Source organism: Hypanus sabinus, chromosome 13, assembly GCF_030144855.1.
Source record: "Hypanus sabinus isolate sHypSab1 chromosome 13, sHypSab1.hap1, whole genome shotgun sequence".
NCBI classification, from domain to species: domain Eukaryota; kingdom Metazoa; phylum Chordata; class Chondrichthyes; order Myliobatiformes; family Dasyatidae; genus Hypanus; species Hypanus sabinus.
Window position 1 is genome coordinate 70,936,089 of NC_082718.1, and position 276,982 is coordinate 71,213,070.

General features: G+C 42.3%; 4 protein-coding genes and 1 long non-coding RNA gene across 12 annotated transcripts; 2 read left to right on the top strand and 3 right to left on the bottom strand.

Moving 5' to 3' along the window:
- Positions 1-309: 309 nt before the first annotated feature.
- Positions 310-65,470, bottom strand: slc7a4 (solute carrier family 7 member 4). 2 transcript variants are annotated; one of them, XM_059987865.1, is made up of 5 exons: positions 65,400-65,470; positions 24,415-25,542; positions 13,121-13,788; positions 6,509-6,617; positions 310-5,261 (listed from the first exon to the last, which is right to left on the bottom strand). In XM_059987865.1, exons 2-5 carry the CDS (start codon positions 25,394-25,396, stop codon positions 5,068-5,070), a joined length of 1,953 nt encoding a protein of 650 aa, XP_059843848.1. In that variant the 5' UTR covers positions 25,397-25,542; positions 65,400-65,470; the 3' UTR covers positions 310-5,067. The 2 variants fall into 2 exon arrangements, with proteins under 2 accessions (XP_059843848.1, XP_059843847.1); XM_059987864.1 differs by lacking the exon at positions 65,400-65,470 and adding an exon at positions 54,425-54,864.
- Positions 62,123-94,247, bottom strand: dgcr6 (DiGeorge syndrome critical region gene 6). Of its 3 annotated transcripts, none has more exons than XM_059987868.1 (6): positions 94,054-94,184; positions 91,133-91,295; positions 83,707-83,867; positions 77,176-77,276; positions 74,957-75,097; positions 62,123-63,649 (listed from the first exon to the last, which is right to left on the bottom strand). In XM_059987868.1, exons 2-6 carry the CDS (start codon positions 91,240-91,242, stop codon positions 63,572-63,574), a joined length of 591 nt encoding a protein of 196 aa, XP_059843851.1. In that variant the 5' UTR covers positions 91,243-91,295; positions 94,054-94,184; the 3' UTR covers positions 62,123-63,571. The 3 variants fall into 3 exon arrangements, with proteins under 3 accessions (XP_059843851.1, XP_059843852.1, XP_059843853.1); XM_059987869.1 differs by lacking the exon at positions 94,054-94,184 and adding an exon at positions 91,446-91,709; XM_059987870.1 differs by lacking the exon at positions 62,123-63,649 and adding an exon at positions 65,662-65,790 and having other exon boundaries at positions 94,054-94,247.
- A 7,358-nt stretch (positions 94,248-101,605) lies between these two features.
- Positions 101,606-193,208, top strand: hps4 (HPS4 biogenesis of lysosomal organelles complex 3 subunit 2). 5 transcript variants are annotated; one of them, XM_059987860.1, is made up of 14 exons: positions 101,606-101,682; positions 102,515-102,828; positions 130,068-130,158; positions 131,067-131,210; positions 131,521-131,628; positions 132,823-132,939; positions 136,915-137,009; positions 138,874-138,946; positions 147,102-147,120; positions 161,373-161,472; positions 161,699-162,461; positions 163,285-163,414; positions 175,690-175,792; positions 178,941-193,208. In XM_059987860.1, the coding sequence occupies exons 2-14, from the start codon at positions 102,788-102,790 to the stop codon at positions 179,110-179,112; spliced, it is 1,956 nt and encodes a 651-aa protein (XP_059843843.1). In that variant the 5' UTR covers positions 101,606-101,682; positions 102,515-102,787; the 3' UTR covers positions 179,113-193,208. The 5 variants fall into 5 exon arrangements, with proteins under 5 accessions (XP_059843843.1, XP_059843842.1, XP_059843844.1 ...); XM_059987859.1 differs by lacking the exon at positions 101,606-101,682 and adding an exon at positions 101,751-102,034; XM_059987861.1 differs by lacking the exon at positions 101,606-101,682 and adding an exon at positions 102,166-102,466 and having other exon boundaries at positions 102,551-102,828.
- A 20,427-nt stretch (positions 193,209-213,635) lies between these two features.
- On the top strand, positions 213,636-229,700 carry LOC132403509 (uncharacterized). Its single transcript, XR_009515278.1, has 3 exons — positions 213,636-213,844; positions 218,877-218,992; positions 229,565-229,700. It is a non-coding gene; the product is annotated as an uncharacterized LOC132403509 (long non-coding RNA).
- Positions 221,926-229,959, bottom strand: si:ch211-170d8.2 (uncharacterized protein LOC571755 homolog). Its single transcript, XM_059986908.1, has 3 exons — positions 229,524-229,959; positions 226,979-227,135; positions 221,926-223,209 (listed from the first exon to the last, which is right to left on the bottom strand). The coding sequence occupies exons 1-3, from the start codon at positions 229,957-229,959 to the stop codon at positions 222,996-222,998; spliced, it is 807 nt and encodes a 268-aa protein (XP_059842891.1). The 3' UTR covers positions 221,926-222,995.
- Positions 229,960-276,982: the final 47,023 nt, after the last annotated feature.

Consider the following 276,982-nt stretch of genomic DNA (forward strand, 5'->3'; position numbering starts at 1 on the left):
CAAAGGAAGATGAGAGGAATCTTGATAGGGCGGGGAAGATGATGACAGACATAAATCGAGTAAACAACCAGAGACTTTTTCCCAGAATGGAAATGGCTAATACCAGGAGGCATAATTTTAAGGTGATTGGAAGCAAGTATTGGGGTGGTGTCAGAGGTACGTCTTTTACACAGAGAGTGGTGGGTACGTGCAATGTCCTGCCAGGGATGCAGATACATTAGGGACATTTTAGAAACTCTTAGACAGGCTCATGGATGAAAGATAAATGGAGGGCTGTGTTGGAGAGAAGAGTTCAATTGATCTTGGCGTAGGTTAAGATGTTGGCATATCATGGGCCGAAGTCCCTGTCCTATGCTGTTGTGTTCTAAGTTCTATATTCTAAAATTAAGAAGCATTAACAAGCAATGAAACCAAATAGTCAATAAAACCTGCTGCTTCATAACATTTATTCATTAAATTAGAAATTTGTCCCCAAAATAAATACAACATTGACAAGAATTGCAACTGAATAGCTGGTTCAATATTACAAAGAGTGACATTTATACAAGAGTGCGGTGCAAAGCACTTCTTTAAAAAAATCCCATGCTACAAAAATATAAATACGTTTGCCACCACTTATCATTTAAGAAGATCAGGAAGGTCTCGCCACTTTTTATGGGGAGGGAAAATTTGGGAATTACTGGAATTCTATCCAAATAGAATGGAGGAATGAAATGCTTTAAGGGGAATTTAAGGGGGAGTCAGAGGATTTGCTTTGAGAATTATATAGCTATGACATAGATTATCTTATTACATTATCTTCCCTATTACAAACCCATTACCCTCTTCCCAGCCTCAAATCCATGGTAGTTCCTTATATCTCATGTCTCATTTTACCATGCATTTTTTTAAACTTTCTAATCTCTTATATCTTTGGATGTGTTGGTTGTTAACACAAACGACAAATTGCACCATAGGGTTTGATGTACATGTGGTAAATAACCATGAGCCTGAATCTTTATCCATGTAGTTTTACCTCCCATTTGATTATTAGGGTTAGGGTTCTTCTGAATGTGTGTTTTACCCATCTATTATCCACACCACTCCTCACCTTGTCTCTCTCCATTCTGGATTCCTGACACCACTCCTCACTTTTTCTCTCCCCATCCTAATTTCTGACACCACTCCTCACCTTTTCTCTGTCCATCCTGGATTCCTGATCCTACACTCTCCTCTATAACTTTTAATTTTCCTACACACACTGATTCAAATATTTGACACACCCAGGCCAAGTAAATGGAACTTCAGGCCCAGGTGGGTCAGAAGCCTGAAACCGGACTGCTTCAGGAATCTATGGTTTACTAATGGTAGCGTAGTGGTTATCAAGACACTATTATAGCTTGCAGTGTTTGAGTTCAGTTCTGCCGCTGTCTGTAAGGAGTTTGTATGTTCTCCATGTGACTGTGTGGGTTTCCTCTTGGGGCTCAGGTTTTCTCCCACAGTCCAAAGAAGTACTGATTGGTAGGTTAATTGGCCATTGTAAAATGCCCTGTGATTAAGGCTAGGATTAAAAAGCTAGATTGCCGGGTGAGCGACTCTTTGCGCAGGAAGTATGTTTTGTACTGTACTCTAAATAAAATAAATTTGGGGTGCAGATGAATTTATTTTAATAAAAACCAAGCTGCATAGTGACAAACGACAAATACTGCATTTGGATGTGAGAGTAACTTCTAAATCTCAGGCATCCAGACCCATTATATGGTCAGATGAGGCTCCCTTTACACTCTACAGTTCTTTAATTGCTCACCATCAGGTGACTTGAACAAGCACTTTATAAATAAACACAAAGCATCCAAGTTAATAAGGTGAAACCATGATGAAGGCCATCAATCCACATTAGTTTGATTAACTCCAAACTATCATTGATGGGCAATTTGTTGATATGAGAACAAACTGATAGAGATGCCAGAATTACTCTATACAGTGAAGACTTGGCTGAACTTCAGATGGATTTCTGAAACTTGAACAGCCAGATCATAAAATCAATGGCACGAAAATCTAGAAATGAAAACCACTCCACAATGAAGAGGCTGAAGATGAGAAACTCATTGGAGAGGAGTGCTACCTGAAAGAACCACAAACAATATGGCAGTGGAGGTGACCATCTCTTTCACCAGATCTATTCAGACTCCTTGCCTTCGGCACTAATTGAGAGTGCAAAGTGATGGTGAACATTCCATTGCCAACTGTTACATGCACTCAAGGGGTTAAGGTAATGTGGAACCTTTGAATGGGGAACTTGTTCATTCCTGGATGTGAATAACAATTTAAGGGAGCACAGATGCTGATCATTGTTATAATCTGCTCACAATAACTTGAACAACTTTAAAAAGTTCACACAGAGAAAAATATATCGGTTATGGTAAATATATGGATGCTGGATAAATCCATTCTTGTTCTTGTCTGCAGGAAGGTGAATAAGTGCAGAACTGATGCAAAAGGAGAAAGATTCACTCCAGGGTATTTGTATACAGCAAACATTGCTGTTGTTCAAATCTCATCTGACATTACACATTAGCATTCATCCGAGAGGAGTAGAATATAAGAGCAAGGATGTAATCCTGACGGTTTATAAGGCATCGATCAGACCACACTTAGAGTACCGTGAGCAGTTTTGGGCTCCTTGTCTAAGAAAGGATGTGCTGGTATTGGAGAAGGTCCAGAGGAGGTTCATGAGAATGTTCTCAGAATGAAAGGGTTAATGTATGAGGAGTGTTTGATGGCTGTGAGCCTGTACTCACTGGAGTTTAGAACAATGAGAGAGGATCTCATTGAGACTTAACAAATGTCGAACTGCCTAGATAGAGTGAACATGGAGAGGGTGTTTCCTATAGTGGGAGAGTCTATGACCAGATGGCACAGCCTCAGAATAGGAAGATGTCCCTTTACAGCACAGATGAGGAGGAATTTCTTTAGTCAGATTGTAGTGAATCTGTGGAATTCATTGTCACAGATGGCTGTCACTAGGTATATTTAAAACAGAGGTTGATAGATTCTTGATTAGTAAGGGAGAAGGCAGGAAAATGGGGTTGAGAGGGAAAATAAACCAGCCATGATTGAGTGGAGGAGCTGACACAGTAGCCACATGGCCTAAGTCTGTTCCTATGTCTTGTGGAACCAACACAGAGTGTTGTTTGGAGATGAAGCAGAAAACAGGGATGATAACGAGAAGGGAAGGTGTTCTATATGGAATAGTCCATGTGCTACATTCCCTTTTAATGACAAGTTAAATTGACAGGGGCTTGGTGAGTAACAAAAGCAGTCAAAGGGAACAGCATCTAATGTCAACAATGCAAGAGTGGATGGGCTGGTTTGCCAAGGCTCTGGCTGAGACAGAAATAGTTCTCAGCCCACATAATGAACAGGCATTTATAATTCAAAGCTGGATCATATGACAGATAGTCAAGGGTTCTATAAAGTATACATGAACCCACTGATTTGGTGCATTATTAAAAAGTTTTTGCAGTGGCCCAGACCAGTGTGTTGATTCCTAATATCCATTTAGTGTGGATAGGGATGTTCCCAGGTTGTTTTCTTCCCCCCCCTTTACATAATTTTTCTCCTCTGCTGTTGGGGGGGAGGGAAAAGTTGGGTTTAGTTTCTATCAAGATTCAGACTTTCGGGGGGGGGGGGGTGACAAAATGAACAAAAGCCCAGAAGTCCTTGTAGCAGGTACAATAAATGACATTTAGTGGGCACCCGGACAGGTACACGAACAGGAAAGATTTAAGGGATATAGGCCAAACTTGGGTAAATGGGAGTTAAGCATGGTGGTCAGCATGAATAAGATGGACTGAAGGTCCTGCTTCCATGCTGTAGTACTCTATGACTGTAAGTCTTGTAATTGCACAGCACCTTTATCTTCAGTTGTGTGACATCCCAGCCATCGAATTACAGCAGAGGGGAGTTCTCTGTTATTATACGAAAAATGTGGTAACCAGTCTGTTCACATTCCCTCAAACGTCAGTGATAATAACCATAGGAATGTACAGTCAGGATTAAGTATAAGCTCCCCTGAATGTTAAACAGTACTGCAAAAACATTAAAACCAATGAAGAGAACAGATGGACCCTGTGTCTAATATCCCAGTAGTAGACAATTCTGGAGTAGCTGCCTTCATTTTATGCACTGAAGTGTCAGGAGTGGGATGTGAACCCTGAACCATCTGATCAGAGGCAGATGTGATGCCCAAACCACCACATCAAGGATTTGCCTGAAATGCTCCTCTGGTGGTGAGCCCCCTCTACTGAATTAGAAATGATCAACTGTGAGGTTTTGGTTTGTCTACCACAAAAGGCAGGATCTCCCCAAAGTTACCTGTCTCAATTTGACTTCCCATTGCCACTCAACATGCCTCTTCTACTGCCACAATGAGACCACAATCAGGTCAGAGAAGCAACGCTTTATATTCCATCTGAGTAGCTCCCAACCTCATGACACTAACATCGATTTTCTCTAACTTCTAGCAATTTCTCCCCCCTCCCAGTTTATCTTTTTCCATTCCTCATTCCGGTTCCCCTCTCCTTTTGGTGCCCCTCCTCCTTTCCTTTCTCCCATGGTCCACTCTCCTATCAGATTGCTACCTCTTCAACCTCTTTCCCCTCCCACTCCCCCATCCATCCACCTCTTCTCCTCTATCACCTGCTAGTTTGTATGTTTTCCCCTCCCCCACCTTCTTATTCTGACTTTTGCCCCCTTCCTTTCCAGTCCTGGTGAAGGGTCTTGGTCCAATCCATTGACTGTTTATTCCTCTCCATAGATGCTGCCTGACTTGCTGAGTTCCTCCAGCATTTTGTGCATGTTGCATCTTTTGCTTCAATCTGGAACTAAGTTCCAGCAGCCATGGATAGAAATGAACATCAATGCAGAGTGGTGAGATCCAGAACCCCACAATCCCAGTGACGAGTACGGGGACTCTACCCATCTGCTTCTGGGACAGTGAGGCATAGGGTGGTGGTGGTGGCAGCTATAGAGGGGCAAGCATTGAAGGGAATTTCCCCCTCAAGGTTGACTGGCCCAGGCTCGCTACTATCTCCCCTCCTCTTCTTCAGTCATTACCCCCAAACCTGTGGCACCCTGTGATTCTGGTTGCACAGTCTGAACAGTCTCCACCAAGCTGCCACTGGGGAGTACGATGTAGCGGGCACTGACATTCTGAGCTCTGGACTCCTTCAGGTTCTCCTTGCTGTTCCATATCCCGTAACCAAAATAGACAAGAAAACCTTTCAACAGAGAAGATGTCATTAGAAACTCCAAAGTCATCAACAATAATTTGATCTGTATAAACAGTATGCAAGACAAGGGTTTCACAGTATCTTGATAAATGTGATAATAATAAACCAATTTCATTACCAATCTAACACACACAAATGCTGGAGGAGCTCAGCAAGTCAGGCAGCACCCAAGTAAGGAAAGGAATAAAAGTTGACGTTTCGGGCCGAGATCTTTCGTCAGCACTCTGCCCGAAATGTTGACTGTTTATTGCCTTTGAAGCTCTAAAACATCCCAAAGTTTGGAATGATAGATTGGTGACATAACATTAAATCACATCACATTCACCTTTTGGCAGCCTAGGTTTCCCCTGGGTGCTTTGTCTTCTCATATCCTAAAAGCATGTTGGTTGGTAGATTAATTGGCCACGAGTTAAGTGGTAGAGTGTAGGGGGAGCTGATGGGAAAGAGGAGAGAATAAAAGATGGGGTTTATGTAGGGTTAGAATAATGGGTTTTTGATAGTCTGGACAGAATTGGAGGGTAAAAGGGCCTTGTCCCTGCTGAATGAATCAAAGATACAACTTGTTAAGTAAATATAAAGATCTTAAAGATTTGCACAGTGAAATGCAGTGTTCGCATCAAATTAAATCAGTGAGGATTGTGCTGGGTAGTCCACAAGTGTCACCAGCTTCCACTTCCAACTTAATGTGGCCACAACACACAAACCTCACCACATATCTTTGGAATGTGGAGAAAACTGGAGCACCTGAAAGAAACCCATGGGGTCATGGGGATTACATACAAACTCCTTACAGACGTGGTTGGAATTGAACCCCAATCTGTTAGCTGGCACTGTGAAGTGATTATGCTAACCATTATGCTACCATGCAACCCTTAGGCAGTTTTGGATGACAATAGGTGACACCTCATTAATCAAAAATACAGTGAACTGTGGCATTTATGTTACCAACCAATGCACCAAATGATGTGCTGGGGCAGCCTGTAAGTGCTTTATACCTTGCGAGACTGGGGAGCTGTTTAGGAGCTAGAGGTTTGATGCTGCCTGACCTGCTGAGCTCCTCAGGCATTTTGCATGTGTTACTCTAGATTTACAGCTGAATAGACACTGCCTGACTTGCTGAGTTCCCCCAGCATTTTGTGTGCTATGTTAACAATAGCCCAGATTCACAAATCTCCAAGCAGGTCAACACGACCTCAGTAAATAAGGAAACAGGTGATAGAATGTAGTTTCCATACCTGCAGCTAACCAAATGGTAAATCTCACCCAGGTCATCCAACTGAGCTTTAACATCAGGAGCACGTTCAGCAAAATACTCACAGCTGGAATCAAGGGCACCAGTGGAACCTGTGGAGGTATAATTTATCAGTAATACAACTCATTGTAACTTACATTGAAGTATCTTCACCAGATGAATTGAATTACTAGTTTTACTTTTAAAATTACTTTTAATTACTAGTTTAATTAGTTTGGCACAACATTGTGGACTGAAGGGCCTGTTCCTGTGCTGTACTGTTATAAACTAAGAGCCACTTTATTTGGTACCTCTTGTACTTAATAAAGCAGCCTTGTTTGTATGTTTGTAGTCTTCTTTTGCTGTAGTCCATCCACTTTCTTCACTTAACAAACTCTGCCTTACATCCAATGACTGGAACTCCACAGCTGTTTATGGCAATGAATTCCGCAGATTCACCACCCTCTGGCTAAAGAAATTCTTCCTCATCTGGACACTGTTGTCCAATCAAACCAGTGGGGATTGTGCTGGACAAGTCTCCAGTGTCACCACGCTTCTGGTGCCAACAATTCACTAATCCCAGTTGCCACGTGGGAGGAAACCAGAGCACATGGAAGAAAGCCACATGGTCATGGGAATGTAATAACAGCAATGTTATGATAGTCGTGGGAGATTTCAATATGTTTTTATATAGATTTTAATATTGGGAAAATCAGGTTGGTATTGGATCCAAAGAGAGGAATTTGTAGAATACCTATGAGGTGGCTTTTTAGAGCACCTTGACGTTGAGCCTAGATGGGGAAAGGTAATTCTGAATTAAGAGTTGAGTAATTAACTACATTTGATTAGGGAGCTTAAGAAAAGGAATCCTTGGGAGACAGTGATCATATTATGCTGGAATTCATCGTGCAATTTGAGAGGGAGAAGCTAAAGTCAAACGTATCAGTCTTACAGTAGAGTAAAGTAAAGTGAATTACAGAGGCATGAAAGAGGAGCTGGCCAAAGTTGATTGGAAAGGGACACTAGCAGGGAAGTCAGTAAAACAGCAATGGCTGTAGTTTCTGGGACAATTTGAAAGGTGCAGGACAGAAACATCCTAAAGAAGAAGTAATCTGGATGACACAACCATGGCTGACAAGGGAAGTCAAAGCCAACATAATAGAGGGCATATAATAGAGAAAAATTAGTGTAAAGTTATAGGATTGGGAAGCTTTTAAAAACCAACAGAAGGCAACTAGAAAGTCATAAAGAAGGAAAAGATGGGATACAAAAGTAAGCTAGTGAAGAAACACCAAACGTTTTGTAAGATACATGAAGTGTGTAAAAGAGGCGAGAATGGATGTTGGACTGCTAGAAAATGAAGATGCTGAAGCTGGAGATTTAGTAATGGAGGACAAGGATATGGTGGACAGACTGAATAAGTATTTTGTGTCAGTTTTCACTATGGAAGATGCCATGGAGCAGAAGTGAGTGTAGCTAATGAGAATGAGCTACAGTAATGAGCTAATAGTAATGAGAAGGTGCTTGGGAAGATAAAAGGTCTGAAAGTATATAAGTCACCTGGACCAGATGGTGTACACCTCAGGATTCTGAAAGAGGTGGCTTCAGAGATTGTGGAGGATTCTTTTAAGAATCACTAGATTCTGGAATGTTTCTGGACGATTGAAAAATTGCAAATGTCACTCCACTCTTTAAGAAGGGATGGAGGCAGAAGAAAGAAAATTATAGGCCAGTTAACCTGACTTCAGTGGTTGGGAAGATGTTGGAGTCCACTATTAAGGATGAGGTTTTGGGGTAATTGGAGTCACATGATAAAGTAGGCCAATTTCAGTATGGTTTCCTTAAGGGGAAATCTTGCCTGACAAATCTGTTGGAATTCTTTGAAGAAATAACAGACAGGATAGAAAAGGGAGAGTCAGTGGATGTTATTAAGCACAAAGTACACTGCAGATGCTGTGGTCAAATCAACGCGTAAAACAAGCTGAATGACGAAGGGTCTCGGCCTGAAACGCTGACTGCTCATTTCAATGGATGCTGCTTGACCTGCTGAGCTCATCCAGCTTGTTTGTACGAATGGGTGTTATTTACTTGGATTTTCAGAAGGCCTTTGACAAGTTGCTGCACATAAGGCTACTTAACAGGATAAGAGCCTGTGGTATTACAGGAAAGATCCTAGCTTGAATATAAGATTGGCTGACTGACAGGAGGCAGAGTCGGAAAAAACTTCTGGTTGGCTGCTGGTGACAAGTGGTGTTTCACAGGGGATGGTAAAAGGGACTGCTTCTTTTCACATTATACGTCAACAATTTAGATGATGTAATTGATAGTTTTATGGCCAAGTTTGCGGACAATATAAAGACAGGTAGAGGAGCAGGTAGTGTTGAGAAAGCAGGAAGTCTGCAAAAGGACTTGGACAGATTGGGAAAATGGGCAAAGAACTGGAATATAGTGTAGGAAAGTGTATGGTCATGCACTTTGGTGGAAGGAATAAAGGCGTAGACTATTTTCTAAATGGGGTGAAAATTCAAAAACCAGAGGTGCAAAGGCATTTGGGAGTCCTCATACATGATTTTCTAAAGGTTAACTTGCAGGTTGACTTAGTAGTAAGGAATGCAACTGCAATGTTAGCGTTCATTTTAAAAGGACTAGAATTTAAAGGCAAGGATGCACTTGTCAGACTGCACTTGTACTGTGAGCAGTTTTGGGCCCATTATTTAAGAAAAGGATGTGCTGGCATTGAAGAGAGTCCAGTGGAGGTTCACGAGAATGATCCCATGAATTAAAGGGTTAACAAATGGCTCTGTGCCTGTACTTGGTGGAGTTTAGAAGAATGAGGGAGATCTCACTGAAGCCTATCAAATATTGAAAGACCTAGACAGAATGGATATGGAGAGGATGTTCCCTGTAGAGGGTGATTCAAGGACCAGCCCTTAAGACATAGGAGCAGAATTAGGCCATTCAGCCCATCAAATCTGCTCCCCTATCCATCATGGCTGATCCCACTCAATCCCATGTACCTGCCTTCTCACCATAATCCCTTTGATGCCCTGACTGATCAGGAAAATATCAACTTCCACCTTAAATATACCCACGAAATTGGCCTCCACCGCAGTCTGAGGCAGAGCATTCCACAGATTTGCCACTCTCTGGCTAAAAAAGAATCCTCCTTTCCTCCATTCTAAAAGGTCACCCCTCAGTTTTGAGGCTCTGCCCTCTAGTTCTGGATACCCCCACCACCTGAAACGTCCTCTCCACATCCACCTTTTCTACTCCTTTCAATACTAGATGTTATAGCCTCAGAATAGAGGGTGGTCCATTTAGAATGAGGAAGATGACGGAAGAGCAGTAGATGTAGTGTATATGGATTTCAGCAAGGCATTTGATAAGGTACCTCATGCAAGGCTTTTTGAGAAAGAAGAGAGGCATGGGATCCAAGGGGACATTGCTTTGTGGATCCAGAACTGGCTTGCCCACAGAAGGCGAAGTGTGGTTGTAGATGGGTCATATTCTGCATGGAGGTCGGTCACCAGTGGAGTGCCTCAGGGATCTGTTCTGGGACCCCTACTCTTCATGATTTTTATAAATGACCTGGATGAGCAAGTGGAGGGATGGGTTAGTTAGTTTGCTGATGACACCAATGTTGGAGGTGTTGTGGATAGTGTGGAGGGCTGTCAGAGGGTACAGCAGGACATTGATAGGAAGCAAAACTGGGCTGGGAAGTCATAGATGGAGTTCAACCCAGATAAGTGTGAAGTGGTTCATCTTGGTAGGTCAAATATGATGCCAGAATATAGTATTAATGGTAAGACTCTTGGCAGTGTGGAGGATCAGAGGGATCTTGGGGTCCAAGTTCATAGGACGCTCAAAGCAGCTCCATAGATTGACTCTGTGGTTCTCTGTGGAACAGTGTATTGGCTTTCATCAATCATGGAATTGAATTTAGGAGCTAAGAGGTAATGTTGCAGCTATATAGGACCCTGGTCAGACCCCACTTGGAATACTGTGCTCAGTTGTGGTCACCTCACTACAAGAAAGATGTGGAAACCATAGAAAGGGTGCAGAGGAGATTTACAAGGATGGTGCGATTGGGGAGCATGCCTTATGAGAATAGGTTGAGTGAACTTGGCCTTTTCTCCTTGGAGCGATGGAGGATGAGAGGTGACCTGATAGAGGTGTATAAGATGAAGAAAGGCATTGATTAAGTGAATTGTCAGAGGCTTTTTCCCATGGCTGAAATGGTTGCCACAAGATGACGCATTTTTAAGGTTCTGGGGAGTAGGTAGAGAGGAAACGTCAGGGGTAAGTTTTTTACTCAGAGAGTGGTGAGCGTGTAGAATGGGCTGCTGGCAACAGTGGTGGAGGCAGATACAATAGGGTCTTTTAAGAGACTTTTGGATAGGTACATGGAGCTTAGAGGGCTACAAGTAAGCCTAGTAATTTCTAAGGTAGGGACATGTTCGGCACAACTTTGTGGGCCGAAGGGCTTGTATTGTGCTGTAGGTTTTCTATGTTTCTATGAGATGGAGTTTCTTTAGCCAGAGGGAGGTGAATCTGTGGAATTCATTTCTACAGGTGGGTGTGGAGGCCAAGTCACCGGGTAGATTTAAAGCAGAGGTTGATAGGTTCTTGGTTAGTTAGGACATCAAAGTTTACAGGGAGAAGACAGGAGAATGGTGCTGAGGGAGAAAAAAATCTGCCACAATGGAATGGCGGAACATCTAATTGTCTTATAACATGCAAACTCCTCACAGACAGCGGAGAGAATCAAGTCCCCATTTTACAGCTAGCTGCTGTAAAGCATTAGACTAACCTTTAGACCATAAGATAGAGGAGCAGAATTAGGCCATTTGACCCATCATCATCATGGCTGATCCAATTTTCCTCTAACCACTGCAGTACTGTTCTAAAGGAATGTCCCTTTATTCTGAACCTGTGCCTTGGGATCTTAGACCTCCTACTATAGACACATTCTCCACATGTCCACTCTATCCAGGGTAGCCCTGAGACAGAGAGTCAGTGCTGTTGCAGAAGGCATGTATGGGTGAGGATCTTAGCATGTGTTTAGAGAAACACTAGATAGTTTGAATATTCTGTATGGGTGGATCCAAAATGTTAAGGGTGGAATTTGACTTGGAATTCATGCTGAATAACTGATTAATTCTTAATGACTCAGGAATACACTGAGTGGTTAATTTATTAGGTACATCTGTACACCTGCTCATTAATGCAGGTATCATGTGGCAGTGACTCAATGCATAAAAGCAGGCAGACATGGTTAAGAGGTTTAGTTGTTGTTTAGACCAAACTGCAAAATGGGTAAGAAATGTGATCTAAGTGATCTAACCCCAATGATTTTGGTGCCAGATGGGCTGATTTGAATATCTCAGAAACAGCTAATCTCCTGGGATTTTCATGCACAACAGTTGCTAGTGCTTATAGAGAATGGAGTGGAAAAACAAAAAAGCATCCAGTGAGCAGCAGTTCAGTGGAACCCACTATTCATAGCACTTTGTGCAACAATTTATCTTCCAATTATTTCTGTCAATGAGTGTGCTTGCATATTTATACCAGAAAACATCACTTTATGGGACACAAAAGATTCTACAGATGCCATAAATCCTGAGCAACAAACACAAAGTGCTGGATGAACTCAGTGAGTAAGACAGCATCTATGGAGGGGAATTAAAACAGTTGATATTTCCGAACTACAGTCCTGATGAAGGGTCTTGGCCCAAAATGCCCATTGTTTATTCTTTTCCATAGATGCTGCCTGGCCTGCTGAGTTCCTCCAGCATGTTGTGTGTGTTGCCACAGAGTGTGAGCTGAAATGGCAGGCTAAATCTTAAATGAGGAAATAATAGATAGATTTTATTTCCTGATAGGTTTATGACCTAGAGCACCATTTCAGTTCAAGATCTAATTCAGCTTGCATGATGCTGAGAGACATTCTAGGATGCACTGGGACACATTGTCACCAATGTAACTTGGAGGCATTGGGTATTTCTGGTCTTTCAACATCAGACACCCTCACACAGTTTCTGTCAGTGATAACTTAATACCGCCCAAAGTCAAACCTCAAAGTAAAATTAAGTACACATTTGTCACAACATTCTTCTTTGTGAAGAATTTACAGGAAAATACAGAAATACAGTAGAATTTAAGAAAATTCTACACAAAGACTACCAAACAACCAATGTGCAAAAGAAGACAAATCGTGCAAATTATAAAATAATAGTAATACTGAGAACATGAGTTGTAGAGTCCTTGAAAGTGAGTCTGTAGGTTATGGAGTCAGATTTAGAATCAGGTTTAACATCACTGACATGTGTTGTGAAATTTGTTGATTTGTGGCAGCAGTACAACATAATACATTAAAAAGCTACAAATTACAATAAGAAATATTGTATATTAAAAAATTAAACAGTGAGGTATAGTGACAATGGGTTCATTGTCCATTTAGAAATCTGATGGTGGAGGGGAAGAAGCTGTTTCTGAAACATTGAAGAACAGTTCCTTCCCCTCCGCCTCCAGAATTCGAAGTTGAGGTGAGGAAAATTATTCATCCATGTCATGCCAAACTCTGCCTGAGATTACAGAGAAGTTTGCAAGGACTTACCTGAAAAGTACTCAGTTTTTGCTGCTGCTCATGAATCCATATGAGGAACAAGCTGAGGAGAAAGCCAGTTGTAAAGAGGATGGTGAATAAAATGAAAGCCCACTGTGGCAGATGGAGGTAGCTGCTACCAAAGATCACTATGCAACCCAAGCAAGCTGAACAGCCCACCAGAGTGACTACTGCCTCCGTCACAATTTCTCCTGGAGCAAAGTCATCCAGGAAGCGTAAATAAGGCTCAAAGGAGGACTTCAGTTGACCTGGCTGCCTTTTCACTTTGGTTGACTTTTGCCTCTCTACCAGCTGGAGTTTATCCGAAAAAGACTCGTATTCTTTCAGTCCCTCACTGTCCTGGGGTTCAGGATTTTGACTCGGTGCTGGCAACTGAGCAGACTCAACTTTTTCCACCCGGTATCGCAACACGATGATGCTGGCAGCAACAAAGGTGTAGGCCAGCAGTGTTCCAATGGATAGGAACTGCACCAGAGATTCCAGGTCAAACACTAGTGCCATGATGGCCATCAGGATTCCAAAGACCACGATGCCAATCAGAGGGACCTTGGTGATCGGATTCACCTGTGAAAATACCTTGAAGAGTAGTCCATCCTCAGACATGGCGTAGGCAATCCGGGGGAGGGAAAAGAGGTTGCTGAGGAGAACTGTGTTCATTGCTTGAGAAGAGGGAGAAGAGAAAAGAGATTAATGACATTCAAGTGATAAACAAAGAAAAACACCATCTCCGTGGGGTGCAAGGTATCAGGTAGCACAGTAGTATGGCAGTTAGTGTAACACCAGCAATCCCAGTTCAATTCCACTGCTGTCTTGAAGGAATTTCTATGTTCTCCCCACGATCATGTGGGTTTCCTTCCACATAACAAAGATATACAGGTTAGTAGGTTAATGGGTCACACGGGTGTAATTGGCCAGCATGGGTTTGTTGAGCCGTAAGAATCTGTTATCATGCTGTATCTCTAAATGAATAAAATAAAGATGAGTTAGATCATGTTGAACATTAACTATGGTATTCACTTAGCTCACCTGGATATAACTGGAGTGCGCAAACCAAAGCTTATTCCTGATGGCCTTCTGACAGCTTATGTTATCAAAAGATTTTTCCCACCTCTGGATGAGTTACAATACGTGTAATTTTTTTAAGTTGTTTATAATTATCAAATAAGTACTGTGTTTAAAAATGTGGACAAATCGAAGAACATTAAAAACATCAGTGAAAACCAGGGCAGCAGAGTAGCATGACGCCAGAAACCTGGGTTCAATCCTGACCTCGGCTGCTGTCTGTGTGGAGTTTGCACTATCCCTCCCGTGACTGTGTGTATTTCCTCTTAGTGCTCTGATCTCCAACCTCCCAAAGACGTGGAGTGATAGACTAATTGGCTGCTGTAAATTATGAGTAAATGTAGATGAATGATAAAATCTGTGGACAGAGTGTGAGAATGAATTGAGAATAAAACACTGGAATAATGTAGGATAAATTGGAATAATGTTGGAATAATGCAAGTGGTTGACTGATGGTTTTGAAGGGCCAAAGAGCTTGTTTTCATGCTAGTTATGCAGTTGAGAGGCCAGATATGAAGTCCTTTCTGAAAGTTGATCAAAATCTGGCACCATTGCTGCTGTCAGAACAAGGCAGTGTTCTGTGTCAAGGAGGCCTGCTGTTACAAATATCATATATAGCCTCATTACCCAGTAGTAGAAGCGCTGGCTTCTCATTGGTTTGATTAGCCCAATGGTATGATTACCCAGTAGCACTGCCCGCTTGTCATTAGTATGATTAGCCCATTGGACCTAGTGCAAGACTCCCAGGAGGTTAATTTACAGGTCGAGTCTGTGGTAAAGAAGGCAAATGCAATGTTGGCAGTTATTTCAAGGGTAATAGAATATAAAAGCAAAGAGCTAATATTGAGCCTTTATAAGACACTAGGAAGGCCGCGTTTGGAGTTTTGGGCCCTCAGAAAGGACGTGTTGACATTGGAGAAAGTCTGGGGAGGTTCAAGAGAATGACTCCAGGAATGAAGAGATTAACAAGCATTTGGCAGCTTTGGGCCTGTACTCACCGGAATTTAGAAGAATGTGGAGGGCTCTTATTGAAATCTACCATACGTTGAAAGGACTAGATAGGGTGGATGTGGAGAGGATGTTTCCTATGGTGGAGGTATCCAGAACTAGAGGGCACAGCCTCAAAATTGAGGGGTGAACCTTTAGAACAGAGGTAAGGAGAAATTTTTTTAGCCACAGAGTAGTAAATCTGTGGAATGCTCTGCCACAGACTGCAGTGGGAGCCAAGTCTATGGGTATATTTAAGGTGAAAGTTGATGGTTTCCTAATCAGTCACGGCACCAAAGGATATGGCGAGAAGGCAGGTGTGTGGGGTTGAGCAGGATCCGGGAGCAGCCATAATAGAAGGGCGGTGCAGACTTAACATAAGAAATAAGAACAGAAGTAGGCCATCTGGCCCATTAAACCTGCTCCGCCATTCAGTAAGATCATGGCTGAATGGCCTAATTCTGCTCCTATGTTTTACAGTCCCTTTTGGCCCAATGAGCCCACGCTATCTAATTACATCCTGTAATTAACCTTCAACTTGTATGTCTTTGGAATGTGGGAAGAAACCAGAGCACCCAGAGGAAAGCCACATGGTCAAGGACAGAACATACAAACTCCTTTCAGATAGCAGCGGAATTGAACCCGGGTCTCTAACATCATTACAGTAACTGTTACTCTGCTGTGCCACTCTTTAATTAAAATATTCACAAGGTGTTCCTCAAGAACAGAAGCAGACAAAAACACTGACTTTTGTCTACTGAGCTGGATAATCCTTGTGAATTTCCCAGGCCTTGGACCAAGGGCTGGGTAATAGGATTAATGTTCATTGGTAGCCGCTATTCAGAGCAGATGAAATTCTGCTGTATGATTCTATCACCATTTCCATGGTAAAGAAAGTGTACAGCATGCTTCCTTTTATTAACTGAAGCACTGAATTCTCAAGTCAAGAAGTTATATTGCAGTTTTATAAAACTCTGGTTCAGCTGTATCTGCATTCATCTCTTGCCTCCCCTGTATAGGAAGGACTTGGAGGCTTTAGAGAGGGTGCAGCAGAGGTTTACCAGGATGCTGCCTGGATTAGAGGACAAACAAAGAAAATTTGCAGATTCTGGAAATCCAAACAACACACACAAAATGCTGGAGGAACTCAGCAGGCCAGACAGCGTCTATGGAAAAATGTACAGTCGATGTTTCGGGGCCAGATCCTTCGGCAGGACTGGTAAGAGGGCATGTGTTCTGGGAGAAGTTGCACAAGGGTTGTTTTCTCAGGAGTGGTAGAGGCTGAGGGGAAATCTATAACCATATAACAATTACAGCACAGAAACAGGCCATCTCGGCCCTTTTAGTCTGTGCCAAACGCTTATTCTCATGCCGAACGCTTACTCTCACTGAGAGTTTATAAACTTATGGAAGGCAGAGTTAAATTAGACATCCAGTAAGTACCCTTTCTCAGGGTTGAAATGTCTAATACCAAAGAACATGCATTTAAGGTGAGAAGGAAAGCTCAAGAGATGTGTGGGTCAAGTTTTTTTTACAGAGTGGTTGACGTCTGAAACGTGCTGCTGGTGTAGTGAGGGCAAATGCAAGAGACTCTGTGGCATGTGAATGTGCAGAGAATAGAGGAATGTGGACATTTTGTAGGTATAGGGATTACTTTAATTAACAACAGTTTGATGTGGATCTAAGGGTCTATACTCTAGGCAACTGGGTGTAAGTTTGCTTGTAGTTTCAGGCCCCCTTGTTACAGAAGACTAGCAGCTGAAACATCCAGCTCCAGTGGGAAGAGCTAGACCACAGAGATGTGGGAGAGCCCAGGTAGGGTGAGAGTCTCTAGTTTCATCTGCAGCTCACTAAAACAGTGTCTCTCATTAAACCCAAACAGGCTCCATGATCATTACCCTCATCACTGGAGCCAGGAGACAATAACACAACTAGCATGGAGAAAGACAGAAAAGCCTTACTCTGACTTGCTAAGGAAATGCAGGCAATCAGTGACTGACTAACTGGTGGGTCCTGTAACTATAACCACTTCCTTCTATAGTCCACTGTTCCCTCCTATCAGATTCTTTCTTCTTCAACCGTTTATCTCTTCTACCAATCAGCTCGCAGTTTCCCATTTCATCCCTCTCCCCTAACCATCCACCCACATTCCCCCTTAATAGTCTCAACGTCATCTGCTATCTTGTACTCTTTCTCTTTCTCACCCCCCCCCCCACCCATTTTATTCTGGCTTTCCTTCCGGTCCTGATGAAGGGTCTTAGCTCAAAATGTTGACTTTTTACTTTTCTCCATGGATGCTGCCTGACCTGCTGAACTCCTCCAGCAGGTTGTTTGCTGCTCCAGACTCCAGCATCTGGAGCCTCTCTTATTTCAGACTTTAATTACAGATGCAGAATTTACAAGGATGAGCTGCTACCATTGTATTCAGTCCCCTCTATCTATGAGCATGGACGTCCATTTTAAAGTCCCTCCAGAGATGACATGAACAAGACTGGCCTTGTCATGACTGCCCATGGCTCTCTTCACAAACAACACCCAGTCTGCATACAATAAGATGTTCATAGTGAAGATTGCCCAATTGCCATCCAACAGCATGCTCTCACTCTACTCGAGGAATTAGTCACAGAGTCATAGAAAAGTACAACATAGAAACTGGCTTTTCAGCCCATTTAGTCCATCCCAACACCCTTTAAACTGCCACTCCCATTAACTTGCAATGGGACCATAGCCCTACCATCCATGTATCTATCCAAACTTCTCTTAAACATTGAAATTGAACTCACATGCTGCACCTACGCAGGTAGCTCATTCCACGCTCTCACGATCCTCTGAGTGAAGAAGTTCCCTCTCATGTTCCCCTTAAGCTTCTTACCATTCACTCTTAACCCATGACATTCTGGTTGTAGTCCTGCCCAACCTCCATGGAAAAAGCCTGCTTGCATTTATCCTATCTATACCCCTCATAATTTTGCATTTCTCTATCAAATCTCCTCTCAATCTTCTACATTCTAAAGAATATAGTCCTAACTTATTCAAACTTTCCTTGTAACTCAAGTCCTCCTGACAGCATCCCTGTAAATTTTCTCTGTACTCTTTCAACCTTATTTACAGTACATCTTTCCTGTAGGTAGGTGGCCAAAATTGTGCACAGTTCTCTTTTAGGTCTCGCCAATGTCTTATACAACTTCAGCATAACATCCCATCCCTATACTTAATGCGTTTATTTATGAAGGCCAATATGCCAAAAGCTTTCTTTACAACCCTATCTACCATTTTCAATGAATTATGGATATGTATTCCCAGATCCCTTTGTTTCACCACACTCCTTTGTGCCCAACTGTTCGCTGTGTAAGACCTACCTGGTTGGTCCTACACTTGTCTGCAGTAAATTCCATCTGCCATTTTCAGCCTATTTTTCCAACCGGCAACTCATGTCTGGGATGGCAAAGCCTTGGCTCTGCAAACTTCCAATGATGGGGGAGAGCAACTGCAACGGATAGATGTGACATGGTCCAGGCAGAGGTACGGAACCATGAGGACAAAAGGTGGTTATCAAAGACAATGGAGTTGACGTCACAGGGCTCTGGGACAAAATGGGATCTTCCCAAGCGCAAGATCATTTGGGCAGAGATTTGGAGACTGGAGCATTTCTTTGCTTCTGCAGTCCGTATATAAACTCTCCCTACACCATCACCACTGCATACGTGGGGGCTGAGAGAGGACCCTAACTGCATGCTTTGTGGTCAGTGGAGTTCACAGGCACACATACAGTCAGGTTACAAAACAGCTTTAACACTAGGACGGTTTAGGTGACACCACAACAAGGTCCTGCTGTCCCTTGCTGACACATTGGAGCAGGACAACTGTAAACAGACACCAGATGGCAGAGAGACAAACAATGCAGTCATTTTCATTAAGGAGAGGGCCACACCAGTCATATCAAAGAGGCCCAAATCCAATCTGCTTCAAACTGCCAAATCATGGGAGATGAGGGTCAATGTGGGGAGGAAGCTGTAGTTCCCGGAGGTGGTGCAAACCACACTTCAACCAGACCTTATACTGTGGTCCACTGAAGACAAGAAAATCATCCTGGTGGAGCTCACAGTAGCGTGGGAGGAAGGATGTGAGGGAGACTCATGAGAAGAAGGCTCTGAAGTACTAGTCCTTAGTCCAGGAGTGCAGGGATAAAGGGTGGCAGACGTGGCTGTTCCCTATGGAGATCGGCTGGAGAGGGTTCCTGGCAAGGTCGGCATGGAGGTTGCTATTTGTGTTAAGCCTTGATGAAAACAGCAAGAACCAAGCAGCTTGCAGGATGGGTGAGGAAGCAGAAAGAGCCTCTTGCTGGATATGGAGTGGGTAAGAGGAGTTGAGCTGGAAGTCAGGAGCAGATGGGCAGTTTCTTGGCCACCACTGCCGACCCACCAACTGGAGGGTGTAGTGCTTAAGGGCTGGAACACTCTATGAAGATTGGGCACTATCTGACCACATCTGCCTCTGGCCAGTTACCTCATCAGGTAACTGAAAAGAGCACCTGGTGTATGATGCAAGCAACTGATGCAAATCTCTCTGCAAGCTATGATAGCCTTCCTCAACTGTCCACGACACCCCCAGTCTTGGCGTTATCCACTAACTTGTTGATCCATTTAACCATATTATCATCCAGATCATTGATATAGATGACAAACAACAGACCCAACACTGATCCCTGTACTACTAGTCACCACTAGTCACAGGACTCCATTTAGAGAAGTAACCATCTAGTTGCCACCCTCTGCCTTCTCCCGCAAAGCCAATGTCTAATCCAGTTTACTACCTTATCCTGACTGCCAAGTGACTGAACCTTCTTGATCAGCCCCATCAATTTCTACACTTGGCTCCCTTCTGGCCCAATGATCCCACACTGTCCAATTACACCCATGTGACTGTGGAATGTGGGAGGAAACCAGAGCACCTGGAAGAAACCCACACAGTCACGAGGAGAACATACAAACTCCTCACAGACAGTGGCGGGAATTGAACCTGGATCATTGGTGCTGTAATAGCGCTCTGTTACTGTGCCACCTTAAAATGTTACTGAATTTGCTTAATATTTTATTGAAGTAATTGCATTGCTTGAATCATATTCATTCTTAACCCTGGGAAAGACAGCCTCAGGGCTTGGGAGGCAGAACCACACCGGGAATATTTGGAGGCAGGGAGTATAACAATAATTGTTGCTGTCATCAGCTTGTGACTAATGAGTGACAGCTCAGCAGACCTGTTGCACAGTGTCAGACAGAGATCGGTTAAACAGTGTGGCCCAAGGGGGTCCAAAGTCCAATGCCTGCTCAAAAGGAGGACTTTTAAGGAGGGAAGAGAGGAAAGGACGTTTGGTGACAGGCTGGTACAACTGGTTAGCAGCTGGTATGCAAGCTGGCACTTGTTGCATTTGTCAGATAATGCAATGCTACAAGGGGGTCCTTCCAAAAGGCAGCCATTTAATGAATAAACTACAATAAGCCAAACCAACCTCTTCTTCCAAAATGTTACACAACCATCACGCACCCATTCACACTATCCCTACATTAATTCCAAGCTTTAATTTTAAAAAATAAAGATTAATAAGGGATAAGACATTTAGGAGAGAGATGAGGAGAGATTTCTTCTGCCAAAGAGAGGTCAATCTTTGGAAGTCTGTGATGACACACTCTCCACTTGTCTGGGTGAATGCAGCTTCACCAAAACTTGAAGCTCAACACCATACAACACCATACGTAGCAGCCTCTTTGATAGGCAGCCCATCCATAGTGATTCACTCACCCCACCAACAATGTACAGTAGATTGTATCAGCTGTAGGAAACACTGCAATAACTCAACAAAACTCCTTAGACAGCACTGTCCAAACCCAATCTCTAGTGTACCCAAAGGGTACACTAATACTTGGAAACTGATCTCTAAGCCACACATCATTCTGACATGAAGATATAGTGCTGTTCGTTCACCACAACTGGGTCAAAATCTGGAGCTCTGTCCCTAACAGCAACATGAATATACACACAACTCAGAAACTGCAGTGGTTCAAGAAAGCAGTACAGCACAGATTCACAAGGGTAGTTAAGTACTGACTTCTCCCCTTTTCCCATTTCTGTTATTCTCTAGCCCCTTGGGGAATGACTTGAATGAATACAAAAGAAATTCTCCATCCCAGATGACCGAATAACCTCATGCATTGAGGATATTTGCTCTGAGGTATCATGAGAATTGTGCTGGGAAATGGTGTCAAAGTTAAAGACCCAGGAGTTACAATTCGAAGGGTAGCTACCAATCAAGAAGTTAAAGAAACACAGGAGACTGCAGGTGCTGGAATATGGAGCAAGAAAATAAAGGAAAATGGGACTTCTCTCATTCTGGGTGACAAATTTCCCTCTGAATCACAGGAGCAGATAAGTGGCTCCTTACAATTTCTAAATCTTCGTCTTTCATCACAGTTTCTTAACTAGAAAGAAAAGCACTAGATCTTTTTTTAAAGAAGTAAGATGTTTAGTTTGCCAATGATTTGATGATAAGTCAGGGGTGGGTACCAAGGTGGTTTATCCTTTTAGAGAGCAATAAGCATTCAATTTCATCCTATTTCATAAATAGGATGTCAAGATTATTATTTGACGGTATGGTAGCATTATCACTTTACAACACCGCTGTCTGTAAGGAGTTTTGTACCTTCCAGTGACTGCCAGTGTTTCCTCCTGGTGCTCTGGTTTCCTCCCACATATGGTAGGGTTAGGGTTAGTAAGTTATAGATACGTTATGTTGACGCTGAAACCCATCAAAATCCTCCATGATGCAAATGACGCATTTCACTGTAGTCGGCCCTCCATATCCACGGGTTCCGCATGCACGGATTCAACTAACCGTGGATCAGGAAAACCCGGAAGATCTCTCTCCAGCACTCGTTTGAGCATTGTTCGCCTCGCGTCTTGTTCAGTCGCTACTTTGTTTCTATGAAAAAATGGCTCCTAAAAAGCAATTAAGTGGTCAAAGCAATTCCTCAGAGAGGGAGCGTAAAGTGCTATCTCTTGCCGAGAAAGTAGAAATCTTAGTCTTTTGAAAAGTGGCATGTCGCTTGCCAAAGTGGTCCTCAGCCCTCAACCTCCACAGATCCTGAATTTAGTATCATTGAGCCTCCTCCAAAGCGTCCTTATTCCCTAAACAAGACAGTGTAACAACTACTTACATAGCATTTCCATTGTATTAGGTATTATAAGTACTGTAATCTAGAGATGATTAAAAGTATTACTCATTGTTCACCTCGCATCTCATTTGTTCACTACTTGTGTTGTGAATGAGAGGAAGGAGTTTAAAGCTAGTAAGTGATGGTTGGCTAGCAATGTAAAGCGCTACAGCCTCAAGAACTTAAAGATCATGGGAGAATTGGGATCAGCTGATGCCAAGGGGGCATCAGCGTTCCCAGAAGAGCTACGATGGTTGCATCTGTACTGAACACGTACAGACTTTTTTACTTGTCATTATTTCCTAAACAATACAGTATAACAACAATTTACATAGCATTTCCATTGTATTAGGTATTACACTCAGCCCTCCTTATCTGTGTGGGATTGATTCTAGGATCCCCTGTGGATACCAAAAAACGTGGATGATCAAGTCCCTTATATAAAAAGGCATAGTATTTGCATATAACCTCCTCTGCCTGTAGCATATAACATCCTCCTGTATACTTTAAATCATCTCTAGATTACTTATAATACCTAATACAATAGCTTTACATAGCCAGCCAGCCATCCTTTACTAGCTTAAAATTCCTTCCTCTCACTCACAACACAAGTAGCGAACGAACGAGACATGAGGCAAACAATGCTCAAGCAATGAGTAATCATCTCTAGGTTACAGTACTTATAATACCTAATACGATGGAAATGCTATGTAAGTAGTTGTTACACTGTCTTGTTCAGGGAATAAGGACGCTGTGGAGGAGGCTCAATGATACTAAAATCAGGATCTGTGGAGGTTGAGGGCTGAGGACCACTTTGGTAAGCGACATGCCACTTTTCAATACTAAGATTTCTACTTTCTCAGCGAGAGATAGCACCTTACCAATTCCTCTTAGCCTTTGAGGAATTGTTTTGACCACTTAATTGCTTTTTAGGAGCTATTTTTTCACAGAAACAAAGTAGCAACCGACCAAGATGCGAGGCAAACAATGCTCAAACAACGAGTGCTGGAGAGAGAACTTCTGAGTTTTTCCCATCTGCGGTTGGTTGAATCCGCGCATGTGGAACTCACGGATAAGAAGGGCCGACTGTACAAGTACTGTAATCTAGAGATGATTAAAAGTATTACGTTGTTTGAGCATTGTTTGCCTCGTGTCTCGTTCATTTGCTACTTCTGTTGTGAGCGAGAGGAAGCAGTTTAAAGCTGGTAAGGGATGGCTGGCTAGCTATGTAAAGTGCTACAACCTCAAGAACTTAAAGATCACGGGAGAATTGGGATTGGCTGACGCCAGGAGAGCTATAATGGTTGTGTCTGTACTGAACGTGTACAGACTTTTTTTGCTTGGCATTATTTCCTAAACAATACAGTATAACAACTATTTACATAGCATTTACATTGTATTAGGTATTATAAGTAACTTAGAGATGATTTAAAGTACACAGGAGGATATGCGTAGGTTATATGCAAATACTACACCATTTTATATAAGGGACTTGAGCATCCACTTTGTTTGATATCCACGGGGGGGATCCCGGAACCAATCCCCCCGCGGATAAGGAGGGCTATGTGTTTTGATATTTCAATGTACACATGACAAATAATGTTATTCTTTTAAAAATCTTAAATCTTTCAAATTATATGGACTATAATTTACTGGATGAGAGGTGACTTGATGGAAATGTATGAAGTGATAAGAGGTATAAATAGTGTGGATGACCAGTGCCTTTTACCCAGGGAAGAAATGGCTGATAACATGATTGCAGGGAAGTTTAAGGGGATGTAGGGGATGTCAAAAGTAAGCTTTTTTTTACACACTGAATGTGGGTGCATGGAGTGGCCAACCAACAGTGGTGGTAGAAGCAGATACATTAGGGACTCTTAGGTAGGCACATGGATGAAAGTAAAATAGAGGTCAATGTGGGAGGGAAGGGCTGAATTGATCTTGGTGTAGGTTAAAAGGTTGGCATAACTGTGGCTGTACTTTTCTACTCTGTTCTATGAATTTTCCCTCCAGGTCTCCCATTCTTACCGCAAATGGAACCCACAGCCACGATGAATCCAGCCCATGAGTATCCTCGTCTGTAGAAGGCATCAGAGAGGGCAGAGTCCGGGTTCACCGAGTGCCAGGGAACCATCAGGGTGAGCACGGTGGATACCAAGGTGTAGGCCATGGTGGCCAGGCCAAGGGAAATGGCTGTTGCTATGGGGACAGACTTCTGGGGGTTGCGAGCCTCTTCGCTGGAGGCTGCAATGACATCAAAGCCCACAAAGGCAAAGAAGCAGGTTGCTGTGCCAGCCATGATTCCTGAAAACCCAAAGGGAGCAAAGCCACCATGCTTGGCGCTGTAGTTTGTTGGATCTGCCAGAATGAAGCCAAATATCAGGATGAAGAGAATCACTGCCAAACTTGCGGCTGTGAACAAATGGTTCAGCCATGAGGACACCTTGGCCCCACAAGTGACAAATGTTGTGGCAACCAGCAGTATCCCTGCAGCCAGCAAGTCGGGGTTGGGGGCAAGGAAGGGTATGTTCCATGTGGCGATGTACGTTTCGGTGAAGTTCCGTATCTTGTGGTTGAAGATGGAATCTAGGTAGCCACTCCAGGCCCGTGCTACTGCAGCTCCACCAATCATGTATTCCAGAATGATATTCCAGCCAATCATGAAGGCCCAGATTTCGCCAACAGAGACATAGGTGAACATGTAAGCCGAGCCTGTCTTTGGCACACGGGACCCAAACTCTGCGTAGCAAAGAGCAGCCAGCAGCGAAGCAAAACCTGCAAAGATGAAGGAAATGATGACAGCAGGGCCGGCAACATCCTTTGCAACTGTGCCAGTGAGAACGTAAAGGCCAGAGCCAACCATACCACCAATGCCAAGCATAGTCAAGTCCAGAGTAGACAGGCACCTATTCAGAGCTGTCTCCATCATATTCTCCTCCAAGGTCTTCACTCTGTTTAGCTTCTGGCAGAACCGAGCCAAGCAGTTTCCACTGATCAACCTGCTTACCATTTTTGCTTCCTGACTGCGTCCAAAATACTTTGGTTAAAACTTAGGGCTGGTCAACAAAGGAGGTAGCGTCTTCACCCATCCATATTTCAGCTTTTGGCATACTGCATGGAGGACATCTTGTTCCTAGAACTGGAGTGTGAACAGACCTGTGAACCCACAGAGAAAACAAACATGTCAACTATTGATCACTTCCCCTGTAGGAGACTGGTATAAATTTAATTAATGTATTATGGTAATTAATCACGGTAACAGGCCCTTCTTTGGAATATGGGAGGAAACCAGAGTATGTGGAGGAAACCCCAGTTATGTGACACTGTACAGACAACAGTAGGAATTGAACCCGGTTACCGGCACTTGAAGTATTATGCTAACTGTTACACTACCACACCACCTTCTTGTGCGACTCTCTTTATTTTGATAAACTGGTGTTCAAAGGATGTGGAGACCTCGAAGAGGTTGTAGAAGAGGTTTACCAATATGGTGCTTGGATTGGAGGGATTGTCCAATAAAGTGAGTTTGGAAAAACTGGGGTGACTAGCAAAAGTTTAGGGGAGACTTGATCACAGCTTAGTACAGCAATTGTTCTATAGGAATTTCTGAGTGTTTTCAGAGATGTACTGTGGAGAGCAGTGGCTATACTTCACTAGGGGTTTGAGGAGATTTGGTATACCACCAAAGAATCTAGTGATGTACCACTGAGTGCATGCTAATTGGTTGTATCACCATCTGGTCAGGAGGAGCCAATGACAGGATTGGAAAAAGCAGTAGACAGTTGTAAATTCTGCCAGCTCCACCATGGACACTAGCCTTCCCATCACTGAGGGCATCTTCAACAAGCAATGCTTCAAGGACTGTGGACCTTTTCAGACTTATGGATTTTATATGTTGTGTTTTTTCACCCATTCCTTTCTGTTTTGTTGTGCGAGGGAAGGGGGTTTAGGAGTTGATGTTCTTCTTGTGTTCTGGTAGTTTTTTGTTTGTCCGGGGAATCAGTTGTTTGACAGTTGATGTTCTTTTTTTTTTAACTTTTTTTATTGCATTTTTAAGTAGTTACAAAATGAAGTATGGAAAAACAATGTATATAACCCTTCCCCCCTCCCCTTATCCCCTCCCCCCTAACTGCCCTATAGAAAAAAAAAGAAAGAAAGATTGCCTGGTTGTTGGAAGATCTCCACATGCTCCATGGAATTCGTAATAACTTTAATATGTATATTTATTTCTTTCCCCAAATAACCAATTGTTTCATCTTCAGAACATTTATAGATTTAATCCTGTCTTTTGTAAATAAGGGCTCCAAATTTTCAGAAATGTTTCATATTTATCTCTTAAATTATAAGTAATTTTTTCTAATGGAATACAACCATAGATTTCTTTCTTCCAAGAGTCTATACTTAAATATGTATCCGATTTCCAAGTAACTGCAATAGCTTTTTTGGCTACTGCCAGTGCAATTTTTATAAATTCTTTCTGGTATTTATTTAGTTTGAGTTTTGGTTTTATCCCTTCAATATCACTTAATAAGAGTAATATTGGATTATGAGGAAATTGTGTTCCTGTAATTTGTTCCAGTAAAAGTCTTAAATTTGTCCAAAAAGGTTGAATTTTAGAACAAGACCATGTAGAATGTAAAAAAGTACCAGTTTCCTGGTTACATCGGAAACACTGATCCGATAAGTTTGGATTTAATTTATTTATTTTTTGTGGTGTAATATATAATTGATGTAGAAAATTATACTGCACTAATCTTAACCGAACATTTATTGTATTTGTCATACTATCAAGACATAGTCTTGACCAATTTGTTTCTTATGAACTCCTTGTTTAATTGCCTGTTTTTGATTCAAATACATACAAGATACAAATTTTTTAATATTTCCTTTTTGAATTAAAATTTCTATTTCATTAGGTTTCGGCAATAACATTGTTTGACCTAATTTTTCTCTTAAATAAGCCCTTAATTGAAAGTAACAATACTTTATATTTATTCTTTAATTGATCAAATGACATTAATATACCTCCTTCAAAACAATTCCCTATATATCTAATCCCTTTTTGAATCCAATTATATAAAAGTTGATTGTCCACTGTGAAAGGAATAAGTCTATTTTGAATTAAAGATCTCTTTGCTAATAAAGATTTTTTGTCTCATCATCAACATTTATCTTAATCCATAAATCAATCAAATGTTTTAATATAGGAGATTCTTTCTTTTCCCGTATCCATTTAGATTCCCATTTGTATATAAAATCTTCTGGTACGTTTTCTCCTATTTTATCTAGTTCTATTCTAACCCATGCCGGTTTATCTTTCTCGAAAAAAGATGCAATAAATCTAAGTTGATTTGCTTTATAATAATTCTTAAAATTTGGAAGTTGTAATCCTCCTAGATCAAATTTCCATGTCAATTTTTCCAACGATATTCTTGACATCTTACCTTTCCAGAGAAATTTCCTCACATATTTGTTTAACTCTTGAAAAAACTTCTGGGGTAATTGTATTGGTATTGATTGAAATAAATATTGTAGTCTAGGGAATATATTCATTTTTATAGTATTTACTCTACCTACTAATGTTATTGGTAATGCCATCCATTTATCAAGATCTTCCTGAATTTTTTTCAAAAGTGGTAAATAATTTAATTTGTATAAGTTTTTTATGTCATTATCAACTCTTATACCTAAATATTTTATACCATTTGCTGGCCATCTAAATTGAGTTATTAATCGACATTGATTATAATCTCCTTTAGTAAGAGGTAAAATTTCACTTTTATCCCAATTTAATAACCCGATATTTTCCCATATTCTACTTTATTTAACAGATCCATTACATTCACTACGCAAATTATCCTATAGATTAGAACATCATCAGCAAATAAGTTAATCTTGTATTCTTCTGATTAACTCTGAAATCCTTAATATCTGGATCCATTCTAATTAATTCAGCTAGTGGTTCTATTGCCAACACAAACAAAGCAGGTGATAATGGGCAACCTTGCCTAGTTGATCTTGTTAACTGAAATGATGTTGAAATTTGACCATTTGTCACTACTTTAGCTTTGGGATTAGTATTTAAGGTTTTAATCCATTTTATAAATGATGTTCCTAATCCATATTTTTCCAATACCTTAAATAAAAAATCCCATTCCAATCTATCAAATGCTTTTTCTGCATCAAAGCAACGGCCACACTCATTTCCTCCCTCTTTTGCGCTAAATGGATTATACTAAATAACCGGGTTACATTATCTGCCGATTGTCTATTTTTGATAAATCCTGTTTGATCCATATGCACTAATTTTGGTAAGCATTTAGATAATCTATTAGATAAGATTTTTGCTATTATTTTATAATCGGTGTTTAATAAAGAAATAGGTCTATATGATGCTGGTTTTAAAAGGTCTATCTTTTTTTGGCAATACTATTAAAATAGCTGTTGAAAAAGATTCTGGAAGTTTATGCATTCTTTCCGCTTGATATATTAACTCCATAAAAGGAGGAATTAATAAATCTTTAAACTTTTTATAAAATTCAGGTGGAAAACCATCTTCTCCTGGAGATTTATTACTTTGAAGTGATCCCAAAGCTTCCTCAACTTCCTTCAATGTAAAAGGCCTATCTAATCCCTTCTGTTCTTCTGTATTTAATTTTGGAAGAGTTATTTGTGATAAAAATTCTTCTATCTTAACATCATCATTCTTTGATTCTGATTTATACAACTCAGAATAAAAATTCTTAAAAGCCTCATTAATTTCTAGAGGCTTAAAAGTAATTTCATTCACTTTTGTTCGAATTGCATTTATTGCTTTGGAAATCTGATCTGTTTTTAACTGCCATGCAAGAACTTTATGTGATCTTTCACCTAGTTCATAATATCTCTGTTTAGTTCTCATAATTGCTTTTTCTGTTCGATATGTCTAGAGTGTATTATATTTTAACTTCTTATTAATAAGTTGTCTTCGTTTTTCTTCTGTCATATTTCTTTGAGATTCTTTTTCTAATTTAATAATCTCTTTTTCCAATTGATCTATTTCTATCATATATTCCTTCTTAATTTTAGAAGTATAACTTATTATCTGGCCTCTCAAATATGCTTTCATTGCTTCCCACAATATAAATTTATCATCAACTGAATGTAAATTTGTATCTAAAAAGAACTGAATCTGCTTTTTCATAAAATCACAAAAATCTTGACGTTTTAGTAGAATTGAATTAAATCTCCATCTATAAATTGATTCCTCTTTATCTATCATTGTCATTGTCATTATTAAAGGAGAATGATCAGACAATATTCTTGCTTTATATTCCACATTTTTCACTCTATCTTGAGTATTTGTTGATAATAAGAAAAAATCTATCCTTGAGTATGTTTTATGTCTATTTGAATAGAATGAATAATCCCTTTCTTTTGGATTGATTCTTCTCCATATATCAATCAAATTTAAATCTTTCATCAATGATAGAGTTAATTTTGCTACTTTTGATTTTGTAATAGCCTTTGTTGATCTATCTAAAACTGGATCTAAACAAAAATTAAAATCTCCACCTATTAATATTTTATCATGTGCGTTAGCCAAATTCAAAAAGACCTCCTGTATAAATTTTACATCATTTTCATTTGGTGCATAAATATTCATAAGAGTCCGTAGTTCTGAAAAAATTTGACAATGTATAATTAAATATCTTCCTGCCGAATCAGTTAATACATTTTGTATTTTAATTGGTAAATTTTTATTAACCAAAATTGCAACTCCTCTCGCCTTTGAGTTAAATGAAGCTGCAATAACATTTCCAACCCAGTCTCTTTTTAATTTCTGAAGTTCTATATCCGTTAAATGAGTTTCTTGTAAGAAAGCTATATCTATTTTCATTTTTTAAATATATGTTAAAATTCTTTTTCTTTTTATTGGTCCATTAAGCCCATTAACATTAAAACTTAAAAAATTCAATAGATTAGTCATTATTTTTAATTATGTTACCTCCAATCTATAATAATATCTAATCTTTCAACTTTCATTGTATCCTGGGAAATCTTTTTAGAAGTCTCCATGTTGCTATGTGTGTCCCCACCAATCATCCAGGCAAAAGAATAGAAGAAAAATAGAAAATAAAGAAAAAAACAAAATACCCCCCTACTAATGTTGTGAAAGAAAAAAAACACAACATTACCCCCCTCTATTGTACGGGTCATGGCAATCGCCATGATTACACACGTGAATCCCGTAGTAACCGATTCAAAGCTCCCCAGCCCCCCGCAACATAAAAAGTATATATATTAAAAAAAACATACTATTCTCAGTTATTATTTCGAAAATTTTACTTTTCTCCCTTATATCATCCTTAAATGTCCATCTGTTCCATTCGCTATCTCTGTCTTCATCTTTAACAATTACATTTAAAAGTCTCTACGTTTAATTAGCAAAGAGATGGGAGTTTTTGTGCGAACACCTCTGCTTCTCGATAATCAGAAAAAAATCTTTTTCCCTCCTCCAAAAAAATTATCAGTGTTGCAGGGTGACGCATTAAAAACTTATAACCTTTTTTCCATAAAACATTTTTAGCTGGATTGAATTCTTTCTTTCTCTTCAAAAGGTTATAACTTATATCAGGATAAAAAAGAACTGGTTTCTCTGCTATCATCAATGGACCTTTTCTTCTTTTAGCACCTTGGGCAGCTGCCTTCAAAATCTTTTCTTTATCCTGGTATCTTAAACATCTTATCAAAATTGATCGCGGATTTTGATCATCTTGAGATCTTGGTCTTAAGGCTCTGTGCACCCTTTCAATCTCAATTGAAGTTTCTTCTCCCATTTCCAATTTTTCAGGTATCCATTTTTGAAAAAAATTTATTGGGTCTTCTCCTTCAGTACCTTCTTTAAGTCCAACAATTTTAATATTGTTGCGTCTACTAAAATTTTCGAGCTTATCAATTTTTCCCACGAGTTGTTTTCTTTCTGATGTCCAGGCATCATTATCATCTTCCATCTTCTTCATTCTTCCATCCATTTCTTCCACTTTGACTTGCAAATCTATAATTTTCTTTTCCATTTTTTCCTGTTTCTTTGTCATTTTATCAAACATAGCCTCCATTTTTGTTATTTTTTCTTTAATTACTTTTAATGCATTTAATTTTTCTAATTTATGCATTATTTGCCTCAAAGTCTTTTTTGTATTTTCAGAGGAACTTTCATCTCCATCTTCGTCTGATTTTTCCAGAGAGTCCGGCTCTCTCTCAGACTCACTTTCACTGTCGGTTTCAGTCGTTGCTGGGTTTTGTAGTTCTGGTTGCACTCGTTTGCGCATGCTCATTCCTTTACGCATGCGCAGTTCTCGTTGATCCTTTCCTTTAGAAATGGCCGATGCTGCCGCGGTCTCCTTTTCTGTTTCACCGGTGGTGTGTTGTACCTGAGTCCGCGGTTCTTCGGTAGAAGTAGGCCTTGATTCTGTTCCAACTTGAGCGGTCTTCGCGGAAGTAGTTTTCTTCATCCTCTGTTTTTGAGGCATGAGGTTTATGAGTAACCTTAAAAAAGTATTGATTGACTTTTCTTCACTTAAACATTAATTTATTAACTTTTTTACGGGAGGGCTGAGTTCCAGCGTCTTGATCCTACGTCATCACGTGACGTCCCCCCGACAGTCGATGTTCTTGTTGCATTTTGTGTGGGGAAGCAGTGTTTAAGGAGATGTCGATGTTCTTGTCCAAAGGGAGAGGCTTTGGGGGTCAATAATCAGGATGTTTGTGTCGGGGGGTGGTGGTTGAGTTTGAACGGCTTTCACGTTCTTTCTTTGTTTCGTAGCAATCTGGAGAAGATGAATCTCAGAACTGTAAATGGATGTCTCCTTTCAAGAAGGTGACATCCAACATTAAGGACCTTCACCATCAAGTGCATACCTTCTTCTCTTAACTGTCTTAGGGGAGGAGGTACAGGAGCCTGAAGTCACACACTTAACGTCTTCTGCTCTCTCATCAGATTTCTAAATGGTCTGTGAACCCACAAACACTGTCTCACTCTGTTTGCTCTCTTTCATAATACAGAAGAACCAGATTTATACTACTGACATACATTGTGAAACTCATGTCAAAGAAGATACAAAAGCCTGAAAGCATGTACCACCCCAGCTCAAAGACAGCCCCTGTTCACTGAATGTCTGCTAGCATGTGAAGATGGACTGTTAAGTCAACAATCTACCTTTCACTTTACTGTCTGCACTGCACTTTCTTTGTAACTGTAACACATTTTTGCACACAAAATGCTAATGGACGAAGTACAGTCGATGTTTCGGGACTAACTGAAAGAAAAGATAGTAAGAGATTTGGGAGGGGGAGGGGGAAATAAAAAATGATAGTATCCTAAGTATCAAAAACAGGTTGAGCAACCCTTATGCAAAATCCCAAAATCTGAAAACCTCCAAAATTCAACATTTTTTGGAGCGCTGGAATGATATCACAAATGGAAAACTTCAGAGGGTGCTGGGAAGTTCCCAGGTGATGCACAGGTCTCTGTGCACCACAGACAGTTCATTACATATGTGACTTCACCCAAATAATGAACGGAAGTTAAAGAAAAATATAAAATCACTACTCAGGTGAAAAAATAACAATCTTGATCTTGTATTGAAAGAATGAATTCATCAGCATCAGTATTAGCCCCTTAACAGTATGCCAATCATGCCCCTAACAGTAGGCCGATCATGCCTCTTAACAGCAGGCCGGTCGATATATGCCCCCAATCATGGTGGAAGCATAGATCCACCACAATGAATAGAAATTTAAAGGTAATTGTGAACATTCACAGCACTAAATTTTTGAAAACTTAAAAAAATGTAAAGCATCTGCTGATAATGAAGCAGCAGAGATTCTCATTTATGAGATTGTAAATATCATCACTGATGAAACCCTAACAGAAAAACATTTTCAATGCTGACTATTTTTATACCTTGTGTAACATCTAAAGGAAAATACAATGGCAGTGCATTGTAACCTTTCAAAGCAAACTCGGCATGGTAGGTTGTGTCTTGTTGATCAACAGCTAATTCAGATATTCTCCTCCGATGCTGCTTAGCATCGATAGGCAGTCAGTTCAAAGGAAATGTGAAGAGCAAGATATTTTGCACACAAAATGCTGGATGTCTGCAAAGCACAGCCGGGTTGGAAAAAGCAGCAGAGAATATGGAGGAATTAATAAGGCTCTTAGAAAGGCAGATCAATCCGTAGAAAATCAAGAGGAGGGATTGTGCAATGAAAGGGGATTCCTTCAGTTAGATATTTAACTATTGCTGAAAATACATCCATACATCTTGGAGCAAAGATCCTGTTCCTGTTCTGTACAGTACAGTACAGTACAGAACAACACAGGGATATGGAACAGTACAACACAGAGAAAAAGAACAGTACAACACAGGGATATACAGCAATACGACACAGGGATATGAAACAGTATGACACAGGCATATACAACAGATCAACAAAGAGAAATAGAACAGTACAACATAGGGATATGGAACAGTACAACACAGGGAGAGAGAGCAGTACAACACAGCCATATGGAACAGTACATGACAGGGGTATGAAACAGTCCAACACAGGGATATGGAACAGTACAAAAGAGGGATATAGAACAGTACAACACAGGGATAGAGAGCAGTACAACACAGGGATACAGAGCAGTATAACAGACCGATATGGAACAGTACAACACAGGGATATGGAACAGATAGACGCTTGCAATAAAGTACAGTACAACACAGGGATAAAGAACAGTACACCACAGGGATAAGGAACAATATAACACAGGGATATAACTCAGTGCAAGACAGGGAAATAGACCAGCACAATACAGGGGTGCAGAACAGTACAATACGGTGTTTTACTGGTCTCTATCCCTTTGCTATACTGTTCCATATCCCTGTGTTGTACTGCTCTATATCCCTGTGTTGTACTGTTCTCTATCCCTGTCTTGTACTGGTCTTTTTCCCAGTTCTATATCCCAGTGTTGTAGTGTTATAGACCCCTGTGTTGTACAGTTTCATATCCCTGTGTTGTACAGTTCTGTATCCTTGTGTAATACTGATCTTTATCCCTGTGTTCTATTGTTCTTTATTCCTGTGTTCTACTGTTCTTATGTAACCACCTGGGTCGCCTCAGGCTCGCTCAGCTCATTTCGTCTAGGGGGAGCAGCCTTCGGCCCCGCCAAACTGGGTAATCAGCTGGTGTGGATGCTGTGTGATGTCCCCGCCTCACCCAAAAACAGACAGTACACCATATGCGATTAGATGAGTACAATTTATAAAGGTTACTATAACTAAGTGATTAATAACGATACAGTATATATGAAGAGAAAATTAAAGAAAAGGTGCCAAACTTATCAAAGTCCAAACCACTTCATGCACAGCCGTTGGAGCTCAATTTCTGAAGTCTTCTGGCCACCATTCGATCCCCTCCGAACTCCTCGACTCGCAGCTCAGGACCACCCGAACTCCTCGGACTCTCCAAACCGCTCAGGACCCTCCGAGTGGTCAACCAAGCACATCTAGCTTCATCCCCCCCCCCTCGGAGAATCTCCCGGCCTCGGACCCCCCTTTGGGGTCCGATCCTCGCCCAGCTTAGATCATTGCGTCCTCTCTCTCGACCCCCTCGCGCCGATCTGCCCAAAAGCCCGTCAACAAAAGCTTACAGACTCAGAAGAAAGAACATTAATCCCCATTTGGTTTACAAAGGAATACCATTCTCGTTAACAGTAAATTAGCATTCCTGCTAGTTAACAAAAAAGAAGAAACCCTCTTTACACTTATATTCCTGTGTTGTGCTGTTCCGTATCCCTGTGGAATATTAGAACATAGAACATAGAATAGTACAGCACATTACAGGACCTTCGGCCCACAATGTTGTGCCAACCCTCAAACCCTGCCTCCCATATTCCCACCTTAAATTCCTCCATATACCTGTCTAGTAGTCTCTTAAACTTCACTAATGTATCTGCCTCCACCACTGATTCAGGCAGTGCATACCACGCACCAACCACTCTCTGAGTGAAAAACCTTCCTCTAATATCACCCTTGAACTTACCTCCCCTTACCTTAAAGCCATGTCTTCTTGTATTGAGCAGTGGTGCCCTGGGGAAGAGGCGCTGGCTGTCCACTCTGTCTATTCCTCTTAATATCTTGTACACCTCTATCATGTCTCCTCTCATCCTCCTTCTCTCCAAAGAGTAAAGCCCTAGCTCCCTTAATCTCTGATCATAATCCATACTCTTTAAACCAGGCAGCATCCTGGTAAATCTCCTCTGTACCCTTTCCAATGCTTCCACACCCTTCCTATACTGAGGTGACCAGAACTGGACACAGTACTCCAAGTGTGGCCTAACTAGAGTTTTATAGAGCTGCATCATTACATCGTGTTTCTTAAACTCTATCCCTTGACTTATGAAAGCTAACACCCCATAAGCTTTCATAAACTAATCTATCTAACTGTGAGGCAACTTTCAGGGATCTGTGGACATGTACCCCCAGATCCCTCTGCTCCTCCACACTACCAAATATCCTGCCATTTACTTTGTACTCTGCCTTGGAGTTTGTCCTTCCAAAGTGTACCACCTCACACTTCTCTGAATTGAACTCCATCTGCCACTTCTCAGTCCACTTCTGCATCCTATCAACGTCTCTCTGCAATCTTCGACAATCCTCTACATTATCTACAACACCACCAACCTTTCAGTCATCTGCAAACTTGCCAACCCACCCTTCTACCCCCACATCCAGGTCATTAATAAAAATCACTAAAAGTAGAGGTCCCAGAATTGTAGAAGTATTGTTCTGTATCCCTGTGTTATACTGTTTTGTAATAGAATGGAACAGTATGATACAGGGATATGGTAGAGTACAACAGAGTGACATGGAATAGTACAACACAGGGATGTAGAACAGTACAACACACGGATACAGAACGGAAAAGCACAGTCATATAGCGCAGAACAACACAGGGATATGGAACAGTACAGCACAGGGATATAGAACAGTACAACACAGCGACTGATAACAGTACAATACAGGGATATAGAGCAATATGACACAGGGATATGGAACAGTATGACCCGGGGATATTGAATACAACAACACAAGGATATAGAAGAGTACCACACAGGGACAATGGGATATGGAAAATGGACAATAGACAATAGGTGCAGGAGTTGGTCATTCGGCCCTTCAAGCCAGCACCACCATTCACTGTGATCATGGCTGATCATCCACAATCAGTACCCTGTTCCTGCCTTCTCCCCATATCGCTATCTTTAAGAGCTCTATCTAACTCTTTCTTGAAAGCATCCAGAGAATTGGCCTTCACTGCCTTCTGAGGCAGAGCATTCCATAGATCCACAACTCTCTGGGTGAAAAAGTTTTTCCTGAACCCTGTTCTAAATGGCCTACCCCTTATTCTTAAACTGTGGCCTCTGGTTCTGGACTCCCCCAACATCGGGATCATGTATCCTGCCTCTAGCGTGTCCGATCCCTTAATAATCTTATATGTTCTCCTCTCATCCTTCTAAATTCCAGTGTATACAAGCCCAGTCGCTCTAATCTTTCAACATATGACAGTCCTGCCATTCCGGGAATCAACCTCGTAAACCTACGCTGCACTCCCTCAATAGCAAGAATGTACTTCCTCAAATTTGGAGACCAAAACTGAACACAATACTCCAGGTGTGGTCTCACCAAGGCCCTGTACAACTGCAGAAGGACCTCTTTGCTCCTATACTCCTTGATATGAAGGCCAACATGCCATTAGATTTCTTCACTGCCTGTTGTACCTGCATGCTTACTTTCAGTGACTTACAAGAACACCTAGATCTTGTTGTACTTCTCCTTTTCCTAACTTCACACCATTCAGAGAGTAATCTGTCTTCCTGTTCTTGCCACCAAAGTGGATAACCTCACATTTATTCACATTAAACTGCATCTGCCATGCATCTGCCCACTCGCCCAACCTGTCCAAGTCACCTTGCATTCTCCTAACATCCTCCACATATTTCACACTGCCACACAGCTTTGTGTCATCTGCAAATTTGCTAATGTTAATTTTAAACCCTTCATCTAAATCATTAATGTATATTGTAAATAGCTGTGGTCCCAGCACTGAGACTTGCGGTACCCCACTAGTCACTGCCTGCCATTCTGAAAAGGACCTGTTAATCCCTACTCTTTCTTTCCTGTCTGCCAACCAATTTTCTATCCATGTTAGTACCCTACCCCCAATACCATGTGCTCTAATTTTGCTCACTAATCTCCTATATGGGACTTTCTGGAAGTCCAGGTACACTACATCCACTGGCTCTCCCTTGTCCACTTTCACAGTTACATCCTCAAAAAATTCCAGAAGATTAGTCAAGCATGATTTCCCTTTTGTAATTCCATGTTGACTCAGATCGATCCTGTTACTGCTATCCAAATGTGCCACGATTTCATTTTTTATAATTGCCTCTAGCATCTTCCCCACCACTGCTGTGAGGCTAACATGTTTTCTCTCTCCCTCCTTTCTTAAAAAGTGGGATAACATTAGCTATCCTCCAATCCTCAGGAACTGATCCTGAATCTATAGAACATTGGAAAATGATTACCAATGCGTCCACGTTTTCTAGAGCCACCTCCTTAAGTACCCTGGGATGCAGACCATCAGCCCCTGGGGATTTATCAGCCTTCAGTCCCATCAGTCTACCCAACACCATTTTCTGCCTAATGTGAATTTCCTTCAGTTCCTCCGTTACCCTAGGTACTCTGGCCACTATTACATCTGGGAGATTGTCTGCGTCTTCCTTAGTGAAGTATCTGTTCAACTCGTCTGCCATTTCCTTGTAATAAATTTCCCCATAATAAATTCACCCATTTCTGCCTTCAAGGGCCCAACTTTGGTCTTAACTTTTTCCTCTTCACATACCTAAAGAAGCTTTTACTGTCCTCCTTTATATTCTTGACTAGCTTATCTTGTCTCCCCGTATTGCCTTTTTAGTAATCTTCTGTTGCTCTTTAAAAGTTTCCCAATCTTCTGGCTTCCCGCTCATCTTTGCTATGTTATACTTCTCTTCTATTTTTATACTGTCCTTGACTTCCCTTGTCAGCCACAATTGCCCCCTACTCCCCTTAGAATCTTTCTTCCTCTTTGGAATGAACTGATCCTGCACCTTCTGTATTATTTCTAGAAATATCTGCCATTGTTGTTCTACTGTCATCCCTGCTAGGGTATCCTTCCAGTCAACTTTGGCTAGTTCATCCCTCATGGCTCCATAGTCCCTTTGTTCAGCTGTAATACTGACACTTCCGATTTTCCCTTCTCCCTCTCAAATTGTAGATTAAAACATCATATTATGGTCACTACCTCCTAATGGCTCCTTTGCCTCAAGTTCCCTTATCAAATCCAGTTCATTACACAACACTAGATCCAGAATTGCCTTCCCCCGGTAGGCTCCAGTACAAGCGGCTCTAAGAATCCATCTCGGAGGCACTCCACAAACTCCCTTTCTTGGGGTCCAGTACCAACCTGATTTTCCCAGTCTACCTGCATGTTGAAATTCCCCATGACAACCATAGCATTACCTTTGCGACATGCTAACTTTAGCTCTTGATTCAACTTGCACCCAATATCCAGGCTAGAATTTGGGGGCCTGTAGATAACTCCCATTAGGGTCTTTTTGCCCTTAAGATTTCTCAGTTCTATCCATACTGACACTACATCTCCTGATTCTATGTCACTCCTCGCAAGGGACTGAATTTCATTCCTCACCAGCAGAGCCACTCCATCCCCTCTGCCCACTTGTCTGTCCTTTTGATAGGACGTATACCATTGAATATTAATTTCTCAGCCCTGGTCCTCTTGCAGCCATGTCTCTGTTATTCCTACAATATCATACTTCCCAATTTCCAAGCCTCAAGCTCATCCACTTTATTTCTTATACTTCGTGCGTTCATATATACTTTTAATCCATTACTCCCCTCGCTTCTCACATCGATCCCTATCACACTTGGCCATACTCTCCGATCCCTTCCTGAGCTTTCTGCCCCTTTAATTCTGTTGTCTTTCTTAACTTTTCTAATTCTCTCTTTCCCTTTAACTCCATCCTTATATTTCCAGTTTGTCTCCTCCCCCCACTTATTAGTTTAAACACACCTGTGTAGCAGTGGAAAACCTGCCTGCCAGAATGCTAGTCCCCCACCTGTTGTACAATTCATCCTTACCTCAAAGCAGATCCCAGTGGTCTAAGGATCTAAAATACTACTTGCCGCACCAGCTCCTCAGCCACTCATTGAGATCCCATATCTCCCTGCTCCTGCCCTCACCAGCACAAGGAACTGGAAGCAAACAGGAGATGACCACCCTGGAGGTCCTACTTTTCAGCCTTCTTTCGAGTTTTCTGAAGTCATGCTGCAGAATTTCTTTCCTTTTCTTCCCGACATCATTTGTGCCGACATGCACTACCACTTCCAGCTGTTCACCTTCACCCTTGAGGATGCTCTGCAATCAGTCCGTGACGTCCTGGATCCTGGCTCCAGGGAGGCAACACACCATTCTTAAGTCCCGCCTGTTGCCGCAGAAACCCCTTTCTGTACCTCTCACTATGGAGTCCCCTACTACCACGGCTCTGCCTGACGTCTGTCTCTTCGGCTTTGCTTCAGTGCCAATTTTTGACTTGCAGACCCTTCCGCCTCTCAGACTGGCAGTGTCTTCTGACCCGACAGTTTCCAAGAGGGTGAATTGGTTTTCAAGAGGCACATCTCCCGGCATCTCCTATACTTCAAGCGTCCATCCCTTCCTCATCGTTGCCCCCTTCTCTCTTCCAGTATCTTTGGTGTAACAATCTCACTGTACGTCCTGTCCATTCCTGGATGAACCTGAGGTCATCCAGTTGCCTCTCCAGTGCCCCAACACGGCCCTTCAGGAGCTGAACCTGGGCACAGTTTTCACAGTTGTAGCAGCCAGAGGCACCAGCAGTGTCCTTGACCTCCCACATTAGGCAAGCATCACACTGAATCAGTTTACCTGTCATCTCTTCACCACCTCTCACCCTATCCAACTGTGGCATAGTCTCCTCCCTCAGCCTCCTTGCCGAAGACTCTCGAGCCAAAGACTTGCACTTTTCTCACAAGGCATTTCCCTCAACAAGGCCACTCCCCGAGTCAAAGCCACAAAGCTCCAGTCCTTTACTGGTCCACTCAGTCACTGGCCGCTTTCCAACACAGGGATGTGGAACAGTACAGCACAGGGATACGGAACAATACAACACTGAGATACAGAACAGTAGAACACAGGGATAGAGAGCAGTACAACACAGGGATAAGGAAAACTACAACAGCGGGTTAGAGACAAGTACAGTACAGGGATAGAGAACGGTAAACACAGGGATATGGAGAAGTACAACAGAGGGATATGGAACGGTACAACACAGGGATACCAAACTGCACATCACAGGGATATAGAACAGTACATCACAGGGATTTGGAACAGTACAACAGAAGGATATGGAACAGTACATCACAGGGATAGAGAGCAGTACAACACAGGAATATGGAACAGTAGAATACAGGGATATAGAACGATACAACACTGGGATATGGAACGGTACAACACAGGGATATAGAACAATAGAACACAGGGATAGGGAACAGTACCACACAGGGATAAGGAACAGTACAAGACAGGGAAATGGAACAGTACAACACAGGGATATAGAACAGAACAGCATAGGGATAGAGAACAGTACCATACAGGGATATGGAACATTACAACATAGGGATATGCAACAGTAGAACACAGGGATATGGAACAGTACAACAGAAGGAAATGGAACAGTATGACATAGGGATAGAAGACAGAATGACACAGGAATATAGAACAGTATGACTGAGGGATATAGAACAGTACGACTGAGGAATATAGAACAGCACAACACAAGGATACAGAACAGTACAACAGAGGAATATACAGCAGTACAACAAAAGGATATCAAACACTACAACAAAGGGACACATAACAGTACAATAAGGGATCAATAACAGTGCTGTTGTGCTGCGCAGGGATAGAGAACAGCACAACACACAGATGGAGACCAGTATAACATTGTGATTATAGAACAGTACAACACAGGGATATGGAATAGAACAACACAGGGATAGAACACAGAATGAAACAAAGATATAGAACAGTAACAACAACTCAACTGATATTGAGCAGCACAACAAAGGGGCATAGAACACTACAACACAGGGACATACAACAGTACAACACAGGCATATGGAACGGTACAACTCAAGGATATGAAACAGTAGAAACTGATAAAGAACAGTACGAGACAGGGATATGGAAAAGCATCAAACAGGGATATAGAAGAGTACAACACAGTAATACAGAACAATACATACACGGATACGGAAGATTACAACACAGACAAATAGAACTCTATAACAGAGGGATAGAGTAAAACACAGAGATATACAACAGTACAGCACAGACATATAGAACAGTGCAACACAGCAACTTACAACAGTACGACACAGGGATTTGGAACAGTACAACAGGGACATGGAACAGTACAACACAGCGATATAGAACAGAACAACACAGGAATATGGAACAGTACAACACAGATGTAGATGAGTACAACACAACAGTACAACAAAGAGATATAAAACAGTACAACTCATGGATGTGGAACCACAACTCATGGATATGGAACCATAGAACACATGCATATAGAACAGTACAGCACAGGTATATAAACAGAACAGCAGAGAGAGAGAGAACAGTGCAAGACAGGAATATGGAACAGTAGAACACAGAGATGTAGACCAGTACAACACAAATACAACAGTACAACAAAAGTATATAGAACAGTACAGCACAGATATGGAACAGTACAACACATGCATATAGAACAGTCCAACACAGGGATATGGTACAGAACTACACAGGGATATGGAACAGAACTACACAGGGATATGGAACAGGGCAACACAGCGATATTGAACAGTACAACACAGGGATATAGAACAGTACAACACAGGGTTATGGAACACTATAACACAGGAATAGAGAGCAATACAACACAGGCGTATGGAACAGTACAAGACGGGTATGGAACAGTAGAACACGGATAGAACACAGAATGACACAGTGATGTAGAACAGTACAACATAGGCATATGGAACACGGGGATGTAGAGAATTACAACAGAGAACACTACAGAACAGGGATATAGAGCAGTACAATACAGGGACATACAATAGTACAACACAGTGACATGCGTCAGTATAACACATGCATACAGAACAGTACAACACAGGAATAGAGAACAGCACAACACAGAGGTATAGAATCGTTAAGAACAGGGATATAAAACAGCACAACAAAAGGGATATAGAACAGTATAAAACAGTGAGAAAGAACAGAACAAAGGGATATGGAACAGTACAACACATGGATATGAAACAGTACAACACAGAGATATAGGACAGTATAATACAGGAACAGAGAGCAATACTACACAGGTGTATAGAACAGTACAAGACGGATATAGAACAATATGACACAGGGATGTAGAGTAGTTTGACACAGGGATAGAGAACAGTACAACACAGATGTGGAGACGTACGACAGAGGGGTATGGAACATTACAACACAGGGATATAGAACAGCACAACACAGGAACATAGAACAGTATAACAGAGGAATATAGTACAGTACAACACAGGGATATAGAACAGTAAAACACAGAGACAGGGAAGAGTACAACACAGGGATATAGAACGGTAGAACACGGGGATATGGAGCAGAACAACACAGAGAAATAGAACAGTACAATACAGAGACATAGAAGAGTACAACACAGGTATATACAACAGTACAACACAGACATATAGAACAGAACAACAGAGGAATATGGACCAGTACAACACAGAGATGTAGAAGAGTACAACACAGACAAATGCAACAGTACAACAAAGTGATATAGAACAGTACAGCAAAGGGATATGGAACAGTACAACACATGCATTTAGAACAATACAGCACAGGGATATAGAACAGAACAACACAGAGAGAGAAAGAACAGTACAACACACGGATATGGAACAGTACAACATATGCATATAGAACAGTACAACACAGGTATATAGACCAATACAACACAGGGATATGGAGCATGACAACACAGCGATATTGAAGAGTGCAACACAGGGATTGAGGAGTGTACAACACAGGGATATGGAACAATACAACACAGGGATGTAGAACAATACAACACCAGGATAGAGAGCAGTACGAAATATAGATATAGACAAGATCAACACTGTGATACAGAACAGTCCAACACAGGGATAGAGAGCAGTACAACACAGGGATATGTAACAGTATAATAAAGCAATATTTGATCATTAATGTATATGACAAACAACATTGGACCCAATACAGATCCCTGAGGCACACCACTAGTAACCGGCCTCCAACCTGACAAACAGTTATCCACCACTTCTCTCTGGCATCTCCCATCCCGCCACTGTTGAATCCATTTTACTACTTTAATATTAATACCTAACAATTGAACCTTCCTAACTAAACTTCCGTGTGGAACCTTGTCAAAGGCCTTACTGAAGTCCATATAGACAACATCCACTGCTTTACCCTCATCAACTTTCCTCATAACCTCTTCAAAAAATTCAATAAGATTTGTCCAACATGACCTTCCACGCACAAATCCATGTTGACTGTTCCTAATCAGACCCTGTCTATCCAGATAATTATATATACCATCTCTAAGAATACTTTCCATTAATTTACCCACCACTGACATCAAACTGACAGGCCAATAATTGCTAGGTTTACTCTTAGAACCCTTTTTAAACAATGGAACCACATAAACAATATGCCAATCCTCCGGCACCATCCCCGTTTCTAAGACATTTGAAATATTTCTGTCAGAGTCCCTGCTATTTCTACACTAATCTCCCTCAAGGTCCTTGAATTCCATAAATAAATCTGATGCTCACTCTATTAGGGGTAAACTTAAGAACAAGCAGGAGTATGTCATTCAACCCTTGGTGACATCTTTACAGTAACATCATAGGCAATCTTTTACCTGAGGACCACTCTCTCTAGCTTCTCATAATCACTCAATTTTGGTCTTTAATAGTCAATGTCATACGCATGGAAATGGGCCCCTCAGCCCAATGGGATAAGCTGACCAGGATTCTCATTTCACATGGTCCCATTTGTCCGCATTTGGCCCGTATCCCTTCTCTACCCATTTTCCTGTACAATGTATCTCATGAACCTCTGCATCCTCATCATAATCTAATCCGTCACTCAGCTTTGCATCATCATCAGATAGCACACTCTCACTTGAATCCGATTCATGGGGCAGTCCCGGACTCACAGACGCCAGACAAAAGCAACCAACTTGCCAGGTCATTGCACCTCTGAATCCATTCCACCCTTTCACGTTCAGCTGATAGCTAACTGGGAGGTTCCATTTGTCTAAGTCTGAATCACTGGTACAGGATGCAAAGGAAAAGGAAATCACAAGTACATAATAATGGCACCAATACTCCAGTGACTCTTGTTGGGTATGTCAGTTTGGACTAAATGCAAATAACTGTGAGAAGGGTTGATATGGGATACTGCCTATCTCTGAAAGAGGGGCACTGGATCACAAAAAATGCAAATTCAGAAATTAATTTTCAAATCTATTTGAATGGAGCCCATTGCACCATATGGAAATGAACATGATTAATAACAAGGTTAATTCTTATACAAGAGGACGCACACTTATGGTGAGATGGGTGTGAAGGATGTGCAGGGCAAGTTCTTTTGCACAGTGAGTGGTGGGTGCCTGGAATTCCCTCCTACACAGCTCATAACACTCCATATTTCTTACATCCATGTGCCTGTTAAATGTCCCCATTGTATCAAAATCTACCACTACCCTTTGCGGTGCAGTCTAGATACTCACCACTCTGTGTGGAAAGAAAATCTACCTCTGACATCTCCCCTGAACTTTCATCCACTCACCTTCAGTGGTTGTCCTCTGGTATTGACAATTTCCGTCCTGGGAAAAGGTGCTGGTGTCCACTCTATCCTTGCCTCTCATAATCTTATTCACCTCTATCAAATCACTTCACATCTGCCTTCACTGCAAAGAGAAAAGTCCCTGCTGGCTCCACCTTTGAATCTGATATATCATTGTGGGCCAAAGGGCCTGTTCCTGTGCTATACTGTTCTGTGTTCTATCTTCCATTTTCTAAGATCTGATCATGCCTGTGGCTTGGCACTTTGTCACTGATTAGCTGACTTGATAGGGGTGTACAAAATGATGAGATCAAGCTCAAGTTTAATTTTCATTCAATCATACTCATGTGTACAGTTAAACAAAATAATCTTCCTCCGGGCCAAGGTCGGACATGTAGTACATACAGTCACATGCAGCACACAGCGCGTATAGCTACGATTCAGGTTCAAAATAATATTAGCACAAATCCCTGAGTGGCACAACCTGAAGACCAATAGTCCATGGTAAGTTATCCTAAGAGGCATAGATCGGATAGCCAGGATGGAAATGACTAACACCAGGAGGCATAACTATAAGGTGCTTGGAGGAAAGTATAGCGGGGTGGGGGGGGGGGGGGTTGATGTCAGAGATAAGGTTTTTTTAACACAGAATGGTGGGTGGGTGGAATGCTCTATCAGGGGCGTTGGTAGAAGCAAATATATTAGGAGCGTTTAAGGAACTCTTAGGCACATAGATTATGGAAAAATGGAGGGCTAAGTAGGTGGAAAGGGTTAGATTGAACTTAGAGCAGGTTAAATGTTACCAGGCTCCACCATCACCGCCAGCAGTGCTTTTCAGGCACACACTATAGTATTTAAGTTAGCTGATGACATCATTGTTGTAGGCCAAATCACAGGTAGGTCAGAGAAAGGAAGTTGAAAGTATGTTTGATTGGTTACACAACATCAGCTAAACTGATTCTCACCTACAGGAGGAAGCAGACAGAGATCCATCAGCAAATCCTTATTAGGGGATTGGGGATGGAAAGGTTCTATAACATTAAATTACTTGGTATTATCATATCAAAAGATTTGTCTTGGGACCAGCACATAAATGCCATCACAAAGAAGGAACTACAGTGCCTCTACTTTCTTTGAAGTTTGTGTAAATTTGGCATTCCAGCATGTCAACAAAAATTTAGAAAAACTTCTGTAGATGTTTAAGTTGTATAGAGATTTGTTAGGCAAAATTTAGCGTATTCCCTTGCTTCTATGGTCTTCTATCCATTTCCATTAGATTCCCCCTTCATCAGCCCTCTACCTCTTCCACCAATGAACTTCCCAGATCTTTACTTCACCCTTCTGCTGGCTTCACCTATCACCTGCCACCTTGTACTTCTATCTCCTCTCCCCCACCTTCTTATTCTGACTTCTTCCCCCTTCCTTTCCAGTCCTGATGAAGGGTCTTGGCCTGAACCAAAGAAATCCACACCTTCAGAAATAAACGACTACCACCCAGTGGTACTGATGCCAATGATCATCCAGAGCTTTGAATGGCTGGAAATGGCACATCAACAACTCCATTCCTGCCACACCGGACACTCACCAATATGCTTACCAACAGAACCGCTATGGCATCTGCCTTGCACTTGGCCCCGACACACCTCGAAAACAAGGACACTTACATCAGACTTCTGTGTCTGGATTTCAGTTCAGCATTCAACATTTTTGTTCCACAGACCTTAGCGAACAAACTCCTAATCTTCAGTCTAAATACACCATCGTGCAACTGGGTGTTGGACTTCCTAACCAACAGATCTCAGATAGTTAGAATGCACAACCGCTCCTCTCTCCCCATCATCCTCAACACTGGTGCCCCCCAGAGTTGGGTGCTGTACACTCTGCTCACACATGACTGCATGGCTAAACAGCTGAGCAATCATATCATTAAGTTCACTGATGACAGAGCAGTGGTGGGACTGATCAGTAACAATGATGAGATGGCCTACAGAGAGGAGGTGGAAGAGATCGAGGCCTGGTGTCAGGCAAATAACTCCTTCCTCAATGCCAACATAACAAAGGAGATGGTTATCAACTTCAGGAGAACTCACATCATTCACACTCTTTACATCAGCGGCACAGCAGTGGAAACCCTAAGTATTGGCACAAAGGGACCGAGCTTGTCATGGACTGTTTGTTCCACTCCCATCAGGAAGGAGGCTATGTAACATCCATGTCAGGACTACCACATACAAAAACACCCCCACCACCACTTCATTATTTCCTGTCTGTTAGCTTATGTACAGACACTTCTATGCCTAGTGTCACTTTATGGACATACAATTGATCTACAAATATAAGTTATCTATGTATTTATATTTGCTGTGTTTTTTATTATTGTGTTCTTTATTTTAATGTGTTTTCTTTGGGCTGTATTGGATCGAGAGTAACAATTATTTCATTTTCCTTTACACATGTACGGGAACAGACATTAAACAATCTTAAACAATTTTGAATTTACATGCAGCGCTGCCACAAGAAAGCAGCATCCATCTCACCAGCATCCCCACCATCCAGGCCATGCTCTCTTCTCACTACTACCATCGGGCAGGAGGCACAGGAACCTCAGGTCACATACCACCAGGTTCAGCAACAGTTATTGCTCCTCAACCATCAGTCTCCTGAACTGTCCTGGATAATTTCACTCACTTCAATTCTGAACTGATTCCACAACCTTTAGACTCACTTTCAAGGATTTTTCATCTCCTATTCTCTGTACTATCTTTTTTTTTATTTGCACAATTTGTCTTCTTTTGCACATGGTCTATTTATGTATAGTTTTCATAAATTCTGTTTCTTGTAAATGCTCACAAGAAAATTAATCTCATGGTAATATATTGCAACATATGTATACTTGAGTAATAAACTTAAATTTACTTTGACTTGGGCTTCGAAAGAGAAGAAGAGAGAGGTGAATTGGAGAGATTTACAGATATTATTACTAGGAAAATCCCTATGCTAGGAGCAAGGAGAAGGATCAACGGGAGATCTCCTATTTCAGTGTTACAAGTTGGAATCATGTTCTGAGTGAGTACTGGCACAAAGGGACCAACAGCATTTATAACTTAAACTGCTGGCTTGAAGTTAACATAATTTGCATTAATATTTGCACAGACAATAAAGTATGGGTTTAGGATTCAGACAGCCATTTGTTTAACCTAGCTCAACACTCTGATCCTCCAACAATTACAATCAACCCATGCCACACCCCTCAACGCTTTTCACTTCTCTGTCGTGTTCAAGGTTCAAAATGATTTTGAATTGGGGTTGAAAGGGACAATAAATCAGCCATAGAACACAGTATAGCACCGGAACATGCCCCTCAGCCCTCAGTGTTGTGCCGACGGTCACTACTCCACGAGGCTTTACTTGCCACAGCACTGAACTGGCTCCAGGGCTGTGGCCTGCAGCCACTGGACTCCTGAACCAGCTGCAGGGCTGAACTGGCTCCAGAGCTGTGGACTCACTTTAAGGGACTTTGTAGTTCATGTTCTGTGCATTATTTGTTGACTTTTTTTATTGTTTACACGATTTGTTCATTTTTTTGCACATTAGATGTTTGATTTTGTGATGAGGGGTTTTTCATGAATTCTACTGTGTTATGTTTTGTGGCTGCCTGCATGAAGCTGAATGTCAAGGTTAAATTCTTTGATAATAAATGTACTTTGAACTTTAAACCAATTAAATTAGTAATCAAATGGCCAACTATTCTCTTCTGCCTACACAATGTTCATTTCCTTCCACTTTTCTCATATTTTATGTGCCTATCTAAATATCACTGAAAAGTCCCTTAAGTATCTGCCTCTAACTCCACCCCAGGCACCTGATGGTGTGGCACCTAAAGCTTCGGCACCTAGGGCATCTACATCTCCTGCCTGATGACAGTAGTGAGAAGAGAGCATGGCCTGGATGGTGGGGGTCTTTGATAATGAATGCTCTTTTCCTGTGACAGTGCTCTGTGTAAATGTACTCAATGGTGGGAAGGGCTTTGCCACGATGGACTGGACTATATCCATGACGTCCTGTATCCTTTTCCATTCCTGGATACTGGTGTTTCCATACTAGGCCATGATGCAACCAGTTAGGATACTTTCCACTACAGAAGTTTGTCAAAGTTCTTGCTGAAATGTTGAAACTTCACAAGCTTCTAAGTAGAGGCTTTCTTTCTGATTATGCTTATGTGCTAATCCAAAGACAAAACCATGGGTAACAAGTTGCTGCTGACTCTGTCGAAGCCCCTTCACATTTGTAATTGTGTTCATGGTTTCCCTCTGCCTCTGTTGCAAAGAGAATCACCAGCCCCATCCAACTTATCCACATCTGAATAATTGGTTTTGTATCACGTCTTACAGTAAATGTGCAGCGTCATCAAGATGTGGGGATTTCCCCTACTCAAAGTCCATGATTCTTAGCTCTAAGTTCCTACACAACCCTAAAAAGAATTAGACACAGTTTGGCTTAGCATGTTAGTATAATCTTATTACAGCACCATTGGTGTGTAAGGAATTTGTACTTTCTCCCCGTTTCCTCCAGATGTTCTGGTCCTCTCACATTCCAATGCCATACAAGTTAGTAGGCTATCTGATCACATGGGTATCACTGGATGGTGTGGACCTGTTGTGCCTGAAGGGCCTGTATGTGGCGTGTCTCTAAATAAAGCAAAAGCATGTGAGTGTTAACATCTCACATAATTTGATCCAGAGTGATCCGTGTCCAGTTTCCTGAGTTTTGTCCTATATCATCCAAGCTGGATTCCACCAAACTCCTGATTTAACCATTTAAGATTTTTGGGTGTCAGAGCTGATTCAAGAAATCTCTGAACTGTTCTTATCACTGCAGTAATTACAGTGGTGCTAGAAAGTTTGTTTACCCTTGTAGAATTTTCTCTATTGCTGCATAGATATGACCTAAAATGGGATCCAATCTTCACGTCCTTAAACTAGATTTAAAAAACCCAATTAAATAAATAATACAAAAAAATTATACTCATCCATTTATTTATTGAAAAAAAATCCAATATTACATATATTTGTTGGAAAATGTATGTGAACTTTTGCTTTCAGTAACGGGTATGATCTCTTTCTCAGCAATAACTTCAATCAAATGTTTCTGGGAACTGTTGATGAGTCCTGCACATCAGGTTGGAGGTACTTTAGGCCATTCCTCCTTACAAACTGCTTCAACACTGGGATGTTGGTGGGCTTCCTTGCATGAACTGCTTGCTTCAGGTCCTTCCACAACACTTGTACAGGATTAAGATTAGGACTTCGACTCAGCCATTCCAAAACACAATGTTCTTCTTTTGAAACCATTCTGCTGTTGATTTACTCTTGTGTTTAGATCATTGTCTTGTTGCATTATTCAACTTCTATTAAGCTTCCTGTAGGTGATGGACTGCTACCCTGACATTCTCCTATAAAATGTCTTGATACAATTTTGAATTCATTGTTCCTTATATAATTGCAAGCTGTTCAAGCCCTGAGGCAGCAAAACAGTCCCAAACCATGATGCTTCTCCCACCATGCTTCACAGTTGGGATGAGGATTTGGTGTTGGTGTGCAGTGACCTTTTTCATCCAAACATAGCAAAGTGCATTTCTGCCGTAAAGTTCAACTTTTGTTTCATCTGTCTATAGAACATTGTTGTAGAACACCCAGGTGGTCTTTTGCAAACTTGAGACGTGCGGCAATGGGTGCTTTTGGAGAACAGTGGTTTCCTCCGTGGTGTCCTTCCATGAGCACCATTCTTGTTCAGTATTTTTCTTATAGTGGACACATGAACAGAGACTTCAGCAAGTTCCAGATATTTCTGCAGGCATTTTGCTGTTACCCTTGGGTTCTTTTTCATGCATCTCTACAATTCTTCTTCGAAGGTCCTCTGAAAGTTTTGATTGAAGCATGATGTACATAAATAGATCTTTCTTGAGAAGAGCAGGTTTTGTCAGTAAGCCGACTTTGTGTGCCTTTTTTATAGGGCAGAGCACCTCTATAACCCACACCTCTAGTGTCAGCTCATTGATTGGGACACCTGGCTTTTATGGAGTCCTTAATTTCCCATCAGCCACCGTTGCCTACCCCTGCCATTTCTGCCATTGCGTATGTCACACAACTTCTGTGACATATCTATCATGCATCTTATGAACTATTCCCAAAAAACATCAGCCATCTCTGCTCTGCTGTCATCCTCTCCAGTATCCTCCTCCAATCCCGGGCAAGCTCCACTCTCAAGCCCCTGTAATTCCCTTTATTCCACTGCGATACTGATACATGTGACTTATGCTTCGTCCTCTCAAATTGCAGTATGAATTCAATCATATTATGATCACTGCCTCCTAAGGGTTCCTTTACATTAAGCCCCCTAATAAGATCACAACACCCAATCTAAGATAGCCTTTCCCCCAGTAGGCTCAAGCACAAGCTGCTCTAAAAAGCCATCTCATAGGCATTCAACAAATTCCCTCTCTTGCAATCTGACACAAACCTGATTTTCCCAATCCCCTTGCACACTGAAGTGTCCCATTACAATTGTGTCATTACCCTTATTACATGCCTTTTCCAGCTCCCTTTGCAATCTCAATCTTGGGTACTGTTTGGAGGCCTGTATATGATTCCCGTAATGGTTTTTCTACCCTTGTAATTTCTTAATTCTACCCACAAAGAATCAATATTCTCTGACCCAATGTCACCTCTTTTTAAAGGAGTAATTTCATCTCTTACCAACAGAGCCACACCACTGCCTATGACTTCCTGTCTGTCCTTTCGATATAAAGTACATCCTATGATGTTAGGCTCCCAACTATGGCCTTCTTTCAGCCACGACTCAGTGATGCCCACAACATCATACCAACCAAACTCTAATTGCACCATGAGTTCATCCACCTTATTCAGTAAGTACATTTGATGTTAGAAAAACGTATACAATATAAATCCTGAAATTCCAAAGCGCACTTAAATACAGCACCTTCAATCCTACATTCTTTGTCCTGTCCTTTTGAATTTTGACTCTGTGGTACAATTTAACTCTTTGCTCTGTTTGCATTTGTACTCAGTCATTGGCTTGTTCTTCCTTACATTCATGTTACACCCATCATCTACTTGTAAACCTGCTGGCTCTTCCTTAGCTCTTGTTCCCACACTGCCGTATTACTTTAAACCACTCCCAACAGCTCTAGTAAACCTGCCCACAAGAATATTGGTCCCCCTCAGATTCAAGTACAACCCATTCCTTTCGTAGAAGTCCCACCTACCCCAAAAGAGGTCCCAATTAGCCACAAATCTGAACCCCTGCCCCCGCTCCAATTCTTCAGCCACACATCTGTCTGCCAATTCCTGTCCTCACTGTCGTGTGACACAGGCAGTAATCCGGAGGTTACTACCTTTGAGGTTCTGCTTCTCAGCTTCCTTTCTAACTCACTGGATTCTGTTTTCAGGACCTCCACCCTTTCTCTACCTATGTTGTTGGTACCAATATGTACCACAACTTCTGGCTGCTCACCCTCCCTCTTCAGGATATTGTGGACGTGTCCAGAAACATCATGGACCCTGGCACCTGGGAGGCAAACTACCATCTGTGTTTCCTTTTTCAATCCACAGAATCTCCTGTAGAGACCCTTTATGGCTGCCACCCCTTCAGTTCCCTACCCTTCTGAGCCACAGGACCAGACTCAGTGCCAGAAGGAAGGCCGTGGTTGCTTGCCCCAGATAAGCTGTCGTCCCCTCCCCAACAGTTCCAAACACTGTATTGCATCTGCCATTTTTCTGCCCATTATTCTAATGTGTCTAAATCCTGCTGCAATTGTATTGCTTCCTCAGCATTACCTACCCCTCCACTTATCTTCATATCATCAGCAAACCTTGCCACAAAACCATGGATTCCATTATCCAAATCATTGACAAACAAGGTTGATGGGATTAGTATAAGTCTGGCATTTATTAGAGGGGTCAGAAGGGCCTATTTCTGGGCTTTATGACTTGGACTGTATCTCATTACATTGACAAATTTCACAACATACAGCATGTCCATGACATTAATCCTAATTCTGATACAGGTGACAATAATAAACCAATTCCAATGCTCTGGTAAATTAGGTCGTTGATGACGGAGGTTAGCCTGACAAAATAATACACAAAAACATGAGAGATTCTGCAGATGCTGAAATCCAGAACAACAGACACAAAATGCAGGAGGATCTCAGCAGGTCAGGCAGCATCTCTGGAAATGAATAAACAGTCGGCTTTTCGGGCTGAAACCTTTCATCAGGATTCAGTAATTTCATCTATCTTGAATTAATCCAGCTTTTTTGTAGGCAGGTCATACCCGGACAGCTTCCCACTCTATTAGGTAGATTCCAGTGTTGTAACTACAAGAGTGGATTGGTAACAGGCATTGGACTGGAAATAACGTTCGAACCAATAGACGAAGAAAACTGATGAAACGACGCAGCAATAGCTGCAGAATTAATGGAACGGGCAAGGATAGAGATACGTTTCGTTGCATCGACACTCAGCGCCTGATGTCGGAGCTAGGATTGCAGTGGTGTCAGTGTCGAGACACCGACAAAATCATTTGTATGACATCTTAGGTTACTCGCTCGTTTCACCTAGACTCGGAAACAAGTGGAAAATTTATATAAAAAAAGGACGAATGTATCCGATTCTCGCCCCGTCAATAATTTAAACTCAGGAAAACTCAAAAACACACAAGAGTTAAAATAGCCACCCATTTAATTTCAGGTCCGTAATGATTCGGTTAATTTGCAAAAATCCCGTGCGGGTTTGCAAACCACGCCCGCGACCGGCTGTTGTGGAAAAGACGCTCACAGCTGTTTGGGGATGTTCAATATAGGCATCGGAAAAGGCGAAGCAAAACTGAGAGGCAATGGCATTCCGAAAACAGCAATCGAAGAAACAGCAAAGTGTAAAACGGCAGGAATGGAGGAAAGGTGTACCTGATTTCCCGGTTCCTTTGTTTGACCGCTCCTTACAGTCAGTAACGTAGTCTGTCTCTCTCCGGATGCACTGACGTCAGAAAGTGCCGGAGAGAGAGGGAGGGAGAGATATGTTCAGAATTAGATTGAGAGTTCCTATGGATAAAGAGTATTAATGGGTGTCTTCTGAAGGTGTCAGCGTGAGACGGAAAGGAAAAGGGATGAAAGACGTCAAACAAAAGCAGAGGAAATCGGGGTCACAGGTTTTAAGGTTATCTTCCAGCACGAGAGGGTGATTGTGCAATTCAACAGATGACTCGCGAGACCGGTATCCCTAGTTCATACGGGTTTCTGCTTGTCACTGGAACAAGCGCTGAATCCGCCAGAGAATCCGCCTGTCGCAACACTCTTAAAGCCCACATAGGAACATGTCCACTTTTAAACAGGGGATTTATTAAAGGGAGTAGGAAATATTTCTGTTATCTTGGAAATTATTTTAAAGATCCAAAGGCGTTTTGTACCTTAAGAGTTAATATTTTGTTGAACCTGCAAGGCTTTAATTATGAAGCAGGCCTTGCCTGTTCCAAACGTGGGAAGTATTTTGCCTGAGGATAATTAAATCGAAGTGGTTGCTAGCGCAATTCAAATTTTAATTCTGATACAAATGTTTTAAAGCGGGAAGAGCTGGAGAAAGCGAAGGAATCTGCATTACAGTCGGCCCTCCTTATCCGCGGGTTCCGCATGCGCGGATTCAACCAACCGCGGATCGGGAAAACTCGGATGTTTTCTCTCCAGCACTCGTTGTTTGAGTATGCACAGACTTTTTTCTTGTCGTTGTTCCCTAAACAATATAGTATAACAACTATTTTCCATAGCATTTACATTGTATTAGGCATTATGTAATCTAGAGATGATTACTTAAAGAGGTGGCTCTAGAAATCGTGGACGCATTGGTAATCATTTTCCAATGTGCTATAGATTCAGGAACAGTTCCTGCTGATTGGAGGGTGGCTAATGTTGTCCCACTTTTCAAGAAAGGAGGGAAAGAGAAAATAGGGAATTATAGACCGGTTAGCCTGACGTCAGTGGTGGGAAAGATGCTGGAGTCAATTTTAAAAGAGGAAATTACGACACATTTGGATAGCAGTAGAAGGATCAGTCCGAGTCAGCATGGATTTATGAAGGGAAAATCATGCTTGACTAATCTTCTGGAATTTTTTGAGGATGTAACTATGAAAATGGACAAGGGAGAGCCAGTGGATGTAGTGTACCTGGACTTCCAGAAAGCTTTTGATAAGTCCCACATAGGAGATTAGTGGACAAAATTAGGGCACATGGTATTGGGGGCAGAGTACTGACATGGATTGAAAATTGGCTGGCTGACAGGAAACAGAGTAGTGATTAACGGGTCCCTTTTGGAATGGCAGGCTGTGACCTGTGGGGTACCGCAAGGTTCGGTGCTGGGACCACAAAAGTAACATTAGCAAATTTGCTAATGACACAAAGCTGGGTGGCAGTGTGAAATGTCAGGAAGATGTTATGAGAACGCAGGATGACTTGGACAGGTTGGGCGAGTGGGCAGATGCAGTTTAATGTGGATAAATGTGAGGTTATCCACTTTGGTGGCAAGAACAGGAAGACAGATTACTCTCTGAATGGTGTCAAGTTAGGAAAAGGGGAAGTACAAAAAGATCTAGGTGTTCTTGTACATCAGTCAATGAAAGCAAGCATGCAGGTACAGCAGGCAGTGAAGAAAGCTAATAGCATGCTGGCCTTTATAACAAGAGGCATTGAGTATAGGAGTAAAGAGGTCCTTCTGCAGCTGTACAGGGCCCTGGTGAAACCCCACCTGGAGTACTGTGTGCAGTTTTGGTCTCCAAATTTGAGGAAGGACATTCTTGCTATTGAGGGAGTGCAGCGTAGGTTCTCAAGGTTAATTCCTGGAATGGTGGGACTGTCATATGTTGAAAGATTGGAGCGACTGGACTTGTATACACTGGAATTTAGAAGGATGAGAGGGGATCTGATTGAGACATATAAGATTATTAAGGGATTGGACACGCTGGAGGAAGGAAGCATATTCCCGCTGATGGGTGAGTCCAGAACTAGAGGCTGCAGTTTAAGAATAAGGGGTAGGCCATTTAGAACAGAGATGCGGAAAAACTTTTTCACCCAGAGAGTGGTGGATATGTGGAATGCTCTGCCCCAGAAGGCAGTGCAGCAAGTCTCTGGATGCATTCGAGAGAGAATTAGATAGAGCTCTTATAGATAGCGGGGTCAAGGGATATGGGGAGAGGGCAGGAACGGGGTACTGATTGTGTATTATCAGCCATGATCACAGTGAATGGCGGTGCTGGCTAGAAGGGCCGAATGGCTTACTCCTGCACCTGTTGTCTATTGATTTTAAAGTACAAGCAATCCCCGGGTTATGAATGAGTACCGTTCCTGAGTCCGTCTTTAAGTCGGATTTGAAGTCGGAACAAGTACATCCGGTATTATTTAGCGTCAGTTGGTCAAACGTTTGTCTTAGTATATATTTTACCTTTCTATGCATATAAAACACTTAAGAAACGTATGTATTCTAATAATTAAACCACTGCATTTCTTAGCTTTCATCGGGGCAGGGCCTTTCACATGCTCCATTAAAATTGTTCTGACCGTTGACCGACTGTAGCCTAACGCTTTCCCAATGACCGATGGCGTTTCATCTCTTTCTGGTCGCTTTATTACTTCCACATTATTTTCAATCGTGATTGTGATTATTTTCGTAAATAGAAACACTGCGGATTCAGTCTGCGCCAGGTCCTAATGTCCACTGCACTGACACAGGTTAAATAAGGGACTTCTGTATCCATGGGGGTCCTGGAACCAATCCCCTGTGGATAAGGAGGGCCGACTCTATTTTATCCTTTACACGTCCCATTACATTTAAAGTTTGCTTTGCAATTTGTCGGAGGAGTGTATTTTCTGCTGCGGATTTGCGGGTGGTCCAATTTTGAGCTGTAGCTGATGGAAGAGGGAATTTTGAACTGTAAATTGGGGGTAAATTTTGTGCTATAAAGTTGCCAAAAAAGGGTGAATTTTGCTTGCAAAGTAACGGAGGAGTGAGCTTTGTGCTGTAAGTTTCCAAGGGGTCGATTTTTGTTTCCCACTGTAGAGCAAACTTTGCGGGCGCAGGATCTCCTGAACCTCCGAACCAGCAGCTGATCTCCCACATGCAAGTTGTTTGTATAAGAGGGAGAAACAGAGCGAGGGATATAAAGAGAAAATGTGATCATATTACATGTGCAGGAGAAATAAAACCCAATCAAAACAGTGCAGATGTGAGAAATCTGAAATAAATCATAAAATCTTGGAATAGTGCAGGTTAGCAACATCGGTGAAGGTAGAAACTGAAGCAATGTAACCCAATCCAAGAGCCTTCAAAATGGGGAAGAAAGAAAACAAGTTACCTTTGCATTGCCATGAAGGAAAGAGGGTGGAGAGAACAAAGGGAATGTGGGTGATAGGGTACCAAGTCTGGGTCAATATCTCTTTTTTTTTCCCCAGATAAGCTAATCCCTCTCCACTCAGTCCTCATGCAGGATCTCGACCTGAAATGTTGACCCCCCCCCTCCCCCCCCAGCACTCATAGATGCAGCTCTACACACTGAGCACTCCTAGATCATTGCTGCAGATACTGTCTTTCTTCTACTCCCCACCATCCCCAGAACTCGGAAAACAAAGTTAGTTTTCTTTTCCCTACCGTAAACATTAAACTGTATTTTCACAGCTCATGAAAGGCCTAGATTGAGTGGACATGCAGAAGGTGTTTCCTGTAATGGGAGAGTCTGGGACTTAAGGGCACAGCCTCAGAGAGACATCTAAGAGACATTTTGACAGAGACAAGGGGGAATTACTTCAGTTGAGGGTGATGAATCTGTGGAATTCATTGCCAGGATGGCAAGTCATTGAGTGTGTTTAAAGCAGAGATTGATAGGTTTTTGACTGATAAGGGCATCAACAGTTAAAGGGAGAAGGCAGGAGAATGGGGTAGAGGGGGAAAATAAATCAGCCATAATGGAATGGAGGAGCGGGCTCGATTAGCTGCATGGCTTTGCGCTGCTCCCATGTCTCCAGCATAGAGTACATGTCTTGTTTAAAAGATAAAATGTCTTGTTTAAAACATTGATATGATCAATCTATCACTATCAACCTTTGCCCTCCATTTAGCTTATAATACTCACTTGTACCGAGGTACAATGAAAGGCAAACAAGAGAAAATTTGCTGATGCTGGAAATCTAAGCAACACACACACAATGCTGGAGGAACTCAGCACGCCAGGCAGCATCTGTGGAAAAGAGTAGTCGACGAAGACCCTTCAGTCCTGCTGAGTTCCTCCAGCACTTATAATGTGTCTTACAATCAAAGGCTTTGTTTGTGTTCCATCCAGATAGATCAATCCATGCATAGCAGAATCTAGTGTTATATTTACAGAGCAAGTACAATGCAGGTGGAGGAATAGCATGCAAGAAGCCATGACAAGGTAGATCAGGAATTGGAATTAAAATCGGTTTATCATCACCATGTATACCAAGATAGTGAAAAGTTTGTCTTGCACACTGTCGTATGAATCAAATCATCACAGTGCATTGAGGTAGATAAGGCAAAATAACAATGTGGAATGAAGTGTAACAACTACAGTGGAAGTGCAATGCAGGTAAACAGTAAGGGGCAAGATCACAACAAGGTAGATTGTCAGGTCAAGAACCCATCTTATATTAGGGAACCATTTGACAGTCAGCTAACAGGGTGTAGAAGGTGTCCTTGAGTACGTACTTCCATGATTTTGTATTTTCTGCCCAATCCAAGAGGAAAGAAAGAGGGGTCTTTGATTATACTGCCTGAGGCAGTGAGAAGTATAAACAGAATCCAAGAAAGTTGGTTTCCATGATTTGCTGAGCTGTGTTGACAACTCTGCAGTTCCTTGCAGAGCAGTTGCTGTACCAAGCTGTCATGCATTCAGAAAGGATGGTGCATTGATGGTGATGGGGACATGACATATTTCTTTGTCTTTAGGCTCCTAGGGGAGTTGAGGCATTCATGAATTTTATCTTAATCTTTGCAGTATGAGATGTCCATTCAGGAGTTTTATAACAATGGGATAGAAGCTGTCTTTGAGCCTGGTGGTTTTTGTTTGGTTTTATTACCTGTTATATAAACGACACACATCTTTTTAATCTGCCATCTGCCAAACTGCATAGCCACCATCCACAATTAGGTTGGTAAACCAGCCCTTCAACTAGGCTATCACTCACTGAAAGTAATAACACAGGAAGGCAGGATGGAAAAGAGGACATTTGGCACTGGTCTCATCAGCCAGGGCTTTGAGTAAAGGAGTTTATTTTATTTAGCGATACAGAACAGACCTGGCCTCTCGGGCCCTTCAAGCTACACCACCCTAGCAACCCCACAACCCCAATTTAATCATGAGACAATTTACAATGACCGATGGACTACGGGAGGAAAACAGAAAACCTACAGCACAATACAGGCCTTTGGCCCACAAAGTTGTGCCGAACATGTCCCTACCTTGGAAATTACTACGCTTACCTATAGCCCTCTATTTTACTAAGCTTCATGTACCTATCTAGAAGTCTCTTAAAAGACCCTATTGTAGCCACCACCACCATAGTTGCCGGCAGCCCATTCCATGCAGTCACCACTCTGAGTAAAGAACTTACACCTGACATCTCCTCTGTACCTACTCCCCAGCACCTTAAACCTGTGTCCTCCTGTGGCAACCATTTCAGTCCTGGAAAAAGCCTCTGTCTATCCACATGATCTATGTCTCTCATCTTATACACCTCATTCAGGTCACCCCTCACCCTCTGTCGCTCCAAGGAGAAAACGCCAAGTTCACTCAACCTATTCTCATAAGGCATGCTCCCCAGAGGACCTGGAGAAAATCCACGTATTCCACAGGAAGTATAGAGACTCTTTACAAGAGTGCCGGTTTTGAACTTCAATGTCCCAAGCTGTAATAGTGGCACACTAACCGCTGTGTTATTGTGGCCGCCAACATTACATTGTTGTTCAAGATGTTGAAGCCACACCCTTGAGTACTGTGTTCGGTTTTGATTACCATTTTATACAAAAGATGTCATTAAGATGGAAAGAATGCAAAGAAGATTTACAAGAATTTTGCCAAGATTCAAGGGACTGAGTATAGGAAGCAATTGGGCAAGCTAAGACTTTGTTCCTCGCATAGGTGACCTTGTAGAGGTGTATAAAATCATGTGCAGCATTAATAGAGTAAATGAATGCAGCCTTTTCCCCCAGACTTGTGGCATAAGTTTAAGCTGAGAGAGTAAAGATTTAAAAGGAAACTGAGAGGCAACTTCTCTATTGAGGGTGGTACATATATGGAACGAGCTGCCAGAGTAAGTGATTGAGGCAGGTACAGTAATAAAATTTAACTGACACTTTAACAGGTACATTGGAAGGGTTTCAAGGGAAACAGGTTAAATGCACACAAGTGGACATCTAGGTTGGAATTGGAACAGCTTTTGTGCTGCAAGTACAAGTTTAAATTCCCCATCTGCTGATGTACGATTCCAACTTCTGTAGATCATCAGTTGGTGCGGCTGTAATGAAACCCAATTTCCCTCGGGATCAACAAAGTATGTCTGTCTGTCTGATCTCTTGGATACAAGTCTAGCACTACCAGTGCAGGAGTGGAAGTATTTCTGCTTTGGACAAGTCCAGAACTTCTGCCCATTAATATCAAATATTCACTAAAAATCCAAAAAGGAGTTGAATAGAAACCTCATTGTTCAGAGAACAAGGATAATGTAGTTTACTACAGCACTGAATGATTGCAAATAAGTGGATGCATTATGATTAAACCAGCCAACAAAAGCCATTAAAGATTTATAAGGAACTAAATCAAAAGCTACTTTTTAAATCCATCACCCCAACTGGGGTTTAGGCCACCTACAGCAGCTCGCCAGAGTTCTCTGTGCTGGGTTAAAAGTTAATCAGTCCTGTGGCTTCTGCTTTCACCAGATGTCTTCCTATTTCTCCTAGGTGAAGATCCTTCCTCTCCCAAGTCTTCTGCCTTTCTAGCCCCATGTTCAACCTAGCCTCCTTTCACAGCCGGGCTTGGGACTGGAGTTAAAACAAAAACTTCAGATGTGATAAATTCAAAATATTAATTATGCACCTGATGCTCTCAGATTAGCTTGCAGATATTTAGAAATAGGCAAAAGATGCTACACTGGGAATCCAGAACTAGGAGCATCTGTTTAGAATAAGAGGGGTAAGATTTTAAATAGGCTTGAGAGGCAATGTTTTTCCACACAGAAAGTGGTGAGTGTATGAAATGAGCTGTGGAGGAAGTGGTGAGGTACAATAGCATCATTTAAGAGGCACTTGGAGAGGTACATGGAGGGCTGGGGCTAACAGGGATGTGGGCTAAACACAGGAAATTGGAACCTGCTGGGATCGGCAGGGACTGGTTTGGCTGAAGAGCCTGTATCTGTGCTTTATCACTTTATTACTATCTACATCCACATCCCCAAAAGCAGATCAAAATTCCACCATTTCCATGTTGTAACAAGTCACTAAAGAAATTAATGGGGGTGGGAGGAGGAAAAAGCAGAAGATTCTATCACTAACAAGACTGAAATATCAATCCCTAATCTCTGCACAAAATACTGAAAAACAAAGGTTAGAAATCATTTATCTTTTAATAGAACCCTTCACCAAGTGCTTGAAACTCTTCAATTGCTTGGATCTACAAACCAAATGTGATCAAATTCAAACAAAAAATTGCTGGGACTTAAATTTTTAGAATTCTTGGTCTTCCCCATAGCACTTAACCCACCAATTTTAATTGGAAATTACCATGGTAACCAACTCTAATCTGGGATATTAATTTTTAGGATACTTCTTAAATTGTACATGGCAATTCATGAGCAAGTATTTATAAAGATACAATTGCCCCAGAGAACACAATCTACTGCAGATATTCCACTTAATGTATTTACTGATTAGGTTCTAAAAATAAGAGTTATCTTAAGATTATCAATTTCTGATCCAAATAATTGGATACTTTAAGCACTGCAAAATCATCCTTTTTGAAATGTCTCACGATTCAGCTTAACTGTTTTACTGTGCATTTCAGTTACCCAATTAAAGAGAGCAGTGTTACAAGTTTCTTTAAAGATCAAGACGTTACTGACACCCTAATGGAACAACAATATGATTCTATGAAGTTTTATTCAGCAACATGAAAAGTCAATTACTAAAGAATATTTAAAGGATCACATGCAAAGATGTAAAACATACAAAGCTGAAATACAACACTGATCTGTCAATAAGATTTCAGAATCTAAAGGAGCCACAAGTCTGACTTACCTTTGAGAGATTTTACCTTTTTGGATATTACAAGATATTTTCTAGGTTTCTACGAACTGCAAATACTTGCATTAAGTAATTATTACACACATAAATCAAAGTACAGTGAATATATTTTTAAACAAAGGTTCTAGATATTTTGCAATGAACTCCAATTTTAACAATACAGGTTGAAAATCTAATTGCAACTTTCTCATGTCAGTATTTTTTGCTTAAACTTGCATTGCTTAGCTTAAGTTCAACAATTAATATCCACAGAAAACCATTTATTAATCCTTTGAAAGATCAACACAAGTTAGACCAGACCAAAATCTGAAGTTGTTGATCAAAACTTGCCAAGATAAAGAAAATGCATCAGTCCCGAAGTCTGATATACTGTGCGTGTTAAACAACAATATTAAAAAGTGATGTTGGATAAACAAAAGGAAGAAATCAAATACTGATGCACTGGCAGTTTCTGAACCAATGTCAACTTGTAGAACAGGGAAACCATAATCAGTTTTACAAGATAGTTTTCATGGTTCATGTAAAATACAATGAATTAACGTCTAATACTGGAGACATTTAAGCACACAAAAACCTTGTCACTTAGCCAACCAGGATTCACCCAAGGACCTCCTGGACAATAAGCACTGTACTGTGCACATTTAGGCTTCGACTCTGGCATTTCAATTCCATGATTGCTGGAAGGTGTGTAATGAAGCTTGACTGCGTCTTCTGTGTTTACTCCGAAGTAGAGCTAATAGCAAAGTTCCAAGTTCACCAGATCAGCAGCTCCCCACCTCAGATACTTTCTGTTGCATTTTTAGAATCAGTTCCAGCAAATTCATCTGTAGAGTCAGCTCCTACAAGGTGAAGAGTCATATGACACTAGAGCACAAAAACAGACCCTTCAGCCCATCTAGTCCTTATAGTACTATTGGAGTCATTGAAAAGTACAGCACAGAAACAAGCCCTTTGACCCGTACCTGGACCTCCATACCCCTCCCATCTAAGTATCTATCCAAACTTCTCTTAAGTGTTGAAATTGAACCCGTATCCACACTCACCCTCTTGAGTGAAGAAGCTCCCCCACATGTTCCCCTTAAGTATTTCACCTCTAGTTCTAATCTCACCTACCCTCATGTGAGGTTTTCTTCAACTACTTTTCAACTTAGATAGGAATAGGCCCTTCTGGCCCTTTGAGCCGCGCTGCCCATCAACCCCTGATTCAGGGGACAATTTACAATGACCAATTATGAGAAAAAAAACCATGTGCTCATGGGGAGAACATACAAACTCCTTATAAACAACAGTGCAAATTGAACCTGGATCGCTGGTACTGTAAAGCATTGTGCTAACCATTATGCTACTGTTACTGCCCCCAACCAAGAGAGTTTTAAGAGAGCTTTTAATGTTCTGTTGAAGTGTCTCAGCCTGAAACATCGACTGTTTATTCCTCTCCATAGGGGCTGCCTAACCTGCTGAGTTTCTCCAGTGTTTTCTGTGTGTTACTCGGTGTACAGAATTAGCCGTTTCTTTATGAATGCAGCGCTTAAATGTAGAAGAGCGAAATTGAAGCTGAGAAAGAACAATGAGAAAACACAACAGGATGGTGCATTCCACCTCCTGGCAAGCAATGCTCAGAGGCTTCAAGGAATCTGTGTAGATTTGACAATTTGTGGAGCTAACTTCTGATGATAACAAATGAAAAATCAGCTTTATTTGTCACATCTACATCAAAAACATACAGTGAAATGCACCGGATGCATCAAATCAAATCAGAGAGGATTTTGCTGGGTAATCTACAAGTGTCGCCACACTTCTGGCGCCAACATAAGGAAATGGCGGATGAACGGAATAAGTACTTTGCATCAGTCATGAACAGTATGGTGGAAGTTCCTGGTTTCAGAGGTCACGAAATGTGTGAAGTTACCATTACTCGAGAGAAGGTTCTTGGGAAACTGAAAAGGTCTGAAGATAAAAAAAATCACCTGGACCAGAAGGTGTACACCCCAGGATTCTGAAAGAAGTGGCTAAAGAGATTGTGGAGGCATTAGTAATGTCCTTTCAAGAATCACTAGATTCTGAATGGTTCCGTTAAGACTGGAAAATTGCAAATGTCACTCCACTCTTCAAGAAGGGAGAGAGGCAGAAGAAAGGACACCATAGGCCAGTTAGTCTGACCTCAGTGGTTGGGAAAAGATTGGAGTCAATTGTTAAGGATGAGGTCTCAGGGTACTTGGAGGCACACGATAAAATTTCTTCGGGAGGTCTCAAGATGGCGCTTATGGAGTGAGACTGTTTTAGGCTTCGCTCCAATCCTTTTACTTTCTTCTACCTACAAGCACCCCCTAATTGATCTGTTTATACCTATTCTAAAGGGGTTCATACTTATGAATTCTTTTTCAACTGTTTGAATCATTTTCAACTCGTTAAAATGTCTAAACCACAAGAACCTAAGGAATCGAAACAGATGAAAGAACCGTTAACTTTGGAAGCAATTGTGAAACTTATGGACGAGAGACTTGAAAAGCTGGAGAATAAATTAACCCCAAAGCTTTCTGCACTCGATGAAATTTTAAAGACAGTCAATGCAAAACTTCAATCACTTACACTGGATTCACAACAACAAGAAGCAAGAATTTTCGTTCTTGAAGATGCTGCTTGCCAGAGAGATCGCAAAATTGAAACTGCAACAACAGCAAGCTTCGACTTCTCAACTGCTGGATTGTTATAAATCTAAAATCACTGATCTTGAAAACCGGTCTCCAAGACAAAATCTCCGGATAATTGGGCTTCCAGAAAATTTTGAGAACGGTGATCTGACTGTATTTTTCTCTAAATTTTTAATGGATGTCTTCAACTCAGAAGTACTGGATACCCCTCCAATAATCGACCGTGCACATCACATTTCTCGTTTTCAACCAGCTCCAGGTACGAAACCACTACCAGTGATTCTCCGGATTCATTATCCTCATACCAAAGAATGTTTGATTTGGGCTGCCTGGAAAAAGGGTATGATCAGCTTTCAAAATTTCAAATTTCGTATTCAGGAAGACTATAGTCCCAAAATTTTAAGGGCAAGAATGGCTTTTAAATCGGTTATGTCGGAAATTTATCAGAAAGGCTACAAGCAAGCGCTGTTATTTCCAGCACAATTGAGAGTTACTCTCAAAGGTGGGACTTATTGGCTGCTCAAATCTCCAGCAGATGCACAAAGATTCCTTGAAGAATAGTACTTTTTTTTTACTACGAGTTGACTACGAATTTTACTACTTGTATTAATTTTTTTTTCTTCATGCTAATAATTAGAATATAGATTTGGATCTTTTATAATTTGATGATTTTGCGTGATGGCTAACAGTGTATTTCTTACACACGGTAAAGGTCCGTTTTTTTTTTGTTTATCCTGAGTTCGTTCTTTTTATATTATTATTCTGTTAGTTTTGAAAGTAACTCAATAGTTTTGTCTTTTAAGTTCATATACACTTTTTAATATTTTTAACACTTAAATATTAAGGTTGTTTTTAATAAAAAAAACTTTTTTAAGATGTTGTTTCTTTTCCCCAAAAGACCTTAGTGCTTGGATACTTCACATCTGTTTGGATATGTCTGAATAAGTTTAAGGACTTTCTTTCAAAATACTAATACAATATTATCCATTTATGGGTTTTAACGTTTTAGTTTTTTTTTTCCTTTTTTCTATTAATCCTTTTGTTTTATATATATATAAAACTATTTTTTATAGCTTAATCTTTGTTATACTAACTCTTTCTTAAAATATGGGTGGTTTGTATCTGTTTTTTTTACTTTTTTGTTTGAGTTGCCATCTTGAGATATGGGGGTAAAATTAGTATTAGATTGCCTGCTTGCCTTTTTTTGGCTTTTTTTCCTGGGGTTTTGAGGGTGGAGGGAGTGGGATCCTTTCTTTTGCTTGCTTAATGCTTAGTTTTACTTCATGGGCTGACTTGAAACTACAAAAATGGTTGCAGTGTCATAACTTCCGGTTCCTCCTTGAACTTACTTACCTCTTCCAGATTCATGAGTTCATTTTTTTTAACCTTATGTGTTAATTGTAATAAATATTGGCAATATGGACAAGATTATTAATTTTGTTTCTTGGATACTAATGGTTTAAATCATCCGATCAAATGGAAAAAAATATTCAAAGTATTCCACAGAATGAATGCTAATATTATCTTTGTACAAGAGACTCATGTGAGGAAGGTGGATAGTCAACGTTTTTTTTAGGTTTTAGAAAGGCCAGCAGTATCACTCGAATTCCCAAGCCAAAGTAAGAGGCGTTTCCATTTTTATAGATTCTTCAACCTCTTTTATACACCATGAAACAATTTCGGACCCACAAGGTAGATTTTTGCTTATTACTGGTTTATTTTTTAATCAAAAAGTAGTTTTACTTAATGTTTATGCTCCAAACACTGATTGTCCTGAATTTTTTAAGTGTCTATTTACATCCTTTCCTAATTTGAATCAGTACATGCTGATAATGGGTGTGGATTTTAACTGTTGCTTAAACACTTCGATGGATAGATCTAAGCCCACCCAAGCTCTTCCAAATAAATCGGCCTCTCTTATTAATTCCTTTATGGTTGATTCTGGAATTTCCGAAATTTGGCGTTTTTTACACCCCAATGACAAAGAATTTTCATACTCTTCTCATGTTTATCATAATTATTCAAGAATTGACTACTTTATTGATCATCATTTACTTACAGATGTTATTGATTGTAAATATGATCCATTACTATTTCTGATCATGCACCTTTGAAGCTATCTATTAAGACAATGGATTCATCTTCTAATGCTAAATCTCGGAGGTTCAACTCTATTTTATTGCAGGACTCAGACTTCCTTAATTTTATTAAACAACAAATTGATTTGTTTTTTTCAACAAATTCTACAGAAGAGATCTCTAGTAGAACATTATGGGACATTTTTAAAGCATTTATTCGTGGACAGATTATTTCATACTCTGCTGGAGTTAGGAAATGAACTAATTCTGAAATATTAACATTGGTTGATAACATTAAAGCAATTGATAAGATTTACTCAGAGACACCCAGCAAAGAACTTTATAAAGGAAGAGTTGAACTTCAAATGGAGCATAGTTTGTTATTATCCTCTTTGATTGAAAATCAGTTAATTAAATCTAGAACCCAGTTTTATGTACATGGAGATAAATCTGGCAAATTATTGGCTAATCAATTGAAAACTGCTTCGGTTAAACGACAAATTACTAAGATTCGTAAATGAGATGGCACTTTTGACGATTGATCATAAAGAGATAAATAAAGCCTTTCAAAATTTTTATAATTCTTTATATCAATCAGAATTTGTTGAGGATTCTTCTATAATGAATGAATTTTTAAGAAAATTGAATATCCCAAAATTAACAACAGAAGATAATGTACTTCTAGATGCACCTATTACGGAAACCGAAATAAAAGAGGCTATTTTTTCAATGAATTCAGGTAAAGCCCCTGGCCCAGATCGTTATACTGCAGAATTTTTTTAAATCCTTTTCCTCTATACTCTCTCCTTGGCTTTGTAAAATTTTTAAAGATGTGTTAACTGTAGGTAAATTGTCACAATCTTTTTATGATGCCTCCGCTTCTTTAATTCTTAAAAAAGATAAAGACCCCACTGAATGTGCATCCTATCGGCCTATATCCTTGCTGAATACGGACTCTAAGATTTTTAGTAAAATTTTGGCCATTAGATTAGAAAATATATTACCTCGAATTATCTCTGAAGATCAGACTGGATTTATTAAAAATCACTATTCATCTTTTGACATCAGAAAATTAATTATTATTTATACTCCTTCATCCAAAATACCAGAATGTATCATTTCCTTAGTTGCTGAAAAAGCGTTTGATAGAGTTGAATGGCCATATTTATTTTATACGTTGCAGCATTTTAATTTTAGTTCAAAATTTATATCATGGATTAAATTAATATATTATAAACCTTTGGCTTCAGTTTTTACCAATAATCAAAGATCTCCTTTTTTTCAGTTATTCCGTGGTACGAGGCAAGGCTGTCCTTTAAGTCCTTTACTATTTGACATTGTTTTGGAACCTTTATCTATTGTCATTCGTGAATCACCTAATATTTTGGGTACTGCTGTGGGGAAGGGACTTATAAGTTATCATTATATGCTGATGATTTGTGACTATACGTATCTGACCCTGAGAGATCTATTCCTGTTATTTCGTCCTTGCTTGCTCAGTTTAGTAGCTTTTCTGGTTACAAACTGAATTTTAATAAAAGTGAATTATTTCCATTAAATATGCAAGTTCCAATTTATAAATACTTACCATTTAAAGTTGTCATAGATCATTTTACTTATTTGGGTATTAAAATTACCAAAAAACATAAGGATTTATTTAAAGTTAATTTTTGACCTTTAATTGGCCAAATTAAGCAACTTGTTACCAGGTAGTCCCCATTATCTTTGTCATTGGTTGGTAATGCTAGTGTTAATGATGATAGTGTTACCCAAAATTTTATATTTATTTCAAGCATTACCAATTTTTATTCCTAAATCTTTTTTTGATATTGACTAAAATATCCTCGTATGTGTGGCAGAATAGAAATCCTAGACTAAGCAAAAAATATTTACAGAAGCCTAAGAAGGAGGGTGGTTTGGCTTTCCCAAACCTGAAATTTTACTATTGGGCCATTAATATTCGATATTTAATATTTTGGACACAAGAATCGATTATAGCTTCTTGCCCACAATGGGTAAATTTGGAATGTAAATCTGTACAAGACTTCTCATTGTTTTCAATTTTAGGATTTTCACTTCCTTTTTCTTTATCTAAATTGAATAAACAAATAATTAATCCTATAGTTAAACATACATTGCGAATATGGTTTCAATTTCGCAAATTTTTTGGCTTGAGTAAGTTTATCTTATCAAGCCCTATTATATCTAACTTTTTTTTTCGGCCCTCTTTTATGGATCAAGCCTTTGTATTATGGAAAACAAAAGGTATAACAAGTTTTCGTGATCTATTTTTAGATAACAGTTTATGTCCTTTGAACAGCTATCTAATAAATATAATTTACCTAAAACTCTCTTTTTTTAAGATATTTGCTAGTTAGAAATTTCTTGAATAATATGTTACAGTCTTTTCTGAAATTATGTCCAATGGACATTACGGAAAAATTTTTAGCTCTGAATCCTTGCCAGAAGGGTTTAGTAACCACCATTTATAATATGATCATGAAAATACAGCCAGAAGTATCAGAAAAAATTAAGAAGGAATGGGAAAAAGAATTTCATTGTCTTATACCCATTGAGCAGTGGGAGAAAATTTTACAATTAGTCAATTCATCTTCTATTTGTGTTAAACATGCCCTAATACAATTTAAGGTTGTACATCGGGCTCATATGTCCAAAGATAAACTTGCTCGATTTTATTCTTACGTTAATCCAACCTGTGACAGATGTCATTCTGAAGTTGCTTCATTGACCCACATGTTTTGGTCTTGCCCTTGTTTGCAAAATTATTGGAAAGATATTTTCGGTATTATTTCAAAAGTTCTGAATATCAAATTGCAACCGCATCCTATTACTGCAATTTTCGGTTTACCAATGGTGGATAATAGTTGTTTATCCCCCTCAGCTCGATGGGTGATTGCATTTGTTACATTAATGGCTAGAAGATCTGTCCTATTGAACTGGAAAGAGATTAATCCTCCAACTATACTTCAGTGGTTTTCTCAAACTATCTCTTGTCTGAGCTTAGAAAAAATTAGAAGTGTTGTCTTTGATCAAGTTAAATTTGAAGAAACTTGGAGACCATTTATTCAACATTTTCATGAGTTAAACTGACTTTTCCTAAACCCTGCTTCTATTATCCTTAATTATTTGGATGGAGGTATGGAGTTATTGATGCTACTGTGTATATTTGACATAATGCAATGGCCTATGTTGGTTAGGTTTTTTTTTTCTTTTCTTTTTGGGGGATGTTTTTTTTCTCTTATTTACTCCTTTTATCGTAATTACTATGAGTTTGGGAGGTTATTATATATGGATTATCATCTATTTGAATGTATACTTAACCTATTAATTATGTACTCTCAAATTCTCTGTATTCATGTTTCATTTATGTTGGTTTAAAATTAATAAAAAGATTTAAAAAGAAAAAAGAAAAATTTCTTCAAAGGAAAATCTTGCCCGACAAGTCTGTTGGGACTATTTAAAGAACTAACAAGCAGTATAGAAAAAAGAAAATTGGTTGATATTGTGTAATTGGATTTTCAGAAGGCCTTTGACAAGGTGCCACATGAGGCTTCTTAACAAGTTACAAGCCCGTGATATTACAGCAAAGATTCTAGCATTTTTAAAGCAGTGACTGATAGGTAGAAGAGGAAATAAGAGTGGGAATAAAGGGAGCCTTTCTTTATAACCAGGTAACAATTACAGCACGGAAACAGGCCATCTCGGCCCTTCTAGTCCGTGCCGAATGCTTACTCTCACCTAGTCCCACCAACCTGCACTCAGCCCATAACCCTCCATTCCTTTCCTGTCCATATACCTATCCAATTTTACTTTAATTGACAATATCGAACCTGCTTCTACCACTTCTACTGGAAGCTCGTTCCACACAGCTACTCTCTGAGTATAGAAGATCCCCCTCGTGTTACCCCTAAACTTTTGCCCCTTAATTCTCAACTTGTGTCCTCTTGTTTGAATCTCCCCTACTCGCAATGGAAAAAGCCTATCCATGTCAACTCTATCTATCTCCCTCATAATTTTAAATGCCTCTATCAAGTCCCCCCTCAACCTTCTACACTCCAAAGAATAAAGACCTAACTTGTTCAACCTTTCTTTGAACTTAGGTGCTGAAACCCAGGTAAAATTCTAGTAAATCTTCTTTGTACTCTCTCTATTTTGTTGACATCTTTCCTATAACTCGGTGACAGAACTGTACATAATACTCCAAATTTGGCCTCACCAATGTCTTGTACCATTTTAACATTACATCCCAACTCCTATACTCAATGCTCTGATTTATAATGTTATGAAGGATGAACAGCTCTGATGAGCAGAAGGGTGCAGAGTTGCCCATGTTCCCCCACCCCCCCCCCCCAGGAGAATCACAAACCATTACTGTTGCTATGCTGCTAATGAGAGAGAGAGAGAGATGTAAAAGAAAACATACTGGAACATCTGCTACAGATAAGAGAGAGATAAAGCAGGGGAGAGAGACTTGTTGATTCACCGTATTATGTCTTCTGAGAGGGTTATTTATCTTATACCATTCTGTTCATTAAAATTCCTCAGTGGACAGCCGGAGTGGGCTGGTTTGATGGTCACAGCCATTCAAAATTGATTGACAACTGAGACCCGGTGAGTAGCGATAAAAGTGAGGTCTGTGGAGACACCCCTCAGACACACCAGGAGACACACTATTGGGCACTGATTTGAGTGTTGGAACTCACGGGAAGGTGTGGGGCATCGGAGACCGAACAAAGAGATCGGTCAGTTTAACTCACAATGTTATAGCAGGGCTGGTGGGGGCTTGTGTGTGTGTGTCCACTCATACCAGAGTGACGAGTCCACCACAGAAGAACAGTCTAGCTGAAGGACAGAGGGGTCACACCTGAATGGCCACAACAAAACGACAGATCAAGAACATAAAGGAAGGTTTGCCTGCCTGTAGCTGTTACTGCTCGCTCGCTCTCTCTCTCCAACAATTACAACACAACAACCAACATCTACCTCAGTACTGAACTGAACTTTATACTTTATACTTTTAACTTTATACTTTTATATGACAATTCATTATCCCCTAGACATTATTGCTTATTATTATTCCCACACTTTTAAGTTTATTATTGCTAATGTGTATTATCTATATGCATTATTGATATTGATTTGTGTATTTTACTAATAAACACTTTTGAATATAGTACCACCAGACTCCAACGGATACTTCTTTCTCTGCTGGTCAGACACCCAGTTACGGGATACGTAACAATAAAAGCCAAATTTTTTGGCTGGCTGCTAGTGACAAGTGGTGTTCCACAAGGGTCTATGCTGTGACCATCTTTTTAATGTTATATTAAAAACAATTCGGATGATAGCTTTGTTGCAAAGTTTGCAGGTGATAAGAAAATAGATGGAGGAGCAGGTAGTTTTGAGGAAGTAGTGAGGCCTGAGTAGGACTTAAATAAATTAGGAGAATGGGCACAGAAATGGCAGATGGAAGACTGTGTCAGGAAGTGTATGATTATATACTTGGGTGGAAGAATTGAGAGGGTTGACTGTTTTCTAAGTGCAAAAACTGAGGTGTAAAAGGACTTGAGAATCCCTTGTGTAGGATTCCCTAAAGGCTAATTTTCAGGTTGAGTCTGTGGTGATGAAGGAAAGAGGACTAGAATATAAAAGCAAAGATAAAATGTTGAGACTTACTCAGGCACTGGTGAGGCTTTACTTGGAGTACTGAGAGCAGTTTTGAGCCCCTTATCTTAGAAAGGTTGTGCTGAAAATAGAGAGGTTTCAAAGAAGGTTCATGAAAATGATTCCAGGATTGAATGGCTTGTCATATGAAGAGCGTTTGATGGCTCTGGGCCTGTATTCATTAGAATTTGGAAGAATGAGAGGTGACCTCATTGAAACCTATCAAATGGTCAAAGGCCTTGATAGAGTGAACGTGGAGAAGATGTTTCCTATGGTGGGAGAGTCTCAGACTAGAGGACACAACCTCAGAATAGAGGGGCATCCTTTTAGAACTAAGAGGAGGAGGAATTTCTTTAGCCAGAGAGTGGTGAATATGTGGAATTCTTTGTCACAGGCAGCTGTGGAGGCCAAGTCTTTATGTATATTTAAGGCAGAGGTAGATGGATTCTTGATTGATCAGGATACAAAAGGGATATGGGCAGAAGGCAGGAGATAGGGCTGAGAGGAAAACTGGATCAGCTAAGATGAAATGGCTATGCAGACTCAATAGGCCGAATGGCTTAATTCTGTTCCTACGTCTCATGGTCTTATAACATGAGTACAATTTACTAACCACAAGCATGTTTTTGGAATGTGGCAGGGCAGCCAGAGGACATAAAGACAGCAGCTTGAATTGGTGATTGCTGACACTGTAATAACATACCACTATCAGCTACACTACCATGCTGCCAAGATGCCAATTGGTAAATTGGAAGCACCATACAAAGATGATGAACGAACTCAGCAGGTTGAGCAGCATCTATGGGGGAAAATGAACTGACATTTTGGGGCAGAACTCTACATCAGGACTGGCAAGAAAGCCAGTATAAAATGGGGGGGGGGGGGGGGGGGGGGAACGGGAAGGCGGCTACAGAGTGGAGTAGAGAGAACAGCGGATAACAGGCAGGTAAGAGAAGAAGATGAGTGAGAATGATGTACGAAGCTGAGAGGTGAGAGATGTAAGTTTCAAAAGGCTGAATCTGATAGGAGGGAATGGTGAAGAATAGAATAATGGAAGGGAGGTGGGGAGGGGAAAAGGTGGGAGGTGTGTATTGGCAGATGAGGAGGAGGGGAGGGGAAAGATGGAGTGATGGGGTAGCAATTGGATCAGGAAAATAAAAGAAAGGGAGGGTGGAGACAGATGGATGTGGTGAAATTGTCTGAGTTATTGAGGGAAGGATTAAGAATACAGAACAGCATAGGACAGGAACAGGTCCTTCAGCCCTCAAACTCTGTACCTACCATAACGCCAAATTAAACTACAAGGATCTGCCTGCTATACCCCTACACCCCTGCATACTGCTTCTAGTGATACAAGGACTTAGGATCGATTTGAAAGGTTAATGGCAAGTTATTTTATAAAATGTAACTGGCATAAAAAATTATTTGACAATTTGACAATCAATGAACTAGTTGAAAGAAAAGCAGATCTTTAAAACAGAAAAATCACTCCAATATCTAAATACCCTATAAACTAGACTCCTGATCTCATAATCAACCTTGCAGTATCTTACTGTTTGCCTCCACTGCACTCGGTAACTGTAACAGTTTATTCTCCATTCTTTTTCTCTTTCTCCCTTGATGTACTGATGAAATGATCTATATAGACGGTAGGGTGGCAAAAAGTACCAAATAAAGTGGCCACTGAGAGTATATATTACTTATATTGAGATATATTTCTGAGAAGATTTACCTGAGGATTTGTAGTAATATAGAATCCTGGAACACCGGCCTTTTCCAGTGTGTTTTGTTGATCAATCACTTTCTGGTCTAACTCCAAGACTATCTTTTCATCCATCATCCTTTGCTCTTCTTTAACCCTTTGGTCCAAGGCCTAAAAAACAGCGACTGGTGAGGATTAGCAGAAAGGAAGACTTTCTTTTAAAAAGACAAAACATGATTTAGTGACTTTTTGTCCTGACAACTTTTCTTTAGTCATGGAAGACACAAATGATGTACATAATCCACAATGAACATCGACTCCTTTCACTTCTGATACAAATCAGAATCACTTCAGCACTTCACCACAAGTACCCAGCAGACAGGTCCACAACATACCCTCCACAAATTGCAGGTTTCCTTTTAGGCTGGTAATAGTAATGTATTGGTGAGGCTTCACCTTGCGATTAAGCTCTTTCCACTCAACCATTCTGAGGGGTCTCTCCTGCCATAAGTACTTTAGCAGCTCAAAACCCCAATCTCATGATTACTAGAACAGAATATTAAATTCTGACCATATAATTTTGTACATTCCCTCATTCTAAATACAATAGATTTCTAACTTGTATACCCTTATTTTCCTGTAATTGCCCTCAAGAAGAAGAATCTCAGGGTTATATATGGTGACATACACATACAATGATAATAAATTTAGAAACATAGAGAACCTACTGCACAATACAGTCCCTTCAGCCCACAAAGTTGTGCCGAACATGTCCCTACCTTAGAAATTGCTAGACTTCCCCATAGCCCTCTATTCTTCTGAGCTCCGTTTACCTATCCCAAAGTCTCTTAAAAGACCCTATTGTATCGCCTCCACCACCATTGCCGGCAGCCCATACCACGCACTCACCACTCTCTGCATAAAAAAACTTACCGCTGACATCTCCTCTGTACCTACTCCCAAGCACCTTAAACCTGTGCCCTCTTGTGGAAGCCATTTCAGCCCTGAGAAAAAGCCTCTGACTATCCTCACGATCAATGCCTCTCATCATCTTGTACACCTCTATCAGCTTTGAACTTTCGTACTGATTTCTGACCTTTTAACAGGTCAGAGGTCACCACTTGAAATCTCAGGTTATAAGCATCCAAATATAAAATAACCTGAATATTCTCAATGAAAGAAATTAAAATTCCACCAGAAATAAAAATAAAGAGAATAATTATGGCATTTCTCCTTGTAATTATACATCTAAATTTCAAGACCCAGATGGTTTGTGATCTGAAAATATATTGTCAATACCTTTTTATACTCATTTTTACCCAGCAACTTCTGAATATTTTCTTAAAATTACAAATGCACAATATTTATTTAGAGACCCAGGCCTATGTCCAAACCTGCAATCAAATCAAGATAAACCCCTTTGGAATTACTTGGCATGGTGCCAAAATCAGCTTCATTAGCCTATCAAAACAAGCTTACATCCAGCTCCCTTTCATCAGCCTATCAGAACAAGCCTACCTCCAGCTCTCTTTCATCAGCCTATTAGAACAAGCTTACCTCCAGCTCTCTTTTATCAGCCTATTAGAACAAGCTTACCTCCAGCTCTCTTTCATCAGCCTATTAGAACAAGCTTACCTCCAGCTCTCTTTCATCAGCCTATTTGAACAAGCTTACCAACAAACACAACACACTGGAGGAACACAGCAGGTCAGGCTGCATCCGTGGAAACGAACATTCAACATTTTGGGCAGAGACCCTTCGTCAGGACAAAGAAGGGTCTCGGCACAAGACGTTGACTGTTCGTTTCCATGGATGCTGCCTGACCTGCTGAGTTCCTCCAGCACGTTGTGCATGTTGCTTTGACCCCAGCATCTGCAGTGTATTTTGTGTAGAACAAGCTTACCTCCAGCTCCCCTTCATCAGCCTATCAAAATAAGCTTACCTCCAGCTCCCTTTCATCAGCCTATCAGAACAAGCTTACCTCCAGCTCTCTTTCATCAGCCTATTAGAACAAGCTTACCAACAAACACAACACACTGGAGGAACACAGCAGGTCAGGCTGCATCCGTGGAAACGAACATTCAACATTTTGGGCAGAGACCCTTCGTCAGGACGAAGAAGGGTTTCGGCCCAAGTCGTTGACTGTTCGTTTCCATGGATGCTGCCCGACCTGCTGAGTTCCTCCAGCATGTTGTGCATGTTGCTTTGACCCGAGCATCTGCAGTGTATTTTGTGTAGAACGAGCTTACCTCCAGCTCCCTTTGCTGTGTGGCTCTAAGGACTGTTAGGTTGTGGATCTTGCAGCTTTGTAGTGCCTCTTTGTGTTTTCTCAGGAGCTCCTGTTTAAGAGCTTACAGGCAAAAAAAAGTAAAAATTATATTTTTAAGAATCACTTTTTTCAAAGAAATACTGTAGTAAATTGCATCTTTTTAAAGAAAATGTAATTTTAAGATCATTTTTTGAAGTTAGGCCTTTTTATTAATTAAAAAGAACCAGCGCTATATTATAACCAATACAGTAGTATTATGATGCACTGATATCTTCTTGTGGCATGGTATTATCTACTGATCTGATATTGCACCTACATGGGCCTCAGAATGATTTCCAACATTAAAGGCACTGTTAAATGCTAGTTGACTTCAATTTGCTCTAAATATTGCAGAATGCACATGGAGGAAATCAGGCAATGAATCCAGGGACATTTATTTTCCCCTTTCATTAGATGGAACACATCCCAGGACCCTTCATGCTGTTATATGACTGACTGTTATTATTAGCTCCACAATGGATTTAGCAAAGCCAAGCTGAAACACCAGGAGGTATAGTGTTAACACCACAAGACTAGAAGATATAATAGGAGCAGAGTTGGAACCTATCAACCTCTGCCTTAAATATACCCATTGACTTGGCCTTCACAGCCACCTCTGACAACAAATTCCATTGTTGTCTGGTCTTAGGCTCCCCATATGATAAGCCTTTCAATCTCTGAAATACTTCTGTGGACCTCCTTTGAGCTTTCTCCAATGTCAGCATATTGTTTTTAGATAAGGGACCCAAAACTGCTCACAATACTCAAAGAGAGGCCCCACCAGTGCTTTATAAAGTCTCAACATTAGATACTTGCTTTTATATTCTAGTCCTCTCAAAATGAATGCTAATATTGCATTTGCCTTCCTCACCACCAACTCAACCTGCAAATTAACCTTAAGGAAATCCTGCAATGACTCCCAAGTCCCTTTGATTTTTGAATTTTCTCTCCATTTAGAAAACAGTTTTTCTTTTATTTCTTTAGTGCATGCACGACCATACACTTCCACACACTGTATTCCATCTGCCACTTTCCATTCTCCTAATATGCCTGTCCTCCTATAGCCTCAAAACTACCTGCCCCTCCACCTACCTTTGTATCATCTGCAAACCTGGCCACAAAGCCATCAGTTCTGTCATCCAAATTATTGACATATAATATAAAAAGAAGTGGTCCCAAAACAGACCCCTGTGGAACACCACTAGTCACTGGCAGCCAGCCAGAAAAGGCTCCCTTTGTTTCCACTCTTTACCTCCTGCCAATCAGGCACTGTTTATCCATGCTAAAATCACCCCTGTAATACCATAGGCTCTTAACTTGTTAACCTTGTAAAAGACCTTCATATCAACTGATTGTACATTGTCTATCCTGCTCGTTATTTCTTCAAAGAATTCCAACAGATTTGTCAGGCAGAAATTTCCCTTGAGGAAACAATGCTGACCTCAACCATGTGCCTCTAAGCAGCCCGAAAGCATATCCTTATCAACTCCAACATCTTCCTAACCGCTGAGGTCAGACTAACTGGCCTATAATTTCCTTTCTTCTGCCTCTCTCTCCTTTCTTGAAGGGTGGAATGACATTTGCAATTTTCCAGCCATCCTGAACCATGCCAAAATCTATTGATTCTTGAAAGATCATTACTAATGCATCCACAAATTCTTCAGTCAACTCTTTCAGAGCCTTGAGGCTTTTACCATCTGGTCCAGGTGATTTCTCTACCTTCTAACTTTTCCGTTTTCCCAAGCACTTTCCCCCTAGTAATCACAACTTCACTCACTTCTGCTCTCTGTCTCTCTCGAACTTGCTGCAAACTATTGGTGTCTTCCAGAGAAGACTGATGTAAAATACTTATTCAGTTCATTCGCCATTTCCTTGACCTCCATTACTACCACATCATTTTCCAGTGGTCTGATATCTACTTTTGCCTCTCTTTTACCCTTCATATATCTGAAGAAACTTTTGGCATCTTCTTTAATATTATTGACGAGCTTACCTTTGTATTCCATCTTTTCCTTCTTTATGACTTTTTAGTTGCCTTCTGTTGGCTTTTAAAAGCTTCCCAATCCTATAACTTTATGCTAATTTTTGCTCTATTATATGCCCTCTCTTAGGCTTTTATGTTGGCTCTGACTTCCCTTGTCAGCCGTGATTGTGTCATCCTGGCTTTAGATTACCTCTTCTTTGGGATGTGTCTGTACTGCACCTTTCAAATTGCTCCCAGAAACTACAACCATTACTGCTCTGCTGTCATTTGCTGTCATTCCTGCTAGTGCCCCCTTCCAATCAATTTTGGCCAGCTCCTCTCTCATGCCCTTTACACCACTGTAATACTTAAACATCTGACTTTTGCTTCTCCTTCTCAAACTTCAGGGTGAATTCTATCATATTATAATCATTACTTCCTTAAGAGTTTCTTTACCTTAAGCTTTCTAATCAATAATTGCTCATTGCATAACACCCAATCCAGAACAGCTGATCCTCTAATGGGCTCAACTACGAGCTGCTTTAAAAAGCTATCTCATAGGCATTCTACAAATTCCAGCTCTTGAAATCCAACACCAAACTGATTTTCCCAATCTACCTTCATATTAAAATCCCCCAGACTATCATAACATTGCCCATTTGACACACAACTCTATCTCCTGCAATGATTTGTTGCTACTGTTCGGAGGTCTGCATATAAGTCCCACCAGGGTCTTTTTACTCTTGCAGTTTTTTTTTAAGATCTACGATGCCAATTATTCTATACCTTTTGATCCTATGTCACCTCTTTCTAAGGATTTGATTTCATTTTTAAGAGCTACACCAACCTCTCTGCCTACCTGCCTGTCCTTTTGATACAATGTGTCTCCTTAGATGTTTCCTTCAGCCACAATTCAGTGATACCTACAAAATCATACATGCCAATCTGTAACTTTAATCATTCATCTATCTTATTCTGTATACTGTGTTGGTGTGGCCAAGTGGTTAAGGCGCTCGTCTAGTGATCTAAAGATCACTAGATCGAGCCTTGGCTGAGGCTGCATGTGTGTCCTTAAGCAAGGCACTTAACCACACATTGCTCTGCAATGACACCAGTGCCAAGCTGTATGGGTCCTAATGCCCTTCCCTTGGACAACATTGGTGGCGTGGAGAGGGGAGACTTGCAGCTTGGGCAACTGCCGGTCTTCCATACAACCCTGTCCAGCCTTTCACCCTGGAAACCTTCCAAGGTGCAAATCCGTGATCTCACGAGACTAACGGAAGTCTACTACTACTGTGTGAATTCAACTATAGCACCTTCAGTCCTGTAGTAATCACCCTTTTCAATTTTGTCCCATTTTATATTGCACTCATCCAATTGCTACTTTGCCCTATCATCAGCCTGTAATTGCTAGCAGTTAAGTTTAGAATCATGAAGTTATACAACTCCAGAGATTGTCGCAGTATGCCATCAGATCTCTGCCAGGTTAGACACTTAATCAACATTACAGCACAATCTATTTGAGTACTCAAGTACACAATCACCAACTGAGGAAATGAATGGCTCAAATAGCTCCTTAAATTCATCTTCCAATAAGAAATTGACTCAGGAAAAGAGTTAAATTATAACTTGATGCTCTTTCACAGAAAGTCATTAACCTGAAATATAAAGAGCAACAAAAAAATGGCTGGTGGAACTCGGCAGGGCAGACAGCATCTATGGGGGGACACTGCAGAGTGTGGTGCGGACAGCCCAGCGCATCTGTAGATGTGAACTTCCCACTATACAGGACATTTACAAAGACAGGTGTGTAAAAATGGCCCAAAAGATCATTGGAGACCTGAGTCATCCCAACCACAATCTATTCCAGCTGCTGCCATCCGGGAAACAGTACCACAGCTTAAAAGCCAGGACCAACAAGCTCCGGGTCAGCTTCCTCAACCAGGCCATCAGGGTAGTTAATTCTTTTTTTTTGGATTTATTTTTCATTGAAGTTCATCATCAAACATTTCCATAATATGTATTTCAGATATTGTACATATATATCATATAGTCATATATGCCATAAATCTCCACATAATATTTATCTGAGGTATACACTTATAGAAAAGAGAGGAAAGAAAGAACAAGCAAAAGGAGAAAACTATGTACAAGTAGGGAGTGATTTTTTTTTACAACATATTCATTGATTTGTGAGAATAAAATCAGGCCTATGAGGTGTTATGTAGTTAAACCATTTGTCCCCAGTATTAATCAAACTGTTCAAACTTATCATTAACAGATGCTGTTATCTTCTCCATTTTGTAAATGTCCATTGTAATTTCCATCCATGCATTTAAGGTTAGGCTCTCCTGTGATAACCATTTCTTAGTTAAGAGTCTTTTACCAGCCACCAACAGTAGATTCATTAAATATTTATCTCTTTTCAACCATTCTTGAGGTACATACCCAAAATATATGGTCTTACTTTCTAAGGGTATTTCACATTTAAAGATATCTTGTAGGGCATTGCGTATCCCACTTCAATAGTCCTTGATAACAGGGCATTCCCAGAAAATATGATAATGGTTTGTATTTTGATTTCCACAATTTCTCCAGCAAACAGGAAGGTTACTACTATAATGAGATTTCTAAGAGGGTGTAATAAAATATCTTATCAAGTTTTTCCATCCAAACTCCCTCCATTTCTGTGAACTGGTACACTTACATTGATACCTCCATATTATTGTCCATTCTTCCTCAGATATAATTATCCCTCCCCCCTTCTCCCATTTTGTTTTAATGTATGAAGTTGAATGTGTTTTAAGATTTGACAAACCCTTATACACACTTATACATGCTTCCCCCTGGAACTTTGGAATATAGAGTTTTGTAAAACACTTCAAAAGCTTCTTGAATTTCACTTAGCTTTTTTTTAAATCATTTTTGTTCTTAGATTCCTAATTCTATGAACTGTATTTTCTGCTATCTTTTTTTTTCCAGTTTCCACACCAGTATTTTCATAGACTTAGATCCACTTTCACAATGTCTCTGTTTCAGAAACGTAAAATTTTTATGATTTCTTGCGTAGCTAAACTATTAATTTCATTCCCAATTTTTAAAATTTTGTCTAATGTATTCTGTGCCAAATTAAATTTGTGTTTTTTTCCCTAGTTCCTTCAGCCTATTTTGTAATTCCTCTAATGTTTTATTCCTTATTTTTTTCTTATATGAAAATAATTTTCCCTCTTAAGACAGCCTTCAGAGTATCCCATAGAATGGGAGGTGAAACCTCTCCATTATCATTGAATTCTAAGACCAATTTTTTTTTAATTTGTTCCTTAAAGTGGGGATCATTGAGTAGACTTGAATTTAGTTTCCAAATAGTATTCTTTAGTTGTACGTCAAAATCAACAGATAAATATATAGGTACATGGTAACTTACATCTATTGTCCCAATTTCATAGTTGTTTATTTTGTCTTTCTCTTTTCCAAATGTTATGAAATAGTCTATACTTGCATATACAGAATGGGGGACAGAATAATGAGTGTAATCCCTTCTGTTGGGGAAAAGGTCTCGCCATACATCAATTAGACCAACATCCTCAAAAAGTGTATTAACTTTCTTATGTAAGGATTTTGTTTCATAGGTTTGTCTATTGGAAGAGTCTAACTTTGATTGTAATTGTAAATTTAAGTCTCCCCCACATATCAGGAGACCTTCTGTTTTCGTTACCATATTAAGACTGCATAATTCACGATAATACAATTGTATTTCTATGTTGTATTCACTGTCCTGTTGTACATACTATTGAATATAACTAAAAATTGCACATTACACATTCAGATGGAGCTGTAGCGTAAAGATTTTTACTTATGTGTATGAAGGATGTAAGAAATAAAGTCAATTCAATTCTTTCAGGTTGAGATGCTTCAACAACACTGGAAAGAGGGGGCAGATGGCCAGTATAAAAGGGTTGGGGAAAGTACTAGAGCAGGAGCTGATGGGTGATAGGTGTATCCTGGTGCGTGGGGGTGGAGGGAGGTGATAAGCAGGTGAGGGACGGGGAGAATGGGATGATGTAAAAAAAGCTCAGAGGTGATAGGCGAAAGTGACAAAAGGTTGAACATGGAACTAGTAGGACAGGGAGCACTAGAAGGATGGGGAGTGGGCATGAAATAAAGGGAAGATAGTGAGGAGTGGAACCAGTGGGAGGAACATGTAAGCAATGGACAGATCAGGGGGTAAGAGAAAGGGGAAGAATAGGGTGATGGGGTGAATCTCTCTCCACAGACACTGCTACCCAAGTCTTTCAACATTTTCTGATTTTAGCATCTGCATGTTTTGCTTTTGCATAAAGAATTTTGATCTTTTCACTTTGAAGCAAACTGGCAACTGAGAAAGATTGTGACCATTTCAATCTCTCTAAAGTTAATTAATTTCAGGTTTCTTGATGTTGTCTTATTCTGCTACAAAATTTGCATTGTTAAAGTTCAGTTCTCAGTCTTAGATACACACAGCATTCATACCTCTGTGCTCACTGTGCAGTTTCAGACGCTGGTTGTAGAGATTTTTCTCGGTCAGATGTTGGATCTCAAGCAAACCCTGCACAATCTCAAAGACGGTGCCATCGATCAAAGCCAAGGCAAGGTTACTTAGTATGTCATAGGACAATCGTTGTTGACACGAACTTTAAAAAGGAAGATTGGCATTAATCAAAAGGTAAATTATCAATCAGGGTCAACAGATAAAATGTGCCTTTCTGCACAGTTGATAAAATGTTCAGAACTCCACTTAAAAAGGTGAGGGGAAGACTCTACAAAGAGAGCAAAGTGGACTGTAAAGATGTTATCTAGTTGAACTGAGAGTTCAATGCAAGTGAATATATCATAGAATATTATCAAGATCAAAGAAATGATTGTGGACTTCAGAAAGGTTATGGTCAACCACTCTCCAATGCACATCAATGGCTGTGTTGTAGACAGAGTGAAGAGCACAAGGTTCCTTGGTGCTACACAGAAAAGATGATCTAACCTAGACCCACAACACCTCGTCACTAGTCCAGAAGGCAAAGCAGCATCTACACTGTCTGAGGAGATTCCGGCCAGGCTCCCTGCCCCTATTCTAACAACCTTCTGCAGGAGTACCGTCGAGCATCCTGTCTGGCTGCATTATTGTGAGAGAACAGGACCAATAAAGTGTGACAGTGTGTATGGAACCAGAGCAGACAGCATAGAAACATAGAAGGACTACAGCTCAATACAGGCCATTCAGCCCACAAAGCTGTGCCAAATTTGTCCTTACTTTAGGAATTACCTAGGGCTATCCATAGCCCTCTATTTTTCTGAGCTCCATGTACCTGTCCAGGAGTCTCTTTAAAGACCCAATCCTATCTGCCTCCACCACCATCGCTTGCAGCTCATTCACCACTCTCTGCGTAAATAAACTTACCCCTGACATCCAAGAACCTTAAAACTGTGCCCTCTTGTGCTAGCCATTTCAGCCCTGGGGAAAAAGCTTCTAACTATCAACATATTAGAGGTACTTCATGAGTACTTTGCTTCAGTATTCACTATGGAAAAGGATCTTGGTGATTGTAGGGATGACTTCATTGGACTGAAAAGCTTGAGCATATAGACATGAAGAAAGAGGATGTGTTAGAGATTTTAGAAAGCATCAAGTTGGATAAGTCACCGGAACTGGATGATATGTACCCCAGGCTACTGTGGGAGGCAATGATCTTTGCATCATCAATGGTGACAGGAGAGGTTCCAGAGGATTGGAGGGCTGCAGATGTTGTTCCTTTATTCAAGAAAGGGAGTAGAGATAGCCCAGGAAATTTTAGACCAGTGGATCTTACTTGAGTGGTTGGTAAGTTGATGGAAAAGATCCTGTTAGGCAAGACTTATGAACATTTGGAGAGGCATGATTAGGAATAGTCAGCATAGCTTTGTCAAAGGCAGGTTGTGCCTTATGAGCCTGATTGAATTTTTTGAAGATGTGACTAAACACATAGGTGAAGGTGGAACAGTAGATGTAGTGGATTTCAGCAAGGCATTTGATAATGTACCCCATGCAGGGCTTATTGAGAAAGTAAGGAGGCATGGGATCCAAGGGACATTGCTTTGTGGATCCAGAAATGGCTTGCCCACAAAAGGCAAAGAGTGGTTGTAGACAGGTCATATTCTGCATAAGAGGTCAGTGACCAGTGGTGCGCCTCAGGGACCCTTACTCTTCGTGATTTTTTTAAATGACATGAATGAGGAAGTGGAGGGATGGATTAGTAAGTTTGCTGACGACACAAGGGTTGGGGGTGTTGTGGATAGCGTGGAGGGCTGTCAGAGCTTACAGCGAGACATTGATAGGATGCAAAACTGGGCTGAGAAGTGGCAGATGGGATTCAACCCAGATAAGTGTTAGGTGGTTCAGTTTGGTAGATCAAATATGTTTGCAGAATATAGTATTAATGGTAAGACTCTTGGCAGTGTGGAGAATCAGAGGGATCTTGGAGTCAGAGTCCATATGACACTCAAAACTGCTGCGCAGCTTGACTCTGTGGTTAAGAAAGCATATGGTGCATTGGTCTTCATCAATTGTGGGATTGAGTTTAAGAACCGAGAGGTAATGTTACAGCTATATAGGATATATTGGATATATAGGATATATTGGTGGCGGAGTAACATCAGGGCCAGGCTCCAGAATGGATGTTTCCGGGTTCGAATCCAGTCGGGCCATTCCCAAGTGCCATCCGTGCCAAGTTGAGTGTTGAGATCACAACTCGACCTCATAAAATAAAAAGGAAAATACTGCGAAATGTCTGTGTGAGAAATGGCACGCTACACAGTCTTTCGTTCTGCACCTTGTACGACATGAAAATGCCCAACACTGGCCTCAGGCCTGAGTCGACATCATCATCATATATAGGACACTGTTCAGACCCACTTGGGAGTACTGTGCTCAGTTCTGGTCACCTCACTACAGAAAGGATGTGGAAACTATAGAAAGGGTGCAGAGGAGATTTACAAGGATGTTGCCTGGATTGGGGAGCATGTGACCTGATAGAGGTGTACAAGATCAAGAGAGGCATTGATTGTATGGATAGACAGAGGCTTTTTCCCAGGGCTGAAATGGTCAACATGAGAGGGCACAGTTTTAAGGTGCTTGAAAGTTGGTACAGAGGAGACGTCAAGGTTAAGTTTTTTTGCGCAGAGAGTGCTGAGTGCATATAACGGGCTGCCGGTGACGATGGTGGGGGTGGATACGATAGGGTCTTTTGAGAAACTCCTGGATAGATAAATACTTAGAAAAATAGAGTGTTATGGGTAACCCTAGGTAATTTCTAAAGTTAGTATTTGTTCGGCACTGCATTGTGGGCCGAAGGGCCTGTATTGTGCTATAGGTTTTCTAAGTTTCTGTTTTCTATTGTGTGGTACAGAAGCTTCAAGGCATTGGACTGCAAAACTCAAGAGGATGGTAAAAACCTCAAAGGATCACCATGTTTTTCCTTCCCACTATTTGTGACACTTACCGGGAGTGTTGTACATGAAGGGCTCGAACGATTCTTGAGGATCCCTCCCACCCATCCAACAGTCTCTTAGACCCAAGACCATCAGCAAGGAGTTACAGGTTCATCAGGAGACTGTAAGACTAATGAATCCCCTGCTACCACCAAGATCTCATCACCAGGACAAGGGCTATTTGCCGTACTGTTAACTGCTTATTTACTTTGTTGCACACTATATGAATTTTGAATTATATTTTATGAACTTGTCCTTGATAATATTATTTTATGTGCTGTGTGTGATATGTGTTTTGTGGGTGCACCATGGCTCGGAAGAACATTGTTTTATTTGGTCTTATATGGTTTCATTGCTAACGTAATGGTCTTTCTGTAGAAGCAATGTTTGGGTTATAGTTAGAGGTTACGGATGGCTTTGGAAGCCATCCAATGAGGGGAGCGTGTTTTTGTGTTGTGCGCCTGACACCAGTGTGAGCTGGATCCTTTGTTCGGTGGTAGGTGAAGAAAGAAGACACTGGGGAGAACCGTCATAGCATACAATCTGGTGGGAGACCCATTTGTTCAAGATGGATTGCATGCGACGTTCAGAAGGTGGTGTAAGCCTTCACGCAGACCGAGGGCCCAGCGTGTGGGTGACAGACAAGTTCAAGATGAGCTCCAACTTGTGCACATTTGACTGTTTAACTATAATGGACCCTTTTTGTTTTTCTTCTTTCTTTTCTTGGAAAGATTTCAGTCAGGTTTTAAGGCTTATCATAGCAGAGTCTGCTGTGCTGAAACTGTACAATGACTTGGTCCTCTCTATCAACTCAGGTGACTCCGCCATTCTAATTCTTCTTGACCTCAGCACAGTGTTCGATACTGTGGATCACACTATTTTAATAGATTGTCTCCGATACGGGATTGGTGTTGATGGCACTGCCATGAACTAGTTTACATCCTACCTCAAAAATAGAACCTCCATTAACATAGGCAAATTATCTTCTCCCCCAGCTAGTCTTTCCTGTGGGGTCCCACAAGGTTCCATCCTAGGTCCCATTCTTTTCTCTCTCTCTCTCTCTATATATATATATACTTCCTTTGGCCAAATCATTCAAAAATATGACATTTCTTTCCACTGTTATGCTGATGACACACAGCTTTATCTCCCCATGAAACCAAACGTCCAGCCTCACGAACTGCCTTGAGGACATAAAATGTTGGATGGCACAAAACTTCTTACAGCTGAATGAAGGCAAGTCTGAAGTTGTCCTATTTGGCCCCCCTGACTCCATCAAACTGATTACCAACAGTCTTGGTAACATGTCCACCCTTGTCGATCCCCATGTTAAATCCCTTGTTGTGTTATTTGATTCCACCTTTAAGTTTGACAAGCAAGTTAATGCAATAGTAAAAGCCAGTTTTCTCCAGCTCTGAACTATTGACAAAATCAAGCAGTTTCTCTTTCAAAGACCTCGAGAAAGTCATCCACACCCTTATATCCTCCCGCTTGGACTACTCCAACTCCCTGTATACTGGGATTAGTCAGTTGTCCCTGTTCCGTCTACAACTGGTCCAGAATGCCGCAGCCAAGGTCAACAGGTACCCAGAAGAGGGACCATATTACTCCTATCCTGGCCTCCCTCCACTGGCTGCCAAGTATGGTTCAGAATTGATTTTAAGATTCTCTTGTTTGTTATATAGCCCTAAAGGGGCTGCCCACCCCCCCAATATCACAGACCTTCTAACCCCTTATTTTATTTCCAGGTCCCTCAGGTCAGCTGACTTAGGGCTCCTGGCTGTCTCATGATCTATGCTTAAGCTCATGGGTGACTGTGCCTTTGTTATTGTAGCCCCTAGGCTGTGGAACAACATTCCCCTCCCTATCAGATCTGCCCCCTCCATCAACTCTTTTAAATCCAGGCTCAAAACTTACTTTTATTCACTAGCATTTGAATCCTCCTGATGTGGCTGATTTTTGGCTTGTGCCTAGGCCCTTGTGTTGTTTCTTTTGTGCCTATAAGCTGTTTGCCTTGTAGGTTATGTCTGTATTTCTTGTATTTGTGATTTTTGCTATGCCCTGATCTGTACAGCACTTTGGTCAACATGGGGTGTTTTTAAATGTGCTATATAAATACATTTGACTTGACTTTTCTTCTTTACTAATCCTAAGATTTACTAAGATTCAGAAACATAATTTCTTTAATCGTATGCAGTGTGCTGTTATTTCTTGGCACTGAATTGTAACAGGATAGCAAATTGCACAGCATCTACACAAACCAGGGTTTGGGATGGGACAGCCATCTCAATCTCACAGGTTTGACAGGACCGGAGTGTGTCTTTCCAAGGAAACCAGGTAGTTTCATATATAACAAAGACAACAACATCTTTTTAAAGTAATCCCACTACTCAGCTCTTGAACCACAACCATGCAGATTATGCTATTTTCAGAGTTCCAAACAGCTGACAAGGATTCTGTCTTCAAGTTTTGGAGAACCAAAATCCAGACTTTATTGTTCAGAAGAAAAGTATTGTTAGTTTTTCTTTAATCTTTCTTCTACTTTTCTTAAATTTACAGTACATTTCCTTGTTGTCGACCTACCTGCTGAGCTAGATAGAATGCTCCCATTTCTCCCTGACTCAACTTCTTTTATTCTTATTAAAGCTTAATTAAGTCTTCTCTCAGCACAATCAAAATATATTAACCAATGTAATATATTTGTCTCCTTCCTTTTCTGCTACTCTCTTGTATTTGAAGTACTTCTTAGCGACAATATTTCTCCAGTTCTAATGACTTTCTGTCTGACATTCTCTGCTCTTAGACCTCTTCCAATTATTTGTTAAATGACATTTGATTGTCAAAAATGTAGTATTTTTAATTAATTAAAACAAAGGGATTTAAAATATTATTTTGGCTATCCAGGGAAGAGTTCCAGTAAATGCACAGGCCAATACCACGTGCTCCTTCTGTAGGGTCACTGAAGTAGTAATAATCAACCTATACTTTGATTCATATAAAGAAACGGGCAACAAGGCAAATGTGGTACATGGATTATTCTAAAGCAAAAATGAGTATCTTCAGTCTGCAGTCTCAAATTTCAGTCTATTTGAACAAATATATTGCAACAAATAAGGGCAATTAAAATAAAAACCACACCATCTTAAAAAGTTTCTTCCCCTAAGCAGTTAATCTGATCAACCATTCCAATTAGCCGCCCCATACTCCTCCATCTATTAACTCCATCACTGCAATGCTGTTTACACATCGTAAAGAAATGTTATTTATGCACTTACACACATTATTCCATATCTGTACTTTAATTTTTTGCTTATTTTTATCTCATTATGTATAATTGTTCAATGCTGTTGCTTTTTATTGCATGTCATTCCCTGCACAGCAAATCCCTAATATATGTAAATGTACATGGTGAATGAAGTTGATCTTTGAATACTTGCTCACTTCAACATGCTCCATTAATCAATGCTGCAGGAAAGAACTCCCATGAGAATCATGCCTAATATACACATTCTAGGACTTAAATCGTGCAAATATTTCACATCCAGGAAACTCTGGCTTCCTGAAGCACACAGCCAGAAAGATAAATTGACCTTCTGTGAAACACTTCTGGACACAAAGTTCAAGTTTCAGGATTGTTAAATAATTCTAGACCAAATTTGTTGCAGACCCTAAAATGAATTACCTGCATGCTCACTAAGAACAATTACCGATTATGCTTCAATCTTAGAATAAAATGCAAGATGGGACACCAGTGAGTTCACACCAGAGAGAAGCTGTTGTGCTCCAAGTGCAAGTAGGGATATACACCAAGACTTCCAATTAGGTGAAGCACAAGCAAATTTACACTGAGGAGAAAGTTTAAATGCAGTGAGGGGGTGGGGGGGAGGAATGGGGCTTATTTTGCTGTGTTGTTCTGGTGAGTTTTGTGGACATCCTATGATGGCACCAGAAGATATGTTGACATGTGCAGCCTGCCCCAGCACATTTAGGTGTGTTGGTTGTTAATGCAAACTCCATGTTTCCACATACATGTGATAAATAAATGTGAATCTGATCACAATCATGTGCATCACATGTATGAAGAGTAACACACACAAAATGCTGGAGGAACTCAGGTCAGGCAGCATCCATGGACAGAAAAAAACATTCAGCATTTATGGCCAAAACCCTTCATCAGGACTCATGAATGAAACCGCATTCAAAATCTTGATTTATGCCAAAGTGCAATGAATCTGTTACATTCCTAAATGTTTGGATTTTTTTTGTACAAATTTGATGTTCTTCTCCACTGAAACTCAATTTAGTACAATAAAAAGATACACAAAGTGCCAATTTAAAGCACAAGGCATTCATGTGCAAAACCGTGAAGCAAGATTCTCTATTCTCTAAATAGCAAAACAACAAAAACTTGCAAAGTCTGAATTCATCACTTGACTACCTTGATAAGTCTTTGACCAGACTTTGCAGTTGAGAAAGAAGATAGTAATGCTGCTCCTGCTGTTTGGCAATGTCTACTGGATCTTCATATACCCCAGTGTTTTTGTTCATGTTCAGCTTGGAAGTCTCACAATACTTGAACTTTCAAATTTAAGCCTCCTTTCCTAAAAGTCAAATACAATAGCTTTAAAAGTAAATTAACAGTGAAAAATGTAATACATTTTAGTACCAACTATAATATGGCTACACACCCTTCATCTAATAGGTGTTTTATATTTTTCTATTGCTATGGTGCTTTGATTTGGATTCTGTACCTATCTTAGTGGGCTCACTGGTGGTGTAGCGGCATCAACACTGGACTTCGAGGCAGATGGTCCTGAGTTCAAATCCAGCCGGATCCAAAAATTGGCAATCTACTTCCGTGTCTTGGCGTGAAAAACTATAGGTCACCATGTGATGCACACAAACAAAGGGAAAACATCTGCAGATGCTAGAAATCCAAGGCACACACACAAAATGCTCGAGGAACTCAGCATCCATGGAAATGAATAATCTGTCAACGTTTCAGGCTGAGACCCTTCTTTAGGACTAGAAAGGAAAGGAGACACTTCCTAATAGTTTAAAGCATCTTACGTTTTATGCAAAGCTCTTAAAATGACCACTTTTCAATTGCATAATTGGTCATTGCATCATCACTCAAGGTACATGGCATCTAAGCATCGGTTGATTCCATTTTCACTTCCCATAAATGGATAAAAAAGTGCAGGGTGAAATTAAAGGGTCCCTTGGTTTGCCATCAAAGCAACATTCAAAATTATTTATTTTGAACCTCAAAGTTCAAAATAAATTTATGAAGATACATATTATATCACCCTGAGATTCATTTTTGCAAGCATTCACAATAAATACACAGAAACACAATTGAATCAATGAAAAACCACACACAACAAAAATGGGCAAACAACCAATGAATAAAAGACAACACATTGTGGAAATACAAAAAAAAACAAAATAATAAATAAATAATTTGGAGAAGATGAGCTATATAGTCCTTGAAAGCAAGTTGTGGAATTACATCAGTGTTGGGGTGAATGAAGTTATCCACTCTGGTTTAAAAGCCTGCTGTTTCAAGGGTAATAACTGTTCCTGAACTTGGTGGTGTGGGATCTATGTGGGAAACAGAAGTCACCAAAGGCAAGTGGAATATGATCTGTTTGCATTTGGAAACAAGTTGTTTAAGCAATCACTCTTGGCTCTATCATCTTCTAACTATTTCCTCAGTGACTGCCTCAGGAAAACTTGCAACCCAATAAGTGCTAAGTACTACTATTTCCAGCAACAGAATAGATGTGGGGAGGATGTTTCCTATAGCGAGGGAGTCTAGGACCTGAGGGCACAGCCTCAGACTAAAAGGATGTCCATTTAGAACAGAGATGAGGACGAATTTCTTTAGCCGAAGGGTGGTGCTTATGGAATTTATTGTCACGGGTGTCTGTGAAGGCCAAGTCATTGAGTATACTTAAAGTAGAGGTCGATAGTCAGGGCACCAAAGGTTGCAGGGAGAAGGCAGGAGAATGGGGTTGAGAGGGATAATATATCAGCCATGATGGAATGGCAGAGCAGACTCGATGGGCCAAATAGCCTGATTCTGCTCCTATATCTTATCTAAAGCAAAGAATACATTTATTATACAAGCTTGTAAACTTCTACAGATACACAGGATCCTATTTGTTTGCATCATGACCTTTATGGAAACAACAGTGCCCAAAGACAACAGAAAGTGGTAGGTACAGCCCAGTCATTACAGGCAAATCTCACCGCACCAATGCTTATATTTACACGGAGTGCTGCTACAAGAAAGCAGCCTCCATTGTCAGTGACCCGTATCATTCAGGCCATGCCGTTACTGCTACAACCATCAGGCATTAGGTCCCACACCTGCAGGTTCAGGAACAGTTATCACCCAACAACCATCAGCTCCTGCACCAGTGTGGATATCTTCAATCGTCACTACCCTCAATTGATACAACCACCTCCAGACTCACTTTCAAGGACTCTACAACTCGTTTTCAGAATTTTTTTTATTTGCTTTCCTTTGCACATAGGTTATTTTTCAGTTTTTGCCTTTTTATGCACTGTTGCTCATGAATTTCTTTCCTGTAAGTGCCAGCAGGAAAATGAATCTCAAGGTAATATATGGCTGCTTTTTGGAGGTTTGCTTTGGCAGAATATCGGGCTTGGTTTCCCCGTGAAATTAACTCTTTAAACACATGACAACCAACGATACAGAAATTTAAGCATGTTGTGTTCCGACTGCTACTTTCTTCTATTTCAAAAGAATCCACTTCATTCACTGTACTTGAAAAAGTAAAAAGTGCTGAAGTCACCAAAGTACTGTACAAAATTGAAATCCTTTCCTCATCACTAGAGTATTTTACAACACATTACTGGACTGGAGGAGCTCGGGGGCTATATTGACTCAAGAATGGGCTTCATACGAAGGGCAAATGGGAAATTCCTGTTCGAGTTTCACCTTCACCTCCCTCCCGTCCTGGAGCATCTACCCCAAACTATCCTATCTCATCCAGCCTTTCATACCTCGCCCCCTTCTCACCAGAAATGAACCAAGTAGCAAAAACAAAAGTCAAAATACACTTTTTTAAAAGGTGTCCTACGCCGGAACAAAATAGAACAACAGAACTGTCGGGAAGCTAACAGCTCTAACTCGGGGTGAGATGTCGGGTCCAGTGCTTCTGCTTCGGGATTGGAAGCTGCAAACTGTTAAGCTTCAGCAACTTCAGAACCACGCCAGGCAGTAAAAGAAGACAATGCCGTTTTAGACATAGATTTTAAAATTCCACTTTAAAAAGCAAATCTACGTCCAAAATAAACACCGGGACGCAGCGCACCCATCCCAATTACCTCATCTTCAGTGTGGCGTCCGATGTGAAGAACCGCGTTTCAGGCGACGTCATTCGAAGCTTGACGCCTGTAGCGCCGTGAGTAGCCTCCTCACGTGATTAATGGGATGACGTCACCGCGCAGCCGTGGGCTTGTCTCATCGCCATCTTGTGTGTGGCATCCTCACCTCACGTCGGCGGTGTTGAGTGTGATGATGCCATTGGCCTGGAATTTTTCCAAGGATACTGTCTTGTCTATTTCGAAGATTTTCTATTTTTTAAAAATTTATATGTCAGGATATTGGATTTTGGAGTGTAAATCTATAGTTCCGTGAAAGTGTCGACACGTGGATAGCGTGGTAGAGAGGCATATGACATGCTTTGCCTTCGTTGGTTGGGTCATTGAGCGTAAAAGTTGATAGGTTGGGTTACAGTTGTATAAAACTTCGGTAAATTATTGTACAGTGAAAAACTGTCTTGCATTCTGATCATACAGGTCAATTCATTACACAGAGCATTGTGATAGTACAAAGTAAAACAACAATGCAGAATAAAAGTGCACTATTGTTAGACAATAAGCTCATAACAAGGTGGATTATGAGTTCAAGAGTCGATTGCAACACACACAATATGCTGGAGGAACTCAGCAGGCTAGGCAGCATCGATGGAAAAAAATTCAGTTGATGTTTCAGGCTGAAACCCTTCACCGAAGGTTTTCTGCCTCAAACATCAACTGTACTTTTTCCCATAGATACTGCCTGGCCTGCTGAATTCCTCCAGCATTTTGTGTCTATTGCTTGGATTTCCAACATATGTGGATTTTCTTTGCTTGTCAAGAGTCAAATGTGTCATACTTAAGGGTTGTTCAATAACCTTACAACACCAGGATAAAAGCTGTCCTTGAGCTTGGCGGGATGTGCTTTGAGACTATTGTATGTCTGCCCAGTAGGAGAGGAGAGAAGAGAGAATGATTGGGGTAGGTAAGGTCTTCAAACTACAAAACATTGTGGATATAGCATAGTGCATCCCAAGTAAAGTCCTCCCCACAACTGAGCACATTTTCATGGAGCACTGTCACAGCAAAGCAACATTCATCAAGGAGCCCCACCAACCAGTCTATGATCTCTTCTCACTGCCTCCATCAGGAAGGAGCTTCAAGTCCCAAGCACTGGGTTCAGGAAGAGTTATTGCCCCTTAACCATCAGGCCCTTTAACCAGAGAGGATAACTTCACTCATCTCAACACCGAACTGATTGCACAACCTCCAGACTGATTTATAGGGACTCTACATCTAATGCTGTCAATAATTATTGCTTATTTATTTTTGCAATTGCACAATTTGTTGTCTTTTGCACACTGGTTGGTTGTCTTTGTTTTGTGTTTTTTTTTCATTGATGCTATCATGCTCTTTGTATTTCCTGTGAATGTGAATGCCAGCAAGAAAATTATGTCATATATGTATTTTAATAATAAATTTACTTTGGTGGTAAACTATGTATACCTGTCTGGACACTCCCCTCTGCTGACTGCTCCTGTGGCTCCTCCCACAGACCACTGTATAAAGGCGATTGGAGGCACTGCTCCTCTCTCAGTCTCCAAGATGTTGTGGTCCCTTTTGCTGCTAATAAAAGCCTATCGTTCACCTCCTGTCTTCGAGAGTTATTGATGGTGCATCAACTTTGAACTCGTAGATGGAGTTAGAGCGGAATGTGGCCATGCAGTCCAAGTGTTTATGGGGCTGATTTTTCAGCCTTCTGGTGCGTCAGTATTGAGGAAAATCATGCTGGAGGATGCCTGACCTTACTGATTTGGTCTGTTCTGTTCGTCAGGAAGTCAACGATCCAATTCCAAATGGAGTCTGCGAGCCCCAGGTCGGGCAGTTGGGAGATGAATTTATTGAAATTATACTACTGAAGAAAGAGCAATAACTACCAAACCATAGTCCAACATAGGTTTTGTATTGTCCAGATGCTCCAGAGATGTGTGTTGTGTTATGTTTTGTAACTTAAAAATATTAATTCAAAGGAAGACACGGAGTCTGAAATGTCAGTTTAACTTTGTGCATATCACACGGTAGCATGATCATTGAACATAGAACATAGAATAGTACAGCACATTACAGGCCCTTCGGCGCACAATGTTGTACTGACCCTCAAACCCTGCCTCCCATATAACCCCCAACCTTAAATTCCTCCATATACCTGTCTAGTAGTCTCATAAACTTCACTAATGTATCTGCCTCCACCACTGACTCAGGCAGTGCATTCCACTCTCTGAGTACAAAACCTTCCTCTAATATCCCCCTCGAACTTCCCTTCCCTTACATTAAAGCCATGTCTTCTTGTACTGAGCAGTGGTGCCCTGGGGACGAGGTGCTGGCTATCTACTCTATTGATTCCTCTTAACATCTTGTATACCTCTATGTTGTCTCCTCTCATCTTCCTTCTCCCTTAATCTCTGATCATAATGCATACTCTCTAAACCAGGCAGCATCCTGGTAAATCTCCTCTGTACCCTTTCCAATGCTTCCACATCCTTTTCCTATCGTGAGATGACCAGAACCGGACACAGTATTCCAATTGTGGTCTAACCAGAGTTTTACAGAGCTGCATCATTACATCGCGACTCTTAAACTCTAACCCTCAACTTGTGAAAGCTAACACCCCATAAGCTTTCTTAACTACCCTATCTACCTGTGAGGCAACTTTCAGGGATCTGTGGACATTTACCCCCAGATCCCTCTGCTCCTCCACACTACCAGTATCCTGCCATTTACTTTGTTCTCTGCCTTGGAGTTTGTCCTTTCAAAGTGTACCACCTCACACTTCTCTGGGTTGAACTCCATCTGCCACTTCTCAACCCACTTCTGTATCCTATCAATGTCTTTCTGAAATCTTTGACAATCCTCTACACCACCACCAACCTTTGTGTCGTCTGCAAACTTGCCAACCCACCCTTCTACCCCCACATCCAGGTCATTAATAAAAATCATGAAAAGTAGAGGTCCCAGAACAGATCCTTGTGGGACACCACTAGTCACAACCCTCCAATCTGAATGTACTCCCACTGAGAGATCTATGACCTGACCCGATTCGTTACCTAATACTAGATCTAGTATGGCATTCCCCCAGTCGGCCTGTCAACATACTGTGACAGGAATCCATCCTGGACACACTTAACAAACTCTGACATAACAAACCCTTGGAACTAATCAGGTGCCAATCAATATTAGGGAAGTTAAAGTCACCCACGTTAACAACCCTGTTATTTTTGCACCTTTCCAAAATCTGCCTCCCAATCTGCTCCCTGCTGCTACCAGGGGGTCTATAGAGTAACTGCTCCCTTCCTGTTCCTGACTTCCACCCATACTGACTCAAAAGAGGATCCTGCTACATTACCCACACTTTCTGTAGCTGTAATAGTATCCCTGACCAGTAATGCCACCCCTCCTCCCCTTTTTCCCTCTCTCTATCCCTTTTAAAGCACTGAAATCCAGGAATATTGAGAATCCATTCCTGCCCTGGTGCCAGCCAAGTCAGCCAAGTGATGACGTATGTATACATATAACCTGCAATGAATTATTTAAACTAATAAGAAAACAATCTATTTTAAAGATAATCCAAATATGAAATACATAACACTGCTTAGCCATAAACTCCAACTCATTAAGAATGCATTTCAACTACAGACACAGTATACTATATTATACAACTACTGTATGACAGTTACCATACGATGGCTTTGGGTCTGTACTCACTGGAATTTAGAAGGATGGGGGGGGGGGGGATCTCATTGAAACCTTTTGTATGTTAAAAGGCCTAAACAGAGTAGATGTGGAAAGGATGTTTAAAATGGTGGAAGAGTCTAGGACAAGAAAGTACAGCCTCTGGATAGAGGAGTGTCTATTTAAACAGAGAAATGTCTTTAGCTAGAAGCTGGTGAATTTGTGGAATTTATTATCACGGGCAGCTGTGGAAGCCAGGTACTGGGTGAATTTAAGGCAGAGCTTGATAGGTTCTTGATTGGACATGGCAGCAAAGGTTATGGAGAGAAGGCAGGCAAGTGGGACTAAGGAGGGGAGAAAGGGATCAGCCATGACTGGATGGCGGAGCAGACTCGTTGGGCCAAATGGCCTAATTCTGCTCCTATGTCTTAAGCTCTTATCATCTTTACGGACATCCAAAGCATAGTAAGTTTTAAATTGTCCCATTCTGTCCTAAAGATTTAATTGCTGTGGGGAATTTCTTAGTCTCATGGGATAATGTCTTTCTTGATGAGCGGGATCACTCTGCTTGGCAGGTGAGACATGGCTGTGAAATAATTTCACGTTCTGGGGCCTCCTCCATTATGGTTGTAGGAATTAGCTTTGAGACTGCAGGAAGTGTCTCTGATAGTGGTAGCCACCTTTCATTTTTTCTTCTCACTTGTACATCTTGATCTTGGGAAGATCCATTTAGTTCACTGGAGTATTCTCTTATTAATTTACCTAGTCCATTTCTGACACCTCCCTCCCCTTTCTCGATCTCTCTGTCTCTATCTCTGTTTATCTGCTGATATCTTTTATAAACCCATTGATTCTCACAGCTACTTGAATTATACATCGTCCCACCCTGACACTGTAAAAATGCCATCCCCTTTTCTCAGTTCCTTGGTCTCTGCCACATCTGCTCTCAGGATGAGGTGTTTCAATCCAGTACCAATGAGGTCTGCAAATAAAGAGGCTTTCTTTCCTCCACCATCAACACTGCCCTCACCCATATTTCTTCCATTTTATGCTTGTCTGCCCTCACCCCATCCTCCTGCTGCCACACCAGAGATAGGGTTCCTCTCATCCTCACCTTCCACTTCACCAGCCTTTGTGTCCAGAACCTCTGCCATCTCCAATGGCCACCAAGCACATCTTTCCCTCCCCCACTTTCTGCTTTCTGCTTTCTGCTTTCCTTATGCGACTCCCTCGTCCACACGTTCCCCCTCACTGATCTCTCTCCTGGTACTTATCTTTGCAAGTGGAACAAGTGCCACACCTACACCTACACCTCCTCTCTCACTGTGCTTCCTGGAGAGGTGACACTTCACCTGTGAGTCTATTGGGATCATTGAGTGTATCTGGTGCTCCTGGTGTGTCCTGTTTCTCAGTGAGACCTGACATAGATTGAGAGACCACTTTGCCGAGCTTCGTCTGCCAGAAAAATCAGGATCTTCCTGATTCTACTTCCCATTCCCATTCCGACATGTCAGTCCATAGCCTCCTCTACTGCTGCGATGAAGTCACACTCAGCTTGGAGGAGCAACACCTTATCACCTTATTCCATCTGGGTAGCTTCCATAAACATAAACATAAGCATAAACATCAATTTCTCAAACTTCGGTAATGCCGACCCCCCCCCCCCTTCACCATTCCCCATTCCTGTTTCCCCCTCTCACTTTATCTCCTTACCTGCCCATCTCCTCCCTTTGGTGCTCCTCCTCCTTCCCTTTCTTTCATGACCTTCAGTCCTCTCCTATCAGATTCTCCCTCTTCCATATCTTTATCTTGTTCATGAATCAGCTTTCCAGCTCTTTACTTCACCCTCTCCCCCTCTCCCAGTATCACCTATCACCTGACTCCTTGTACTTCTTCCTCCCCTCTCCCCACCTTCTTATCCTGACTTCTTAGTCTTACCTTGCCGGTCCTGATGAATGGTCTTGACCTGAAATGTCGACTGTACTTTTTTCCATAAATGCTGCCTGGCCTGCTGAGTCCCTGAAGCACTTTGTGTGTGTTACTTTCTATCTCCAGCATCTGCAGGTTTTCTTGTTTGAGCAAGTAATTACCTGATTAACATATCAGAGGCTTTCTCAGGTATGTTACCTGCAAAAACTGTTGTAGTCAGACCAGTGCTTTCATCTCTTTCACGATTCCTCTGAGCAGCATTGTCCTTCCTCGGTCCAAAGTGCTTTCCAACCACAGGCACACCTGTTTGTCCTCTGTTGAGCTATGTTTCATCATGTTCAGCATGGAAGCATTCATGGCATCATCCACTACCTTTCTTCGCTTTCAGATGGCTTCATTGCAGAGGATGTGACATGCATATGATGAATGGATCTCTAATCGAGTTGCAGTTGTCTCAATCAGATCCCCACCATGCTGGCCCTCCTGTTTTTATCACATACCAGCTCAATGTGGCTTGTTGGTTGTTGCATTTCACTGTTACGAATGTCATTCCCATGGGAGTTAGGTATATTTTCTCCAGTATAACTTCTTAGTTCAATATCTACAGGCTTTAGTCCAGTACCTTTGAAATGCCTCTCAAATTCATTCTGTGGAATGACTGAACCAGTCAAACCAGGAATGTAAGGTGAAAGCACTGTGTACTAGAAGAAGACAGGATCATGAGAGAGGTGATAGGCAGCTGGAGGAGGAGGCAGAGTGAAACTGGGATGGGTGAAGGAAGAGGGAGGGAATTACTGGAAGCTGGAGAATTCAATGTTCATGCCAAGGGGCTGGAGACTACCCAGCTGGTATATGAGGTGTTGCTCCTCCAACCTGAGTTTGGCCTCATCATGGCAGTAGAGGAGGCTATGTATGGACATATCTGAATGGGAATGTGAAGCAGAGTTGAAGTGGGTGGCAACCGGGAGATCCTGTCGGTTGTGGCAGATGGAGCGGAGGTGCTCAACGAAGGGGTCCCCCAATCCGTGTTGGGTCTTGCCGATGTAGAGGAGGCTGCACTGGGAGCACCGGATGCAATAGATGATCCCAACAGACTCACAAGTGAAGTGTTGCCTCACCTGGAAGGACTGTTTGGGGCCACATCTCCTCTATTTCCCTCACTTCGGCACTCACCCCATCCTCCTGTCACCACAACAGGGACCAAACTCCCCTTGTCCTCAGCTACCACCCCACCAGACTCCGGATCCAGCATATTATCTTCCGCAACTTCTGCCATCTTCAACAGGTCTCCACCACTAAACACATCTTTCCCTCTCCACCCCTCTCCGCTTTCCGCAGGGATCATTCCCTCCACGACTCCCTGGTCCACACATTCCTCCCCACGGATCTCCCACCTGGCACTCATCCCTGCAAGCGTAATTGTTACACCTGTCCCTACACCTCCTCTCTTACCAACATTCAGGGCCCCAAACAGTCCTCCAGGTGAGGCAACACTTCACTTGTGAGTCTGTTGGGATCATCTATTGCATCCGGTGCTCCCAGTGCAGCCTCCTCTACATCGGCGAGACCCAACGCAGATTGGGGGACCGCTTCGTTGAGCACCTCCACTCTGTCTGCCACAACAGACAGGATCTCCCGGTTGCCACCCTGATGCACCATCAATAACTCTCTGAGATGGGAGGCAAGATATCGGCTTTTATTGACTGGAAGAAAGAACAAGCAGTAGTTGACCTCCATACTACATCCTGGAGACTGAGGGCAGGGCTCAGGCCTCAATCGCCTTTATACCGGGGTCAGTGGGCGGAGCCACAGGAGCTGTCAGCGGGGGGCGTGTTCAGACAGGTATATGTAGTTCACCACACACCCACTTCAATTCTGCTTCACATTCCCATTCGGATATGTCCTTACACGGTCTCCTCTACTGCCATGATGAGACCAAACTCAGGTTCTGGGTAGTCTTCAGCCCTTTGGTACAAACATCGAATTCTCCAACTTCCGGTAATTCCCTCCCTCTCCCTTCCCCCATCCCACTGTCACTCTGCCTCCTCTTCTAGCTGCCTATCACCTCTCTCATGATTCTGCCTTCTTCTACTACCCACAGTACTTTCCCCTTACATCCCTTCTTCACCTCTCCAGCCTATCCCCTCCCTGCTTCCCCTCCCCCACCCTTTGATCTTTCCTCTGTTGGTTTTTCACCCTCTCCCCACCTTCTTTATAGGGCCCCTGCCCTCTCTTTCTTCAGTCCTGACGAAAGGTCTCAGCCCGACGCGATGACTGATCATTTCAACGGATGCTACCCGACCTGCTGAGCTCACCCAGCTTGTTTGTACATATTAGTGAATGTTTCGATGTACGTTTCAAATAATACTAATCTTTGATCGAGCTCCTTGCACTTAGAATCATACAACACTGCAATATATACTGTAATTCATAAATTTTTATTTTTATGTATTGCAATGTACTGCTACCGCAAAGATAACAAATTTCACAACATATGTCGGGATATTAAACGTGACTCTGATCCCAGTTAAAACTGAAAGTCACGGCAAACAGATAACTGTTCCGGGTGTGAAACCCGCCAGGTCTCAGCAACGAGCAGGGTTGATGGGAGATGTGAAACACGTGATTTACTGTGTTTAAAGGATTTTCTGTTTATAAATCTGCGGTGCGTTGATATGAGTCCTATTTACCTTTAACTTGCGAGGAAGAGCGATCCTTGTCAGAGGTTTGGAAGCGCACAGAATGTTCAAAGGACAAATCGGGGAATCTTCATGGAGACCAAGTAAGTTAGGTTGAAAATCCTTAACTTCCTTCTCCTGTTGCATCACAGTTCAGCGAAACTAAAGCCAATGCTCTCATCTGGAAGGAGTGCCGGGGCGTGGAAGGCGAGAGGAGAACCACCAGTCTCTTCTACGAAAACAGGAAGTTTTCTTTTGACAGAGTCGCTCTTGGAGATCGACGCCGAACAAGTTTAAACAAGATGCAGTCGGCCAGGAGTGAATAAACGCTAGTCAGCGTCCCTCTTTTACTGATATTCCTCGCTGGGTCCAGTGTTTTTACTCTATTGATTTTCATTTTCCGGGGGACCTGTTGGTGACAGTAAATGGCCACCGCGATTGCCAAAGACCAGAAAACAACAGCATGGTAAGTGTTTACGTGTTAGTGTGTTGGTCTGCAAAGTCATCTATGGTTATTCGGCACTGAATAGAAACATCTTACGGTGCAAACCAGGTGATGTAGTATTTTTGACAAATGCAAACTATAAACTGGCCAGTATTTTAGTTTATTTTATGGTTGGTTCTAAAAAGTGTGCGGGAGGAAGGAGAATCCTAGGGTGTAGGTAAATAAATGCCCTTCGTTGGGACAGCATTGAAAATCTGCTTTGCAATGGCTGTGGAGTGGAGGTGCTAGAAAAAGTAGTTGAGGCATATAAAGCAACATTTGAAAGACAGGAACATGGCAGAAAAGGTTGAGGCTGCAGGCAAGTGGGACTAGCTGAAGGTGGACAGCGTGGACGGCAGTAAAGAGTTGGGCTGAAGGATCTGATTCTGTGCTTTTTTTAATCTTTGACTCGATGATACACTTGACCCAAGCTGTAGAACCCAAGCTCCACACCATCAGGTTCATACATTAGGCTCTTGAACCAGTGTGGAAAGCGTCACTCACCTCAATACCAAACTGTTTCCGCAATCTATGGACTCACTTTAAAGGATACAACTCATGTTCTTAATGCTATTTACTACTTATTTATTATTATTATTTTTGTTTAGTATTTGCACAGTTTGTCACACACTGTCCATCATTGTGTGTAGTTTTTCATTGATTCCATTATATTTCTTTGTATTTACTGTGCATCCGACATGAAAATAAATCTCAGGGTGGTATTTGCTGACATATATGTACCTTGATAATAATTCACTTTGAACTTTGAGAGATATGAAAAGCCGGATAAGGATGTGCAGATAAAGACCTTGCAAAGCTCAGAGCTAAGTCTCTGTACTGAAAGGACCTAGAGAAGAATATATCAAAAGAATCCCCTTGGCCTTCCTGACACCTTCATGTGATCATCAATCCAAACACTTTTCAAATTGAAAACATCAACTTTGGTGCAAAGCTGCTACAATTTAGACCAGAGCATGAGTTATCCAAGATTTTGCAAGCAGTAAAACATAATTGAGTTGCTTCGATAGAGTGGACATAGTGAATGTTAACAGATGTAGGAGTGATCTGGAAAGAGTGGACAAAGTGAATGTTAACAGTGGTTTACAGTGATTGGGATAGAGTGGACAGAGTGAATGTTAACAGTGGTTTACAGTGATTGGAATAGAGTGGACAGAGTGAATGTTAACAGTGGTTTAAAGTATTCGGGATAGAGTGGACAGAGTGAATGTTAACAGTGGTTTAAAGTGTTTGGGATAGAGTGGACAGTGTGAATGTTAACAGTGGTTTAAAGTGATCGGGATAGAGTGGACCGACTGTTAACGGTTGTTCAGAGTGTTCGGGATAGAGTGGACAGTGAATGTTAACAGTGGTTTAAAGTGTTTGGGATAGAGTGGACAGAGTGAATGTTAACAGTGGTTTAAAGTGTTCGGGATAGAGTGGACAGAGTGAATGTTAACAGTGGTTTAAAGTGTTCGGGATAGAGTGGATAGAGTGAATGTTAACAGTGGTTTAAAGTGTTTGGGATAGAGTGGACAGAGTGAATGTTAACAGTGGTTTAAAGTGTTCGGGATAGAGTGGACAGAGTGAATGTTAACAGTGGTTTAAAGTGTTCGGGATAGAGTGGATAGAGTGAATGTTATCAGTGGTTTAAAGTGTTTGGGATAGAGTGGACAGTGTGAATGTTAACAGTGGTTTAAAGTGTTCGGGATAGAGTGGATAGAGTGAATGTTAACAGTGGTTTAAAGTGTTCGGGATAGAGTGGACAGAGTGAATGTTAACAGTGGTTTACAGTGATCGGGATAGAGTGGACAGAGTGAATGTTAACAGTGGTTTAAAGTGTTCGGGATAGAGTGGATAGAGTGAATGTTAACAGTGGTTTAAAGTGTTTGGGATAGAGTGGACAGTGTGAATGTTAACAGTGGTTTAAAGTGATCGGGATAGAGTGGACCGACTGTTAACGGTTGTTCAGAGTGTTCGGGATAGAGTGGACAGTGAATGTTAACAGTGGTTTAAAGTGTTCGGGATAGAGTGGACAGAGTGAATGTTAACAGTGGTTTAAAGTGTTCGGGATAGAGTGGACAGAGTGAATGTTAACAGTGGTTTACAGTGATCGGGATAGAGTGGACAGTGTGAATGTTAGCAGTGGTTTACAGTGATCGGGATAGAGTGTACAGACTGTTAACAGTTGTTCAGAGTGATCGGGATAGAGTGGACAGAGTGAATGTTAACAGTGGTTTAAAGTGTTCGGGATAGAGTGGACAGAGTGAATGTTAACAGTGGTTTACAGTGATCGGAATAGAGTGGACAGTGTGAATGTTAACAGTGGTTTACAGTGATCGGGATAGAGTGTACAGGGTGAATGTCAGTGCTTTAGAACTATCAGGAAAGTGGTTGAAAATAATGGGGATAGAATGGACCGAGTGACTGTTAACTGTGGGTTAGTGTGATTTGGAAAGAGTGGACAGAGTGAATGTTAACCGTCGTAGGGGTGATCAGCATAGATTTGACAGAGTGAATGGTAAATAAATCACCTGGACCAGATGGTGTACACCCCAGAATATTGAGAGAGGTTGCTGAAGAGATTGTGGAGGCTTTAGTAATAATCTTACAAGCATTTTTTTCTATTGGTAGACTGCTGTGCAGAGCATACCATAGCCTCACTGTCAGTAATGTAGACATAGAAAGTTCAAATCACAAACAAGAGAAAACCTGCAGATGCTGGAAATCCAAGCAACACACACAAAATGCTGTGGGAGCTCCACAGGTCAGGCAGCGTCTATGGAAAAGAGCACAGTTGACGTTTTGGGCCGAGACCCTTCGGCAGGACTGGAGAAAAAAATGCTGAGAAGTTAGATTTAAAAGGTGGGGGAAGGGAGAGAGAAGCACATTCACCTATTGCCTTGTATTTCTCTCAGTCCTCCTTTTTTTTCTTCAGTCCTGCTGAAGCTTCTTGGCCTGAAGTGTTGACTGTACAGTTTTCCATAGGTGGTACCTGACCTGCTGAGTTCCTCTGGCATTTTGTGTGTGTTGCTTGACACAGAAGCTTAGTCTGATTGTGAAAAAAACAAGTTCACAAATGTTGAAAATCTGACATAAAATCACAAAATTCGATTTGGTCTGAGCCAGACTCTACCTTGTGACTCTTTGTGTTTGAAGATTTATTTATTTTATTTAGAAGTACAGCACAGAATCGGCCTTTCCAGCCCTCAGAGCTGTGCCACCCAGCAACCACAATTAAATAACCTAATCATGAGACAATGACCAATTAACCTAATCCAGTGTTAACTGTACTGCCTGTCTCTTCCTGTCATAGAGTCAGAGAGTATGACAGTGCAGAACCAGGCCCTTTGGCCCATCTAGTCCATGCCAGTCTGGTTTTTTTGCCTAGCCCCATATCCCTGCAGCTAGACCATATCCCTCTATATCTCTCTCATCCATGTACCTATACAAACTTCTCTGAAATGTTACAATTGAACCTACATCTACCTCTTCTGCCGGCAGCTCCTTCCATGTACACACCTCCTTCTGACTGAAGAAGATCACCCTCTGGTTCCCCTTAAATATTTCACCTTTAACCCATGACCTCTAGTTACGCTCGCAATTAACCTCAGGAGGAAATGCTGAAAATGTGTTTGTTGTCTTTGTTGGGTTGGCAGAGAGGCATCTTTTTGTACTGGGAGATTTTAGTCATCGAGTCAGGCCCATCTTGTCTGTGCTGATCAAAATGCTCTCGAAAGCTAATGCCATCTCCCTCCATCTGGCCCACATCTTTATTTGCCTTTCCCTAGTGGTACTGGATGTACTGACGTGATCAAATGATCTGTGTAGCTAAGCATGCAAAACAAGGGCTTTCACAATGCAATAGTTTTCACAATACTTTCTGTGCAAGTGACAATATTAAACCAGATTAATTTAGACCCTTTAACCATGTACTTTCCCAAAATGTATTTTAAACATTAAATCCACCTCTACCACTTCCTCCAGCAGCTTATTCCATATGCTCACAACCCTCTGTGTGAAAAAGTTACCTCCCAGGTGCTCTTGAAGTTTTTTCCCCACTCACATTAGCCTTTGGCCTCTTGTTTTAGACTCTCCACCAGCATACTCATCTGCTTGGCTGAACTTGTTCTAACTTTGAACAACACAGAACTGTATAGCACAGAAACAGGTTCCTACAGTTCACCAAGCATGACCACCATGATGCTTATCAATGTAACTTCATTGTACTGCGGTAGGTGCACCTTCCTCTGTAAGTCTATCAGATGCCTTTCAGATGTTGTAATTGTATCTGTCTCTGCCTCAGCCTCCAGCACTCCATCCTCTGTTCCAACATGAAACATTAACTCTAATTTGCTTCACATAGATGCTGCTCGACCTATTGAATATTTCAGGCATTTTTATTACATTTTGTTTGTTTGTTTTAAAATTCTGTAAGACCAAAAGACATAGGAGCAGAATTCAGCCGTCCAGCCCATTGAGTCTGCTCCACCATTCGATCATCGCTGATTTTCCCTCTCAATCCCATTTTCTTTCCTTTTCTCCATAACCTTTGATGCCCTTACTAATCAAGAACCTATCAACCTTTGCCTTAAATATAACTTTGCCTCCACAGCCATCTGTGGTAATGAATTCCATAGATTCGTTACCCTCTGGCTAAAGAAATTCCACCTCATCTCTGTCCTAACTTTGAGGTTGTGCCCTCAGCTCCTACACACTCCCACCATCAGAGATATCCTCTCTGTGTACACTACGCATCTCAGCATTTCAATACTATATTTGCTAAGTTTCAATGAGATATACCCCCCCCCCATTATTCTAAACTGCAGTAATTATGTTTCAATTCAAGCTAACTTTTAAATCTTTAATCTAAGAGTACAGGCCCAGAGCCACCAGGTGCTCCTCGTATATTAACCCTTTCATTCTCTGGAATGAAACGTATGTATGCTGTGAACTTCAAAAGTAAATTGCAGCATGTGCAGCTTTCTTTTGATGTTCACAGCATACACAGAGTCCAGTTTATAGAGTAGATGTGAAGAGAACGAGAGATGTATCTGTGTGTCAGTCATTACGTTGTTTACTGTTATCAGCCTCATGATGGCAAAGAATGAAGAATTCTGTTCTTTTTTTACCGTTAACTACAGTTCGGAGCCAGGCCTTATTCAATTTTTAGCACACTGAAGGGTCTGGGCCCAAAACATCAACTGTTTACTCTTTTCCATAGATGCTGAGTTCCTCTAGCATTTTGTGTGCTTTGCTCTGGGTTCCCAGCATCTGCAGATTTTCTCAAGTTCTTTGTATATGTAGTTTGCAGAGGTGGGAGAGGGTCTGAGAAGATAGCAGTGATGCAGATTTGGGATTAACATAGAAACATAGAAAACCTACAGCACAATACAGGCCCTTCGGTCCACAAAGTTGTGCCGATCATGTCCCTACCTTAGAAATTACTAGGTTTACCCATAGCCCTCTAGTAAAATCCGGAACAAAGGGTTCTCATTACAGCCACACCAGCTAACTCTGCAGGGCAATTCCAATCAATTGCCGATGAGTTTAACAGAGCACACTGACTAAATTCATCTGAGGTTCGGCAAATCGGAGCGTTCTTTCAGAGTGTGGTGGGTTCGAGGGATTACGGAAATTATGCATTGTACTGTGAAAATAGGAATAATTACATGGAAATAAGTACTTTGAGAATAGCTGTGAGTGTCTCTTTCATTCATTTTCAGAAATGAAATTAGTTCCAGTGCAAAGTCCTGATTTTTCCACTCAGTGCCTCTGAGATCCTCGGGTTGGTTTAAATGATCACATAAATATTGCAACATGTTCAACTGCCTCAGTCTTGGGCAGAATACACAAAAGGCTTGACATCTGACAGCTCCTTCCCAAAGTTTACCCCGAAGTAACTTTTCCCTTTACTCTCTATTTTGCCACTATCATTATCACTTGTGACTCATACCCAGATATTTTGCACACTATCTATGGTTCTAACCTGTTGCACCTATCCAGGATGTGCTCTGTGCATCACTGTGCCTGCTCGCAACCGTGCTGTTACCACCTCTGCTTCACAGCTCCAGGCACCTGAGCTGCGTCCAGGCCAGTTTGTACATTCCTTGATCATCTCCTCCTACATCCAAAAGCATGGCCACCATAAATCATTCCTCTGTCGCCGCAAATGAATCCTTTGTGATGGCAAGTATAAAAAAGATCAAAGTGGAATGCAGGGAGGTTTGAGGGAGGATATGTTGTTGGGCTGCATTGAGATAGGAAGGAAAGGAATGGTCCAGATGGCATCGCTCCACTGGGAATAGTTCAGGACTGAATGGGAGGGAGCAGGGATTGGGGCAAAATGCCTGGCTCTTTCCAATGTCAGGACAATCATGGTAGACCATGTGGTCTCCTTAGATGCTGTCTGGTATCAGGACCCCCCATCAGGGCCATGTGTCTTCTCCATGCTGTCATCAGGCAGGAGCTACAGGGGCCTGAATACACACGCCTCAAGCTTCACCAACAGTTTATTTTCCAATGCTGTAGTGTTTCTGAGCAGACTTGATGAACCCTTAGACTATATTATTTTCTCTTTGTCTTTGACCGTCACAACATGTCATTGATGCACCAACAAGAGCATTCTGTTAGGAAGCAAAACCAGTTGTATGGCAACCACTTTGAATGTGACAAGAAACTGCAGAGAGTTGTGGACTCAGCACATCGTGGAAACCAGGCTCCTTTCTATGGACTCGGTCTACACTTCTCACTGCATCAGTAAAGCAGGCAGTATAATCAAAGACCCTACCCACCCCAGAAATTGTGGCTTCTGCCCTCCAATATTGGGTAATAGTAGAAAAAACCTGAAAGCTCCTACCAGGCTCGAGGACAGCTTCTCCATCGCTGTTAGCAGACTCTTGATTGGACCTCTTGTATGACAAGATGGACTCTTGACCTTACAATCTACCTCATTATGATTTTGTACATTGTTTACCTGCACTGCATTTTCTCTGTGGCTGTTACACTTTACTCTGAAATGTAGAAATCTACAGTACATTACAGGCCCTTCGGCCAACAATGTTGTGCGGACCATTTAACCTCCTCTAGAAGCTGCCCAGAATGTTCCTACTGCATAGCCCTTTATTGTTATTCTACACTGTTATTGTTTTGCCTTGTTCTTCCTCAATGCACTGTGTAACAATCTGATCTGTATGGATAGTATGAAAGACGAGCTCTTTATTGTACCTTGGTACGTGAGTCAATATTAAAACAATACCAATATTTTTCTGTATATTTTGTGCATATCTGTGTTTTGTATAATTTCTTAATTTAAGTTTGTTAAATTATATTTGTTGTCTTCTTGTAACTTACTGTGTTGCTCCTGCAAAAACATAATTTTCATGGCATATATACGATGGGTATCCAGTCTTAGTGATTGTGTGAGTGTGAATGTGTATATCTATGTGTACGTGTCTGTGTCTGTGTGTTTCTCTGTGTTTGTGTTTGTGTTGGTCTCTGTGATGTGAGCACGTTTGTGAGTGTATGTGGGTGAGTTTCTGCATGTTTGTGTGGGTGTGCCTATGTGCACGTGTCTGTATATGGTGTGTGGTGTGTGTGTGTCTGTATATGTCTCTGGCTGTGTGTGTGTTTGTGGGTGGATCTGTACCTGTGTCTGTCTGTCTGTCTTGTATCTTTGGGTGTGCGTGTGGTATGTGTTTCTGTGTGTATGTCTGTGTGTGATGTCAGTGTTTTTGGATGTGTTTCTGTTTGTGTAGTGCGTGCGTGTGTGTTGTGCGTGTGCGCACTGTCCTGCTGCCTACAACTATGCAGAAATGGTCAATTCCATTTTATGTTCAAATTACAGTGAACCATCAGAGGTGCAGAGTGACTTAGGAGTCCTTGTGCAAGACTCCCAGGTTAATTTACAGGTTGAGTCTGTGGTAAAGAATGCAAACGCAAAGTTGCCATTTATTTCAAGGGGAATAGGATATTAAAGTAAGGAGATAATGCTGAACCTTGATCAGACACTAGTCACTCCTCATTTGGAGTATTGTCAACAGTTTTGGGCCCCATATCTCAGAAAAAATGTGTTATTGGAGAGAGTCCAGAGGATGATTCTGGGAATGAAGGGGTTAACATATGAAGAACATTTGGCAGCTTTGGAAGAATTTAGAAGAATGTGTGGGGATCTCATTGAAACCTACTGAATGTTGACAGGACAAGATGGGGTGGATGTAGAGAGGATGTTTCCCATGTTGGGGGTATCCACAACTAGAGGGCACAACCTCAAAATTGAGGGTTTGACCTTTTAGAACAGAGGCAAAGAGGAATTTTTTTAGCCAGGGAGTGGTGAATCTGTGGAATGCTCTGCCATAGACTGCAGTGGAAGCCAAGTCAGTGGGTATATTTAAGGCGGAAGCTGATAGTTTCCTTGTTGGTCAGGGTATCAGAGGATATGGCGAGAGGGCAGGTGTATGGGGTTGAGTGAGATTCAGGATCAGCCATGACGGAATGGTGCAACAGACTCGATGGGCTGAGTGGCTGGTTTAACCATTGAAACAATATTACAAGTGACGCATTCCATGTCGAGTCTTTCTGTCTGAGTTCAGAGCCTGGTCTCAGTTGTCTCCAGTCCTGTTCCTCAACCTGAAGCCAGACAGAAAGAACCCCTACTCAAATTGATGGCCCAAGACCCTCCCCTACACCCTATCCCACAGTGCTAAGTGACAGCTGCTGATTGACTAGGAGCTGATGCCATTTCTTTAGGGTGGTCTGTGCTGATTGGGCTGAATTTCAGAGCAAGCAGTGATTGGATAAAGCATCAGCTCCCAGTGATTAGTGGGTGGTGGGGGAATGGAGGATCAACACAGTTTGGGGGTAATATCTTCAGGTTTGACCTCCATATGAAGATGTATTTTGGATGCTCTTCCTTTAGAGGCCACTCCCTGGTGCTTTTCCCCAGCTCCTGTGCTGGGGGACCTTTGAGCACTCTCCAGACCTCAGCCTGTTGACACCCAAAGACAACCCAGAAGGAGAAACAAACTGAGCCACCCTATCTACAATACCCAAGGGGCAACTAGGTGAGTGGAAAATGCCTCGTCACCTAAAGAGTGAAGAAGAGCTTATAAGAAAACAGCTAGCAAAGGATCAGCTTACAAGGGAGCTCACTTTCACCCCAGGTATTTGCCACACACTGCTGATGACTAGCAAAGTAGACCAGTGGATGAAGAGGGAGGAGCAACCTGGCTGGGAAGAGAGGCTGAAAGTGTCCTGGACAGACATGATCAAAGTCAGCATTTTCCACGTGGCTGGAATTCTCAAATCTGATGGTGCTCCATCTTATCAGTCAGAAGCTGGAAGGTTCAGGTCCTCGTCTCGACCATTCTGCTACTGATTGTGTCTGGCAATGGCATCCAGGGATAGCCTTCACTTGGATCAATTTGTCTCAGGATCCCAGAATCTGTGTCCTAACAGGGTCTGCCCTACTCATTCTGAGGTCCAGTTGGACAGTGTATCGCAGTGTGTGGACTTTGTTGGAATGAAGAGGTTCCCCACAGAGGATGGGCTTGTCTTTAATAATCAGGTAATTTGGTATTCTTCTGAGGCTCCTGAGTAAACAGTAGTAAAACACAAGGGTGTATTGGGGATGGTTTGTGACGCTAGGAAAGGGTTAACCTGAATCACCTTCCATTGCAACTTCTAAACATCCTGGAGATCAGGCAACCCTGATAAACAGGAGCTGGAAAAGAACCCCAGACTGTGGAGCCTCCACTCTGAATGGTGTTGTCCAGAGATGCGAGCAGTTTCCTCGGCCTGGTAACCCTTCCCGAGTTCAGATGGGCTCTGGTCGGCCTTCTGTGGATCATCCACTCGTGAGGGTGGCGCTCAGAGCAACTAAGGGTTGTCCAACCCCATGGCTCAGGCACCAATGGGAAATAATGAGTCCCTGAGACAGGGAGACCCAAGAAGGGTTCCAAGTCTATCTGCAGAGTCCCAGACGGTGGATAAACTGTGTGACTGGCCTAATCCCCCCTGAGTCCAGAACTGGACAATATCCACTCTCCAAGCCTGTGGATATATCCAAGTCCAGTGGTCTAATGCTTGTGAATGTGGCCTCCTCCCATGTGCTGAAGCATCTGGAGCTTGAGGGCCAAAGCAACGAGCCTAGAGAAGGCTGGACACCTGGAACCTAGGCTCAGGTTCTGCAAAGACAGGAGATCCATGGACCCATTCCTAAGAGGGAGGGGCATCCCGAGGCTTCGGGATGCCTCTACCTGGATGTGGATGGTTAGTCTCATGACCTTTGGTGTGTCCACCAGTAGAGGGTCCCACTTGGGGTCAAACCAACCCAAATTATGAGCAACATGGTGGGGCTCAGGACCTCTTCTGGACCCGAGCACTGGACTGAGCCTCCCCTAGTACTTCCTTTCGGGATGCCTGGCAGTGGCCCACTCCACCTGCTCAAGGCAGGATCATTGCTTGGGAAGGTGGATCTGAACAGGGCCTCGGAGGTGACTTGTTTTCAAAGGTGGGCCCTCATAGCCAATCCGGAATGACAGACCAGCATGATACAATGGATATTGAAGTCTGGGCACAGCCTCCGAGAGTGGCCGTGGTCAGGGAAGGCTGCAGTGAAAGCTACGAGTGAACTGTATCCCCACTCCTTGAGTGCCAGTGAGGGATCTCCTGAAGGTTCTGCTGCTGGAAGAGGCCCTGAGGCAGAAGGGCAAGTGAAGTGCTGGTGAGGACAAGAGATCAAGCTCCTTCCCTGAGGCTGTCGCAGTAGATGCTCTCAGAAAGGGGTCCCCACTCTGGCAGCAGTTGCCACCTTAACTCACCTGCAAGACCTGAGCTACCAGAGGGCTGATCAGAGGATGAATGGAGGGACTTACAGACTCTGGTTGCCCTTGTGTTCAGTGCATCAGCCGAAACGACAAGAGCTCGTGACCACCTCAAACTCCCACTGAAGATAAAGGGCTCTGAGAAGATTCCGTATGGGTTAACCGACAGGGAGGGAAGGTTGAAAGGGAATCCCTAGGAACAGGAATGAGGGCGGCTATCTAGCTCCAAGCTCACGATTACAGGGGCTGAAGGAGTTCGACCTGATGTGAGCCCTCACCACTCAGGAGAAGGTGCCTATGGGGCCCGTACACCCTCCCTAGGTATGCTAGCCCTATGAACCCAGACTGTGGAAAGTAGATACAGGTGGATTCATGTTGTAGATGATAGAGTCCCATAAAAGGCCAATTGAGACCTATCACTGCCCTCCCCACAAGACGGGGGCCCCTGAGTGGGGCAGGGCCCAAGAGGACTTATTCCTCCAAATGAGTTGGGGCCAACTGGACACCGGGGTCCAGGTACCACCAGAGAACATGATATTTACCCTGGTGAAGGACACACCAACAGTAGCTGGCAGCATTTGGAGGAACCAGTGGGCAGATGCTCCTCAGAGCCAGCTGGTGCCAGACAAGGACCCTCCATTCTGGGAGGTCTCAGTGCCAATGTGTACTGGGGTTTACCTGATAGCATGGCCTGGGAGGGCAGTGAGTGGCTGGTGGCCTTAACCTGCTCCTCCCACTCTGCACCATGAGGGGGTGGAACATCTGGGGGATCCCCTGAGCCTCTATTGGCCTCATTGCCAGTGGGATCTTCCAGCCTCCATTGACTGCAGAAACTGGGTTCTTACCAGTGCCAGTGCAATAACTCCTCCAGCCCTCATTGACTGGAGTAAATGAGGTGCTCGAGGAATATAAAGAATGTAAAAAGAATCTTAAGAAAGAAATTAGAAAAGCTAAAAGGAGATATGAGGTTGCTTTGGCAAGTAAGGTGAAAATAAATCCAAAAGGTTTCTACAATGATATTAATAGCAAAAAGATAGTGAGGGATAAAATTGGTCCCTTAGAGCATCAGAGTGGACAGCTGTGTGTGGAGCCAAAAGAGATGGGGGAGATTTTGAACAATTTCTTTTCTTCGGTATTCACTAAGGAGAAGGATATTGAATTGTGTAAGGTAAGGCAAAAAAGTAGGGTAGTTATGGAAACTATGATGATTAAAGAAGAGGAGGGACTGGCGCTTTTAAAGAATATAAAAGTGGATAAGTCTCTGGGTCCTGACAGGATATTCCCTAGGATCTTGAGGGAAGTTATAGAAATAGCAGGGGCTCTGACAGAAATATTTCAAATGTCATTAGAAACAGGGATGGTGCCGGAGGATTGGCGTATTGCTCATGTGGTTCCATTGTTTAAAAAGGGTTCTAAGTTTGACGTCAGTGGTGGGTAAATTAATAGAAAGTATTCTGAGAGATGGTATATATAATCATCTGGATAGACAGGGTCTGATTAGGAACAGTCAACATGGATTTGTGTGTGGAAGGTCATGTTTGACAAATATTTTTGAATTTTTTTGAAGAGGTTACTAGGAAAGTTGACGAGGGTAAGGCAGTGGATGTTGTCTATATGGACTTCAGTAAGGCTTTTGACAAGGTTCCACATGGAAGGTTAGTTAGGAAAGTTCAATTGTTAGATATTAATATTGAAGTAGTAAAATGGATTCCACAGTGGCTGGATGGGAGATGACAGAGAGTAGTGGTGGATAACTGTTTGTTGGTGACTAGTAGTGTGCCTCAGGGATCTGTACTGGGTCCAATGTTGTTTGTTATATACATGAATGATCTAGATGATGGGGTGGTAAATGGGATTAGTAAGTATGCAGATGATACCAAGATAGATGGTGTTGTGGATAATGAAGTAGGTTTTCAAAGCTTGCAGAGAGATTTAGGCCAGTTAGAAGAGTGGGCTGAAAGATGGCAGATGGAGTTTAATGCTGATAAGCGTGAGGTGCTACATTTTGGTAGGAATAATCAAAATAGGGCATACATGGTTAATGATAGGGCATTGAGGTATGCAGTAGAAAAGAGTGATCTAGGAGTAATGGTGCATAGTTCTCTGAAGGTAGAATCTCATGTTGGTAGGGTGGTGAAGAAAGCTTTTGGTATGCTGGCCTTTATAAATCAGAGCATTGAGCATTTAAAAAAATTGGATAGGTATATGGACAGGAAAGGAATGGAGGGTTATGGGCTGAGTGCAGGTAGGTGAGACTAGGTGAGAGTAAGCGTTCGGCATGGACTAAAAGGGCTGAGATGGCCTGTTTCCGTGCTGTAATTGTGAGATGGTTATAGGAGTTGGGATGTAATGTTAAAATTGTACAAGGCATTGGTGAGGCCAAGTTTGGAGTATTGTGTATAGTTCTGGTCACTGAATTATAGGAAAGATGTCAACGAAGTAGAGAGAGTACAGAGGAGATTTACTAGAATGTTACCTGGGTTTCAGCACCTAAGTTACAGAGAAAGGTTGAACAAGTTAGGTCTTTATTCTTTGGAGCGTAGAAGGTTGAGAGGGAACTTGATAGAGGTATTTTGAGGGGGATAGATAGATTTTGAGGGGGATAGATAGAGTTGACGTAAGGCTTTTTCATTGAGAGTAGGGGAGATTCAACCAAGAGGACATGAGTTGAGAGTTAAGGGGCAAAAGTTTAGGGCTAACACGAGGGGGAATTTCTTTACTTAGAGAGTGGTAGCTGTGAGGAACGAGCTTCCAGTAGAAGTGGTAGAGGCAGGTTTAATATTGTCATTTGAAAAAAATTTGGATCGGTATATGACAGGAAAGGAATGGAGGGTTATGAGCTGAGTGCAGGTTGGTGGGACTAGGTGAGAATAAGCGTTCGGCATGGACTAGAAGGCCCGAGATGGCCTGTTTTAGTGCTGTAATTGTTATATGTAAATAGGTTGTTCTCAAATGGCAGGGATAGGCAACCGTTAGCAGACTTCGAGGTGTGGTGTTTTGAAGAAGGCCAAAAAAAAATGATAATCATGAAAGGAAAAAAAAGACAAATATATGAAGTTCGTTTCCTTCCAAATTGCATTAGGTTTAATGAAGTGCCTTCCTGATGTGGCTTCATTAGTTTAATGGGATAAAGACAGCAGTGGATTTGTTTACAGGAACAAGACTACAATTGAGAGCAGGTCATCATTTCTCTTGCTGCTGAGGATAAGCCTCGATCTGCACACTGGAGTATTTCCCATTCACTTCCTCAGAATAATGCCAATCACTTACATCCATCTGAGAAGGCAAGGAGGCTGGCTTAGCGTCTTATCTGAAAGTGCATACTTTAGTAATGTCTTATAGTTAATAAACTTGAGAAATAGTAAATCTAATGCACCAGCAACACCCTAATCTCTACAGTTTGGCAACACTATGAGCACTTTTACCATCTTGCTCTAGGTATTGTTTGTTCAATTTATGTGCGTTCTTGCAAAAATCATGTTTAACTTGTGTTTGTTCTTCTTGTGAATGCTTTGTGCCTGTGATGCTGCTGCAAGTAAGTTTTTCATTGCAACTGTACACATGTATACTCGTGTGTATGACGGTGAATTCAGGGTTGACTTTGGAACACAGGAAAGGCTGCTATGTATAGGGTTGAACAGCAGAATTTCCAAATTACAAGAATTTGCCACTCAATCTCTTAAACCTGCTTTATATTGTCATAACTGATCCAATTGCAACCTCAACTCTGCATTCTGGTATCCCACTGTAATCCTTTATCTTCTTGCCCATCAGTAATCTCTCCATCTCTAAAATTAGTCAAATATTTCCTCCTTTTGCCCTTTGAGGAAGTGAGTTATCCTTCCCCTACCTCCATGACCATTCTGAAATATCCTACGACCTTGCAGGGTTCTCCCACAAATGAGCAAACCGTATTTCTCCATTCACCTTGCCAAGTCCCCTCAGGATTTTAACTGTAAGAGCTGGATAATGGGTATTTACTATGATGGGCCTCACTGACTTCTGACATCAACAGTCAGTATTGGAATGGATATTGAAGGTGGTAGGGAAGCTTGAAGACATACACTCAACAAGCTCCTTCCTCCCCATCATTAAAGTGAACAGCCCGTGAACCCATGAACACTACCTCATCATTCCTTTACTTTGGCACTGTTTGCTTATTTTTGTAATTGTCGGGTTTTTCTGTCCTTGCACTGTATCACTGCTGCAAAGAAACAAATTATACATCATATGTCAGTGGTAATAAATCTAATTCTGATTTTAAAAACAAGAGATTGTGCAGATTCTGGAAATCCAGAGCAACACGCACAAAATGCTGGAGGAACTCAGCAGGCCAGGCAGCATCTATGGAGAGGAATAAACAGTCGAAGTTTCAGGCCGAGACCCTTCATCAAGACTATGAAGGAAGAGGGCTCCAAGGAGCAGGATCAAAAGAGACTGCAGAGGTTTGTAGAGGCAGGCAGTTCCATCACTGATACAACCCTCTGCCATTGAGGACATCTTCAAAAGGCTGTGCTACTGATTATTATGATTACTTATTATTTCTCAGCTCAGGCTGGTAAAACCTGAGGTACGGGCATAGACAAGCACACTCAGTTCTCAATTGCCAAGAACTTTTGGTCTATTCTCAGGGTGTTTAGTATTGTGGCTTTCTGAAGATTTTATTATTATTATTTGTGTTTTTTTTTATATTTGTAGTTTGTCTTCTTTTGGACACTGGTTGTTCATCTTTGTGTAGTCTTGGCAATAAGTAATTTAGTTTGAGAGTGGGGAGGCCTGGAGACTGAGGGGGTATTTAGGAGAAAGGAGTCAGAGATGAGGAGATTTGGAGAGGGGATGAGAGTGATGTAAGCAAGATGAGTGTGGAGAAGACTGTGTTTGTGTGCATAGAGGTCAGAATACATCTGTGTTTGCAAAGAGTGTGTATGCATGCACGCTAAGTCACTGTAGCACATACTCCGCTCCCAGGCTTGTTCCCTGAATACCCCATGGGACTTGGAGCCTGAAAAACTGTTCAGAAACCAGTCTGTGGTGGAACAGAGACAGCCCATTGTTTCCTTAAGTCTTTTGCATTACAGTGGTCATGAGATTAGAGTGTAGAGAGAAGATGGTCTGGCTTCTGGCTAACCTCTCCTGAAATACCTGTGGCTCACAACCCCAATTGTGCTCGATACTGACTGTTTCCACCTCCTACAAAAAAAATCTGCCTTGATGTGAACTCTTTATAATATCTCCCAAAATCATTTAACAGGATTATGTGTATAGATGTCCTTGTGTGCCTTAACGTATTTTAGCAAATTTTTGTGAGTTATCAGTATGGTGGAAGAATGAATGGGCACCAGAAAGAGATAGGTTGCAGGTGAGTGAGGGGCAGAATAGGATTGATGGGACTGTTCTGAGACTCAGTATTGGTGCAGTTGGCCAAATGGCCTTCAGTGTTGTAAGGAAATATGTGATGAGATTTCAATGAGATATGCTTATTTAGCCATTGAGTGAGCTACAATATATTTGTTTTCAAAATAACATCATTATATTGAAATTGTTCACAGAAGTGTAATCCAAAGGGGTTTTACCTTAACACAGAGGTTCTGCAGATGCTGGAAATCCAGAGTAAAGACATACAAAACACTGGAGGAACTCAGCAGGTCAAGCAGCCTCTATGGAAAGGAATAAACAGTCAATGTCTCTGGATGAGACCCTTCATCAATCAGCACGATACGTTGACTGTTTATTCCTCTCCTTGTTTTAACTTTGTTGAGATGCCATGTGGCCACTTGTCTCAGAATTAGTTTCCAGGACATAAAAAATCTATTCTTCTTGGTACATGGAGCAAATGGCTGGCAAACAACAGTAAAGTCTTCTCTGATAATGATTTTTTAAAATCTGTTTCTTGAAAAATGAGTTGGAATCACACATAGCAAATCCAGAATAACACACAAAATGCTGGAGTAACTCAGCAAATCGGGCAGCATCTATAGAGAGGAATAAACAGTAGACATTTTGGGCCAAGATCCTTCATGAGGACTGGAATGGAAGGGGGAAAAGCCAGAATAAGAAAGTGAGGGGAGGGGAAGGAGTACAAGCTGACAGGCAAGGTTATAGAATGTCTTTTCTCTCTGTATTAGGGCATGCAATCCTTTTTCTCATATTGCTTATCCTTTTCAATCCTAATAGAAACTGATGGCTCAATGAAACTAGGGGAACTAACAGCAAAAGCTGAACACAATTAATTATTCAGGTTGAGTATCTCTTATCTGAAATGCATAGGGCCGAAGTGTTTCAGATTTCAGAGACAGCTTGGGATCGTCGTCATTTCTGACTCTGACTAGCAGTAAGCAGTCTTTGTCATACAGTTGTTCATTGCACATATGTACAGTACTAAACAGTAAAAGTTATTCCATATCATTAACATAATGAAAGTGTAATGTGATCAGAGTAACAAAAGCAGTACAGCGAATACTTGAATCAGTTGTAGAACAACAAACAACAGCAAGCTTTCAGTCTCCATGCTGAGTTTTGATTCAAAGGTTACAGTACACTGTATTTGTATTTTACTTTTTTTAGGTCTTGTGCAAGGTATTAAAACAATCAGCATTGCAGACTTGTTCCAGAGCTAGATTTTCATGATCAACAGAGACTTTAAAAATTTAATGCCATGCTTTTTCTTAAATTTCAGTAACTAGCCAGCTGACCAATTGCCTTCAATTTTCAGCTCATCATTTTATGATCAGCATGCCGTAAAGCAGCATATGCTCACTCTGATGCTGATGAATCCACTCTTTCAATACACAATCGAGATCTTCATTTTTCACCATGCAGTTTTTTTTATTCTTCAGTGAGGCCACTTCTCATATCTGTCTGTGATGTGCAGACACCTGCATCTTCCCAGATTCACATGGGGAATCTTTCCCAGTGTTTTGTGGAATTTTACATTTGTGATGTCACTTCTCATATCTGTCTGTGATGTGCAGACACCTGCATCTTCCCAGATTCACATGGGGAATCTTTCCCAGTGTTTTGTGGAATTTTACATTTGTGACGTCATGTCAGTGCTCAGTTTTCGGATTTTGGAATTTTAGATAAGGGGTACTCAGCCTGTGGTAGTGAACCCAAATAGACATTTGTACATGACTTAGGGAGATGACCTGGCTTCTGATGCAGCCCACATGGATGCTGATTTAAAAAAAAGAAGAGCTTTATTTGTCATGTGTACATTGAAACATACATTCTACAGAGGCATGGTTGAGTGTGTGCTGACCTTTTGCATCACAACCTGGTACTCCAGCTGCGGTGCTGCCAACAAAAAAGCCTTGCAGAGGCTGGTTAGGGGAGCAGAGAAGGTTATTGGGGTCTCCCTACCTTCTATCCAAGACCTCTTTCAGAGTCGATGCCTCCAGAAGACATGGTACATCATTAAAGACCCCTCACACCCTCTCCATGAACTGTTTGTTCTTCTGCCATCAGGTAAACGTTACGGGAGCATCAAAACTAAAACCACAAGGCTACCAAACAGCTTCCTCCCACAGGCAGTCAGACTGATAAATAGCTGCTCTACCTGACTCTGTTTTGGACACTTTTAACTTGTTTTTAACTGACATGTGGCTGTTGTGTTTTACTATTTATTATTTGCTATTTATTGTTATGTTTATTATTTAGTGTTGCGTTTGTTACGTTATGATTGCACTGCTTCTGGGAAACGCTGTCTCATTCTGCCCTGCAGAGCTGATGTATGGTTAGAATGACAATAAAGTTTTTGAATCTTGAATCTTGAAATGCGTCATTTGCATCAAAGACCAACACAGTACATGGACGTGCTGGGTACATGGATGCTCACAATTGTTGGCATGCTTCTGGCTAACATCCAGATGATATATTGCCTCCCTGGTGTCAGGATCAGGGATAACTCCGATCAGGTCCATGGTGTTCTCAAAGGAAAAAGTCAGAAGTCTTGGTATATATTGGCACCAATGACATGGGTAGACAAAGTAAGGAAGTTCTGAAGACAGATTTTAGGGAGCTAAGTAGAAAGGGTAGCAATCTCTAGATTACTGCCTGTGCCATGTACCAGTGAGGGTAAGAATAAGATGATTTGGTGGGTGAATATGTAGCTGAAGAATTGGTGCAAAGGGCAAGAGTTCAGAATTATGGATCACTGGGATCTCTCTGGGGAAGGTATGACCTGTACAAAAGGGATGGGTTACACCTGAACCCAAGGGGGTCCAGTATCCTGGAGGGCACGTTTTCGAGAGTTGTTTAGGTGGGTTTAAACAAATTTGGCAGGGAGACAATACTGAAGATGAGGTAGTCAGTTTACAGAGTTAATCTGTAATGAGACTCCTAGCAAGGAGAGGCTGTTGATAGGCGAAGATTGCAGTCAACAGGATGAGTTGCAATGTAAAAGTTGAACAAAATCAAAAAGGACCAATACAGGACTGGTGTGATATTTAAATACGCGCAGAATATGGAATAAGGTAAATTAACTTGTAGCACAGTTACAGATTAGCAGGTATGATGATGTAGGCATCACTGAATCGTAGCTGTACAATACTAACTGGGAGCTTAATCCTCAAGGATACACATTGTATCGAAAGGACAGGCAGGAAGGCAGAGTGGCTGGCATTGCTTTATTGGTAAAAAATGAAATTAAATCATTAGAAAGAGGAGTCATAGGTGTTGAATCATTGGATAAATCTAAGGAACTTCAAAGGCAAATAGACCCTGATGGGGATTATATACAAACCCCCAAACAGTAGTAAGGCTGTAGTTCACAGGAGATAGCAAATGCATGCCAAAATAGCAATGTTACAATAGTCAAGGGGGTTTCAATACGTTTCAGTATTTTCAATGGGGAAAGTCAGGTTGGTGCTGGAATTCAGGAGGGGAGATTTCTAGAGTGCCTACAAGTTTGCTTTTTAGAGCAGCTCGTGATTGAGCCCACTAGAGGATTAGCTATTCTGGATTTGGTGTTGTGCAATGAACCAGAATTTATTAGAGAGCATAAAGTAAAAGAATCCTGAGGGGAAAGTGATTATAATATGATTGAATTCATCCTGAAATTTGATAAGGAGAAGCTAAAGTCAGATGTATCAGTATTACAGTGGAGTAAAAGGAATTAAAGAGGCATGAGAGAGGAATTGGCCAGAATTGACTGGAAAAGTACACTGGCAGGGATGATGGCAGAGCAGCAGTGGCTGGAATTTCTGGAAGCAATTTGGAAGGCATGGGATATATACTTCCTCAAGAGGGAGAAGTATTCTAAAAGCAAGATGCCACAACCATGGCTAACAAGGGAAGTTAAAACAAACATAAAAGCCAAAGAGAGGGCATTTGGTAGAACAAAAATTAGTGGGAAGTTAGAGGATTGGAAGCTTTTAAAAATCAACATAATGCAATGAAAAAAGTCACTAAGAAGGTAAAGATGGAATGCAAAAATAAGCTATATTAATAATATAATATTATTAAACAGGATATGAAAAGTTTCTTCAGATATGTGAAGGGTAAAGATAAGAATATAAGGTGAGAGTGGATATCAGACCACTGGAAAGCAATGCTGGAGAGGTACTACTGGGGGGACAAGCAAATGGCAGTTGAACTGAATGAGTGTTTTGCATCAGTCTTCACTATGGAAGACACTAGCTGTATGGTGGAAGTTCCAGGTGTCAGGGGGCATGAACTGTGTCAGGTTACTGTTAATAGGGAGGTCCTTGGGAAACTGAAAGGTATTAAGGTAGATTAGTCACCTTGGCAAGATAGTATACACCCTGGTGTTCTGAAAGAGGAGACTGAAGGAAATGTGGATGCATTTGTAATGATCTTTCAAGAATCACCAGATTCTGGAATGGTTCCAGAAGACTGAAAAATTGCAAATGTCACTCCAATCTTCAAGAAGGGAGAGAGGCAGAAGAAAGGAACTTATAGGCTAGTTAGTCTGACCTCAGTGGTAAGGAAGATGTTGGAGATGATTGTTAAGCATGTGATTTTGGGGTACTTGGAGGCAATGATAAAATAGGCTGTAGTCAACATGGTTTCCTCAAGGGGAAATCTTGACTGACCGATCAGTTGGAATTCTATGAAGAAATAATAAGCAGAATAGACAACGTTCAGAAGGCCTTTGACAAGATGCCACACATGAGGCTACTTAAAAGCTATGAATCCATGGTATTACAGGAAAGATTCTAGCATGGATAAAGCAGTGGCTGTTTGGCAGGAGGCAAAGAGTGGCAATAAAGAGAGCTTTTTCTGGTTGGCTGCCAGTGACTAGTGGTGTTCCACAGAGGTCTGTGTTGGGACTGGTTCTTTTTACATTAAATACTAATGTTTTGGATGATGGAATTGATGACTTTGTTGCAAGGTTTGCAAACAATATGAAAACAGGTGGAGGGGCAGGTAGTTTTGAGGAAGTAGAGAAGCTACAGCAGAACAAATTAGGAGAATGGGCAAAGAAATGGCAGATGGAATACAGTGACAGGAAGTGTATGATCATGCATTTTGGTAGAAGAAATGAAAGGGTTGACTAAGTGGAGACAAAATACAAAAAACATGAGATGCAAAAGGACTTGAGAGTGCTTGTGCAGGATTCTCTAAAGGTTAATTTGAAGGTTGAGTTTGGAGAGAGGAAAGCAAATGCAACGTTGCCACTTATTCAAGAGGACTAAAATATAAAAGCAAGGATGTAATGTTGAGACTATATAAAGCACTGGTGAGGCCTCATTTGGAGTATTGTGAGCAGGTTTGAGCCCCTTGTCTAAGAAAGGATGTGCTGAAATGGAGAGGGTTTAAAGGAGGTTCACAAAAATGATTCCAGATTTGAACGGATTGTCAGATGAAGAGCGTTTGATGGCCCTGGGCCAGTATTCACTAGAATTCAGAAGAATGAGCAGTGACTTGATTGAAACTTATCAAATATGAAAGGCCTTGATAGAGTGGATGTGGAGAGGATGTTTCCTATGGTGGGAGAATCTAAGACCAGAGGACACAGCCTCAGAATAGAGGATCATCTATATAGAACAGAGATGAGGAATTTCTTTAGCCAGAGAGTGGTGAGTTTGTGTAATTTGTTGCCACAGCAGCTGTGGAGGCCAAGTCTTTAAGTATATTTAAGACAGAGGTGGATTCTTGATTGGTCAGGACATGAAGGGAATGGGGAGAAGGCAGGAGATTGGGGCTGAGAGGGAAAATGGATCGGCCATGATGAAATGGGGGATCAGACTCGATAGGCCAAATGGCCTAACTCTGTTCCTGTATCTTATGGTTATATGGTCTTATAGCATGCCCATAATTTACAAACCCTAACCTATACATTTTTGGCATATGCAAGGAAACTGGAGCACCCGGAAGAAACCCACAAGGTCATTGGGGAGAACATATAAACTCCTTATGTACAGCGGCAAGAATTGAACCTCAATCTCCCGAATATTGGTGTTGTAAAGTATTTGGCTAATTGCTATACTGCCATGCCACTTCTACAAATGTCTACATGAAGTCAGATTTACCATCCAGGAGTCCAAGAACTCCCAGTGCAAATGTAATAATCCATCTTATTGCAATATGCTTTGCTTTCCTGTGATAGCACAAACACTCCGGCTCCAGACAGAAGTGTGACCTCTGCTGCCACTTTATTAGGTACACTGATACACCTGTCCATTAATGCAAATATCTAATGGGGGTCTAAGTCACTTTGCTCACCGAATGATTGTTAGTACAAATGGGGTGCTTTGAGTATCTGAGAAACTACTGAATTGCTTAGGACCATAAGCCATAGGATCAGAATTATATCATTCAGCTCATTGAGTCCGCTCCACCTTTTCATCATGGCTGATCCTGAACCCCATTCAAACCCATACATCTGCCCTCTCACCATTTCCCTTGATGCCCAATCAATCAGGAATCTATCAACTACTGCTTTGAATATACCCATGGATGGCCTTCACTGCAGTCTGTGGCAGAGCATTCTTCAGATTCTCCAGTCTTTGGCTAAAAAAATTCCTCCTTACTTCTGTTCTAAAAGGTCACCCCTCAATTTTGAGGCTGTGCCCTCTAGTTCTGGATACCCCCCACCACAGGAAACATCCTTTCCACATCCACCTTATCTCGTCCTTTCAACAATGAGATACCCATGCATTCTTCTAAATTCCAGTAAGTACAGGCCCAAAACTGCCAAACACTCCTCATTCCCAAAATCATTCTCGTGAACCTCCTCTGGACTCTCTTCAATGACAGCACATCCTTTCTGAGATAAGGAGCTCAAAACTGTTGCCAATACTCCAAGTGCGGCCTGACTAGTGTCTTGTAAAGCCTCAGCATTATCTCCTTGTTTTTATATTCTCTTCCCCTTGAAATAATTGTCAATATTGCATTTGCCTTCTTTACCACAGACTCAACCTGTGAATTAACCTTCTGGGAGTCTGGCACGAAGACTCCTAAGTCCTTCTGCACCTTTGATGTTTGAACCTTCTCCCCATTTAGACAATAGTCCACACTATTGTTCCTTTTACCAAAATGCATTTTCATATATTTCCCAACACTATATTCCATCTGCCACTTTTTTGCCCATTCTTCCAATTTGTTTGTTGCAATCACATTGCTTTCTCAACATCATCTACCCTTCCACCTATCTTCGTATCATCCACAAACTTTGCCACAAAGCCATCAATTCCACTATCTAAATCATTGACTAACAATGTGAAAAGTAGCAGTCCCAATACTGACCCCTGAGAAACACCATTGGTCACTGCAGCCAGCCAGAAAAGGCCGCTTTTATTCCCTCTCACTGCCTCCAGTCTGTCAGCCATTCTGTATTCCATGCCAGTGTAGCATCTGTGCCCCCAATTTACCCCTGTTCACCCAGGGTGAACCGCTGTCGCCCCACCAATAGTGTAATACTTTGGTGTAAATACGGTGTAATGCTCCCCAAGTACACACTCACAACACAAATATCAGACAATACACCAAAGGCGAGTAAATGATCACAACTTTATAGTTATTTCTTAGTGATGGGTTAGTAGAAACAGATAACCTAAAGGCACCAAATCAGTAAGTTTATCAGTTTGTGCACCTAATATTTTAATACGTTGGAGTTCATGCCTCAGGTTCCATTCACAATGATCTTCCGAGCATTTGGCCACTGTCCGAACTGCCGACGTCTGGTATCTGCCGCCCTGGAACCGCTCCTGTCATGTCTGTCCAACTCATCTCCCGTAAAAGACCGTGAACTCCTGCTCAGCTCACACATACAAGATAGCATAACAATTCTCCATTGGTTAGTTCCCCCCTTAACTGCAGTTATAACCCAAACATTCCAGCTGCAGAAACCCATTACAGCATTAAATAACATTACAGAGAAGCCATTATGTTAGCCTAAACAGTTAACAGCACAGTTAATGGTACTGAGCCCTACACCAGTATCTTTCCTGTAATGCCATAGGATTTTATCTTGTAAAGTAGATCATGTGAAGCACCTTATCAAATGCCTTCTGGAAATCCAAGTAAATGACATCCACTGCCTTTCCTTTGTCCACTCTGCTTGTTAGGCATTAAAAAAGATGATGTGCTTCATGCTTTTGGAAAGCATGAAGTTGGATAAGATACCGAGACCGGACAAAATATACCCCAGGCTACTGTGGGAGGCGAGGGAGCAGATAGCTGATCCTCTGGCAATGATCTTTTCATCATCAATGGGGATGGAAAAGGTTCCAGAGGATTGGAGGGTTGTGGCTGTTATTCCCTTATTTGAGAAAGGGAGTAGAGAAAGCCCAGGAAATTATAGACCAGTGAGTTTTACATCAGTGGTTGATAAGTTGATGGAGAAGAACCTGAGAGGCAGGATTTATGAACATTTGGAGAGGCATATGATTAGGAATAGTCAGCATGGCTTTGTCAAAGGCAAGTCACGCCTTACAAGCCTGTTTGAATTTTTTGAGGATGTGACAAAACACATCGATGAAGGAAGAGCATTAGAAGTAGCATATATGGATTTCGCAAGGCATTTGATAAGGTACCTCATGCAAGGCTTATTGAGAACATAAGGGGGCATGGGATCCAAGGGGACCTTGCTTTGTGGATCCAGAATTAGCTTGCCCACAGAAGGCAAAGAGTGGTTGTAGATGCGTCATGTTCTGCATGGTGGTCAATGATTAGTGGTGTGCCTCAGGGATCTGTTCTAGGACACCTTCTCTTCATAATTTTTATACATGACCTGGATGGAGGGATGGGTTAGTAAATTTGCTGATGACACAAGGGTTGGAGGTGTTGTGGATAGTGTGGAGGGCTGTCAGAGGTTACAAAAGGACATTGAAAGGATGCAAAACTGGGCTGAGAAGTGGCAGATGGAGTTCAACCCAATTAAGTGTGAAGTCGTTCATTTTGGTAGGTCAAATATGATGACAGAATAGAGTATTAATGGTAAGACTCTTGGCAGTGTGGAGGATCAGAGGGATCTTGGGGTATGAGTTCATAGGACACTCAAAGCTGCTGCACAGGTTGACAACAACACACACACAAAATGTTGGTGGAATACCGCAGGCTAGGCAGCATCTATAGGGAGAAACACTGTCGACGTTTCGGGCTGAGACCCTTCCTCCTGACGTCAACAGCGCTTCTCCCTATAGATGCTGCCTGGCCTGATGTGTTCCACCAGCATTTTGTGTGTGTTGTTGTTTGAATTTCCAGCATCTGCAGATTTCCTCATATTTGCACAGGTTGACACAGTGGTTAAGAAGGCATACAGTGCATTGGCCTTCATCAATTGTGGGATTGAGTTTAATAGCCGAGAGGTAATATTACAGCTATACAGGACCCTGGTAAGATCCAACTTGGAGTACTGTGCTCAGTTCTGGTCACCTCACTACAAGAAGGATGTGGAAACTATCGAAAGGGTGCAGTAGACATTTACAAGGATGCTGCCTGGATTGGGGAGCATGCCCTATGAGAATAGGTTGAGTGAACTTGGCCTTGGAGCGACAGAGGATGAGAGATGACCTAATAGAGGTGTATAAGATGGTGAGAGGCATTGATCATGTGGCTAGTCAGAGGCTTTTCCCTGGGCTGAAATGGCTAACAAAAGAGAGCACAATCTTAAGGTGCTTGGAAGTAGGTACAGATGAAATGTCGGGTTAAGTTACGCAGAGGGTGGTGAGTGCATGGAATAGGCCTATGGCGACAATGGTGGAGGTAAGAGACTCCTGGATGGGTACATGGAGCTTAGAAAAATAGAGGGTTATGGGTATCCCTACGTAATTTCTAAAGTAAGGACATGTTCCACACAGCATCGTGGGCCGAAAGGCCTTTATGTGCTGTAGGTTTTCTATGTTTCTGTGTTTCTATGTCTATTAAATAATTAAGTTAAAATAAGTAGTGCAAAATAACAGACATAAAAAGTAGTGAGATAGTGTTTATGGGTTCAATGTCCATTCAGATGGCAGTAGGGAAGAGGCTTTTCCTGAAGCATTGAGTGTATGCTTTCAGGCTTCTGTACCTCCTTCCCAATGGTAACAATGTGAAGAGGGCATGTCTGGGTGGTGGGGATCCATAATGATGAATACTGCCTTCCTAAGGAACTGCTCCTTGAAGGTAGATAGATGGATCCCAAAAGAAACAATGTCACCATAGCATTACAAGTGCACAGATATACAAATAATAGAAGAGAAGTAAGAAATATTTTAAAAAAGTTGCCTCTAACAGGAAGGGATCATCACTTCCCTGGCTATAGGCAGACTCATTAGAGAGTCTAATGGCCGAGAGTAAGAATGACCTCATACTTCACGCTTTAAAGCAGCGCAGTTGTCTTAGTCTAGCACTAAAAGTGCTCCCCTGTTCAGCCAAGGTGGCATGCAGAGGGTGAGAAACATTGTCCAGAATTGCCACGATTTTCCGTAGGGTCCCTTGTTCTATCATAGCCTCCAGTGTGTCCAGTTTGACTCCTATAACAGAGCCAGGCTTTCTAATCAGTTTATTGAGCCCTGATAGCAAAACCCGTGTTGATGATATTACCCCAGCAGACCACCGCAAAGAAAATTGTACTGGTGACAACAGACTGGTAGAACATTTGAAGGAGAGACCTGCAAACTCCGAAGGACCTCAGTCTCCTCAGGAAGTAGAGGTGACTCTGGCCCTTCTTGTACATAGCCTCTGTGTTGGTGTTCCACCCTAATCTGTCAGCCAGGTGTCATGGATCCTATGGAAGCTGGTACCCATGATGGACCTGACTAATTTTACAACTTTCTTCAACTTATTTTGATCCTGTGCAGTAGCCCCCCCACCACCCCTAATACCAGACGTTGATGCAGCTGGTCAGAAAGCTCTGCATGGTACCTTTGTAGAAGTTTCCGAGTTATTTAGTTAAGAAATCAAACCTCCTCAAATATCTAATGTCCTTTGTCCATTTAATTTTTCCATTTATTTCAGGTGCAGATATTTGTTCCTTTATGATTCGTCAAAGGTTAGAGAAGAGGGTGACCCAACAAGTTCTGGGATATATTACTTTTTTCCCTCACAGGTGAGATCTGTGTTTCAAGGAAAGAGGATGTGGGCAAGGAGGGTAAAGAGGCTGATTCTTATTTCAGATGCATCGAACATTATTTGTTATTAAGTGTTTTGCATTGTTATTGAGATTTGTGAATGTCTTTAGAAGAAAGTTTTACAAACTTTACAACTAGTTGACTACATTTCTTTAGCAAGGCTTCTAGATGGTCTGCAAGGTTAGAACGCATGGATCCAGAGTGAGTTTGCCAGTTGGGTTTGGGCAGGGTCTTGCTTTTCAGGTTAGAAGCCTCGGGGATTGTTCTCTAGTTTGTCAAATACTTTAATGATTTGGATGATATATAGGTGGCATGATCAGGAGATAACACCAGATAGAATTCTGCAAAAGTGTGAACTCCCTTACAGTCATTTCCCCTGTGTAAGAGAGTTCAAAACTATGGGATATAGACTTAGAGTGAGAGGGGAAAGACTGAAAAGGGAACTGAGGAGCAAATTTTTCACACTCAATGGTGAGTATACGGAATAAGCTGTCAGGGAAGGTGGCTGAGCCAGGTACAATAACTGTACTTAAAAGACATTTGGAGAGCAGCAGTCTGGAACAAAAAGGGCCAAGCCCAAACAAATGGAGCTAGCTTGGTGGCACCATGATAACCATGGATGAGATGGGCCAAAGGGCCTGTCCCATTCTGTACGATTCTACTTAATGTTGCTTTCTGGAATGAAAGTGGAAAAAATCTCTTCTTACTATTCCAAACCACAGCCAAGAGATTTTTCCCAGAATGATGGTGAATATTTTTAACTTGGGGATGATAAATACTTGTTCATTATTGCATCCTGAGAAGTTGCTGAGGATACTTCATGCATTATACAGCATTCTGAGGAAGCTATGGAAATACAAATCGTTCTCTCCTATCTCTTGAGCAGACCAGTGTTGACCAACAGGAGTTACTCTGTGGGCAGATCGCTGGAGTAGTCTGCTGCATTGCTGAGATCTCAGGAACTCCACCCAGGCTAATACGCTTGCGAAAGCTGAAGTTTGCTATACAGGTGGATGGGGAATATCTTTGGGTAGGTATCATGTATCAAGCATACAGTGGACAGCAATGACTTTTTCCCAGGGCAGAAGTGGCGAACATGAGGGGGCAAAACTTTTAAGACACATGCATAAAACAAAAATGGAGGCTATGTGGGAGGGAAGGATTAGATTGACCCTGGAGTAGGTTAAAAGGTTGGCACAACTTTGTGGGCTGAAGGGCCAGTACCGTGCTGTACTGTTCTATGTTCTTTTTATATTTGTATCAGAAATCTATGCTAAGAATTTCTACCCCATCGTTTATCATTTCTATTAAATGTATATGTTTGCTGTGGTCTATTAAAGGCTCTTGGATGTGCCCTAGATGTCCCTGATGAGAGCTGTAAGCAGTTTCTGGATCAACTCATCGGCATCTTTACATTTTACAATGGATTCAGTAAACATATATACCAGGTAATACTTTTGATTTGTTTCCTGGTTTGAAAGTCTGCACAAAACTGCATTCACTTTGCAGTAGGCCAGGCAGCAACACAATCGAGGTTTAGGCCCGAAATGTTGACTGTACTCTTTTCCATGGTTGCTGCCTGACTGGCTGAGTTCCTTCAGCATTGTGTGTGTGTTGCTCAGATTTCCAGCGTCTGCGGATTTTCTCTTTGCAGTGATTAATTTGTTGCAGAGGTATCCAGAAATGCAAGTTCCAATCTCAAAACTACTGTTGAAGAATTTAGATTCAAATAATTAAATACATTTAGAATTAGGTTGAACAATTGGTGGCATTTAGTTCAACGATGTGGTATTGGAAACCCGCTGTGGTGTTCAGGTCCAGTCTGCTGGCCACCGAGTGGGATTAGACATGAACAATAAGGGATGGACATGACAGTCACCCATAAAGGAATAACTAAAAGACACTATCAGTGACTGTATAGCATCCCCGTGTATATTTCCCTCATCAAGATCAGCAACATCCCAACCTGAAACATCGACTGTCCCGTTGCTTCCTCAGATGCTGCTTGACCTGTTGGGTTCCTCTGGCTGTGTTTGCTGTTCCAGTTCAAAGCTCAAAAGTTCAAAATAACTTTATTATCAAAGTATGTATATGTCACAAAATACTACCCTGAGATTCATTTTCTTGCAGGCATTCACAGTTGAACAAAGACTGACAAACTGTGCAAACGCAAAAAAAGTAGTAATAATAAATAAATAAATAACACTGAGATAAATGAATAATACTTATAGGTTCCAGTGTCTGCAGTCTCTTGTGTTTCTGCACAATTTTATATTCCTGGATGAGTTTTTTTCCCCTTTACTGGATCACTTGTTTGTTTCCCAAGGAAATGCAGAATACGGTGTCACATTTAGGTGCACAGAGCTGCTCAAGGTGGTAAACAGGAACATAAATTCATTGTGAGACGCAAGAGATTGTCAACTTGAACCAAATTTTAGCATTTTTTTAATCTAGTTCTCTAGCCTGCGTGAGAATTCCACTGAGCCAGTTGCATGACCTGATGTAGAAGGTCAAAGGTGAAGGTTACTGGACGACTGCTCCAAACCAAATTCAGTTAAGAGCAACACTTTGCTCTCCTGAACCTGCCTGAATGCAGTTTGTCGTTTACCAAATCCTTGACATTTTCATTTATTTCTTCACAGGTGCGGGATCGGAGAGAGCTGGCCTGCCAGTGGGATCTGTACATGGAGCATATCCAGCAAGCCAACAGTGGCCTGCATCACACTTTCAATTCCCTTTGGAACCTGGACAGGACTGATGTAAATCCAGAGAGATGTCCCTTTTTTGCACCTTGCATTTGGGGATTTATTTTATATCAGTAACTCCTCATGGTCAAAGCAATAACAAAAGCAATCAGATTATTCACTGAAGTCCTTCTTCATCCTGACACCCTACTGGGCATAGGTCACTGACAGCAGCTCGCCAGAATCCTCTGTCCTGGGCCAGTCATTCAAGTTTTCCCAGATGTAGCCCATCTTCTTGGTGTCAGATCCGTCCTCTCCCAGAGATGGTGTTTCTGCAGCTCTGGGTTTTTAACGGGATGGGGTTGGTAGCCTCACTCCAAACCCTTCTCCTTCCACAACTGGGCTTGGCACCATTCATGCCAGGGTTATTCACTGAAGTAGTTGTACTTAATTTGGTGGATAAATTCATTCAGTCCATTGTCCCATACTAGCTCTTTGAAAGAGCTGTCTGATTAGCCTTGGTTGTCTATAATTTATTTCCTCCATTTTTCACTGTTGGCTTTCCTTCTATCAATTTTTCTGGAAATGGGTGGCAGACTATAACAACATATATGGAATTATTTCTTAAAACTTCGTTAACACAACTGTGAAAGTACAACTTAGTCTTTCATCAGCCAGAACATGTTTGGAAGTACCTAGTAAACAATTTAGTCAGTGTTCCCTGTAACATGCGTACATGTGCAAGCCCACATATCTTTTGATATGAGCACACAAAGGAATTTAAACTGCACACAAAAGATTGTCACCCTCTTCCTCGTAGGCTTGTTAGATATATTCACGATTGTACACAATCACATTTCAATTTCCAGTTTCCGATACAGACTGTGTTGACAACGTGATTTGTCTGCAGATTTTAGAGTTGGCTTATTTATACTGCTTTTATTGAAGAAATTATTGATTCACTATGTCGTATTCTAAAGAAGCTAAGGACATGAAATGCAAAACAACTGCTAGTTCATTTAAAGTGCAATAGACTATGAAACGATAGAAATTGCTACACTGAAAGCTTACAAGGTCAGGATTATGCAGCTACGAGTAATATTTATGTACAATACAGAAACTGGTGTTACCTGTGTGTATTGTCACGATGCAAGCATTGCTGGAGAATTTGCAAGTGGGAAAAGGTGGAGTGATTATTTGGAAACTTGATGTTTTAAAGTGTCATTTAGAAAGCAAATCACATATGGAAGGTGTGCAAACCTTCGGCAAAAAAAATCCCTCATTACCCACTACAGGCCTGCTATTTGTGTTTTGTGAGATTGCAGATGAACGAGAGTGAAAATGAGCAAACCCAGAGGAAATCAAAGTACTTATTGACAGTGGTTTGCTAGCTGTTAAAATTAATATGATATTGAGTGTGCACATGGTGTGTCACTGGGCAAAAAATTGCACTGTACAAGATTTTTGTGCAGTGGTCATTACAAGTTAGAGGGGCCATTGAACCTTGGTGAGATTCAGTAACTCTGTCCACAGTTGCAACTGCCACTAATAACATCCACGGCGGGACGCTATGGTAGTGTAGTGGTTAGTGTAACACTTTACAGACCCAGCTGTCAGATCAGGATTCAATTCCCACTGTACTGTGTAAGGAGTTTGTATCTTCTCCTCGTGACCCTGTGGGTTTCCTCACACATTCCAAAGGTGCTCCTCTGCACAGCACTGTTGTAATGTGTGGTTACATCTAGATGGAGGATGGCCAGCAGGAACTTAAATTCATGGTGAGACATCAGACATTATCAACATGAACCAAAATTTGGGGATTTTTTTCTCTCATTCACCAGCCTGTTTGAGAATTTTTCTGAGTCTGTTGCATGACCTAATGCAGTGTCAGCAAATGAAAGTAAGGGTCAGGGTTCATAAGTTGTGGACCTGCTATGTTGGCACCGAAAGTATGGCAACACTTGCGGGCTGCCCTTATCCAGCAAGTTCTCGGACTGTGTTAGTCGTTAACTCAAACAAATTTCACTGTTTTGGTGTACAGTAAATCTAATCAAACAACACTGGTAGAAAAGCACTGATATAAATTTCACTGTATGTCTTGATGTTTTGTTCTAATGGTGTACAGTAAATCTTATCAAACAGCACTGATACAATAGAGCACTGTGATTGGATTGATCAGACAGAGTTTCACACCTCCTTATTCTAAAATCTATTTCACATTACCAGTATATTAAGGCACTTGGTCTAGAAGGACTGGGTGACTTGTTGCAGCCATTATTGCCTCCTGCATGCAGCTGTCCATCATTTGTATGAAGCCTGGGTGCGTGGCCTGCAAGAAGCCAAATGCTGCAAAAGCAAACTGACGGTATAAATCTACAGGACCAAGAAAGCCTCTAATGAGTCACTATAAACAGCTCGGCCCCAGATTAAGAACCAGAGCCTGAACGGTAATAATCTCTAGATTGTAAACTCAAGAGATTCTGCAGGTGAAGAAAATGGAATCGCTACTCTTAGCCCTTATGAAGATCTCAGCCCAAAACATTGACTCTTTAAATCCTGTCCTGCTGAGGTCAGCATTTTGCATGTGTTACTGTGAATATCTGGATTATTACCTGAACTATGCCCAGACTGGCAAAAGCCAACTAAATTTGGGGAAATTTAATGTTTGCTTCAAGTACTGGTGAAATAGAACCAGTTCTAGGTCACTGGGTGCACTGCTAATGCTTTCCTTGAACAAACTCTGCTTATTGCATTTGATGCTTGATCATAGAACATAGAACGATGCAACACAGTACAGGCCCTTTAGCCCATAATGTTGTGCCGACCTTTTAACCTCCTCCAAGATAAACCTAACCCTTCCCTCCCACATAGTCCTCCATTTTTCCTTCATCCATGTTCCTAAGAGTCTCTTCAATGTTTTTAATGTATCTCCCTCTACCACCACCCCTGGCAACATGTTCTATACACCTACCACAGCCTGTGTAAAAAAAAGACCTTACCTCTGACATTTCTTCCAATCACCTTAAAATTATGCCCTCTGATATTAGCCATTGTTGCACTAGGAAAAAGTCAGTGGCTGTCCACGGTATCTGTTTCTCATCATCTTGTGCACCTTTACCACTTGCTTTGGAATGGGTTTATTATTGTCACATTTACTGAGATACAGAGAAAGGCTTACCTTGCACACTGTACATACAGATCAGAGCATTACACAATGCATTGAAAAGAGGGGAACGATGAAATGTAAGTAGATCTGTATGAGTAGTTTGAAATGAGCCACCATGCATCAGTCCCATCTTACATCAATCTTCTATTCATTTTTGTTTCCATCTCAAGTTCCAGTTTATTGTCATTCAGCCACATGCATGTAAATCGCAAAGAGAACAATGTTCCTCTAGAATAAGGTGCACAACACAGTACAGACTGAATAAATCACACATAAAGTAATATTACCGTCAATAAATTAACAATTATAAAATATATTCTAGAAGACTAACATTTAACATCTGGTGCATTTATGACATGTTAAAAAGTAAACAGGATAACACTACCAGCAGTTCGCATGAGATGAGACCAGGGTGGTGGCAGGGAGTTCAGTAGTCCTATGGCTTGGGGGAAGAAGCTGCTTCCCCTCCTAAAAGTCCTTGTCCTAATTCTACTGTACCTCCTGCCTGATGGTAGGGGGTCAAAGAGATTATGGAATGGATGGAAATCCTTGCCATAGCTATTTATTGCTCAATATGCATCCAATCTGTTATTGTGTCCTCCTCTACTTTATCAATACCAAGTGTAGTCCAGGTCACCGCTTTGCCAAGCACCTGAACTCTGTCCTTCTATTCCCATTCTCACACTGTCTCTGCTTCACTTGCCTGTACATTGGTCTGAACCTACATGGATTTATCAATGCAAAGTGTAGTCTCGGTGACCGTTCTGCCAAATGACCTGAACTCTGTCCTTCTCTTCCCATTCTCACAGTCTCTGCTTCACTTAACTGTACATTGGTCTGTCATGGAAGGTGCTGACCAGTTCTTTGCTGTCTGTCTCCACCAGGTGGATCCCCTCCTGCTGTTGAAAGCTGCTCTCATTTTACAGAACTGCCAGCGTTGCCCAGAGATCCTGGCCGGATGCATCCTCTATAGAAAACTGTAAGTCTACATACCACTTGCTTGGCCATAGACAGCACATTAATCTCCATTAACAGGTTTTGTTTAAGGATGTATGGATTTATTGAGGAAAATCTGCTTTAATACATATGCAGTTGATTTAACTATGCAAGTCAGGAAGTCGTATTGCACTTGCAAAAAGAATTTTGATTAGGACACACTAACGATAGTGTGAACAGCAAATCATAAACATTCTGGATTCTGCAGATGCTGGAAATCTGGGGTAGCACACACAAAATTCTGGATGAACACAGTAGGTCAGGCAGCATCTTTAGAAAGGGATAAACAGTCAATGTTTTGGCCAGAGACCCTTCAACAGGACTGCATGAAGGGTGTCAACTGGAAATATTGTCTCTTTATGCCTTTGCATAGAAACTGCCTGACCCGCTGAGTTTGCCAGCATTTTGTGAATATTGTGTGCAGTTCTGGTTGCCACATTTCAAGAAGGATGTGGAGGCTTTGGGCAGGGTGCAGAAGAGGTGTACCAGGATGCTGCCTGAATTAAAGAGCATTGGCTATTAGGAGAGGTTAGACAAACAAGAGACTGCAGACACTGGGAATCTGGAGAAATGAATAAAGTGCTAGAAGAACTCTGGGTCAGGTAGTATAATTGACTGTCCACTTCCCACATTAATGCTGCCTAACCCACAGATTTGCTCCAGTGCTTTGTGTTACTGTTCGACAAATTTAGATTATTTCCTCTGGGGCATCAGAGTCTGAGGGACAGTCCAAAAGGAAATTCATTATTTGTAAAATAATTAGAGACAGACAAGGTGGAAGTTTCAAATATTTGAGGGCATACTGTATCTTTTAGCTGAGAGGGCGTCCAGGCCAGTGATGACCCCTCTCCCCTCCCCCCAGGTCAGGAGGTCTAGGGTTGAAGCTCAAGATCCAAAGATTCAAAGTACTGTGACTTGGCAGGACCTGGGCTTGATACCGAAAGTCAAAGACTGAAGATCAGAGACCAAAGTCAGCGAGTCTGGAACTCAAGGCCCTAAAGTCAAAACCCCTATGTTGGTGCATCTGGAAGTCAGAAGCCCAAGGTCTGTGAGTACAGGCCAAGTCTGGAGGTTGGAGGCCTGGAAGCAGCCTGTCCCGGTATTTGAGGTCTGAATGTGGGTATGAGTGGGTGGATGGGATGGAGAAAGGAGGCTTGTATTCCTGTTGTTGTGCTGATCATTGTGGGCACGCTGAAACATGTGACTGCAGTACATTATTAGGTTGTTAACACAAATGAAACATTCCAACATACACGTGATAAATTAATGAATCTGACACCTGGCCAGATGCTTGATTTACTTGGTGCAGAAGATCCAAACACAATTTGGGCTAGACTCTGAGGTGTAATCACAGTCACCATGGACAACCTGTCACCGTGGTTACTAGACATCTGCATTCTTGCATTATCTTTCGTATTACCCTGTGTCGACTGTACCTCTCGGTAACCTTCTACACTCCAGAGCATATAGACACAGTCTCAAATATAGCCCCTTGAAGATTGTGCACCTTAACTGAACAGGACTTCATCTTGAGTTAACTGTGGTCCGTAAGGTTAGAGTTGGAGAGTCAGAATGATTTCAACATCCTTGGATTAGGGTTGTGGATGTAGCTGTCACTTTGATGCTGTATACACAGAGGTGAGCCAAGGATCAGGCTTCTCATTGCCTGTGGACATTCCTCTCCAGGTTTTCATGAGAATGAAGGTTGCTCAGGGAACAGACAGAAGACAGTTGGAGATCGCGGAAGTCAAACTCAGTGATTTCAGATGGGGGGGGGATAAAAGCCCCAAAGTTATTATGGTCAACGTGTTAATACGTTTGTATATGCTGTGCTTAAATTTCCACAGAATAGTGAGCTCTCAACTCCTGCCTGAAATAACAGCCAAGATACTGGCTTACCAGCCTGGCATCTGTGGTCAGGTGAGTCAATGAATCATTGTTTACACAGAGAAGCCCTGTAAATGTTTAAAGAACAACTCTATGCAGAGCTGTGATTTACTTGGTGATGCACCATCAATAACTCACACTGAGACGTAGGCGAGATATCGGCTTTTATTGACTGGAAGAAGGAACCAGGAGTGAGTGTCTATCATACAAGGTCTTGGAGACTGAGGCCGATCTTCAGGCCGCAGGTCTCCTTTATACAGGGGCCTGTGGGAGGAGCCACAGGAGCAGTCAGCAGGGGCGTGTCCCGACAGGCACATAGTTCACCACACTTGGTGAAAATTTTAAACTGTTCTCTGAGAGAATACAAAATATTTTTGCATATAAAGCATTTTTCAGTGATGAAAGAGTTAAGTAATTCCACCATAATATCTGCTTGCACCTTCCTTGAATGTTTTTTTCGATCTGTCTTCGGTCACTGTGTGGCAAACCAAACTGTGATGCAGGCATTTGTACTGCTGTATTCCACAGTAGTATTTACCTTTATTCCTTAGCTTCTGTGCACAATGAAGGTTCTCTTAAGACACTCTCTTAAGGTTTCTGCAGTGCTGGAGAGCTCAATAAATTTGCCTCATTGAGAAGCAAGTGCCTTATCGATTGGTGATTGAAACAAAGTCTAGTGGAAGGCTTTGGTACTTATAGAAATTGAGTCCTCTTGTCATCCAGAGGACTTTGATGAAGCGCTGAAAAGCCTGTGCTAAATTCATACAGCCCTTAGATGTGTAAGAATGGTTCACTTCTCTTTCTCACCAATCAGCCTTTGCTATCCACAAATTTTATCAGGGTAAAGCTCTCATTTGGAATATAGCTGAGGTTTAATGTCTGTTTACACACTGTCAATCATCCTTGGCTTCCCTGACTTGCATAAGAGTTCTTTCAAGAAACTGGGGGGGGGGAGGGGGGGAAGAAGGCTATAGTCCTTAAAACCTGCCCCACCAATTTCAATATAAACACCTGCCCCAGGCTTGTCTTTGTACCAGTTCCCCACAGCCTCTAGTTCCTTGATTTATCAAAAGTCTATCTACATCCTCTTCAAGTGTCCTCTGAGGTAGAAATTTCCAGAGATTCGAACCCTCTGTGAGATGAAATTCAAGCACATCTAAGTCTAAAATGACTACCCATTTATCTTGCAACTTTGCCCCTTCATTCGAGATTCTCCCTTAGTGAAACATTCTCAGCATCTACCTGTCTTGTCCCTTTATGACTTTATAATGTATGTTTCAATATGATATAAATTTTACTTTGAACTTTGATTACCCCCATCTAAACTCCAAAAAATATCATTCCAGATGTATTAGTTGCATGCAAATTTATTAGGGCATGACTTCAGGATTGAAGGATGTCCTTTTAGAACTGAGATGTGGAAAAATTACTTTAGTCAGAGGGTGGTAAATCTGTGGAATTTGTTGCCATGAGCGGCTGAGGAGGCCAAGTCATTGGGTATTTAAGGCAGAGATAGATAGGTTCTTGATTAGTCAGGGCATCAAAGGGTATGGGGTGAAAGCAGGGGAGTGGGGATGACTGAAAAAAATTGGTTCAGCCCAGGATTGAATGGCAGAGCAGACTTGAATGGCCTACTTCTGCTCCTATATCTTATGGTCTTATGGACAGTTCTCTCATTACAGGAATTAGCTATGCAAAAGCTCTTTTAGACTTCCTCCTAATCCAGTGTACCTTTGTTAAATAACAAATGTCCATAGTTCACTGATTTTTGTCTCCTTTCTTTAATAAGGTCATCACATTGACAGTTTTACAAACCGTTGCTACCCATTTGGAACTTGCAAGAATGCAAGAAACTCAGAGCAGGAGTTGACCACAGTCAACTTGACTGCTTTGAGGTCAAGTTGAGGAGTTGACCCTCAAGCCTTCCCCCACCATTCAATATGATCATAGTTGATCCAAGTTGGCTTCAACTCCTCTGTGCCAGTTTCCCATTATGCTGTCATGGTAGTGTAGCGGTTAGTGTAACACTATTACAGTGCCAACGGCCTAGGTTTTACTATGCCACTGATTTTTATGTTCTTTAGGTGCTTCAGTTTCCTTCCATATTGCAAAGAAGTATGGATTAGTAGGTTAATTGATCACACCATCAAAGTACACCCACATGGTCAATTAACCTACTAGCCCATGTATCTTTGAATGTGAGAGAAAACTTCAGTACCCCGAAGAAACACAGGCAGTCACAGGGAGAAGGTGTAAACTCCTTACAGACAGTGAAGGAATTGAATCTGGGTCACTGCAGAGTGTACATGCCCAAAGCCATCAAATTCTCCTCATACAACAACCCTTTCATTCCCACAATCGTTCTTGTAAATCTCCTCTGGACCCTCTCCAATGCCAGATCACCCTTTCTTAGATACAAGGCCCAAAACTGCTCTCACAACTCCAAATGTGTGATATTTGGGTGACTCATGCACGACAACACCTAGGTCCCTCTGGATTTATCTCATATGCAGTTGCTGTCTATTTAAATAATAAAGCTGCATTTCAATTCCTCTGACCAAAGTGCATGACCTCATACCTCCCCATATCAGCCTCCATTTGCCAGGTTTGCATCCAATCACTCATTCTATTTATAACCTGTCACAGAATCACAATGTCCTCATTCCAACAAGCTCTTCCACCCATTTTTTGGTTCATCAGCAAACTTAGAAACCTTGCATTTTGTTTCCTCCTCCAACTTATTCATATAAATTGCACACAGCTGAGGGATAGAGACTAACCTTTTGTTTCTTTTATCTCTGCAACCACTTCTTTTAAAATTCTTGAGTACAGGCCATGTGTTCCTGACAACTTGCCTGCATTTAGTTTCATTTTGTTTTCCCGGTGCTTTATTCCTTGTGATAGTTCATCCTTCCTGTTTGAAACTAGCCCATATGTTATTCTTGAGATATTTGCAGTGTCCTCAACAATGAAAATTGTTGCATGGTGGATTTAGATTCGGGTTTATCTATCACAATTACTTTGAAACATACAGTGAAATGCAACAGCAACATGAGTGAATCTGCAGATGCTGGAAATAAATAAAAACACAAAATGCTGGCAGAACTCAGCAGGCCAGACAGCATCTATGGGAGGAGGTAGTGAGGACGTTTTGGGCCAAAACCCTTTATTAGGAGTCAGGAATCCTGATGAAGGGTTTCGGCCCGAAATGTTGTCATGGGCTAGTGAAATGCAACATTTGCATTAATAGCCAGCACAGCCTAAAGATGAGCTTTAAGAGCCCATACATGCAGTGCCAACTTATCAAGCCCACAACGTTCAACTGAACAAGAGTAAAACAAGCCTCATTTCGCCCTGCCACTCACAGCTCCCCAATCTCAGGTCAGTCGGCCTCTAGGCCTCCAGCCTTCAGTGAACTTACGGACTCACATTTGCTTAAGCTATTACTGTTCCTGTTACTAATTCCTCTCTCTCTCTCTCTCTCTCTCTCTCAATCTCTCTCTCCCTCTCTCCCTCTCCCCCTCTCCCCCTCTCCCCCTCCCCCTCTCTCCCCCTCTCTCCCCCTCTCTCCCCCTCCCTCCCTCTCTCCCCCTCCCTCCCTCTCTCCCCCTCCCTCCCTCTCTCCCTCTCCCTCTCTCCCCCTCTCTCCCTCTCTCCCCTCTCCCCCTCTCCCCCCCTGTCCCCCTCTCTCTCTCCCTCTCTCTCTCTCTCTCTCCCCCCCCTTTTTACATATATACATTAGAACACTTCTGTTTGTTTTAATATCACTTGCCAGTTTCTCAACATTGGTTTTCTGCTTCCTTATTAGCTAATCAGCCCACTGTTAGTTCTCTCTCTCTCCCCCTCTCTCTCTCTCCCCCTCTCTCTCTCTCCCCCTCTCTCCCCCTCTCTCTCTCTCCCTCTCTCTCCCTCTCTCTCTCTCCCTCTCTCCCCCCCCCTTCCTTTTTACATATATACGTTAGAACACTTCTGTTTGTTTTAATATCACTTGCCAGTTTCTCAACATTGGTTTTCTGCTTCCTTATTAGCTAATCAGCCCACTGTTAGTTTTAAAAAGGCCCCAGAACTCTGGCTGATCTCCAACTTTTGCCATGCTCTAGGTTTTAGTTTCTGATTTAGTACTTCCCGATTTCCTTGTTAAGCATGGATGGTTCCTTTTCCTCATAGGGTTCCCCTTTCTTATTGGGCTACATTTCTGTTGAGTGTTATCAGCTCCTCTGGCCTTGCTGCCTCCAAGGTACTTCTAGTTTTTTTTCACTAACGTATCTTTCTGTCCTTATTATTCTTAAGACATGAAGTTTGAGCTTATCTAAGGTTTGAATAATATTATCAGGCTTGGGGAAATCCTTATATTTGGAATGTGTATCTCCCATTTTGTAATCCTTATCTTTTCATCCAATGGGCTGTAACGTGCTCACAGTTTCTGGGAACTCAATCTTCTCAAAGTTGCAAACGTGGCAGCGTCTCTCAGTCCCAAATTAATTATAAGACCATAAGACAAAGGAGCAGAAGTCGCCCATCAAGTCTGCTCCACCATTTTATCATGAGCTGATCCATTCTCCCCTTTAGTCCCACTCCCCCGCCTTCTTACCATAACCTTTGATGCCCTGGCTACTCAGATACCTATCAATCTCTGCCTTAAATACACCAAATGACTTGGCCTCTACTGCCTCCCGTGGCAACAAATTCCACAGATTCATCACCCTCTGGCTAAAAAAATTTTTTTTCATCTCTGTTCTGAATGGGCACCCTTCGATCCTTAAGTCATGCCCTCTCATACCAGACCCCCACCATGGGAAATAATGTTGCCGCATCCATTCTGTCCATGCCTTTCAACATTCAAAATGTTTCTATGAGGTCCCCCCTCATTCTTCTAAACTTCAAGGAGTACAGTCCAAGAGCGGTCAAACATTCCTCATATGTTAATCCGCTCATTCCTGGAATCATTCTAATGAATCCTCTCCGAACCCTTTCCAACACCAGCACATCCTTTCTTAAATAAGGAGCTCAAAACTGCACACAGTACTCCAAGTGAGGTCTTACCAGTGCCTTATATCCTCAACATCACATCCCTGCTCCTATACTCTATTCCTCTAGAAATGAATGCCAACATTGCATTCGCCTTCTTCACCACCGACTCAACCTGGAGGTTCACCTTAAGGGTATCCTGCATGAGGACTCCCAAGTCCTGTTGCATCTCAGAACTTTGAATTCTCTCCCCATTTAAGTAACAGTCTGCCCGTTTATTTCCTCTACCAAAGTGCATGACCATACACTTTCCAACGTTGTATTTCATTTGCCACTTCTTTGCCCATTCTCCCAATCTATCCAAGTCTCTCTGCAGACTCTTTGTTTCCTCTGCACTACCGACCCCTCCACCTATCTTTGTATCATCAGCAAACTTAGCCACAAAGCCATCTATTCCATAATCCAAATCATTGATATACGATGTAAAAAGAAGCGGCCCCAACATGGACCCCTGTGGAACACCACTGGTAAACGACAGCCAACCAGAATGGGATCCCTTTATTCTCACTCTCTGTTTCCTGCCAATTAACCAATGCTCTATCCACATATGTAACTTTCCCGTAATTCCATGGGCTCTTATCTTGTTTAGCAGCTTCATGTGTGGCATCTTGTCAAAGACCTTCTGAAAATCCAAATACACAACATCCACTGCATCTCCCTTGTCTAGCCTACTTGTAATTTCCTTAAAAAATTGCGCTAGGTTTGTCAGGCAGGATTTTCCTTTAAGGAAACCATGCTGAGTTCTGCCTATCTTGTCATATGCCTCCAGGTACTCCATAACCTCATCCTTGACAGTCAATTCCAACAACTTCCCAACCATTGATGTCAAGTTAACAGGTCTATAATTTCCTTTTGCTTCCTTGCCCCCTTCTTAAATTGCGGAGTGGCATTTGCAATCTTCCAGTCCTCTGGAACCATGCCAGAATCTATTGACTTTTGAAAGATCATTGCTAATGCCTCTGCAATCTCCTTCAGAACACGAGAGTGCATTCCATCTGGTCCGGGAGATTTATCTGCCCGTAGACTATTCAGCTTCCTGAATACTTTCTCTGTCGTAATTGTAACTGCACACACTTCTCTTTCATGACACCCTTGAGTGTCCAGTATACTGCTGATGTCTTCCTCAGTGAAGACTGATGCAAAATACTCGTTCAGTTCCTCCACCATCTCCTTATCTCCTATTACAATTTCTCCAGCATCATTTTCTATTGGTCCTGTATCTACTCTCACCTGTCTTTTACTCTGTATATACTTGAAAAAGCTTTTAATATCCTCTTCAATATTATTTGCTAGCTTCCTTTCATAGTTCATCTTTTCCCTCTTAATGACCTTCTTAGTTTCCTTTTGTAAGCTTTTAAAAACTTCCCAATCCTCTGTCTTCCTGCTAATTTTTTCTTCCTTGTATGCCCTCTGCTTTGCTTTTACTTTGGCTTTGACTTCTCTTGTCAGCCACGGTTACATCCTGTTTCCATTTGAAAATTTCTTCTTTTTTGGAATATATCTGTCATACACCTTTCTCACTTCTCACATAAACTCCAACCACTGCTGCTCTGCCGTCCTTCTCGCTGGTGTCCCTTTCCATTCAACTTTGGCTAGTTCCTCTTTCATCCAACTGTAATTTTTCTTTACTCCACTGAAATACCGACACGTCAGATTTCGGCTTCTCTTCACTTTCACAGTGAACTCAATCATGTTATGATCACTGCCTCCTAAGGGTTCCTTCAACTCAATCTCTTTTATCACTTCTGGTTCATTACACGGTACCCAACCCAGTACAGCCGATCCCCTAGTGAGCTCAACAACAAGCTGTTCTAAAAAGCTATCTCGTAGAAATTCTACAAATTCTCTCACTTGAGATCCAGTGCCGACCTGATTTTCCCAATCCACTCGCATGTTAAAATCCCCACAATTATCATAATATTGTAATATTGCCCTTCTGGCAAGCTTTTTCTATTTCCTGTTGTAATTTGTAGTCCACATCACTGCAGCTGTTTGGAGTCCTGCCATCAGGGTCCTTTTACCCCTGCGATTTCTTAGCTCAACCCATAAAGATTTTGCACCTTTCGACCCTATGTCACCTCCATCTAATGATTTAATATCATTTCTTACCAATAAAGCCATGCCACCCCCTCTGCCTACCTGCCTATACTTCTGATACACCATGCATCCTTCGACGTTCAGCTCCTAGAGACCTGCATCCTTTAGCCACACCTCAGTGATGGCCACAATATCATACCTGCCAATCTGTAGCTGTACAACAAGATCATCCACCTTATTCCTTTTGCTGTGTGCATTTATGTATAACACCTTAAGTGGAGTATTTGGTACTTCTTGCTTTGATTTCACTGCAACTTTATTGCACTGCAACTCATCCCAATGGCTGCAAATTTGCCCCATCACCTGCCTGTCCTTCCTGGCTTCTTTACTGCTCACTATCTTAAATTTATTTCTGTTTTCTCCCCCCCTCCGCTCTAACATTCTGGTTCCCATCCCCCTGCCAAATTAGTTTATACCCTCCCTAACAGCTCTATTAAACCTTCCCACCTTATGTACCAAAACTGCACGTGGTTAGAACTCCATAGCTTATTCGGGACAGAAGAATCTGCAGATGCTGATTTAGATTCAGATTTGTTTATCTGTCACATGTGTATCAAAACATACAGTGAAATGTAAAAGTGAAACTCTGATGCAGGGTTTTGTCCAGAAATATCATCAATTCCTTTCCTCTCACAGATGCTGCTAGATCCACAGATTTCCTCTAAATATTTTTGTTGATCCAGAACCTTTCTGATTCTCATTCCTCAGTTCTTGAATGATGGAACAGTCTTGGTGAGCCAAATGGCCTAATTCTGCTTGTATGTCTTATGGTCGTGGCTATTAAATTACAAGCTATGCTTCCAGATTACCTCCCCAACTCTTTGTCCCTTCTGTTTCTTTGTCACTCTACCTTTAGGAAGGTTGCTTTCTGCTGTATCAGAAATGTAGACCTAATATTTTCAGAGAAGCACTCGTGTGAATTCATTTGATAATATTCCATATTTTCTTTTGGCTATCTGGATTATACAGATATTCACCAGAAGCTAAGTGTTCTGAAGTGTTAGTTGATATTTTTGTATAGTGTTTACAAGGTTTAATTGGATCACTGCCTTTCTCTTTCTAGAATCCGACAGAGAGATCAGGTATGATTTCACTTTTACTTAATTCTTAAATGTTGTGTGTCTTCCAGCTGTAAACTCCTTGCTGTAGTAGGATCCAGGTATTCAGACCTGTGGCAATACTTCACTCAAGGGCATAGTCTTTACACATGAGCTTAGAAAATATTGGAGGAATGACCATCAAGCACAGGGTCATAGAGGTCAACAGCAGGCCTTCTGTACCAAGGGAGAAAGAAAGGGGGAGGGGAGCACCAGAGTAAGATGGAGAGCAGGCAAGGAGTTATTGTGAGAGAGCCAGAGAGAGAAAAGAGAGAAAAGAGAGAAGAGAAAAAAACAGAAGAAATTTATTTTTCCCCTTTTTTCTCTTTTCTCTCTCTGTCCCTCTCACAATAATTCCTTGCCTGCTCTCCATCTTTCTCTGGCATTCCCCTCCCCCTTTCTTTCTCCCTAGGCCTCCCATCCCATGATCCTCCCCTTTCTCCAGCTCTGTATCCCTTTTGCCAATCAGCTTTCCACCTCTTAGCTTCATCTCTCCCCCTCCTGTCTCCTCTTATTGTTTCAGATCTCCCCTTTCCCCCCACTTTCAAATCTCTATCTGTTCTTTCAGTTAGTTCTGACGAAAGGTCTCAGCCTGAAACGGTGACTGTTCTTCTTCCTATAGATGCTACCTGGCCTGCTGCGTTCTATCAGCATTTTGTGTGTGTTGCGGTGGGAATTGTACCCGGGTCACTGCCACTGTCAAAGTGTGAGTGCTAACCTTACAGATAGTGGTGGAATTGTACCTGGGTCACTGACACTGTCAAAGTGCGAATGATAACCTTATAGAAAGCGGTGAGAATTGCACCCCGGTCACTGTCCCTGTCAAAGTGTGAGTGCTAACCTTACAGATAGTGGTGGGAATTGTACCCGGGTCCCTGACACTGTCAAAGTGTGAGTGCTAACCTTACAGATAGTGGTGGAATTGTACCTGGGTCACTGACACTGTAACAGTGTGAATGATATCCTTATAGACAGCGGTGGGAATGGTACCCAAGTCAGTGACACTGTCAATATCTAAATGATAACCTTATAGAAAGCGGTGAGAATTGCACCCCAGTCACTGTCCCTGTCAAAGTGTGAGTGCTAACCTTACAGATAGTGGTGGGAATTGTACCCGGGTCCCTGACACTGTAACAGTGTGAATGATATCTGCTCAGCAGCTGTGCTGCCCTTTTTCTCAGTCGCCTGATGGAGTTATACATGTAAAGGGAAAATTACTTGGGTAGATCTGTTCCCAAAAGTCAGGACAAATCTATCTGGGCTGTTACCGTCTCGTTGGTCTGCCAACAAAGAGCTGAACAAAGACCGTAGAGCTGAAGTACAGAACCAAAACATGCCCATTAAACAAATGTTTGCCTGTTTGAATGTAAGAAAAATAAGATTATTCCAGCTTAACTTGGAAATAAAATTCATTGTAGTTAACATGCTGTGGAGATCTCGTAGAAGGTAAATCCATTTATTTCCTTCCTGAAGGTGGCAGGAAGATATTTACTGAACCACTGCAGTCCTTCTGGTGAAGCTGTTGTCACAGTGCTCCAGACATGGGTGACTCAGGGGTTTACTGAATGATAATCAGGACTGGCAATGCTTTTTCACATTAGCATAGTACGTGATGCAGGGGGTGTCCTCTTGCACCAACTGCTCTCAGTCTTCTTGGTGGTAATGTCACAGAGTCACACAGCAGGGAAACAAGCCATTCAGCCCACCAGGTCTGTACTGACCAAGTATCCATTTACACATTTTAATCTCAGAATTCAGGTTCATTATCACCAGCATGTGTCATGAAATTTGTTAACTTAGCAGCTGTCCCTGATTTCTGCTAGTAACAACAGGAAGAGGATATATCCTGGGTGATGGGGGTCCATTGTTACGTATCCCGTAACTGGATAACTTACCAGCAAAGATAGAGAGGTCCGTTGAAGTCTGGTGGCACTATTTTCAAACGTTTTTATTTAAAAAGGGGCACAAAAGTAAGGTTAATACAAACATTCAGATAATGCACGTCATCAATACTCAATCTAAAGCGCGGGTATAGTAATAAGCATCCTTAAGAAATAATCTCAACTGTTGTCTAGGGGATATAAAAGTCACTCAGAAGTCTGCGGGCTTCAGCCTTTTGGGGAATCGCTGGGTTTCACGTGTTTTAGAGAGATTGGTGAGAAAAGGAAAAAACTTGCCCGGGTCTTTTTGAAGCAACTCCGTTGAATCAGGGGAGCGTTGGTTCCCCGTTGTTAGTTCGAAGTCCTTTTCGGTGTTATCAGCCACCCGCTCCCCAGGCAAAGGAGAGGCGGAACGCACGTGGCTTTGTATGGCTTCCCGCTAGCACAGGAGCGCTGAGGGATGGTGTCCTTCTGGTGCGTCACTGGGGTACCGCCTCCTGCAGTCCTTTTATCTGGACTTGCAGAGTTGTAGATGTCCATCAACGTAGGGTGATGCAATCCCCACCCCAACATTGCCCGAGGGTGTCCATATCCATGGTAGCTGTCACGTAGCAGGGACATGCACTTCACACAGGTGTCTCTAAGACCAATGGCCAAAACTGTTGCATTGTCTCTCATTTCCTGGGTCCAAGACCCGAATTAATAGTGATCTTGCGATTCTCCGGAAGGAGGGGGCTGCTCCCGCCCCTTCGGCCCCTCAGAGCTGTGGTACATTCATAACACCATAATAATGGACACCGCCTTTCTGAGACACAGCTCCTTGAAGGTGTCTTGGATACTACGGAGGCTAGTACCCGTGATAGAGCTGAATAATTTTACAATGTTCTGTAGCTTCTCTCGGTCCTGTACAATAGCCCCCACCCTCCCCCACAGACCAGACAGTGATGCAGCCGGTCAGAATGCTCTCTATGGTACATCTATAGAAGTTTTCAAGTGCTTTAGGTAATGAACCAAATCTCTTCAAAGTCCTAATGCAATACACCTCCTGACTTGCCTTTTTTAGCGCTTCATTGATAGGTTGGGACTAGGTTAGATCCTCAGAGATCTTGACACCCAGGAACTTGAAACTGCTCACTCTCTACTTATAACCATATAGCAATTACAGCACGGAAACAGGCCATCCCAGCCCTTCTAGTCCCTGCCGAATGCTTACTCACACCTAGTCCCACCGACCTGCACTCAGCCCATAACCCTCCATTCCTTTCCTGTCCTTATACCTATACAATTTTACTTTAAATGACAATATCGAACCTGCCTCTACCACTACTATTGGAAGCTCGTTCCACACAGCTACCACTCTCTGAGTAAAGAAATTCCCCCTCGTGTTACCCCTAAACTTTTGGCCCCTAACTCTCAACTCATGTCCTCTTGTTTGAATCTCCCCTACTCTCAATGGAAAAAGCCTATCCACATCAACTCTATCTATCCCCCTCATAATTTTAAATACCTCTAACAAGTCCCCCCTCATAATTTTAAATACCACTAGCAAGTCCCCCCTCAATCTTCTATGCTCCAAACAATAAAGCCCTAACTTGTTCAATCCTTTCTCTGTAACTTCGGTGCTGAAACCCAGGTAACATTCTAGTAAATCTTCTCTGTATTCTCTCTATTTTGTTGACATCTTTCCTATAATTCGGTGACTAGAACTGTACACAATACTCCAAATTTGGCCTTGTACAATTTTAACATTACATCCCAACTCCTATACTCAATGCTCTGATTTATAAAGACCAGCATACAAAAAGCTTTCTTCACCACCTTATCCACATGAGATTCCACCTTCAGGGAACTATGCATCATTATTTCTAGATCACTCTGTTCTACTGCATTCTTCAATGCCCTACAATTTACCATGTATGTACTATTTTGATTATTCCTACCAAAACGTAGCACCTCACACTTATCAGCATTAAACTCCGTCTGCCATCGTTCAGCCCACTCTTCTAACTGGCCTAAATCTCTCTGCATGCTTTGAAAACCTACTTCATTATCCACAATGCCACCTATCTTAGTATAATCTGCATACTTACTAATCCAATTTACCACCACATCATCCAGATCATTAATGTATATGACAATCAACATTGGACCCAGTACAGATCTCTGAGGCACAACACTAGTCAGCGGCCTCCAACCTGACAAACAGTTATCCACCACTACTGTCTGGCAGCTCCCATCCAGCCACTGTTGAATCCATTTTACTATTTCAATATTAATACCTAATGATTGAACCTTCCTAACTAACCTTCCGGGTGGAACCTTGTCAAAGGCCTTACTGAAGTCCATATAGACAACATCCACTGCTTTACCCTCATCAACTTTACTCATAACCTCTTCAAAAAGTTCAATAAGATTTGTCAAACATGACCTTCCACGCACAAATCCATGTTGACTGTCCCTAATCAGACCCTGTCTGTCCAGATAATTATATATACCATCTCTAAGAATATTTTCCATTAATTATCCACCACTGATGTCAAACTTACAGGCCTATAATTGCTAGGTATACTCTTAGAACTCTTTTTAAACAATGGAACCACATGAGCAATACACCAATCCTCCATCACCATCCCCGTTTCTAATGACATTTGAAATATTTCTTTCAGAGCCCCTGCTATTTCTACAATAACTTCCCTCAAGGTCCTAGGGATTATCCTGTCAGGACCTGGAGATTTATCCACTTTTATCTTCTTTAAAAGCGCCAGTAGTTCCTCTTCTTTAATCATCATAGTTTCCATAACTACCCTACTTGTTTCCCTTACCTTACACAATTCAATATCCTTCTCCTTAGTGAAAAAAAATCGTTCAAAATCTCCCCCATCTCTTTTGGCTCCACACGTAGCTGTCCACTCTGATTCTCTAAGGGACCAATTTTATCCCTCACTATCCTTTTGCTATCAATATAACTGTAGAAACCCTTCGGATTTATTTTCACCTTACTCACCAAAGCAACCTCGTGTCTTCTTTTAGCTTTTCTAATTTCTTTAAGATTCTTTTTACATATTTTATATTCCTCGAGCACCTCATTTACTCCATGCAGCCTATATTTATTGTAGATCTCTCTCTTTTTCTGAACCATGTTTCTAATATCCCTTGAAAACCATGGATCTCTCAAACTTTTAACCTTTCCTTTCAACCTAACAGGAACATAAAGATTCTGTACCCTCAAAATTTCACCTTTAACTAACTTCCATTTCTCTATTCCATCCTTCCCATAAAACAAACTGTCCCAATCCACTCCTTCTAAATTCTTTCGCATCTCCTCAAAGTTAGCCTTTCTCCAATCAAAAATCTCAACCCTGGGTCCAGTCCTATCCTTCTCCATAATTAGATTGAAACTAATGGCATTGTGATCACTGGACCTGAAGTGCTCCCCAACAGATACATCCGTCACTTGACCTATCTCATTCCCTAACAGGAGATCCAACACTGCCCCTTCTCTAGTTGGTACCTCTATATATTGCTGCAAAAAACTCCTGCACACATTTTACAAACTCCAAACCATCCAGCCCCTTTACAGACTGGGCTTCCCAGTCGATGTGTGGAAAATTAAAATCTCCCACAATCACAACCCTGTGCTTATTACAGATATCTGCAATTTCCTTACAAATTTGGTCCTCCGATTCTCATTCCCCATTAGGTGGTCTATAATACACTCCTATGTGTTACTACACCTTTCCCATTCCTCAATTCCATCCAAATAGCCTCAGTAGACGAGCCCTCTAATCTATTCTGCCAGAGCACCTCTGTAATATTTTCTCTGACAAGCCATGCAACACCTCCCCCTCTTGTACCTCCAATTCTATCACACCTGAAGCAACGAAATCCAAGGATATTTAGTTGCCAATCACACCCCTCCTGCAACTACATTTCACTAATAGCTACAACATCATATTTCCAGGTATCAATCTCAGCTCATCCACCTTTCTTACAATGCTCCTAGCATTAAAATAGATGCATTTAAGAAATTCTCCACCTCTTACTCTCTGTTTATCACTAACGGTGCAAACAACTTTATTATTTTCTTTTTCTTCCTTCTCCCATACATCTGTTCTACACTCTGGTTCCACTGGAGTCTCACTAGCAAACCTACCTGCAAGGATATTTGTCCCCCTCCAGTTCAGATGGAAACCGTCCCGCTGGAACAGGTCCCACCTTCCCTGGAAAACTGCCCAATTATCTATAAATCTGAAGCCCTCCTTCCTGCACCATGTCTTCAGCCATGTGTTGATCTGCACTATCTTACTATTTCTGAACCCACCTGCACGTGGCACTGGTAGCAATTCTGAGATTGCTATCCTGAGATCCTGACCTTTAACTTGGCGCCTAACTCCCTAAACTCACCGTTCAGGATCTCCTCACTCTTCCTACCCATGTCATTCGTCCCTATATGGACCACGACATCCGGCTGCTCACCCTCCCTCTTGAGAATACTGAGGACTCGATCCGAGATATCGCGACCCTGGCACCAGGGAGGCAACAGACCATCCAGGATTCTCGATCTCTTCCACAGAACCTCCTATCTGTCCCCCTAACTATTGAATCCCCTATCACTCTCCTCTTTTCCCTCCTTCCCTTCTGAGCTGAGGGTCCAGTCTCGGTGCCAGAGACACAACCACTGCAATTTGTCCCTGGTAGGTCGACCCCACCAACAGTATCCAAAACAGTATACTTATTGTTGATGGGAACGGCCATAGGGGTGCTCTGCTCATTCTGTCTATTCCCCTCCCCTCTCCTGGCAGTCACCCAACTATCTGTCTCCTGACCCTTAGGGGTGGTTACCTCCCTGTAACTCCTGTCTATTTCTGCCTCTGCCTCACGAATGATCCGAAGTTCATCCAGCTCCAGCTCCAGTTCCTTAACATGGTTTGTCAGGAGCTGCAGCTGGATGAACCTTTTGCAAGTGTAGTCGTCAGGGAGAATTGTGCTCGCCCTGACTTCCCACATACTGCAAACAGAGCACTTGACTGCCCTAACTGCTGCCTCCATTACCTACTCCTAAGTTAATTAGAGTTATTAAAGGAGCTTACCCGGCCTTACCTCACTGGGAGCAAGCTCGCCCTCAGCCTCTCGAGCCAAAGCCTTCCTACTCTGTTTCCCACTATTCCGTCGCCCGCTCCGTTAATCTGCTCGCTTTTTAAATTCTCCCATTGCCTCACGGGCTGACTTTCATGCGCTTGCGCAGTCGTGCCCTGTTCAGATTGCCGAAGAGATGACCGCCCCTTCTCAAGAGGATTGGTATGTGTTCCTTTGTCTTACAAAGTCCACAATCAGCTCTTTTTGTTTTTCTGATGTTGACTGCCAGGTTGTTGCTGTGACACTACTCAACTAGCTGGAATATCTGGCTCCTGTGCCGTCTCTCGTCACCACCTGAGATTCTACCAGCAAATTAATAGATGATGTTTGCGGTATGCCTTGCTACATAGTCATGTGTATAGATAGTAGAGCAGTGAGCTAAGCACACACCCCTGAGGTGCACCAGTGTTGATCGTCAGCAAGGAGGAGATGTTTTCACCAATCCATAGAGATTGTATTCTTCCGGTTAGGAAGTCAAGGATCCAATTGCACAGCGAGGTACAGGGGCCCAGGTTCTATAGGTTAGCAATCAGGACTGTAGGAATGATGTTGTTAAACGCTGATCTATAGTCAATGAACAGCATTGGTGTTTGTATTGTCCAGGTGATCTAATGGCTGTGTGAAGAAGGCAAGATAGTGGCTATACTTTATTAGGAGTTTGAAGAGATTTGGCATGTCAGCAAATACACTCAAAAAGTTCTATAGTTGTACCATGGAGAGCATTCTGACAGGCTGCATCACTGTCTGGTATGGAGGGGCTACTACACAGGACCAAAAGAAGCTGCAGAAGGTTGTAAATCAGTTCCATCTTGGGTACTAAGACCATAAGACAAAGGAGCAGAAGTCGGCCATTTGGCCCATCGAGTCTGCTCCGCCATTTCATCATGAGCTGATCCAATCTCCCCTTTAGTCTCATTCCCCCGCCTTCTCACCATAACCTTTGATGCCCTGGCTACTTAGATACCTATCAATCTCTACCTTAAGTACACCCAATGACTTGGCCTCCACTGCCGCCCGTGGCAACAAATTCCACAGATTCACCACCCTCTGGCTAAAAAAATTTTCATATCTCTGTTCTGAATGGGTGCCCTGCAATCCTCAAGTCATGTCCTCTCGTACTAGACTCCCCCACCATGGGAAACAACTTTGCCACATCCACTCTGTCCATGCCTTTCAACATTCAGAATGTTTCTATGAGATCCCCCCTCATTCTTCTAAACTCCAAGGAGTACAGTCCAAAAGCGGTCAAACGTTCCTCATACGTTAATCCTCTCATTCCCGGAATCATTCTAGTGAATCTTCTCTGAACCCTCTCCAATGTCAGCACGTCCTTTCTTAAATAAGGAGCCCAAAACTGCACACAGTATTCCAAGTGAGGTCTTAACAGTGCCTTATAGAGCCTCAACATCATATCCCTGCTCCTATACTCTATTCCTCTATAAATGAATGCCAACATTGCATTTGCCTTTTTCACCACCGACTCAACCTGGAGTTTAACCTTAAGGGTATCCTGCACAAGGACTCCCAAGTCCCGTTGCATCTCAGAACTTTGAATTCTCTCCCCATTTAAATAATAGTCTGCCCGTTTATTTCTTCTACTAAAGTGCATGACCATACACTTCCCGACATTGTAATTCATTTGCTACTTCTTTGCCATTCCCCCAATCTATCCAAGTCTCTCTGCAGACTCTTTGTTTCCTCTGCACTACCGGCCCCTCCACCTATCTTTGTATCATCAGCAAACTTAGCCACAAAGCCATCTATTCCATAATCCAAATCGTTGATATACAACATAAAAAGAAGTGGCCCCAACATGGACCCCTGTGGAACACCACTGGTAAACGACAGCCAACCAGAATGGGATCCCTTTATTCTCACTCTCTGTTTCCTGCCAATTAACCAATGCTCTATCCACATATGTAACTTTCCCGTAATTCCATGGGCTCTTATCTTGTTTAGCAGCCTCATGTACGGCACCTTGTCAAAAGCCTTCTGAAAATCCAAATACACAACATCCACTGCATCTCCCTTGTCTAGCCTACTTGTAATTTCCCAAAAAAATTGCACTAGGTTTGTCAGGCAGGATTTTTCTTTAAGGAAACCATGCTGAATTCTGCCTATCTTGTCATATACCTCCAGGTACTCCGTAACCTCATCCTTGACAGTTGACTCCAACAACTTCCCAACCACCGATGTTAAGCTAACAGGTCTATAATTTCCTTCTTGCTTCCTTGCCCCCTTCTTAAATAGTGGAGTGACATTTGCAATCTTCCAGTCCTCCGGAACCAGGTCAGAATCTATTGACTTTCGAAAGATCATTGCTAATGCCTCCGCAATCTCCACTGCTACTTCCTTCAGAACACGAGGGTGCATTCCATCTGGTCCAGGAGACTTATCTACCCTTAGACTATTCAGCTTCCTGAGTACTTTCTCTGTCGTAATTGTGACTGCACATATTTCTCTTCCCTGGCATCCTTGAATGTCCAGTATATTGCTGATGTCTTCCTCAGTGAAGACTGATGAAAAATACTCGTTCAGTTCCTCTGCCATCTCCTTATCTCCCATTACAATTTCTCCAGCATCATTTTCTATCGGTCCTATATCTACTCTCACCTGTCTTTTACTCTTTATATACTTGAAAAAGCTTTTAGTATCCTCTTTGATATTATTTGCTAGCTTCCTTTCATAGTTCATCTTTTCCCTCTTAATGATGTCCTTAGTTTCCTTTTGTAAGCTTTTAAAAACTTCCCAATCCTCTGTCTTCCCACTAATTTTTGCTTCCTTGTATGCCCTCTGCTTTGCTTTTACTTTGGCTTTGACTTCTCTTGTCAGCCATGGTTACATCCTTTTTCCATTCGAAAATTTCTTCTTCTTTGGAATATATCTGTTTTGCACCTTCCTCACTTCTCGCATAAACTCCAGCCACTGCTGCTCTGCTACTGTCCTTCCCGCTAGTGTCCCTTTCCAGTCAACCTTCGCCAGTTCCTCTTTCATGCCACTGTAATTTTCCTTACTCCACTGAAATACCAACACATCGGATTTCGGCTTTTCTTTCTCAAATTTCACAGTGAACTCAATCATGTTGTGATCACTGCCTCCTAAGGGTTCCTTCACTTCCATCTCTCTAAATCCTCTGGTTCATTACACAATACCCAATCCAGTACAGCCAATACCTAGTGGGCTCAACAACAAGCTGTTCTAAAAAGCAATCTCGTAGACATTCTACAAATTCTCTCACTTGAGATCCAGTGCCGACCTGATTTTCCCAATCCACTTGCATGTTAAAATCCCCACAATTATCATAATATTGGAATATTGCCCTTCTGGCAAGCCTTTTCTATTTCCTGTTGTAATTTGTAGTCCACATCACTGCAGCTGTTTGGAGTCCTGTATATAACTGCCATCAGGGTCCTTTTACCCCTGCAATTTTTTAGCTCAACCCTTAAAGATTCTGTACCTTCTGACCCTATGTCAACTCTTTCTAATGATTTAATATCATTTCTTACCATTAAAGCCATGCCACCCCCTCTGCCTACCTGCCTATACTTCTGATACACCGTGTATCCTTGGACGTTCAGCTCCCAGAGACCTGCATCCTTTAGCCACGTCTCTGTGATGGCCACAATATCATACCTGCCAATCTGTAACTGTACAACAAGATCATCCACCTTATTCTTTATGCTGTGTGCATTTAAGTATAACACCTTAAGTCCAGTATTTGGTACTTTTTGCTTTGATTGCACTTTATTGCACTGCACCTCATCCCAATGGCTGAAAATTTGCTCCATCACCTGCCTGTCCTTCCTGACATCCTTACTGCTCACTACCTTAGATCTATTTCTGTTTTCCCTCTCCTCTGCTCCATCATTCTGGTTCCCATCCCCCTGCCAAATTAGTTTAAACCCTCCCTAACAGCTCTTTTAAACCTTCCCACCAGGATATTGGTCCTCCTAGTATTCAAGTGTAACCCGTCCTTTTTGTACAGATCACACCTGCCCCAAAAGAGGTCTCAATGATCCAGAAACTTGAATCCCCTCCCCTTGCTCCAATCCCTCAGCCACACATATATCCTCCACCTCATTCCATTCCTACTCTCACTGTCGCGTGGCACAGGCAGTAATCCTGAGATTACTACCTTTGTGGTCCTTCTCAACTGCCTTCCTAACTCCCTATATTCTCCTTTCAGGACCTCTTCCCTTTTTCTACCTATGTCATTGGCACCTATATGTACCAAGACCTCTGGCTCATCACCCTCCCACTTCAGGATATCTTGGACGCGATCAGGAACATCCCGGACCCTGGCACCAGGGAGGCAAACTACCATCCAGGTCTCCCGATTGTGTCCACAGAATCACCTATCTGACCCCCTAACTACCGAGTCCCCTATTATTACTGCCTTCCTCTTCCTTTCCCTACCGTTCTGAGCTACAGGGCCGAACTCTGTACTAGCCTACAAAGTACCCAGGAAATCTTAAGGAGGCGGTGTCTCAGAAAGGCAATGCCCATTATTAAGGACCAGCACACAGGACATGCCCTTTTCTCACTGTTACCATCAGGTAGGAGGTACAGAAACCTGAAGGCACACACTCACTGATTCAGGATCTGCTTCTTCCCCTCTGCCATCCAATTCCTAAATGGACATTGAATCTTTGGACACTACCTTACTTTTTTAAATATACAGTATTCCTGTTTTTACACTTTTTTAAATCTATTCAATATATGTAATTGATTTTCTTGTTTGTTTATTTGTTATTATTATTTTCTCTGCAAGATTATGTATTGCATTGAACTGCTGTTGCTAAGTTAACAATTTCATGTCACATGCCAGTGATAATAAACCTGATTCTGATTCTGAAGAGCCATTGAGATTGCGTCTGCCATTGACCTATTGTGGTGAAAGGCAAATTGCAGTGAGTCCAGGTCCTTGCTGAGGCAGGAGTTCAGTCTAGTCATGACCAACCTCTCAAAGCAATTTATTACCGTAGATGTGAGTGCTATAACTGGATGATAATCATTAAGACAGCTCACACTGTTGTCCGGCACTGGTATAATTGTTGCCTTCTTGAAGAAGTTGGAATCTTCTGCCCGTTGCAGTGAGAGGTTGAGATGTCCTTGAATACTCCCGCCAATTGGTTGGCACAGGTTTTGAGAGCCTTACCGGGTACTCCATCAGGGCCTTCCGCCTTGTAAGGGTTCACCCTGACAATCTGACATCGGCCTCCGAGTCAGAGATCACGGGGTCACCAGGTGCAGCAGGGATCTTCACAGCTGTAGTTATATTCTCCCTTTCAAAGTGGGCATAGAAGGCATGGAGCTCGTCTGGTAGTGAAGCATCACTGCCATTCATTTGGTTGGGTTTTGCTTTGTAGTAAGTAATGTCCTGCAAACTCTGCCAGCGTTGACGTGCATCCAATTTCACCTCTAAGCTCACTCCGAATTGTTTCTTTACTCTTGAGATAGCCCTCTACAAGCCTTACCTGGTTTTCTGGTACAGATTTGGGTCACTAGACTTAAATGCCACAGCTGTAGCCCGCACCATACAACGAACCTCCTGGCTCATCAATGGCTTTTGGTTTGGGAATGTACAGCAAGTTTTCATAGGCACACATTCATCCACACAGGTTTAAATGAAGTCAGCCACAACTGAGGCATACTCGTCCAGATTCAAAGGTGAATTTCTGAATACAGTCCAGCCCACCGATTCAAAACAGTCCTGTAGGCGCTCCTGGGCCTCCCTTGTCCATATCTTCTTGGTCCTCATATCTGGTGCTGCAGTCTTCAGTTTCAGGGAGTAGAAGTACAGCCAAGTGATCAGACTTTCCGAAGTGAGGGCATGGAATAGCACGGTAAACACTCTTGATGGTGGTGTAACAGTGGTCCAGTGTGTTGTTTCCTGTGGTACTACAGGTGATTTGTTGATGGTAATTAATTGGTGACTTTTAATATATTCCTCATATTCTCCCTGCACACTCATCAGCATATCATCAGAGTTTCATATGATTGAAACATTTCTGTACAGACTTATTAGAGTCATAGATCACTAAAGCAGAAACAGGCCCTTCAGCCCATCTAGGCCATGCTAAAACCATTTAAACTGCCTATCCCATCTACCAGCACTGGGACCCTACCTTATCCCTACCATCCATGTTCCTATCCAAACTTCTCTTAAATGTTGAAGTTGAACCCACATCCACTACATACACTGGCAGCTCATTCCACACTCTCATCACCCTCTGAGTGAAGAAGCTCCCCCTCTTGTTCCCCTTAAACATTTCACTTTTCACCCTTAACCCATGACCTCCAGTTGTAGTCCCACCCAACCTCGGTGGAAAAGGCCTGCTTGCATTTACCCCATCTAAACCCCTCATAATTTTGTATACCTCTATCAAATCTCCTACGTTCCAGGAAATAAAATACTAACCTATTCAACTTTCCCTATAACTGGAGTCCTCGAGTCCTGGCAACATCCTTGTATATGTTCTTTCCTGTTAACAAATTTGGTTCTAATTAAGGTGCTGTAGAATCAGTGGAGTAATAACAGCCACAGATGCACTGTCAGTACAAAATTCCTGTAGAAAATTGCTCTGGTTTCACTGGAAGTTGTTACCCATTTTCATTACCATGATTTTCCATATTTTCTTGGTCACAGTCTGCCGAGAACTAGTTTCAAACGTAAACAGAACGAACCAGGTTTGTCTTTCATGTGTTTAGTGTAGGATAAAACAGATCATGGTGTTGAGAATACATACTCCAACACCAACGTACATTCACAGAAGTTTGTACAAGCGACAGGATGCATTGTTGTAATTCACCAGGATTCCTCAAACTCTGATCCTGATTCAGATTCACATGGGCATCAAAACATCCAGTGAAATGTGTTGTGGACACAGTCCAAGGACGTGCTATGGACAACGTCACCACAAGTGTCTCCACCCATTCCAGCACCAGCATAGCGTGTCCACAATGTTCAGCAGAACCACACAGACAGCAACAAAAACAACAAGCTCCTTGGCTCCTTTTCATGCACCCACACATTTCACTCACAGGTACAAACTGTTGACTGCTGCCAGCTAGAAGGACAAGGGCAGCTGTTGCACAGTACTTGCATGTTACTCTCCAAGCCCAACCTGGAGATACATTGCTGTTGAGTGCTAGGACACTCTTTCTAACAATATTACGGGCAGAGCCACTCCTCAGAGACTTCACCTCTCTCGTTTACAGATGATGTCCCGTTACCTCAGGATGTGACCATTTTGACTGTATTTGTTACTGAAGAGGAATTTGCTGCTCTGCGGCAGTATTCGATTGAATGGGTTTATGGGTGAGTTATGGAGGGGACTGGGTGTGGTTCATTGTAGAGCCCTGTTCACAATCAGCATGCAAATCCAGATGTCAAAGTTGAGTTTATTGTCAAATGCACAATGTGCGTATGCACCGTGTAATGAAAAGCTTTCTTGCAGCAGCATTACAAAACAATACAAGATAAATCTGGATAGATAAATAAATAACTCTGTGTGTGTGTGTGCATTTTTCTGATCATTGTGCAGATCATCCAAGAGCCCAAAGCCATGTTTATTCGAGGAAAGGACTCAGAAACCACTGCCCTCCAGAACACTGTCAGACTGTCCAGACCCCGAGGAACTGAGTGAGGTGGAGTGTGGAAACTACACAGAGTTTGAGACCTCATATCCAAGCTCCAAAGACAGTAGCACACCATCAGGCTCTGTGGACCCAGCCCAGAATTATCAAGGAAAACATATCAGGCAATCTCATCCAATAGACTTTGACTGCAGTTCTTTAGGGAGTGCAAATTCTCAGCCACAGAGCAAAGCCTCATTGCTTTCCTCCCCTGGACACTCTTGGTCGTCACTACAGTTAGATGAAGAGCATTCTGAGGGAGACTCCTTGCACTTTGTTGATCTCTACATGGAACTGATAGAGGACAGATTAGATAATAGGAATGATACTGCAACTGCACGCCTTGCATCTCATTCTGAAAACATTCGTGGGGAAGAGCAGAAGGAGGCTCCTGTCACATCTACTGATGATCATCAATTGCCCTCACAGCAACATCAGACCTCTCTACCCATTAATACTCAGCAGACCGATGGTGCCACAGATGGAGACACTCCTGCAGGGTACAAAGCAGATGGTGCAGATGTTAAGGAGAATGCATCCTTGAACCATGAACTCACAGACCACGGGAACTTGGTGAAATTGAGTCTGTATGTTCACACAGTGAAAGGGTTGGTAATGTCCCTTCTGGCTGAAGAAGGATTTCAAGTCAATCACAGAGCTATTGAAGATGTTGTAAGTAACTAACTCATGCCTAACATCTGGGTAGCCTCCAACCTGATGGCATGACTATCAATTTTTCCTGGTAGACAAATTCCCTTTCCCCCATTTCTCACTCTGACCTTTTACTTCATCTCACCTGCCTATTACTTCCCCTTGAATCCCTTCCTCCTTCCCTTTCTCCTTCGGTCTACTCTGCTCTCCTATCAGATTCTTTCCTCTCCAGCCTTTGACCTTTCCCATTCACCTGGCTTCAGCTATCACCTTCTAGCTAGATGGCCTCTTTCCCCTACCCCTGCTTTTTTATTCTGGCATCTCCCCCTTCCTTCTCAGTTCCGAAGGAGGCTCGGTATCAGTCAAACATCGACTATTTACTCTATTCCATAGACACTGCCTGACCTGCTGATTTCCTCCAGCATCTTCTGTGTGTTGCTCTGGATTTCCATTATCTGCAGACTTCCTCCTGTTATGTATTCTGCCTTTCATTCCCTCTGATCCATGTATTTATCCAAATGTAGAAATCAAACCATTCCACTGGCAACTTTGCCTGCAGCCATTGCCCCAATTCCTGAATAGCACACGATATCAAATGCAGTGTTCTTGGAACACAAGCACAATGGTAAAGTACAGGCCCTTCAGCCTTCGAAGTTATGCCAACCTTTAAAGATCAATCTCACCATTCCCTCTGTTAGTCTCTCCAACAGTATCTCAGTATTCATGAGCGAGTCTCCATATTTCAGGTACACTAGTATCTCTGGGTTGAGCCAGTATCTCCTGAATTTACATAGAGCCTGCTGATTATATTCTGTATTTCTAACCACTTTCACTTCTTCTACAGTACCACAGTTCCCTGGCCTCCTTAAACGGTTTAGAGGTGCACCTAAGTGAGACTTTACTCAGTAGGAATACCTGCAACTTACTTGGCTTTAACTTTGCTCATTACGACTGCATTCAACATATACTCACAGGTCAGTATATGGTTTTTTGTGTGTTTGTGTGTGTGTGTTCATTCACGGGTCAATATATAGTTGTGTGGGTCTGTGTGTGTTCACATGTTCATTCTCATATACATGAAATTATAGACCAATGAGTCTTAACTCAGTGGTTGGTAAGTTGATGGAGAAGATCCTGAGAGGCTGGATTTATGAATATTTAGAGGAGTATAATATGATTAGGAGTAGTCAGCATGGCTTTGTCAAGGGCAGATCATGCCTTACGAACCTGATTGAATTTTTTGAGGATGTGACTAAACACATTGATGAAGGAAGAGCAGTAGATGCAGTGTATAGGGATTGCAGCAAGCATTTGATAAGGTACCCTATGCAAGGCTTATTGAGAAAGTAAGGAGACATGGGATCCAAGGGGACATTGCTTTGTGGATCCAGAAATGACTTGTCCACAGAAGGCAAAGAGTGATTGCAGACAGGTCATATTCTGCATGGAGGTTGGTCACCAGTGAAGTACCTCAGGGATCTGTTCTGAGACCCTTACTCTTCGTGATTTTTATAAGTGACCTGGATGAGGAAGTGGAGGGATAGGTTAGTAAGTTTGCTGATGACACAAAGGTTGGAGGTGTTGTGGATAGTGTGGAGGGCTGTCAGAGGTTACAGTGGGACATTGATAGGATGCAAAACTGGGCTGAGAAGTGGCAGATTGAGTTCAACCCAGATAAGTGTGAAGTGGTTCATTTTGGTTGGTCAAATATGATGGCAGAATATAGTATTAATGGTAAGACTCTTGGCAGTGTGGAGGATCAGAGGAATTTCGGGGTCCGAGTGCATGGGACGTTCAAAGCAGCTGCGCAGGTTGACTGTGGTTAAGAAGGCGTATGGTGTATTGGCCTTCATCAATCATGGAATTGAATTTAGGAGCCAAGAGGTAATGTTGCAGCTATATAGGACCCTGGTCAGACCCCACTTGGAGTACTGTGCTCAGTTCTGGTCGCCTCACTACAGGAAGGATGTGGAAGCCATAGAAAGGGTGCAGAGGAGATTTACAAGGATGTTGCCTGGATTGGGCAGCATGTCTTTTGAGAATAGGTTGAGTGAACTCAGCCTTTCTCCTTGGAGAGAAGGAGGATGAGAGGTAACCTAACAGAGGTGTACAAGATGATGAGAGGCATTGATCATGTGGATAGTCAGAGGCTTTTTCCCAGGGCTGAAATGGTTGCCACAAGAGGGCACAGGCTTAAGGTGCTGGGGAGTAGGTACAGGGGAGATGTCAGGGGTAAATTTTTTACTCAGAGAGTGGTGAGTGCATGGAATGGGCTGCCGGTAATGGTGGTGGAGGCGGAAACAATAGGGTCTTCTAAGAGACTTTTAGATAGGTACATGGAGCTTAGAAAAATAGAGGGCTACAGGTAAGCCTAGTAATTTCTAAGGTAAGCACGTGTTCGGCACAACTTTGTGGGCCGAAGAGCCTGTATTGTGCTGTAGGTTTTCTGTGTTTCTATGAAAGCTGCACATGGGTCAACTGGAACTAGTTCTGGGTAACCATGGAGAAGCTCTCCTCTTGCACCATTATCACAATGTGTCCATTCTCCAGTAACAATGTTTGGTAAAGTGGAAATTCCGCTGTTACATTTTGCATAGTTCAATTGGTATGAAACTCCAATGCTGAGATATTCATGCTTCAATCAGAAAAGAATTTAAAAACAAGAGAAATCAGCAGGTTAGGTTTCTTTTTCTTCCTTTACATCTTCCACCTATCACCTTCCACATCCTCACTTCACCCACCTTTAGCACTTCAAATGAAGTCAAGTTTCATTATCATTCAAACTGTACATAAGTACAGCTGAATGAGACAGTGTTCCTGTGGGGCCAAGGTGCAAAAACATTCAGAATAGCAAGCAAATATTCAAAAGTAGCAAGTAACATAATTCAAAACAGCAAGCAAAGAAGCATTTTCACTCAAAAAAGAACACATTTATAATTCAAGACCCTGACTGACAATGTCCAGCAATCAATGGTACAGTCTTTGGAGCAAGGCGGCTGCGAATGAACCGCTGATTTTTCGGAGCAAAGGGAGTTTTTTTTACTACTCGGGTTAAAGAGAGACGAAACTGCATAGGCGTGTGACGTCAGCCAGTAGAGCGCGAAAGGTTTAAAAAGAAGGCAGCCATATCCAGCAGGCAGTGAAGTGAGAGACAGAAGAGTGATAGGGCTTTGGCTCAACAGGCTTAGGCGGTAACAGGACGAGGCGAGGTAGGAAGTATGTGTGTGAGGCCAGTTTTCTGTGCTCGGTGTCAGATGTGGGAGGTCCTGGAGTCTCCCAGCCTTCCGGATGGCCATATCTGCACCAAGTGTATTGAGCTGCATCTCCTGAGGGACCATGTTAGGGAACTGGAGATGTAGCTGAATGCCCTTCGTCTGGCTAGGGAAAGTGAGGAGGAGATAGAGAGGAATTATAGGCAGGTGGTCACACCAGGGCCTTGGGAGACAGACAAGTGGGTCACAGTCGGGGGGGGGGGGGTGGAAGGGAAACAGTCAGGTACTGGAGAGTACCGCTGTGGCTGTACCCCTTGATAGTAAGTACTCCTGTTCGAGTACTTTTGGTTGGGGGGAAACGACAGCCTACTTGGGGAAGCGGCAGTGGCCATGCCTCTGGCACAGATTCTGGCTCTGGCTCAGAAGGGTAGGGAAGGGAAGAGGAAAGAAGTAGTGACCAGACACTCTATAGTTAGGGGGTCAGACAGGTGATTCTGTGTACGCAGGAAAGAAACTTCTATGGTAGTTTGCCTCCCAGTGCCAGAGTCCGGGATGTTTCAGATCGCGTCCAAGATATCCTACAGTGGGAGGGAGAACAGGCAGAGGTTGTGGTACATATTGGTACCAATGACATAGGTGGGAAGAGAGAAGAGGTCCTGCAAAAAGTCTACAGAGAGTTAGGAAGGAAGTTGAGAAGCAGGACCACAAAGGTAGTAATCTTGGGATTACTGCCTGTGCCACGCAACAGTGAGAATAGGAATAGGATGAGGTGGAGGATAAATGCGTGTCTGAGGGATTAGAGTAGGGGGCAGGGATTCAGATTTCTGGATCATTGGGACTTCTTTTATGGCAGGTGTGACCTGTACAAAAAGGACGGATTGCACTTGAATCCCGGGGGGACCAATATTCTGGCAGGGAGGTTTGCTAAGGCTCCTGGGGAGAGTTTAAACTAGAATTGTTGGGAGGTGGGAACTGAACTGAAGAGTCTGGGGAAGAGAAAATTGGCTCACAAATAGAGAAAGCTTGTAGACAGTGTGAGAGGGAGGATAGGCAGGTGATAGAGAAGGGATATGCTCAGACTGATAGTTTGAGATTTGTCTATTTCAAAGCTAGGAGTGTTGTGAACAAAGCAGATTAGCTTAGAGCATGGATCAGTACTTGGAGATATGATGTGGTGGCCATTACAGAAACTTGGATGGCTCAGAGACAGGATTGCTTACTTCAAGTGCCAGGTTTTAGATGTTTTAGGAAGGACAGGGAAGGAGGCAAAAGAGGTGGGGGCGTGGCACTGTTGATCAGAGATAGTGTCACAGCTGCAGAAAAGGTAGACATCATGGAGGGATTGTCTACAGAGTCTCTGTGGGTGGAGGTTAGGAACAGAAAGGGGTCAATAACTTTACTGGGTGTTTTTTTATAGGCCACCTAATAGTAACAAGGATATCGAGGAGTAGATTGGGAAACAGATCCTGGAAAGGTATAATAATAAAAGAGTTGTTGTGATGGGAGATTTTAATTTTCCAAATATCAATTGGCATCTCCCTAGAGCAAGGGGTTTAGATGGGGTGGAGTTTGTTAGGTGTGTACAAGTATGTGAAGAACAAGAGGATAAGACGTGAAAGAATAGGACCTATCAAATGTGGCAGTGAGAAAGTGTGTATGGAACCGGAGGAAATAACAGGTACTTAATGAATGCTTCACTTCAGTATTCACTTTGGAAAAGGATCTTAGTGATTGTAGTGATGACTTGCAGCAGAGTGAAAAGCTTGAGCATGTAGATATTAAGAAAGAGGATATGTTGGAGCTTTTGGAAAGCATCAAGTTGGATAAGTTGCCGAGACCGGACAAAATGTACCCCAGGCTATTGTTGGAGGTGAGGGAGGAGATTGCTGAGCCTCTGGCAATGATCTTTGCATCATCAATGGGGACGGGAGAGATTCCTGAGGTTTGGAGGGTTGCTGATGTTCCTTTATTCTAGAAAGGGAGTAGCCCAGGAAATTATGAATCTTACTTCAGTGGTTGGTAAGTTGATGTAGAAGATCCTGAGAGGCAGGATTTATAAACATTTGGAGAGGTTTAATATGATTAGGAGTAGTCGGCATGGCTTTGTAAAGGGCAGGTCGTGCCTTACGAGCCTGATTGAATTTTTTGAGGATGTGACTAAACACCTTGATGAAGGAAGAGCAGTAGATGTGGTGTATATGGATTTCAGCAAGGCATTTGATAAGGTGTTCCATGCTTATTGAGAAATTAATGAGGCATGGGGTCCAAGGGGACATTGCTTTGTGGATCCAGAACTGGCTTGCCCACAGAAGGCAAAGAGTGGTTGTTGACGGGTCATATTCTGAATGGAGGTTAGTCACCAGTGGAGTGCCTCAGGGATCTGTCCTGGGACCCTTACTGTTCGTGATTTTTATAAATGACCTGGATGAGGAAGTGGAGGGATGGGTTCGTAAGTTTGCTGATGACACAAAGGTTAGGGTTGTTGAGGACTGTCAGAGGTTACAGCGGGACATTAATAGGATGCAAATCTAGGCTGGGAAGTGGCAGATGGAGTTCAACCCAGATAACTGTGAAATGTTTCACTTTGGTAGGTCAAATATGATGGCAGAATATAGTATTAATGATAAGACTCTTAGCAGTGTGGAGGATCAGAGGGATCTTGGAGTGTGAGTGCATAGGACGTTCAAAGCAGCTGTGCAGGTTGACTCTGTGGTTAAGAAGGCGTACGGTGTATTGGCCTTCATCAATCGTGGAATTGAATTTAGGAGCCGAGAGGTAATGTTGCAGCTATATAGGACCCTGGTCAGACCCCACTTGGAGTACTGTGCTCAGTTCTGGTCATTTCACTACAGGAAGGATGTGGAAGCCATAGAAAAGGTGCGGAGGAGATTTATAGGGATGTTGCCTGGATTGGGGAGCAGGCCTTATCAGAATAGGTTGAGTGAACTCGACCTTTTCTCCTTGGAGAGGAGGAGGATGAGAGGTGACCTGATAGAAGTGTACAAGATGATGAGAGGCATTGATCATGTGGATAGTCGGAGGCTTTTTCCCAGGGCTGAAATGGTTGCCACAAGAGGGCACAGGTTTAAGGTGCTTGGGAGTAGGTACAGGCGAGATGTCGGGGTAAGTTTTTTTACTCAGAGAGTGGTGAGTGTGTGGAATGGGATGCCGGTAACGGTGGTGGAGGTGGAAACAATAGGGTCTTCTAAGAGACTTTTAGATAGGTACATGGAGCTTAGAAAAATAGAGAGCTATAGGTAAGCCTAGTGATTTCTAAAGTAGGCACATGTTCGGCACAACTTTGTGGGCTGAAGAGCCTGTATTGTGCTGTAGGTTTTCTATGTTTCTATGTCTCCCAGCAGTGTGCAGATGCACACAATCCAGCTTGTTGTTGCACCGCTGGACCAGGGAGGGCAACACCAACGGGCGAGCCCAGCCCTAGCCCACCACGGACGCTACACTATAATGCTCTCACCTGGTCTGTAGCAGCAAGCAAGCCCGAAGCTTAGACCATAAGACCAAAAGATATAGGAGCAGAATTAGGCTATTTGGCCCATCAAGTCTTCTCCGCCATTTCATCATGGCTGATCCAATTTTCCTCTCAGCCCCAACCTCCTGACTTCTCTCCATTTCCCTTCATGCCCTGACTAATCAAGAATCTATCAACTGTAACACTTACCCAAAAGGCTGGTATATGTCTAGGGGAAAAGGAGATCCAGCCACACACCAACCCCAACTCCCGTACACGCAGGTGCTGTGAGAATCGAGTTTATGCCTCGCGCCACCCACAGTATCAACTTCACACCAAATACCATTATGAAATACACTTTAAAGAGTTTACTAACGTTAACTAAAGAAGGATTAGGCAATACAATATATATATACAAGGAACAAAAAAACAAAAGTCGCCAACTTATCAAAGTTCAGTCAGTGTAGTGCACATCGTAGGAGCTCAATCAACGAACCAACGACCCATCCGACCACTACGCCGTCGCACCTGGGACCACCCGGTTGTCTTACGAGCAGTCCAGCGCACATCCACCTTCCTCGGCGTCTTCCTCCCGACTCCCCTCACACCAAAAACCCACGAAAACCCCTCCCCCAAGTTCCCAGCCTCACAAGACACAATAACATTCCCCATTGATTAACAAATGAATACAATTACCATATCAGCCATTTTAAAGTGAAACCATGGCGAGAGAAACACTTATCAGACAAAGAAGCATTCCTACTCGTAACAAACCAAAGAAGCCATTTTGAGTAACATACACAGGACATTGTACACAGCCAAGGCCTAGTCTTTGCTACAAGGTTACACAGCTCCATTGTCGATTGTCCCTCTGCCAGACAAGAATAACAGGCCTGAGGGAATTTCCATTGTTACTGTCCAACAGAGTCTTGCAATCACAAGTGAAACATCTGAGACAATCTCCCACAGTTGTGTGCCTACTTAAATGTTTCCAAGTAGCAAGCAGTAACACGGTCTGCAGCCAGATTAGCTGTTTTGTACCCAAACCAGTTGTTCCAACATCCCGGCGGGCTCCTCTGATATCCCATCGAGTTCTTAACTCCAACATCCTGGCTGGTCCCCTCAACACATCAGCCAGTTCCTTCTCCAACATCCTGGCTGGTTCCTTCTCCAAACATCAGCCAGCTGCTCCAACACTTCATCCAGCCCCTCCAATACATCATTCAGCTCTTTCTCCAGCATCCTGGCTGGTCCCTCTGACACATCACACAACAATCCTGTCTGGTCCCTCACACAAACTCTTCTCCCTCCTGCTATCTGGCAAAAGGTACCGAAGCATTTGGGCTCTCACGATCAGACTGTGCAACAGTTTCTTCCCCCAAGCCATCAGACTCCTCAATACTCACTGTAATCTAGTGCAGTTTTTATGTTGTTTTAAGTAGTCTAGTGTAACCTCGTGCTGGCTCACAGAGTCTAGTGTTGTTTCATGTAGCACCAGGGTCCTGGAGGAATGTTGTTTCGTTTTTACTGTGTTCTGTACCAGCAGTTTATGGTTGAAATGACAATAAAAGCAACTTGAACTTGAAGATCGGCCGGTTCCTTCTCCAACTTCCTGGCCAGCCCCTTTGACGCCTCAGTCGGCTCCTTCTCCAACATCTCGGCCAACCTCTTTGACACCTTGTCCGGCTCCACCGCCAACACCAGTTCAGCTACTCCAATCCACAAGCAGCTCACTGATGGAGTAGCCCTGTAGTACTTGAAGTTCTTGGAGTAGAATTGTCTTTGGATTGTAAAAAACAAATTTTCAAAGGAAAAAATACCTTTAGTTGGCTCCTGAGAGGCTGTTGCATTTGCACGCACCACCTTTTCAATCCTGATGAAGGGTCTCGGCCCAAAACATTGACTGTTTATTCCCCTTCATATATGACGCCTGACCTGCTGAGCTCCTCCAGGATTCTGTGTGTGTAGCTCTTTAGGTTCTAGTCCTAGAGTTGATAGTTGCCTGAGGGCTGCTTGTTTGTGTGGGAAACATCCTATCCCTTAGGATGAACACTTGATCACAAACAGCACAAATGTTGTACAGAGTCACTTGTCGTTGAACTCGAGTTGGAAAAGGCACCGAGGACATGTGCAATCTAGAAAGGAACCAGCAGGTGTCCCCAGCGCTCCCTGCTTTGGTAAATGCTCGAGACTGGTGTTATTCAGGCAGAGGGTTGAATTCTGAGGCTACATCCACACTAGACTGGATAATTTTGAAAATGCTGGTTTTGTGTAAAAACGATAGGTGTCCACACTATGCGTTTTTGAAAATAACTCTATCCACATTGAAATGGAGATTTTGGCGAATGTCCTCCTATTGGGCATGCGCAGGACACATCTACCGAAAACAAGCGACATGTTTGGTGTCGATTCTCGCTGTGAAAGTGCGCGTTTGTGTAGTTACAGACTAGAAAAACTTAAAACGATGGATGGCTGTTGGCCTTCGCGCAGGAGAACTTAAAACTAAAAAAAAACAAACACTGGAGCGTACGGAGGCAACTGACAGGGAGTTAGTTCACGGACAGATTGATCTGGCTGATGATGAACATTGAAAAACTAACTAACTCTTGCATTAATAAAGCACCTTGTTAAATGTATAAAACATGCTGCATCAGTGTTATCTTGTATTTCCATACAATGTTACATTAGGCTATTACACATCTATTGTTAGGGAAGTACTTGCATACGAGCAAACCACCTTCATACGAGCAAGGACAGAAAACAGGGCAAAGTGAGTATACTTATTTATTCAGTAAGTTATGGGTCAAAGTACAAACCTCATTTCCAGAAAAGTTGGGATATTTTCCAAAATGCAATAAAAACAAAAATCTGTAATATGTTAGTTCACGTGAACCTTTACTTAACTGACAAAAGTACAAAGAAAAGATTTTCAATAGTTTTACTGACCAACTTAATTGTATTTTGTAAATATACACAAATTTAGAATTTGATGGCTGCAACACACTTGACAAAAGTTGGGACAGAGGCATGTTTACCATTGTGTTACATCACCTTTCCGTTTAATAACACTTTAATCGTTTTGGAACTGAGGATGTTAATTGTAGTAGATTTGCAATTGGAAATTTTGTCCATTCTTGCTTGATATAAGACTTAAGTTGCTCAATAGTCTGTGGTCTCCGTTGTCTGATTCTCCTCTTCATGATGCACCATACATTTTCAATAGGAGAAAGATCTGGACTGGCAGCAGGCCAGTCAAGCACATGCACTCTGTGTCTACAAAGCCACGCTGTTGTAGCCCGTGCAGAATGTGGTCTGGTATTGTCCTGCTAAAGTAAGCATGGACGTCCCAGGAAGAGACATCCCCTTGATGGCAACATATGTCTCTCTAAAATCCTAATATATGTCTCAGAGTCAATGGTACCTTCACATACATGCAACTCACCCATGCCATCACAGATGCTGGCTTTTTCACCTTTCGCTGATAACAATCAGGATGGTCGTTTTCATCTTTGGCCCTGAGAACTCGACGCCCGTTTTTTCCGAAACCTAGCTGAAATGTGGACTCATCTGACCACAGCACATGGTTCCACAGTCTTTCGGTCCATCTGAGATGAGCTCGGGCCCAGTGAACTCATCGGCATTTCTGCATAGAGTTGATGTATGGCTTCCTCCTTGCGTAATACAGTTTCAAGTTGCTTTTCTGAATGTAGCGATGGACTGTGTTAACTGACAATGGCTTTCTGAAGTACTCCCAAGCCCAGGTGGCTACAGTTGTCACAGTTGCATGACGGTTTCTTAGGCAGTGCCGCCTGAGGGCTCAAAGATCATGCACATTCAATAGTGGTTTCCGACCTTGCCCTTTACGCACTGAGATGTCTCTGAATTCTCTGAATCTTTTCACAATATTATGTACTGTAGATGTTGAAAGACCTAAATTCTCTGCAATCTTGCGTTGGGAAATGTTCCTTTTGAACTGACCTCCTACCAATTAGCCTGCTTAATGTGGAGTCTTCCAAACTGGTGTTACTTGAATAGTCTGTGCACTTTTCAATCTTATTTTAACTCTGTCCCAACTTTTGTTGAGTGTGTTGCAGCCATCAAATTCTAAATTTATGTATATTTACAAAATACAATTAAGTTGATCAGTAAAACTATTGAAAATCTTTCTTTGTACTTTTGTCAGTTAAATAAAGGTTCACATGAATTAACATATCACAGATTTTTGTTTTTATTGCATTTTGGAAAATATCCCAACTTTTCTGGAAATGGGGTTTGTATTTGGTGAATACATTTCTAACTCTTCTGGCTTCAGTCTTGTTGCCGTCTGTTCTGAAATAGTTAGGTTGCGATCAAGAAAACAGTGGAATGGTGCGCTGCCCTCTGACAGCATTTTCAGAAATCTCCGGTTACTCCATCCACACTGATCTGCCTGAGCAGCGTTTTCAAAATTACCCAGCCTGGAAAATGTTTCTGAAAAGCTCTGGTTTTGGGGGACAAAAACACTGTTCTAGTGTGAACGGAAGGTAAAAACGAAGAGATAAAGCTTTGGTTATGGATTTATCCGGCGTAGTGTGGATGTAGCCTGAGTGGGAATGAGATTAAGGGAGTTGCCCAAAGCACAGTCTGAGTATTTGGACAAACTTCTAAAGTGGGGAGAGAATTGGCTGCTTGGATTGTTTTGCTGAGGACACTGTCCAGGGTTGTCTCACAAGATATTCTGCAGATACTGGGTATCTTAAATAGCACAAATAAAATGTTGGAGGTTCTAAACAACACACACAAAATGCTGGAGGAACTCAGCAGGCCAGGCAGCATCTATGGAAACAAATACAGTTGACGTTTTGGTCCGAAACCCTTTACCAGAACTGTACTCTTTTCCATAGGTGCTGCCTGCCCTGCTGAATTTTTCCAGCATTTTGTGTGTCGCTTGGATTTTCGGTGTCTACAGATTATCTCTTGGTTGTGAGGTTCTCAACAAGTCAGGCAGCATCCATGAAGAGAATTAAACAGTCAATACTTCAGACTGACCTCCAAATTTTGACTTTTTATTTTCCTCCATTGATGTTGCCTCACTTGCTGAATTCCTCCAGCGTTTGTGTGTGATTTTAAGATAACATTAGCTTTGTGTGGCATATGTACATCAAAACATCCAAATCTATAGTGAAAAATGTCATTTTGTGTCTGTGACCGGTACAGGCTGAGGCTTGTGCCAACACGATGGGTAGAGCCACTGCCTCTCAGCACCAAAGACCCAGGTTCAGTCCGAACCTCAGGTCTGGAGTTGGCACGTTCTGTCTTTGTGTAAGCAGCATCCATCCCCATCACGAGGATGTGCAATTTGAATCAGGATTAGAATCAGGTTTAATATCGCTAGCATATGTCATGATACTTACTTGGGGATGTACGGTAGTGTAGTGTTTAGCACTACGCTTTACAGAACCAGTGACCTGGCTTCAATTCCCGCTGCTGTAAGGAGTTTGTATGTTCTCCCCGTGACTGTGTGTATTTCCTCTAAATGCTCATGTTTCTTCCCACCGTCCAAAGTGTACTGGTTGGGTAAGTTGGTGAGTTATTGTAAATTGTCCTGCGATTAGGCTAGGATAGTAGCTGGCACAGCTCAAAGGGCTAGAAGGGCCTATTCCGCATGTGTCTCAATAAATAAAATAGATGAACAAATACATAAACAAACCCACAATCACTAACCAAGTCCCGAGCGCCTTTAGAACGTGGGAGGAAACCAGAGCACCTAGAGAAAGCTAACACAGTCACAAGCAGAACAGACAAACTCGTTACAGACTGGAATCAAACCCCAGTCAGTGATCACGGTGTGGTTGTCCACTCATGAATTCACAAATGGTCAGAAGATGAAAAGTAGGGTTTTAGAAGGTTAATAAATGAAGATTAATGTCTAGAAATAGAATGGCTGAGAAATGAAGAGCCATTTTCAGTGAGTGGACTTTGGACAAGAAGGTGACAGAGAGTGGGGTGTGAATACAGCCCAAGCAGGTATGGTGCCTGTGCAGTAGGGCGGTACGGTGCCCATGCAGTAGGGTGGCAGGATACCCGCACAGTTGGGTGGTATGATGGCATAGTTGGTAAATGCCTGCCTCACCTTGCCGGGACATGGGTTCAATTCTGAGTTTAGGTGCTGTCTATGTGGAGTTTACACATTCTCCCTATCGTAGTGTGGGTTTCCTTGAGATGCTCCAGTTTCCTCCCACCATTCAGGAAGCACAGGTTAATGGCATAAAAAAGGTTGGGAACACCTGCTGTAATGTCCCTAGTGTGTATGTAAGCTTCAGAATCAAGGGATAAAAATTGAGATTGATGTTGGATCAGTGTTGGGGGTTGGTGTAAACATGATGGGCTGAATGGCCTATTTCTGTGCTGTATCTCTGAAAGATTCTATAAGCAATAGGCAGGTATGGGTATGGAATTGGTCAGTGATACCAGTCATTACATCTAACGTGGTTCAGTAGAACAAGATATACACCAGTGAAAACAGGAGCAACAAAGTAATTCTTCTATTTCTCGATTGAATAATCACTGCCACTCTTTTTACTTACAGCTCACCTCTCTCCTGGAGCCCAAAGGGATCACTTTCTCCGAGCCACTTCCTTAATGCACACTGACCTGAACCGCAACAGTGACCTTCGTGAGGCGACAGTCAGGTACGTAGAATACTGCTGCACCTAGAGCAAAGAACAGTACAGTATAGTGCATTCCAGGCCCTTCAGCCCACAGGCTTAACCTCTAAAACCTGCTTTGTCCTACGTTGTGTTCCATTTCTCTATCATCTGTATGCCTAAGTTTGGTTGGGCTGGATGCACTTTGCTTGATCTTGGGGTTTGCGGGTCTGTGGGACTTCAGGTTTAAAATGATCTGACTGGCAGCTAGAGAGAAATTGGAGAGAAGGTGAGAGCACATTTGATGATCCCACCCATGACTGTTGGAATTATGTAAAAACAGGAAATTGTTGGGAATACTCAACAGGTCAGGCTGCAACTGTTGCAAAGGAATTTGGATTACAATTTCAGGTTGAGGAGCCTTCATCAGCTCAAAATAACTTCTTTTCTTTATGAATTAATGAATACCAGCTCCTTCAATTTGTCCATATGGCTCCAGCTACACAAAACAATACCACACAGTACAGATCTTTTTGCCCACAGCATTGTGCTAACCCTTTAACCTAATCCAAGATTAATCTAGCTCTTCCCTCCACTTTCCTTTCATCCACATGCCTATCTAAGAGTCTCTTAAATATCCAAAGTGTATCAGCCTCTCCCACCACCCCTGGCAGCACACTCCATGTGCTTAGCACTCTGTGTAAAAATACCTACCTCTGACTTCCTCCTATACTTTCCGTGAATCACCTACAACACTTGCTAGGTTATTTGACTACAGGGAGAGTAAGAATGCAGTTTGATTCAGAGTGCCAGCCATGAGAGCTCCCAGGACCTGGGTTCCATCCTGACCTTGGCTATTTGGCCATTCTCCCCAGTTCATGGGCTGCTGACAGATGTGCCTGGTTCATCGCTCATCATAATTGCCCATTGTAAATACCACCCCCCAGGCTAGATAGGTAGCAAATGAACCAAACGAGATATGGTGGACAGGTGAAAGAGAATAAATTGCAGAGTTAGAAAGATATAAAGATTACCTTTATAAATCACATGTCAGTAAAAACAATAAAACAATCAGTGAAATACATTGTTTGGTTTGATCAAATCAGTGAGGATTGTTTTGGGCAGCCCACAAGGGTCGCCATGCTTCTGGCCCCAACACAACATGTCCACAAATGACTAATCCTAACCTTGACCTGTACGTCCTTGGACTGTGGGAGAAAACCGGAGTACCCAGAGGAAACCCATGTGGTCACGGGGAGAATGTACAGACTCATTACAGGCAGAGGCAGAAAGTGGATCCTGACCTTGCAGCTGGCATCTTGCACAAACCACTGCACTACCAAGAAGGGAACAAGCTGAAGGGGAAGGGAACTGAAGGAATTGCATTGGGAGCCAGCACAGACTGATTGGCCAAGAGGCCTCTTTCTGTGCAATAGCAAAGAATGAGTTTTTCCCTGAGCTAAACGGGCTTGGAGTCAGCAGGAAATGACCACAAATCAAACTTGGATAATCTTGATGGATTTATTCATTGGGTAAAGAGCAGTGCAATCATGGTTTTCAGGGCAGGGGTGAATTCACATCTGGTACATGGGACCATGTTACATCACTTGAACTATCTGTGAGATGTCTGAACGTCATCAATTCACACAGCACAGAAACAGGCGTTTCCACCCAACCTGTCCAAGATGCCTCTCTAAGCTAATGCAACAGGCCTCTGGTTGGTCCATTTCTGTTTAAACCTTCCTAACCATGCACCTGTCCAAATATTTTCTAAATTGTGTTCATTTCTGGTCATCTTATTACAGGGAAGATGTGGAAGCTTTAGAGAGGGTGTAGAGGAGATTTACCAGGACGCTGCCTGGATTAGAGAGCATGTTTTATGAAGATATATTGAGTGAGCAATGGCTTTTCATTTTGGAGTGAAAGAGGACAAAGACAATTTGGTAGAAGTGTATAAGATTAAGAGAAGCATAGATAGAATGGACAGCCAACGTGGGAATGGCCAATATCAGACAAAATCCAGTTACTACATGGTGACTGAAGAGATTCTGGAGGCATTAGTAATGACCTTTTAAGAATCACTGGAAATGGAGAGAATGGAGAGAATCAAAAATGATTCCAGGATTGACCTACTTGTCAAATGAAGAGCATTTAATGGCACTGGGCTTCTATTAACTAGAATTCTGAAGAATAAAGGGTGACCTAATTGAAACCTATTGAGTGGTGAAAGATCTTGATAAAGTGGATGTGGAGAGGATGGTAGAGTCTAGGACCAGAGGATACAGCCTCAGAATAGAGTGGAATCCTTTTTGAATGGAGTTGAGGAGGAATTTCTTTTGCCAGAAAGTGGTGAATCTATGGAATTTGTTGCCGCAGGCAGCTGTGGAGGCCAAGTCTTTAAGCATATTTACAGCAGAGGTTGACAGATTCTTGATAGATCATGGCATGAAGGGATAGGGGGAGAAGGCAGGAGATTGGGGCTGAGAGGAAAATTGGATCAACCTTGATCAAATGGTGGAGCAGACTCGATTGGCCGAGTGGCCTACTTATATCTTAAGGTCTTTTGGTCTTAGCACTCAATAACCCAAGGTCAGAATTGAATGCAGATCCTGGGAGCTCTGAAGGCTGTCACTCTGATATCTGAGGAGTGGTGTCAGAGGCAGGTGTTTTACATGGAGGGATAGGTACCTGCCAGGTGTGAAACAATAGGGACACTTAAAAGACATTTCAACAGCACATGGATGTTAGAAATATGGAGGATTATGTGCTGTATAGGAGGGAAGGTTTAGACTGATTGTGAGTAGGCTGACCCAATACCATGGGCCAAAGAGCCTGTACAGTGCTATGTTCTACCTATCTACAAGGTGCCATTGCTGAGACAAGGTGGTGAATTTGTGGAATTCATTGCTATAGACAACTATAGAAGCCAAGTCTTTGGGCATATTTAACACAGAGGTTGATAGGTTGTTGATTAGTCAGGATGTCAAAGGTTATGGGAAGAAGCCAGGAAAGTAGGGTTGAGAGGGAAAATAAATCAGCCTTGATCAAATGACATAACAGACTTGATGGGCCAAATAGCCTAATTCTGCTCTTGTGGACAAAGCAGTACTCCCTTGCTACTGCCAAGAAGTGTCATTTGTATGTGCAAATCTGAAGGTCTGCCTTTTCTAATTATTGCCACTTTCTTCAGCAGAAATGCCTCCACTGCTGTTTATAGCTGCCGTAACTCTGCCCAGGAAACCCATTTCCAACATCTTGCAACTCCCATCCACAACTCCGGGGTCCCAAATCCTCACGACAGTGCCTTTGCTTTACCCGGAAGAGCCAAACAGAAACTGCTCAAGTACGGAGTGAACCTGCTCTGATCAGCATTGTTCTCCAAGATTGGACTGCAGTACTTCAGAAACATTTGCATTTATATTTTACAGAAAAGCTATAACATTTTAAAGTCATATTCTAGTTACAGTTATTACTTATGTCAGAGGGACTGCCTTATCATTCCTCTGCTTAACTTGAGTGATATCTGGATCACCATAATGGCTTCTTTTGTTTTTTTCTCGTACTGTGGAGCGAAGAGTGATCCCAGGTAACTTGCAGGGCTCAATAAGGTTTCTGACATTTTGCAAAATAATTAACAGATGCTGATTGGAAACCTTTCATGAAGTTAACCATAGTGTCAGGTCCAGCAGAATAAGTTTTCATATTGGTAAAATGCTTCTAAGTGTTCTGGTGAAATTTCACTGTATTTATATAATAGAGTTGTAGAACACTATAGCACAGAGACAAACCCTTTGGCCCATCTAGTTTGTGCCAAACTGTAATTCTGCCTAATCCCACTTGGACCATAGCCCTCATACCCGTCCCATCGATGTGTTTATCCAAACTTTGCTTGAATGTTGAAATTTAACCTGGATCCACTGCTTCCACTGACAGCTCGTTGCACACTCACACCACCTTCTAAGTGAAGAAGTTCCCCCCTCAGGTTCTCCTTAAATATTTCACCTTTCACCCTAAACCAATGGCCTCTAGTTCTGTTCTCAGTGAAAAAGCCTGCTTGCATTTATGCTATTTATACTCGTAATTTTGTACACCTTTATCAAGTCTGCCTCATTCTAGATACAGTAAAATTGTTCCAGTCTCTCCAATGGATGGTCACGTAGAATTTAATGTTGGCCATGTGGGGGGTACTGGGACATCTTACCTAAAGTTTGGTCAGATAAACCTTTAAGGAATATCTGCCAGGAGATTGTAAAGCAGATGGATTTACAGGGGGATCTTCAGACGCTGGGGTTGACGAAAATGAATGCTATCACTTTCAAATTCCAGCTCTCAGACAGTGTAGCCCTGAAGGACATTGCAATAACCTCCTCTGTAGTCACGATGAAGCCTCTCTCAGAGTGGAGGAGCAATACCTCATATTCTGTCTGGGGAGCTTCCAACCTGATGGAATGAACATGAATTTCTGGAACTTATGGCAATTTCCCTCTCCCCTTCTCTCTTTTTACCATCCCTCATCCTGCCCCCCTCCTCACCTGCCTATCACCTTCCCCTGGTGCCCTTCTTCCTTCCCTTTCTCCCATAGTCCACTTTCCTATTAGATTCCTCCTTATTCAGCCCTTGCATTTTCCACCTATCATCTCCCAGCTTCTTACTTCACCCACCTGCCCCTCACCTGGTTTCACTTATCACCTGCCAGCTTGTCCTCCTTCCCCTTCTCCCCACCTTTACTCTTATTCTGGCTTTCTCCTCCTTCCTTCCAGTCCTGATGAAGGGTCTCAACCTGAAACGTTGACTGTTTATTCCTCTCCAGGGATGCTGTTGGCAGAATCCCTTGTGTTCGTGTTTGCAAACACTTATATTCAGTGATAAGTATGCTTTTTCTGGGATGTCGACCCTGGTCTTTTTACCTTGTCTCTCTATCCAAAAGGCACCAAGACTAATTCTAACCACATAATGCAGAGTTAGACACTTCCTGGGAGGCAGGTTTTTTAAACAATGACTCTCTCCACCTACTTTGATGTGTACCCTACCTGGGTAGAGGTGAACAGGCTGATGTAACAGTCCAATATATATAGTACACACCTGTATGTCTGCTTGTTAATGTAAATATCTAATGCATAATGCTTGCTAATGCATAAAAGCATGTAGACGTGGTCAGGAGATTCAGTTATTGTTCAGACCAAACATCAGAATGAGGAAAAATATGATCTAAGTGACTCTGACCGTGGAATGATTGTTGGTGCCAGATGAGGTGGTTTGAGTATCTCAGAAACTACTGATCTCCTGGGATTTTCACACATAACCCTCTCTAGGGTTTACAGAGAATGGTGTGAAAAACAAAAAAAAACATCCAGTGAGTGGTAGTCCTGTGGTGAAAATGTCTCGTTAATGAGGGAGGTCAGAAGAGAATGGCCAGACTGGTTCAAGCTGACAGGAAGGAGACAGTAACTCAAATAACCACAGGTTACAACAGTGGTGTGCAGAAAAGCATCTCTGAACACATAACACGTGGAACCTTGAAGTGGATGGGCTACAGTAGCAAAAGATTACATGCATACACTCAGTGGCCACTTTATTAGATACAGGAGGTCCTAATAAAGTGGCCTCTGAGTTTCATAGATGAGTTTTTCCTGTGGAACTCTGATAGTATTTTTATAGTGACTATGAAAACCTCTTGATATTAATGTTTTTTTTCATGGTTATTTAATATGCAGGAGCATGTGATGTTTTCCTAGGTGTAGGAAACTTTACACAGAAACAAGTAACTTTAAGATTATTGATAGTTATTAGTAGTTCTTAACTTTTGAAGATTTGCCACAAACCATATAATGAAGCTTAGTCCAGAGCATTTGAACAAATCTGAGAGGTTTAAATGGGGGGAGAGGGAGGAATGAGAATGTTAAGGGCCCATTTGCTGTCAACACCTTTCCTTTGTACATGCTGAACAATAAACACCTCCACTTTTAACACTACTTCACAATTCTTTCCTTGTATTTTTGATATGTTGCTGAACGTTTGAGCAACCGGGAGGTTAAAATTTGTTTGACTTGCAGCTGTGAAGTCCTGATCTCTGTGATGACAAGACAGAATGGAGGGAGTCAGATGGTGGGGTGGGGTGGGGTGGGGGCAGACCTGCTCAAACCCTAGTTCTCATGACAAGCATTCAGCTGGTGGGTCTGCCCAGGGGGACAGTCACTCAGCTAGTGAGTCTGCCCAGGGAGGCAAACACTCAGCTAGTGAGTCTGCCCAGGGAGACAAACACTCAGCTAGCGGGTCTGCCCAGTGAGACGCTCAACCAGTGGGCCTTGTGAGGGAGACAGACACTCAGCTGGTGGGCCTTGTGAGGGAGACAGACACTCAGTTGGTGGGCCTGCCCAGGGAGAGGAGCCATACATCTACATTAAAATGTAAATTCAATATATGCACTGACACATCACTTACCCTTACAACAGAAAGGAGTTATTATTAATATTATTATTAATAATAGTTATTATTATTTAAACAAAGGCTGATAAAGTGGAGAAATAAATTAACAAAAGAGCTCGCTTAAGCCACCTTTTAAACAATAGCTCTAGAGGCATTAGTGACTGGTGGTCTTGTAATGAGACATATGGCTAAGTGGTGTTAAGATGCGTTGTAAAGTGTGATCTTTCTTATTCCCAAGAGAGAACCTCTACTTTTGACTATGAATCAGAGGAAGATTAGCCCATTCCTATTTTATAATGATTTTGGTGAAAATTATATGAAATGATTTATAAGCAATGTTGGTGTTTGCCTACTTTGTTGAAAAACTTGTATCCCTGTGAGTGTATAGCAAACCTCTTGCCCTCCCCACTTTCTGTAGGGATCGTTTGCCACATGACTCGTCCCTCCCGGCTCGTGTATGACAATTGCAACAACTACCTCAAACCCCCACTGTCATTCGGAGCCTCACTCAGTCCTTCCACGTGAGGCATCACTTCACCTGCAATTCCGTCAGGGTCATCTGGTGCTCGCAGGTCAGCCTCCTTTATATCGGAAAGACCCAACACAGATTGGAGGGCCAATTTTGTTGACCATCCTTGCTCTGTCCGCTGCAAAAGGCCAGATCTTCGGGGGGCTCCCCAGATCTGTACATGGCCTTCTTCACTGCCATGATGAGGCTAAAGTCAGGGTGTAGGAGCAACACCTTATACTTGTCTGGGTAGCCTCCTACCTTGTAGCATGAACATCAATATCTCTAATCTCTGCAAATTTCTCCCACATCCTCCTTCAATCTTTTTTCCATTTCCCATTCTGGCTTCCCTCTTATCCTTTCCCTTCTCTTCCCCTGCCCATCCCCTCTGGTGCCTTTCCCTTTCTGCCATGGTCGGTTCTCCTCTTATATTAGGTTCCTTGTGCTTCAGCCCTTTACCTCTTCCACCTATCACCTCCCAGTTTCTTACTTCATCGACATCAGAACTAAGAAGGAAGGGGGTGGAAACCAGAGCATTTTGATAGCAAGACCTTTCAGTCTCATGGGGACTACAGATGCTAAAACCTGAAATTAAAAAAAGGAAGTTACCAGAGGGACTCAGCAGAATCTTGAGTTGAAATGCTGACCATCCACTTCCCTTGGCAGCTTCTTTAAAATTCCTTGCTGCTTCAGCTGCTGACTGACTAACTATTTATTTAGTAATTAAAAATACACATTATCGATAGTGATGGATCTTTGTTTTAAAGATACAGTAACCCTCTGAAAATCTGACCCTCTCAGGTTAGTGAGATATAGACCAAACACAGGCAAATGGGATTGGCAGAGATCTCATGGTCAGCAGAGATAAACTGGGCTGAAGGGCCTGTTGGTATTCGGTGTAACTCGATAGCTGGTGGTGCTGCACTGGGAAATCAGTGTACAGTGTAAAGAGAGCAGGATGCAGAAGCCCTAGGTACTTGATGGTCAAGATGGAGAGGGTGGGCCGAAGGGCCTGATTCTCACTCTCATGACTCTAAGAACCGGTGAGTTTCAGCTGGTTGTACCACCACTCCAGACCCCAACACTCTCCACAAATCACCCATTTTCTGGTATTCCTGACACCCCATCTCTTCACACTTTGCACACTGACGACAGAGTGAGCCAGATACTGAACCACTGGGATGTCCTCCTGATCAAATACAGGATTCTCTGGGGAGACTTAGAAAATGTACTGTACACACATATGAGTAACTGGGTTTATTCCATATAATGAATTTGTGTTTCTGTACATTGAATGAGCTCTGCTCACTGCAGCATGGTGGCATAGTGGTTACAGTGCCAACAATCACCAAAAGCAATCACCTATTCGGGCTGCTGTCTGCAAGGAGTTTTTATGTTCTCCCAGTGACTGTGTGGGTTCATTCTGGGGCTCTAGTTTCCTCCCACATTCCAAAGTAAAGATTAGTAAATTGTGGTCGTGTAATGTTAACACTGGTAGGCTGCTCCAGGCATCACCTTCACACTGCATTGGCCGTTGACATAAATTTCATAGTATGTCTTAATGTGGATGTGACAAATGGAACAAATCTTTGTAGCCTCCTTTAATTCAAGTATTGAAGACACAAGTAATTCCAGTGAACTGCTTGCTAAATCCTTTATTACATCCTGTGGAGTTGGGTTTTCTTTAAGCTCCTGATGAACACCTTCCGTCATCAGTGCCAAATTGCAATTCCGTGGCAGTTTTAATATATCAAACAAAATTTGGGGCCGTTGGTAGAGATGATCAAAACCTTGATTAAAAACACAGGTCTGAAGAAACGTCTCAGAGAAGGTTTCCAGAAAAAGAATTCAGGCCTTCAGCAGTTGGAACCATTGTTACCAAAGAGAGTGGGTTTCGAATAGGAAATGTATAGTCCAGAATGGGAAGACAGCAGAGATATTTAAGAACAGAGGTGGTTGTAGAGATGGGGAGGTACAAGACCATGTTCACCATGGTTTGCTCATCCAGAGGCTTGGATTTTAGATCTCCATCACAATTGCATATAGATTACTGATCCTTCCCAGAAGCAATACCTCAGTTGCATTAGTACCGGCTTCCCCTCTGGAGCTGCATCACAGTTAGCATAACACTTTGCAGTGTCAGCTATCATTGTTCGGTCCCTGCTGGACGTAAGGAGTTTGTACATTCTGCCCATGACACATATGTTTCCTCCGGGTGCTCAGCTTTCCTCCCACGTTCCAAAAGACACACCTGTGAGCAGGCTATATTGGCACCGGAAGTGTGGCTACACTTGCGGGCAGCCCCCAGCACTTATTCAGACTGTGTTGGTCATTGACACAAGTGACACAATTCACTGTATGTCTCAATGTACATGTGATAAAGCTAATCACAAAATCTGAATGAGACTTGTTGAGGGCTTTGTGTGTGATGAGCATTATCTGTTTTAGAGCTGAAGCATCAGGTTACAGTGATGTGTTCAATGAATTGGCACTTAACTTGATGTAGATAGAGAAGGTGCAACAAAGTGGTGGATCCGCTCAAAGTTATTGAGTGTCTTCTTTAAAAAGTGTGCTTTAGAACATGTGGCCAACATTGCATCGACTTGGCAATGACAATTTATTGGATGGATTCTGAAACTGGGCAGCCAGATGAAGCCAGTACTATCCAGTGCTTCTGAGAAAGATCAGTACTCAGTATGCAAGCATAGCAAGAACACAGTATGTCAGGGAAGCAGAATTTCTACTCATTCACTCCAGGGATCCTGGAGTTTAACAGATTTGTGTGTGACTGTTTGGATCAAGAGGTTGCAGAGTACTGGAAGCAGCCCAGTCCATCCTGGACACAGCTGTCCCCACAATGGACAGAATCTAGATGAAGTGCTGCCTCAAGAAGCCAGTGTCTATCATCACAGATCCTCACCATTTAGTTCATGCCCTCTAATCCAAATAATAACCTGCCCAAACACCTTCTGTACCCTTTCCAAAGTCTCCACATCCACAGACATTTAAGAAGGAATCTGCTGAGGGAACTCAGCAGGGTGAGCAGCACGTGCAGGAGGAGAGCAATTATCACTCTTTCTGCTCCAGTTACACCGAAGTAGGATTTTGACCTGAAACATCAACGCTTCCATCAGTTCACCCACCTTCCCCACAGAGATGCTGTTTGACCTGCGGGGTTCCTTCAATAGATTGCCGGTTGGTCTTCTTAGGAGGCCTCTGTTGAAGCTTATTTTTTTGTAATTTATTTTTTATTGAAGTTCATCATCAAACAAACATTTCCATAAGATGTATTTCAGATATTCTACATATATGTCATATAGTCATATATGCCACAAATCTCCACATAATATTTATCTAAGGTATACACTTATAGAAAAGTGAGGAAAGAAAGAACAAGTGAAAGGAGAAAACTATGTACAATTAGGGAGAGATTTTTTTAACAACATATTCATTGATTTGTGAGGATAAAATCAGGCCTATGAGGTCTGATAAATAGTTATCAGACTGAGTCTGAGTCAGACTATAGTCTGATAAATAGTTAAACCATTTTCCCCAGTATGAATCAAATTATTCCAACCTATGATTAACAGATGCTGTTATCTTCTCCATTTTGTAAATGTCCATTGTAATTTCCATCCATGTATTTAAAGTTGGGCTCTCCTGTGATAACCATTTCCTAGTAAGAGTCTTTTTACCAGCCACCAACAGTATATTCATTTTTATCTCCTTTCAACCATTCTTGAGGTATATATCCAAAATATATGGTCTTACTCTCTAAGGGTATTTCACATTTAAAGATGTCTTGTAGGGCATTGTGTATCCCCCTCCAATAGTCTTTGATAACGGGGCATTCCCAGAAAATATGATAAAGGTGTGCATTTTGATTTCCACAATTTTTCCAGCAAACAGGGAAGTTACTATCATAATGGGATTTCTGAGAGGGTGTAATAAAATATATTATCAAGTTTTTCCATCCAAACTCCCTCCATTTCTGTGAACTGGTACACTTCCATTGATATCTCCATTATTGGCCATTCTTCTTCAGATATAATTGTCCCTCCTTCCTTCTCCCACTTTGTTTTAATGTATGAGGTCAAATGTGTTTTGAGATTGGACAAACCCTTATACATGCTTGAAATGATTCTACTACCGTTACCTGAATTATATACTTTTCTAAATAGTTCTATCAAACATGGTCTTGCCTTGATTACATTTTTAACCATCCTATTAACATATTGTCATATCTGTAAATACTGATAAAAGTTGCTCTGTCCCTTTAATAGTAATACCCGATATCTTCATTTTGTCTGATGTATTGAGCTAATGGTTCCAGATATAACGCGGAGTAGCGATGACCATGCACAAAACCCTGTCTTGTGCCCCTTTCTAGGGTAAGACTATTTGATAAATATCCATTGATTTTAATCCTATAGTTGTCATATAGTGTCCGTGTAGTTTTAATAGTTGTGTCATGGAAACCAAATCTATGTAAAACTCTGTAAAGAAAATTACAATTAACCAAACCAAATGCCTTTTCAGCGTCCATGCTTATCACTATTGCTTTGATTTTATTTTTTTGTATATGATCCATAATGTGAAGTGTCCTTCGTATATTGTCTTGTGTTTGGCATTGTTGTATAAAACCTGTCTGATCGTTATGTATCAGTATGGGTAGAAACTCTTCTAATCGTTTAGCCATGATGGAGGTAAATAACCTATAATCTACATTAAGAACAGATATTGGTCTAAATGACCCACATTCCATTTATCCTTGCCTTCTTTCAGTATAGCTGAGATTATCGCTTCCTTCCAACTGGGTGGCATTTGTGCCTTTTTTAGAGCCCAGTTCAGTGTGGGGAGTAAAACAGGAATTAACTCATTTTCAAATTCTTTGTACCACTCTGCTGTATACCCATCTGATCCTGGTGACTTGCTTAATTTAAGTCTACTAATTGCAGCTTTTAGTTCAACTTCAGTTATGTCAGCAGTCATCGTTCTATTTCGTTCTTCGCTTAAAGTGGGTAACCCTAGAGAATTTAGGAAGATGTCGATTTGGGTTATGCTTCCCCCTGGAACTTTGGAATATAGAATTTCGTAAAACACTTTAAAAGCTTCCTGAATTTCACTTAGCTAATTTTTTTTTATCAGTTTTGTTCTTAAATAACCATATAACAATATAACAATTACAGCACAGGAACAGGCCATCTCGGCCCTTCTACTCCATGCCGAATGCTTACTCTCACCACGTCGAACCAACCTCAATCAGCTCATAACCCTCCATTCCCTTCTTGTCATATACCAATCCAAATTTTTTTTTAAATGACAATATCAAACCTGCCTCTACCACTTCTACTGGAAGCTTGTTCCTTACAGCTACCACTCTCTAAGTAAAGAAATTCCCCTTCGTGTTAGCCCTAAACTTTTGCCCCTTAACTCTCAACTCATGTCCTCTTGTTTGAATCTTCCCTACTCTCAATGGAAAAAGCCTTACCACGTCAACTCTATCTATCCCCCTCAAAATTTTAAATACCTCTATCAAGTCCCCTCTCAACCTTCTACGCTTCAACCTTGTTCAACCTTTCTCTGTAACTTAGGTGCTGAAACCCAGGTAACATTTCAGTAAATCTCCTGTGTACTCTCTCTACTTTGTTGACATCTTTCCTATAATTCAGTGACCAGAATTGTACACAACACTCCAAATTTGGCCTCACCAATGCCTTGGACAATATTAACATTACATCCCAACTCTTATACTCAGTGCTCTGATTTATAAAGGCCAGCATACCAAAAGCTTTCTTCACCACCCTATCCACATGAGATTCCACCTTCAGGGAGCTATGCACCATTATTCCTAGATCACTCTGCTCTATTGCATTCCTCAATGCCCTACCATTTCCCATGTATGTCCTACTTTGATTAGTTCTGCCAAAATGTAGCACCTCACACTTATCAGCATTAAACTCCATCTGCCATCGTCAGCCCACTCTCCTAAATCTCTCTGCAAGTTTTGAAAACCTACTTCATTATCCACAACGCCACCTATCTTAGTATCATCTGCATACTTACTAATCCAATTTACCACCCCATCATCCAGATCATTAATGCATTTGACAAACAATAGTGAACCCAGTACAGATCCCTGAGGCACACCAGTAGTCTCCGGCCTCCAACCTGACAAACAGTTATCCACCACTACTCTCTGGCATCTCCCATCCAGCCACTGGTGAATCCATTTTACTACTTCTACTTCAATATTAATACCTAACGATTGAACCTTCCTAACTAACCTTCCATGTGGAACCTTGTCAGAGGCCTTACTGAAGTCCATATAGACAATATCCACTGCTTTACCCCAGTCAAATTTCCTAGTAACCTCCTCAAAAAATTCAATAAGATTTGTCAGCATGATCTTCCACACACAAATCCATGTTGACTGTCCCTAATCAGACCCTGTCTATCCAGATAGTTATATATACCATCTCTAAGAATACTTTCCATTAATTTACCCACCATTGATGTCAAACTTAATAATAGGTTTAAACCTAGATAATTGCTAGGTTTACTCTTAGAACTCTTTTTAAACAATGGAACCACATGAGCAATACACCAATCCTCCATCACCATCCCCGTTTCTAATGACATTTGAAATATTTCTACAATAACTTCCCTCAAGGTCCTAGGGATTATCCTGTCAGGATCTGGAGATTTATCCACTTTTATCTTCTTTAAAAGCGCCAGTAGTTCCTCTTCTTTAATCATCATAGTTTCCATAACTACCCTACTTGTTTCCCTTACCTTACACAATTCAATATCCTTCTCCTTAGTGAAAAAAAATCGTTCAAAATCTCCCCCATCTCTTTTGGCTCCACACGTAGCTGTCCACTCTGATTCTCTAAGGGACCAATTTTATCCCTCACTATCCTTTTGCTATCAATATAACTGTAGAAACCCTTCGGATTTATTTTCATCTTACTCGCCAAAGCAACCTCGTGTCTTCTTTTAGCTTTTCTAATTTCTTTAAGATTCTTTTTGCATATTTTATATTCCTCGAGCACCTCATTTACTCCATGCAGCCTATATTTATTGTAGATCTCTCTCTTTTTCTGAACCATGTTTCTAATATCCCTTGAAAACCATGGATCTCTCAAACTTTTAACCTTTCCTTTCAACCTAACAGGAACATAAAGATTCTGTACCCTCAAAATTTCACCTTTAAATAACCTCCATTTCTCTATTCCATCCTTCCCATAAAACAACTTGTCTCAATCCACTCCTTCTAAATCCTTTCACATCTCCTCAAAGTTAGCCTTTCTCCAATCAAAAATATCAACCCTGGGTCCAGACCTATCCTTCTCCATAATTATATTGAAACTAATGGTATTGTGATCACTAGACCCGAAGTGCTCCCCAACAGATACATCCGTCACATGACCTATCTCATTCCCTAACAGGAGATCCAACACTGTCCCTTCTCTAGTTGGTACCTCTATTTACCAAACCATCCAGCCCTTTTACAGAATGGGCTTCCCAGTCTATGTATGGAAAATTAAAATCACTCACAATCACAACCTTGTGCTTACTAAAGATATCTGCTATCTCCTTATAAATTTGTTCCTTACAATTCTCTCTTCCCATTAGGTGGTCTATAATACACTCCTATAAGTGTTACTACACCTTTCCCATTCCTCAATTCCACCCAAATAGCCTCCCAGACGAGCCCTCTAATCTATCCTGCCAAAGCAACACTGTAATGTTTTCTCTGACAAGCAATGCAACACTTCCTCCTCTTGCCCCTCCGATTCTATCACACCTGAAGCAACAAAATCCAGGAATAGTTAGTTGCCAATCACACCCATCCTGCAACCATGTTTCACTAATAGCTACAACATCATATTTCCAGTTATCAATCCATGCTCTAAGCTCATCCACCTTTCTTACAATGCTCCTAGGATTAAAATAAATGCATTTAAGAAATTCTCCACCTCTTACTCTCTGCTTATCCCTAATGGTGCAAACAACTTTTTCTTTCTTCTCTCCTACATCTTCGGTCTGAGCGCTCCCCTTCTCTATCACCTGCCTATCCTCCCTCACACACTTTCTCTATTTGTGAACTAACCTCCTCTCCCCTAGTCTCTTCAATTTGATTCCCACCCCCCAACCATTCTAGTTTAAAGTCTCCACAGTATCCTTAGCAAATCTCCTCACCAGGATATTGGTCCCCCTAGGATTCAAGTGCAACCTGTCTTTTTTAAACAGGTCACACCTGCCCCAAAAGAGGTCCCAATGATCCAGAAACTTGAATCCCTGCCCCCTGCTCCAATCCCTCAGCCATGTATTTTTCATCCTCCTCATTCCATTCCTACTCTCACTGTCATGTGGCGCAGGCAGTAATCCCAAGATTACTACCTTTGCGGTCCTTCTTCTCAACTCCCTTCCTAACTCCCTATATTCTCCTTTCAGGACTTCTTCCCTTTTCCTACCTATGTCAGTGGTACCTATATGTACCACGACCTCTGGCTCCTTACCCTCCCACTTCAGGATATCTTGGACACGAACAGAAACATCCCGGACCCTGATACCAGGGAGGCAAACTACCATCCAGGTCTCCTGACTGTGTCCACAGAATTGCCTATCTGACCCCCTAACTATCGAGTCCCCTATTACTACTGCCTTCCTCTTCATTTCCCTACCGTTCTGAGCTACAGGGCTGGACTCCATGCCAGAGGCATGGCCACTGTTGCTTCCCCCTGGTAGGCTGTCTCCCCCCCACCCCAACAGTACTCAAACAGAAGTACTCATTGTCAAGGGGTACAGCCACTGGAGTACTCTCTAGTACCTGACTCTTCCCCTTCCCTCTTCTAACCATGACCCACTTGTCTGCCTCCCGTGGCCCCGGTGTGACCACCTGCCTGTAACTCCTCTCTATCAACTCCTCACTCTCCCTGACCAGATGAAGGTCATCGAGCTGCAGCTCCAGTTCCCTAACACGGTCCCTGAGAAGCTGCAGCTCGGCGCACCTGGCGCAGATGTGGACATCCGGGAGGCTATGCAACTCCAGGACCTCCCACATCCGACACCGAGAACAACAATCTGCCCTCACGCTCATGATTCCCCCTTTCCTCAAATAACAGGAAAAATTTAAAACTAAACTTTTTTTGCCTCGCCTGTTTCCGCCAAAGCCCTTAAGCCCTCACTCTGCTCCCGGCTCACTCGCTGCCTGCAAACGACACTGCCTGCTGTATAAGGCTCTGTTCCTTTTAAATCTTCCGTGCCTCACTGCCCGACGTCCAGTGCCTGCACAGTCCCACCTCCGATGAGACTAAGAAAAAATCAAAATGCTTCCCACCACAGTCCTGTTCTGATTCTCAGATTTCCTTCTCCAAATTCTTGGATTCCTAATTCTATGAATTGTATTTTCTGCTTTTTTTTCCGTTTCCACACCAATATTTTCACAGACTTAGATCCACTTTCATAATGTCTCTGTTTCAGAAACATTCAATTTTTCCTGATTTCTTGCATAGTAAAATTATTAATTTAATTCCTAAACTTACTCTAATCTATCCTGTACCAAATTCAATTTATGTTTTTTCTAGTTCCTTCAGCCTATTTTGTAATTCCTCTAATGTTTTATTTCTTATTTTTTCTTATATGAAGATATCGCTATAATTTTCCCTCTTAAAACAGCCTTCAGAGTATCCCATAGAATGGGAGGTGAAACCTCTCCATTATCATTGAATTTTAAATAAAGACCAATTTCTTTTTTAATTTGTTCCTTGAAGTATGGATCATTGAGTAGACTTGAATTTTTTTTCCAAGTAGTATTCTTTGGTTGTAGGTCAAAATCAACAGATAAATATCTAGGTGCATGGTCACTTACATCTATCGTCCCAATTCCACAGGTGATTATTTTGTCTTTGTCTTTTCCAAATGTTATGAAATAGTCTATTCTTGCATATACAGAATGGGGGACAGAATAATGAGTGTAATCCCTTCTGTTGGGGAGAAGGTCTCGCAATATATCAATTAGACCAACATCCTCAAAAAGTGTGTTAACTTTCTTATGTAAGGATTTTGTTTCATAGGTTTTTCTATTGGAAGAGTCTAACTTTGGTTGTAATTGTAAATTTAAGTCTCCCCCACATATCAGGAGACCTTCTGTTTCCGTTACCATAATATTAGTAATTTTCTGAAAGAAACCAATATCACTTCCTAGGTGTGTGTGTATATATTCAATAGAGTAACTGAATTGCCGTCTATATTCCCCCTTACCAGAATATGTCCACCCTCCTCTCTCATTTCAAATACTTTTTTCAAATTTTAGCTTGTTTGAGATAAGAATATGTCCTGATTTATATGAGGAGTAAAACAAATTATTGCTCATTTTCTTTAGTTTTCTATGCTCATTATCACTTAAGTGAGTTTCCTGTAAATATACTACATGGGCTTGTTCTTTTTTCATTTTGGATAGAATTCTATTACATTTGTTTGGATTTAACAGCCCATTGACATTAAAAGAAATTAATTTTATTTTGTCCTTAGCCATGTGTATTTATCTGTTAATATATCATTGAAATTAGCAGAATAAAGCTTAATCGATCTACTCCCTGAACAATTAAGAACCAAGAAACGTGAATAATAATTTTTAATAAGGCAATAAAGGTCTGATTCCAAGATTCTCTAGTAGATGACCCTAGCTTGAGTTAGAGAAACGCCCAGCTGTGGGGGATAGCCCCTCCTACCTGTGAGTTGAGGGCCCCCATCGCAGTATCCATAAAAGTAAGTAAACAAATCCATATCCATTACGTAGTAAAGATTTCCCTGTGTATTCCTCCCATATACATATTCTCATTTAGGTGGGGAAAAAGGAGTGAATGAATGAATAAAAAGAATAATTGAGTAATATAAAATCCACATTATAATAAGTATTTCTTGAGATAGGTATATCACCGTCTATTTTTGCTTCCGTTTAGCTTCTCAACACTTTTAAAGTTAGCCAAACCTTATGGCTCTTCTGAAGGGGGTGAGTGCTGTCTTTGGAAAACTCACAGTCTCTTCTTGACATACTGAACTTCTGTCGCCCTCCTCCCGTTCCCTGCTTCCTTGATTTTCACAATATTTCCCAAGCAGAGTGGGATAACTACTCAGCCAGGCTTTCCCTTGGTTTGATCCCACTGACAGTCAACCCTCTGGTCTTCATGCCTGTAGTCACCTCTTCCACTGTCTGATACAGTTGCATCCCATCGTCATAAAACACCCGCAGTTTTGCAGGGTACGGGGTTTGGAATTTAATCTTCGTTGCTTTAATATTCGCTTTACTTCAGTGTATTCTTTATGGCTCTGTAGGACCGCCGGGGGGTAATCTTGATTGAAATATTTTAATTTACCATCCAAAAACACCTTCTTCTTACCCCAGGCCCTTCGTAGAATCTCTGCCTTGGTATGGTATCGAAGGAATCTGATTACCATTGAGTGTGGCTTATCTTCTCTGTCTCTAGTAGGCTGCGGGGCAAGCGCACAATGCGCCCTCTCAACCTTAAGCTCCATAGTCCCGCGGCAACTTTCGTACAAACTCCTCCGCTCCTCCGGGAACATTGTATATCCTGATATTTTTCCGCTGTGTTCTTCCCTCCAGGTCAATCAATTTACTTTCTTGTTGATTTAATATTTTTATTGTCTTACTTGGTATCTGTTCCATGTTTTGCATGCGATCTTCCACCTTCTCAATTCGTGTCTCCGCCACCGCTATTTTTTGATTGACATTGGCAAGCTCTGACTTGATATCATTTATTTGCTGTTTTATATCTTTTTGGAACTCCCCTATCTCTTCCAGAATTTTTATCATATTTGCTGCTTCGCCTGAACGAGGCCTATCGTCAGCCTCACTACTACACTTTCAGGTAGGAGAGCCACTCACTGCAAGCCTCTTGTCCACAGTCTCCGCAGTGATGCTTTTTTTATCTCCATTCTTTTTTCCCCATTCTTGCCCCCCCCCCATCAATTCAGATATTTTCTAAAGATCTTATATTTGATGGATTAGCGGGGCAAAATATGCGTTTTTCTGGAGGAGCTATTGACTTAAGCTGCCATTCTGGACGATGATGTCACTGGAACCGTTGAAGCTATTTTAATGACTGGAATGGCTACACTGGATCGAGGAACCACATGGCTATGCACCTGTTGTGTGTTCCCTCCCATCTCATTACTGCCCTTCTGCAGCATCTTCCTGATGTAATGCCGAGGCATTGGCTATGTATTGCATTAAACTGCTCATAATAAACCTGATTATGATTCTGACTGCATTTGCAGTATTGTAAGCTGGTTTGGGCCCCTTATCTAAGGAAGGATGTTGGGGAAAGTCGAGAGGAGCTTTATGAAAACAATCCTAGAAAAGAACGGTATGAGGAGTGTTTGATGGCTCTGGGCCTGTACTTTCTGGAGTTTAGAAAAATGAGGGCTGATCTCATTGAAACCTACTGAATATTGAAAGCCCTTGATAGAGTGGGTGTGTATAGGATGCTTCCAATAGTGGGGGAGTCTAGGACCGAAGGGCACAGCCTCAGAATACAACAGAGGGATTTATTTATCCAGGCGGTAGTGAGTCTGTGGAATTCATTGTCACAGATGGCTGTGGAGGCTAAGGTCCTGGGGTTATTTAAAACAGGTTGATAGGTTCTTAATTAGTAAAGGCACCAAAGGTTATGAGAAGAATGTGGTTGGGATAGAAAATAAAGCAGCCAAGGCAGAGCACTCTCAATGGGCCAAGTAGTCTAATTCTGCTCCTCTGTCTTATGGTCTTATATCAGCTAATGTTGTGCAGAGTTACAAACTAGACCCTTCTAGTTTAATTTGTAAATTATTTGGATTAGCAGTCTGTTTCAGCTGGGTCCTCATATTATTCTCATGATGAAGAAGTTTGTCCATCCTTTTAAATGAGTACACAGACAGAAGGTCCTGCTGTCCACCAATGAGAATCGCGGCTGATGGACAATGTAGTATGAGTCTCCTGATGAAGGGTTTCGGCCCGAAAAGTCGTCACTACCTCCTCCCATAGATGCTGTCTGGCCCACTCAGTTCTGCCAGCATTTTGTGTTTTTATTTGCAGTATTGACTCTGATGTTTTCACATTAAGCACTATAATCCCTGCACTTTGCATTAAGGATCCAAATGAATGCAGTTTCTGCATAACAATGAAGCTTTGCTGTTTTATAAAGAGCAGTAGGATTCTTGTAGGATTTAAGGCTTAAAACATTATCACCTCATTATATTCAGAAGATGAGGGTTGGGCTCTGTATCTGCATCTGAATGGTGGCTTGACTTTTTGCCTCCATTTCTCTGGCCAAAGAGTTTTACCAGCTCTTGTTCAAAACCAGTGTCTCTGTGTAGTTATTTTTTCACAGAAAGGGACGTTCAAAAACGAGAAATGCTGTAAATACTGTGGGGAGGAAGGAGTGAATAACACTTCAGGTTATGACCTTACATCACAAACTTTTGGTTTGGGGCTCTTCTCTTTGGAGCGAAGGGCAATGAGAAGTGACTTGACAAGATGATAAGAGGCATTGACAGAGTGGACAACCAGAAACAGTTTGCCAGGGCTGAAAATAACCAACACAAGGTGGATCATTTCAAGGTGATTGGAGGAGACTCTAGGGAGGATGCCATTCAGCCCATTGGGACTATGCTGGGTCTTTGTAGAGTGATGCCATTATTTCCACTTCTCCCTTTCCTTACTTCCCTTGTCCTGCAACTTATTCTGCAATAGCAGCGCCTGGGTAACCTAGTGGTTACAACGATGATATTACAGCTCAGGACATCAGAGTCTGCAGTTCAGTTCCATCTGTAAGGAGTTTGTATGTTCAACCTGTGACTGTGTGCCTTTCTTCCAGTTTCCTCCCACAGGCCAAAGATATTCTACATTCAAAGTAAAATTTATTATACACATTACCACATACAACCCTGAGATTCTTTTGCAGTGCACAGAGAGTCGCTGATGTTCACCGACACCATCTTGCTGAGCTGTACCAGTTAGTAGATTAGCTGGTCATTGTAAATTGTCCTGGATTAGGCTATGGTTAAATAGGTGGGTTTCTGGGTGATGTGACTTGTTGGGCCAGAAGGGCCTGATCTGTACAGTATTCCCAGATAAAAATCACAGCTTTCTAAACAGCCACAGAAGTTTTGAAGTATTTAATGCATTGGCTTTATCAATGCAAAACATTCTTACTGTATGTGTGAATGCACACTCATCAACCATTGAAACAGAAATAGGAGTTGATAAAAAAACAAACAAAAAAGAATAAACTCACACTTCTCAGTCTAAATACACCACTGTGTAACTGGGTGTTGGACTTCCCAAACAACAGACCTCAGGCATCAAGATGCACAATTTCTCCTCTCTCCCCATCACCCTCAACACAGTGCCCCCACCCCAGGGCACAGCTGAACACTCTGTTCACACACTCAAGTAATCACATTGTCAATAGGAGTCGACTATACCGGAGATTCTTTCCTCCCTGATACTCGAAACAATTTTTATACACACTTCGAAGCATGTAACACAACACTGGTCACAAAAGCTGCCCCCACCCAAGCGAGCAGTCACTGTAACTGCAGCAGATGTGAGATGGACACAGCAAGAGAGTCGACCCCTGGAAAGTAACTGGGCCAGACAACATCCTTGGCTGAGTAATTGGAGTGTGCACACTAACTCACTGATGACTTCTCGGACTCTTGCAACATGTCATTCCTCCAGGCTGCTGTCCCTACGTGCTTCAAATCAGCCCCCAACATCACTGTAACAAGCAACTCTACACATTCAGAACTAAATGACTACCACCCAGTGGCACTGATGCCAATGATCATCCAGAGCTTTGAATGGCTGGAAATGGCACATATTAACAACTCCATTCCTGCCACACCGGACACTCACCAATATGCTTGCCAGCAGAACCGCTATGGCATCTGTCTTGCACTTGACACTGACACACCTTGAAAACAAGGACATCAGAATTCTGTTTCTGGATTTCAGTTTGGCATTCAACATTATTGTCCAACAGACCTTGGTGAACAAACTCCCACTCCTCAGTCTAAATACACCATCGTGTAACTGGGTGTTGGACTTCCCAAACAACAGACCTCAGGTATCAAGATGCACAATTTCTCCTCTCTCCCCATCACCCTCAACACAGTGCCCCCACCCCAGGGCTGTGTGCTGAGCCCACAGCTGTACACTCTGTTCACACATGGCTGAACAGCCAAACACCCGAGTAATCACATTGTCAAGTTCACCGATGATAAAGCAGTGGTGTGGCTCATCACAACGATGACAAGATGTCCTACAGAGAAGAGGTGGAAGTGCTCGAGGCCTGGTTTCAGGTAAATAACCTTTTCCTCAATGTCTTCAATGATACTGTCTTCAAAAGAACTCGCACCTTCAACCCCCACTTTGCATTAGCAACAGAGCAGTGGAAAGTGTGTGGGGTTTCAAACTCCTGGAGTGCACATCTCACACAACCTCTCATGGTTGCAGAATACATCCTATACAATCAGGAAAGCTCACCACTGCCTCTGCTGTCTGAGGAGGCTGAGGAGAGCACATCGATACTCGAGTCATTCATCGTAATGTACCTCTAGGGTTCATATTTTCTGTGGACAAACACTTTAAAATGTCGGGAGAATGAGTCTGGCTTTTGGACACTGTTTGTGCTGCTAACGAGAGAGAGAGAAGGTGGGGGAGGCATCCTACACAGATGAGAGAGAGACACACACACATAATTTAGTATTATGGCTTCTTCACTGACTATTTACCTTTGCTACAAGGACACTCTTCTTTGCTCATTAACATTCTTGCTGAGACAGCAAGGAGTGGCCCAGTTTGATGGACATGGACAGTTGATGGATGGCTGGTACCCCGGCAGGGGAGATAAAAGGCTCAGACACAGACAGACACAGACACAGACACACCACTGGACACTGAAGGAGCATTGTGCACCCACAGGAAGGTGGGGGTTTGGAGGATCGATTCGGGGGAAATTGATCAGAGGCTCACAGTGTGTAAAGGCAGACCAGTGGGGGCTTGTGTGTGTGTTCACCCTCGCCTGGGCAACAAGTTCACCACTGAAGAACGGTCTGGCCGGGAACGGAGGGGTCACAGTCAGTGACCACAACAGCGCAACAAGACAAGAAGATAACAGAAGGTTTGCCAGCTGCAACTGCTCTCCTCTTGCTCGCTCCCTCTCTCCAATGGTACCACAACAACTATCTCTGCTTAAACTGAACTGAACTCTGCATCATCCTAAGACTATTCATTTACCCCTACAATTTGAAAGAGCTTGGTTTTGATTTATATTTCCACACTTCTGTATATATCATTGCTAACCTGTTTTATATGTATATTTGCATTTTATAGTACTGTATTACTTAGTTTACTAATAAACACTTTCAGTTACAGTACCACCAGACTCCAACGTATCATTCCATTTCTGCTGGTTTGGTAACCTAGTCATGGGGTACGTGACAAGATGCACACCAGAAAACAATCCTCACAAGCTGCATCACTGCTTGGTACAGAACCTGCACTGCTACAGACAGGAAGGCTCTACAATAGATTGTCAGAACTGCCCAGTGCATCACCGGCGTCAGCCCACCCACCATCAAGGACAGATATACTGAAAGGGGCAGGAAAAGAGCCAGTGACATCATGAAGGATCCTGCACACACTGATCCTGGGCTGTTTGTCCCACTCCCATCAGGGAGAAGTCTACATAGCATCCATGCCAGGAACATCTGAGTCAAAAACAGTAACTCTCCCCAAGCAGTAAGGCTGATCAGCACCTCCACACACTAATCCCGCCACTCCACACCCCCAACCACCACGATTCTATCATTTCCTGTCAGTCACCATATGTATAGACACTCCCGTGCCTAGCGTCACTTTATTGGCATACAATCAATCTGTATGTAACAACTTTCTTATGTATTTATATTTATTGTGTTTTTTAAATTTTTTGTGTTCACTATCTTATTCTGTTTTTTTTGTGCTGCATCAGATCTGGATTAACAATTATTTCCTTCTCCTTTACATTTATGAACTGGAAATGACATTAAATACTCTTGAATCTTGAGTAGACAGTCTGGCCTGTCAAATCTGTTCTGTCATTCTATAAGATGAATACTGATCTGTATGTGGACTCAGCTCCACCTACTTGTCTTTTCATCTAGCCAGAGGCTAGCAAATCTGTGGGGTTCATTGTCACGGACTCCTGTGGGGGCTAAGTTATTGTGTATAATTAAAGTGGAGGTTGATAGGTTGATTACTAAGGGCATCAAAAGCATAACAGGGTTGAGAGGGATAATGTAAGCCATGATGGAATGGTGGAGCAGACATGATGGGCCAAATGGCCTAATTCTGTTCCTTTTCCTTATGGCCTTTTCCCTATAACCCCTGTGATGCAGAAGTCTTAACTGTCTCTTAAATATACTTAATGATGTAGCCTCCACTGCAAAGAACTCCACAGAACCACTACTCACTGGGGCATGCAATTTCTCTTCATCTCCCTCTAGATCTATTCCCACAAATCCTGAGGCTCCGTCCCATCATTCTAGTCTCACTTACCAGTGGAAGAAACTTTCCTGCCTCAATCTTATTGATCCCATTCATATGTTTCAATAAGATCCACACCCATTCTGAATTCCAGTGAGTACAGTCTCTCCCCATAAACTACCCCCACCCACACCATCCCACCACATCTCTGAAATCAACCTCCACTGCATTGCCTCCAAAGCCAGTATATATCCTTCCTCAATAAGGAGACCAGAATTGCACACAGTACTCCAGGTGCGGCCTCACCAGTACCCTGTACAGTCGCAGCATAACCTCCCTGCTCTGAAACTCAATCCCTATAGCAATGAAGGCCAACATCCCATTTTTTGCCTTACTGATCAGCTGTTAACATTTTAAATGAATTGAGAACTAGAATAGTATTGAATATAAGAATAATTATAGACCCACAGTGAGAATATTTTATAAATTTACCCATGACTATAAACAAGTCATTTCTACATTGATATTCATTAATTGCTTATCATTACAACACTGAATGAATGTATGCTGGCTCATGCTGGAATGCAGGACCATGCTGGGGAGTGATGCCATTATTCTCATTTGTCTCTTCCCTTTCTTCCCTTGTCCCTGCAACTTATTCTGCAATAATATTGTTTATAAACAACTAGAGAGTGGCACAGTGGCATAATGGTTAATGTACAGCTGTTACCGTGCCAGCAACCTGGGTTCAATCTGAAAGGAGTTTGTATGTTCTCCCTGTGACTACATGGGTTCCCTCTGGGTGCTCTGATTTCCTCCCATGTTCCAAAGATGTATAAGTTACTGGGATAATTGGTCACAAGGGTGTAATTGGACAGTGTGGGTTTGTTGGGATGAAAGGACCTGTTACTGTGCTGTAGCTCTAAACTAAAAAATATATATATACTGTACATAGAAATATATAAATGTACTTCTGATCTGCTGATGTAGCAATGAAGACTTACATATATACAGGTCAGGAATGAACCAGTCTCTCCATCAGGTTTGTACTGACCACCCAGCATTCAGTTTTCCATGAATCCTCTGCACCTTCTTGGTGTCTTTCTGAAGTTCTATCATGTGCCTGCACACCAGGGGCAATTCACAGTGGGCAATTAAGCACATGTTTCAATAATGTGAGCGGAAGTTTACACAGTGTTGTGGAGAATGTAGAGACAGCACAGGGGGTGAGGATTGGGTCACTGGACCTGTGAGGTGGTGAATCTGCATGCTGTGCCCTTGTGCCACCCTTATGTAAGAAATTAGTCATGTTCAAAGAAGATTTGAACCAGGTAAACAACTGATTTAGATTTGAGGCCGAGGGTTTTGATTACAGCTAGTTAAGAACTTTAGACAAGCCAGGGGTAATGGAGTGTGTGAGAAAGAAGGCTGGGCACAGTTTTTTCAGAAAAGACAAGTTAGGAGGGTTTCAGCAGTGGGAGAGGCAGAGTCAGGAGGGCCTAGAGTCACGGTTTACAGTACAGTATCAAGCTACTCAACCAGGCTTGTTCATGCTGATAGCTGCTAATTCCATTGTCCTGCATTTGAACCATATTGCTCTGCATCTTTCCTATCCGACTGCATATCCAAGTGGTTTGGAAACAGTGCAAATGACGAATAAGCTCTTCTAGCTGGGTACAGGTATCGATTTTAACCCATGTTTCGAAAACAAATTCGCCATCTTCATCAGGGGTTGAACTCTAAACACAAGAGATTCTTCAGATGTTGGAAATCCAGAGTAACACACACAAAATGCTGGGGGATCTCAGCAGGTCAGGTAGCACCTATATAGCTGGAAAGTCAGAGTAACAAATAGCAGTTCACATAGTATCAGTTTTGATGGAGGGTCTCAGCCTGAAACATCAATACTTTATTCATGTCCATAGATGCTGCCTGACCTGCTGAGTTCCTCCAGCAATTTGTGTGTCTGAGATTGTACAGACTACTGTATACCTGTCTCTACCATCTCCTCTGCCACCACATTACTTGTACCCACTACCCTCTGTGTGAAAAATCTGCCCTCTCCATCCCAAGATCTTCTTTAAATATTTCCCCTCTGACAGTAGTGTAGCAGTTAGCATAATTCCAGCGATCAGAGATTGGGGTTTGATTCACACTACTCTCTGTAAGGAGTTTGAATGTTCTCCCAGTGACCACGTGGGTTTCCTCCCACATTCCAAAGATATATGAGTTAGGGTTAGTAAGTCCTAGGTATGCTATGTTGGCACTGGAAATATGGTGATACTTGCGGGCTGCCCCCAGCACATCCTTGGACTCTGTTTGTTGCTGATGCAGATGACTCATTTCACCATATGTTTTGATCTTCAGGTGATAAATAAAGCCTATGTCCTCTAGTTTTAGACTCCCCTATGTCCTCTACATTTTATAAGGTCACCCCTCACCCCTCAGTCTCCAGCACAGAGCATAGAACATACAAGAGTACAGCACAGGAACAGGCCATTTGGCCCACAATGTTGTACTGAACCAGCCAAAAAGCAAATCAAAACCACCCAATCACTATTCCCTCTTACCTACACTATGTCCATATCCCTCCATCTTCGTTACATCCATGTGCCTATCCAAAAGTCTCTTAAAAGGCTCTACCACCATACCAGGCAGTGCATTCCAGGCATCCATCTCTCTCTGAGTAAAGAATCTACACCTCACATGCCTCTTGAATGTAAACCCCTCACCTTCACTGCATGCCCTCTGGTATTAGACATTGGAATCCTGGGAAACAGATACTCACTATCCAAACTATCTATGTCTCTCAGAATCTTGTAAACCTCTATCATATCTTCCCCTAGCCTCTGATGCTCCAGAGAAATCACCCAAAGTTTATCAAGCCTCTTATGATGGCACATGCCCTTGAAACCAGGCAGCATTCTGCTAAATCTTTTCTACACCCTCTCCAAAGCCTCAACATCCTTCCTATCGAGGGGTGACCAGAACTGTGTGCTGTACTCCAGATGTGGCCTGAACAGAGTTTTAATAAGTTGCAACATAACTTCCTGACTTTTGAACTCAATGGCTTGACTAATAAAGACAAGCATTCCATAAACTTTCTTTACCCCCTTATCAACATGAGTATCCACTTTCAAGGAACTATGAACTTGGATCCCAAGGTCTCTGCTCAGCAACAATATTAAGGATCTTGCCCTTAATCTCCTTACATCTGCCCTACCGAAGTGCAACACTTCATATTTATCTGGGTTAAACTTCATCTGCAATTTCCCAGCCCATATCTGCGAATGATCTATATCATGACATATTCTTCATTATTCACAACTCCACCAATCTTAGACCATAAAATATAGGAGCAGATTTAAGCCTCTCTTTTAAATGGACGTCCCTCTGGCCTTGAAATGAATGCTAACACTACATGTGCTTTCTCACCACCAATTCAACCTGCAAGTTAACCTTTAGGGTGTTCTGCACAAGAACTCCCAAGTCCCTTTGCATCTCAGATTTCTGGGTTTTCTCCCCGTTTAGAAAATAGTCTGCACATTTATTTCCTTGCATTTTCCAACATTGTGTTTCATTTGCCACTTTCTTGTCCAGCCTCCTAATCTGTCTAAGTCCTTCTACAGCCTATCTCTTCCCCAACACTACCTGCCTCTCCACCAATCTGTAAAGTTGGCAACAAAGCCACCTATTCCTTCATCTAAATCATTAATATATAGCATAAAAAGAAATGGTCCTAACATCGATCCCTGTGGAACACCACTGGTCACTGGCAGCTAACCCAACAGGAATCTTATTATTCCAACTCGTTGCCTCCTAACAGCCAATCAATGCTCTAACCATGCCAGTAACTTTCCTTTTATACCATGGGCTCTTAACTTGGTAAGCAGCCTCATGTATGGCACCTTGTCAAGGCCTTCTGAAAGTCCAAATATACAACATCCACTGCACCCCATTTATCTATCCTACTTGTAATCTCTCAAAGAATTCCAACAGGTTTATCAGGCAAGATTTTCCCTTAAGGAAACCATGCTGACTGTGCCCTATCTTGTCCTGTGTCACCAAGTACTCCTTAACAATTGACCCCAAATCTTCCCAACTACTGAGGTCAGGCTAACTGGTCTAACATTTCCTTTCTGCTCCTTTCTTAAAGAGTGGAGTTGGGGGCATCACGTGATGACGTAGGATCGAGACGTTGGGAATCCAGCTCCCTCTTAAAAAGTAATGAAATTGGGTTTAAGTGAAGAAGAGTTAACAAATACCTACTAGTAACTATTTATAAGCAACTCAGGATTATTTTTAGATATGGCTCCTAAACTGAAACAGAAGAAAGCTACTACTTCAAAGACTGCGCAAGTCGGCGGGGAGAAAGGCCTAACCGTCTCGGCGAAGCCTCGGACTCAAGTTGGATCTCCTCCCAGAGAAGTGCATGGCACTTCTGATGGTGCAGGGCAGAAAGTTGCGGCAATGCCGGCGGTCTCTAAGAAGAAACGGCAAGAACAATGCATGCGTGAAGAAACAAGTATGCATGAACAGATATTAACAAAACTACAAATCCCAACTACGGCTGGAGGTGAATCGGAAGTGGAATCAGATTCTTTGGGAAACACAGATGAAGAAGAGGAAAAGGAGGAGATTAAAGGAGACATAAGAGATATCCTGATATATATGATGAATTAATTAAAAGATATAAGAAGGATGCAGATTACACTCGATAATGTGGTGGAAAAACAAAAGAAGATGGATAATAAAGTTAAAGAGATGGAAGGAAAAATGGAAGAAAACACTGAAAGAATAGATAAGATAGAAGACAATAATCTTGCCTGGACAACAGAAAGAAAACGGATGTTGGAAAAAATAGATGCGCTTGAAAACTCTAGTAGATGAAATAATATTAAAATTGTTGGTCTTATAGAAGGTACAGAGGGAGAAAATCCAATAAAATTCTTCTGAAAATTTTGGAAATGAAAGAAGGAAGTAATTGAAATTGAAAGAGCACACGGAGCTTTAAGACCAAAACCTCAACAAGATCAAAATCCAAAATCAATTTTGATAAAATGCTTAAGGTACCAAGATAAAGAAATGATCTTGAAGGCAGCTACTCAAGGTGCTAAAAAGAGAAATGGGCCATTGATGATAGAAGGGGAAAAGAGTTTTTTTTTAGTCCAGACATAAGTTATGATCTTCTGAAGAGGCGGAAGGAGTTTAATCCAGTGAAAAATTTTTTATGGGAAAAGGGCTATAAATTTTTATTGAGCTACCCAGCAAAATTGATAATTTTCCTGGATAATGAAGAAAGAAGATTTTTCGTTGACTACCGGAAAGCGGAGAAATTTGTACAAGAACTACCTGATATCCACGAGGGGGAGTAAAGAATTATAGAAATGAAGTGGACTAATGACGAAGACTGAAATAAGGTTGGACTTGATGCACATTTATAAGGAATAAGAAGAAAAAAAAATAGTTGAGTATTAATTGGGAGTAGAGACATTCATTATTTTCTTTTTTTTTCTTCACTAATATATTTTCTTTCTTTTTTTTGCGGGGGAGCTGGAGGAGCTCCTGATCGATGGCTGCAAGTTTCACGTGTACAATCATGGCGATTGCCATGACCCGTAAAATGGTGGGGGGTAATGTTGTGTTTCTTTTTATTCACAACATTAGTGGGGGGGTATTTTGTTTTTGTTTTTTTTCTTATTTATTAGTTACCTTTCTTCTATTTTTCTTCTTTTTTGCCTGGATGGCTGGGGAGAGACACATAGCAACATGGAGAATTTTAAAGAGTTCCCAAGGTATTATGAATGATTAATTTACTTAATTTTTTAAGTTTTAATGTTAATGGACTTAATGGACCTGTGAAAAAAGAAAGAGTTTTAACATATATTAAGAAAATGAAAGGAGATATAGCTTTTCTACAAGAAACACATTTAACAGAAACAGAACATAAGAAATTAAAGAGAGATTGGGTTGAAAATGTCATTGCAGCTTCATTTAATTCAAAATTGAGAGGAATTACAATTTTGGTTAATAAAACTTTACCAATTAAAATACAAAATGTAGTAATTGATTCTGGGGGGAGATATGTGATTATACATTGTCAAATTTTTTCAGAATTATGGAATCTTATGAACATTTATGCACCAAATGAAAATGATGCAAAATTCATACAAGAAGTTTTTTTGAATTTGGCTGATGCGCATGTTAAAATATTAATAGGTGGAGACTTTAAATTTTGTTTAGATCCAGTTTTGGATAGGTCAACTAAAGTTGCTACAAAATCAAAAGTAATAAAACTAACTTTATCATTAATGAAAGATTTAAACCTGATTGATATATGGAGAAAAATTAATACAAGAGAAAGAGACTATTCATTTTATTCAAATAAACATAAAACTTACTCAAGGATTGATCTTTTTTTTATTATCAAAAAATATTCAGGATAGAGTGAAAAGTGTGGAATATAAAGCAAGAATACTGTCAGATCATTCCCCCTTAATAATGACAATGATAATGATGGATAAGGAGGAATCAATGTATAGATGGAGATTTAATTCAATTTTATTAAAACGTCAAGATTTTTGTGATTTTATGAAAAAACAGATTCAATTTTTTTTGGATACAAATTTACATTCAGTTGAGGATAAAATTGTATTATGGGAAGTGATGAAAGCATATTTAAGGGGTCAGATTATAAGTTATACATCTAAAATTAAGAAGGAATACATGGCAGAAACAGATCAATTGGAAAAAGATATCATAAAGTTAGAAAAAGAATCTCAAAGATATATGACAGAAGAAAAACGAAGACAACTTGTTAATAAAAAATTACAATATAATACACTCCAGACATATCGTACAGAAAAAGTAATTATGAGAACTAAACAGAAATATTATGAATTAGGTGAAAGATCACATAAGATTCTTGCTTGGCAGCTGAAAACATAACAGGCTTCTAAAACAATAAATGCAATTAGAACAAGTGCAAATAAGGTTACTTATAAACCTTTAGAAATTAATGAAACTTTAAAAAAATTTTATACTGAACTATATCAATCAGAATCACGAAATAAGATTGCTGAGATAAATTTTTATCACAAATAACCCTTCCAAAATTAAATTTAGAAGAACAGAAAGGATTAGATATGCCCTTTACATTAAAGGAGGTTGAAGAAGCTCTAGGATCACTTCAGAGTAATAAGTCCCCAGGAGATGATTTTCCTCCTGAATTTTATAAAAAATTTAAAGATTTATTAATTCCTCCTTTTATGGACTTAATATATCAAGTGGAAAGAATGCATAAACTCCCACAATCTTTTTTAACAGCGATTATAACTGTTTGCCAAAAAAAGATAGAGATCCTTTAAAACCAACATCATGTAGGCCTATTTCTTTGTTGAATACAGATTATAAAATAATAGCAAAAAATTTTATCTAATAGAATATCTAAATATTTACCAAAATTAATACATATGGATCAAACAGGTTTTATTAAAAACAGACAATCAATGGATAATATAACCCGATTACTTAATATAATTCATTTGGCACAAAAAAGAGAGGAAATGAGTGTGGCAGTTGCTTTGGATGCAGAAAAAGCATTTGATAGATTGGAATGGGATTTTTTATTTAAGGTATTGAAAAAATATGAGTTAGGAAAATCTTTTATACAATGGATTAAAACCTTAAATTCTAATCCTCAAGCTAAAGTGGGTTACAAATGGTCAGATTTCAACACCATTTTGCTTAACGAGGTCAACTAGACAAGGCTACCCATTATCACCTGCTTTATTTGTATTGGCAATAGAACCATTAGCTGAATTAATTAGAACAGATCCAGACACTGGGGGCTTTAGAGTTAATCGAGAAGAATATAAGATTAATTTATTTGCTGATGATGTTTTGATTTATTTAATAAACCCATTGCAATCTTTGCAAAGACTATCTTTTAAGAATATGAGAAAGTATCAGGCTATAAAGTAAATTGGGATAAAAGTGAAATTTTACCCCTTACCAAAGGAAATTATAATCAATGTCGATTAGTAACTCAATTTCAATGGTCAATAAATGGGATAAAATATTTAGGTATTAGAGTTGATAATGATGTAAAAAATTTATATAAACAAAATTATTTGCCATTATTAAAAAAAAAGAGGATCTTGATAAATGGATGATGTTACCAATAACATTAATAGGTAGAGTTAATGCTGTAAAAATGAATATATTTCCTAGATTGCAATATTTATTCCAAACTTTACCAATACAATTGCCTCAGAAGTTTTTTCAAGAACTGAATAAATATGTAAGGAAATTTCTTTGGAAAGGAAAGATGTCAAGAATATGAATGGAAAAATTGACATGTAAATTTGATTTAGGAGGGTTACAACTTCCAAATTTTAAGAATTATTATAAAGCAAATCAACTTAGATTTATTGCGTCTTTTTTTGATGAAGAAAAACCGGCATGGATTAGAATAGAATTAGATAAGATAGGAGAAAACATACCAGAAGATTTTATATATAAATGGGAATCCAAATGGATACGGGAAAAAAAAGAATCTCCTATATTAAGACACTTGATTGATTTATGGAATAAGGTAAATATGGACGATGAGATAAAGAAATCTTTATTAGCAAAAAGAACTTTAATTCAAAATAGGCTTATTCCTTTTACAATGGATAATAAACTTTTACATAATTGGTTCCAAAAGGGGATTAAATATATAGGAGATTGTTTTGAAGGAGGTATATTGATGTCGTTTGATCAATTAAAAAATAAATATAAAATATCAAACGACACTCTTTTCTGTTATTTTCAATTAAAGGCTTATTTACGAGAAAAGCTGGGTCAAACAATGTTGATGCCAAAACCTAGTGAAACAGAAATATTAATTCAAAAAGGAAAAATTAAAAAATTTACATCTTGTATGTACAATTTGATTCAAAAACAGATAATTAAATCAGGAATTCATAAATCAAGATGAAAATGGGAATCTGATTTGAATATTAAAATTGATGGAAAAAGCTGGTCAAGATTATGTTCTGATAGTATGATAAATACAATAAATGTTCGACTTAGATTAGTACAATATAACTTTTTACATCAATTATATATAACACCACAAAAAATAATTAGATTAAATTCAAATATGTCTGACCAATGTTTTCAATGTAATCAAGAAATTGGTACTTTTTTACATTCTACTTGGTCTTGTTTTAAAATTCAATCATTTTAGATAAATCTAAGACTTTTATTGGAACAAATTACTGGAGTACAACTCCCACAAAGTCCAATATTATTTTTATTAGGAGACATTGAAGGGACAATACTGAAACGTAAAGTGAATAAGTATCAGAAAAAATTTATAAAAATTGCATTGGCAGTAGCCAAAAAAGTTATCGCAGTTACTTGGAAATCTGATTTATATTTAGCTATGGATCATTGGAATAATGAAATATATAGTTGTATTCCACTTGAAAAAATTACATACAATCTAAGAAATGAATATGATATATTTTTGAAAATTTGGCTCCCATACCTACAAAAGATAGGTTTAAATACATAGGTCCTTTGAAGATAAAATTATAAAGTAATTGGGGAAAGTAAAAATAAAAATAAAAATTATTTTGAACTCCATGGAGCATGTGGGGATCCTCCGATATCCAGGCAATCTTTCTCTTCTTTCTTTCTTTTTTTTCTTTCTTTAGATAAGGGTTAAGGGGGGGGGGGGGTTGATATTATTTTTTCTCTCTCTTACTATCTTATCATTACATTTATTCTTTGTAATTTTCTAAAACTTTAATAAATAAATAAATAAATAAATAAATAAATAAAAAAGTTGGAGAGATATTTGCAATTTTCTAGTCCGCTGGCACAATGCCAGAGTCAATGATTTTTGAAAGATCATTACTAATGTCTCCACAATCTCTAACACTACCTCTTTCAGAACCCTAGGGTGCAGTTCATCTGGTCTGTGTGACTTATGTACCCTTAGGTCCTTTAACTTTTTGAGCACCTTCTCTCTTGTAATAGTAATTGCATGCATTTTGCTTCCCTCTCACTCTTCAACGTCTGGCGCACTGATTGTGCCTTCCACAGTGAAGACTAATGCAAAATACTCATTTAGTTCATCTTCCATCTCCTTGTTCCTCGCTATTATTTCTCCAGCCTCATTTTCTAATAGGCCTATATCCCCTATATCCTATATCCCCTCTGATCTCTCTTTTACTTTTTATGGACCTCAAAAAGCTTTTACTATCCACTTTGATATTGTTTGCTAGCTCACTTTCATATTTCAGCTTCACCCCCCCAATGATTCTCTTAGTTACTCTCTGTAGGTTTTTAAAAGCTTCCCAACCACTATCTTCCCACTAATTTTTGCTTTGTTGTATGCCCTCTCTTTTGCTTTTACAGTTGTACAGCCACAGTCGTACTATTTCACCATTTGTATATTCTTCATTTTTGGAATACATCTATCCTGCACCTTCCTCCTAATTTTTCCCAGAAACTCACGCCATTGCTGCTCTGCTGTCATCAGTGCCAGCATCTCGTTCCAATTTACTTTGGCCAACTCTTCTCTCATACCATTGTAATTTCCTTTATTTCACTGTAATAGTGCTATGTCACACTTTACTTTCTCCCTATCAGATTTCAAGTTGAACTCAATCATATTGTGATCACTGTCTCCTTAGGGTTCTTTTACCTTAAGCTCCCTAATCACCTCCGTTTCATTACATTACACCCAATCCTGTATAGCTGATCCCCTAGTAGGCTCAATGACAAGCTTCTCTAAAAAAGCCATCTTGTAGGCATTCAACAAAGTCACTCTCTTGAAATCCATCACCAACCTGATTTTCCCAATTGACCTGCATGTTGAAATTTCTCATGTCCTTCATGACATTGCCCTTTTGACATGCCCATGACACAGGAAGTAATCTGTAGATTGCTACCTTAGAGGCCCTTCTCTTCAGTTTTTTTCCTAACTCTTCCCCTTTTCTGATTATGTCATTGGTGCCACAATGCAGCTGCTCCACTCCCCCCCCCCGAGAATATCCTGCAGTCACTGCAATATATCCTGAACCCTAACACCCGGGAGGAAACATACCATCCTAGTGTTTCTTTTGCAGTGACAGAATTTCCTTTCTGTCCCCCTAACTACTGAGTCCCCTATAACTGCCTGACTTTACCCTTCCCTATCAAGCCTCAGAGCTGGCCACAGTGCCACCAGCCTGGCTGCTGCTACTGTGACCCATGGGTCATCCCCCCAGCAGTATCCAAAGGGATATGCTTGTTGCAGAGGGGAATGGCCACAGGGAAACCCTGCACTGACTTCCTAATCCCCTTACCTCTCTTGGTGGTCACCCACCTTCCATCTGAAGCCTGTACTCTGGGTGTAATCACCTCTTCAAACATCTTGTCTACAATATCTTCAGCCTCCCGAATGACCCTGAGTACATCTGACTCCAGCTTCATCTCCTTGACCTGTTCAGTCAGACACTGAAGCTGGAAGCACTTCCTGCAGATGTAGTCATCAGGGAAACCATCAGGTATCCTGAATTCCCACACCTGACAGGAGGAGCATTCCATCCTGACTCTGTACCAAAAGAGAAAAAAGGCTTACCTCTTCTTAACGGTGCCTTCGCCTGTTCACACCAAAGTCTGTTAAACCAGAGCCTTCCCACTCTATCACTGGCCACTTAAACAGTGGCCGCTCCCCTTGAGTCTACCCTCCTTTAACTTTCAGCTGAGGTTAGGCCTCTGATGCCGACACAGTCTGTGCCTCTGCAGCCCAAAAAAGATCGGCCTTGCCCAAATTTGCTCCTTTTATCCTTTCTCTCCCTACTTCCATTGGGCTCTATCACCCCTCTCGCCTGAGCTGCCAAAAAGACCAGCTGTACCTGAGACTGCACTTGTTACACTCACATTCTTTGCTTTGGTAAGCCTCTGACTGCCGACTCTTTCCACACATGTGCAGCCCAAAATGAACCTATTCCTTTTATCGGCTCTCTCCCCCAAATTCCATAGGGCTTTGACACCGACACACACTCCTCTTGCCTGAGCTGTCAGAAAACGACCAGCTTTGCCTGAGTCTGCTCTTATTTATACTCACACTCCTAGCTTCGGTCGGCCTCTGATGCCAACACTTCCCACACCTGTGCAGCCTGCAGCACTCTAGTGAGAACAATTCCAACCTGTCTAATCTCCTCTTGGAAGTAAAGACCTCCACTCCAGGGAATCTCTTGTGCTCTCCTTTCAGTAGAACCTCACCTTCTCTGCAGAGCAATGCCCAGAAATACACAGTATAACCAATGTCTTGTTGACAGATGAGAGCAGGTTTGAAAACTCATCTAGGGTCCAACAGATAGAGGTCATGAACAGTCTGATTCAAGCCAAGGAGGGGACAAAATTGGGGAGGTTATATCTCACCTGAGATGAGGTGTGGAACATAGAATTTGACAATGGAGAGGGGTCAAACAAGGGAGAGGGAGTGGATGGAGAAACAGTGCATAAGAATTAGAAGGAGATGGCATCTGGCCCATTTAGCCTGCTCCACCATTCAATATGATCAAGGCTGATCATGGACTCAGCTCCACCTTCTCCATAACCCTTACTTCCCCTGTTCTGCAAAAATCTATCTCACTGTTTCTTAAATATATTTAATGAGATCATTTCTATTCCTTTGCCAGGCAAAACAAAATCCACAGATTCATTATTGTATGGGTAAAGCAGTTTCTCCTGGTCTTTGACCTAACATGGGTTGGAGCAGGTTCTAACAGTCAAAATGTTGCTGGGACTGAAGGCTTGAGTTATAAGAAGCAATCCAATAGCCTAGGCAAAGGAGGCTGAAGGGAGATCTCAAAAGTTTATAAATTCATGAGGGACAAAGATAAAGTCATGTATGTACAGATGCAAGCATGCACAAATACATGTATGTTCAAATACATTCATGCATGCACAGGTGAAATGAAAGAAACTTTATTATAGATCAGTCTTTCTTCTGGGTTGAGAAGTCAAAAACTAGAGACATAATTTTAAAGTGATATGGGAAGGATTTAGAAAGGAGCTGAGGGGTAAGTATTTTCCCACCCAAACTCATGTCATCTTGTTAACCTGCCTTTCTTATGGTTCACCAAAGCCTTCCAGAAGTGGAATTGAGGAAAAGGCTAATTCAATACATAAGGGAAAACTAAACATGGGGGATTGAACTTCGGGTGACAAGTTATACCTTGGAAGATAAATTCAAAATATTTATCCTCAAAATGATCAAAGGTCAATCCAAGAAAACATTTTTAATGTGAAATGTTAATCATATTTCTTGTCCTTATGGTAAGAAGAAAGATGTACTTTAACTTTATTTGTGTCACATGTACATCAAAACATAGAGTGAAATGTGTCATTTGTGTCAAATCAGATCGGTGGGGATTGTGCTGAGCAGCCCACAGGTGTCACCATGCTTCCAACGGCAACATAGCAGGCCCCAACTTACTGACCCAAACCCTAACTCTCACGTTTTTGGAATATGGACGAAGCTGGAGTACCTGGAGGAAACACGCAATCTTGGGTAGAACATACAAACTTCTTACAGACGAATAGCAGTGGGAATCCTACAACTGCCCCCCATAAGGTAGCTGGCCTGCTGAGTGCTTTTTGCATTCTCTGCTTTTATCTAAAAAGTTTAGGAACTCCAGGTTGACTGCAAGGAGTCTTTGAACTTTTGACAGATTACATGGTCTATTTTTTTATTCTTTTGAAGCTGCTTGGGTCATTTATACCATTGAGAAAATACATATTCTCTTAATAAAAAACACTACTCTGCTCTCCCAGAGATGAACAATTCTGCTTCTACTTAACACCTACTTAAAGATTTAACTAAAGTTTCTTCACCTCCCACCCCCTCTCACTGTGAACTGTCTCACAATTTGTATCAGCAGCCAAACCACTAGAGGAAGTCAATGGTTTGAGGAGAAACATACACAAAATGCTTGAGGGACTCAGTAGACCAGGTTGCATCTAGGGAAAAGAGTACAGTCAACGTTTAGAGCTGACACCTTTTATCAGGACTGGAGGAAAAAAGATGAGGAGTCAAAGTAAGAAGGTGGGTGGAGAAACTCAAGGTGATAGGTAGAACTGGGAGGGGAGGGGGTGAAGTAAAGAGATGGGAAGTTGATTGGTTAAAGAGATAAAGGGATGGAGAAAAGGAAATCTGTTTGGAGAGGACAGAAGGTCATGGAAGAAAGGGAAGGGGGAAGAGCACCAGAGGGTAGGTTAAAGAGGGAAATGGGAATGGGGAGTGGTGAAGGAAAGGTGGGGAGGAGGGCGTTACTAGAAAAAAATTGACGTTCATGCTGTAAGGTTGGATCCACCCAGATGGAATTATAAAGTGTTGCTCCTTCAACCTAAGTGTAGCCTCATCAGAGCAGCAGAGGATGCCATGGACTGACTTGTCGGAATGGGAATGGAAACTAGAATTAAAATGTATTGGCACTGGGAGATCCTGATTTTTCTGGCAGACGGAACATAGGCGTTCAGTGAAGTAGTCTCACAATCTACGTTGAATCTCACTAATGTACAGGAGGCCACATCAGGGGTACCGAGCACAGTATATGACCACAACAGACTCACAGGTGAAGTGTCACCTCACTTGGAAGGACTCTTTAGGGCATAGAATGGTAGTGAGGGAGGAGGTGTAGGGGCAGGTGTAGCACTTGTTCTGCTTGCAAAGATCTGGAGGAAGATCAGTGGGGAGGGACGGATGGACAAGGGAGTCACAAAGGGAGCGATCCCTGCGGAAAGCAGAAAGTGGTGGGAAAGAAAAGATGTGCTTGGTGGTGGGATCCCTTTGGAGGTGGAGTTAGTTTCGGAGAATTATGTGCAGGACGCAGAGGCTGGTGGGGTGGTAGGTGAGGATAAGAGGAACCCTATCCCTGTTGGAGTGGTAAGAGGATCGGGTGCGGGCAGACGTGTGAAATGGAAGAGATGCAGCATTGATATGGGAGGAAGGTAAGACCTTTTCTTTGAAGGAGGGGATAACTCTAGTTCTGAAATGGAAGTCCTCATCCTGAGAGCAGATATGGCAGAGAGAAAGGAATTGAGAGAAAGAGGTGGCACCTTTACAAATAATAGGATGGGTATCCAGGTAGCTATGAGAATCGGTGGGTTTGTAAAAGATATCGGTAGATAAGCTGACTCCAAAGATAGAGATAAGAGTTAAGTCGAGGTATGCAGATATGAGTCCAGTGGTGCAGGAACAAGTAGAATCAATGGGTTTACATGGATAGATTGCTTTGTGGATCTTGGGTAGAAGGTAGAAATGGGAGGAGCAAGGTCCGGCAACTATGAGGTTGGTGGCACTAGATGGGAAATCCCAAGAATAGATAAGATTTGTGATGGTGTGGGAGACAATGGCCTGGTGTTCCTTAGTGGGGTCCTGTTTGAGGGGTAAGTAAGAGGTGTCTGAGAGTTGTCACTGGGCCTCAGCAAGGTAGAGGTCAGTCCACCAGACTACTACAGCACCTCCCTTAACTGCAGGTTTAATGGTGAGGTTAGGATTAGTGCAGAGGGAGTGGACAGAGGAACGTTCAGAAATAGTGAAGTTGGAATTGGAGAGGGGAGTGTTGAAGTCTGGACTGCTGATGTCTTGTCAGCAGTTGGCAATGAAAAGGTCCAGAGCAGGCAGAAGACCAGACTGGGTGTCCAGGAAGAGGAGGAGGGTTGAAGATGGGAGGGGTCATTGGTGCGGGGTGGGGAGTTCTTGCTAAAGTAGGCACAGAGATAGAGGCGGTGAAAGAATCATTACTAATGTCTCCACAAACTCTAACACTACCTCTTTCAGAACCCTAGGGTGCAGTTCATCTGGTCTGTGTGACTTATGTACCCTTAGGTCCTTTAACTTTTTGAGCACCTTCTCTCTTGTAATAGTAATTGCATGCATTTTGCTTCCCTCTCACTCTTCAACGTCTGGCGCACTGATTGTGTCTTGGTGGGTGTGTAACTCACTGAGGTGTGGGCCCAGGGGGACAAAAGTGAGGCCCTTACTGAGGTCAGAATGTTCTGCCTCAGAGAGGGAAATGTCGGAGGAGATGGTGATGACCTGCCATAGATGAGAGCTGGGATCGGAGGGAGGAAGAGGGTTGGTAGTGAGGGGAAAGGAAGTTTGGGGTATTCAGGGATGGGGAGGGCGTGAGAGGAAGATGGATTCTCTGACGACTCAAGAGCTGGCAGTGGAACCTGAGAGACATGGCATTTTGTGTGGTGGTGGGGTAAGAGGATACAGGCTGCAGCAGCCTATAGGTGCTGTCGATCAATAGGGGCATCTGTAGGGGGAAGGAATGGTTGACATTTTGTGTTGAAACCCTGCATCAGAGTCACAATTTGTACCTTGGGTGCGACGTTACCAGAGCCCCTGTCACATTTTCCAATTCTAGAACAGTCGGAGAAATAAGTAAATCATTGGGATGTATCTGGAAATGCTGATGTACAGCTTCAATGACCCAGATTTAACCCTGACTTCTGGTGATGTACATGTGGAGTTTGCATGCTGTCCCTGCATGGGCTTCCTCCAGGTGCTGCAGTTTTCTCCCAAATCACAAAGATAAGTTACTTTGGTAAAAATTGAAAAGTAAAGTTAGTGAGAGGTTGGATTGAGCTTGCTTAGGCTCAATAGGCCAAATGGCTTCCTACCAAGTCATAAAGGATATAGAAAATCAAAGATTCAGTAGTGAGATGAAAAACTGATTATGTTGGGATGAGGGAGGTGGTTTACTGATGCCTTTTATAAAATAAAATTTTTATCTTTACCCAATCTGGTCTATGTAGATTCCTGGTTGGAGAACTGGTGGGGTGGGGCGGGGGGAATTAAAAGGCATGTGAGAAAAAATGTTACAGGGAAATTGGGGAATGGATAGTTATAGGGAAGTACAGTACAGAAATATGCCCTTCAGCCCATCTATTTCATGCCAAAACCATTTAAACTGCCTATCCTTTCTCCAGCACTGGGACCATAGCCCTCCATATCCCTACCATCCACGTGCCTATCCAAACTTCTCTGAAATATTGAAATTGAGTTTGCATGCACCACGTGCTGGCAGCTCGTTCCACACTCTCATGACCCTCTGAGTGAAGAAGTTTCCCCTCATGTTCCCCTTTTCACCTTTTACCCTTAACCCATGACCTCTGGTTGTAGTCCCACCCAAACTTAGTGGAAATGCCTTCTCGCATTTTCCCTATCTATACCCCTCATAATTTTGTATACCTCTATCAAATGTCCTCTCAATCTTTTACAGTTACAAAGAATACAGTTCTAACCTATTCAATCTTTCCTCATAACTCAGATCCTCCAGTCCTGGGAATGTCCTTGTAAATGTTCTCTGTACTCTTTCAACCTTCTTTACATCTTTCCTGTAGATAGGTAACCAGAACTGCACACAATACTCCAAATTAGGCCTCAACACCACCTTATACAACATAACATTCTGTCTCCTGTATTCAATATTTGATTTATGAAGGCCAATATGCCAAAAGCTTTCTTGACAACCCTATCTACCTGTGATGGCACTTTAAATGGATTATGTGCCTGTATTCACAGACTTCTTTATTCTACAATGCTCCTCAGTGCTCTACTGTTTACTGTGTAAGACCTACCTTAGTTGGTCTTAACCAAGTACAAAACTTTGCACTTGTCTGTATTAAAGTCTATCTGTCATTTTTCTAGCTGATGCAGATCCCTCTGCAAGCCGTGATAGTCTTCCTCACTCTCCACTACACCCCCAACCTTGGTGTCATCCACTAATTTGCTGATCCAGTTAACCATGTTACCATCCAGATCATTGATATAGATGACAAGCAACAATGGACCCAGCACCAATCCCTGCAGCACTCCTCGAGACACCGACCTCCAGTCAGAGAGGCAACCCTCTACTACCACTCTCTGGCTTCTCCCACAAAGCCAATGCCTAATCGAACTTACTACCTCATCCTGAATGCCGAGCGACTGAACCTTGACCAGCCTTCCATGCAGGACCTTGTCAAATGCCTTACTAAAGTCTATGTAGTCAACATCCACTGCCCTGCCTCTGTCCACTTTCCTGGTAACTTCCTCAAAAAACTAAGATTGGTTAGCATGACCTACCACTCACTAAGTCGTACTGACTATCCTAAATCAGTCCATGTCTATCCAAATATATATGTATCTGGTCCCTTAGATCTAATAGAAATGTTCTGAGAGGTGGCATGGACTCAGTGGATCAAGTTGCCTCCCTCGATGTTTTGATGAAATTATGAGAACTGTCAGAAACTCTCAAAGTGTATCAATATGCCTCTTGCCATTGTCACATTCTGGCAATTGGGCTTCATTCAAAGGGTTCTTAACTTGTGTAAGAATTAAGAGAAGACAAATGCCAGCAAGAACAGCAGTTTGTTGAAAGTCAATTTTCAAGAAATTTATAAGGAATGAAACTCTTTAAAGTTAATGTGAGCAATGTCATGAATGACAGGGTAGAGTACTTTCATAAGCTCCTTTATAATTTAAAATACACTTTTAAATGTAATTTTGTGCCAGTTTCCATCTTAGTTGAAGATATATGCAAACAGGGATTTTGGCTGAACCTGTCTGTCTGTGCTCAAAGTGAAGTGAGTGCAATTCTCTTTTTCTATTGAAGGTCTATGGCTGGAATGAGGAGCCGCCTTTCACAGCCACTTGGCTGAGATTAGCTGATTCACAGTCCAGGTCTCATTTCTGACATTGCACTGAACTCACTGCAGTAACCAACATCTGGTAAGTCAACTATTTACCCTTGCTCATTCAAAGTACCTATATGTTATCAATACTACATGGATATTCATTTTCTAGCAGACACCTACAAGAAAAATTCAAATATAATTGAATATATGAAAACCCACACATAAGCAAACAACAACCACTGTGCAAATAAAAAATAATACTGATTGGAGGATAATGGCGCCTAACTCCTTTGCTTGCATCTTTGGAAACAGCTCTATTTCTATCTTTGCTATCTCTATTTTCCCTTTCAGGGTTCTTTTGAAGAACCTGACTTGGAGATACATGCTAACTTTGGTTCTTTATGGAAATGCAACCCCCTCTCAGGGTCTCACGACTGGTCGCTTTTTGATATGCCGAGGATGTGGCCTAGAAGACGAGTGTACCTTCAGAGTGCTGGGCTTTTGTGGCTTCGGAGGTGGGCGGGTTCGAGGTCGGTGCCTCCGCCTGGTGCATTTGTGAGATACAGAAGATTGTAAGCAGCGAGCTCTTTGGGCACAGAGCTTGAAAAAAAGCGACACAACAGACTTTTAATACCATAAATCGCCAAGTTGATTTGTTATGTCTCCCCTCTCGCTGTGAAACCAGGACTCTTTTTCCATTATTAGGGAGAGAACCTGCGTGAATTACCAGGTGAAAGAGTAGTCTTTTTGGGTTCTGCAAGCCTATGTCTTTTTTGATGCTTTGCTGCATGCTTGAGTGCTCAGTGGGGTGGGGGGGGTGCAGTTGCTTTTCTGCTGGTGGAGGAGGAAGGATCATTGCTTTGCTGCTGCTTATGCATGGGGGGGCTAACATTTAACTGTCACTCATTCTTTGGGGCACTCCTCTGTTTTTGTGGATGTTTGCAAAGAAAAAGAATTTCAAGATGTATATTGTATATATTTCTTTGACATTGAATATACCTTTGAAACCTATTGAAACATGGGTTGTTAAAAAAGCCCTTAAAAGTGAGTCTGTAGGTTGAGAGATCAGTTCAGTGTTGACGTGAGTGAAACTATTCATGGTGGTCCAGGAGCCTGATGGTTGAAGGGTAATAACTGTTCCTGAATTTGGTGATGTGAGACCTCAGGTTTCTGTACCTCCTGCCTGATGGTAGTAGTAAGAAGAGTGCTTGGACTGGATGCTGGATGCTTGGACCCTTCACCCAGAGAGTTGTGGATCTATGGAATGCTCTGCCTCAGAAGGCAGTGGAGGTAATTTCTCTGGGTGCTTTCAAGAAAGAGTTAGATAGAGCAAAAGGTAGCAGTGAATGGGTGTTTCTCGGACTGGCTGGAGGTGACTAGTGGGGTACCTCAGGGCTCTGTATTGGGACCACAGCTCTTTACGATTTATGTTAACGATTTAGATGAGGGCATTGAAAACTATATCAGCAAGTTTGCTGACGATACTAAACTGGGTGGCAGTGTGACATGCGAAGAGGACGTTAAGAGAATACAGGGAGACTTGGATAGGTTGGGTGCGTGGGCAGATACTTGGCAGATGTCATTCGATGTGAATAAATGTGAAGTTATCCACTTTGAAAGCAGGAACAAGAGGGCAGAGTATTGTCTGAACGGTGTAGAGTTAGGTAAGGGAGAAATGCAAAGAGACCTGGGGGTCCTAGTTCATCAGTCAATGAAGGTGAATGAGCAAGTGCAACAGGCAGTGAAGAGGGCAAATGGAATGTTGGCCTTTATTACAAGGGGAATTGAGTACAAGAGCAAGGATGTCCTTTTGCATTTGTACAGGGCCCTGGTGAGACCACACCTGGAATATTGTGTACAGTTTTGGTCTCCAGGTTTAAGGAAGGACACTCTGGCAATTGAGGAAGTGCAGCGTAGATTCACTAGGTTGATTCCTGGGATGGCAGGGCTGTCTTACGCAGAGATTGGAGAGATTGGGCTTGTACACACTGGAATTGAGATTGAGAGGGGATCTGATTGAAACGTTTAAGATAATTAAAGGATTTGATAGGATTAAGGCAGGAAATATGTTCCAGATGTTGGGAGAGTCCAGTACCAGAGGGCATGGATTGAGAATAAGAGGTCAGTTATTTAAAACAGAGTTGAGGAAAAACTTCTCCCAGAGAGTTGTGGAGGTGTGGAATGCACTGCCTCGGAAGACGGTGGAGGCCAATTCTCTGGATGCTTTCAAGAAGGAGCTAGATAGATATCTGATGGATGGGGGAATCAAGGGATATGGGGACAAGGCAGGGACTGGGTATTGATAGTGAATGATCAGCCATGATCTCAGAATGGCGGTGCAGACTCGAGGGGCCGAATGGTCTACTTCTGCACCTATTGTCTATTAAAGATAGCGGAGTCAAGGGATATAGGGAGAAGGCAGGAACCGGGTACTGATTGTGGATTTATCAGCCATGATCACATTGAAGGGTGGTATTGGCTCTGAGGGCCAAATGGCCTACTCCTGCACCTATGTCTATTGTCTGTGTTCTTGTGGCAGCACTTTCTGTAAATGTGCTGTTGTGGGGAGGACTTTGGTGTTTACATACCAAAGCACCACACACTTACAGAAGTTTGTTAGTGTTTTGGTGACATGTTGAACCTAATTAAACTTCTAAGAAAGTGGAAGTGCTGTTGTTTCTCATTAGCACATGATCTTAGGCATTCACTTCTCAATTGTTGAACCCACCCACCCAACATTGTGTCCACTATTCCAACGTGGGGCAACAGATCACCCCAAAACTGTCTCAGGACAGTACCAAAGGCTTAGTTTTCAATTAAAAATGTTACCTTACTTGCTTTGTTGTACCCTACTAGGACAAAGCGTCAAATCATTAGTTTACAAATGCATTTTAAATAGTGGTTATATAATATGACACAATAAAAAACAATTTCAACATTTCTCAAATTTATTAACAAAAGAACATCAGTTTTAGATATAAATAAATTCAATCTATATTTACAAGTTATTTATGTCCACAAGTTCTGTACAATATTTGCATTCTAAAGTGCACAAGACTGCAGGTAATGAGTCCACCATTACCTTAGTTTCAACCCCAGAGATCATACTCCGCTATATTTATATTTTAAAGGTCACTAAATTATAAACAGGACCTCAGCAAATCTAATTTAATATTTAAATGTAACACAGTCCAATGTCTGGGCCAATATTGATATAAAATGGATGACACTTGGCAGTGTGTGACATGAACTAAATAACCAACTATTCAAATTAATCATTAAGATGGTTCTATTTGGCTCCAATAAACTAAGTGTCACTCAGGTAAGCTGCCATTATGCCAATGATTTGGTGAGGTTTAACCATCATTTTAGACACATTCTACCGTTGGCACTTAAGACCTTTTAGCTAACAATCAGCAAGGAAGCCACTTGCTCTGTCAGCTCTGGTAGAAGAAAATCTCCATTTCCAATAACGCTCACAAGGTACCCGTTACCCAGCCTCCCTCACAGTTTGCCTGTGTACATCTAGTGATCCCAGGTATCACTGTCAACTTTGAGTTATCCATTTCTTTCTAAGCCACTGAAGCTAGATGCTTCGATTGAAGAGCTATGCCATACTTGATTGTAAAACAAACACCTCACCACCTTCAACAGTGAATGAATCTGAACTTCAGGATTCTGATACACATTTCATGCCCTGTATTCCCAGTTGAAGACTATATCTCAAAGTTGAGTCTCTGTGAGTTAGTCTTATGAACTGGGATCTCTGTCAACAAGTAGCCTCTCTGTCAAGACAATGGTTACTGACTGAGCCTGTCACTCAGAGTGTCTTCGTATTAAAAAGCACAATCTACCAGTAGGACCCCTGTGAAACAATGAAACCCACACAGAGTGATCCTCACCATGACTCTTTGCTAAAAGAGGGTCACCTTCAGGAAGAGGTCTATTTATTCCTTATATACACTGTCTCCCTGTCAGCTCTAGTAGATGTTCTGTGAGCTTGGTCAATCACATTTCCAATAGCGCTCACAAACTATTAATTCCAACACAGTGCAAGAATGAGTACAGTGGGGTTTGGCAGCGACCCTGATGGTGCTCTAAACGTAACCGATGACTATAAATGGGGCGCGCAACACGATGACACCATGGTCGTGACAGTTCAGCTGGTGATGGTTCTGAAAACACCTCAGTATCAGCAGGAACTGGACTGTCCCACTTTCTTCCTTAACAAGTTCCTCCTTCATCATCTTGAAGAGGAAGAGTGTGTCAAAGGCCAATTCGGACTCAGCCATGGCTTGTGAGAGGGTGTTCCTGCAACAGAATGGAATAAGGGCTGTGTAAGGATCCAGCAAAACAATCAGTAGGATTTTCCTGGGACTTATCTCCGTAGTCAACTAGACAACTGGAGTTAGACGCTTTACACAGGTGGAGTGAACAGAGTGGAACCTCCAGTCACTGCATTATGGGAAGGATGTAGAAGCTATTGAGAGGATGAAGATATTTACCAGGACGCTGAGCATTTTAGACTTGATGGGGATGAGGGGTTGTTTCTGTGCTGTGTCTCTGTATGACACTTCCAGTCATCCGTCACCCTTGCAGTGACACAGCGCTCTTTCGAGTAGTGAATAGGAATTTGGACTTCCATGCCATCTCATATCCAACCAGCCTTTATTTACTGTTTACCACCAAACAATTTTCAGGCTTCTGCAGGTCAGCCAAGAATCGCTGACTCACTGTACTAGGAAACCAAGGTTTAACCCTGACTATGTGGAGTTTGCATGTACTGCTTGTAAATGTTAGTTTCTCAGACGGTCCAGTTTCCTCAAAGTTGGTAGGTTAATTTGAGGGTGTAAATAACCAGGAGTCTGTAGGTGTGCGGTCGAATCCGGGGGGCAGTTGCGGAGAAAGTGAGGAGAATAAAATATCCTGCCGAAGGGACTCAGCCCGAAACATCGACTGAACTCTTTTCCATAGATGCTGCCTGGCCTGCTGAGTTCCTCCAGCATCTTGAGTGTTGCCAGAATAAAATACGGGTTTACTGTGAAAGGGGGTTTAATGTTGACTAGAAATTGGCGCCCGAGGGACCTGTTTCCATGCTCACCTCTCCATGACTCCTTCCTCCGCACCACAGAAATATGACAATCCTTCCTTTTCTCACCATTCTGACAATCTCCAAATTCTCCTCCAACCCACTCTCTGTCTGTCTTACATCCAATTCCAACGTCTATCATCAGGGAGAGAAATCTATTATCAAGACCTGCAAACACTGCAAAATGGAGCAACAAAGTGTTGTGAGAAACTCAGTGTGGCAAACAGCATATACTGGGGGGAGGGGGTGAAGAGCATAGCGAGGTAAATGGGGGAAGGTGAGGGTGACAGTGGAGACAGTCACAGGAGGGCAACGCTCAAGAGCATGAAGGCTACTCGTGCTGGAATATGGAAACCATCAGGAATCTGACTGCCCTGTCACTATCAGGCAATGGTGATCATAAGCGTCCTGTTAAGTCAGCTGATGCAAGAAATTTTCAGAAAGGAAAGAAAATCTGTAAGTCACAAATTCGTGTACCTTTCTTTGTGTATCTACATGGCCACGTAACTTACATTCAGTACAGAAAAGGACTTTGTACTGGGAGAACTCAGGAATGATGACTGTTAAGCTACAGACGTCATCACTGAAATGGAAGATGTAAAAGATACTCCGAGAAAATCAGATCCCAGAGCCTGGTGAAACATCTCTGATGTTATGGCAGGCAAGGGAGGGGATTCCTGTAGCATGAATAGAAAATTTCAAATCATCTGCAGATATCTGAAAGACTGATAATATGGAATATTTATTCAAGAAGAGCAGCAGGGGTAAGCAGGCATGTAGATCTAATGAGTGGCTGGAAAGATATTGGGAAAAATTCTGAGCAATGGGATTAATCTACAGTTGGAGAGATTGGAATCAGATAGGCCTTGTCAAAAGGAAATCTTATCTGAGTACTTTGAATGAATGTGGCTCAGTATGTTGATGTAGACTACACAAACTTCAGTAAAGCTTCAGACAAGGTCCCACTGATCTGTAAGTTAAGAATCATGGGCCACAAGGAATTTGGCAAATTAGATCCAAAACCAGTTTAGCGATAAAATTGCACTGGAGAAGGTGCAGGAGATCTACCATCAGGTTGGGAGACCTGTGATCTCCCTCCTAGCACTTATCCTTGAGAGTGGAACAAGTGCTACAACTGCCTCTACACCTCCTCCAGGGCACCAAACAGTCCTTCCAGGTGAGGAGACACTTCACCTGTTAGTCTACTGGGGTAATATACCGTGCCCGGCACTCACGGTGTGGCCTCCTGTATATTGGTGAGAACCAATGTAGTTTGGGAGTTCACTTTGCTGAACTCCACCAAAAAATGTGGGGCCTCCCAGAGACCACCCATTTTAATTTTACTTCCCATTCCCATTCCAAAGTGTCAGTCCACAGCCTCCTCTGGTGCTGCGATGAAGCCACACTCAGGTTGTAGGAGCAACACATTATATTCTGTTTGGGTAGTCTCCAGCCTGATGCCATGAACATCAATTTCTCAAATTTCTTGTAATGGCCCCCTCTTGACCATTCCCCATTTCCCTCTCTCACCTTATCACCTTATGGTTGTCCTCCCCCTCCCCTTTCTGGCATGGCCTTCTTCTCCGATCGGATTCCCCTTTCTCCAGCCCTTTATCTCACCAATCGATGTCTCAGCTCTTTATTTCAACAACCACCACCCACCTACACCCCACCTCCGGTATCACCATTACCTACTACCTTGCATTTCTTCCTCTCCTCCCCCTACTTCTTACTCTGACCTCATCTTTTTTTCTCCAGTCCTTTTTTCTCCAGCCCAAAACTCTTTTCCATAGATGCTGCCTGGCCGGACTTCCTCCAGTGTGTGTTACTATCTATACCGTAGTGACCAGAACACACACAATACTCCAGGTGTCTGTACAACACAATACCCCAGATTGATGTCTAGTTGATGTCTACACAGCTGTAACATAACATCCCAACTCTTGCACTCAGTGCCCTGTCAGAATAAAGCAAGCATGCCATACACCTTCATCACCTTATCTGCCTGTGCTTCCAGTTTTAGGGAAATCATACCTTTAAGATACATAAATACAGGAGATTCTGCAGATGCTGGAAATCAAAAGCAACATATAAAAATGTTGAAGGAACTCAACAGGATAGGCAGCATCTATGAACAGGGGAATTAAACAGTCAATGTTTCGAGCTGTGACCCTTCATCAGAACTGGAAACGGGGAAGAAACAAAAATAAGAAGGTAAGGTTGGGGGTGGGGGGAAGGGGGAGGGTGGAAGGTGATGGAAAACACCATAATGCATGGAAAGGTAAAGGCTGGAGGGGTAGTCAGATAGGAGATGTACTGTTCTATGTAATCTATGTACCCTAGATATACGTACTATAATTATTATTGGCTAGCAAGGACATAGTGATAGCATCTCTTTCTATGCTGTCTGGTTCTAAATTGCTGCAGATCAGAGATGGCATTATTATCAGTCAGTATTTGGAACTTTATCTTTTCCTTCCATGACTACAGCTTGACTGGGAGTGACTGACCCTGTTGCACCCAGCGTCTATTGATAAGGAAAACCAACAGACTATTAGAAGCATCACAGTATTAGAATTCAAAGAGTGACCATAAACAGGAGCAGAATTAGGTCATCTAGCCCATCAAGTCCCTCTGCTATTCCATCGTGGCTGATTTATTATCCCTCTCAACCCCATTCTCCTACCTTCCCCACAAGCTTACTAATCAAGCACCACTTTAAATATCTTTAATGTCTTGGCCTCCACAGCTGTCTGTGGCAATGAATTCCGCAGTTTCACCACTTTCTGCCTAGGGAAACTCCAATCTAGTGTGGTCTCTGGATTGCCTCCATCCCTGGGGAAATGTGATTAACCTATTCCTTGCTGGGCTACTCTGGACTGTGTCTGACTGTAGGTGATCAACATTTGGTTTCTCCAGTCCCAATGTGCAAGACACCTGCTGGTGTTGCACTTGGGCAGAGGTTCACTCATAGCACTGATATCTCCTTACCGTGTCCTCGCAACGACAGTCATCCCCTGCGTCTTGACTCTGATCTCCGCCTCAAGTACCACTCTGTCAGGATTGGCAATGTTCACGTGCAGCTGTGCCCTAAGCACGTTCACAAACAGGTACTCGGGTCTCAGGAAAAACTCCATCTCATTTCCAGCTGAGGAACAACAATACTTTTATGAAATACCTCTCCACCATTTGGTTAGTAGCAGTCTGTATAATTGCATAAAAATTCTATAAATCTATACAAATTAATTTACTTAATGTCAGGACCTAGAATAAAGCAGACCCATTTCATTGCAACTCAGTCTAAAAATGTGCTGCAAAGTAACTGTGAAACAATGGGTGAGATTTCCCAGGACTAACCTGCGATCTGGTTCAGGACTGAGGGTATGCACTTTACTTGACCAAAATAAGTAGAATTGCAGCATCAACTACATCAGGTCAATTATATGTAGATCTATCAAAGTACTGTGTGGGGTAAGACGGAAAAGCTCGATATTTCTCATGCTCTGTAAGGAGCAATTACAGGAGCCATTCTAACTAATTCCATCTTCACAGTTTGCTGAATCTCCCATGTGCTAAAATAAACTGTGTGCCAGAATCACTTTTATCTTCAAATGCACATCATTGGTCTACCACTCCCTTTCTGACATTCTGTTGTCTTGGTCTACTACTCCCATTCTGATATTATGCCATCTTGGTCTACTACTCCCATTCTGACATTATGCCATCTTGGTCTACCACTCCCATTCTGATGTTAGGAAAGCTTGAGCCACTTGACGGGTCAGGCCGAGCTCCTCCAGCATTATGGAGGAGAATGAACAGTTGGCTTTTCGGGCAGTGACCTTTTCTTCAGGACTTCAAAGAAAGTGGTAAGAAACCAGAATAAGGAGTGAAGTGAGATTCTTAACCCTGAGATTCTGAGGCACTAGTTTCCTAATGCAGAGAGAACCTCTTCCTGCAATGTGAACAGTGAATTTTTGGACCATGTCCCCACGTTTCACAGCTCTGAAGGGAGATAGCAGATATAGTCAGGAGACCTTCAGACTCCTGGAACAGTCCAACATTGCTCCATGACCCAAATCCCCCCCCCCCCCCCCAAATCCTGGAACGTCCATTCGGATTCTGTTCATGATATCCTGTATGGATACCTTGCGGATCAGAGAGCTCAACTTCAGTATTGAAGGGAGGTCCCTTTAGAACAGAGATAGGGAGGGATTTCTTCAGCCTGAGGGTAGTGAATCTGTGGAATTCATTGCCACAGACAGTTGGAGGCCATCATTTGGTATATTTAATACGGAGGTTGATAGGTTCTTGATTAGTAAGAGAGTCAAAGGTTATGGGGAGAGGACTGGAGAATGGGGTTGAAAGGGAAAATAAATCAGCCAACATGGAATGGCGGAGCAGACTCAACTCGATGGGCCAAGTTGCCTGATCTTGCTTCTATGTCTTCCTTAGATGCTGTCTGACTTGCTAAGTTCCTCTAGCAATGTATGTTATTCCTGATTTCTATCATCTGCAGAATATCTTGTGCAGACCTTGTCTTATGGTCATATGTTATCACTTAAGACAAAAGTTCCCACCTCTCTTTAAAAAACAGAAGTAGTTAAATTAAATATAACACACTATGAAAGCGAAATTTATCAACTATCCCGTGACTCATAAATGCATATTAGTAATGTGGCTGAGAACTCACTGCGTGCCCCACATTCACAGTCTCTGGTCTCTGATCCCAGCTCAAACCAACCCACCACTCCTCTCCTCATTAAAACATAGAACATAGAATAGTACAGCACAGTACAGGCCCTTCGGCCCATAATGTTGTGCCGGCCCTCAAACCCTGCCTCCCATATAACCCCCCACCTTAAATTTCTCCATATACCTGTCTAGTGGTCTCTTAAAACTTCACTAGTGTATCTGCCTCCACCACTGACTCAGGCAGTGCATTCCACGCACCAACCACTCTCTGAGTGGAAAACCTTCCTCTAATATCCCCCTTGAACTTCCCTCCCCTTAAGGTCATGTCCTCTTGTCCTGAGCAGTGGTGCCCTGGGGAAAAGGCACTGGCTGTCCACTTAATATCTCCTCTTAATATCTTGTACACCTCTATCATGTCTCCTCTCATCCTCCTTCTCTCCAAAGAGTAAAGCCCTAGCTCCCGTCGGGTCCCTCAGCCCAGATGATGAAACTGGAGCTACTATCACTTCACACAATACAACGTTTTAAAAATCTGCCGAAGCTGGAAATCTTAAATAAAAGAAGAAAACGTTAGAAACACTCAACGGGGCAGATTTAGTGGAGAGAGAATAAATATTTATTTACCATGAACACCCGAGATTCTGCAGATGCTGGAAAGCCAGCCTATCACACTCAAAATGCTGAAGGAACTCATTTGGTCAGGCAGCATTTATGGAGAGGATTTAAACAATTGACCTTTCGGGCCAAGACCCTCAGAATTTTCCCCCCACTTCTCAACTCACTCCTCTGCCCCAAACAACAAAAAAAGGTTCACAACTCACTAGGCATTGAGAGAACTACTCACGTCCGAGCAAGCGTCCTTGGTAACCTTTGATTTTCTTGCAGGGATACCCAAGCTTGCAGCAGCTGTAAAAGCGTTTCATGAACATCATCAGGTGCCAGAGTGGGAAAACTTTCCAAGGGGGCTCGGTGGGGGCGGTGGTAACAGTGACCCGGTACTGCACGCTTCCGGAGAACGGCGTATAGGTTCTGGGCGCCGCCGACCACGTCTCACTTGGCTTGAAGCAGTGAAGGTGACTCCGACCGACGACGGTCTCCCGCCTACCAATCCGCTTGCCTTCCTCCACGTCCATCTCCAGGCTGCCGCTGAGGAAATTGTAGAATATGTCCTCGTCTTCCAACGAGGAGGATCTGGAATGCCTTCTGGAGCTGCGGGGGAGCGCACAGAGGACATGTAGGAGGGTAAACAGGAGACAGAGGGTGATGGTAGATCGGTGCATGGTGGTAAATCGGTCCGGAGCCGCTCCTGGAACTGAAGCCTTTGTGTGGTCCTTGAGTCTTAAGGGGCAGGCTGCCGTCTGCGGTCTTCCAGCAGCACATTAATTCTGGTGCCAGCTGGGGCTCCGAGGGTATGCTTCGCTTTGTGCTTTATTCACCCTTGTGAAAAGAGATTTGCCTATGAATGGGAAGAGAAAACTCCAATGAGATTAAAGCGCCACAATGACACGGACATGAGGCAGGTCCAACATGAGCCATCGGGCCTCCTTAAAACGGGTCTTTATAAATAAACTGGGCAGTTAAGGAATAATTTTCTTGACTTTTAGGATTTGAGGAAGACTCTGAGGAGCTGATTCGGTTCCGACTGAGGTTAGTTTATTGCCACCACATACACCGGCTGCAATGAAATCCCCTATTCGTGTGAATTCATGGTAATAAATACCCCCTGCAACGAACCAAAAGCAACCAAACCGCAGGAAGCATATAGTTTGAGGTATTGCAAATAGAAATGTTAAGGAGGCAATAATGGATGAGGTAGAACTAAAGAAATGAATCCGAATTTAAGGTTCCCAAGTGTGGCAGCGCCACTGGGAAGGCGATAGGAGCAGAATTAGGCCATTTGTGTCAGGTCTATTTAAACCCAGATCTCACCCACGGTCCTTGTTCTCCCATTGAACCAGTTACCTTGTTCTATGTTCAGTTAAGTATCTGTACTCTCCCTGTTCTGTGGCTCCTCCTGACACATTGTTAATAAAGTTATCGCTCACTGATATATTGTCGCTACTGTTCTGCACTTGGGTCAGACCTCCTCTACGTTATCTGACCATTCAGCCCATCGAGTCTGCCCCAGTAATAGCGTGAAAGAGATAGTTGGTTCAGGAATCTGATTAGCAGTGAGGATGAAGCTGTCCTTGATTCTGGTCATCCAGGCTTCATGAGAGAACATGAAAAAGGGCCAGGGTGTTGGCATTCTTTATGATACCATTATCCATGGGGCACCACTGAACGCCACAGGAGATCCATAAGACTCTACAATTCCTCCTCATTGAGTATAGAAATATCTGGTTTTATTGCACAAATGTATTTTGCACTATTTCTTTGTAATGCACATTGTGTATTTTTTCATACAGCAATGCTTTCACGTTGTATTTTAAAGTGTATATTTCTGACTGAGCAACCTTGCAACAATAATTTCCTTTGGTATAAATAGTTTTATCTTATCTTGTCCTTCCTGGTGCAGGTTGACTGGATGGAAGAAACTTGTTAACATGTGATGGACTGGGCTGTGTTTACCAGCATGTTTTGCTTTCCAGTTGCCACACCAGGCAGAGATAGAGCCCAACAGGATACTTCCTATAGTGCACCTGTCGAGGTTTGAGAGATAAGCAGTCTGAGAAGGTGTCACATCAGTGTGGAGGGAGCAGGAGAGGCTGCTGGCGATGTGGGAACTTGATGCTGTTGACCATGTCTACAGCAGTACTGTTAATGAGGACAGCATTGTGTTCACCTACCTCCATCCCCCCACCTGCCATCCTAACATTGAATGTCAGAATCTCCCTTAAAAGTGGCTGGTGGGATGGATGTACAGGGTGGGATGTTGCTGCTGCTATTATGCTGGGATATTTAGTGCTTCAGAAACACTCATCAGTCCTCATCAAGCAGTCAGCAAAAGGATGAGTAACATGGTAGTGTAGCATAACATTCGATGCCAGCGATCTGGGTTCAATTCTCACAGCTGCCTGTTTGTATGTTCTCCCCATCATTGTGTACTCTGGTTTCCTCCCACATTCTAAAGATGTATGGGTTAGCCGGTCATTAAGTCACATGGATGTAACTGGGTGGAAGATCCTGTTTTGGTACTATATCACTAACTTCAAATTCCTGGGTGTCAGCATCTCTGAAGATCCATCCTGAGCCCAACATATTGAAGCCGTCATGAAGAGGCCATGCCAGCAGCTGTATTTCATTTGGAGTTTGAGGAGATTTGGTATGTCACCAAAGACTTGCACATTTCTGCAGATGTACGATGTATCACTCTTGGAGTTGCATCACTATCTGGTACAGAGCTGATACACAAGAAAATCTGCAGCTGCTGGTAAACGAGGAATGCAGAATCAGCAAAAGCTACAGAAAGTTGTAAAATCAGTCAGCTCCATCATGGCTATGAGCGACCCCACAATTGAAGACATCGTCAAAGGGCGATGTCTCATCAAGTCACTTTTTATTGTCATTTCAACCATAACTGCTGGTACAGTACACAGTAAAAACAAGATAATGTTTTTCAGGACCATGATGCTACATGAACAATCCAAAAACTACACTGAACTATGTAAACCAACACAAAAACTACACTGAACTATGTAAACCAACACAAAAACTACACTAGACTACAGATCTACCCAGGACTGCATAAAGTACACAGAACAGTGCAGGCATTACAATAACTAATAAACAAGACAATAGGCACAGCAGAGTTTGGTAGTCCGATGGCTTGGGGAAAAATCTATTACATAAATAAACAGCTGAATGGCGGTGTCCAGGATTCCGTCGGTTTCTGTACTCCCGCCGAGTATTTCGTTGCCACAGATGTAGTCCAACTTAATGTCCATTTGAGAACAGAATGGACGGGAGAGCCGGCCGGCTGGGGCTTGCTTTTTTCCTGGCACGGACTCCTGCTCACTTGCTGCGCTTCTGCTTCCTCGCAGTCCGCTTACAATGTCCCCAACTCCGGCTACCAGCATCAGGCAACTCCGAGGACTGCAGGCTGGATTCCTTCAGCAAGCCGAGGTCATGCAATCTAACCAGCAGATTTTCATGAAGGTTTGTTTTTGGGCGATCTCTGTATTGTACCAGTATCTGGCGATGGTAGATAGTCACTCTGTTATCCACTGCCCTAAACCCTAATTGTACCTTAAAATTAAATTTAAAAAACTAAATTAAAGTAGCACTAGGTCCGAAAGGCCACTACTGCCATGTGCCTACTGGCCTCATGAAGGTGGGCGTCCATTCTTAAGGACCCTCACCATCCAGGACATGCCCTCTTCTCATTACTACCATCAGGGAGGAGGTGCAAGAGTCTGAAGAGACACATTCAACATTTGAGGAACAGGTTTCCCCCTTTGCTATCAGATTTCTAAATAGATCAGAAGCTCATGAATGCTACCTCACTATGCTGCTCTCTTTTTCACTACTACTTACTTTTTATATGTCTCATTGTAACGTATAGTAATGGTTTTATTTATTGCACTGTACTTCTGCTGCAAAACACAGGGTTAGATGTGATTGTGGAGTGAAGGTCTCTCTCTCTGGCAGTCAGTATTGTTCTGTGCTCCTGCTGCTGCAAAAATAAATGAATAGTCTCACTCAACTCAACACTGAACTGGTTCTATAACCTATCAACTCCCATTCAAGGACCTTACAGCTCATGTTCTCAGTATTATTTATGTTATTACTGATGTTGGCGTGGAGATGTGTCTCTACCAAAGGAGTTGTAAGGCACTCTTCCCCTTCACTAACCTGCAGGTCATGCTTGGGCAAGGTGTAGCACCTGCTTATTCTTATCCTCATCACCTGTTCAGGGTCATGCGGAGCCATGGGAGCTAGTGGTAGACATCGCAAGTCCTGGTTACGTAACCACTAATGCCAGGCAGACAATCTCTGAAGTGTATTGATAATGGCTGGGGTCACCCATCTTGTAAAGACACTGCCCAGAAGAAGGCAATGGCAAACCACTTCTGTAGAAAAATTTGCCAAGAATGATCATGGTCACGAGACCATGATCGCCTGCGTCATACGACATGGCATATAACGATAATTATTATTTGCTTTTTTGTTTGCAGTTTGTTGTCTTTTGCACAGTGTTTGTCAGTATTTTGATGTGTGTAGTTTTTCATTGATTCTGTTATATTTCTTTATTCTTCTGTGAATGCCTGCAAGAAAATGAATCTCAGGGTAGTATATGCTTACATATGCAAACTTTTAATATAAATTTACTTGGATCTTTTTGAACTTTGAAAACTCATTTTCATAGTATTTCTGATACACAAGAAAATCTGCAGCTGCTGGCAAACAAGGAATGCAGACAAAATTATGCAGGAACTCAGCAGGTCAGGCAGCATCTGTGGAAAGGAGTAAGCAGTCGACTTTTTGGGGTCCAGACCCTTCATCAGGACTGGGAAAAAACCTCTCATGTTTTACTTACAGTCCTGATGAATGGTCTCGGCACAAAACATTGACTGCTTACTTTTTCCCATAGATGCTGCCTGGCCTGCTGAGTTCCTTCAGCACTGCGTGTGTTCCAGAGATTGCTGAGCACTGGGGCAGTAAAGCAATTGCACTGAATGTTTTTACACAGATGCACTACTGGGGGTGCTGTTAGAAATGGATGCATTGGGGACAATTAAAAGACTAAGAGGGGTACGTGGATGAAAGAAAAATGGGGCATTATGTGGGAGTGAAGTGTTAGATTGATCCTGAAGTACATTAATAGGATCTGTATTCTGTTATATCCTGGTGAAGCCCAGAATGAACATTAGGTTTAGGTGTCAGCTGACCATCCTGCCAGTGACACCTTCTGTCACTTTACTTGCTGTTTAAAAAGAGACTACTGTGATGCTAATTGAGTGGATTGTATGGTCCCACCTTTTCAAATGAAACAAGAATGAAGTATGATGAACAATAACCCTACAGGACTTAATGTCATGTAATTGAGAGCTGTTAAACTAATTGCCTCTTCAGTCACAGTAATACACCTCAGTTACTTCTAAGAACAGGTTTGTACAGTATCACATTTGAAGGTCTCAATCATGTTTTGGAGCCTTGTCCACAATACGTCCCAGCTCGAGATATCCTGGATCCCATTCTAATTATTTTATCAAGCACACTTCAGAATAAAAGTCCACATGTGCAGTGACTGAGTGAAATCTGACCCTGGCCTTGCTGTTGAAACATAGACAAACACTGAATGTGGAGGAGGCCATTCACCCAATCAGTCCATGCTGGCCACTTTATTACGTACACCTGTACATTAATGCAAGTATCTAATTAACCAATCATGTGGTAGCAACTCAATGCATAAAAGCATGTAGACAAAAGGTTCAGGCCAAACATCAGAATGGGGAAGAAATGTGATCTAAGTGACTTTGATCATGGAATGATAGTTGGTGCCAGAAACTGCTGGTTTCCTGGGTTTTTCCACACAACAGTGTTTAGAGTTTACCGACAATGGTGTAAGAAACAAAAACATCCAGTGAGTGGCAGATCTGCAGGCAAAAATGCCTTGTTAATGACAGAGGTCAGAGGAGAATGGCCAGAGCAGGGGTGGGCAAACTTTTTGACTTGAGGGCCACAAAGGGTTCTAAAATTTGACAGGGGGGCCAGACCAGGAGCAGATGGACAGAGTGTTTTGGTAATACACCTCATAAGAGAAAATAAAATATCATGGGATATGTAGAAAACATGTGCTTTAATTTCAATTGAAAATGAACAAATGCATTACAACAAAATATCTGTCTTTGAAGTCCCATGGTATTTAGCTATTTATTGAAATGACTTTTAAAACACTGAAAATTAAATGAATAAAATACAGCTTTTTTTAATAGTAACAGTTATTGTTTTAAAGCACTGAAAATTCTGTTATCCTTCAAGATATTATCATCATCACTCTCCTCCTGACTGTCTTTATTTCAAAAACAGTAGGAGATGCAGGTCTACTTGTCCTGCTCCTTCTTATTCAATTGTCCCCTGTGCCAAAACTCAACAACGACCCGCACAATGACAGAACAGTGAGAGCGCGCCAGTATGCGGAGCTCTGTGCTCGCAAATCCCCGCAGGCTATCTCCCTTAGCCGGAACGCTGGCTAATTGTGAGCCGGTTCGGATATGCCAGGAAATGGGTCGCCACAAGGTCACAAAGTAAAGCGCAAATGTGGAGTAATACGCTGCACCTCAACAAAGGTCAATGTATATAGAGTGCGTCATCTATTGGGAAAACGCCAGAATTGCGGGGAAAAAACGTTAACAAGGTTTATTAATATAATTTCATCAAGTTCTGCGGACAGGATTAAAAAGCTTAACGGGCCGCATATGGCCCGTGGGCTGTAGTTTGCCCATGCCTGGTCTAGAGGATGTGCTGGCTCAGAAGGCTACATCTGTCCTGAAAGATCCCCACACCCGGACCATGCCATCTTCTTGTGGTTAGCATTGGGTGGGAGGTACAGAAGCCTTAAGTTCCACGCAGTCAGGCTCAAGAAAAGAACTAACATGAGGAAATCTGCAGATGCTGGAAATTCAAACAACAACACACATAAAATGCTGGTAGAACACAGCAGACCAGGCAGCATCTATAAGGAGAAGCGCTGTTGACGTTTCGGGCTGAAACGTCGACAGTGATTCTCCCTATAGATGCTTCCTAGCCTGCTGTGTTCTACCAGCATTTTGTGTGCGTTATTGTTTCAAGAAAAGAACCATTTGGTTCTTGAATCAAACTGCATAATCCTAATTATTTCCTCAGAATGTTAACATCATGACCACTTTGCACTACAATGGACTTTGATTTTTTCTAATAGTTCTGATTTTATAGTTTTTGATTTATGTTTTTATTATGAATGTTGTTTCCTGGGATTGTGTCCTGTGAATTTTTCATTACGCCCAAGCTTGTAAATATAATAATAAACCCGATTTTGGACTTAGATGCACCCTCAAGGCAGTTTAGACAAGTTTTGAAAGGGCTAATGAGATATTAATCCAGAATTAGGAACCTTCATTGATGTTTTATTTCTGAAGGCTGTCAAGCTCCTCCATAAATTGCAGGTAGGTGAGCCAGTCCTGGCTAGAATCCAAGGGATTTTGACAGTCAAAGGGAACTGGCTGATATGGGATGAGTTCTGCATGTTCATATTGACCAGGATAAGAAAGAGTCTTCAAAACCAATATTTAGCTCTTGCTTACCTTTAAAATATGTTCTTAAATGCAGATGCTGGAAATTAGAAAATAAAAAGAAAATATTGGAAATACTCAGCAGATTAGGCAGCATCAAGAAAGGGAGTAGAGATAGCCCAGGAAATGATAGGCCAGCGAGTCTTACCTCAGTGGTTGGTAACTTGATGGAGGAGATCCTGAGAGGCAGGATTTATGTGGTACAAGGGGTACGGGGAGGTACGGGGGGGGGGGGGGTATGAGAGGTATGGGAGATGTCTAATAAAGTGGTCACTGAGTTGAGAAGATGTTTTGCCCTTAAGTGGTAAACCCAGCATCAGTGCAAGTAAAGCAAATATGGTAGTGTAGCTGTGTGCTACACGCAGCGCTGAAATAACGACACGCAGTCGGTAAACTGCAGTTAAAGAAGATTTTATTCGAATTTCGCGGCTTCGCTTTAAAGCCTCCCTGATCCCGCCCTCCCCGGGCGCAGATGCTGTAGGAGGCACGTATTCACAGTCCTGTCCTGCGCGCGGATGCTGTAGAGGCACGTATTCACAGTCCTGTCCTGCGCGCGGATGCTGTAGGAGGCACGTATTCACAGTCCCAAGCAAGCTTTTCCCTTTGTTAGTGAAGCAGACCTGGCGCCCTTTTGGGACTGGCCTTTATGCCGGTGCGCTGGCTATTTGTGAGCCGGTTCAAGTGCGCTAGGAAGTGGGTCGCCACATAACCCCCCCCCCCCCCCAGAACCGGCGATACACCTCCCCAATGTCCACAGTCTGGGCCAGACCCTGTTTGGGAGGTCGGCCTCTGTGCCGCGGTGCTGGGAACTTGACCGGCTGCGCCACGTCCACATGGACCGGTTTGAGGCGGTCCACCGTGAAAACCTCCTCTCTCCCTCCAACGTCCAGCACGAACGTGGACCCCTTGTTCCTGAGCACCAGAAACGGCCCCTCGTAGGGCCGTTGCAGCGGTGGCCGATGCCCGCCCCTTCGTACAAACACAAACTTACAGTTCCGTAGGTCTTTGGGTACGCAGGTCGGGTGCCGCCCATGCTGCGAAGTGGGTATGGGGGCCAGGTTGCCGAGCCTCTCGCATAGTCTGCCCAGGACTGCTGCGGGTTCTTCCTCTTGCCCCCTTGGGGCTGGTATGAACTCCCCGGGGATGACCAGGGGTGCGCTGTACACCAACTCGGCCGACGAGGTGTGCAGATCGTCTTTGGGCGCCGTGCAGATTCCGAGTAGGACCCAGGGAAGCTCGTCCACCCAGTTAGCTCCTCGCGGGCGGGCCATGAGAGCCGACTTTAGGTGATGGTGGAAACGCTCCACCAGGCCATTTGTGTGGTGCAGCTGTGTCCCCAAAAGGCTGGCCATAGCTGACCACAGGCTGGAGGTGAACTGGGCACCTCTGTCGGAGGTAATGTGGGCTGGTACACCAAAGCGGGACATCCAGGTGGTGATCAGTGCCCGGGCGCAAGATTCGGAGGTGGTGTCGGTGAGCGGGATCGCCTCTGACCATCTTGTGAACCGGTCCATGATAGTCAGGAGGTGTCTTGCTCTGCGCGACACTGGCAGGGGGCCCACAATATCCACATGAATGTGGTCGAAACGCTAGTGGGTGGGGTGGAACTGCTGCGATAGAGCTTTGGTGTGCCACTGCACCTTGGCTGTCTGGCAGTGCATGCACGTTTTGGCCCATTCATTGACTTGCTTGCGGAGACCGTGCCAAACGAACCTGCTGGAGACCATCCGGATGGTTGTCCTGATGGAGGGGTGCGCTAAGTTATGAATGGAGTCGAAAACATGGCGCCACCAGGCTGCTGGGACGATGGGGTGGGGTTGGCCGGTGGTGACGTCACAGAGTAGGGTCCTCTCACCTGGGCCTACGGGGAGGTCCTGGAGCTGCAAACCGGAGACTGCAGTCCTGTAGCTAGGGATCTCCTTGTCTGCCTGCTGCACCTCTGCCAGCGCCTCAAAGTCTACCCCTTGGGAAAGGGCATGAAAGTTAGGGCGAGAGACCGCGTCTGCCACGACATTGTCCTTACCCGAGACGTGCCAGACATCCGTCCTGTATTCAGAGATGTAGGACAGATGGCGCTGCTGGCGGGACGATCAGGGGCCGGACACCTTCGTGAATGTAAAGGTAAGCGGCTTGTGGTCCGTGAACGCGGTGAAGGGCCTACCTTCCAAGAAGTACCTGAAATGCCAGATTGCCAAGTATAGCGCCAACAGTTCCCGGTCGAAAGCACTGTATTTGAGCTCGGGCGGTCGCAGGTGTTTGCTGAAAAATGCCAGGGGTTGCCAGCGACCCGCGATGAGCTGCTCCAGCACCCCACCGACTGCCATATTAGATGCGTCCACTGTGAGGGCGGTAGGGACGTCCATTCTGGGGTGAACTAGTATCGCGGCGTTTGCCAAGGCTTCTTTCGTTTTAATGAAAGCGGTGGCGGACTCCTCATCCCAGGTAATGTCCTTGCCCGGACCCGACATCAGGGGGAACAGGGGGCGCATGATTCGGGCAGCTAAAGGGAGAAAGCGGTGGTAGAAATTTACCATACCCACGAATTCCTAAAGGCCTATGATTGTGGTGGGTCGGGGAAAATGGCAGACTGTGTCTACCGTAGCGGGCAGAGGGGTTGCCCCGTCTTTAGTAATCCTGTGGCCCAGGAAGTCGATGGTGTCGAGCCCGAACTGGCATTTGGCCGGGTTGATTGTTAGACCGTATTCACTCAATCGGGCGTAGAGTTGACGGAGGTGGGACAGATGCTCCTGACGACTGCTGCTTGCTATGTTGATGTCGTCCAAATAGATGAAAGCGAAGTCCACCGTGTCCATTAACCGCTGGAACGTCTGTGCGGCATTCTTCAGGCCGAACGGCATGCGGAGGAACCCGAAAAGGCCGAACGGGGTGATGAGTGCCATTTTGGGGACGTCGTCCGGACGCATCGGGATTTGATGGTATCCCCGGACGAGGACTACCTTGGAGAAGATCCGTGCGCCGTGCAGGTTTGCTGCAAAATCCTGAATGTGCAGCACAGGGTAGCTGTCTGGTGTTGTAGCCTCGTTCAGCCTGCGGTAGTCACCGCATGGTCTCCAGCCCCCTGTCGCTTTGGGCACCATGTGCAGGGGGGAGGCCCATGGGCTGTCGGACCTCTGTATAATCCCCAATTCCTCCATCCTCTTGAACTCCTCCTTCGCCATTCGGAGCTTGTCCGGGGGAAGCCTTCGAGCATGGGTGTGGAGGGGTGGTCCCTGGGTCGGGATGTGGTGCTGTATGCCGTGTCAGGGCATGGCTGCCGTGAACTGTGGTGCCAGAACCGATGGGAAATCCGCCAGGACCCTGGTGAAGTCGTTGTCGGACAGCGTGATGGAGTCGAGGTGAGGGGCTGGCAACTGGGCTGCACCCAGGGAGAACGTCTGAAAGGTCTCGGCATAGACCAGTCTCTTCCTGGGCAGGTCGATCAGTAGGCTGAGCCCGCAAAAAATCCGCACCCAGAAGCGGTTGGGCTATGGCGGCCAGTGTGAAGTCCCACGTGAACCGGCTGGAGCCGAACTGTAGCTGCACCATACGGGTGCCATAGGTCCTTACTGTGCTGCTATTCACGGCCCTCAGGGGGGGACCCGGTGCCCTGTTGCGGGTGTCGTAACTCGTCGGAGGTAAGACGCTGATCTCGGCACTGGTGTCGACCAAAAAACGACATCCCGACCGCTTGTCCCACACATACAGGAGGCTATCCCAATGGCCAGCCGCCGTAGCCATCAGCGGCGGCTGGCCCTGGCGTTTCCTGGGAACTTGCAGGGTGGGCTACAGCAGTGGGCTTCTGCGCCCCACTGCTGGTGGTAGAAGCACCATTGTTCGTTGGGCTCCCCACCCCTGCCTCTGGGGTTAGCGGGCTCTGTGGCCAGGCCGGGTCTGGTTTGCTGCTGGGAGCGTGGCCTGGTGATCTGTGCGACAGACGCCCCACTCACCTTCTTGGCATTCTACAGCAAGTCCTCCCGGGCTGCCACCTTCCGGGGGTCACTGAAAACCGCGTCGGACAGCAGCAGGCGTATGTCCTCAGACAGCTGCTCCAGGAATGCCTGCTCAAACATGAGGGAGGGCTTGTGTCCTCCGGCCAGAGACAACATCTCATTCATTAAAGCCGATGGAGGTCTGTCCCCCAAACCATCCAGGTGCAGTAAACGGGCAGCCCGCTCGCGCCGTGAGAGTCCGAAAGTCCTTATGAGCAGGGCTTTGAATTCCGTGTACTTGCCGTCTGCTGGGGGAGACTGTATGAACTCCTCAACCTGGGCCGCTGTGTCCTGGTCGAGGCAGCTCACCACGTAGTAGTAACGTGTGTCCTCTGAGGTTATCTGCCGAACGTGGAATTGGGCTTCTGCTTCCTGGAACCACAGGTGAGGTCGCAGCGTCCAGAAGCTGGCAGTTTCAACGAAACCGCATGAACAGATGCGGCGTCGTTCATCTCCGGTCCAAATATCGTTTGGACTGTCGGGGTCACCAATTGTAGCGGTGTGCTACACGCAGCGCTGAAATAACGACACAGAGTCGGTAAACTGCAGTGAAAGAAGATTTTATTCGAACTTCGCAGCTTCACTTTAAAGCCTCCCTGATCCCACCCTTCCCGGGCACGGATGCTGTAGGAGGCACGTATTCACAGTCCTGCGCAAGCTTTTCTTTTTGTTAGTGAAGCAGACCTGTCGCCCTTTTGGGATTGGCCTTTATGCAGGCGCGCTATTTGTGAGCCGGTTCAAGTGCGCTAGGAAGTGGGTCGCCACAGTAGGATGGTTAAGTAGCATCTGTAGGGATCCCCTATTCCTGCGGAGGATCAGAGGGATCTTGGGGTCTGAGTCCATAGGATGCTGAAAGCAGGTTGACCCTGAGGTTAAGAAGGCATACAGTGCATTGGCCTTCATCAACCATGGGTCTGAGCTTAGGAGCCGAGAGGTAATGTTGCAGCTATATAGGACCCTGGTCAGACCCCACTTGGAGTACTGTTCTCAGTTCTGGTCGCCTCACTACAGGAAGGACATGGAAACCATAGAAAGGGTTCAAAGGAGATTTACATGGATGTTGCCTGGATTGGGGAGCATGCCTTATGAGAATAGATTGAGTGAACTTGGCCTTTTTTTCTTTAAGCAGTGGAGGATAAGAAGTGATCTGATAGAGGTGTATTGTATAAGATGTTCAGAGGCATTGATCATGTGGATAGCCAGAGGCTTTTTCCCAGGGCTGAAATGGCTAACATGAGGGGGCATAGTTTTAAGGTGCTTGGAAGTAGGTACAGAGCAGATGTCAGGGGTATGTTTCTTTACGCAGAGAGTGGTGAGTGCGTGAAATGAGCTGCTGGCGATGGTGGTGTAGGCAGATACAATAGGGTCTTTTAAGAGGCTCCTGGATAGGTGATGCACCATCAATAACTCTCTCTGAGACGTAAAGGCGAGATATCGGCTTTTATTGACTGGAAGAAGGAACAAGCAGTGGTTGACCACCATACTACATCCTGGAGACTGAGAGGCCTCAATCGCCTTTATACCGGGATCTGTGGGAGGAGCCACAGGAGCAGTCAGCAGGGGGCGTGTCCAGACAGGTATATGTAGTTCACCACAATAGGTACATGGAGCTCAGAAAAATAGAGGGCTATGGGTAACCCTAGGTAATTTCTAATGTAAGGACATGTTCGGCACAGCATTGTGGGCTGAAGGGCCTGCACTGTGCTGTAGGTTTTCTATGTTTTTAACTAGTTCTGGTGAGGGAAAACTCATTGATGTGAAATATTTCTCTCTTTCTCTCTCCCTCCCCCCCCCCTCCCCCAGTAACCTCCTGACCTGCTGAGAACATTTTTTAACATTAAATTCAGTGTTCTAGCAGCTTTTTTGCTTCCATTTAGCACAGTGCAGCAGAAACTGTGCTTCTCAAGTATGTCAATGCACTCCAAAAAATACAGAGGCCAGCCAGTTGCTAGTTAATGTAAGTCATTCTCTCTTGGAGATAGTTAGGCAGGTACTGGAAATCTGCAGAGAAACAAAAAAACAAGAAAAAGAGGAGAAATTTGACAAAAGTAGACAAAATTATGATGGGTATAGATAGGGTAAATGGAAACAGCCTTTTTCCACCGAGGCTGAGTGAGACTACAACTAGAGGTCATGGGTTAAGGGTGAGAAGTGAATAATTAAAGGGATCTGAAAGATTGAGAGAGCATGGAACAGGCTAGTGGAAGAGGTCGATGCGGGTTTGATTGCAACATTTAAGAGAGGTTTGCATGAGTACACAGATGGGAGGAATATGGTCCAGGTATGGGTTGGTGGAATTAGGCAGAATAACAGTTCAGCATGGACTAGATGGGCCAAAACGCCTGTTTACGTGCTGTAGTGCTTTAAAACTCGCATGTTTTCAGCATCCAAGAATTTTGTGCTATAGGGTTACAGTTATATAGCAAATAGCATAGAAACAGGCCCTTCAGTCCATCACTTCTATGCTAATAACACATAGGGTTAGAGTCATACAGCTACAGCACCTATAAAAAGTATTTGCCCACCTTGGTGGTTTACTTGTTTTATTGTTTTCCCACATCGAATCACAGTGGATTTAATTTGGCTTTTTTGACACTGAGCAACAGATTCTTTCGTGACAAAGTGAAACCAGATCTCTATAAAGTGATCTAAATTAATTACAAACATAAAACACAATACAATTGATCGCATAAGTATTCACCTCCACCTCCCCCCCCCCCCTTAATATGACACAGCAAATCATCATCATTGGTGCAGCCATCCTAGACTTCCTATAGGATTGCCAACAGGTGGTCAGGATGGGCTCCCTCCCCAGGGTTGAGTTTTGAGTCCCCTCCTCTACTCCCTTTACACCCACAACTGTACTGCCACACACAGCTCCAATCTGCTGATCAAATTTGCAGAAGACATGACTTTGATCAGCCTTATTTCTAGCAGTGATGAGACAGCCTACAGAGGAGAGGTTGACAGCCTGACACAGTGGTGCCAAGATAACAACCTCTCCCTCAGTGTCCAAAAAACAAAAGAGCCGATTGTGGATTACAGGAGGATTGGAGACAGGTCCTCCCCGATCAACATCAAGGAAGTTCCTTGGTACACACATTGCCGATGATCTCACCTGGACTGTACACACTGGCTTTGTGGCAACAACAGTGTCTGTTCCACCTGAGGTACTGAAGAATTTCAGCATGAGCCCCCAAACCCTGCAGACCTTCAACAGGGCCACCACTGAGAGCATCCTGACTGCCTGATACAAGAACTGCACCAACCTTGATCGCTGGACACTGCAAAAAGTGGTACAGACAGCTCAGTGCATCTGTGGATGTGAACTTCCCTCTATTGAGGACATTTACAGCAGCAGGTACTTAAAGAGGGCCTGGAAGATCATTGGGGACACCAGTCACCCCAACAATCAACTGTTTCATCTGCTTCTGTCTGGCAAATAGTACCACAGCATTAAAGCCAGGACCAACAGGCTATGGCTCAGCTTCTTTCTACAAGCCAGTAGACATAAATTCACATGTCTGTACAGTCATAACAGAAAGAATTTTACCCCTTTATGTTGTGGGATGGATATGAGATTTAAATAAATAAATTCAAATTCAATTGGTATTAAAAGTCACTTAATTATTTAAATGGAGATCACCTGTGTGCAGTCACGGTGTTTCAATTGATTGTAGTAAAAATACGCCTGTACCTGGAAGGTCCAACTGCTTGAGTCAATATCCTACCAAAAACTACACCATGAAGACAAAAGAACACTCCGAACAACTCAACAAAAAGGTTATTGGAAATCACAAGTCAGGAGATGGTACAAGAAAATTTCCAAGTCACTGAATATCCCTTAGAAGCACAGTTAAGTTAATTATCAAGAAATGGAAAGAATATGGCGCAGCTGTAAATCTGCCGAGAGCAGGCCGTCCTCAAAAACTAAGACCATAAAACATAGGAGCAGAATCAGGCCATCTGGTCCATTGAGTCTGCTCCACCATTCAATCCGATCCAGCTTATCAAATTTCTCCTGTGACAGGGTACTGAATTACCCCTATGAACTGTGCTTCTGAAAAGAGAGAGGGAGTTGTTCAACACCAGACACCTTGTTATTAAGAGAGAGAGAAGTGAAGACTTCTCTGAGATGGTGTTGTGGTTTCTCTGCAAGCATGTTTACACTTTTGCAAGGACACTGTCAGCTTCTGTATTCTTACAGAGAGAGAAGGGAGGAACTGTTCATTGGACAGCTGGTGTTCAGCACGGTGAGATAAATAGGTCAGCTGATGGACCTACAGACATATGGTTTTAGACACTGAATGACCTTTGTTGTGCCCACAGAAAAGGTGAGTTTTGGTGGATCGATCAGGCAGATTGATCAGTGGGTCTCGCAGTGTGAAAGGGTGTGACCAGTGGGGAGTTTGTTGTGTGTCCAACCCTCACCTGGGTTGATAATTACACCATGGAAGAACTGTCCTCTTACAGTTGGTGACTGTAAGTTTTGAGAACAGGAGGATGACATGGAGGATCGGCATCAGCATCGACATTGGCATTGGAAGATAAACCAACATTCTAACTCTCCAACTCTACTCAAACCACATTCCAGAACTGAACTATATATATATATATACATATATAATGGAAGACTCAGACTCCAGGTGTGTCCATTTTTGCTGGTTCTTTTTTCTTTTTTAACACTCATAACACCAGCCTTCCCATCCAGGCTACATCCTTGTGATAAACTCAAGAAAGTCTGCAGGTGCTGAAAATCCAAAGCAAAACACACAAAATGCTGGAAGAACTCATGTGGTCAGGCAGCCTCTATGGAAATGAATAAGCAGTGAGCAGTTTCAAGTTCCTGGGTGATAATATCTCAGAGGGATCTATCCTGGACTCAACATTTTGAAGCAGCTCCAAAGAAGGCACGGCAGTGGCTATATTTCATTAGGAGTTTGAGGAGTTTGATATGTCACCAAAGACACTCTCAAACTTCTGCAGATGTACCGTGGAGAGCATTCTAACTGTCTGCATCACCTTCTGGTATGGGTGGGGGTGGGGCTACTACATGGGATTGGAATAAACTACAGAGAGTAGTAAACTCAGTCAGCACCACCATGTGCACTAGCCTCTGTAGTATAGAAAGATAAAAAACTTACAGCAATACAGGTCATTCTGTATTGTGCCGAAAGCTGTGCCGAACATGTCCCTACCTTAGAAATCACTAGGCTAACCCATAGCCCTCTATTTTTCTAAGCTCCATGTACCTATCCAAAAGTCCCTTAGAAGACCCTATCATATCCGCCTCCACCACCGTTGCCGGCAGCCCATTCCACGCATTTACCACTCTCTGAGTAAAAAACTTACCCCTGACATCTCCTCTGTACCTACTCCCCAGCACCTTAAACCTGTGTCCACTTGTGGCAACCATTTTAGCCCTGGGAAAAAGCCTCTGACTATCCACATGATCAATGCCTCTCATCATCTTATACACCTCTATCAAGTCACCTCTCATCTTCCATCACTCCAAGGATAAAAGGCTGAGTTCACTCAACCTGTTTTCATAAGGCATGCTCCCCAATCCAGGCAACATCCTTGTAAATTTCCTCTGCACCCTTTCTATGGCTTCTACATCCTTCCTGTAGTGAAATGACCAGAACTGAGCACAGTACTCCAAGTGGGGTCTGACCAGGGTCCTATATAGCTGCAACATTACATCTTGGCTCCTAAATTCAATTCCACGATTGATGAAGGCCAATACACCGTACACCTTCTTAACCACAGAGTCAACCTGTGCTGCTGCTTTGAACATCCTATGGACTCGGACCCCGAGATCCCTCCACACTGCCAAGAGTCTTACCATTAATACTATATTCTGTCATCATATTTGACCTACCAAAATGAACCACTTCACACTTAACTGGGTTGAACTCCTTCTGCCACTTCTCAGCCCAGTTTTGCATCCTATCAATGTCCCACTGTAACCTCTGACAGCCCTCCACACTATTCACAACACCGCCACCCTTTGTGTCATCAGCAAACTAACTAACCCATCCCTTCACTTCCTCATCCAGGTCATTTATAAAAATCACAAAGAGTAAGGGTCCCAGAAGAGATCCCTGAGGCACTCCACTGGTCACCGACCTCAATGCAGAATATGACCTGTCTACAACCACTCTTTGCCTTCTGTGGGCAAGCCATTTCTGGATCCACAAAGCAATGTCTCCTTGGATCCCATGCCTCCTTACTTTCTCAATAAGCCTTGCATGGAGTACCTTATCAAATGCTTGCTGAAATCCATATACACTACATCTACCTTCATCAATGTGTTTAGTCACATCCTCAAAAAAATTCTATCAGGCTCGTAAGGCACGACCTGCTCTTGAAAGAGCCATGCTGACTATTCTAAATCATATTATACCTCTCCAAATGTTCATAAATCCTGCCTCTCAGGATCTTCTCCATAAACTTACCAACCACTGAAGTAAGACTCACTGGTCTATAATTTCCTGGGCTATCTCTACACACTTTCTTGAATAAAGGAACAACATCTGCAACCCTCCAATCCTCCGGAACCTCTCCCATTGATGATTCAAAGGGAGCAGGCTTATCCATCCCATCACGTTGAAGATTGGTTTTCTGTGCATTACTTCTCAGAATCAAATCACTCAATTGGGTGACATGAAAATCAATCTTCTGGAATTTATTTGATTATATGTTAATTTATTTGTGGGAATATTACTTCATGTTGTGTGTGAGTTATATGTATGGTGTTGTGCATCTTGCTCCGAAGGAATATTGTTTCATTTGGCAGTATACATGTATGTGGTTGATGATAATGAACTTGATGAAAATTTTGTTTTGCAGCAGCAATACAGTACAAAAACATAAAATTACCATAAATTACAATAAATAAACAAAAATAAATCATGCAATAAAAATAATCCAAATCAGATTTAATATCAGACAGCAGTACTTGCAAAGCATAATAATAAAAAATGTAAGTTACAGTAAATATATATATTAAATTAAATAAGTAGTGCAAAAAGAGAAAAAAGAAAACAAAAGGTAGTGAGGTAATGTTCATGGATTCAATGTCCATTTAGGAATCGGATGACAGAGGGGAAGAAGCTGTTCCTGAATCATTGAGTGTGCGCCTTCAGGCTCCTGTACCTCCTCTTTGATGGTAGCAATGAGAAGAGGGCATGTCCTGGGTGATGGGGGTCCACCTTTTTGAGGCATTGTGCTTTGAAGATGTCCTGGATGCTTGGATTAATAGTAGTGTGTTCAGACATTCATGAATCTGAGGGTGGAGGGGAAGAAGCTGTTTCTGAGGCACTGAGTGTGGATCTTCAAGCTGCTGTACCTCCACCCTAGGTAAGTCCATAAGATGTAGGAGCAGAATTAGGCCATTTGTCCCATCAAGTCTGCTCCATGGCTGATCCATTTCCCTCTCAGCCCCAGTCTTCTGCCTTCTCCCCATATTCCCTTCATGCCCTAACTAATCGAGAATCTATCAACCTCTGCCTTAAATATACCCACTGACTTGACCTCTACTGCCACCTGTGGCAACAAATTCCACTCTCTGGCTAAATAAATTCAATAGTTTCAAGAGTTTCATTTAATATCATAAGAATGTATACAATATAAATCCTGAAATTCTTATTCTTTGCAGACATTCTCCTTATCTCCATTCTAAAAGGATGTTCCTCTGTTCTGTGGCTGTGTCCTTTGGTCTTGGTCTCTCCCACCCTCGGAAGCATCCTCTTCACATCCACTCTGTCAAGGCTTTTCAACATTTGATAGGTTTCAATGAGGTCACACCTCATTCTTCTGAATTCTAGCGAATTCAGTCCCAGAGCCATCAAACGCTCTTTCTATACAAATCTTTCAATATGGAATCAATTTCGTGAACCTTCTTTGTACTCTCTCCAATGTCAGCATCATCCCTTCTTAGATAAGGGGCCCCAAACTGCTCACAATACTTCAAGTGAGGCCTCACCAGTGCTTTATAAAGCTTCAACATGATATCTTTACTTTTTTATTCTAGTCCTCTGAAATAATTTAATAAATAATTTGATTTAATTTAATTTAATAATTTAATTTAGTAAATAATATTTTAGCCTTCCCACCACTGACTGAATCTGCAAATTAATCTTTAGAGAATCCTGGATTTGTACCTCAGATTTTTGAATTTTCTCTCCATTTAGAAAGGTGCATGACTATGTACTTCTTGACACTGTATCAGTCTGCCTCTTCTTTGCCCATTCTCCTAATCAGTCTAAGTCCTTTTGCAGCCTTTCTACTTCCTCAAAACTACCTGTCCTCTACCTATCTTCATATTGTCTGCAATCTTGGCAACAAAGCCATCAATTTCATCATCCAAATCATCGACATACAATGTAAAAAGAATCCGTCCCAACACAAGCCCCTCTGGAACACCATTAGTCACCAGCAGCCAATCAGAAAAAGCTCCCTTTATTCCCACTTTTTACCTCCTGCCAATCAGCCACTGCTTTATCCATGCTAGATCTTTCCTGTAAAACCATGGGTTAAGCAGCCTCATGTGTGTCACCTTGTCAACGGCCTTCTGAAAATCCAAGTACACAACATTAGCCTTTGTCTATCCTGCTTGTTATTTCTTCAAAGAATTCCAACAAACTTGTCAGGGAAGATTTTGCCTTGAGGAAACCATGCTGACTACTGCCTATTTTACCATGTGTCTCCCAGTATCCTAAAACTACATCCTTAACAATTGACTCCAGCATCTTCCCAACCACTGAGGTCAGACTAATTGGCCTATAATTTCCTTTCCTCTACTTTTCTCCCTTCTTGAAGAGTGGAGTGACATTTGCAATTTTCCGGTCTTCCGGAACCATTCCAGAATCAAATGTTTCTTGAAAGATCATTACTAATGCCTCCACAATCTCTTCAGCCACTTCAATCAGAACCCTAGGGTGTACACCATCTGGTCCAGTTGACTACCTACCTTCAGATCTTTCAGTTTCCCAAGAACCTTCTCTCTAGTAAAGTTAACTTCACACAGTTCATGACCCCTGACACCTGGCACTCCCATCATACCGCTAGTGTCTTCCACATCTCCTTGCTAGGAGTTTCACTACATATGCCTCTGTTTGTAACCCAACTACAACATTTTCAGCACTATCACTCTGGTTCCCATCCCCCTGCTGAATTAGTTTAAACCTACCTGAACAATTCTAGTCAACCTGCCCGTGAGGATATTGGACCCCCTCAGGTCTATCATAGTATATATGTCATATATACAACCCTGAGATTGATTTTCTTCCAGACATTCACAGTAGATACAAGGAAGTTCAACGTTCAAACTAAATTTATTATCAAAGTACATACATGTCACCATGTACAACCCCGAGACACATTTCCTCATGCATAAGATGATGAGAGGCATTGATCGTGTGGATAGTCAGAGGCTTTTCCCCAGGGCTGAAGTGGCTGCCACAAGAGGACATGGGTTTAAGGTGCTGGGGAGTAGGTGCAGAGGAGATGTCAGGGGTAAGTATTTTACTCGGAGAGTGGTAAGTGCGTGAAATAGGCTGCTGGCAACGGTGGTGGAGGCGGATACGATAGGGTCTTTTAACAGATTTTTGGATAGGTACATGGAGCTTAGAGAAACAGAGGGCTATGGGTTAGCCTAGTAATTTCTAAGGTAGAGACATGTTCGGCACAACTTTGTGGGCCAAAGGGCCTATTTGTGCTGTAGGTTTTCTATGTTCTATGTTTCTATGAGACTCATTTTCATGTGGGCATTCACAGTAAATACAAGAAACACAATAAAATCAATAAAAGGCCATGCAACAGGACAGACAAACAACCAATGTAGAAAAGTCAACAAACTGTGCAAATAAAACAGGAAGAAAAGTACAAAATAATAATTTAAAATAAGATAAGCAATAAATATTGAGAACATGAGATTAAAATTCCTTGATAGCGAGTCCATAAGGTGTGAGGACAGTTCAGTGATGGGGACTGGTTGAGTGGAATTATCCCCTCTGAACAAGAGCCTGATGGTTGAGGGGTAACTGTTCCTGAACCTGTTCCTGTTCCTGTCTGAGTCTGGAGGCCCCTGCAACTTCTTCCTGATGGCAACACAACAGAATATAGTCAATGATAAAATAAACACAAAGATGGATAAACAAAAATGTTCAAAAGAAGGCAAAAAAAGATAATTTGCTTGCTTTTATTGTTTGAATGATGTTTTTTCCCAGCATTTTTGCTGTTTGACAGTCTTTTTTAGCAGATTCTATTGTGTTTCTTTGTTTTGTGCTGCCTGTAAGATGAATCACAAGGTTGTATAAAGTATGCATACTTTGATAAAAAATTTTCTTTGTACTTAATAAAAAGAGATGAAGAGTCCTTGAAAGTGAGTCAATTGGTTGTGGGAGCATTTCAAAGTGAAGTTCAGTGAGGTTATTTCCTTTGGGTCAAGAGCTTGTACCTTTTTCCTGATGGCAGCAGCTAGAAGAGAGCATATCCTGGGTGGTGGAGTTCCTGATGATGGATGCTTTCCTGCAACATAGTTTCATGCAGATGTGCTCAGTGGTTCGGAGGGCTTTAAGCATGATGGACTGGGTTGTATCCACTACTTTTTGCAGGATTTTCTGTTCAAGGGCATTGGTTCTTCTGTAGCAGGCTATGATAAAGCCAGCTAATTTACCCTCCAATATAGAAGTTTGTCAAAGTTTTAGATGTCATGCCGAATCTGCACAAACTCCTAAAGAAGTAGAGGTGCTCCTGTGCTTTCTTTGTAATAGCTCATATGTGCTGGGTCCAGGACAGATCCTCTGAAGTAATAACACATAGGAATTTAAAGTTGCCGACCCTCTCCACCTCTGATCCTCTGATGAGGACTCTCTTGTGGTCCTCCGGTTTCCTTCTTCTGAAGTCTACAATCAGTTTGTTGGTGTTGCTGACACTGAGACTACAGCCTACTTTATCATGTGCCTCCAAGTACCTGTGACCTCATCCTTCATTATCGACTCCAACATCTTCCCAACCACTGAGGTCAGACTAACTGGCCTATAATTTCCTTTCTTCTGCCTCTCTCCCTTCTTGAAGAGTGAAGGGACATTTGCAATTTTCCAGTCTTCCAGAACCATTCCAGAATCTAGTGATTCTTGAAAGATCACTATTAATGTCTCCATGATCTCTTCAGTCAGCTCTTCAGAACCCTGAGGTGTAGTCTATCTGGCCCAGGTGACTTATCTACCTTCAGACCTGTTAGGTTCTCAAGCAACTTCTCCATTGTAATGGCAACATCATACATTTCCGACCCCGACACTCTTGAACCTCTGGCATACAGTTAGTGTCTTCCATAGTGAAGATTGGTGCAAATTAATTATTCACTTTTTCCACCGTTTGTCCCAACAGCATTGTTTTCCAGCTGTCCAATGTCTCCTCTTACCTCTTACACTCTAGGTATCCTCTTTAATATCATTGGCTAAATTACCTCTTTTCCTTCTTAATTACTTTATTAGTTGCCTTCTGTTGGTTTTTAAAAGCTTCCCAAAACTCCAACTTCCCACTAATTTTTGCTCTGTTGTAAGCCCTCTCTTTGGCTTTTATGAAGTTGATTTCTCTAGTCAGCCACAGTTGTGTCATCCTGCCTTTGGAATGCTTCTTCCTCTTTGGGATAGATATATCCTGTGCCTTCCAAATTACTCCCAGAAACTCCCAGAAGCCATTACTACTCTGCCATCATTCCTGCCAGTGTTCTTTTCCAATCAATTTTTACCAGCTCCACTCTCATTCCTCTGTAATTACTATATGGAATCCTAGTTAATTTCTAAAGTAAGTACATGTTCGGCACAACATTGTATTATGCTGTAGGTTTTCTGTGTTTCTATGTTTTTATTATCTTTACTCCACTCTAGTACTGATACATCTGACTTTAACTCCTTCTCAAATTTCAGGGTGAAGTCAGTCATATTATGATTACTCATTCACCAATTCTGGTTCATTGCACAACAACAAATCCAGAATAGCTGATCCCCTAGTGGGCTCGTCCATGAGCTGCTCTAAAAAGCCAGTTCCTAAGCATTCTAGAAATTCCCCCTCTTGTGATCCAGCACCAACCTTATTTTCTCACCCTACCCACACACTGACATCTCCTACGACTGTCATAACATTGTGCTTTTGGCATGCATGTTCTATCTTTTGTTGTAATTTGTAGAGCACTGTTTTGGAGTCTGTATGTAACTCATCAGACTCTTTTTACCTTTAGCACTACCCACAACAACTCAATATCTTCCAACCCTATGTCACCTCTTTCTAAAGATTTGATTTCAATTTTACCAACCCCCTCTGCATGTCCTTTCGATACAATGTACATTAAGCTCCCAACAATAATCTTCTTTCAGCCACAATACAGTGTTGTCCACAATGTCATACTGTAACTGTGCTACATCTACCTTGTTCCATATACTGTGCACATTCAAATATAATACTTTCAGTCCTGTATGTGCTCCTTTTGATTTTGTCCACCTTTTCCATTGCAACTCATGCTGTTGACTGCAGTTTTGCCCTGTTGTCAGCCTCTCCTTGCTGGCAGTCTCACTACACACTCCCTCTGTAAACCAACTACCCCATCCTCAGCACTATCACTAGCCACGTGAGGACAATATGAGTGAGGTTGATGTTCTAGAGCATGTTGATATTAAGGGAAAAGAGGTGTTAAAATACATTAAGACAGATAATCCCCTTATAGAATATTCCTCAGGCTGCTCCATGAAGTGAGGGAAGAGATTGCTGAGCCTCTGACTGGGATCTTTATGTCCTCGTTGTCCATGGGAATGGTACCGGAGGATTGGAGGGAAGCAAATGTTGCCCCTTGTTCAAAAAAGGTTGTAGTGACAGTCCAGGTAATTATAGACCAGTGAGCCTTACGTCTGTGGTGGGAAAGCTGTTGGAAAAGATTCTTAGAGATAGGATCTATGGGCATTCAGAGAATCATGGTCTGATCAGGGACAGTCAGCATGGCTTTGTGAAGGGCAGATCATGCCTAACAAGCCTGATAGAATTCTTTGAGGAGGTGACCAGGCAGATAGATGAGGGTAGTGCAATGGATGTGATCTACATGGATTTTAGTAAGGCATTTGACAAGGTTCCACACGGTAGGCTTATTCAGAAAGTCAGAAGGCATGGGATCCAGGGAAGTTTGGCCAGGTGGATTCAGAATTGGCTTGCCTGCAGAAGGCAGAGGATCATGGTGGAGGGAGTACATTTAGGCCAGTTAGAAGAGTGGGCTGAAAGATGGCAGATGGAGTTTAATGCTGTAAGGTGCTACATTTTGGTAGGGCTAATCAAAGTAGTACATAGTACAAAGAAGTAGGGCATTGAGGAATGCAGTAGAACAGAGTGATCTAGGAATAATGGTGCATAGTTCCCGAAGGTGGAACCTCATGTGGATAGGGTGGTGAAGAAAGCTTTTGATATGCTGGCCTTTATAAATCAGAGCATTGAGTACAGGAGTTGGGATGTAATGTTAAAATTGTATAAGCCATTGGTAAGGCTGAATTTGGAGTATTGTGTACAGTTCTGGGCACCGAATTATAGGAAAGATGCCAACAAAATAGAGAGAGTACAGAGAAGATTTACTAGAATGTTACCTGGGTTTCAGCACCTAAGTTACAGAGAAAGGTTGAACAAGTTAGGTCTTTATTCTTTGGAGCGTAGAAGGTTGAGGGGGGACTTGATAGAGATATTTAAAATTATGAAGGGGATAGATAGAGTTGTCATGGATAGGCTTTTTCCATTGAGAGAAGGGGAGATTCAAACAAGAGGACATGAGTTCAGAGTTAAGGGGCAAAAGTTTAAGGGTAACACGAGGGGGAACTTCTTTACTCATTGAGTGGTAGACGTGTGGAACGAGCTTCCAGTAGAAGTGGTAGAGTCAGTAAAATTGGATAGGTATATGGACAGGAAAGGAATGGAGGGTTATGGGGTGAGTGCAGGTCGGTGGGCCTAGGTGAGAGTAAGAGTTCAGCACGGACTAGAAGGGCTGAGATGGCCTGTTTCCGTGCTGTAATTGTTATATGGTTGTATGGTTATATGGATGGGACGGTTGTGACTACTGGTGATCCACAAGGATCGGATCTGGGACCTCTACTTTTTGTGATTTTTATTAATGACCTGGATGTGGGGATAGAAGGGTGGGTTGGCAAGTTTGCAGACAACACAAAGGTTGGTGGTGTTGAGGATTGTCAAAGATTGCAGAGAGACATTGATAGGATGAAGAAGTGGGCTGAGAAGTGGCAGATGAAGTTCAACCCAGAGAAGTGTGAGGTGGTACACTTTGGATGGACAAACTCCATGGCAGAGTACAAAGTACTCGGTAACGTGGAGGAGCAGAGGGATCTGGGGGTACATGTCCTCACAGGTAGATAGGGTAGTTAAGAAAGCTTATGGGGTGTTAGCTTTCATAAGTCGAGGGATAGAGTTTAAGAGTTGCGAGGTAATGATGCAGCTCTATAAAACTCTAGTTAGGCCACACTTGGAGTACTGAGTCAATTTCTGGTCACCTCACTATAGGAAGGAAGTGGAAGCTTTGGAAGGGGTACAGAGGAGATTTACTAGGATGCTGCCTGGTTCAGAGAGTATGCATTAACATCAGAGATTAAGGGAGCTAGGGCTTTACTCTTTGGAGAGGAGGAGACATGATAGAGGTATATAAGATATTAAGAGGAAAAGAAAGTGTGAACAGCCAGCGCCTCTTCCCCAGGGTACCACTGCTCAATACAAGAGGACATGGCTTTAAGGTAAGGGGAGGGAGGTTCAAGGGGGATATTAGAGGAAGGCTTTTCACTCAGAGCGTGGTTGGTGCATGGAATGCACTGCCTGAGTCACTGGTGGAGGCAGATACCCTAGTGAAATTTAAGAGACTACTAGACAGGTAAATGGAGGAATTTAAGGTGGGGGGTTATATGGGAGGCAGGGTTTAAGTGTCGGTACAACATTGTGGGCCGAAGGGCCTGTACTGTGCTGTATTGTTCTATGTTTTATGTCTCAGATGGTGATGGTCCTTCTGGGGGCACCATCTCTTGAGGTTTGCCTCACTGATGTGGTGGGGTGTTCCCAGGATAGAGCTGGCTGTGTCTACAACTCTCTGCAACGTCCTTGGCATTACATTGAAAATGACCACAGAATGTCGGAAGGAAAAGGAGGTTGTTGGAAAAATTTCCTATACATTTTTTTGTCAAGAACGTAAGCATACTCATTAGAAGGCTCCTGGTGTGTGGTATTGTTGTCTAAGTAGTCATTCGCACTCTGTTTGAGGCCTAATGGGCCATTCACACCAGTGTCTGTTTGAATAACCTGGTATTGTGCTGCAATTTCAACAGCAAAGGCAATGGTATGTACTTACAGAATGCTTCTTGCAAAGTTGCACCAAGATCACATTAAATCCCTCAACCCACAGGGTAAAGGCAGCTCTGTAGAAGTCAACAGGCCCAATAAGAAAAAAAGTTTATCTGGTGCATTCTGTAGTAATGCTGCAGATTATTTTTCCCTTGTTCACTGTGACCAAAGAGAAAAAAACTAAAATTAAATACAAAGGTACTCACATTTCTAGAGAAAGAGAAAATCCTGGAAGCCATAAACACAGGGGATTCTGTAGAAGCTAAATGCAGAGTTATAGAACACAAAGGCACAGAAACAGGCCCTTCAGCCTATCTAGTCCATGTAAAATATACAATCTTGAGCAACACAGACTAAATGCCGAAGGAACACAACAGTGATGGAGCGGTAAAAAAGAACTGCCGATACTCCTGAACCTGATGAAAGGTGTTGACCTGAAACGTCAACTGTTTATATCGCTCTATCAATGCTACCTAACTTGGTGAGTTCCTTCAGGGTTTTGTGTGTGCTGAATCTGGGAAATGATTTGCAGATTACGCACAATTTTCAATATTTAAAAAAATGATCACAGTGAAAAAATGCTCCTAGCAATTAACATAACAGAAATGTGTGGGAAGAAAGTAAGTTATAATTTCTACTCTTACTTCAAAGGATGACTCCCAAATGTACGCAGAAGAGAATTGGAAACTGAGCTGAGTCCAGTGACATTAGACTAGATGGCAAGCAAGAATGCAGTTTAAAACTAATAGCATCTATTAACACAAAATAAAAAGTCTTCAAAAGCATTTTAAATTAATTGTATCTAAGAAAAGAATCCAACTAGCCTTGTATTTTTGGGTGGGGCAGAGAGTTGTCACTGATCACAGAGTCACAAAGACTGGAATTCTCACCAGCAGGTTTGAAAAGAGGAATGCACAGAAAACTTCCCTTAAATACCTGCTCAGATTCCAAGAATCAGAATCAATTTATTGTCACTGACATATGTTGTGAAATTTGTTGTGTTCTTTTCAGCAGCAGTACAGTGCAATGCGTATAAAATTAGTATAAGTTAATATAGCACTATTGAATTTTTGTATTAAATATAGTAATATAAATTGTCACAAAATTAATGTAAATGAATAAATAGACAAGCAAACAACCAAATAAATAAATAGTGCATAAAGAGAACAAAATAGTGATTTAGTGTTGTTTATTGTCCATTCAGTAATCTGATGGCAAAGGGTAAGGAACCTCCCCCCAATGGTAGGAACGAGAAGAGGGCATGACCTGGGTGGTGAGGGCTCCTCATGATAGATGCCACCTTCATGAACCATTGCTCCCCATGGTCTGTCCATTCACAAATTCCTAAACAGTGCAAAAGGCCTAAATTAACTGGGCAAACACGAGGAAATCTGCAGATGCTGGAAATGCAAGCAACACACACAAAATACTGGTGGAACACAGCAGGTCAGAAAGCATCTATAAGGAGAAGCACTGTCAAAGTTTCAGGCCGAGACCCTTCGTCAGGACTAACTGAAAGGAAAGATAGTAAGAGATTTGAAAGTAGTAGGGGGAGGGGAAATGCAAAATTAACTGGGCAGTGGTTATCAGTTTCAACCTCTAATCACTACTTTACTGAAAATATCATAACAATTTTCTCCCCTTTCCTGAGGGCACTGCTTCCTAATTCAGATATGAATCCATGGACTGTTATCCCTCTAGCTGTCACTTGTGTTCATAGTTCATGAAAGAGCAAAGTTAGACATTTACCGTTCTGAGCAAAATTGAACATATGATGCGTGATTGATAAGTTTGTGGCCTAGCATAAAAGGAGATGTTATACAGCTCTCGTTATATGCACGTGCAGCTCAACTCTTTGAGTGATTATGCAGAAAGTTTGAAGTTAATAACTTTTGTGGTATTTCTGTTTCAGATAATTGAAAATTGCAAGTAAGCACTGTCTGAGAAAATGGACCATAGGCCACGAATCAACCACCCCTCGTATTTGCAATATTGTGTGTGGCTCTGGCTGCCTTATCTAAGAAAGGATGTGCTGGCACAAGATTGATCGCAGGAATGAAAGGGTTAATGTATGAGGAGCATCTGATGGTTCTGGCTATGTACTTATTGGAGTTTCGAAGGAGAAGAGGGGGGAATCTCATTGAAACCTATCAAGTATTGAAAGGCCTTGATAGAATGTGTGGAGACAATATTTACTATAGTGGGACAGTGGTCTAGGATCAGGGTGCACAGCCTCATAATAAAAAGATGTCCATTTAGAACAGAGGTGGAATTCATGTGGAATTCTGTGGAATTCATTGACACAGACAGCCATGGAGGCCAAGCCATTGGATATATTTAAAATGGAGGTTGATAGGTTCTTGATCAGTCAGAGAGTCAAAAATCAAGGGAAGAAGGTAGAGGGATGGTGTTGAGAGGGATAATCAAATGGTCGAGCAGACTTATATAACCATATAACAACTACAGCATGGAAACAAGCCATCCTGGCCCTTCTAGTCTATGCCGAATGCTTACTCTCACCTAGTTCCACTGACCCGCACTCAGCCCATAACCCTCCATTCCTTTCCTGTCCATATACCTATCCCATTTTTCTTTAAATGACAATACCGAACCTGCCTCTACCACTTCTACTGGAAGCTCATTCCACATTCCACACAGCTACCACTCACTGAGTAAAGAAAATCCCCCTCGTGCTACCCTTAAAATTTTGCCCCCTAACTCTCAACTCATGTCCTCTTGTTTAAAACTTGATGGGCTGAATGGCCTAATTCGGCTGCCATGTCTTATGGCTTCATGGTTTGACAGATGAGCAATGCCAGGTATGAAGTGAATAGAGCAAGTTAAACCTGAAATTGCAAACTTGGCAAAGTAAAATCATTTGAGACAGATCTTAGTAAAGTGGGAAAGTTAAGCCTTTAGCCTTGGTACATTCAGTATTGTCTTTTTTCTATGTTTTAATAAGCACCACTTTAATTTGCAAATAGAATCGATTTTGTATTTCTTATTCAGACAATTTTGCTTTCTTCTGCTGTATTGAGATTGTAATGATGAGTCATGAGTGGATAACGTGATCTCGAGTTACTCACTACCTTGATTACAGACACAAGAGAGTTCAGATGCTGGAATCTGGAGCAACAACCAATCTGCTGGAGGAAATTAACAGGTCAAGCAGCATTTCGGAGAGGAGAAGTTTTACCAATGCTTTGGGTGAAAAGGCAGAAACTTGAATGAAGTGGGAGGAGTTGATCTAATCCAGAATTTGGTTAGGTTGGGTTTTGATTCTGAATGTTCAGTGTGAATTTGTGTTTGGAGAGAAGATGCAGTTTCAAATCTATAGCATTTTAATTAAAAAATGGTCCAGGGGTCCAGGAGCCTGAGGACACACACTCAAAATTTAAGGACAGGACAGCTCCACCATTCTGAATGGTCCATGAACACTACCCTGTTAATCCTATTTTGAATAATAATTTTTATGTCTTGCGCTGTAATGCTGACACAACAAATTTCACGCCATCTATAAGTTCACCGATGACACAACTATTGTCAGAATTTAGGTAGTGATGAGGAGACATACAGGAGTGAGGCAGATCAGCTGGTTGAATGGAGTCACACAGTAACCTTGCTCTCAGTGTTAAGTAGACTGGAGGGTAATGTAACTGGGAGAAATGTACATAATTCACAACCACTGACAATGAGTTAGGGTTTCACTTTAAGAGGCTGCCTGATGTGATGACGTTATTACATAAAGGGTTTTAGTATGTTTTTGTTGTGTAGGTTTTGGAGTTCAATAAACTGTTACGGGTTTCATTAAATATAAAACGCCTCACTTAATTTTATTTGCTAAAACTTACACTGGTGACCCTGGTTCTTCAGGACGATTCCTGAGTTATTGAACATATTGGCCAACGCAGTTGCTTTGAAACTGCTGGAATTTGGGGAACAAAATGCCGTCCCTTGGTTTGTACAAGCTGAGGGCCAGTTTGCTCTGCGAGGAATCACTACTGGTGATACCAAATTCTACTATGTGGTAACGTTGGTTGGCAATTCCATGGCTGTGAGGGTGGTGAGTCTGCTTGAACACCCACCTACCGATTGCTGAAAAGTCACCTTTTACAGACAGTTGGACTATCAGAGTCTGAGTGTGTCAAATAGTTGCTCTCCTTACATGTCATTGGCGATGCTAGGTCTTCAGAACTAATGGACCACATGCAGTCTCTTCTGGGAAATCACCATCCTTGTTTTATTTTTACTCTTCATATTGCAAAAGTCTGATCAAGTTCACATAGCCTTCACTAATGCACCTATGAAGTACTATGGGGAGTTTGCTAAAATGACTCATAGTTAGCCAGGGAGCAGTGCATAATTCTTCCTCTTTTCTCTACCTCAATAAGCCTGGTCAGCAAGGCCCTCACCATAAGGCCACATGCAGCTGCGGAACAGACAGTACTGGGTCAGATTTTACCACGCTTGCTTTGATATGAACGCTAGGAAATGCCAACTGTCTTGCAACTTTGACCGTGCCAGGGTATTAAGACATCAGAGGTCTGTGAACACCATGGGTTCCAGCTGCCAGGGTCGTCTACTGTTCATTACAGACACCCTTTCAGGGCGACATTTCCCATGTAACACAGGTGCTCAAATGAGTGTGCTACCAGCATCACCTATTGATGAAAAAGTAGAGAGTGACAAAGCCTCACTGGAAGTTGCCAATGGCAGCAGGATCCAGACTTAGGGACATGATGGGTTACACTCTGCTTCAGTGGGCGATGTTACACATGGGACTTCATCCTGGCTAAAGTGGCTAGAGCTCTGCTCAGTGAAGACTTCCTGTGTGCCCAAGGACCGTGAGTCGATCTTAAGACTTGCTGGCTTGTGGATGTCAAGGACTTTGGGTCGTTACCCTGCCTCCCCAGTAAGTTGCCCACAATGACTCTGTCAAGTGCATGCACCACAACATGTGAGCTTACTCGACTGCTGAGTGAATTCCCAAGCCAACATTCTCCAATACAATCATAAACAATCAAGCACCACATTCTCACAGTTCCATGCCTGCGTGTGTAGACTGGACTCAGAAAACCGCGAAGGCTGAGTTTACCAACATGGAAAGATTCAGAATGGCCCTTCAATAGGCTCTCTAAGTCCAACCACATGGTTGCCGCCCATGTGGTGATTACCTAATGAGATCACCACCACTGATTGTTATCCTATCCCAAACATTTCAAGACTTTTCGACATATTTAGCTGGAAAGTTAATTTTTTCCGAAGTCGATCTCGTTAGGGAATAACATCATGTGCCTGTGTGCTTGGGGGACTTCCCAAAACAGCTTGTGATAACCCTGTTTGGCATTTTCAGTTTTATTATGTTTTATATTGCACATGTTATTTGGACTGAAGAACTCAGCACAGACTTTCCAATGGCTGACAGACTCAGTATTAAAAGTCTCAGGTTTTCTTTTTGTTTACCTGGATGACATGCATGTCGCCAGTGCATCAAATCCAAACACGGATCTCACCTCTGCTCACTTTGAGTGCCAAAGCCAACACAGCTTATTAATCCAGCTAAATGTCAGTTTGGGTTGTCAACCATTGACTTTCTCAGCCATCGCATTTCTGCAGAAGGTGCAAAACCCCTCCCATCAAAAGTAGCCGTTATTGTGGTTTACCACCGCCCCACTCTACTAAAAAACAACAGGAGATTTTAGGGATGGTAAATTTCTTATCTGCAAGCTGCTGTCCTTATGCTCCCCCATTTAGTGTGCTTAAAGATAATACCACTAATCATATGCTTGACTGGTCAGTGGACATGACCAGGGCATTTGATGATACCAGATGAACTCTTTCTAATGCAACCTACTGATGCACCTGCTCCCCAACACATCCATAGCCATTACTCCTGATGCTTCAGACTATGAGGTGGGTGCTGTGCATGAACAGTTGGTTGGAGGCATGTGGCAGTCTGAGTGCCGGCAGTTCCAACACCACTAGCCCCCCATCGAAAGATAGAACAGCATGTTTGATCGTGAGCTTCTTGGTCTTTATCTATCTGTCCACCATTTTTGTTTTCTTCTAGGGGGTCGCCATTTCACAGTGTTTGTTGACCACAACCCCCCCCCGTACACCTGATGGCCAAGATGTCAGACCCTTGGTCTACATTTCAGCAATGCCACCTGGCCTACATATTCAAGTTCACAACTGATATACAACATAGCAAGGGGAAAAATAATGTGGCTGATTGCCTCTCATGGCCAGCCATTGAGGCCGGACACATGGGGGTTGACATGTCAGCTGACAGGCTTACCAAACAGCAGTCATGGGCCTGCAGTTGGCTGACATTAAGTTCTGGCTAGTTGGGATCTCTCTCCTGTGTGATGTATCAACTAGTTGTCCACTCCCCATCATGCTCACAACCTGGAGAAGGACAGTTTTCAACTCCATACATGGCCTCTTGCATTGGGCTGAAAGGCCTCACAGAAACTGATTGCATTAAAGTTTGTGTGACACGACCTTAGAAAGGGCGTATGTGATTGGACTGCAACTTGTGTGGAGTGCCAGTTGGCTAAGATTAACCATCATGTTCTGGCACCATTTGCACCTTTTGATGTCCCTGAGTACCAGTTTGACCATGTCAATGTGGACATTGGTGGCCCTCTTTCCCTCTCCTGCAGTATCACACACCTTCTTACCACAGTGGACCGTAGCACCAGGTGGCCAGAGGTCATCCCTCTAGCTTCGACAATCTTGGGCAGTTCATCAGCACCTGGGTTGTTTGGTTCAGCACCCTATCTGAAATTTTGTCTGACCATGGTCACAATTAATTTCAGACCTCCGGGATGTGGTGGCCCAGAACCTTGGCATTAGGCTACATCACACCATGGCATATCCCATGGCCTATGCAAGCAGTTTCACCACTCCTTAAAGGCTGCTCTGACAGCTTCAACGGACAAGTGCTAGCATGATTGTCTCGCATGGGTCCTGCTGGGGCTCAGCACTGATCCAAAAGAGGACCTGCAGTCATCCGTGGCAGAGTTGATATATGGGCAGCTGTTACAAGTGCCTAATGCCACGAACATCTCATCCACCTCTCAACAGTGTTTCAACCTCCTCAGTAAATTCAAATCCTTTTTACCTATTCCTATAGCCCATCATGGTGTACAGCACTTTTGACCGACATTCTGCTCATTTGTTTTTGTCCGCCATGACACACAGCAACATCCCCTTAGGCGCCCTTACGAAAGCCCATTCCATATTTTGAAATGGGGAGAAAAAGCTTTTATCATAGATAAAAGGGAACCAGCCCACCAAGATTTGAAGTATTCTACTGCTGTCATGACGTGACCACAAGTATGTCAATATACCTCTGGACAAGCCAGAGACACCTGCTGTTTCTCCAACCATGGAACACAGGAGCCGAGCCAGGCTCTTGACAGGCTCACATTGCCAGTCTTAGTGAATGCTGGGGGAGAGGGGGCTGTGTAGGGTAATGTAATCAGGAGAAATGTACATAATTTACAGACATCGACATTGAATTGGGGTGTCACTCTAAGAGGCTGGTCTATGTGATGACATTATTACATAAACAGTTTTAGTACATTTTTGTGTTTAGGTTTTGGAGTTCAATAAAACAAAAGGTTTCATCAAACAAAAAATACCTCACTTTGTTTTATTTGCAAAAAACCTACAAGACCAAAGAATTGATTCAGGAAGGGGAAGATGAAGGAACACACACCAGTCCTCATGGAGGGATCGGAAGAGGAAAGGGTGAGCAGTTTCAAGTTCCTGGGTGTCAACATCTCTTAAGATCTATCCTGGGACCAACATATTGATGTACTTACATCAACGGTTATATTTGAATAGGAGTTTGAAGAGATGCTGGAGGAACTCTGCAGGTCAGATATCATCTATGCAAAGGAGTAAACAGTTGACATTTCAGGTTGAAACCCTTCATCAGGATTCCAACTGATCACCTTTACTGTCTTTGAAATTTATACATAACTTCACCCATCTCAATGTGTAGACCCTATTCCCTGCTAAACAAAAATAAAACTAAATGATAACAAAATTAGATCCAGATAAACTATGGGGAGAAACATTCAGGGGAGCTTAAATAGACTGATGAAAGGAAAATATAGCTGCAGATAGGTTAATCAAAGGTTAATCAAAAGTTAAATGGGTGGATGCCCTGGCAGGAAAGACAGTGGATCAGCAGTGGCAGATATTCTTGGGCATAATACAAAAGATGCAAATGCAGTTCATTCCAATGAGAAGGAAGGATTCAAAGAGGGGGAAGGGGCCACAGTGGTTGACAAAGGAAGTCAGAGATTGTATAGCATTAAAGAAAAAGAAGTATGACAGGGCTAAGATGAGTGGGAATACAGATGATTGGGAAAGTTTTAAGGAACAGCAGATCTTAACTAAAAAAGCAATACGGAGAGAAAAAATCAGGTATGAGCTCAGTCTAGCCAGGAATATAAAAGGGGATAGCAAAAGCTTTTTTAGCTATGTGAAGAGAAAGAAGATAGTTAAGAACAATGTTGGCCCCTTGAAGAATGAATTGGGAGAAATTGTTATGGGAAACAGGGAAATGGCAACAGAATTTAATGCATACTTTAGATCTGTCTTCACCAGGGAGGACACAAGCAATCTCCCAGATGTATGGATGGGCCAGGGTCATAAGATATCAGAAGAATTGAGACAGATTGACATTAGGAAAGAAACTGTGATGAGTAGACGGGTAGGACTGAAGGCTAATAAATCCCCGGGTCCAGATGGTCTGCATCCGAGGGTTCTAAAAGAGGTGGCTCAGGAAATTGCGGATGCATTGGTAATCATTTTCCAAAGTTCCTTAGATTCAGGATCAGTTCCTGAAGATTGGAGAGTGGCTAATGTTATCCCACTTTTCAAGAAGGGAGGGAAGGAGAAAACGGAGAACTATCGCCCTGTTAGCCTAACGTCAGTCGTGGGGAAGATGCTTGAGTCCATTATTAAGGACGAAATAGTGGCACATCTAGATGGCAGAAATAGGATTAGGCCGAGCCAGCATGGATTTACCAAGGGCAAATCATGCTTGACTAATCTGTTGGAGTTTTTTGAGGGTGTAACAAGGATGTTAGACGAGGGTAAGCCAGTAGATGTTGTGTACCTAGATTTTCAGAAGGCATTCGATAAGGTGCCACATAGGAGATTGGTGAGTAAAATCAGAGCTCATGGCATTGGGGGCAGGGTTTCAACATGGATAGAAAACTGGTTGGCAGATAGAAAGCAAAGGGTAGCAGTGAATGGGTGTTTCTCAGACTGGCTGGAGGTGACTAGTGGGGTACCACAGGGCTCTGTATTGGGACCACAGCTCTTTACGATTTATGTCAATGATTTAGATGAGGGCATTGAAAACTATATCAGCAAGTTTGCTGATGATACTAAACTGGGTGGCAGTGTGACATGCGAAGAGGACGTTAAGAGAATACAGGGAGACTTGGATAGGCTGAGTGAGTGGGCAGATACTTGGCAGATGTCATTCAATGTGAATAAATGTGAAGTTATCCATTTTGGAAGCAGGAACAAGAGGGCAGAGTATTGTCTGAGCGGTGTAGAGTTAGGTAAGGGAGAAATGCAAAGAGACCTAGGAGTCCTAGTTCACCAGTCAATGAAGGTGAATGAGCAAGTGCAACAGGCAGTGAAGAGGGCAAATGGAATGTTGGCCTTTGTTACAAGGGGAATTGAATACAAGAGCAAGGATGTCCTTTTGCATTTGTACAGGGCCCTGGTGAGACTATTGTGTACAGTTTTGGTCTCCAGGTTTAAGGAAGGACATTCTGGCAATTGAGGAAGTGCAGCGTAGATTCACTAGGTTGATTCCTGGGATGGCAGGGCTGTCTTACGCAGAGAGATTGGAGAGATTGGGCTTGTACACGCTGGAATTGAGGAGATTGAGAGGGGATCTGATTGAAACGTTTAAGATAATTAAAGGATTTGATAGGATTGAGGCAGGAAATATGTTCCAGATGTTGGGAGAGTCCAGTACCAGAGAGCATGGATTGAGAATAAGAGGTCAGTTATTTAAAACAGAGTTGAGGAAGAGCTTCTTCTCCCAGAGAGTTGTGGAGGTGTGGAATGCACTGCCTTGGAAGACGGTGGAGGCCAATTCTCTGGATGCTTTCAAGAAGGAGCTGGATAGATATCTGATGGATAGGGGAATCAAGGGATATGGGGACAAGGCAGGGACTGGGTATTGATAGTGAATGATCAGCCATGATCTCAGAATGGCGGTGCAGATTGGAGGGGCCGAATGGTCTACTTCTGCACCTATTGTCTATTGTCTATTGTTCGTGTAGGCGGAACTGCCTCTACAAACCTGGGGGTGATTGGCTAATTTCACTGTCAATCAAATCGGAAGGCCACATTCCTGCAAGCAACAGATAGATTTTATTAACGCAAGAGATTCTGCAGATGCTGCAAATTCAGAGTAACACACACAGAATGCCTGAGGAACACAGCAGGCCAGGCAACAACTCAGAATCAGATTTATTATCACCAAATTGTGTTGTGAAATTTGTTACAGCAGCAGTTCAATGCAATACATAATAGAGATGAAAATAAATAAATAAATCATTTGATGTATATTGAATAGATTAAAAGTCATGCAAAAACAGAAATAATATATATTTAAAAAGTGAGGCAGTGTTCATGGGTTCAATGTCCATTTAGGAATTGGATGGCAGAGGGGAAGAAGCTGCTCCTGAATCGCTGAGTGTGCGCCTTCAGGCTTCTGTACCTCCTACCTGATGGTAACAGTGAGAAAAGGGCATGCTCTGGGTGCTGGAAGTCCTTAATAATGGACGCTGCCTTTCTGAGACACTGCTACTTGAAGATGTCCTGGGTACTTAGTAGGCTAGTACTTAAGAAAGAGAACAGTCAATGTTTCAGGCCGAGACCCTTCAGCAGGACTGTACTCCTTTATATAGATGCTGTCTGGCCTGCTGAGTTCCTCCAGCAATTTGTGTGTCCAAAGTGTATGTCTTCCCTCTGCACAGGTTTCTGAGGCACAGAGCTTCTTCCCTCTGCAAAGGTTTCCAAAACGCATAGCTCCCTCTGCATAGGGTTCTGAAGCACACAGCTTTTTTCTGAACAGGTTTCCAAAATGCTTCATTTCACTCTGCACATATTTCTGAAGCACATAGCTTCTTTCTGCACAGTTTTCCAAAGTACATAGCTTCCCTCTGCACAGCAGGTTTCTGAAAGGCACAGCTTCTCTCAGCACAGTTTTCCCAAGGGCATAGAGTTTCCTCTGCACAGGAAATTGCTGAAACAAATAGCTCCCTCTGCACAGCAGGTTTCTGAAGTGCACGGTTTCCCTCTGCAGGTTTCTGAAGCACACAGCTTCCCTCAGCATAGTTTTCTGAAGCGCATTGTTCCCTCTGCACTGGAGTTTACTGAACCACATAGCTTCTCTCTGCACAACAGCTATTCAAAGCACATACCTTTCCTCTACAGGTTTCTGAAGCACAATGCTTCCATCAGCACCATTTTCCAAAGCTTATTGTTTCCCTCTGCAGAGCAAGTTTTGAAGAGCATGTCTTCTCTCTGCACAGGAGGTTGCTGAAGTCCATTGTTTCCCTCTGCATCAGAGCTTGTTGAAGTACATAGCTTCCCTCTGCAGAGGAGTTCGCTGAAGTACGTAGATTCCCTCTGCACAGGTTTCTAAAGCACAGAGCTTCTTTCTACACAGCAGGTTTCCAATGTGCATTGGTTTCTTCTGAAGTGCATAGATTCCCTCTGCACAAGGCATTTCTGAATTGCAAGACATCCCTCGCACAGATTTCCAAAGCACATGACTTCTGTCTGCACAGCAGTTTTTCAAAGCGCATAGCTTTGCTCTGCTCAGCAGGTTTCCAAGGCACATAGATTCCTCCTGTACAGGTTTCCAAAGCACATGGCTTCCCTCTGCGCAGAAGGTTTCCCAAGCACATGGCTGCCCTCTGCATAGCAGGGTTCTGAAGTGCACGGCAGCCCTCACACAGCTTGTTTGTGAAGTGTATAGGTTTCCTCTGCACAGGTTTTCGAAGTATAAGGCTGCTGTCTGACGCACAGCAGGTATCCAAAGCCATAGCTTCCTCCCGCTCTGCACATTTCCAAGGTGCAGAGCCTCCCTCTGCACAGCAAGTATCCAAAACAATTTTGAGATGTAATGGAAATATCCAGGGAATACACACCAAATGCAGGACAATTTGTTTGCTAAATTCAATGTCTCATTGCCTGTCAGCTTGTAGTTTCCTTGACTTTTAAAGCCTGTATTATGAATGGCAATTGATATTGCAAGTAAGGAATTCAAACATACTCAGTTTGTTAAATAGTCAATATCTGTACCTGCTTGTCAATTCTGTACAAAAATGGCATTTCATTTCTCTGTTCAGACTCCAAAACAATTGGGTGATTGGGTCAGGCTATTCTTGTGCAGAAGTAAAATAAAGTGTGATTGAGGAATGAGTCCAAGCTTTCAAAGTCCAGTTAATCAGCAAAGACATTCTTATTCTACCGCTGACTGCTTCATTCAATACTTTCCCATCAACAGATGTGAAAATCCTGAACTGTTTCGTGACTACAATGAGGATTCCTTGTTAACAGTTGCTAATAATACCATACTTCTGCCCACCTGACTGTGCAGTGGAAACACTCCAATTGGAGCTCAACACATTCATATTATTTTCTGACTTGTCATGTAGACATATATTCCTTGCTGGGTCAGTGCACTGGCCTTCCTGTCTCAGGCTGATATTAGAACATTAAGCAGAATACAGGCCCTTCGGCCCTCAATATTATGTATGCCTATATAAACCTGTTCAAAGTTCACAGCAAATTTATCATAAGACCATAAGACATAGGGAATAATCTGGCCCATTGAGTCTGCTCCATTATTTCATCATGGCTGAAACATTTCTCCTCTCAGCCCTAATCTCCTGCCTTCTCCACATATAACCATATAACAATCACAGCACGGAAACAGGCCATCTCGGCCCTCCTAGTCCGTGCCGAACTCTTAATCTCACCTAGTCCCACCTACCAGCACAGCCCATAACCCTCCACTCCTTTCCTGTCCATATACCTATCCAATTTTACCTTAAATGACACAATTGAACTGGCCTCTACTACTTCTACAGGAAGCTCATTCCACACAGCTATCACTCTCTGAGTAAAGAAATACCCCCTCGTGTTTCCCTTAAACTTCTGTCCCCAACTCTCAAATCATGTCCTCTCATTTGAATCTCCCCTACTCTCAATGGAAACAGCCTATTCACGTCAACTCTATCTATCCCTCTCAAAATTTTAAATACCTCGATCAAATCCCCCCTCAACCTTCTACGCTCCAATGAATAGAGACCTAACTTGTTCAACCTTTCTCTGTAACTTAAGTGCTGAAACCCAGGTAACATCCTAGTAAATCGTCTCTGCACTCTCTCTAATTTATTGATATCTTTCCTATAATTTGGTGACCAGAACTGCACGCAATATTCCAAATTTGGCCTTACCAATACCTTGTACAATTTTAACATTACATCCCAACTTCTGTACTCAATGCTTTGATTTATAAAGGCCAGCGCTCCCTGCAAGCTTTGAAAACCCACCTCATTATCCACAACACCTCCTACCTTAGTATCATCGGCATACTTACTAATCCAATTTACCACCCCATCATCCGGATCATTTATGTATATTACAAACAACATTGGGCCCAAAACAGATCCTTGAGGCACCCCGCTAGTCACCGGCCTCCATCCCGATAAACAATTATCCACCACTACTCTCTGGCATCTCCCATCTAGCCACTGTTGAATCCATTTTATTACTCCAGCATTAATACCTAACGACTGAACCTTCTTAACTAACCTGCCATGTGGAACTTTGTCAAAGGCTTTGCTGAAGTCCATATAGACTACATCCACTGCCTTACCCTCGTAACTTCTTCAAAAAATTCAATAAGGTTTGTCAAACATGACCTTCCACGCACAAATCCATGCTGGCTACTCCTAATCAGATCCTGTCTATCCAGATAATTATTAATACTATCTCTATGAATACTTTCCATTAATTTACCCACCACTGATGTCAAACTGACAGGTCTATAATTGCTAGGCTTACTTCTAGAACCCTTTTTAAACAATGGAACCACATGAGCAATACGCCAATCCTCCGGCACAATCCCCGTTTCTAAAGACATCTTAAAGATCTCCGTCAGAGCTCCTGCTATTTCTACACAAACTTCCCTCAAGGTCCTGGGGAATATCCTGTCAGGACCCGGAGATTTATCCACTTTTAAATTTCTTAAAAGTGCCAGTACTTCCACCTCTTTAATTGTCATAGATTCCATAACTTCCTTACTTGTTTCCCACACCTTACACAATTCAATATCCTTCTCCTTAGTGAATACCGAAGAGAAGAAATCGTTCAAAATCTCTCCCATCTCCCTCGGCTCCACACATAGCTGACCACTCTGATTCTCTAAGGGGCCAATTTTATCCCTCACTATCCTCTTGCTTTTAATATAACTGTAGAAACCTTTCGGATTTACTTTCACCTTATTTGCCAAACCAACCTCATATCTTCTTTTAGCTTTTCTAATCTCTTTCTTAAGATTCCTTTTACATTCATTATATTCCTCGAGCAATTCCTTTACTCCATGCTGCCTATATCTATTGTAGACATCCCTCTTTTTCCGAACCAAATTTCTAATATCCCTTGAAAACTATGGTGCTTTCAAACCTTTAACCTTTCCTTTCAACCTAACAGGAACATAAAGATTCTGTACCCTCATAATTTCACCCTTAAATGACCTCCATTTCTCTATTACATCCTTCCCATAAAACAACTTGACCCAATCCACTCTCTCTAAATCCCTTTGCATCTCCTCAAAGTTAGCCTTTCTCCAATCAAAAATCTCAACTCTAGGTCCTGTCCTGTCCTTCTCCATAATTATATTGAAGCTAATGCTATTGTGATCACTGGACCCGAAGTGCTCCCCAACACATACATCTGTCTGCTGACCTATCGCATTCCCTAACAGGAGATCCAACTCTGCCCCATCTCTAGTCGGTACTTCTATGTATTGTTGCAAAAAACTATCCTGCACACATTTCACAAACTCTAAACCATCCAGCCCTTTTACAGAATGAGCTTCCCAGTCTACGTGTGGAAAATTCCTCAATCACCACCTTGTGTTTACTACAAATATCTGATATCTCCTTACACATTTGGTCTTCCAACTCATGCTCCCCATTAGATGGCCTATTATACACTCCTATCAGTGTTACTACACCTTTCCCATTCCTCAATTCCACCCAAATAGCCTCCTTAGAGGAGCTCTCTAATCTATTCTTCCAAAGCACCGCCATAAGATTTTCTCGGACAAGCAATGCAACACCTCCTCCTCTGGCCCCTCCTACTCTATCACAACTGAAGCAACTAAATCCAGGAATATTTAGTTGCCAATCACAGCCTTCCTGCAACCATGTTTCACTAATAGCTACAACATCATAATTCCAGGTATCAATCCACGCTTTAAGCTCATCCACCTTTCTTACAATGCTCCTAGCATTAAAATAGATACATTTAAGATACTCTCCACCTCCTCCTCTCTTTTCATCCCTAACAATGCATTCAAATTTATTATCCTTTTCTTTCTTCTCCCCTACATCTTCGGGCTGAGCGCATCCCTTCTCCATCACCTGCCTTTCCTCCCTCACACACTGTCTCTTTACTTGCTCTACTGGTGAACTAACCTCCTCTCCCATAGTTTCCTCAAATTGATTCCCGCCCCCCCCCCCCCATCTTACAAGTTTAAAGTCTGCCCTGTAGCCCTAGCAAACGTCCCCGCTAGGATATTGGCTCCCCCCAGGATTCAAGTGTAACCCGTCCTTCTTGAACAGATCACGCCTGCCCCAGAAGAGGTCCCAATGATCCAGAAACTTGAATCCCTGCCCCCTGCTCCAATCCCACAGCCACGCATTCATCCTCCACCCAATTCCATTTCTACTCTCACTGTCGCGTGGCACAGGCAGTAATCCCGAGATTACTACCTTTGCGGTCCTTCTTCTTAACTGCCTTCCTAACTCCCTATACTCTCGTTTCAGGACCTCTTCCCTTGGAAGATATATGGAAATAGGTTGTTCTCAAATGGCAGGGATAGGCAACTGTGGCTGTCTAGGGAAGTTAAAGACGACATAAAAGCCAAGGAGAGGGCATATAAGATAGCAAAAGTGAGTGGGAAGTTGGATGATGGGGAAGCTTTAAAATTCCAACAAATGGCCACTAAAATAGCTATAAGAAGGGAAAAGATGAAATATGAGGGCAAATCAGCCAATAATATAAAGTAGGATACTAAAAGTTTTTTCAGTTATATAAAGAGTAAGAGGGAGGTGAGAGTTGATATTGAACCACTGGAAAATGATGATGGTGAGGTAGTAATTGGGGACGAAGAAATGGCAGATTACCTTCATGGGTACTTTGCATCTGTCTTCACTGTGGAAGACACTAGCAGTGTGCCAGAGGTCCGTGAGTGTCAGGGGGCAGGAGTGAGTGCCTTTGCTATTACAAAGGAAAAGGTGCTAGGCAAGCTCAAAAGGTCTTGAAGTGGATAAGTCACCTGGACCAGATGGACAACATCCCAGAGTCCAGACAGAGGTTACTGAAGAGATAACTTTTGCATTGGTCATGAACTTTCAAGAATCACTTGATTCTGGCATGTTCTCAGAGGACTGGAAAATTGCAAATGTCACTCCACTCTTTAAGAAGGAAGGAAGGCAACAGAAAGGAAATTATAGGCCAGTTAATGTAACCTCAGTAGTTGGGAAAGTGTTGGAGTCTATTATGAAGGATGAGATTTTGGGGTGCTTGGAGACTAATGATAAAATAAATCAAAGTCAGCATGGTTTCAGTGAAGGGAAATTTTGCCTGTTAAATCTATTAGAGTTATTCGAGAAAATACCAAACAGGGTGGACAAGGGAGAGGCAGTGATTGTCATTTATTTGGATTTTCAGAAGGCGTTTGATAAGGTGCCATACATGAGGCTGCTTAACAAGGTGAAATCCTATGGCGTTATAGGAAAGATACTGGTATAGATAGCGGAATGGCTGATAGGCAGGAGGCAGTGAGTGGGAATAAAAGGGGCCTTTTCTGTTTGGCTGCCAGTGACTAGTGGTGTTCCTCAGGGGTCAGTATTGGGACTGCTACTTTTCACATTGTTTGTCAATGATTTAGGTAATGGGATTGATGAGTTCGTGGCAAAGTTTACAAATGATACAAAGATAGGTGAAGGGGCTGAGGAGGCAATGCATTTGCAGCAGGACTGAGACAAATTGGAAGAATGGGTGAAAAACTGGCAGATGGAATATAGAGTTGGGAAATGTATAATACATTCTGGTAAAAGAAACAATAGTGTAAACTATTATCTGAATGGGGAGAAAATTCAAACATTAGAGGTGCAGAGGGACTTGCGAGCCCTCGTACATGTCTCCCAGAAGGTTAATTTACAGGTTGAGTCTGTTGTAAAGAAGGCAAATGGAATGTTAGCATTTATTTCAAGGTGAATAAAATACAAAAGCAAGGAGATAATTTTGAGGCTTTATAAGACACTAGTCAGGCTGCACTTGGAGTATTGTCAATAGTTTTGGGCTCCATATCTCAGAAAGGATGTGTTGTCATTGGAGAGAGTCCAGAGGAGGTTCACAAAGATGATTTTAGGAATGAAGGGGTTAAGATATGAGGAGCATTTTGCAGCTTTGGGCCTGTTCTCACTGGAATTTAGAAGAATGCAGGCAGATCTCATTGAAACCTACCAAATGTTGAAAGGACTAGATAGGGTGGATGTGGAGAGGATGTTTCCTATGGTGGGGTATCCAGAACTAGAGGGCACAGCCTCAAAATTGAAGGGCGACCTTTTAGAACAGAGGTAAAGAGGCTCACACATGAAACACTAGAGGAACTCAGCTGACCAGGCAGTATCTGTGGAAAAACGTACAGTCAGCGTTTCGAGCTGGGACTTTAACTGTACTTTTTTCCATAGATGATGCTTGGCTTGCTGAGTTCCTGCCGTATTTTGTGCGTGTTGCTTGGATGTCCAGCATCTGCAAATTTTCTCTTGTTTGTGAGAGGTAAGGAGGAATATTTTTAGCCAGAGAGTAGTTAATCTGTGGAATGCTCCACCACAGACTGCAGTGGAGACCAAGTCTGCAGGTATATTTAAAGTGGAAGCTGATCGGTCAGGGAATCAAAGGATATGGTGAGAAGGGAGGTGCATGAGGTTGAGTGGGATCCGGGATTAGTCATGACGGAATGCTGCGGCAGATTTGATGGGCTGGATGGCCTAATTCTGCTCCAGTGTGAAAAGGGGTGGTTTGAGCATCTCAGATACTGCTGATCCTCTGGGATTTTCATGCATAAAAGTCTCTAGACTTTACGAAGAATGATGAGAGAACAAAAAAAAAAGTCCAGTGAGTGCAGTTCAGTGGATAAAAATTCCTTGTGAATGAGAAAGACCAGAGGAGAATGGCTAGTCTGGTTCAAGCGGACAGGAAAAGTGTCTGCAACCCGGATTAATCACATTACAACAGTGGTGTGCAGAAGAGCATCACACAACACATCAAACCTTGAAGTGGATGCGCTACAGCAACAGGACACCAGGAATTCAGTAGCCACTTAGGAGATAGCTCATAAAGTAGCCACCAAGTGTCTAACGACCAGCTGCAATATCCACAACCCCTGCGACCTTCATGCCATCTTCTGATGTACTAACCTCGACTTTGACCACAGCTTGTCTTTCAAAAATATCATTCCCTCCAAACTTATCACCAAGTTCCAATCCCTGTGGCACACCACTGAAAACAGGCCAGTGTTGTTTTCTTCTTAGCAAAAGGAGCCGAAGGGAAGACTGAGCTAAGGTATAGAAGATATACAAGAGACCTAGACAAGGCAAACAGAAAGGACCTGCTTCCCTCAACAGACTAGCTATGAGAGTGACACTAGGTCAATTAGTATGACTAAAAGGAATGCATGGAATTTTTTTCCAATCCAAAATCTAAGACCAGTATGAAAGGATAGTAGATGCAGAGTAGCTTTATGAGCCATAACTTACAGGTCTCTGAATGGAGAACTTGGAAACAGGTTTAATCTAATTAGTTTTTTTTTGGCTGCATAAAATGTTTGGCTAAATGAACTCACCTCTGTGCCATAAGTTAACAGAATTAGAAAACTACAACTCAAATAGCTTTTGCACAGGTGGAGGGGACACCCAGAACATTGACATGCCAAGTCTTCTAGAACTGCTCATCTGCTTTATGCCAGGGAAGAAAACTCCAGTACACAGGCTCTCAACGGGCTGCAGAGGGTTGTGGACTCAGCCAGCTCCATCATGGGCACATCTCTCTCCACTATTGAGAACTTCAAGAGATGGTATCTCAAAAATATGGCATCCATTACTAACTCTCTCATCATCTGGGGCATGTCCTTTTGTTGTTACCACCATTAGGCAGGAGCCTGAAGACCTACACCCAATGATTCAAATACAGCTTCTTCCCCTCTGCCATCAGATTTGATGAACATTTCCTCATTATTCCTTTTTCTTGTTCTATTTATTTGGCAATTTTTAATAACGATATGTGTTTACATTGTAAACTGTTGCATTGTTACAAAATGTTACATTGTACTGCTGCTGCAAACCAAGAAGTTTCAAGTTGAGTCACTGATAATAAACTTGACTGATTCTAAAAGTTGAAATTGGCTCCATAAAAACTTGCTAGTTCTTTTTCAGAAACTTTTTAATGCATACAATTAATTTCAGAATAAATATTTCAGAAGTGTGAATGTGGGACAAAACACCTACCTTTGAAATGACACAAGTAAATGAAGACCACATCTTGTATATCATTCCTTTGTGAAGGTTGCATCTTTGAAACATCTCAAGATATTCTCCATTCTCCTCATTCTAAAGTGTGATCCGCTCTCACAAAACCCGTTTCTAACTTGTGAGTCAGTAAATCTCATACTCTCTCAATCAGAAAAACACTTTCGTTTTCCTCCTGTGAGTTGTTTCAGATTCAGATTAGTTTTCAGATGTACATTGAAATGTGTTAGTTTATGTAAACAACCAACAGAAAGGGGGCAGCCCTCAAGTGTCATCACACATTCTGTGTCAACAGCATAGCCACAATGCTCAGCTGAACAACACAGAACACCCCAAACAACAACAAAATAAGCCCCTTTCCTCCCTCCCTCCCACATAAATGGTCAGTTGTTCAGTGTCCAGCCTCCAAGACTCCAGGCTTTGGTCATCGGACTTCGATTGACCTTCTAGCTCTGATGTTCGGTACTACCATTTCTTATTGTAAATTGTTATCGTAATCATTACTTTTGTCCCTGCATCTTGGGAACAAGTGAAAACAATGAACTGTCCACACAAGCAACAATGAATGGGATGCTTGCCAAGGCAAGAGTCAGGAAGTTACGTTACAACTTTGTGAAACTTTGGTTAGAGTACATCTGCATTAATTTCAGGCCATCGCATTCTAGAAAGGATGTGGAGGCTTTGGGCAAGGCACAGAAAGATGCTGCCTGGAGAAAAGGGCATGTGCTCGAAGAGATTGCACAAACTAGGATTGTTTTCACTGAAGTAGTGGAGCTAAGGGGAGACTTGAGAGAAGTTTATAAACTTATTGAAGACAGAGATATGTAGGAGCCATCT

What these genes read in the sequence shown, in the direction of transcription:
- slc7a4 (XM_059987865.1), bottom strand. Translation starts at nt 25,396, where the DNA reads ATGGTAAGCAGGTTGATCAGTGGAAACTGCTTGGCTCGGTTCTGCCAG. An exon ending in GGCTGTGGGTTCCATTTGCG is followed by an intron (nt 13,789 to 24,414) that starts GTAAGAATGGGA and finishes CCTCTTCTCAAG; the next exon opens with CAATGAACACAGTTCTCCTC. An exon ending in AAAAACTGAGTACTTTTCAG is followed by an intron (nt 6,618 to 13,120) that starts GTAAGTCCTTGC and finishes ATACCTCCACAG; the next exon opens with GTTCCACTGGTGCCCTTGAT.
- hps4 (XM_059987860.1), top strand. Translation starts at nt 102,788, where the DNA reads ATGGCCACCGCGATTGCCAAAGACCAGAAAACAACAGCATG. An exon ending in ATTACTTTTTTCCCTCACAG is followed by an intron (nt 130,159 to 131,066) that starts GTGAGATCTGTG and finishes TCTCTTGAGCAG; the next exon opens with ACCAGTGTTGACCAACAGGA. An exon ending in TGGATGGGGAATATCTTTGG is followed by an intron (nt 131,211 to 131,520) that starts GTAGGTATCATG and finishes GGTCTATTAAAG; the next exon opens with GCTCTTGGATGTGCCCTAGA.
- si:ch211-170d8.2 (XM_059986908.1), bottom strand. Translation starts at nt 229,959, where the DNA reads ATGCACCGATCTACCATCACCCTCTGTCTCCTGTTTACCCTCCTACAT. An exon ending in CCAAGGACGCTTGCTCGGAC is followed by an intron (nt 227,136 to 229,523) that starts GTGAGTAGTTCT and finishes GTTGTTCCTCAG; the next exon opens with CTGGAAATGAGATGGAGTTT. An exon ending in ACTGTCGTTGCGAGGACACG is followed by an intron (nt 223,210 to 226,978) that starts GTAAGGAGATAT and finishes ATTCTGTTGCAG; the next exon opens with GAACACCCTCTCACAAGCCA.
- dgcr6 (XM_059987868.1), bottom strand. Translation starts at nt 91,242, where the DNA reads ATGAACAAAAACACTGGGGTATATGAAGATCCAGTAGACATTGCCAAA. An exon ending in CTGGTCAAAGACTTATCAAG is followed by an intron (nt 83,868 to 91,132) that starts GTAGTCAAGTGA and finishes TCCTTTTTAAAG; the next exon opens with TTCGTGTCAACAACGATTGT. An exon ending in ACTGCACAGTGAGCACAGAG is followed by an intron (nt 77,277 to 83,706) that starts GTATGAATGCTG and finishes TTTGCCTGTAAG; the next exon opens with CTCTTAAACAGGAGCTCCTG.